Below are 280,872 nucleotides of genomic sequence, written 5' to 3'. Positions count from 1 at the left end.
TGGAACAAACAAGGCAGGCAGGTCTAAGGGAAACAGGAACTGAACACAGAAAAACACTTCAAAATAAGAGTCCAACACAAGACAGAACTGGGTCATAACAATGGTTAACCCTTCCCTTACACCTTAACCCACCCTAAGCACCAAACCTGTCTCTAATCTTACCCCTATCCTAGGAGCTAAAGTATTTTGCAATACAACATGAACACAATAAGTGCACTGTATAGCTAACAATAATTTAATGTACATGGTAGTTAAAGAGACAGTTTAACCACCTTTCCTAAAAAAGGTTAGCTAAATGTTTTATTTAATAAAAATAAAAAAAATTGTGGGGGCTATTGGTAAGGTAAATTATAGAATAGATGCACATTAACTGCACTTTGAAAAACATTTTATGTGAATCAATATATTAAATTATTTATTTAAAATAAAAGATATTATAAAACTGTATTTTCCCACATGGAGTAGTTGTAACCACTGACATTTTCTTTATATATACATGTCATTATTATATGTGTGTATATATATATATATATATATATAGGTCCTTCTCAAAAAATTAGCATATTGTGATAAAGTTCATTATTTTCCATAATGTAATGATAAAAAATAAACTTTCATATGTTTTAGATTCATTGCACACCAACTGAAATATTTCAGGTCTTTTATTGTTTTAATACTGATGATTTTGGCATACAGCTCATGAAAACCCAAAATTCCTATCTCCAAAAATTTGCATATTTTAGCCGACCAATAATAGAAGTGTTTTTAATACAAAAAAAGTCAACCTTCAAATAATTATGTTCAGTTATGCACTCAATACTTGGTCGGGAATCCTTTTGCAGAAATGACTGCTTCAATGCGGCGTGGCATGGAGGCAATCAGCCTGTGGCACTGCTGAGGTGTTATGGAGGCCCAGGATGCTTCGATAGCGGCCTTAAGCTCATCCAGAGTGTTGGGTCTTGCGTCTCTCAACTTTCTCTTCACAATATCCCACAGATTCTCTATGGGGTTCAGGTCAGGAGAGTTGGCAGGCCAATTGAGCACATGGTCAGTAAACCATTTACCAGTGGTTTTGGCACTGTGAGCAGGTGCCAGGTCGTGCTGAAAAATGAAATCTTCATCTCCATAAAGCTTTTCAGCAGATGGAAGCATGAAGTGCTCCAAAATCTCCTGATAGCTAGCTGCATTGACCCTGCCCTTGATAAAACACAGTGGACCAACACCAGCAGCTGACATGGCACCCCAGACCATCACTGACTGTGGGTACTTGACACTGGACTTCAGGCATTTTGGCATTTCCTTCTCCCCAGTCTTCCTCCAGACTCTGGCACCTTGATTTCCGAATGACGTGCAAAATTTGCTTTCATCCGAAAAAAGTACTTTGGACCACTGAGCAACAGTCCAGTGCTGGTTCTCTGTAGCCCAGGCGCTTCTGCCGCTGTTTCTGGTTCAAAAGTGGCTTGACCTGGGGAATGCGGCACCTGTAGCCCATTTCCTGCACACGCCTGTGCACGGTGGCTCTGGATGTTTCTACTCCAGACTCAGTCCACTACTTCCGCAGGTCCCCCAAGGTCTGGAATCGGTCCTTCTCCACAATCTTCCTCAGGGTCCGGTCACCTCTTCTCGTTGTGCAGCGTTTTTTGCCACACTTTTTCCTTCTGAGGTGCCTTGATACAGCACTCTGGGAACAGCCTATTTGTTCAGAAATTTCTTTCTGTGTCTTACCCTCTTGCTTGAGGGTGTCAATGATGGCCTTCTGGACAGCAGTCAGGTCGGCAGTCTTACCTATGATTGCCGTTTTGAGTAATGAAACAGGCTGGGAGTTTTTAAAAGCCTCAGGAATCTTGTGCAGGTGTTTAGAGTTAATTAGTTGATTCAGATGATTAGGTTAATAGCTCGTTTAGAGAACCTTTTCATGATATGCTAATTTTTTGAGATAGGAATTTTGGGTTTTCATGAGCTGTATGCCAAAATCATCAGTATTAAAACAATAAAAGACCTGAAATATTTCAGTTGGTGTGCAATGAATCTAAAATATATGAAAGTTTAATTTGTATCATTACATTATGGAAAATAATGAACTTTATCACAATATGCTAATTTTTTAAGAAGGACCTGTATATATATATAAAAGAGAGAGAGAGAGAGAGAGAGAGAGAGAGAGGGTGTGTGTGTGTGTGTGAGAGAGAGAGAGAGAGAGAGAGAGAGAGAGAGAGAGAGAGAGAGAGAGAGAGAGAGAGAGTGTGTGTGTGAGTGTGTGAGAGTGAGTGAGTGAGTGAGTGAGTGAGTGAGAGAGTGAGAGAGAGAGGGTGTGTGTGTGTGAGAGAGAGAGGGTATGTGTGTGTGTGAGAGAGAGAGAGAGAGAGAGAGAGGGTGTGTGTTTGAGAGAGAGAGGGTGTGTGTGAGAGAGAGAGAGAGAGAGAGAGAGAGAGTGTGTGTGTGTGTGTGTGTGTGTGTGTGTGTGAGAGTGAGAAAGAGAGAGAGGGTGTGTGTGTGTGTGTGTGAGTGAGAAAGAGAGAGAGGGTGTGTGTGAGAGAGAGAGAGAGAGAGAGAGAGAGAGAGAGAGAGAGAGAGAGAGAGAGGGTGTGTGTGTGAGAGAGAGAGGGTGTGTGTGTGTGAGAGAGAGAGAGAGAGAGAGAGAGAGAGAGAGAGAGGGGGGGTGTGTGTGTGTGTGAGAGAGAGAGAGGGTGTGTGTGAGAGAGAGAGAGAGAGAGGGGGGGGGGGTATGTGTGTGTGTGTGAGAGAGAGAGAGAGAGAGAGAGAGAGAGAGAGAGAGAGAGTGTGTGTGTGTGAGAGAGAGAGAGAGTAACAGAGTAAATGTACAAATTAAGTATATTTCAAAAGTAAAATCTGGCCGCAAATGTTACCAGTGGGATTAATTATCAAAACACAAACAAAACAGGATAAATTGGAATTAATTGCGGTAATCTTTGGACTAGTATTATTGTAGGTTCATTCTATTAATAGTATTACGATTATTATATCTTAACATTATAATTGTAATTTCTGCTTTTTACTTTTAGTAACTTTAAAAGAAATGTAACTTTTTTTCCAAATACTCACTGAACCTAATTCAAAAAGCCATTCCGATCTCATCATAAGGGTAATCATAATCATGATTGTGCTCTTGAATCACAGCATGGCAGACTTTGGCTGTTTTATGAGTAACACCAGGAATGCAATCAAGCTTTATATGTGCACGACACCATGGAGCGTTATCCGTGAGCTCTGAAGCCGTGTCCACATGTTGTGGTCAGACTGTGATCTCATAGCTCTATCACAGTGACTCACATGCAACAGAGGCCCTCACACTCTGAGCTGGGTGGACCGCCAGGCTTCGTATTAAATCCAGACATCCCAGTGGGACTGAAAACGTAGGAAATGACCTAAGATGTGTCAGCGTGTAAAAGTACAACGTCACAGAGGGATTACAATAGGGCTCTGGGAGGAGGTGAGCTGTGTGTGTGTGTGTGTGTGAGAGAGAGAGAGTGTTACTGGGTGGAGGCTGGTGGGGGCTGGACTTCCAGGAAAGCCTGTGTTTACTATGGCAGCATCAGATGTGAGGAGACTGCCAGTGGAGCAGCAGAGAAACAGAAAACACTGGAGGATGAAGCTAATGTTGGATGTTAGTAGTGTAGTGGTTTTTGTTTTGTTTTTTGTGATGTGGTATTGTGTGAAGGATACTGACATTAAAGAGTATTGATCACTTATGTTGGAAGATTACCTCTTTTTTGTTTCGACTCTTGCATTCCTTGATGACCTCTTGATGGAAATAACCTCACAATTATTTCCATCAAGAGGAGAATACATTTTTGGTCAAGATCTTGTATTGACAATGCAAAAGTCCAGCACTCTGTAAAGTCTTCACCAGCACATCCCAAAGACTTTCAGTGAATTTAAGGTCTGGACTCGGAGGTGCCAATTCATGTGTGAACAAGATTCTTCATTTCTTCTTTCCATTCTTTCACAACTTGAGCCTGATGAATCTTGGCTTCGTCGTCCTGGAATATGGCCATGATGTGTTTTCCTACATGGTTGTTTAAGAAATGAAAAGCTACACAATCCGTCAATTAGGATTAGAAGAACTGTTGACAAACATATCATACTAGAAAAAATCATCAACTTTTTTGTGGCCAGGCAGTGCATGTTACTATTTTTTACTAGTTTTGGTTTTGTTTATAAGCTGTTCTTCTGCTAATAGGTTTGACCTTTTGCACAAGGAAGTGACTTTTATTAGGATTAAATATTGAAATAACATCTACTGTTTGCATGAATTCACATTAGTGAGCACCTTTGATCGTCAACCTGATCGACTTGTGGGGAATGGGACTAATAGTAATTTCCATTAATGAGCGCTCAGTGTGTGCTATAATTGGAGGTGACTTGCGGCAGAAGGGTGAGATCATAATATGCATTAATGAGAGGATCTTGTGAAGTTAAATCACTTGACATAGGCCTACATTCCGATGTCACATGCAGACGCTTTGAGCATTGAGCCTTTCAGTTTGATTGGCACTGAGCAAGAAAAGTCCAATGTTAACTCAGTGGTCCTCTACCACAGCTCTTGATTTAATCGTGAACACCGCAGCGGCCAAATGTAATGATGCCAATCCAAGTTTGTGAGCAGTGAACTATTAAATCCATGGTTCAGTATTCAGGAAATACATAGAGGGGGGAAAACCACCATAGAATGACATTAAAATCTTGCTATAAATGAATGATCAAAGAGGATGTCTGTGCCATAATGCGGAATTCTTTTTTTGAATTAAGATTTTTCTGGGCAATAAAGTACAGAAAAAGTAAGCGAGTTAAATATTTATTCAACATGTTTAATAATAATTAATCAGACACAGATTCAGGGTTTGTTACTCATATTTTTAGAAAACCTTTGGGTTTTAGCATTATTTAAATTTGTATTTAACACTAAAACATGCCACCTGATATTTGGCTTTGTAAACATTTGTTTATGAATGAATGAACATAGTGATATATTATATTATATTAGGGTAAGTGTACCTATTAAGCCCACCAAAATCTAAGTCTAGGATTTTTTCATAGATATTGCCATGTGAAAATGCAAGATTTATCTCTCATTTGAAAATGTATTAATTAGTTGATGTACATCTTAGAATGTAAAATTAAGATAATTTATTTATAAAGTGAGAAGTCTGGCTTGGGCTTAATTGGTACTTTGGCACCATTTAAGCCCACATCATCCTTGATTCACAAAATATAAAAATGTATTGATATTAAAGAAGTAAGCCATCAATATATTTATTCAGTGAGAGGGAAGTATTAAAAAAATCCTTTTGCTAATGTTTGATTAGAGCCCTGGATGGGATGGGTAGGTGTTAGTGGACGTGACTGGAGTTGTAGTTGGAGTCAAGCTGGAAGTTTGACCAGGTGTATCTCGGGAGCCAAGCCGAGTTGGGGCTCCATACTCTGGGCTTAACGGGCCCTCCTAGTGGGCCCCCCACACCGGGAGTATGCAGCCTTAGGTCGGCTTGACTCTGGAGTTTTGCCCGATCAAAGTTCCACAGGAAGAGACCATATCTCAGGAAGAAAGCAGAGTTAAAGGGTAAGTTCGGCGTTTTACAAGTAAAACCCTGTTTTATGATCGTTTCTGATGAAATCGAATGGTTAAGATTAGAATTTGGACACATGCTGCTGTCCCGAGAATTTTAGGTTTCTGTGGTAGCACCCCCCCACCTATACAATGGTGTCATAGGGGCACTGGAACAATCATTCATATAAACGCATTAAACTTTAGTTTACAAAGACGTGAAACTCACAGAGTGGTCTGGGGTGTTCACCGATATGCTCACGCAAATATCGCTGCAAAAGATGCTTTCCAACAGGTGTTTTACCGTTCGTTGTAAAACTGTGGACCTATTTTTCCAACGCCTCACAACCAGACATTCTTCCAACAACTACGATAAAACCTGTTGGAAAGTTTCTTTTGCAGCGATTTTTGCGTGAGCACATATGTGAACACCCCATACCACTCGGTGAGTTTCACGTCTTTGTAAACTAAAGTTTAATGTGTTTATATGAATGATTGTTCCAATGCCCCATGAAATCATTGTATAGGTGGGGGGGTGCTAACACAAAAACCTAAAATTCTCGTGACAACAGCATGTGTCCAAATTTTAATCTTAACCGTTCGATTTAATCAGAAACTATCTTAAAACAGGCTTTACTTGTAAAACGCTGAACTAACCCTTTAAGGCTCAATATTCCTAGCATAGGGGGCCCACTGGGTGACCCCTCCATGCCTGGAGTCCGGAGCCCCAACTCGGCTTGGGTCCCGAGTTTTGCCCAGTCAAAGCTGGACAGGAAGTGGCGGTATCTCTTAGAGCTGGACCATCCCAGGGGCTCAGGACTGAGGGGAATGTAGGGTCCCTCTGGGACCTCTCCATGCCTGGAATCTCAAGCCTTAACTCGGCTTGACTCCCGAATTATACATAAAGGACTTGAGGTAAAGGGTACATGGGCCTAATGGGTACACTTACCCTATATTTTATACAACCGGGGCCAGTTGCACCAGCTGTGCGTAAGTTACAACTTACCCTAGTTTTGACGTAAATGGGCACTAAGTTACAACTTACGAACGATTAAATATTTTTGCGTTGCACCATAAAACTTAGTTTAAACGTAACTCTATGTTCCAACTAAATATTTACGGCAGCCTCCGATCAGGAGTAACGGTTGGAATAAAATATCAGACAGACTGAACTGCATCAATAAGCTCTTCTTTTACCTGACAGACTTCAATTCTTTAGACATATGATAATGCTGACACTCGCAATGCTTTACACTCGCTTACATTTTAAGAGAGAGAACATTATGTGAAAAGATAACTTTGTTAGCGGCTCTTTAACACCAACCCGTCCTAAACAGCGCCGCTGTGTGCATCTGTCCATGTTGTGCATGTCAAATATTAGTCATAATCAATAAACGTAATATCTTATGTTTTTTGTATCAATATTTATTTATTGATACTTATTAATTTCATTTCAAATACAGTTTCTGAATGTTATTTACATATAAAAACACTAATGTTATTCATGATCAAGTATCGTATTTAATGGAAACTTGTTTTTACCGTTAGTAACGTGAGGCAAAAGAAGTTAGAATGAATGATAAACTGAAATTCACGGCAATTCAACAACTTCTGCTCACGTATTTGAAGGCTGCAATTGGTTCATCGAGACTAAACGTCATATAGTATGCGACAATGCATTACTTTACGGAGAGCTTACATCCTAATAGCTACGTTCTACCTTACGAAAAAATGGTGCAACGGAATATAGTACAGAGTTAGTTACAAACTAGCTAGTAGTTACTAAGCCTCTAGTGTGGACTTTACGTTCCAATTTAAGAAAGAACTTACGAAGGGCTGGTGCAACCCTACCCAGGTCTTTCTGGCTCTCGAATCTGATTGGCTGTGAGCCTTTTCCAGGCCTGCGATATTCCACCAGTATAAGGACTGGAGCCATTTCACTGGTTTAAACACTACTGTCATGGTGGTCGAGAAAATCCAACATCTTTTTTATTTATTTCATTTTTTTTTTTACAAATACTACTGTTACTGTGTCACGGGATGTAGTTTTAACAGTTTTTTAGGGAAAAATGTAGTTATTTAGACCTCAAATATTTGACTCAAAAATGAATATAGTTCCTATTTTACAATTTGTTTAGAAGTTTTTGGAGATTGAGCTCCAGGCCGCCACAGCCGTTCAGCGCTCATGTACCCGCAGAGAACAGCGTCATCTCGGCCAGTCCTTTGGAAATTTACCTCTGTCTCTTACATTTGGGGTAGGCCCAAGCGGGCAATCTTTAATGCTATAATTCATTCATTCAAATAAATGTAATCTTACCGCACTACTTTATCTCTGTGTCTGATTCAAAACGGGCAGAATGCTAGATCTAACGAGTCGCAACTGACGAAAATGATGTCAATAATTCCCATGTCGCTGTCAGGGAATTATATTATATTATATTATATTATATTATATTATATTATATTATATTATATTATATTATATTATATTATATTATATTATTTTATATTATAATGTATTATACCACTCAAAGTAGAAAAATAAATCCGGAAATCTTTCTGAACATTGGTATTAGTGATGGCATCAAGTCAAAGTCTATTTGGCTGGACTAGAAAGTCTAAATGATCTCAACCGCTGTGTTGCTTGACACAACATCATTTACCAAAAAGGTTTGAAGTGATGGAAAAATCTATCCCACCCACAGGGTTTCAGTGTGCCATGGAACATTAATGACCATATTTTCAAAACTTCCTTTGAATTTTAAAGGATTTGTGTGTATTTGATGGTAGTGCTTCATAATAACATTCATAATGTTCTTTAAAATTATATATAGTTCAACAGATCACTTTTTTCATTTCACATATGAATGTCCATAAACTACTGATCTGTTAGGTTTTAATAACCTGTTTCCCATTTAATGTATTATTTTGTATCTTCTGAAGTAATGCCAGCTTGATATACAGTAGAAGATAATAAAAAGTAAAACAAGATAGTGAGATAAGAATAAACTGATAACAGTGAGTTGGGTGCTAAAAAGTAATACAAATGGCAACACAGCCGCCACTGGAACTGCACTTTGTCTCTGTTAGAGAGATATTTGAGGGTGTGACTGTTTGCTGTCTATACCACCCTTTAGTGGTCACTGACTGCCCACTCATGACACTGGGTATCTCTGACATCATGTACACAATTAAAGCATTTACTGTCATTCACACCACATATTCAAATATTTAACGTCTTGTTTTGATTTGATAAATTATAGGATTCTGACGTAGCTTAAAACCACAACTATGAAAAAGTGGACCTCATTTTTTTTTTACGTGAGAGAGAAATAACTATTGTTACTTACAGTAAATTGTTCTGTTTGTAATTTACAACTTAGCAAGCTGGTTGGTTCAGTGTATGAATCACTTTACATCGTCTTGGATGAAACAGCATATAGTATAAGTGGATATCAATAAGCACAAATGGTGAGTTGGTCCTCCTTTACAGTTTCCACTCTTCCTCTAAATGTTAAGTAATGGATCTGAGACTCACGGAGGTCTAGATTCAATTTGAAACCAAAAGTTTCAAATCTATTCAGCTTCTGTCTGTAGATGTCATCTCAACTCAGTTCTGCTCACCTTGTATGGCTTGAGGAAATTCTTATGGTCCCTTGGGAGTCACTGTGGTGGGACTGATCCACAAATCTTTACAATAGCCCCCCGCAGGGTGACCACACAGGGCCCGTGTCTTATTCAGCTTAACATGACACAGATGTGACGAGAGAGACTTTACAGTGTTATAGTTGCAGCAGGATCAATAGTTAAAAAGTGGAAACATTAACACTGAAATTTTAGTTCTATATAATAAGTTCCTAATTTCCTGAAATAAACTTCATATGTTCAAAAAAAGAATGGAAAAAAAAGACAGTATTTCAAATGCATTTTAGCATTAGAAGCCAGCAACTTTAATGCTAAAATGAATCACATTTACTCACAAAATATCGACTTTGTTTTCCAGTAAGGCAGCAGGTTAAAAAAAAAAAACCTGTTATACAATCATGGCAATTACAACCATTTCTAATAAACACAATGCTCACTTCCAGTGAAGCCTTGATTCTATTACAAAGACATTATAGGGAATTCTGTGCTTCCAAATTCGCAACAAAAGTTCGGCGAGGCTCGTTTTCTATTGCAGCGGGAGTCGGGACAATGTCCCTTTTCTTTTATGTTCCACTGAAGGAAGAGAGTCATACAGGTTTGGAATGACATGAGGGCATAACTATCCCATTAAGTGTGAATTGAATGTAATGCTTTTTAATTGCAATTAAATGAAAATGTATTTATATAGTTTAAATTTATATTACGGTAAATGCAATTAGTAGGACTTACGTAGGCTACATTATTATATGTAATTTCATAATTACCTCTATTATCTTCTGAACAGTAGCCGAAATGCATCATTTTCCTGTTATCACTGTAAAGCTGCTTTGAAACAATCAGTGTTGTATAAAGCACTAGGCCTATATAAATTAAGTTGACTTAACTTGACTTGAAATATGAAAATGAACTACCGAATTTATTGACAATTTATGGTAAACTAAAATGTAATGTCCTTTCTATTGAAACTATTTTGTTTAAATATATTTGTAATTTTACGTTTTATTTTGATGAACTTAAAATATAGTACATTTAAATAATATTTACTTTAAATGTAATATTGAAAAAACAATGATGAAAAATTATTGAAAAAGTTTAAATGAAAATCAAGTACTTTACACATGCTTTAAAATGTTTGGCAACACATAAAAATAAGTGTTCTACTTAAGTGTGTACATAGTACATGTAGATACATAGTGATGAAAGTGAACTCTTTTTAAGTTGCACTGAGGTGGTATAATTTCATCAGTATTATATTATCTGTATGTACAGTTTTTTAAAATATACTTTTAAGATTTGAAGTTCACAATCAATATAATTAAGCACACTTTTTTCACAAGGTACCTGAAACTCAATGACGCTTTTGTGTTTAAATGGGATCAATTCCCTGTATCCATGCTCCATGTTAGTGTAAATTATTCACAGAAGCAACTTACCATTAATACCAGTGGTTTTGAAATGATGTGCTTAACCAACTCGCATTGTGGTGTCCACAAACTTTTGGCTATAGCATATATGGCGAGTCAGGCAACTGTGGCGAGTTGACACATTTAGATGTTTCTTAGGGTTGGGGGAAGTTTGTTTGCTATATTCAAAAACACTAGAAGCATGAGGTTAGTCATCATTTACACAGGAATGTGGAAATATATGCATAGGGTAATCTATTTTTCAATAATTTATTCATTTATTATATTAAGTTACTTAAGGTTGTTACTATAGACTTACCATTCTATAGTATAGGATACCATTTTTTAAGGGGTCATGAAGTGAGGAATCGAATTTTCCTTAATCTTTTGACAAAGAGGTCATTGTCCTATAAAAAATATCCTGTAAGTTTCAGAACTCAAAACTACCTTGTTAGTCCAAAAACAGCTAAAACCAAGCTCAGAAAACGGCTCGTTTCAGATTTTGTCATATTATTACATCATAGTGCAACGAAAGGCCTATCAGTGTTTTCTTCTACATCATTGTCTCTTTAGCCCCGCCCACCGATTCACACATGCCATGTAGTAGTAAATACATTGTCTAAATTACTCCAGCAACAAATAGAGGTGCCTCTAAGGAATACAAGACGTTTTGAAATGCCAAGTTGTGGGAAAACACAATCTTTGCATTGCCATCAATGTGATCCTAAAAGTAAGAAAGAATGGATTCACTTTATTTTTAACGAAGTTCCACTCAGATTGCGTCTGAGTAACAGTGCTTTTACCATGTGTCACTATTGCATTGTCTGATACAGATCGTTATATAAGAGTATTTATACTGTAGCACCGTAGTCAAACTGAATAGTTGTGAATCACTGTTCTTTCCTTTGCCTTTGCATTTATATTTAATGCGTTGGATTATCGGATATGGAAGAGAACCGGAGAACATCTCTGTTTACTGACTTTGCGTACAGCTGTTGCTATAACACCTTTCTTTTAGAAATACTGATGATTGCGGGGCAATGGCGTTAAGCGAGGCTTCAGTATTTCTAGGAGAAAGGCGTTTCTGCGTTAGCTATAGCTGTACGCAACGTCGAGAGACCATCTCAAAAGGAAAAACTACTTCTTTCTTTTTTTTTATCTAGGCCTAAGACATTTGCTATAATCCTGAATAAAAGGTTCAGTGAGTGACATCTTCTGTGTTCTCATCAGTAAAAAGACAATACATCACATTTTATTTTAAAACAGGGCACTGCAAATTACAATGCATAAGCTTTTCACTTTATTGAAAAGCATGAACTATGAATAGACTGTGACAAATGGTACATTAATTCATAATTCATTTTACACAAAACACTGTAAGTCATCCTTTGTCAGTTAATTGTAAGTTAATAATTGTGGTAACTCCAAAATACTTCAACTTTATTTGCCACAATCAAGACTTATAAAGCATGCATAAATGTTTCACATTGTTTGCAAATGTTTCAACTATGTAACCAGATATTTTTCAACATCAGACGTTTCCGCAAGTGAAACTCCGCACGTGCAGGTATTGGCAGCGGGGATATTGAAAATTATTTTAAAGGGCACCTATTATGCGAAATTCACTTTTACATGGTGTTTAAACATAAATGTGTGTTGGCAGTGTGTGAGCAAAACCACCCTAGAATGATAAAAATCCACCCAGTGTTTTTTTTTACAGTCTCAATAAATCATAAGCACTGTCTCAGAACGAGCTGTTCTAAGATTCGGCTCAGTGTGACGTAGGATTGAGCAAGCCCCACCGACGTAGTTTGATTGACACTGTGGTTTTGGCATAGACCCGAAAATGTCTCCTAAGAAACATAAGTGTTCTGTTGTGGGATGTAATAATGTACATAGTAGTTTTCACTTACTTCCGACATCAGAGCCACTGAAAATGCAGTGGATGGATTTTATTTACGAAGGAAAGGCGCCACTTAAACTTCCAAAATACGTTTATGTTTGCGCAAATCATTTTCTGACTGACTGTTTTGTGAACGAGGGTCAATTCAAAGCAGGTCTTGCTTCAAAGTTAATCCTCAAGTGTGGATCGTTGCCTGCTGTTCGCGATCCAACGTCACCTCCAGTAGAAATAACGTTAAGTGTATTTTAAGATTTTGAGCAAATAGTCATTTCATTCGATCTCAGCCAGTTCAACAACAAATGCGTCTAAAGTTGTTGTCGTCGTCGTAGGATGTCTGTGTATATATCTGTGCACCTGAGACGTGCAGAGACGGATTAATTGACAGCTGCTGTCAGACTGGCTAACATGGAGAGCAACTGGAGTGACGCAAGTAGCTTTGCAACAGAGCGGTCATTTGAAGTCTTTTCTTCCCCACCTTCACCTGATTTTTCTGCCTTTTAAGAGGACCAAATCTGAGGTGTGGTCATATTTTGGCTTTTACAAAAGTCCTGAGGGAAACTTAATCGATGACAGGACCTCGGTGTTCGGCGAAGGTAATTTGCGGGGGAATTTTTACTTTACAAATTACAGACATGGCCGATTCGCACGGGATTAAGATCTCAGACAAACTCCTCAATTATTACAAATGACTAGAGGTCACCAGGTAATACTTATCCTGTGCGAATAGGGCTATAGAGTACCCCACGTCACAGAGTACCCCTACTTCAGGAGCTTTCCGTTTAACCTGAAGAGGGCAGCACTCATACGTTTTACACCATATATTTGAAAATTAAAACACTTTATACCCAAATGTCAAAAAATGTACTTGAATCAATGAACAGCATGTATGAAGCTCCATTCTTACAAATCATTAACTAAATAAAGTTGTTTTAGTGTTTAGTTTCCCTTTAAAACAGGCCCCAAAAATGACATTTTCAAACGGTTATAATAAATTAACAGTGGGATATTTTGTGCTGAAACTTCACATATACATTCTGGGGACACCCGAGACCAATATTACATCTTGTTAAAAGGGGCATAATAGGTGCCCTTTAATAAGCAAAAATCTACCCAATCATAGCCGTTTGGCGTTTACTTCCACGTCTTGAATGCGACACGCCCATCAAAACGCAGTGTTCGAAAGATAGGGTTAACACTGTATAGAAAATAGCTTATTTCTTCTAAACTAGGATTTTTTTTATGAAAAAATCTTGATAGCATTATAATTGGAAATCGGAGAGCATTATTAAAAAAATGCAGTACATGACCCCTTTAAATCTTTGCTTCGTTCTTCCATTTTAAAGGCATAATTTGGATAAACAAATGTATACGTGGCGTACAACACATAGCCTGTGTTTAGCGTATTCACAGTCAATAGTCTGTAATAAATATAATGACAACTCTGTTTTCTCTGTCTTTGCGTTACAAACAAAAACAGGAATCCTTAATATCAAGCACAGTCCTTTCAGTCAGCCAGTGGTGGGCGGGGCTGACGTTGCCTTAGGAACCAGAGAGGTGGAGCAGGTTATAAGTTGTAAGTCCAGACGGCTGCTAGTAATTCCTCCTCGAAGTCTTTGGATCATATTGCGACTTGCTCTGCCGCCTCACCACCAGACCCATCAAACTACCTTCAGCTTCAAAGAATACACTTGAACGATGTGCGGTAAGTTCAGCTTGTTACAGCAAGTTACAGGAAATGGAATGCTGCGGATGAGAAGAATATCTTCTCATTCTATTAGTTTTCAGGTTGCTATTGTCTCTATTAAATTATTAGCCCCAGTGTGTGAACGCGACGAGTCGAATGCCAGCGTCATCATATACACGTAAATATTTGATCGGTCTGGTCATCATTCACTGGAGTTGTGACTGTTGAAGTGACAGATCCGGTTTGCAGTGCGACAGCGGTCGTATCTCAAAACCTTGTGAACGACCTACCTAGGTAGCATTTCTGGTCATCAAACGAATCTACTAAAGCCAAAATTGTTGCGTGGTATTTCGGTTTGTGAGTGATATTCATATGACGCAGAAGAATCCTGTCAACGTCGTAGCAGCTCAAACTGCGTTTTAAGACATAAACTCGACGTTGCTGATCGCAAATGTGTTCAATGAACTTTATCACTTTGTCTACTATTATTAAAAATAACAAGGTTATGGCCTATATAAATATATAAAAAAAACTGTACTTGCAGTTAATATAATATTAATTTAATTAAAAGGCAAGTTAGGCAATAAAAGAGAGTAGCCCTTTCGTGTTTTTTCATGACTGTTTCTTAAAGTACACTGATGCACTTTTTGACAATGTCAAATTAAGTTTTACTTTACTAAACTACATTTTGATTCATTAGCCTGTTTTAATAATTTTATTGCTGTGCTGTACCTGTAACGTTACAGTTATTTTGGTGTGCAACATAATAAATCACATGTAAAGTATTTCTAAATTAACTGTAGTGTGTTTGATATTTAAAGTTGACATGTTCCAAATCATCTATCTATCTATCTATCTATCTATCTATCTATCTATCTATCTATCTATCTATCTATCTATCTATCTATCTATCTATTTTTCTATTTGCCAACAACCATCTTTTAGTAAATTGGTTTCTCTGAATCCTTCACTCTGTTAATGTCATATTTATCATCTTAATGTGAATTGATGTTAACTTCTTTTTCATTCGCCGCTAGTATTTTTGCTCCCCTCTCTAAGCCTTGTTATCTTGTATGTGGCAGGAATTTTCGCCTACCTGAATTACAGAGTGCCACGGACGAGGGGGGACATCATTCAGACCCTCATAAAGGGACTTCTAAGGCTGGAGTACAGGGGTTATGACTCTGCAGGTAAGACTACCACTCCCACTTCTGTGAAGGTAATGTCAGTGTGTTCCGCAGGTAACAGATACGGCACAAGAACTGAACAGTAGCCTCGTTTCTTGTATATTGGCAGCGCAGAGGGCCTGGAGTGTCAGTTCTTCCAGGTGAAGCTGTCAGTTGATATTTGTGTGGAGGGGATTATTCTTATATCTTGTTTTTTTTTTTTTTTTGCATTCTCAGGCCCTTCTTTCTCATCTTATGCGCTCATTTTGTTTTTACCAAGACTTTAAAATAGAGACAAAGAGAGATTGTGACCATAAATGATGTTGTGTATCATTTATCTGGTTTCTTGTATACATTTTTCTGGTCAGGTGTTGCGGTAGATGGCCCAGGAAAAGATCACGCTGCTAATATCAGCCTCTATAAGAAGACAGGGAAAGTGAAAGCTCTTGATGAAGAAATCTACAGTATGTTAAACCACTTTATTGTAAATCTGATCTTTTATCTTTTAAGTGCTTCCATAATGATTAATTTTCTAAAAAACAATCTCACTGTATCATCAGAGAACAACTCCATCGATCTTGAGGCAGAACTGGACACACACTTTGGCATTGCACACACTCGCTGGGCCACGCATGGAGAGCCCAGTTCGCTCAACAGCCACCCTCAACGATCCGACAAAAACAATGGTAAGATGTCGAGCGAGATGAGAGACAACGCAAATTAACAGACTTTGTGATGGTCATCTGGTTTATATCCATCCGGTCATTAGTAAACCAGCTGTGGTTGCCGTCAGTTTATGTGCTCTTTATCCAGGAAAGACAGGACTTGGCAGCTGAAACAGGCTTTAAAGCCATTAGGTTTTGTTTGTTAATGAAAGGCTAGTGAAAGCTGTAATACTGTCAATAATGGTTCAGATGTGAAAGTTCACCTCAGAAAATAAACACTTAAGTAGGGGGTAGAAACAGACAGCAGGAGGTTCCTCTTGCCACACAGTTTGCTGTGCTACTGATTCTGGATCTGCTTTCTCCTGTAATTCATACAGGTATGTTTAGTGAGGTTCAAAAGTTTTTTTTGATTTTTTTCTTTTTCGTTTTTTTTATATTTTACCTGATAAGCATATTATCCAGTTTGATTTGAGAATGATCCAATGGGCATCTTGGGTTCGATGGACAGAAGAGCATCTGTACAAAGCAGTGCAGATGATCATTCTCACAAAGTTACCTACATTCAATTTGTGACATAGAAGTAGTGAATTCCAAAATATTTTATGTTATGTTATTCATATTCTATGTTATAACATGTATTTTAAAATGTTTAAAACTTAATAAATTCTTTAAAATTATTCTTCAGGATTTGAAGTAATAGTCAAAATTTTGGACACCTGGGGCCAGATTCACTAATCATTCTTGAGAATAAAAAACTGCCAATTTCTTTTTATTTTCTAACTTAAGAATAAAGTTAAGAATAGTTTGCATTTCCAAAAACTTTTCTTAAGAAAGTTCTTAAGATCAAATTTAAAGGGTTAGTTCACCCAAAAATGAAAATGATCCCATAATTTACTCACCCTCAAGCCTTCCTAGGTGTATATGACTTTCTTATTTCAGCCAAACACAATGGGAGTTACTTAAAAATATCCTGGCTCTTCCAAACTTTATAATGGGAGTGAATGGTACCCTAGATTTTGAATACCCTATGATTCATCCATCCATCATAAAAGTAATCCATGGGGTTAATAAAGGCCTTCTGATGAATTTTTGTAAGAAAATATATGTGTATAACTTATATACTATAATCTGTTTGAGGTGTTTTTCATTCAACGAGTCTCCAGCAATAGATCATCAACAGTTTGTCAAACAGCCATTCTTCGAGTATATTTCACATTGAAAACGAAGGCATGTAGGCTTACATTCATGAATGACTTGATAAATGACAGCCATTGTTGTGTATCAGCTATTATATGCTGCATGTTGGATCTGACAGAAGGCATGTTTTGTAGGTGAGGATGTCATAAAGAGAAACGTGGCCCTACTTACTGCTGTTACATTAGTACGTTTACAAAAACGCATAACATGCTTTATCTCAGATGCCTTTCTAATTTTGCCATTTATGTTCATGTTCATTTAAGTGGAGGGCCTTCAAGCAAGAGTTTTGCTCAAATTACACAATTTTACAATTAAACAATTAATCATGTTGTAAGGTAGCACTCTAGGAACAGGATTGGACACCCCTGTATAATTTGTACATGTATTTTAACAAAAGTAATTAAAATAACTTTGCAGTGTATTTATTCATCCTCCAATTTTCATTTCTCTCTAGAGTTTGTTGTCATCCACAACGGCATCATCACAAATTACAAGGAGCTGAAAAAGTACCTGGTGAGCAGTATTTTTTTAATACCTCTTTACTGGAGCAATTGCTGTGCCATCTCTTCAGAAAAAAAATGCAGGGCGGGATCATTTTTAATGTAAAAAGGAGGGGCTACATACCCGAAATGATTCAGAATAGAACCAGTTTGCTGAAACAATGCCAAAAGATGTGACAATGTCACGCAGTCTACTTGACTTCAGCGGAAAAGGAAAGTCGTTTCACAGGAGGAGCAGGCTAATACATTTTAATGGATGATTTTGAACAATTATTTTTTCTTTTGAAATAACATGCACAGAAGAAACGTTAAAATTAAGACCAGGAAAATGTTTTGATTTCAAGTGCGGTCACATTTCTGTGTAATTTCACAAAATTTCCTTTATTGTCAATAGTGTTCCGCTCGCAGAGAAGTCACTCTCAAACCAAGCAGATTTCCTTTGGTCAACGCAGCGAATCCGCGTGACCAACTTGAACCTGTTACAAAATCTGTGTTGGGAAGTCGTTCGCTCTCAAGCCAAATTCCTATCGGAGTGACTGGATTTTGCATGCGATAAATGTGACCGCACCTGAAATGTGATTGATTGGTCAAGACATGTCGCATGCCTGGTTTTCTTATCGTAACTTAATAATCATTTGTTAGGCGTGGACCTTAAGTTAAGATGCTTATTAGGACATAGTGTAGAAAATTTGTAATTGCTCATATCACAAATTGTGTCCTTATCATTTTGGTGGTACACATCACATCACGTAATTTATTGTCAAGTAGTTAGTTGCACTGTATCGCTCAAAACAACATGCATAAGCAATGATGAAGCATTCAAAACCAATATAAGTTTAGTATTTCTCTCTCGCTCTCTCTCTTTCTTTCACTTTCATTTATCTTTGATTCCTTCTTTCTGCCCCTATTCTACAAAAGAAAAACTTATTTTGTTTTGCCGCTGCTTGTGTCTGTAACCATGGCTTTTCCATCCCAACCCATTGATAGGTTTCCAAAGGCTATGAGTTTGAGTCGGACACAGACACAGAGGTCATCCCTAAGTTGACCAAGTATCTCTATGACAACCGCGAGAACGATTATGTGTCCTTCTCCACCCTAGTGGAGCGCGTCATTCAGCAGCTGGTAAGCATCTTGAGTGTTTGTGTGTGTGTGTGTGTTTGGGATGAGGGGGTGGTCTTACTCATGCCTCTGGGAACCCCTTTCTTGGATTGTGAAAGTGAAATGTTCAGCCCTCTTAAAAACGAGGAAAAGAAGTTCAGAAGTTCTGCTCTGTTTGAAGGGTAGTTACATGATTTTTCACCACCATATTATTTGTAGTTAAATTTGCACTGATAAATCAAGTAAGGTGTGAATAAGGACTGGCTAACTGTGTTGTAAGCATATTCATCTTAAACAAATTTATCATGCAGTCAAAGTTTGGACCTTGTTTTATGAGTCATTGTCAGTACCTTTGGACGACTCTCATAACCATAATATTCTCTGCTGGGAAGTTCAGCTCTATCCAAACATTGTTCCGTGACGTTGTACGAGCGAGGGGGGTGCCCTTTGAGATATTCTTGACAGCAATCTAGTCTTTATCATTGGTTTATAAAACAACCCACTTTTCCTATCAGCATGACATACCCCATTTTTACCATCTCTATAGCCCTGCCTGTTTTATTGCATCTTCTGTAAATTGATTACACTAAATTTTGATTGCTCTCTATCTAAACAGCTTTGGCAGCCATCTTAGCGATGGAAGGCTGAGAGATAAAATAATGATAATGTTGAGGTGTTGTTTAAAAAAGGAATAATTGTTGACAGGCTGTTGAATTATTAGAAAATGAATGCACACCCGAGGTGGTAATGCCTTGGGGTGTGTGTATTATTTTTCAATAATTCAACAGGCCAGGGTTCAATTATTCAGCTTATACTACGGTTATCACACCTCAAAACATTGTTCAGATTTGTCAGGTTTTTGTCATTAAAACGCTCTTGTGTGTAGGACTAATTTCTTAAGCCTCTAATCCCAATTATCTCTTGCTAATTCCAAAACGTTTTTTGAGAGCTAGTAACGGAGGCTTTTGAGCCATTGATGGCAGACTAATACAGTTATTAAAGCAGTTATTAGAGAGAGATTAAGCGTATGGGAATTACCTGAGTCTGGTGCGAATAATATTACTGAAATAATTTGGCGAGTTGATATGGAACTGTAATGCGGTCAAGACCTGCCTGAAACTACTTTAGAAGAGAGTTTCCCTGAAAAAAAGTGCCCACCTTAAAAAGTTTGTCAACCAATCAGATTCAAGCATTAAACTGACACGTAGTATAATAATTTATCATTATTGTAATTCAAAATAATGATATAAGATTTAAATTATTGTTTAATATATACACACTGCCTACATTTTTACTGCCTTTATTCTGTTTTTAATTTTAAAAATATATTTTTCTGTATTATTGATGTCATGAAAGATATGTCACAATATTACTATTTTTACTTTATTTTTGATTAAATAAATGTAGTGAGCAGTTTTGTTTTTGAAAAAAAAAGTTGAAACTTCTTTCAAAAACATTTAAAAAAATCATACTGACTTGAAACTGTTGATTGGTAGTGTAGATATTCTGTGTGTGTAATTAGATAGATAGACGAATGGACGGGTAAATAGATGTCTTGTGGGAACAAACTGTGTAGAGCAATTTAGTAAAGGTGTGTGTGAGTGCATGTGCTTTCCTTTGGGCAGCGAGTCAGGAGAGGCTCATTGAGGAGGTGGGGCAAAAATAAGTTCCCTCAGCACACATAGAGGGCCCCTATTCCCCTTAGTTCAACCCTCACTGTGGGGCTCTGTTCCTCCCAACTCCCCGATGCCCCTCCACCTCACTGGGCCTCCGCTTCAGGCCTGATCCTCAGCTGGGCTTCAGAGGTGGGCTGGCGAAGAAACGCGAGACCCTTTGCCTGTTCAACAGAATGACGATGTTTCCATTTAGATCTGTATGATAGCTATTCCTCTGCCTCGCCAATGAACATTTGTCTCATTCACTGTTTTTTTTCTCTATCTTCCCTCAGGAAGGGGCATTTGCTCTGGTTTTCAAAAGCATTCATTTCCCAGGAGAGGCTGTTGCCACCAGGTCAGCAAGAGTTGTGGTTTCTCTGAACTGTAACACACTCAGGTTTCCTCATTCCTTTCTTGCTCTTTCCATCTTCTGAGATGAACTCCTTCCCATTATTTTCCTTTGTGCCAGAAGGTTACAATTCGCTGTCGCCAGCAAAGATTTATGATGTTCACTTGGGCATTTAAAGACAAGGAACTAGGGTCCTTAAAAAGCTGTGCCTGTCCAGGAATCGAGGATATAACAAAGGTGTTTATTAAAGGTTATTTCACCATGCTTGGATGGTACTTTGACCCTGTATATATAATTGGGAGTCGACTGAAGCCAAGACCAAAGTTAATTATTCCCATCTGCCCATCGCTGATTGTGACGAATGTGTTGTTGGTTTTGGTCAATTCTGTCCTGCTGTGAAGGGAACATTTTAAGACGGGCCATGTTGCAAGACCCATCAGTGCGGGTTTCTGCATAGACACTAATATTATGTTGTTGTTTTTGCGCCATCTACAAGTAAGAGACTTTTTGGAAAGGTTATTCATGGAACCTGTTAGGGGGGATGTTGCCTGGAATATTTGTGAGTGATGTTTCTTCAAACTCTTTGATGCCAAGGACCCCATTGATTTTTATTGTGTTGACAAAAAACAACACATTTTTTACTTTGCTAGCCATAAAAAAATAAAAAAAACATTTGTAAAGTTCTGGAAGTTTTTTTTTTTTTTTTTCATATATTTTTCCCATAGGTATTTTAAAATAGTCTTTGTTAAAGAGTTATAAGCCATGAAATAAGTTAAGCAGCTAAAAGGTGAATCAAAACACTACAGACTTTGATTTGAACGTCTTTATATCTATATAGATTTTATACATCTTTGAACGTCTTTATTGAGGGAAAGAACTACAATCCCATGAAGCATTGTGAACTGCATAATCGAATTAAAAACCATGGAGAAATATAAAACTACTCATTTACAAATGTTGATTATATGTATAAAAACAATATATTTTAAGTTTATTGCAAAAAAATATACATATATACATACAAACATTTCAGTATTTTGAGAGCGACCTACTCGATTATGTTATTGGCAGTGCTTCATGGGAGTGGGCGGAGCTAAAGAGCTAATTTTGAGTGTGTTCCTTTTTTTACTCTGATTGGTGTAATTCTCAGTACAGCATCATGGGTAATGTAGTTTTTCACCAAGAATTCTACTTTTAAACATAATTATTTAAAAAAAATAAGATGAAATAATACAGGCTGACAGCAAATTTGAATTTGTAGTGGTAACTTTTGAAAGCACCACTCACATTCAGTGTATTATTGTTATTATTGGTAACAAAAAACACATTTTCATTAATTTAAATAAAGCTGAAATAAAATGAAATATAAATATTAGAGGAACCCTTAAATGAAAATGATAGAAATGTTACTTTGGTAACTAACTGAGATAAAACAAGTAAGTAAGTACTAAAATTACTGAAATGAAAAATCAATTAAAGCTAAATGGAAATATTAAGTCTTTCCCCACCATTGATGGAATTTTCCAGATTTTTGTGTTTTCATTGTTATATGTTAGGGGGCACTTTTGATGTGTGATCAAAACGCATGCGAAGATGAATCAGAAACAAGCGATAGCATAAGCAGAAGCATATGTAAAATAATGCGATCATCAAAATTAAACAGCATAAAAATCAAAACTACCTAATGTTACTTAATGAAATGTCCACCCAGGACGAGCTATAGGACTGTGAAGCTTTGGGGATGTTGATAGACGTGATCTACTCCATCTGTGTTTTGATCATCATTCTGAATCCAATCTGGATGTAGTCTTTAAAAAAAAAAACGCATTTTGCTCAAAATGTTTTGCTTTTTTATGAAACTTACCGACATTCAAGTGTTGATAAAACAGAATGCATTAAGCTAGAATAAAACTTTTTTGTTTGTTTAAATCAGAAGCTCTGTTCTTTCTTTTGATATATTGCATGTTCAGATATTCATACAACAAAATAATCTGGGGATCATTACATTTTTGTGAAAATGATCAAAAACGCTGGCAGAGAAAGAGTTAAAAAAACTGACAAAATGACTTTTTAACTCCAGTTAAAATGAATTCTGAAAGTATACAAAATAATAGCTAATTTTAATGAAAACTTTATAATGTATAAATAATAAAACTACAAATATGTAATTAGTCTTAAGTTCTAAATGCCAAGTTTATTGCTCTGCCAATCCCAAAGAATCCATTCCAACGGATTAATATTAGCACATCACTTCCAAATTCTCATACTTCCTGTCTCACCTTCATTTGATTATCATTTGATTACACGTGTCACCAAAGCTAAGTAATCTCAAAAGTGCGCTGCTGAGTTTCAGCATTTTGTTGTTCATGGTTCATTCAGGAAACCATCCGGTGTGGAGTTAGAATCCAAAATAAACTTCATGGGATAGTGAACATTTGGCTTGCTATGCACACTGAAATGCATCTGCCCAACCAGTTCAAACAAAGCAAGCACTGAGAAACTGCTCCAGCGTGGACCCTTTTGGCACGTCAGCATAAAAGACTGTGGGCCGTGCCAAGCAAGATAAGTGGTGCATGTAAAGGACAGGTCTGAAATATTTCCTCAAACAGTGGTGAGGTGGGCGGACCTAAACCAGGATATGATGAAATGGGATGAGAGTGAACACAGGGATCTTGTTTACAGCAGGACTACGCTAACACTGTACATTGACTGTACATTGAAATTAGGGCAAAGTCCAGCAGGTGTGCTGTTGTGCCATAGAAACGAAAGAATCTTTTTTTTTAATGTGAGGGTAAAAGGAGTTTAAATGTCTTTGCCCTTTCTTACACTTACACACAAAGTATGCTTTGCTTTCCATAAGCAGTCCATAGCAAATGTATCCCTCTGTCTCATCTTGTTTCAAACAGGAGGGGCAGCCCGCTGCTTATTGGTGTGCGCAGTCAGTATGAGCTTTCTACCAAGGAGATCCCCGTCCAGTACAACTGTGGTGAGTCCAGCCCACAAAACCTTTCTTCCCATCTGCTCAAACCAGTTCTGTTCATTAAAATACATTTGTGAATATCAAGACACCACACCCATACGTCTTTTATGTGCTTGTTAAACGAGTCATTCCAAAACTATTTGCATCAATAGTGAGTTGGTCCTCCCTACTTCGCACTCTTCTTAGACGTTTTTGTAAGGAAGTAATACTTAAATTCAGCTTAGGTGCATAAAAGCGGTACAGTAAAGACATTCGTACTGTTACAAAATATTACTATATCAAATAAATGCTGTTTGATTCAAATTTGTATTCATCAAATAATCGTGAAAACAAATAGATTTCCACAAAAATATTAAGAAGCACAACAGTTTTTAACATTGATAATAATAATAAGAAATGTTTCTTGAGCGACAAATCAGCATTGTAGAATTATTTCTGAAGGATCATGTGACAATGAGTAATGATGCTGAAAATTCAGCTTTGACATCACAGGAATAAATAACATTTTAAATACAATAAAATAGAAAACAGATATTTTAAATTGTTATGATATTTCTGTGATGTGTAGTTCTATCTCTGTTTTGTTTCATTGCGTTTTGGTTCTGTTCTGGTTTGCACGAGTTTCCTGTGCTTATTAGTTTCCGTAGTTCCTAATTTACGCACCCGTTGTGTTTTCTTTCTGTATATTTAAGCCTTCAGTACTTGGTTCGGTCTCGTTTACGTCTTTATTTGGTTGTTATACTATCACTCCATAGATCTTCTGCGTGTTCTTGTTGGATTATTATTAAATACTGTTTTTGTTGTTTACATGCGCTGTATAGCAGCCACTTCAACTATTACAATTTCACAATATTTTTTGTTCAAATAAATGCAGCATTGGTGAGAATAAGAGACTTCTTTCAAAAACACAAAATTCTTGCCGACCCCATACTTCGAATGGTATTGTAGCTTTCTGGGATTTGCTCCCATTCAGACACTGAGCATCAGTCCAATTCATCCCAAAAGGGATAGTTCACCCAAAAATTTCAATTCTGTAATTATTTACTCACCGTAATGTCGTTCCAAACCCTTAAGACTTTTGTTCATCTTTGGAACACAAATGAAGATCTTTTTGATGAAATCTTGAGTGATTTTTGTCCCTCCATAGACAGCTAGGCAACTTTGACGCTTCAAAAAGTTCATAAAGACATCATATAACTAATCCATATGAATTGAACGGTTTAGGCCAAATTTTCTGAAGAGAATGGAAGCTCAAGCATGTTCGCTTGACATGTGAGAAACAATGAAAATAACAATGAAACAAAGTTCATTCTCGTGTTACACAGCACGTTTGAGCTTCAACAATAGCCAATGAAGTTAATTCTCGTGTTATGCAGCATGTTTGAACTTCTGCAAAGACCAATGAGGTTAATTCCTGTGTTATGCAGCACGTTTGGGCTTCTGCGTGAGGTTTGTTCTTGTGCGTCAAGCAGGTTCGGTTAAGCTTCTGTTTATGTTATGCTATGATCAATGTTTAAATGTGAATAAAAGCCTAAAATTCAATCTATTTGTCATATAAAGTGATCATATCTCTTCAGAAAATTTGGACTAAACCACTCAATTCACATGGATTAGTTTTACAATCTCTTTATTAACTTTTTGAAGCTTCAAAATGGTAGTTGCGTAGATGTCATCAGAGGGACTGAAAGCTCTCAAAGAGAGCTTAATTTTTTTTCCGAAGATAAACGAAAGTCTTACGAGTTTGAAACAAAATGAGGGTGAGTAATTAATGACAAATTTTTCATGTTTGTTTGAACTATCCCTGTAACTGGAACTGAGGAGACTAACTAAACTAAACTGAAGGGGGTCTCACATACTGTTGGCCACAAAGTTTTGACGCAAAAACAAAGTATGTGCTTTAGAAAAAGACAAAAGGCAGCATTGCCATAATTTTGTCCTCTAGCACATTTTGGGTTTTCGAAATATGGTCTTTTATGATGACAGTCGTCATCATCTATTTGCGATAACCGTAATGCTCCGATATTATTTTTTATGTGAGCATGTGATCTGATTATGTAGTGGAAGTATAAAACAAACTGTTGTATAGTGAATATTTAAATTGATTTTAAACATTTAAAAAATATCTATTTTTTCTATTTCATTTTAAGATATTTTTAATTCATATTATAACTGTATTCTAACAGAAATGGTCAATTAATTGTATATAAAATCACCTGACTTTAATAAATTCTGTTTATATTTTACCGAATGTACTTCCAGATGTTAATAAGTGTGATTGTTATTTCCTTTTTCCTTAAGGTGATTCCAGGAGAGATGAACAGGAGAAAAACTTACTGAACCAAGTGGGCAGCACCAATGCCTTGCACTCAGTCCATGACAGATTGGCGGTGGAGTTTTACTTTGCCTCTGATGCTAGGTAACATACACGCACATATTACGCTATTGAATCTAGAGCATTAACATAATATTGACATTACAAAGCCTAGAAGACTGCAGAAGTCCTGGTTAAACAGGTCATACCAGTTGCTAAGGTGATAACTGATGATGGCAGTTCAGCAATACACCCTGCTGACCACAAAACCTCATTACAAATGTGATTGTGGTAGTAAAGTAAAGGGTGATATACTCTTATTTTTCTCTGTCAGTGCCATCATTGAGCACACCAACAAGGTGGTTTATCTGGAAGACGATGACGTCGCCATGGTGGTGGAGGGGAAGTTGTCCGTGCACCGTGTTAAGCGTAAAGTTGGGGAGGACCATGTCCGTGTCATTCAGACCCTACAGGTGGAGCTCCAGCAGATCATGAAAGGTCTCAGATCACACTAACACTATCGAAACAATGGTTAAAACACCCTACCTCTGAATAATTCAAAAAATTATTAGCGAATTAAAATTGAATAAAGAAATAATGCATCAAATACAATAACAAACAGGTGAAAATATGACCATAACTCCATAAATCTAACACCTCTTAACTAGGCATGATGCAACAGATATGCATTTACATTTTTGATGCATTTACATTTTTGCATTTGGCATTCGCTTTTATCCAAAGTGACTTATGTTGAATACATTTCTATCAGTCCTTGCATTACCTTCTAATCAAACCCACGACTTTGCTGTTGCTGGCGCCATGCTCTACATCTCAGAACATTTTTGGCAGATTGTTTTTTGTTCATCTAAAAATGAATTTGGTCATTATGTACCAAATAACCTAGCAAATGCATCTGCTGTTAGTTTTGCCGAAAAACAAAAAGGAACAGTTTTGGAGAACTTCCAGTCAAATGGGCATATCAGTATCAGTTCTTTAGATCTTTATCTGCAAGATATTTGGTTTGATAACAGTGACTTGAATGCCACCCCACACTTTGGTTTTTAGCTAACAGCGTTTCATACTTTTAGGTAACTTCGAGGCTTTCATGCAAAAGGAGATCTTTGAGCAGCCTGAATCTGTCTTTAACACCATGAGAGGCAGAATCTGCTTTGACACCAACATAGGTACGACATGACCTTCCACTTTGCCAGAATATCCATGTCAAATGAAATTAGGCTACTTCTTGTTGCACATCCTGGAAAGTGCTGCCTGATTTGAAATCGTAGAATTACAGCCAATCTCAAAGGTGAAATGTGTCATTTCTGCACCATTAATATCATCAATTGAAAACTACATCAAACGACATTGACATTGATCAATGTTGCCTAATGGATACACTTTTCCTGGAAATCAGCCTACAAATTGGAAATTATATATTTCACCTTTAACTAATAGTTATTTAACAAATAATGCAGCCAGGTTTGTTTGGTTGCAAAGAATCTTATAACCAGAGAATTTGAGCCTTATTTTCTTTGTGTTTTGGATCAGTTAGCATGTCTATTTTTGTGCACAGTTCTTCTTGGTGGACTGACCGACCATCTAAAGGAGATCAAGAGATGCAGACGCTTGATCATTATTGGCTGTGGGACCAGTTACCATGCGGGAGTAGCAGTGAGTTTTTGTATTTTTTTTTTTGTCTGGAGCATAACAGATAGATATTTTATTACATTCATATATGAAAATGATGAAAGAATTAGGTTTTTGTATAGTTGCTAATATAGTTATCCATTTTCATTACAAGGCTCTTTGCTTTCATTTCAAAATGCTCTCTGTCCACACTATCTTTTCCCAAAAGTTGATCATCCACACTGAAATGTTGTAAACCATATACTGCACATACATAAATGTAATAAAAACTCACTGGGATGATACCGAGAGACCAATCACACAGTAATAAAGTTATTATACTATTCTTCTTGCACGATCATTTAATTAGCAAAATATACCCCCACTAACTCTTACAAATCACTATTCCATGTATGATCTAAAACACAGTTGCCCTCATGTTTATCCACAGGAAAACATTTATTTTTAATATAGATTCATTTAGATAGAATAGAAGGCACAACAATGCCGGTATAACCATAAATATCAATGGGCACAATGGACTACTTGCACAGAGCTTTGTGACGCAATTTCTTTTTGAAATAGTACAACTCTTTTATTTCCGGTTATGTATATTTTCAATGTGCTGTAACTTATTTGACTAAACACCTTAGTCTTAAAATGAGTGTCCCCAAGAAGATTTTGGACATTTTCAGAGAATGGAGAAGAGATATTCTGATGATTACTGGGTAAAGAATTTTCCAAACTCAACGGAACATGAGGTTTTAATGAATCCAACCCAAGCCGATCTGATAAAGCAGCGGCTGTTAAACATACGCAATTATTTATCCGCAGGACATCAGTTCTCGTCTAAATTAGTGACCGTGATGAAAAAGTATGAAACTTTATTTGTTTGTGTCATTTTTCATTGTCAATCATTTCACTGTATGTAATTTACATGTTTATGCCACGCTCAAAATGTCTCGAAGCCCTAAAATTATACCTTTTTTTTTAATAAAATTATTTTATTTTATTTTGATAAAATTTGTCCGGTTTTTTTAGGCAATTATTTTGCAGATTTTTTGTTTTATTTACCTTTAAATTAGTAGATTTGATCAATAAATAATAAATAAATAATAATTTAAGCACATTCTTCACATTCTTTCAACTTTAATTCAAAATAACTCACAATTTCATGCATAACATTTTTAATACAGCTCAAAATATCTTACATTTGGTGTGTTTGCTGACCTTTTGTGGAAAAAAAATTATATAACATGATATTTCATGACTCTTGCCACTAGTTGGCCTTTTAGCTCTATATGGAGCAAATGAGCTGTTCTGGTGGGTCCTAAATTCTGTTTTTCTTCAGTATGCATTCAGATACACATGTAGACATTATAAAATAATTTTTTGGTAAAGTTTTAGCATTTTTAGTTTTAATTTTGATCATTTTTAGGTTTTTCTATGTGTACTAAAGCATTCCTGGCGTTCCATTCATTCCTAAGGGGATCAAATTGACTTGCGAGGGAAGGATTTGTTACTTTTTTAAATTTCAACCTCAAAACTCTTCGAATCCAGTCAATTTATTTTTTGTGTGTATTTGTGGTTCAAGTGCGAAAAGAGTCCTAGGTTCTTGGACCTCTCCGATGAATACTTAAAGGGATAGTTCACCCAAAAATGAAAATTCGGTCAGTAATTACTCTCCCTCATGTTATTCCAACCCCGTAAGACCTTCGTTCATCTTCGGAACACAAATTAATATATTTTTGATCACTCCTCCACAAGGCTTCTTGAGGGATTGAACTTGCAGGCCCCGAAAAGTTATTACATACATCATTAAAATAGTCCAAGTGACTACAGTGGCTCAATCTTAAGTTTATCAAACGACGAGAATACTTTTTGTGCGCAAAAACAAACAAAAATAACGACTTTATTTCAACTATTAATTTCCTTCTCTGTGGGCCTCGAGTCAGTTAAAGTGAGTGTGATTGCGTAGAGCTACGTCACATGTAGGCTCACTATTGGCCAACGCTGGTCATGTGTGTGATGCGTGTGACGTACAACAAGAGAATCTCTACGCTTTTACACTAGTGAACTGACTCGAGGCCCACAGAGAGGGAAATTAATAGTTGAAATAAAGTCGTTATTTTTGTTTTTTTGCGCACAAAAAATATTCTCATATATATTGTATATTTGACAGCTGTCTGATTTCAGATTGAAGGACTTCTTTAAGAGCTTTATGTCAATGACCAGCTGGCTGTATATTTCCCTTACTTGAGCACATGATCACATCACAGCATTATCTCTGATTCTCTCTGCAGACACGTCAGATCCTTGAGGAGTTGACTGAGCTTCCTGTTATGGTCGAGTTGGCCAGCGATTTCCTAGACCGCATCACGCCAGTTTTCAGAGACGATGTCTGTTTTTTCACCAGCCAGTCGGGTAAAGTGCATCTCTTTACCGTCAGTCTCATGATTTATATTCCAGAAAGGGTTGATAATAATTACATTTGAACTGATATGGCCCTGAATTACACAACAGTAAGTGCATGAGGTGATATAATCTCCAGAAACCCAGATGCCCACAGCACAGAAAAAAAACACAGATATCTCAGTTGTTTCTACCAGATGCTAATGAGATTAAATGGAAAGTCTCCTCCCTCTTTTTCTCCCAAGAAAAAAAGACACCATGCATTTCCTAAGAGGTTTCAGGATGTCTCAAACTTTGCTCTGATTTGTCAGGATGTCAAAGTCTGCGATCAAAAGTCAGATATATGAATATGAGTGCAAACATTTCTGAGAACTCGATTCTCTTCTAAAAGAGCACTCTTGGAGCACTAAAATATTCGTCTAGCTGTGGCACATTACTAAAACTCATTGAGTATATTGAGAAAAATAAAATACTATCGATGTTACTGTTATATATTATATTATATTAATGTTGTATAAAACTGTTAATGCTGTAGGTTTCGTGTTGATGACACTAACACATGCATGGCAATGCTGCTGATTAAGATATATTAATAATATTTATGATATGATTTTGGTTAGGTGAAACAGCGGACACTCTGATGGCACTACGCTACTGTAAGAAGCGCGGGGCACTGACTGTGGGCGTCACCAACACCGTGGGCAGCTCCATCTGCAGAGAGACTGATTGTGGAGTTCACATCAATGCTGGGCCTGAGGTCGGAGTCGCCAGCACTAAGGTACTGAATTAATATCTTAGACTAATAATAAATAAACGATATGTAGTATAGAACAGGAAAGGAAAGGATTGACAGATTGATAGCTCTTTCTCGATTCTGTGGGTGGTGGTGCATGGCCGTTCTTAGTTGGTGGTTGATTTGTCTGGTTCATTCCGATAACGAACGAGACTCCGGCATGCTAACTAGTTACGCGGCCCCGAGCGGTCGGCGTCCAACTTCTTAGAGGGACAAGTGGCGTTCAGCCACGCGAGATGGAGCAATAACAGGTCTGTGATGCCCTTAGATGTCCGGGGCTGCACGCGCGTCACAATGGGCGGATCAGCGTGTGCCTACCCTGCGCCGAGAGGCGCGGGTAACCCGCTGAACCCCGCTCGTGATCGGGACTGGGGATTGAAACTGTTTCCCATCAACAAGGAATTCCCAGTAAGCGCGGGTCATAAGCTCGCATTGATTAAGTCTCAAGTGTCACAGTAACGTGAGTAAAAAAAAATCAGTTTGCCTCATTGTCTGCCTGATTATTGAAAATATTTGTGTGTTTTTGTGAAATTAATTATAATAAGCAAATACTGTAGGCCTACGGTGTAGCCTAGGTCTAAAGAGGCATTTCAGTTAGGCTATTGATTTATTTCCCGCCTTAGTGACTGGCATTCAAAAAAAAAAGAGCGTTGCAATAATATAAATATTATATTATATTATAGTCCAAAGTTTAGGGTTGGTAAGATTCTCATACTCACAAAGGCTGCATTTATTTGATCAATAATACAGTAAAACTGTAATATTGTGAGCTATTATTACGATTTAAAATTAGTGTTTCCTATTTTAATATATTTTAAAATGGATTTAAGTGTTTAAAATGAATTTTGAATTGTCAGCATCATTACTCCAGTCTTCTGAATAAAAGTATTAATTTCTTTCAAAACAATTGTATTTGCCCCACATTTTTGAACGCTGGCTCAATATTATATTGTTGTTTTTCTCTCCCCCGTCCCTTGTGTATTTTTTTGTTTTTGTTTTTTGGTATAACAAATTGCTTATGAATCGAGTTTGTGTTTTGTGTTTTGATCATCTGCAGGCTTACACCAGTCAGTTTGTGTCCCTGATCATGTTTGGTCTGATGATGAGTGAAGACAGGCTCTCAATGCAGCCAAGAAGACTAGAGATCATCAATGGCCTCAAAAAACTGCCAGGTGTGTGTGTGTGTTCATGTGTTCAAGGGGATAGAATATGCAGTTTTTACAGTATAAAAACCATTACGTTAATGGAGAGTCCTCACAAATATAGTAAACTAGGAGTGTGTGTGTGTGTGTGTGTGTGTGTGTGCGTGCGTGCGTGCGTGCGTGCGTGCGCGCGCGCGTGTGTGTGTTACATAATTGTCGTAATGGCCGGTATATTGCAGTAGTTCATTAGTGCTTTGAGATGATATTAACTTTGACATTGTCTTGCATTTAGAGTTGATCAAGGAAGTTCTGGCACTTGATGACATCATTAAAAGCCTTGCAGATGAGCTCCACCATCAGAAGTCTCTTTTGGTCATGGGTCGGGGCTATAACTATGCCACCTGCCTAGAGGGGGCGCTGGTGAGTACCATGCAGTATATAGACAGAGAAAAGCATTATAACCAAGCATATCATCAGAAGAGTGGTGAAGTAAAGCACACTTTTTTTGGTCTTCGTTCACTGTAGAAAATTAAAGAGATCACGTACATGCACTCAGAGGGCATTATGGCTGGAGAGTTGAAGCACGGCCCTTTGGCGTTGATCGACAAGCATATGCCAGTCATCATGATCATTATGAAAGATGCCTGCTACCAAAAGTGCCACAATGCCTTGCAGCAGGTCACGGCTAGACAGGTAACAATCATCCGACTTTAGATCATGTGAAATCATAGAGATAATGATATAGATATAGAGATAATGTGATTAAACAGTTCATCAGTAATATATGCTACTGTTTAAGTTTGGGGTCGATAGGATTTTTTTCCCTTTTTTTTAAAGATGTGTCTTATGCTCACCAAGTTTGCATTTATTTGAATAAAAATACAATAAAAACAGTAATGTTGTGAAATTTTATTACAATTTAAAATAACCTTTTTCTATTTTAATATATTTTCAAATGTAATTTATTCCTGTGACGGCAAAGCTGAATTTTCAGCATCATTACTCCAGTCTTCAGTGTCACATGATCCTTCAGAAATCATTCTAATATTCTGATTTGGTGCTTGAATTTTTTTATTATTATCAATGTTATGAGCAGTTCATATTTTTAATACTCTGCTTAATATTTTTGTAGAAAACCTTATACTTTTTTTTCAATATTATTTGATGAACATAAAGTTCAAAATAACAGCATTTATTTCCAAACTTTTGTAACATTATAAATGTCTTTACTGTCACTTTTGATCAAATCCTTGCTGAATAAAAAAAAATCTTACTGACCCCAAAATTTTGAACGGTAGTGTTACATCTACAGATTCTGAAATATCACCAATCATCCAACACTTAGTGATGACTAATATCTTGTGAATATCTTTTAGGGCCGCCCCATCATCATATGCTGCCAGGACGACCCAGAGATCAGTAAAATGGCATATAAAACTATTGAACTTCCTCAAACTGTGGACTGTCTGCAGGGCATCCTCAGTGTCATTCCACTGCAGCTCATGTCTTTCCATCTGGCAGTTCTCAGAGGATATGATGTACGTTTACATTTACATTATTCATTTATTACCAGTTTTATCAAAAAAATTCAGCATCCCAGTAACGGTCTCGATTTTGGAAAGAGTATCTTGCTTACTGAGTTCCTCTGTTGTAAGTCGCTTTGGATAAAAGCGTATGCTAAATTTCAATGCGACGTGTTACACTCTTAACAAAACTATTAAAGGACTTTTTTTAAATAAAACATGGGTGACTATGCAGTAGAAAGGTGTTTTTTTTTTTTAAATCAGTGATACATACACAGAAAAAGGGCTCCAAAAATGCGTAAGTACGACCTGTAGTTTTCACAAACAGCTGTCAAAAGACCACTGGATGACGTTTTTTTACAACATTGAATACACATTCATAACGCTATACTTCGTGTTATATTACTGTGGCAGTAAATTACAAAAAAAAGAACTAATGCTGATGCAAGGGTGTCTCTAATACAACGGCTGAGGGAATGACTGCGAATTTGACATCTTTCTCTCTTCTGACTGCTGTAATCAATCTCACGACATTTTCCCCTCTTTCGGAAAGTCGTGGAAACGCTATCACAGATTTTTTCTTTTGCTATTAGAGAAAAATTATATTTGCTATCATCTCCCTTTCACCGCTATGGACGTTTACCCAACTATGACGACTTCTGCTTCTGAGAACCCCGGATATGTGAAAAGGGTTTATACAGAGCTATACATGCCTTTTAAATATAACGATTAACTATAAAAGACATATACATATATTGTGTATAATCATTTTGAAATGGAATATTGTATTTATTTTATAATTATTATAATTTTCTTGTATTGTATTTTATTTTTAGTGTCAATATTTTATTGTAGTATTTTTTTTTAATATATTTAGTTGTTTTTTTTTATAATACATTGAATTTTTTTTAATGAATTTGTCACTTCGCAATACTATTTACACTAACTATTGAAGGCAAATGAATGAATCATTTTTATTATTTATTATTATTTGTTTCGTTCCCATCAGGTGGACTGCCCAAGGAACCTGGCCAAATCTGTGACAGTGGAGTAGCTCCTCACAGGAAATGTGAACTGATCAAGGTAGAAGAGGAGAATATTGACCACCGAAGTGCAATTATCATTGTGTGTGTTTATGTGTGTTTGCGACTGTATGAATGTGGAAGTGTGGGTATTTATGAATTATGATCAAATCCCTAAAGGCCACAGGACCTGAATGGATCCGGTAAGGGGGGGGGGATATTTTATTCTAGTGGGATAGTGAGGCGTAATAACTTTTGCTACATAAGTGCCTCAGCATCCAAGTGCAAATGAAGGGAACCCCTAAACTGTGCCTTACACCCTTTTCTCTCAGCTCTTAGCTGAGCCTGAAGGATCACAACTGTCTAATGTTTACCTCTGACCAGGGGCGGTTCTAGGATTTCGTCCTCAGGGGGATTTAAGCCTTCGGTGAGAATTTGTAGAAAGAGACCATTGCCTAAGTGGTGCATCTTTAAATCGACATCACTATATAGTAAGTCAGAAGTAGCCAACCGGTACTTAAATTGGTACTAAGTCAATACAAAATGTTTTCAATGATATTATGATACTAGTCTTTTTGCTGTACAGTTCAAGTCAGTACACTGTTTGACTGACAGAAAATGGTTAGTCAAACAATAATTAGATATTTATTTGCCCTGCCAAAACATTCACTTGCTTAAATAAATAATATCGCTTTTATTGATTTTGACCTTTTTAAACTTTTAGATACCAGTGAAATTTCACAATTCTCGATTCCAATTTACGATCGCAGCAAAAAATAATTCTAGCCTAACTAATGTGAAGTTCAAACATTAAAGACAAGTAAACAGTCAATAATAAAATAAGAAAGAATAAACAATTAATAAATAAATAAGAGAACAAAGGTACAAACATTATTACTGTATGAAGTAAATATACAGAAGTGATTTAGTTGAGAGAAGTGAGACCTTCTGTTTTAATGTTAATCAAACAACAAAAGAAAAGCCGATTATCAATGATGTTTTCACTTTAACACCTAATGATGTCACCTTATATTGACACATCCAATATTTTGAATAAATAAATGTCTTTAATGTCATTGTACAAGTACAATGAAATTGAAATGCAATCCTTTGGGTGCATAATCTGATCAAATAAATCTAAATTAAAAAAAAAATTCGAATAAATAATAAGTAACACTCCATACCATACACAAGACATCCCGCATACAGCAGAAAGTTACGCGACTCGTATTCAACGTTCCACATAATGCTCCGTTTAAGTTATTGCAGTATTTATAACAGATATGGCTTTGGCATAGAAACGGTTAATCTCACATTCAGCAGACAGTTGCACGACTCATATTCAACATTGCATATGATGCTCAGTTTAAGTTATTTCTAAACTGTTTACGTTTACTTAAGACTATGTTTATGTGGATACTCGTCAAACGTGCGTTTTGACTTAATTTTGTGTGTATTGGCCCAAGAAGATGCAAAAGATAACTCAATTTGGTACAGAAACGATCACAGCACGTCAGTACCACGCCGATTTCTGTGTTCTTGCGCTAGAATGGCTTAAAATCACTTGAATGTTTAAACTGTCAAGACTTAACACGTGAAAATGATCAACTTTCTAGAGGAAGGACCGCTGGCCCGATCATTCAGATAGGTGATTATAGTTTTATGGGGGCTGAGACACAGATAGGTTGGCTGAAGCCTCCCTAAAAAGGGCCTAGAACCGCCCCTGCCTCTGACAAACCAAAGTGCAATACCTTAATCTGCACAATTAATCTGTGTGTTTAAGAAACGTGCCACCAATCGCAGGAACCAAAGATGTTGATTGGGTAATGAAGTGATGCGTAGATGTGGAAGTGCCTGAATATGCAAGCCAAGTGTGAATCGTTTTTAAATGAAGTATCATTTTCAATACCAGGAAACACTATTTGTCATGATTGTTATTACTGATTGCACACATTTGTCTGTACTACAGAAAATTATATCAAATATTCAGATGGAACAAACAAGTGTTAATCACATGAACTGACATACAGCATTTCATTTAGAGACAGAAAAAAATCATAATAATAACTGGGTTCCCCTGGAAGATTTACTGTACTGTTTGAGTTTACTTTGACTGTGAAGCACTCATTGTGGGAACAATCATTGTGTTATTAGACTGTTTTTTTTTTACTGTTGTTGTTTTTTTTTTATGAATGATTCCAGTGATTTTTATATGATCTATATATGTTGTGCCGAAACGAGATTTCAAACCCTCAGTGTAACTTTTTTTTTTCTTTCACAGCCTTGCTGGGACAAAATCCTTAGTGATTGTCCCTGTCAAGTTTCAAACATTAATGGTTTAAACGTAATTTCCCTGGTATAGATAGTTGTCATATGTCTATTTTAAATCCGTTTTATATTTTTAAAGTTATGGGTTGAGGGTTGTAACATGAAGAGCAGCTGTGACACTTTATATTACAGTGATCGCTAATAAATAAAATAATGAAATAAATCCAATGAAGTACAACCAGCAACAGTGTCAGTTACTTCAATCATTCCGTGTGATTTTATTGTCTTTTGTTTATATTTATTTACCTACAGATACACTTCTGGAAGTAAAGGTTCAGTGAAGATCTTTATAAAACCCTAGGGTTCTTGACTCAATTTTAAAGAACCCTTGATGCCAAAAAGGTGAAATGTCTTAAATGGTTGCATAATACTTGTTTACCAGGTCATGTTTAACAGGTTATTTCATTTTTTTTGTCTAGTGACAAAGTATGTTTGCGAACTATTTAATGCATCAAATTTAATTACAATGAAACTAATTTAAAAAAAAAATCTAAATAAAACCAAATCTATAAAATGATCCCATGATGGGAACCCATTAAAGGTTCTATGGTATGATACAAGGTGCCTCAAAGAACCCTTCAAGGTTTTATATAGAACCTTTTTTTCTAAGAGTAGTAATTTTATGATCTTGGGCATATAGATCTGCAGGATGCCTGAAAGATAAAACAAAAACATTTGAATAAATTTAATGAAATAACGGTTGTATAATTTTATACAAGTTATACAGTCACTTAAAGTTACAGAAACATAATCGGCTGTATTAAATTGGCTTGTATTAATGCATTACTTAAGCCCGTCTCTAGAGTGAAGTGTGCACTGGCTTTATCTTCCACACCAGCTCGACATCATACTGCCATCTGCTTGTTAAAATGAGCTCAGCTCTTTCTTTCTGCAGTTTTACTAGTTGAAGTACTGCTATTTGGCAATGTGTTAAATTTGGCAGTTTGGAGCAGTTAGTCAATTATTCAGTTAGTTAATTAAATTAAATGAATTTATATTATATATAATGAATATGAATATATATAGTATATTCATTTTGCATGCATTTATTCATATAATCATATAAATACAGTCTTGTATTTATAATAAAAAAAATGTCCTGATGAAAATGGTAACAATAATAATACAGAATAATTACCCTTTCAAACATTCCAGTTTAACTTGGCACACAACTTACCAAACGTCTTACCAGTTGTGGTGGGAATTGTGGGATTTTTAACTTCGCTGTAAATCTCCAGTCATCTCTCATCTCTGATCCTCTCATCTTCTTTGTGAGACGTACTGTCCCTTTGCTGAAACATGGATTCATCTGACCACAGCACACATTTCCACTGTCTTTTAGACCACCTGAGATGAGCTCGGGCCTGAGAACTCGCCAGCATCTCTGCACTGAACAGATGTGTATGGCAAGCCGTTTTAACATTTAATCATTTTAACCAACTAGTCTCTATTTTCATGCTACTAGTACTTATTTTTTAGATACTAGTATCTATTCCATTAAGTACTAGTACTTATTCATTAGCTACTAGTGCTTATTATTTAGCTAATAGTGCCTTTTCTTTAGATACTAGTGCTTATTCTTAAGGTACTAGTACCTTTTTAAAGATACTAGTACTTATTCATTAGATACTAGTCCTTATTTATTAGATACTAGTACTTATTCATTAGATACTAGTCCTTATTTATTAGATACTAGTGCTTATTTATTAGTTACTAGTACTTATTCAATAGATACTAGTACTTATTCATTAGTTACTATTACTTATTCATTAGATACTAGTACTTATTCATTAGATACTAGTACCTATTAAATAGATACTAGTACTTATTCATTAGATACTAGTACTTATTCATTAGATACTAGTTCCTATTAATTAGATACTAGTATTTATTCATTAGATACTAGTACTTATTTCGATAGTCACTAGTAACTATTCTTTTGTTACTAGTAACAAAAAAATTTTTTTGCCATTGACTTCTATGGGGATCTGTCATTTAGATATCAACTATTCAGTTCTGACTAGTATCTATTCCAATTGTGACTAGTACATATATATTAGATAATGGTAGTTATTCTTTAGGTACTGGTACTTATTTTTTAGATACTAGTACTTATTCATTAGCTACTAGTACTTATTCAATAGATACTAGTACTTATTCATTAGATACTAGTACTTATTAATTAGCTACTAGTACTTATTCAATAGATACTAGTACTTATTCATTAGATACTAGTACTTATTCATTAGATACTAGTACTTATTCATTAGATACTAGTACTTGTTTATTAGATACTAGTACTTATTCATTAGATACTAGTACTTATTCAATAGATACTAGTACTTGTTTATTAGATACTAGTACTTATTCAATAGATACTAGTACTTATTCATTAGATACTAGTACTTATTCATTAGATACTAGTACTTATTCAATAGATACTAGTATCTATTATTAGATACTAGTATTTATTCCAACTGTTACTAGTACGATTTTTTATTTTACTAGTAAGATTTTTAATTGAACTATACAGTGGCCGTTCTGACTAGTCATAACATAAGACTAGTAAAAAAGCAGTTGTGACTAGTAAGATAAGAATAGTTACTAGTAACATTTGGAATAAATACTAGTATCTAATTAATAGGAACTAGTATCTATTGAATAAGTACTAGTAGCTAATTAATAAGTACTAGTATCTAATTAATAGGTACTAGTATCTAATGAATAAGTACTAGTATCTAATGAATAAGTACTAGTAATATTTAAAAAGATACTATTCAAAATTGGAATACTTACTAGTCATAAATTAATAGATGATATAAAAACAGAATAGCTACTAGTATCTATTAATTTGTAGATATCTTCAACCTCATAAGGAACTAGTAAGGAAATATTAGGAGATATCTTCTTTCAAGCAGATTATTACATAAACATGAGTACTCTCAGCCATCCAATCAGAGTTCATATGGTAATGCAGGCTAAACAATGGCAATAGAAGAAGCTGATTGGTTAAGGGGAGAAAAGATGCGTTTAATATGACTTTTACATATAGACCATACTAAAGACTTAACTGCCAATAATAAAATCCAAACAACCGGTTCATAATTACCAGCCAAACAACCACAATCCAGAGATTGTGACTTTTGGAGAGCATTCATAATTCACATTAAAAAATTTGGATAGTCTGCGTCTGATATGCGATTGAATGTCAAAATTAAAGTAGCATGCACCAATTAGGCTACATGCCTATTCATTATTATATTTTTTATACTGCTCACTCGCACACAGGTCTGCAACACAAGATTTTCATAAAGGTAATAACTTGTCATTTTGGTCTGCTTGGGTTATTTTACGACAGATTTGCATCGGCTTGATTTGTTTTCTTTTTCTTTTTTTAAATCCACCATGACATTAAATGGGCAACTGCGAGCAGGACTTTATGTGTGTGTGTGTGTGTTCCGAAAAAAGAAGGTAAGCCTTTAGAACAACATAAGGTGACTGAGTTACTATAGTTCACAGTTCCAATACGTTTTTTTATTAGTCTATTCAGCAATAGTGTAAAAGGCCGGTAAATAAAATACAACCTTAACATTGTAAACACTACATGTAGGCTATGCGAATTTTACTTCCCCTTACTTTATGACAAAGCCAATAAATGGTATTCAGAAAACAAGATTTAAAAAAATAAGTAGCCATGTAGGCTATAATAAAAAATATACAGTAGCCTAAAGCCTTTTGTGCTCTTTATTACAAACAAGATTTAGCCTATTTAAACGCCAAGGCTAAACGAATTTATTTGTATCGAAACTGAAATTGTACGCACGTTGGGTTCGCGCATCTCTCATTCGGTCCAAAAGTTTCCATATTTGCAATGTAGGCCTAACATTTGCATCTATTAATATTTAAGTCGAGTCCCAACATAGGCTAAATCCATGACTTCACAGCAAAGGAAATGAGTTTGACTAACCGGCACAATCTTTATAGCCTACTTTAGGCCTACAACAGACAAATTAAATTAAGCATGAATAACTTTCTATGTTTTGTTGACTGTTTTATTTTGATAATGCCAGAAGTGAACTGATAATATTGTGTGAGCGTGCGGTGGGTCGGCGCCAATTTGTTCCTCAGGGAAATAACTTAATACACTGTCATTTATATTCAACATATCATTTGCATACTGATTATTTAAATAGTACTAGTATCTATTAAGTTAAGGATATCTTTGATCTAAAATGTTACTAGTAACTAAAAAATAAGCACTAGTTCTATTTTTTCTTTACAAGTTGGGTATAATTAAATACTAGACACTATTGGAATAAGTACTAGTATCTAATAAATAAGGACTAGTATCTAATGAATAAGTACTAGTATCTTTAAAAAGGTACTAGTACCTTAAGAATAAGCACTAGTATCTAAAGAAAAGGCACTATTAGCTAAATAATAAGCACTAGTAGCTAATGAATAAGTACTAGTACTTAATGGAATAGATACTAGTATCTAAAAAATAAGTACTAGTAGCATGAAAATAGAGACTAGTTGGTTAAAATGATTAAATGTTAAAACGGCTTGCCATAGATGTATAGCTTTCTGCTAGAGATTCAAGTTGCATTTCTTGCACAAAGTGGTGAGCCATGATGACTGTAAGGAACTCAGCTTTTTGGAAATATTAATAATCAATAATATCTTGTTATTATTAATTATAAATATTTGGGTCAATTAATTGGATTAACTTGATGTGGCTGAATTAATATTACAATCAATTAATCAGTTCTTCCAACGAACTCTTTTGATTATTAATTTATTCTAAGAAAAGGGTATCTTCCATGGCCACAGAAGAATAATTATTTCTTCGCCTGTACAGTACTTTGAGCCAGTAGCAAAAACCGTGATCGTAAAGTGACTTGTATTGCAAACAAAACAGAACCAAATACATATTATGTACAAGTTTTATTAACTAAATATAGATATTTATATGAATATAAATAAACTAAACAACATACACACATGAATTCATAAATAGGTTAGTGATAGGATGAAATTGGAAACCGGAAGAGGGTCTATGAGAAGAACCATCAGAATTTCATTTTCACATTTCATTTAATTGAATACTTGCATTTGTAATGGGAACAATTCTTGAAGTTGTTGAAAATTGAAGTCGTTGATGGTTGGTGTCAGTGTCAGTGTCAGTCAGTCAGTGTCAAGTGGAAGTTGGTTGAGCGTTCTCTTTCTCCAGGAACGCACGGCTGGTTTGGTCAAGGCCTGGGGCCCTGTTGAGGCCACGCCGAGCACCCAGGAGAAATGAGGAAGTCGGAAGGATGGGTGATTGGAGTCGTTGTTGGTTGGAGTCTTTGTTCCAAAACTCTTGAGATTGTCCTTGGTTCTTTGTGAGAGAGTCATCTCTCTCCTGCCTGAGCCCATATCTGGTTGGATCGAGGCCTGCTGGGCCCTGGGGCCCCCGTGGAGGGGGAGGGGGTTCCTCAGGATCAGCAGAGCAGTGTTGCGGCTGGATGAAAGAACTAAGAGAGGGAGGTCACATGTGGACTGTCTCTAATAAGGCCTGGAAAAGATCCTCCCCTAAGGGTTGAACTCGACCAATCAGAAAGGTGACATGTCTGAGAGGGAAAGTGGCTCTTAGTTGATTTACGAGTCTTTGTCCCTAGCATGGTTATACCTTCATTAATGCTCAGATAGCTATAACACATCCACACTGCATTCTAGAAGAAGGTGATGTACATCAAAGTGTGAGTCATTAAATGAGGATTAATTAGGTAGGAGGCATGATACAGGTGAGGTTACATTGATCGTTAGTTGGTTGTATACCAGGATACATACCATAATACATACCTAATAGTACACGAGACAGTAAACCATTTACACTGTTTCTTTCACAGTTTTATGCATGTTCATCTATAGATCAGTTAGTCTATGATTAATGCAGCAAAATCTGTTTTAAAGAGGGTTTCTGTTTCATAGTCTCTCTCTTTGAGTATGTGGCCACATTCCTCGGAGGTCGTAAAATCTCCTTATCATGCCCTGTAACATGACACTGTTTCTGCCCTTGTGTTTGTTCATTTGGGCTGTGTGAGGAGTTTCATAAACCTTTGTATATAATGAATAATTAGTATGTGTCTGATTGGTCCATACCCTACATGACCTATCTGCTCGAAAAGACCGAGTTTTTGGTGGATGCTCCTTTTATACCCAAACACGATCCCCTCACCTATTACCAGTTCACCTGCTAATTGTGGACTGTTTCAACAGTTTAACTAGATATTCTACGGTATAGTCTTTTCACATTTATTTAGCCTCTGTCACAACTTTTTTGGAGTGTGTTGCAGCCATCAAAATCAAACTTTGTTTATATTTACAAAGTACAATTAATTTGGCCAGTGAAAACATTGGAATTGTTTTCTTTGTACTTTTGTCAGTAAAATTAAGGTTACTGAGAATCAACAGAACACAGATTCTTGATTTTATCGTACTTTTCAAAATCCCCCAACTTTTCTGGATAAATGGATTTCAGTTGTGATTCAAGAGTACTTGGAAGAGCTCAGTCTATTTAAAAGGACTGTAACCACCAGAGGAAAACCACATCGTTGGGGATGGCGGTTAAGCTCCTCAATCTCCCTTATCACGCAGCACAGAGAGCCACTTACAAAACCAATTCAACTGTGTTCATTATCATCACTCAGAAGGTCAACGAGCACAGAAAGGTCATTTGGCAGTATAGCGGCGTTCCCTCTTTAAAAGCGTAAATCCATGCTTCACAGTTGAGGTCATTGCTTGCTAAAGTCAATATCTGCATCACAATCCGGGATGCTATGGACTCAAAGGAAACACAACAAAACCCAGATGACAATGATGACCTGGGATGTTAAGAATGTATCTCTTTACACCATCAATATAAAAATGTTTGCAAAATAAAAGTTATTACATACTGTAAATTTAATGATTAATATTCTTAATTTAAAATAGTATTTTGAGCACTATACTTACTAAATACATTAAATCAATTTAAAATGAAGTTTCATTGTTAATTGAAATTCATTCGTTTAATTGTTCGTTTTAAATGAGGCATTTTTAGGCTTTTTTTTCTGCAATCTTTTCTGACGGAGGCCCAGGATTTCTCCTTTCCCATTGCATTCCGTCATGTCTTTTTCAGTTTTCACTGGGATTGAGTCAAACTGCTCCTCTGATGAGACAATTAGGGTGGGGGACGGATGGATGGACCTCCACCGATTAGCTCATTCATGAAGTTGTACCTCTTCCATGATGAAATATCAAGATCAGTGGGTTCACTTGACTCAATCTCAACCTCAGATATATACACATACCGTAAGGGTGTAGCAAATAGTTCATTTCCATCCATCTTCTTTAGATGACATCTAATGTTCTTATCAAGCCAGCAGTAATATACATTAGATGACAGTTGTCAACCTTTTCCTGGTGTATCAGTGCAATCCTATTTAGTAAAGTGCCGAAACATTTTTTTTTAGTTGTTAATGTTTAGTAAGTTTTGGGCAGGTTAAAGTTTGAAAAGTTAATTTCAGTTTAATTTGCTGTTAACATATGTATGTTCCGTTGTGCAAGTTGGTTGACAGATATCTCCGCAAGTAAATTCATATGACTGGATGAATATAACATGACATTCAAAAAACTTAATCTGTATGTGATTGGATTACACAAAAATTATAATTGAATGTATTTACATTACCTAAGTTGAGTAACACCAAAGGGCATTTCTTCATTTTCATTTCTTCAACTTCATTTTCTTGCCTTTGTCTTATTATGTTCAAAAACAGGTATATTATACTGTAAATAACTAATTACATAAATGTTATAAAGCACTTTACACAAACAAGGCCTGTCAATGAATAGACCTTCAGCAGATGATGATTGTCAACCTCAGGAGGTCAAATAATTTTTTTTTTTTATATAGCATATGATCCTACAAGTCTGATTAAACCATCAAAATATGAGTGGATAAGTATATTTGTGTGTTTTGTTCTTCCATCATATATGAGGGAAGAACAAAGACCTAAGCTTGGTTATGTTTATCTGACCAATTCTTGTGGCAAAAAAGGTAAAAACTACAGCTACAGGTTTTATTTTACAATGATAAAAAAAAACTGAAAAACAAAAACCTCACAGGAAAAAAAACCATACATCGACTACAGCATAATCATAATCAATATTTCGATGGTTCTCTTTTGTTTTTGCATGTGTTCATACGTTCTTTATATGGAAGCCTGTCCGGTTATATATATATATATATATATATATATATATACACTCACCTAAAGGATTATTAGGAACACCATACTAATACTGTGTTTGACCCCCTTTCGCCTTCAGAACTGCCTTAATTCTACGTGGCATTGATTCAACAAGGTGCTGAAAGCATTCTTTAGAAATGTTGGCCCATATTGATAGGATAGCATCTTGCAGTTGATGGAGATTTGTGGGATGCACATCCAGGGCACGAAGCTCCCGTTCCACCACACCTGTCACAGTGTCTGGTTGTGTTCCCTTGTCTATCACTAGAGGTCCTCATTCTCACTGTGTCCTTCACATTTGACTTCAATTCCCATCATTCTGTCTGTCACTGTCACTCATCAGTTCATTGCACTCAGCTGTTCCCCGTAATCATTGTTCCCAGCTGTTCTGTGTTAGTCTTGTTAGATATGTGTATATATTCCCTGTCTGTGTTAGTATGTGTACGGAGTCGTTGTTTTGTGTTACTACCCTTCTTGTCTGTTTAGACCCGTTCTTGTTTTGGATTGCTTCTCTGGATATTTGACCTCTGCATGGATTACAACGATTTTGGATTGCCCTCTTAATAAATTACTGCACTTGGATTTTCCCTCGTCCTGTGTGTGTTCTGTGACAACATCCCAAAGATGCTCTATTGGGTTGAGATCTGGTGACTGTGGGGGCTATTTTAGTACAGTGAACTCATTTTCATGTTCAAGAAACCAATTTGAAATGATTCAAGCTTTGTGATATGGTTCATTATCCTGTTGGAAGCAGCCATCAGAGGATGGGTACATGGTGGCTATAAAGGGATGGACATGGTCAGAAACAATGCTCAGGTAGGCCGTGGCATTTAAACAATGCCCAATTGGCACTAAGGGGCCTAAAGTGTGCCAAGAAAACTTCCCCCACACCATTACACCACCACCAGCAGCCTGCACAGTAGTAACAATGCATGATGGATCCATGTTCTCATTCTGTTTACGCCAAATTCTGACTCTACCATCTGAATGTCTCAACAGAAATCGAGACTCATCAGACCAGGCAACATTTTTCCAGTGTTCAACTGTCCAATTTTAGTGAGCTCTTGCAAATTGTAGCCTCTTTTTCCTATTTGTAGTGGAGATGAGTGGTACCCGGTGGGGTCTTCTGCTGTTGTAGCCCATCCACCTCAAGGTTGTACGTGTTGTGGCTTTACAAATGCTTTGCTCCATACCTCGGTTGTAGCGAGTAGTTATTTCAGTCAAAGTTGCTCTTCTATCAGCTTGAATCAGTCGGCCCATTCTCCTCTGACCTCTAGCATCAGCAAGGCATTTTCGCCCACAGAACTGCCGCATACTGGATGTTTTTCCCTTTTCACACCATTCTTTGTAAACCGTAGAAATGGTTGTGCGTGAAAATCCCAGTAATTGAGCAGATTGTGAAATACTCAGACCGGCCCGTCTGGCACCAACAACCATGCCACGCTTAAAATTGCTTAAATCACCTTTCTTTCCCATTCTGACATTCAGTTTGGAGTTCAGGAGATTGTCTTGACCAGGACCACACCCCTAAATGCATTGAAGCAACTGCCATGTGATAGGTTGATTAGATAATTGCATTAATGAGAAATTGAACAGGTGTTCCTAATAATCCTTTAGGTGAGTGTATATATATATATATATATATTTAGCTAAGGCAAACTGAGAGGTTTAATTCGGTAGCCTACCAAGAAAGATATGTATGGAAGATACAAAAGTAGAGATAGGCTACATTCTTATGCTTGAATATAAGCACTTAGAGTTCAACTAACACAACTAGAAAGTCATAATTAGGCTAATATGAAGTGGGAAACATACTTACACACAGGAATATATAATTATTATATAAGTATACATTTTGGAATGAAATGGAAGGAATGTTTGTGTATGTGTATTGGGGCGTCTCTATGATGTCAATCCATGCCACCTGGCCTCAGTGCTTGCCGTGGGAGGGGAAGTGAGCTGATTAAGATCTTTTTGAAGCTCTCGTAGGAGTTTGGAAGTGTTTAACTTCTATCATGCCACTAGAAGTGACAATGGGGCAATTTGATCCAGACTCTTTGGCGCTTAGCATGTGAATTACATGAATGAGTCCAGTAGGTTAAAAGCTTTTCTGGAGCTTAGAATGAATAAATTATCGTGATTTCGTCCAGACGCTTCATGTGCTATATCTTATATAAGCGATCAATTGTACCCAAAGTTTGTACCAAAAGTTGCCCCATAGATATTCTATTGCGAAGGGAGAGCCCATGAAACTGGGATTGCGCATACCTGTTTATCCTACTTTGTAACTTGCATAGGAATTTTGTATTAAACAGAAATCTGGATCACAGTGTCATAGAGACAGGGGGTGGTCTATCAGGATCACCATGAAACCATCAAGCCACGCCCTAGAAACTAGTTCCATAGACTTCCACTGAAAGAGGTCAAAGGGATATCTTAGGATAAAAGTGTCATAGAAACATGAGGGTGGGCTCATTTGACTCGGGCAGTAAATAGCCAATCACGAATCACTTTTAAACACTTCCTAGTCTAGCAACCATTGTCAGGCACCCTAGCAACCAAAGAGGAACATCTTCAAATCTGAATGTCAAAGAGGGATTTCAGTTGGTTTATATCATTCATACTGACAAACAGCCTTTGGAATGTCATCATAGGCAGCTTTCAAGCCACTCCCTAACAACCAAACAGTACTCTAGCAACCATTTAGCAAGACTTATATCTCTGCATCAGAACATCATAGAGACATGATTCTCTACGGAGGTTCGCTCCTTTGACTAATGCTAGCAAACAGGACTTTTGAGGACTACAGGACTAACGGACAGTCTGAGGAAGCTACAGCTGAGATCGGTCAGAAGTACACCATTAACACCTTCGATCTGGGCATGTGCATGAAGGTTCTGCCACTTGTCTGGAAGTTCAGGAAAAAGTACAAGCACCACCGAGTCCTCCCAGGGCAGTTCCATACTGCCATGAACTACCTCGGCATGATCACTAACCATAAGTGCCATGGTTCAGGCTATGTTGAGACCGTTCTTGAGGCTCAGCTGGTCACAAGTGGCCACCTGAAGATTGTGCTCCAAGGCCCTCTTCTGCCTCAAGACCGTCTGTGAACCATTGGAGTTGCTGGTACTGGAGTGGATTTCATTGAGGAGGAGGAGGGTGTCCAGCTAACTCCCAAGGCTCTGCTCAACCTCGACCTTGCTCTTCAAGATGACTCAACCCTCAACATCATCAGGTATTATCTGGAGTAGCTAAACAATCAATTAACACTTCAAATGACTTTTTTCCAAAGATGTTTTGTGTCATTTTAGCTAGTTTTTTTCACGCTGATGTAAATTTAATTGTTCGGTATTTTTAAAATAAGTTCGGTCTTAGTTAGTTTTTTGATGCTATAAAAACGGGAATGTGACATCATGACAGCTGTGATTGGCAGCTTCTCTAAACAAAGTAGTTTTACTTTGTAGTAGTAGGCCTACTTTTTTTACAGTCTAAGATTCAGACACGATCAGATGCGCCTGTGACAACAAGCTTGGACCCCCATGTGGCCCCCCTAAATGTGGAGTTCTCTTAACTCCAAGTCATCCAGAGTCGCGGCCAAAGCCGATTCGAAAGACCACTGTTCGCCAGCAGCATCTTCTTTTTTCTTATTTTCTTTTTTCAAGTAGCAGGGAATCAATCACCTATGGAAATCACGCGGAACCGTCACAACTCTGGCGTCATTATGTTAAGCCTGCCCACGATGTGATTGGCCTGACCAGAGTTTGGTTTTTCCAGCTCGAATGCCAACGAAGAGTTGCTAGACATCACTGGCTGCAAAATAATTTTTGCTGCTGCTAGGGTGGTCTAGATTTCTAGGCTATAGCAGAGTCTCAATGTAACAGACAGCAATGATTTCTTGACTGAAATCCGCGTTTTGAACGAATCACTTGCTTCTTTCCCGAATTAATCAGCCGTTTGAACGAATCAGTTGAATGAATGAATCCCTCAACTCACTTATTAAGACAGTGACTTGCCGCCGCCTACTGGCGGTTTTAGTTTCATATTTAAAGTACCCTTTAATTAAAATGTTAAAATTAGAAATCATTTCATATTTAAATTTTGATTTAAAAAAAAATCTCATAGTTTTATTTATGCTATTGTAAATGGAGTGTAAATATATTAATGCCACTTCTGTGTCACCTCTGCACTGCAAAGATGGATTTTGATTGAATGATTTAATTTGATTGGTAACAGTGGTACTGTATAATTATTGTATAATTAATATTATTCTTACTAGGACTAGATATTAAAAATCCCTTGATAATCAGCAAGCTGTTGGAGATGTCCTCTTTGGTGGGGTTGGATTGGGGGATGACTACCTGGTGCCTCCAATACGACACATCCTCAGTTGTGCACCCCGGCCTCATTGGGTGTTTCGGCCTTTTATCACAACACACCCTCACCCGAGGCTGGCCCACCACAAGCTGATCAGACCTGGGTGTGTGTCGCACCGGAGGCTCCATGAGGTCACTTGGCAGCCCATACAGTCTCCTTCCGCTTCAGCCACAGCCAGTGACTGCTTCTTTCCGCAGCAGTTGCAAGGTCTTTGATGGTCTTCCGCTGAGCCTGTTCTCTGATTCCAACCTCCTTTAGTAGCCTTGTGGTGGAACTAGCTACAAATTCCCTGCTGGCCACTTCCACTGGACGCAAGTTTACCTTCCATCCCCGGTCCTCTGCTTCGGCAGCCAACTCTGCATATCGCAACATTTTCCTTTCAAATGCCTCATCAATGGCTTCCTCCCACGGGACTGTCAGCTCCACTATGTAGACACTTCGACAGGATTTGGACCAAAGGACCGGGTCTGTGCACAGGTTAGTCGCTGCAATTTCGGGTGGGAAGGTGAGCCTCTGACTTAAGTCTACCCGCATTTCCCAGTCCCGAGCTGCGTTCAGTGGGCATGAGTCTGGAGGCAATCGATTGATCGACCGTTTCTCCCCTTCCCGGACGAAGGATGTTGGTTTTTGGATTGTAGTCTGGGCTTCCTGGGGCATGGCGTTGACAGTTACCCTCTTACTCTCCAATGTAGCCGCCAGGCACTTCAGCACTTGGTTGTGGCGCCAGGTAAATCTGCCTTGCGTAAGGCTGATCTTGCAGCCCACCAGGATGTGTTTCAGGGTTGCTGGGGCAGAACACTGGAGGCAGGCTGGATTCTCTCCAAACCAGAGATGTAGGTTGGTTGGAGAGGGCAGGACATCATATGTGGCTCTGATGGTATAGCTCAGCATATTGCACTCCATGTTCCACAGCTCGTTCCAAGTGATCTTCCTCCTCTCCACACCTTCCCATCTCATCCAGCGGCTTTTTTTGGCTTGGGACAACGCTCTAGCACACCTATCCGCTTCCTCCTGGTGGCGCACCTCCTCAACCACCAGACGCCGGTGTTCAGCTGGAGTAGCCTTCTGCTATGTGGGTGTTGTTGTTCCCAACCCTAGCTCTCCTCTGCCTTGTTGGACTTGGCCCACTATGTCCCATTGTCTCAGAGCGGACTTTGGCTGTGCCACTGCTACCCCTGGCCTCCACTTCCTCCCTGTGGCTAAGGCAGGAGCAGCCCCTCTGACGAAGGGATCCCGGGATTCTGTGAGGGACATTTCGAGCCTTGCTTTAGAGCATTTGTACTCCACCCCCAGGCTAGAGATTGGCAGAGAGAAGGGACCATTGCCGTACAGGCCTATGCTGCTGAGGCATCTGGGTAGCCCAAGCCACTTTCTCACCTGCACATTCACCAATCGCTCCAACCGATTGGCGTGGGATAGGGTGACCTCATAAATGGAAATTGGCCACATGAGGCGGGGGAGCAGTCAAAACTGAAGGCACCAGAGCTTCAGCTTCCCTGGGAGAGCAGTGCTGTTGATCTGCTCAAGGCCACTGATGGTATCCTGCTTTAGGTGTTCCACCTGTTCAGCGTCTTTGAGTTCTATGTTATACCACCGACCAAGGGTTTTTATGGGCTTCTCCAGAATAGTTGGTATCGGCTCGTCATTGATGTGGAACCTCTCATTTACAATCTGGCCTTTGACAATGGAGATACTGCAGGATTTGCTGGGTTTAATCTCCATTCGTGCCCATCTGATGTTTCCCTGGAGTTTGTACAGCAGGCTTTTGGTGCATGCGTTAGTGATTGTTATAGTCGTCATGTCATCCATATACGCCCTGATTGGAGGAAGGCGCAGCCCGCTCTTCAGACGTTCCCCTCCAACCACCCATCGAGATGCACGAATTATTAACTCCATTGCCATGGTGAAGGCCAGTGGGGAGATGGTGCAGCCCGCCATTATGCCTATTTCTAAGTGCTGCCAGGCGGTTGTACTAGTCTGAGTTGTAACGCAGAACTGGAGGTCCTGGAAATAGGCTTTGACCAGCCGTGTGATGTCCTCTGGGACTTGGAAGAAGTTGAAGGCTGCCCACAGCACCTCATGAGGCACTGAGCCGAATGCATTGGCAAGGTCTAAGAAAACCACATGTATGTCTTTCTTTTCCTTCTTGGCCGATTGCACCTGGTGCCAGATGACATTTGTGTGTTCCAAGCATCCTGAGAACCCTCTTATCCCTGCCTTCTGCACTGAGGTGTCAACATATTTGTTATTTTGCAGGTTTGCTGAGAGTTTTTGTGCCACAACACTGAAGAAAAATTTTCCTTCGACATTCAGTAAGCTGATCTGCCGGAATTGGTGGATGGTTGAGGAGTTCTTCTCTTTGGGAATCAGGATCCCTCCTGCCCTTCGCCATGCCTTCAGTATTATGCCTTTTCCCCAAGTCACCTTCATTAGCTTCCAGGGGAACTTCAAGACGCCTGGTGTGTTCTTATAGAGCCTATATGGAACCGTTGGGCCCAGGGGCTAATGCTGTTCTTGCTCGCTTTACTGTGTTCTCAACTTCCCTCCATGTTGGGGGTCTTGTTTCCAACTGGTGCTCAGGTGGTTGGATTGGTGGCATGTCATCTGGGATGGTGGCTGGCACATGCCTCTGATTGTCAGAGTAGGTCCTTCTAAGGTGCTCTTCCAGTTCTCTCACAGGTACATTGAGAGTCCCGGTTTTCTCCTTGACAAAGAGGACATATTATTGTATAAATAAGTATAATTACTGTATAATTTGAATGTTAGTATTTGACATAAAAGGTGATGCATAACTCTAAATAAGTTTAGAAAAGAATGTCCATATATAGGTGAAAATGCCCCTGGGAATTAATTTACGGTGGCAAATATTGCCCCTTAATAAAAATATTAATTTCTGTCATTGCTGTGAACTGACCACTGCATGGAATATGAAAATATGAATATCTTCGTGAGTCTGCTGTCAACAACAGGCCTAAACCAGCCATGGCACCAGCAAAAAAACACAATCAGTAAAATATCATCTAATTATTATCAACAAAACGTTGAAAATATTGAGATATATTTTTTGTCAATATTGCACACCCCTAATGTACGGTATTAATTTTGATTTCTTCAGGTCTTAAAAAGCCTTAAATTTGACTTTGAAATGTGTGCAGGAACCCTGTAAACGGTTAGACAGTTACCTAGCAAGTCAGTTATTTTCAGTAAACAATTAATAAGCTTCTTGGTCCCCCTTGCTTTTGCTCTATATTTCTCACCAAAATGAAGAGAAAGAAGGACATCATGTCAATTGACTAATACTGAATATGTAATGCAAATGTAAAAACATAATGGAAATGCAAATACATTGTTGAATGATTATAAACATGGTATTTTGCCTGTTAATGCCTGCAGTGCAGAAAATGATATGACAACAATAAGGTCTAAATGTAACTGGCCCCTCTAACAGTAAAACTGGCCCCAGCTTGCCCCCCATGTCAAAAAATACAAAGTTGACGTTTATGATACACATTTTTTGTGTATATAATAAACAAAATGTAACAGTAATACACCCCTTGTCAACAGAATATAGAAAAAAAATAGTCTAAAATAATTTGCTAATGACAGAAAAAGATAAATAAAGATAAGAAAATGAAAACGTATTTATAGCCTGCATCAATACAAATTAAATGCATTGCAAATGAAAGTTGTAATGATTTATAATAAACACACTTGTCTGAACAGAGCACCTTTCTTCTTGCTTTCTTATTTACTGAAGATGAAATGGTGTTGAAATACTGTTTACATTGTTTTAAAAACAAGAATAATGGTTTGTTGTTGGTGAACTTAAATATAACATTTGCAGAAACGATACGTTTAAAACAAAGTAAGAATTGAAAAAAGAGTCAGATTCGTAGTGTCCCAAAATATTGTCTTATAGTTACACCTTACATGATATCAATAATGAATGTCTTCCTGCAACTTTCAGGCTGCATCAAAAGTTACAACTTGACCTGACGAGTGCGCCATTACGTCATCCCTGCCCAGCGCGCGCGCTCGAGAGAAAGAGAGAGAGAGAGACGTCGAAAAATAACTGTCCCACTACCAACCTCCGCCCCTGCAGCCATGCCACTCTCTGGACTTCACTGTCAAGCCTCTTAAAAGAGAGGAAAATCTGATTTAACCATCATCCCGACTGACGGTGTTTAATGTGGAAGCGATAAACGCTGACACTTCCGCGGTCCAGAGGATCTGTTTGCTGGCGTGCCTGCGCGTGTATGTATGCATGGGAGTGAACTGGAGAAAGCGAGGAGAAGAAGAAGAGGAGGTAAGCACGCAGCGAGCTAGCGATAATTCATCCACCTCAGACAGTCGTCTATTTCTGTTAGCGACCATGAACACGTGCTTTCGTGTTTTTACAAAGAGCGACTTGAACGCGCGTGTTTGTGCGATAGTGTTGTCTCGAAGTGGCAACTCGCCGGGAGTTTGGCATGGACTGAGCGCGCGACACATCTGCAGCAGAGCTCTGGCCTCGCGATGGATCAGGCCGAATCAAGTGTGACTCGCAGACACGAGAAAGAGCCTAGGACGAGCTTTTGTAACTGTAAATACATTTGTTTTATGCGTGAGTGATTAACTGTTGTGTGGTGTATCTTTTGCTTGGATGTAGCTAGCTGCTATTGGAGGACGTTAACTAGCTTGCTGTGATGGAGTGAGTGCAACCTGGCAGGAGCCTGACCTGACTTGATAACTTGGTGGTGCACTGCACTGTGTGCTAGTTTGAAACTACACTTAATAATCTCTGGGTTTGTATTTAGTATTCATAAATTGTCATATAACTAATTTAAGGTCAGGGGTCTGAAAGAGGTCATTAGAAGTGTTGTGATGCATGAACAGATGGAATGTGTTGACATACTGCCTGTCAAGACAAGAGTAAGACATTTAACCTCCCAATTCATAGATGTGGCGCCCGTTTAGTCCAGTTTAACGGTAACTGACATGTCAGGAAGATTGAAAAAACTAAATTATATATATATATATATATATATAATAAATGGAGTTTTGTATGAATCCCCCTAGTTCACATGTCAGCAGAATTTCCTTTTTTCCATTTGGGCTTGTATATGATGACATGTTAAATATTAGGTTTAGTGAAATAGCAAGCTTTCATTAAGCACATGGGTCAATGACATGACGTGCATATTTGTGTGTCCTAGTGCATTATTTCATTTTAAAATTATTTGATAAATTCATGCACTATAACACTTCATTCTCCAAAAATGTCAGGTGGTGCGACTGTTCGAACAGACTAAGAAAACTATTTAAAATGGTGTTTGTTAAATTAAAAACTAAATAGTATGGCATAATTTTAAGTTTTGAAACTATTCATAAACAAATTGTATAATTTATAAACAATTTTTGAAGCTTTATTTGTCAATGACCCGCATGCTTTTTATTCATAGTGTTTTTCAGTATACTTGTTATTGTGACAGGCCTGAGGATAACTATTTGTGCTCATTGAAATTTTCATTGAAATTTATTTTTGTTGACAAGTAGGCCTAGTTATTAAGCTCTGGTTTTGTCTCAGGTTTTTACAATCTAACATATAATGTTAATATAACCATTAACTGAGTAGGCGCAACAGTATTTAAAATGAAGTTGCCATGAAGTGAAATTAGCTATCTATTTGGTAAATGCATGTTATTGTTTTTATTGTGATTTATTTGTCCATGTGTATGTATATTTATTTGTTTTAAATTTGATCTCGTAAATTTTTATCAAAATGTCTTACCTCGATCTTCTGGTGAAAATGTCAGTCTTCGTTGTGGTGGCGTATGCCAGACTTCTCCATTCATTTAGTACGCTTTACTAGCCTGGCTAACGTCAGACCCAAGTCTCATTGAGACGTGGGTCAGGGAACCACATGTTCATTTTCTCGTATTTGAGACACGGTTTGAGAATGCTCAGAGCCGTTTATTGGGTGCTACGAATGTCTATCAAATGCGGCTGTACGTAGCTCATAGCCAATCGTTTCAATTATACCAGATGACGTATGTAGAGCGACAGAAATTAGACGAGGAAGAAGACGATGGGTCAGATTTACGTGTACACGATGGCGTTCTGCGACTATTGCCGTTTGTGCAAGACAAACATGAGGGTAGAAGGTATATGGACACTCTACAGACAAACAAATATAAACAAACTGCTTCGGTGTGTCGCATAGACGTCATCATCGTCTTGCTGCTCCCTCCCCGTTCTGTGTTTGGTCCCCTCGCTGAGGTGAAAATCTGGTCCATGGAATCCAGGCTGCCTAGCAGCGATAAAATTGCGCCGCGCGCAAGGCAGCATGGGGAAACCCAGGCTAACGCTTTACAGCCTTATCTCAAAATCCAATCACAGATGAATAGAACTAAGTCCCTGCGCTATCCGTAAAACTCGGTTGTCACAATAAAGAAGAAAAGATCTGTCGCAACTACTTTTTCATCGCAGTTTTAACATGATAGTAAAAGGTCATTTAATCACACAAAAAAAATTGTGGTCGGCACAAAGCATGTTTATACTGCAAGAGAACCCGTATTTTCTTTTAACTTTATACCTGTAGATTTGTTCATTGTTGTAGAAGATAAGTGTGCAAGTATCACAACGTGTCCATGTTGTTATCCGCCTAATTTGACTAGCTTCAAGATGCATTTGTGCCTAAATACTGTTGAGTTTGATATACAACATAGGAAACATATCTGCCTAAATGTTAATGCCTTTTTATCTTAATAATGTGCAAATATAGAGCATTTTATTATTTGTACTGTAGGGTTGTATTTCTCTGCAGTTTGTGGCCCTGTGATAATAGACCTGCTGTGATCCATTTTCAGGTCACGGCCCACCAGTCACTACCGTTAGAAAGAATATGCATCTTATATTGTATCTAATTTGACTGACATATGCATTTGTTATTTTGTAACAATAATGAGGTCATCTCAGAAAGCCTGGCAGCACTGCCCTAATGTTCATGCATTTTAACAGCAATCTAGTTAGAGAATTAGTTACATGTATGTATTGCTTATGAGATACTAATACTTAGTCTCATCTTATCAACATCCAACTCATTTTGTCTGGATCGTATCTCTCCACAGCTGTCCTGCCATTTGCCGTGTTTGTCAGGATATAGTTTAGTTGTAATGGTCAGGGATGCATTGACAAAATGCTCTTTTCTCCCGTATGTGGAAACATGGCCCTGAAACAGCTTTCGGGCAGAAATAAAATTCAGGCTAGTGGTCCTGTTGGCTGCAGCGTGCTAAAACAGGACAGGCCGTTTTGACTGTGATTTAGCACTGCATGGCCTAGCAGCATGACTGTTATTCAGGCTGGGCATAAGCTGACTCATGTACCACTGAGAGCCGTACGGCCGTGGAGTCTGTGCGGAGGGAGAGTGTTCTAGCATCATGTTCCTCAAGCTTTTTCTTGTCATACATCACAAGATCAGCCGAATACTTTCGCTGGAGCCGATAGATAATGATATTGTGTATCGACGATAGCCAGAGATAATGCCAAAAGCATCAGCTATCTGCGATTGTCAAGAGGATTTGGCATTTCCAATTAATGTATTAAATATTATTATTATTATTATTATTATTAGGCTACTATTATTATTAAATTAAAATTCCAATTAATAATCAAAAATTTAGATTTTTCGATACATATCGATACTGAAATATCTGAAACGCTTCCAATGCTCATTTTCCGCAGATTTGGTAGACCACACAATTCCGGTTGTGCTCTCCGTCGGCGAGTTGACATACAAACCCCTCACTCGTTTTATTTGCTCCTGATAAACATTGTTGGTGTTACACGCAAAATAATTACAAAATACTGGTCTTAGCGAGTATTCACGTAAATAAAGTCAGTTATGTTCTAAATGAATGTTAACACACGTGTAAGTTAACAGTATAATGGATCAGTGATTGTAACGGCAGCCTAATATTCCTGCTGCCAAATTATGAGATCATATTAAAATATCTATATGGCCATTTTTTCCCCATGATATCAATGTCAGAATTGTGGCCAGTGAAAATGTTCAGTGGCTAGTAACTTTGTTAAACCACTAGCCTCAGTGGCTGGTGAGCAAAAAAGTTAATGTCAAGCCCTGATTAATTCAAATTATATTATAGCAGTGACAGTCTATAATAGGTCTGAACACTGCAATAATCAGTCTTCAATGAAAATTAAGAGCAGCTTTATTTTAAACACGAATTTCAAAAATAACTCGTTTAAAACAAAATACTTCAAAAAAATTTTTTTGCAGGTGGGCCACAAGAGAATTATTAAGAAAATAAATGAAGGCAGTTATATACTGTTACCAGCAGTAGAATAATCTCTCGTCGCCTCTGAGAGAATATGTGCCGTTATTGCAGCATCATATGTCAAAAGCTTGGTCAGTCTCAACTCTTACTTACTGTAGTGAATAGTTGACTGTGGTTTGAAACTTTTTCACTCGTTCACTGCCATAACTCTATAACTCATTGCTTGTGTGATGTTCACTGGCTTGCCTTGGTTTAAAACTGAAATATTTCCAATATTGAAACGTGAGATTTTTCTTTATCACCAACTCAGTCTTTTTTTTTGCAAAAGGACAAATTTTGTACGTGTCATTTCCCGTGATAATAAAAGTAAATATGCATATAAAAAGGCCCCTCCCCCCTAACTATAATATTGTGTATCAGCGGTTGCACATGCTGATGATAATGGCGCACCCATCAGGAGTTTTGGAGCCGATCACGGGAAGCAGTATCTGCCGATACTGATCTATTTGAAGCTGCTTTTTTATTATGTAGAATTATTTATAGGGATGCTCCAATCAGGATTTTTACAGACATTAATTCATGGCCTGAATTTCATTTAAAAATATTTTACTCACACCGGAAAGAAATTGAGATGGCGCCGCTGCACGTCATGCCGTACCTCTCATCGCCAGAGGCGAGGACCGAAATATTTAAGTGGGTGGGCCTTTATAAAACAGGGTGGGTAAAGCGTAGAGTATAAAAACTGCAAGGCAAATTGCCAAGAGTCAAATTTGTTGCTACATTGTTCGGCGAGTCGCTCCTAAAATTGCCATGATTGACAGTGATGTATCGTAAAGGTATTTATCAGTGGATCCTAGTTGCAGCCTGGTTTTTTTATATTCATTTCATTATGGTAAAGATTTAACTTTTTAACAGCACCATTTATTAAAGTCCTGTGTTGTTTAAAATGATTTATTTATTTGACCATTTATCTCAATTATTACTTTTATTCGTATGTGTATATTTCCATGCTATATCACACTGTTGTGATGCTAAATTCACTTAAGCATCACAACCGATTTGACATTGTTATATAAATATTAAATGAATATTATATTAATTAATATAATAAATATTGATTTAAAATAATTATAAATATAAATAAATTGAAACCAGATATCGGTCGGATTTTTAATTTTCACTAATGAAGAGTTGTATCTGATAATGAGGAACATATGGGTTAAGATTGTAAACATGCTTCAAACAGTGATGTTTCAGTGACTAATTGCTGAATCAGTTTCTGTAGTCTGGATTTTCATATCAAACACTGTGATGCTTCATCTCTGCTCCATTACAATATTGGATTATTGGGCTTGCTTTCAATGGATAGTGTTTAGCCATGGTGAAATTGGGGTTTAAGGAATCAGCTTAACATTTATAAGTCCCAGCTCACTGTTGAAACTTTTTTTTTTAGTATATCAGTGCCAGCTTTGTCTATTATTGGCGTGAAAGTTATCTAACTATAGCACTTCGTCTTGGTTTGGTTTACTGATGAGTCACTGAGGGATGTTGAACAAGTTTCAAATCAGTTTTGGATTTTCTTTGTTGCATAAAAAATGACAGGAAAAAGCAGAAAGAGGATCCCTCAGAAAGACTGAATCCCACAGGAGAACCTGTTTACCAGGTAGCATGATATTTCTGATATTTGAAGGCATTTCCTCTAAAAAGACAAAAGGTTCAGTGTTTGCTGTGGTGTAGTTTTTGCTCTTGCTCTCAGAAGAGAAAGAGAGGACATGAAAGAAAAGCTGAAAATTCAGACTCCCACAGTGAGTTTGTCAGATGACACAAAAAGAAGAATAAAAAGTTGTTTAAATCAGTGCGTTTGATAGGATATAAAGAGTAGAAGTAACTAGATTCATAGTTTCTCAAAACATTGTTATGCCATGTCTACCATGAGCACGTCGTCCATTGACGAGATTCACCATAACGACTTGAGGCTGTCTTCACTGGACCTGGTTTATTAGTTTCCAAACAGAATTTTAATATTGGTGCATCTGATCACTTAGAAAAGTAATACCACACCTTTTCGTAAAAAGGCCCTCATTGAGTGTCTCGTCGAGTTTCTCTCGGGCTAGTTCTTCCGGCGTGTTCCTGTCCGGCTGCTTTTTGGCAAAAACGTCTTTGAGAGATCACTCTGATTGACTGTTCAGCTGAGTGAGCCAGTGCAGGAGAAGAAAAAAGAAAGCTACGTAAGCATACAAACGACAAAGACTGCAAAATAGTAAGCAAGCAGGGCTTTGTTTTGCCTTGTTTGCTCTTTAGCCTTCCCTTCTTGAATGATTAATACAGACTACTGCCACATGCTGGTAGAGTGGGCGACCAGAATCTTTTATCACAATATGAGTAATTTTATTTCACGAAAACTATATATATCACGATATAGTTATTTTTGATGATTTCATGATGATGAGTTTTTATGATTTCAATGATGAATTTCATAATTCTGGTCACCATTTTCAATATTACAAAACTAATAGACTATTAGCCCAAGTAAAAACAAAAAAACAAAATCAATCTTGCTGGTAACTTATAGTAAACACTGAAAAAGAAACTAATTACAAGCATATAGGAAAACAAAGTACAATAGAACAAAGACACAAATGAAATAGACCTACCTGAAAACTTCAAGCACTAGAAATAAGAAATACTACATAAATTGTATGTAAAGTAATCAAATGTATAAAAAACACTGCATAGTCTTCACTGTGTAAATTAAATATACATGAATTATTAAAGTCACGATTTCCATTACATTAGAGTAGATGTTAAAACTTCATGCTGATTTGTAATCGGCTTTCGCCAAGATAAGCACAAACTAAGGCGTAACTTTACAGTAACCTATGCTTCATTTACGCTTCTTTCCATATGGTGATGTGAATCTCCTTCTGTCTGGTGTTAATAGGTGCAGTGTATTTGCACACACAACGGCTGCAACCACAGTGCGGTCCCCTCATGACAACCGTCTGGATTGAGCAGAGTAGGGGACATCTCTAGGGTCTACAAGTAGGCACCTTCCGTCCTCAGTGTTTCGTCAACTAGCCCACGACACCTCAAGAGGGCTCGACAGTGACTCTGGCGTCCCAGAGTCACCCCCCTCCGTCCCCCAATCAACCCAACCCAGCTTACTGACCTTTACATCCCTCCTGCTGCTGAGGCTGCTCCTTTGACCTAACCACAATCTCTCACAACCTCTCCACAACCCGACCATACGTGCAACCCGTTTGACTAAGGCTGTTGAGCCCCACTGCGGACGTTAAAGCGGTCAGTGGCAACGGTTCCGTATGGGATACTACAGCAAAACACAATATCTGTCCAAACACCAATCCTCATTCACGCAAAATACACAGGAACGTAATAACTGTAATTACTATGCAAAATATACAAATAAACCAACAAACTCTTCAAGTTTCTCAAGAATTTTTCGAAACCGTAGCATGGCGGCCTGTACATAGCCAGCCAGACTCTTTCCGTCTCAACCACAGCCAGTTGCTGCTCCTCTCTGCTGCTACAGATAAGTTCTTTACTGTGCGACGCAACTCTTGGCCACTGAATCCGACGTCTTTGAGGAACCGGGTTGTGGAGTGTGTCACAAATCCTTGATAACCCACTTCCACTGGATAAACCTGGACTCTCCATCCTCGCTGTTCTGCTTCAGTGGCCAGCTGAGCATACCGCAGTTTCTTCCTCTCATATGCCTCATCTACAGCATCCTCCCATGGCACTGTTAACTCTATCAGTTGAACAATGCGTGCTGATCCAGACCACAAAACAATATCTGGTTGGAGGTTAGTGGTGGCAATCTCAGGTGGAAAAATAAGCCGTTGATCAAGATCAGCCAGCATTTTCCAGTCCCTTGCAGCTTCCAGTTGTCCTGAGCGAGAATTGGTTTTAACACCTTTCTTGGTGGTTGCTCGCCTGGGTGGAGGAATATTGTCTTCTGTGTGTAGAAGTACAAAAGTATTTCTGCAGTGAGAGATTTTCACTTTTTTGTTGATTGATTATCATTAACAACAGCAGGTAAATTTGGATTGTCATTTTAAGACCGACTGCATGGATCAATTATACTTGGTTATTATACCGTTATTGTGTATTGTTACACCCCTAGTGGTTTGTTCAAATCCCTAACTGTAGCTAATTCGAGAAGGATGTAAGCTTTGCTTAGTAAGGTCAGGGAAGTGTATGAAGGATATAAATCACTTGTTTGTAATTTTTATGTTTGTTTAAATGCTTAAATGTTTGTTTAAATGCATCAAAAATGGCCTTTCACTGGACCAATGCCTTTATCTCTGTGCTCTATCTCTGGCTTGACTCTCTAATGGCATCCTATAGGTATCCTGTGTCATTCAGTATGGCTATGCATTATATCTGATTCTCCTTGGATGAGTCATCGGCAATGTCATCCCCCCACACGGTGCAGTAAACACGGGGGAGTGAGCTCAGTATGCAATCATCGCTGCCACGACTCACATCATCTCTTCATCTCTCTCATCAACTGCGCTCCTTCTCTCTCAGGTTTGATTTGTCTCACGGCACTCAGTGGGAGGAGCCATGACCGAGGGGGAGGGACAGTTTTACAGCGTGCAGGTGGGGGACTCCACCTTTACGGTGCTCAGGAGGTACCAGCAGCTCCGCGCCATCGGATCCGGTGCCCAGGGTATCGTCTGGTGAGTGAGTGGGCGGCTGGAATTAGCTGAGTTTTATCTGCCTCCATACTAATGATGTCGTCATCACACATCCCATTAGGCATCGCCTGTCTCCATTTGTCATGAACGCAGCAAATGTGATTCTGTCATTGACCTGAATGTCTCATTAGAGATTTGAATCCCTGGTTTATAGCTGCAGTAATAATAAGGGGGATTTTACAGCCAGCTGCATGTCTAAATTGTTTATCCAAGTGCAGGAGATGGACACTAAACCGTACAATACAGTAATGACATTTAGAAGGGGATTGAGGTACAATAGGACATTGCCCATGCACAAGTATAGATATGAATCATGTTTGAACCATTGAGTATGGTTACTACAATGAAGAATCATGTTCTTTCTGCCAAAACTCTTTATTATAGAAGCATGTTTTATTAGATTTTGCTGGTTAACCCCGTGAGATACCTCAGTTAACACATTTGAAGACATTTACCAGTGTTTTTAAGTCTTCCCTCAAAACTACATTTGTAGGGTTGCTTTTATTTGACTTATTTGATTTCTTCTAAATATTTTTTCTATCCTATTTCCTGAATGTACTTCTCTTTTATGAATTCATTTATTTTGTATAATTGTATTTCTCTTTTATTATTATTTTTGTAAAGTGTGTTGAGATGTAGAAAATAACGTTTATTATTCTTATTATAAACCAAATATAGTTTTAGAGGAGTTTTTTTTTTGTGCCAAAAATAAATAGTTAAAATCTGATATAGTTTTACCATAGATATTTCTCGCCATAATAATGGCCACAGAAGCTGGCATGGCGTCAAAAAACAAACAAACTACAATGATGATTGTGATTATTTGAGTGTGCCTGTTTTTCTGCCCCATTAAGCTCTGCTCTGGACACCGTACTTGGCGTCCCAGTTGCTGTGAAGAAACTGAGCCGGCCCTTTCAGAACCAGACCCATGCGAAGAGGGCCTACAGAGAGCTGGTTCTGCTCAAGTGTGTTAATCACAAAAACGTACGTCTCCTTAACAGTACACTCTTCCACTCAGAAGTACAATTTGAACGGACTCGAGCAACTCTATTTTGGTCAGGGCTGTCGCACCTACGGACTGTTTTTGCTGGAATGTCAGACTTCGGTTACACTCACCGGTTAAGAATGTCAGATGGTCTAAACAACTACCTCTGATATTTCTCTCCAATTGTCTGTCACTGAACAGCCTATTAATGAAATGAAGACAGCCATAAATATTGGTATCGCAATTGTACTATTGCTCCATAAAGTAATTTTATTATTAAATTTAAATATTTTTGGCTGCACATCTCAGAGAAACACACTACTGTTTTTGAACAAAACGGTTGAAAGAATGATTCAGTGACCCATTCAAGATAGTCACTTCATTTAATTTGTATTTAATGGTAATAATTATTATTGTTGTTGTTGTATAGTCAGAATGGGATTTGAATGGGTTTCATGAAAACAAAAGCGTGAAGCCCCGTTCACACCGCCAGCGACTTTGTCGCTGTATGTCGCTCGGCTCTGTACTGTGAAGTCGCTTGTGGGCGTTCGTAGTGCTGTCGCTCTAATTTTATTGGTAGACTGCACGTCTGGCCATATCTATACAAAATACCATCACAAGTGATACATACAACTATATAATTTTAATTTGACTAGGAATTAGGCTCAAAAGAAACAGTATGCTGTTGGGAGAGTGTTTTTATATTACCACAACAATGTTCAGTGGATTCAATTAATTTACTAGATTAACGATCGATCAATCAACAAATTAAACTCACTCATACTGTCATAAATTACTAAAACGTCATTCGAATTTGACAAATAATCAATTTTCTTGTCCCTAATAGTCAACATAATGCAGGGGAAACTGTAAAATGAACTGCAGCAGTACTAAACTTGCATCATAAAATTACACCATTCAAACTATAAATGTATGAATTAAACTCACTGAGATGTCGACAGTTTCTTTTCCATGCATAATTTTACTATATCCATTTATGTGGTTACAGTCAAATCATATAAAACTGTGAAATCGTCCTCGGAACAATTCTGTCTTGCCTGCACTCGAGACGGTGATGTGAGCTCCACTGAAAGGCTTCTTTCCTATTGGTTGTCGCTCGTGAAAATGGCTTCTCATTTGCATAAAGTTGAAATTTCTCAACTTTTGTCGCTTGTCTCTTGTCGCTTGACATGCCCACATTCTGTCGCCAACGGTCAATGTCGCCTGAAGTCGCCAGCGCTCCATTGAAATGAATGGGATCATGTCGCTGCGTATCGCTGGCGGTTTGAACGGGGCTTGAATGTTGCCTGAGATACGAGACACTTTTTTTTTAACATTAATGAATTTGAGGAGGGCTTTGAATACCAAACTGGTGGCCTGCAATTGGCATCCTCTAAATAATTGTTCAGTCATCTGTATTTTTAAAACATTTAGATTTAAATTTAATTTTGTGGTAATTACTGTTAATATATATAAAAATGGAAAATACACAAATAAAATAATTTAAACATTTCTTTCAACTTTGGGTTGATAAGTATATTGAATCTAGTACATAGTATATTCATATTGATTAATCTGCAACCAGAAATTATTAAATTATTCATTTAATAGCGGCCAATTCTCCAGGGTCTACGATGCTTATCATTGAAAATCAGGTATTGAGACCCTAGCCTTTGTTGTCAGGCCGATTCTTATGTGTAGATTATTCCAGATTTGTTTTTATCATGTTTCACTTTTTTTTCTTTCTTTTTTTAGATCATCCGTTTGCTTAACGTCTTCACGCCTCAGAAGTCATTAGAAGAGTTCCAGGATTTGTAAGTTTTGAGTTTATAAATTCATGCATTTATGCTGACCTTGTAATTTAGTGCAAGCAGAGTTTGTATAGCCACAGGGTCTATTGGTGCTTTGGCCCTCAGTGTGATTATTAACATTCATAGTTTTGCTGACACCACAATGCAATCTCAAGAGGAACTGATGAATTGCACTGTCCTACTCCTGCATGTGATAATTACAGCTTTAGGATCGAAAATTCTATGTTATTAAATCAAGATTAATTACTACTCCTGATAACAGCACTTCGATTGCTGTTTTACAAAAGTGTTGCTGACTCAGTGTATTAAGTTTGGGATCTTTGCATGTTTTATACTTTTTAACTTCATGATTATTTTCTAAATGGGGGCAGTCATGGCCTAATGGTAACAGAGTTGGACTGGTGACCCAAAGGTTGCTGGTTCGATTCCAGTACCAGCAGGAATATGACTGAGGTGTCCTTGAGCAAGGCACCTAACCCCCAATCGCTCCCCAGGCGCCACTCAAGGCTGCCCGCTGCTCCGGGCGTGTATCCACGTTTGCAGTGTGTGTGTGTTCACTACTCACTACTCTGCTCCTAATGTGTGTGCACTTACTTGGATGGGTTAAATGCAGAGGTCAAATTCCAAGTATGGGTTACTTTCACTTTATGCTAGTCAGTTCTATGCATGATCTGTACATGAGCACAGAAAACCCTGAAGAATCTGGTTTCTCTCCTCAGGTACTTGGTGATGGAGCTGATGGATGCTAGCCTTTGTCAGGTGATCCACATGGACCTGGACCATGAGAGGATGTCTTACCTGCTCTACCAGATCCTGTGTGGCATCAGACATCTACACTCAGCTGGCATCATTCACAGGGTGAGATGTAACTACAACTTGTGTGGCAGTTAATAAGAATAAAACTAAAATAATTAGAAAAACTGAAAAAAACCTAATGCCTCAAAGTTAACTTAATAAAACAAAAATAACCATGTTAACTAAAAATATTTGTTTCATTTTTTGGTACATTGTACATTATAAAATGTTGCACCTTGACTAAAAATGATCCCACATATCCCTTGGCTGCTTAATAAATACAGTGCTTAGAAAGGGACCATTCTAAAGTTGACTAAAAAGAGGAATAAAAAATCTTTTGGATGAAAAGATGATTTTTTTATTCCTCTTTTTAGTCAACTTTAGTATGGGTGTGTTCACCTATGCTAAGCATTGTACATGCAAAGGAAAAATGGATATGAGTGAAGTTTCTTTATTTTCTAAGAAACCAGCTGTGATATGAAAAACTAGCACCACTACACTAAAAATGTTTGATTTTACAGTCCAGCGGTCAATATGCTAAAAATATGTGACCACAGAATGCTGCCATTGACCAATCATATTTAAGTATTTCCAAGAGCTTATACAGTGATTGTGTTTTCTTTGACTCTAAAAATGTCTAAAACTACACCTAAAATATAACTTCATTAAATACTAAGCAAAAACAAATGTGGGAATTAATGATTAATTAAACTAATCTGAAAATTTAAACGAAACTATATAAAAAATACTAAACTATAATAACCTATGGATTATGGATTGATTGAACTTAATTTTCCATCAAATATGGAAATGTTCCTTCTCATAAAAACAAAAATGTTACACATTTAGGACACAAACAATAATCATAATCATTCAACAAATTCAAAACAACCACCCAATAAAAGTAATCTTTCTCACAAACGATGCTTCTTAATCTTTCTCACAAACGATGCTTCTTGCCCTTACTTAATTCCTTTTAATATTCTCACTGCCACTGGTATAAAAGAGTGTTCGGGGACTTTCTTTCAGATGGAAGTTTTACAAATTCAGATAATTTGTATAATTTGTACCCTACTAAACGCTTCAAGCTCAGGTTTAAATAATGGCTCATTTTTTCTTTCAATGAGTAAAGACCGAATACAACATGACACATCACCAGCTGTGTTCTCTGAGCCCTTTTACATTATAGTATACCAATGTGTGAGATTGTCTTTCAGCATGACTGTATGAGACTGTTTCATCTCTGCCCCGCAGGATCTGAAGCCCAGTAACATAGTAGTGAAGTCCGACTGCACTTTAAAGATTTTAGACTTTGGGCTGGCCAGAACCGCCTGCACTAACTTCATGATGACACCCTACGTAGTGACCAGATATTACAGAGCGCCAGAGGTCATCCTGGGCATGAAATACAAGGAGAATGGTAATGCTATAAAAAAAAATTTCAGTAATATTCTTGAAAGCCATTGGAGAGATAAAAATAAAATTGTTATTAATATTTAATTATGTTTTGCCAGTGGATATTTGGTCGGTGGGCTGCATCATGGGTGAGATGGTCAAAGGGAGCGTCATATTCCAGGGCACTGATCGTATCCTCTTGATCCTTGTTCAATAGCTTGTCCATAATCACCTATGCATTTAAACTATGCAGATATAATGCAAATTATAGCATAGAAAGTAGAAAATAGAAAGCTTTCAAAGTCATTCAAAAGTTTGGGGTCAGTTCAGATTTTGGAAAGAAATTGATCGTTTTATTCAGCAAGGATGCATTAAATTGATCAAAAGTGACAGGTGACAGTAAAGAGATTTATAATGTTACAAAAGATTTTATTTAAAAGAAATGCTGAATGCTGTTTTTTTATTTACTTTATATTCATCAAAATTGTTTAAACAATTTTCAACATTTGATGACAATTTTAAATGTTTCTTGAGCACTAAATCAGCATATTAGAATGATTTCTGAAGGATCATGTGACACTGAAGACTGGAGTAATGATGATAAATTCAGCTTTGCCACCATAGGAATAAATTACATTTAAAAAAAAAATTACATTTTATTTTAAATTTTAATAATGTATCACAATATTAATGTTTTTACTGCATTTTGATAAATAAATGAAGCCTTGGTGAGCATAAGATACTTCTTTTAAAAACAACAAAAATCTTAACGATCCAACGCTTTTGTGTGTGTGTGTGTGTGTGTGTGTGTGTGTGTGTGTGTGTGTGTGTGTGTGTGTGTGTGTGTGTGTGTTTTCCACAGTTCAATCATGAAACCCTGGTGTGATGGATTAGACATCATACTGCTAGTCTCTGAATAGTTCTGGGTAACACTTTATTTTACAGTGTTCTTGGTACACATTACATCATGTAGTTACTGTAGTAATGACTATAAATTACATAATTACATGCAACTAACACAAAACCAAACCATAATACTTCCCAAACCCTGTTGAAAGAACATGTAGTTTATTTATACTACTCTGTACTTAAATGTTTATAATACACTGTAACAAGGACACATTAAAATAAAGTGTAACCTAGTTCTGCAAAGTATCGTTCACTCGTGATTGTTACACGTTTGACGTTTCCTGTCTGCTTTTGGTTTAGTTGAAAAATTCAAGTTTCAATGCCATGTGAGTCTTTCATCTTGAACTCCTTAATTGAGATAATCTCAGATATTGACCAGTGGAATAAGGTAATTGAGATACTGGGAACCCCGTCGCTGGAGTTCATGAACCGTTTGATGGAGACTGTAAGGAACTACGTGATGAACAAACCTCAGTTTCCTGGAGTCAGTTTGAATGAGCTTTTTCCCGATTGGGCCTTCCCATCAGAGACCGAGCATGACAAGATCAAAAGTAAAGCATTCTAAATCTTCCATGTCTTTTTGTTATCTTACTTTGCCGTCTCTCTGAGTACAGTCTTAATGGTGTACTTTTTACATCGTTTCTAATGTAGCTAGTCAAGCACGAGACCTGCTGTCCAAGATGCTGGTAATCGACCCTGAAAGCCGTATCTCTGTGCAGGAGGCCCTCAGTCACCCTTACATCCACGTGTGGTACGACCCAGCCGAGGCCGATGCGGTCAGTGGACCCTTATCCTTTCATGTCACTTTGTCCTGTCCAGTCAAGTTGAAACTGTTTTACATGGGACATTTGTACAATGCCAAGGAGGAGAAGGACTTGTAATGATTGTTTTGTGTGTTCAGCCGCCTCCACAGATATCAGACAAGCAGTTGGAGGAGCGGGAACACAGCATTGAGCAGTGGAAAGGTACAAATGCCCTCTGCTGTCACTACCTCTTGTTGAGCTATAAGCTTCTTGTAGAAAATGAATGCCTACAGCAGAAATGATCACTGAAGATCTTTTGCATTCTCATTTATTCTACAGTAATGGGTAGTTTTTCAGTATTGACCTTATAAGCTAATGTCTGCTGAAGGGTTGAGTTGGCTTTATTAGTGATTTGTAAAAAGATGGAAATGGACAAACTCTGCTTGTTTTTTGGGGGGTTTTCTCTCCCTGCAGAGCTGATTTATAAAGAAGTAATGGACTGGGAGGAGAGGAACAAGAATGGAGTCTTGAAAGAGGAGTGTTTAGGTAAGTCACTTGTACAAATGTGAGATCGGTGTATTCATCCAGCTGTCTCTGTCTCGTTGACAGTTATTAATGCTGAAACTGATAGAATTGGGTTGAATTTTGACTTTGGACTGTAAACAGATGAAAATAATAATTCTAGATAAATTTGACAAATTTTGCCATACTGAGCAGAGGACATATATATAGATATAGAGATTTAAGGTCCGTTTAGTAGTTTGGTGCTAATTTAAAAAGTTTTACACATTAAGAAATAAATCGAAACGGCCACCATTCAACCCAAAAAAAGTCATATAACCATTCCATTAACTCTGAAGCTGTTGTTAAGTTTGAAGCAGAAATATTTAAAAACTTTATGTAGTTTTATTATTTAATTAGGGCCCGAGCACTGATGGTGTGAGGACCCTATTGGAATTGCTCTGTTTATGTCTCTTTGTATTCATTTGTTAAGGAAAAAAATTATTTGTTACATTTTCATTACCCCCTTAAAGTGTTTTTTTTTTTTTTTAAATGTGCTCCTAACTGCTCAACTTAGGAGCACATGTTCTCCTTGGGTAAAAAAGTAAGCGTCAAACCCTGCATGATGGAAAGATTTGATGACAAAGTAATGATGTCCTAGATTCTTCTTTTGTATTGGACAGTTAAGAGAATTAATTGTCGCTGCCTAAAACTCACTAGTATCAGTGTAATTTACGTAAAACTCAGAGACGATCATGCTGATCCACATAGATAAATGGCAATGTAGCATCTACATTTTAGTAGGTTTAGGTTTTAGGTTTTAGTACTTAAATGCACAAAGAACAGCAATGCTAATGCTAGCTAAGTAACTACTGAATTACTGTCAGTTACCGAAAAACAATTTTGAAACTATAAAAGATGTAATAGTAAAAATGTTATCTGCATTTAATAAATATAACAATGTTAGACATATTTAAGTGCATTTTCTTGGGCCCTAATTTTGATGCATTGCTCTGTTTGTGTTGTAGATGGTACGGTGAACAGCAGCGCCACTGCATCCCAATCGTCCTCTTTTAATGACATCTCATCCATGTCAACAGAGCAGACACTGGCCTCAGACACTGACAGCTCCTGCATCGACACCCTCACGGGGCCGTTAGAGGAGTGAATCAAGTGACTTCTCGCTTGTCATGTCCCTCTCCCTCGCCAGTGTGGCTCATGTCGTGGTCTTGACCGAAGAGAACTGTGGCTGCACGTTCATACAGCTGCAGGTTTACTCTTGCTTTTTTCCTCTGTCCCATCTCACGTATACAAACATTCATGTAATATTCTTAATTCTGTCGCAATTGATCAAAAAAAATCTTTATCCAGTTCTTGTATGTTTAACTGCATCTTCACATTTTTACTTTTAGATTTTAAAAATAACTGTTTAAAAATGGGTAGATAGGTAATAGGTTTATGCATTAATGCATTCACATTTTACTTCATATAAACTAATATTAATTACCATCTTATCCATCTAGTGAAGTTGTTATTATTATTGCATAAGCATGTATGATATCTGGATCTATCCTTGTCATTTATGTCCCCTCTCTCTGTGCGATGTAGCTTTTATCACGGTTCATTTCATCACCTAAAAGAAGCACAGATATAAATTCTGACAAATTTATAGCTAGTGAGCCCAACTGGAACAAGTTCCTCTTACAAGTATTGCTGCATGATTACAAAGAAGACTTACTAGACAGACCATTTAACTACAGATCACTGAAATATGCCTAAACGCATCTAGAAATGGAACAATAGTGCCTGCCTCTGTACATAGTCACCATACATACACCCATTTTAAAAGTGAACCTAATGATGCATTTCTGTTGGTTAGGGTGTAGTCATGTGTATATATACGTACATAGATTTTGTGTAAATGTTCTTTCTTTGTGCTGTGGAAACATTACAGCTTCTGATTATGATTTTGCATATGTACTCTAAAACATGTATGGAACTTGAAACTGATTGTAAAAGAAAATTGCACATAGAGGTTTCAAAGTGAGCATATTTGGTTTAAAATGAACAAAAACGTATATAAAATGAACAAAAACGTATATCTAGATCTGAGATGGCAAATTGTGGATGTAATATCCTAATCAAAGCCCCTGTTCCTCATCCTTCCAAGGGTAATTAATCACTGCTGGCAAGTTCGTGACATCTCATAAGATTGTACATTTAATTGCATGAGCTAATGCAAACCATAGCCTTTTTTTTATTTCCTCAAACTTGAAAAGCCCATAAGAATGTTGTACAAAGCAAATTTATGGTTTCTTTCCTTTTTAAAAAACAGGATTGTCAGCAGGTTTTTATTTCTTCACTTTCCTCTTGAAGATTTTCCGGGAAACACTGAAGAATTTTCATGTTTGTATGGCCATATCATTTAATTATTTATATATATGTCTATTCAGCCTTAGTTTACTGTGTGCAGACTTGCAATGCAGTGACATGTGGGTGTCAGTGACACTCCATTCAATTAGAGACCTGTTTTGGACTGTGTTCTTTAACACTGGTATTCATGATGGAGATTCAATTCATTTGTCAACCGTTCTGCTTCCTTTTTCATCCAGTGTTCAGTTCAAATGTTGTAGACTGTATGATGTTTCCTGTACCCTAAATTCATTATGCATGAAAACACGAGCCCTCTTCATCTAAAACTTAAGGACATTGCAGAAACCTGTCCTTTTGTTGTAGAAGACTAAATTGAGAGCCTCAGAAGGACATTTTGAGTGTATTGTTGAATTTTTGGTCCTCCAAGCTCTTCTGATGGACTGAAACATGAATGTAGATCTTTCCCTGATGGACAGGCCGGGAGGATGAACTTAGCTTCACCATAACAATCATGCCTTAGGCATCTCACTAACACCATCACTACAGCTTGACCTGGAGATCACAAAATGATTGACAGTAATGTGCCTGCAATCAAGTTTTGTTTCTTTTTCAGCAGTCTGGAATGTTTGCTACCATACCACAACCTCCTTGAGCTTGTAAGATCTAATTTGGTGCTTCACCTTACTTCACCCTAAAGTGATAATGTATTGCAACAACGCAATAGTGCATTGTGTTCCATTTTCATTTCGGAGCCTCATGCACATTAGTTTCGCTGTTATGGACTCATTGATTCCTCTAAAGAATACTGGTGATGGACCTCTGTGTCATTTAGACCTCCAAGACAATGATCAAAGCTGGCTCACACATTCTCAAGGGCTCTTCTTTTAGGTGTCTGTTTCCCTTGTGGGAGAGGGTGTGTCTCTTTGAAAAACGGTGTTTAGTCACTGACAATCTATCACTAGAGGTGGAATCTGTAATGACTTGAAGAATTATTGACTTGGATATTTACTTCTCAGACTATCTTCCTTAGAAAACAGTTCTCATGATTGTCATCATCAATCTTCTCAATCAAATCCTGTAAAAGGAAATAATATCTAACTGCTCTGTGCTAGTAATGTCTGTTTAGTTTTCATGTGTTTTGTATTGTTGTGCTACATATGGGTGCCCTCTCAGTGGGCTATGATGGGAGTTACCCAAATCACAAACCTGTCTGAAGCATATGCAAAACTTAAATGGGATTCTGTCTACAATAAAAGTGAGTCGTCTTTTCTCTACGAAAAGAAAAAAGAACCATGTGTTACGACTGTCCAAATAAAAATCTCAAACTGAAGTAATGATTGATGTCTTTATTTTTTTATTTTTTCATTTTATTTCATATGGTACAAATACATTCAGTGTATGAAGAGTTTGTTTTTGTACAAGGTACGAGTGTCCTGTGTTAGCTACACAGTACTCAATTACATAATGTACAGTGACCCCAAGCCAGGGCAGAGACTTTTTAATTCTGAGCTAACTTATCGTAGAGCATCCCTAGGGACAAGTTTTCATTAGAATCTCTTTTCTCAAATATGGCATCCATGCTCAGACCATGATGTCTACATCATGAAACTCTATCCTACTTTTGGGTTCATTCCATTGTCTTTTAACACTTAAATGGCAAAAATTGTCTTTAATATTATTTTGAACATGCTGGTCCACAGTCATTCAGGCAACAGAACAGTACTTAAAAGTGGGGCAATGGTTTCCCTCAGGAATGCACCCTCATTTATACAGCCCTGAAACCGACACTGTTTTAACAATGTTATTACTCTGAAACTGGTGTTTCCCAGCCCTGATCTTGGAGTACTTCCAACATTACATATGTCTCTCTGATTAAACTCAGCAGCTGGTTTGCAAGACTTCTTTCTGAAATGGGGGTATCAGAGGAAGATCTCCAAAATGTGTACTCCAGGACCACAGTTGGAAAACACTTCCCTAAAACATTGAAACCTTTCATATGCTGCTAAGCTTAGATTTGTTGCACAGCATGTGAATCACAAACAGCATGTGAATTCAAAAACTTTGAACAATGCGACTGGTTTTCTGGGCCTCTGCTTTAAGCTCTCCAAATGTTTCAAAGAACTGCTCCATCTCCTGCTGCAGAGTGGCGTTCCGTCTGTCAGCATCTGCACGGGCTCGCTCTACATTTCGCATCTTGATCTCGGCCACACTGACCCAGCGTCGCTGCTGCTCCAGAGTTGAGCGGAGCCCTGCAACTTCCCCCTGAAGTACCTTGTTCCTCTGCTCTAGCCTTAAGACAGAGAAGAGAACGGGGTAAACTTACTGTGTTCATGGCTGAAGTACAGAATGGAATGTCCAAAACAAAAGCAAAAAAACATTAGACCATTTAAGAAACCATACAAACACAACGACAATACACCACTATCAAAAACAAGAAAGAGACATACAAATGCAACCATGAAGGGTAATCATTTACATGGTTTATATATATTTATATATAGAGTTTTTTTTTTCAATAAACATAATGGGGATCAGGAAGAGTACTGAATACATAGGACAAGATTCATTAATCTAGTGTTTCTCAACCGTGTTCCTGGAGGCACACCAACACGGCACATTTTCATAATCTTCCTAATCAAATGCACCTGATTCAACTCATCAGCTTGTTAGTAAAGACTCAGAGACCTAAAATGGAAGGGTCTGGAGAGCTACTTTCCTGAACCATTCAAATCCAACCTTGCTCTTGGAGAGCTACCTTCCTGCACTGTTCAGACCCCAACCCTGTTCCAACACACCTGCATGTAATTTTAAGTCATCAAAAACACCTTAATTTTGCTGGTTCCGGTAAGGATTTCAGCTAAACTCCTCAGGGCAGTAGTTCTTTATAGTAGAGTAGAGCAGGGTTTCTGCCTCTGCGTTAATGTAATGACAGTGCCAGAGATTTGCAATTTTCCCTTACAAAACAATTGTGGTACAAAGGCAATTGATGATATCTTACCTGTTCATTTTTGCTTCATACTCTGCCTTTTGCCTGGTCATCTGTTGACGAAGCCCTGCAACGAGGCACTGCATGGCATGGGAGGCTGGAAAACCTAAGGGCTCTTGGGGAGCACTTGGCAAAAAGACTTCACTGCTGCCAGTGCTTAAAGGGGCATCTGTGGGAGCAGATGATGAGGCAGGGGAGTTAGGGCGAAGGTCTTCTTCACCAGAGTCCATTCTGAATGAGGGGAACTGTACTGGAGAACCATGGCATGGGCTTGCAGCTCCACCACTTCCACTGCCCCCTTCCAAAGGCACAATCTCACAGGAGGACCAAGAGCTGCTGCTCTCAGCCATGCTGGCAGAACCTTTGGCCTCCTTGTCTTCTGTATACCGCTCCTCAGTAACTATGTTGTCATAGACAGATAAGGTACTATCCTGGACTTCACTGCTGCCTCCACTCTCCCCTAGCGCCCCCTCTGGACTCCAGCTGGGTTCTTCTATGTCAGGCCAGCTCCTTGACTGCACACAAATTTCAACCCCAGCTTCCAGCACTTTGGTCATAGAAGGGCGGGCAGGTGGTGAGCTGGAGGGTGTTGGTACATGTCTTTTATGGAGATATTCTTGTGCTGAGCTGTGTTGACTGTGGTTGTCATAAACCAGAGTAGAGCTGGTTGGTGAAGAGTCATCTTGAAGCTGTCTCTCTGTGTCTGATGGATGATGGCTTATGTTTTTCTCACAAGGGCTTTGAAAAGACCCTCTCCTCTCTGTGGTTATTGGTAAAGAGTTTATACGTGGACAGGCTACAGTCTGATCTGGAAGGGTCACGTGATCATTGCCAAGCAGAGGCTCCCTCAGGTGGGAAGGTGGTTCATGCACCCATTCCACAAGGTTACTGTGTCTTTGTTTTCGGTGGACGGCTTGCAAAGATGTTTCAGGAGGGTTGCAGTTCTCTCTGGAGAAGAGCAAGCTGTGCTCACGGATCAGTTCAGACATTAGATGTTGCACAACTGCTGCCCCTAGTGTAGGAGAGAGGGATGTTTAAGTGTGTGGTCCACAGCCATGTGGCAAACAGCGTCACAAGTATTTGACATCACAAGCAAATGAACACATACACTAACTTAAAGGTTCAGTGTGTGATTTTCTAGTGTTCTAGTCTACATCTAGTGGTGAGGTTGTGAATTGCAACCAACAAAAGTTACGGTGGCCGACAGGAAAAGATGTAGTCTGAGACAGCAGAGAGTAGCCAGTTAAGCAATGAGGTTTCTTTAGAAGTATAAATTAAGAAATAATGTTTACTTAATTATTCAGTAAAACTATATGTTATTGCGAATATCATTGTCCGTATTTTATTCTCTGACTTTAGCTTGCTTTGCACGAAGAACAACATAGTGACAAAACGCGTTTGTCCGTTTAGAGCTACTGTAGAAACATGTCGGTGCAAAATGGCAATTTCAATTTAAGGGGACCTGCGGTGTATGTAGATAGAAATGGCTTATTCTAAAGTAATAAAAACATAACAGTTCATTATGTATAGTCTTTATACACCACTGAAAACATAGTTAAGTTTATGATATTGCATTTCTGTCAACAGATCCTCCTAAATATTACACAATGCACCTTTAAGATGTATCTAAATCTCAGAAAAGTCATTAACCCTTTGCCTCAGACCCTTTTTATCGACATCTAAATATTGCTCACCTCCAATGATACTTTCTGGGTCCTCTGCTTTAGGCCGGAGAATATTTGGCCCGAAAACAGTTGCCAAATTCTGGATACTCATCTTGTTGACATTGGAGCATGATTGGACATCATTTAAGAATCTGGTACAAAGATGTGTCATAGCAGTGTTATGTGACGTGAGCCATGACTAAAGACTTGACGCTTCATGGCAAATTAGGTTGAAGCTCCAAATGCCAATATCTAGATATTGAAAACCAAATCCTTAGATCTTTGGATGAAACAAAATTATCTTACTGGCAGATGTATTTCAGGAGGTTGAAGTTTGCTACAGGCAGCTCATAAAGGAGACTCTTCAAATCTTGCAAACCCTGAAGTTCAGGATGAGATTATAAGAAACAAAATTATTGTCTGCCCTTAAATGTCCAGAATGTAATCGTATTTTCTTGTTTAAATTGATCAAATAGCACCATGCTCTTCTTTGAAGTGAGTTATATAGTTGACTATACCTTTTCTCTATCTGAGGGGATTCTTTTGCCACAAATAAGAAACTCTTCATAGCGGGAAAATGGCACCAGAGGTTCAGGCAGCTCCCTGAGGTATAGCTTCAGCAAAGATGCCACTGTGTGGACATCTGTGCTGCTGAGAGAGCAAACATGTATTCACTACAAGAGTAAATTCACTTATATAAGTATTTGTACAAATTAATTTACTTACTAATATTCTCTCTCACACAGACACACGTTAGGTTTCGGGGACTTGTGGAGACTATCCATAGACATAATGATTTCTCTATCCCCTAATCCTAATCCAAACCCTACCCCTAAACCTAAAACCTGTTGAAAGTAAAAGGATGTTTTTTCTTCTTTTTTTTGAGTTTAGTATGTAGCAGCGGTGGGCAAAATTTAGACTTGAATCAGCGCCATTTTAATCCATAAGTTAAATTAAATTGACCATGTCCAACATGAAGTTAAATTATAATTGTAGGCAGTGCAATTCACTGAATTACAATTAAAATAAATTATTCAGATAATTGTATTTTGGGAAATAGTGTTTTTTGCACTTGGCACCATTGCCCATACATTGGAGTACCCAAATGTCTATAGATGACATTTCATACAGATATGTCTCTGTAAGGCCTATAAAACGTTCAAAATTCAAGACTTACTAATTCAAGATGTTGATGCTGATTTAGCTGATTTTATGCTGATTTAAACATTATCTCTGCTGTACCTATACCGATTAATGTCAATCTCTTACCTGTCAAAAGATGGTTTCTCCCCAGCATCAAAAGCTTCCTGCAGCTCTTTAACCAGCGTAGCCTGGCCGGGCTGCCTGAAGAGTCCCACCTCTGTGAGCCCATGCTCTCGGATAAAATCGACACACTGCTCTACCACCAGAGGAGCCATGTGATCCCCATATCTCCTCTCATACAGGACGGTCTCCTCCAACCTTTGACCAAACACACCTGTGATGATAAAATACAGAGTATAGAATTATCAGTGACAGACCCCTTTAGCTTTTCACCTAATTTTGTCAATGGATATGTGCTGAAATAGTGAGAGGACTCACTATAAATGCAGTTAACCTCAAAAGTGAAAACAAAGATCATGTTGAGTCCGCAGAAAAAGAACAAATTGCATCAAACAATAATAATGTTCTGCTAAAAAGTGCCTTTAGGATTTATGCACGCTGCTGCTGCACTGCACCAAAATCTACCTCTGTGTGTGATGGTGTGCCCTCTCCCTGCCTAATATTTAATACTCACGTCTTCTGAAGCTCAGCACCCTTTTTATCTTCCTGTAAGCAGAGTGAGACAGATAGCTTCCAGTCCGCTGGATTGTCTGCTTGTTTTCAGGCATCTTTTTTTTTTATCCGTCTGTCTTTTTTTTTTTTTTTTTGGGGGGACACACTTCCACTATCCTGACCTCAGTAGCAATCCTGAAACTGGCATCGAACGATTGTCCTCAATGAACCCAAATCCCTTTTGCTCATGTTTTATAAACTTGTTTAGTCTGGGACTGGATGTTCCTTTCCCTTTGCTCTTCCTCCTCCTCTCGCTCTCGCTCTCGCTCTCTCTCTCTCTCTCTCTCTCTCTCTCTCTCTCTCTCTCTCTCTCTCTCTCTCTCTCTCTCACTCTCACTCTCACTCTCACTCTCTCTCTCTCTCTCTCTCTCTCTCTCTCTCTCTCTCTCTCTCTCCTGTCTGCAGGTATGGCTTAGTGCACTCAAGAGAGTCTCTCTCTCTTTCTCTCTCTCTCTCTCCTGTCTGCAGGTATGGCTTAGTGCACTCAAGAGAGTCTCTCTCTCTTTCCTCTCTCTCTCTCTCTCTGATGTGCAGCCGTGACCCTCCAGCTCAGATATGCATGCTTATCGGATATATCAGCATTCCAAATCAGATGACAGTCCTCATTCTGAAAGAGGAGGCATTGTTCAAGTGCACACTTCTAATTCTCAGCACATTTCTGTAAAAAGTTTTCCTTCAGTTTCAATTCTGAAAATTCCAAATTTGAAGGACAGAAGCTTAACAAAGATTTTTATCACAACAAAATGTTTGTCAAAAACAATTTGGTGTCCTTAGTCCAGGTAAAATAGAGACCACCGGTTTAATTTGTCCCAGTTCAGTATACGTCCTAAGAGATAGTTATGGAAACACTGTTGTCCATTTAGTGCTCGATCTCCTCTACCGTGACGGTTGCTTCCTGCGGGAGCTCACCGATGTACCACCTGGTGCTTTTCATTAAAATGGGTAGAAGTCTGGTATAAAGAAGATATTCCCTTTGACGCCGCCTCTGGAAGTGGATGTCTCAGTCATGTGCCACTGTTGACAGTGACATCAACAGACATGTCTGTGTTCGCCTCTGAAGGGGAGGTTATGTTTGTCTGTACTTAATTGTCCAAAGTTTCCAGTGACGTGTGTCAGCACCTCCTTGGTTTACTTTTAAATTAAGTCTGCCTTCTTAATTACAAGGGAGGAATTACAAACATGGTTACACTTTCTCTCTCTTGCCGTGTCATTCACTGCTGTTGATTGTTGGTACTATCTTTCCCTTACTCTTTCTTTGCCAGTTTTCTGTCTGCTTTTTTCCAAACGTCTTGTCTTTATTAAGCTACTCCACTAGAGGTTTACTGGAGTCTGTTTTTCCTTTTTCTGCCCCCTCACCATGAATCATTAACACCACAAAACACAAATTGACTAAAAATAAATGAGCTAGAACTTTCTGCTGGTTACTTTGTTATATCTCCCTTTCTTTCTTTCTTTCTTTCTTTCTTTTCTGTCCCTGTGTACCTCTCATGGCCTGCTTCCAAGAAATTTCCATTGGACACAGCTGAACACACCCCTCCAACCCTTTTTATACATTTGTGCCCGGTAACTTTGCCCCTGATGAGATTCCCAGTCTAAAATGGATCCTTAGACATTGGCCCAGTGAGTGTGCAGTGCATGTTAATGTGGCTGTGTGTTATCTGGAAGGGAATCTCACCTTTTAGGAGCCCCAGAGCTGTGTTGAGTTATGTTGGAGAGGTAATGTAGGGAATTCATTGGGAATGTTAATCTCTCCTGGGAAATAAGCATCAACATGGACTCTGCAGTTCAAGTTTCGCCCTCAGCTCAGATTTCCATGTTTTAACAGGGATAGTATCAGACGTTTCCTCACACAATGCACACAATGTTTACATGCACCCTCATAATACCCCAAGTAAACACAATGCTTTTGATTAAACTTATGTGATTAAGCTTCTAATCATAGTAAACAATCACAAATAAACTGTGGCGTACGCCTATTTTAATCGCAATAACAGTCATGTAAACCCCTTAATTGCATTATTACCACTCTGACCATCAGTGTTAGGGGTAACGAATTGCAAGTAACACAAGTTGCGTAATCAGAAGTAACGCATTACTTTTAAATTTACAACAAAATATCAGAGTTATTTTCTCAACTAAGTAGCACGAGTTACTTTCCATTTATAGACTGACACCTCTCGTGAAATTGCCTGTCAATCAAAATCCCAGTAAAGGGTGAATTACAATTACATTGTACTAATTTTTGATTAATTTGGGTATATTTCAATATAATTCATTAAACAGATTTAATCAGCACAAAAAACTTGTCTGTGGATACCAGCTGAAGTAAAATTAAAACTGACAATTGATTTGACGCATAAGTTATAATGTGTTCGAGTCTTTTTGTTTGATTTATTAAAAGGGTCATATGTTGATAAATGGGATTACACTGTGGTATGGGTTTTTGATTTACTAAAAAGTACCTGTTTGTGAGAGTCATTTGTTCACGAATCAAACCTCACTGGTTGCGCTATCTGTTTTTGATTCACTAAATTCATAAGAGTCATTCATTGTACTGGTCGCATTGTGTTATTGCACGCTGTCTGTAACATTTTTATCTTATCACATTCAATTTGGACTGTAAAACATGACTTCCTTTGCCATAGGGATTTAGATTTAGCAGCAGAAGTGCACTATAGAGTAAATATCATATTTTACTGGAATAGAGTAAAATATTGAGTTTCCCGATTATTTGAATGAAGATCGGGATTGATCCATATTTTGTATCCTACCTTAATGCATACATTTTTTCCTTTATGAAAATATATATTTGTAACATATATGTATATTTGTTTTAGTGTCTTGCACTCCCAAAACTACTTCATTGTATGGAATTGTATGGGTGTGATGGGGGTTGATGGCTCTCATGAGAAAAACAAGGTGTATTGTAACATTATTATTCCCAGGCACACTGCCAAGATGGACACAGCTGCCACCCACAACCCCTCATGCTCTCACTCCAAGTAATGCTGGAAGTAATAGAGGAGGAAAAGACTGATGGATGAACCACTGAGAAAAATTCTTGAGATGTTGCTTGAATTAATGACACTGGCTGAAAAACACTTGCCAACCTTGTTTGTGATGTTTTTTCAGCCAAAATCATGAGGAAAATTCTCAATATTTGTTGTTTCGAATGACATCAGCTCTAGCGGCATGTGTTTTTCAGCATTTTGTGAGATTTGTGATGGTAGACAAAGCGCAGTCTGTGATTGAGACTAGTCAGAGTGTGTAATGCATGGCCCATGACTTGGAAATGACTGGAATATGTGTGTGTTGTGTGAGTGGGTTGTTATGTCTATGGCTGGAGCCCTGAAGACTGATTGGATCTTCTGTTTCATCGTATTCAGGTATTTTATCATGACAATGAATCGCACTGGCCTGGATTTTCCAGAGACCACAGAGTGTAGAAACAAAATTAGTCAGAAATTCAGGTCCTAAACTAGTGTGTGTGTGTGTGTGTGTGTGTACCTGTAAAAGGTATCCAAATGCCCTTATTTAGGCTCTTCAGCCACTCCTCCCCCTGACCACAGCTGTTTGACAGGAAGAAATATGAGCCAGGACTAACCAATACGTCCCCGTTTCCTCCTAATTGAGAGACGGAGGGAAAATACATAGACAAAGTTAGTTTGTTTATCCCACATCATCCAAATACTCAAAAGTCACTTAATTTAGAATTCCAAACAAATTTAGAAACATAATCTTGACCTATAGCCTGATGGACACATGCATGCATAAAATATCATTCCTAATATGTAATGAACAAAGTTGTTCATTTCACAAAGACGTTTTTGAAATTTGGTTGTCAATCCATCTTTTAGTGCTTAATCTTGTTCTGTACACGCAAAGTTCATTAATGCACGGGAGTGACAACCACATTTACAAAAATTCTATTCCGTGTGAACGGAACCGACTGAACAAGTTGTTAATGACGTATTTAAACATACATCAGATAATCCAGAAGTAGAGAAATGTTGGAGGGAGTGTGGGAAGGTAGGATACCACACACACATATTTTGGGAATGTCCAAAATTAGTTACATTTTGGCAAGGGTTTAAGGATGAGATTATTACAATTTAGCATGTAGACCTGCCTTTTACTCCCTTGTATTTTTTGTTTGAGGGAATACCCCAAGATTTTTGTAGTCAAAACCAGAGATATATTCTGCATGTACTCCAATTATGTGCATGAAAACCATTACAATTAATTGGATGAAGCCACACCCACCAAAAATTAGTCAATGGAGAGAAAAACTTATATCTATTAACAAAATGGAACATATGACTGCTCAACTCCAACTGAAACTGGACATTTTCATACAAAGGTGGACACCTATTAGTATATATATATATATTGAGGCATTGAGGGTGAACGGAATGGTGTGAAACTTTCACTTATTCCCTGTTGCATTAAAAAAAATTTATATATACATTTATTTTTTCTTTCATTTTACTATTGTACAATGTATTATGTATTTCTTTTTCACTTTTTCTATTTCTGTATCTCTTTTATTTGGGCCACCGTTGTTGTCAAGGAATGTTTAATTCGTTGATGTAATTTGTTAATGTATAAAAATAAAGTTTAAAAAGATTAATAATAAACATCAAATATGTGGCTGTGAAAGAAAATGCTATAGAAATTGCTAGAAAAACACAAACAGAAAACAAGAACAAGCCCATAGTAAACCAAAATAAAAATAAAATCCTTGGAAAATAACTCCATAATATTGATCAATGTATGTGCCAAGCCCAAAATGCTCATGGCAACACTAAAGAAACAGGACAACACAGAATGGCTCTGTCAATGGTTTAGTTAAAATTGCAGAACACAATGAGTCTTTGGCCACTGTAATATTAATTTGTTAAATAATAGTGGCCCCAAAACATTACAATGGTTATCAGTGTCAGAAACTTTACAGTGTGCACGACCAAAGTCTTGCTACATATATTAGTTTTCCTTCTTGGAAATACAATACGAGTTGGTTTTGATTGTTCAACTGCATGTGAAGGGACATGTGCCTCCAGATCTAAGAATGTTCCTCTTGGTTTTGACAGCAACAAACCACGACATGATAAATCCACACACTTATTAACTACCGCTGTTTTTTTTTCCATCCTGTGGCTGCTCTATGGGTGCTGGGAAATTGGGATTTGAATTTACGAGGTTTGTTTTTAAGAAGTGAATTTATGTTGTATGTTAAAGGGATAGTTCATCCAAAATTGAAACTTCTGTCAGTAATTACTCACCCTCATGTCGTTTCAAACCCATAAGACTTTCATTTATCTTCAGAACACAAATGAAGATCTTTTTAATGAAATCTGAGAGCTTCCTGTCCCTCTGTTGACAGCTACACAACTACCACTTTGATGCTTCAAAAAGTTCATAAAGGGATTGTAAAACTAATCCATATGAATGAAGTCGTTTAATCCAAGTTTTCTGAAGAGACTCAATCACTTTATAGGATGAACAAATTTCATTTAGGCTTTTATTCACAACATTGATCAGCGAACATATACTGAAGCTCAACCGAACCTGCTTTGACGCCTGAGAACAAATCTCATTGGTTCTTGCAGAAGCTCAAACGCACTGTGTAAAACAAGACTGAACCTCATTGGTTCTTGCTGAAGCTCAAACATGCAGCGTAACATGAGAATGAACCTCATTGGTTCTTGCTGAAGCTCATTTATGTTCCAAAGATGAAAGAAGGTCTTACGGGTTTGGAAAGACATGAGGGTGAGTAATTAATGACAACATTTTTATTTTTGGGTGAACTATACCTTTAAAGTGCTTTTAATGATTACAATAAAAAACGTGATTTCTGAGTGAAGTAAGGCTAATTCTAAGTGGTGTGTATTGCTCTTTACTGTGTAAAAATCTCTCTCTGTCCTTAATGGTCACTGTGTCCTTCAAGCTTCCATCTGTGAGCTAACTGGAAGACAGCCCAAGATGAATCAGATGACCATTTCTTATCTTTAAGCACCGCAAGAGTTCAACGGGGGAAAGGAGTGCATTGATTTTCATAATTTAATTAAAAACTCTTGCCATTTTTTTCTACTTCATGTATTTCTCAAAGACAATATTAATCACAGGATGGGTCTCAGTCACAATTAAAGTATGCCCCAGATCCCACTCACATTTGCCGGTAGAGCGCAGTAATTAATTCCAAAGGGGACACTTTCCGTAACAAGACAGAGCTGTAAAAATCCAGCTAAGTGGTTTATCAATACCCAGAGCTCGTCGAATCTGGCCTGAGCAATAATGATATTAAAAGGAGAGCATTGAAATGCCATAAAAGAGCATTTCACAGATTCAGAGCAGTGACCGCCACAGTTAAAGGGTTGGTTCACTCATATCATGTCTTATATTACACTCTCTTTTTTCACAAAGGGAGATGTTCCCATTTTTCTCTTCCAGATGATGAAAGTGAAGAACTTTTTCAAGAACCAGAAATGACAAAGAAAGCACCTTAAAAGTACCATAAAAGTAGTGTGCTATATTCCTCGTCCTCTAAACCTGTTCTGGAGACTGTGATTTTACAGCTCTTGAATGTCAAATGGTGGGGAGAATATTCAGTGATTAATAACTTAAAGTTTGGTCTGTTTCTCATGCAAAGCAACGGCATGTCTTTAGAAAACATGGAATATAGTGCAAAGTCGGATTATATAGTGCTTTTTCGAGTTGAGTGTCCTTTCCCTTTCACAGTGAGCATATGGAAAAGAGCTGCATTAACATTCTGATTGACAGCTTCCATTGTGTTCCACGTAAGGAAAGAAGTAAGAGATTGAGAGTAAATATGAACGAATTTTCTTTTTGTGCAAATATTACTTAAACAGGCTCAAAGTAAGTACTTGGAGAGAAATATAAGTAGTAGTTGGTTCACTGACATGAAATGTTTAATAGACAGGAATGTTGTAATAAAGAGTGGCAGGAGCGTTTGGTACTCTATTTTGACAACTCAATAATTGGAAGAATGGTAAGTGCTTCCTTAAGTGGTTATACGACAGAAAACAACAGCATAGTCTTTCTCCGAGTTTTCATGAATTTGACGGACATTTTTCACTCATGGTCATGACTTGCCTAATAGTTTGCACTCAAGACTTACACATGGGTTTCTAATGATTGGCAAAGTTCCTCTTTTATGTATCTAGTGTCAAGTTCCTTTAAATATTTTAGAATGTATAAACCGAATGTATTTTAAATGTTCTATCTTATGTCAAATTGAAATGTTTTATATAATAATAAAAATGTTATAGATTGTGATATTGACCTTCTGTTTGCCATTTAAATAGCCCTGATGCTAACATGGCGTTAAAAACGTAATAAACAAACAAATCTAATAGTTTGCATTCAGTAAATACGATTACTTGTACCTAGTATATCATGCAACAGGTAAACATAGTAGCAGAGCTGTTCCTCATCCAAATGTTTTAAACCCAGTATTTAAAGGGGGGTTATCTATCCTTTGTCTCCTTAGTTTCTCTGCAAATTACATCGATTCGGAGTCCGTCCCAAACATTCTTAGTCACTCTGCTTGCTTGTCTTATCTGAGTCTTTTCAAGCTCATTATTTTAATTATTTTAGTGCCCCTCCAACACATAAAGACAAACTGGCTATATACCTGTCGCTTCTTGGCTTTAATGTATTCGTAAGTGAAATTTCGGTCAACGCGGCATGGGGTCCGTCCTTCATGTTCTGCTTCCCTTCCAGCACTTGAAATAATTGCCTGACCCAGAATCTCCAATAAAATCTCTATGAGTTTGAGCTGCTAGTTTTAAACATACTGTGAAGGGTGAGTAGTACATCTTAATTTTGATTAATGTATATTAATCATACTAGACATACTAGTGTAATGTTGAATCCAGGTCAGCAGGTCATGTCTTATATTAGTGCATGCTATATCTACATCAAGTTCACACACTCAGGTCATCACATATGGTGAGCCAGAAAGACTGGAAGTAGTGAAGCACTCGCTCACCTTTCTGTGCAGCACTGTTGTACTTCCAGGACTTGAAGCAGGTGAGTCCCATCCTGCAGGTGGGTGTCTCTTGAGATGCCTCAGCCGAGCTCAGATCCTCTATGGGTGCGGATCATCATCATCATCAGCTCTGGGGCTCTAGCGGCTCCTGATCGGTGGAGGCTGGCCACGCTGCCGGCATCCCTGAGCGCAGGCTCCCCAGCACTGCCATGGCCTGGACACAAGCCCCATCTGTCTCTCTACCCCTATCTCCCTTCTCATCCATCTCATCAATAAAGCCCCAGCCCTATCCCGTTGGCAGCCGCTTTGCTGGGGGAGATGGAAGGGCGGGGCATGGACCCTCTGCGGCAGACTATTCTGGACACACTTGCATACAAACACACACACACATACTATCTGGCATCAGCATCCCTCCAGCAACTATAATTACTTCAGTACAGTATGCCGTCTCAGGCAGCCAGGGCCAATTTCCCTAATGCATCCACCACCCCCCACCCACCCCCAGACCAGCCCCGCATTTGGTTTAATGGCCATCGACGTGATCAGCCCTCACCCGCACACAATGACTCAAAGAGGTTATAAAGACGTGAGCGGGTGGCCGGCACGTTAAACTTTTGAACCGTCCTCCATTAGACTAAGAGGAGCCGTCGTCTCTCACATCCTCCCTTCCCCATCTGCCCTCTCTCTCTCCTTCTCGCTCGCTCGCTTTCCTTCTCACTGCAAGCCAGATTTATGATTCCCGGCCTGGCAGGATCTCAGGCATATATTGATCCTGATGAAAGAGGTTCACTTCATTTGGCAAGAGCAATGGATCTTTTCAGTAGACTTTACACATCCCATCAAGTATAGGAGTCGGAGCTGTACTGAAGTGGCCACTGACTTGTCATGAATTCTCAGGCACAGAGAATACACAATCCAGGGATGTACCTTTGTACATTTTCACTAATGATTTCTTCAAAATTTAGCTATTTGGTAAGTTTGCCAAGTGTACATGTTCTGCAGATACTATTCAGTGGGCATTGTTTGAAATATGGACCACTGTTAAGGCCAGTGCTCTTGGTGTTGTTACAACCTTTGGTCCCCTATAGAGTGATGGCATATTTTTGTAGGCCAATCCGGGAGATAGCATCACCCTGGTTCACTTGAAAAAAAACACAATAGGATTTTTCCATTGGCTTTTGGATTATTGCAGTAAATAAGCTCTGCTACCAACAAACGTTTGTGATTCTTAAATGTTTTGTTCATCAAGAATAACTTGCTAAAAAACAACAGAATTTTGAAGCCTAAATACAATCACCAGGAGAAAAAAGCTAAACGTAGGCTATAAACGAACTACACCACGGTTGTGAGTCTTCAACATCACCACCATTAAGCTTCCAACAACTCTTTCAGTCTTTATTTAAAATCTACAAGTTTGAGTTGGAATAGTTTGCAAGAGCGCGATGAGCACAAGGCTGTAAAAGCAGACTAGTGAGTAGATGTTTGCAGTGATGCCGTTTAATGTCCCTGACAACCTCTGTAGTCCATTTAGCCAAAACGATTTTAAAAAATCACAAGGGGGTATTACTGATGTATTTTGTGCTGTAGAATAAACCATGAAAATATATTGAGCTTTTGTTAACCACAGAGTATATCTTAGGCATTTAACTAAAACCCCATTCAAAAACCCCACTAACTTTGGGAAAATGGAACGAGAAGGGCAAAAATGCTAACTTAATTCTAGGTTTTCGGACTCATTCCTGCAGCACTCTATTCAGTACCATGAATGAGTCTTCTTTGAAATGACTTTCTGACTGCTGCAAATCTATTGGAATGTGTGAAAGTATTCTGGCACACGCATTTTGAATTGGGCCCTCTGGTTTCTCCACTCTGACCCCTGCTGCACAGTGGCCGGGCAGTTCCAATTATCACTAAGAGCTTTTCACTCCTTTTTTGTCAATATGCACGATACACGGTTTTGTGCTGAGCAAAGGCTCTTCTGAAAATGAAACTTGTCAGACACACAAGTTACACACTAGGACTCATTCGCATGCACGCACACAATTCATCTCATGACAGGTTCATCTTTTTACATGGAATTGAAATGGAAGGCAGTAAGAAACTTAAATTGTGAGAATGGAACAGCCCTCGTTTTTAATCTACATAGAAGCTTTTGCTTTAATAATCACTGATAAGATACAACCGTAAATCTGTCAAACACTTCATCTGACACAAGAGAACAAAATGCAACCTGAAACTGCATGTGCTAAATCAGGTAAATCAAGTTATTATAACAAATGCATCTATTTATGTTCTGCATCTACACATCCTATTATATTTACTTTATTACAAAAAAAACTGCTTTATACAGTCTTAATAATGAAATGACATAACAATGTGCATTTACTTTGAAATTGTAATATATGAGTTTAGCATGTAAAGGATGATTTATATATATATATATATATATATATATATATATATATATGTATATATATATATACACAGGTCCTTCTCAAAAAATTAGCATATTGTGATAAAGTTCATTATTTTCCATAATGTAATGATAAAAATTAAACTTTCATATATTTTAGATTCATTGCACACCAACTGAAATATTTCAGGTCTTTTATTGTTTTAATACTGATGATTTTGGCATACAGCTCATAAAAACCCAAATTTCCTATCTCAAAAAATTAGCATATCATGAAAAGGGTCTCTAAACGAGCTATTAACCTAATCATCTGAATCAACTAATTAACTCTAAACACCTGCAAAAGATTCTTGAGGCTTTTAAAAACTCCCAGCCTGTTTCATTACTCAAAACCGCAATCATAGGTAAGACTGCCGACCTGACTGCTGTCCAGAAGGCCTTCATTGACACCCTCAAGCAAGAGGGTAAGACACAGAAAGAAATTTATGAACAAATAGGCTGTTCCCAGAGTGCTGTATCAAGGCACCTCAGTGGGAAGTCTGTGGGAAGGAAAAAGTGTGGCAAAAAAACGCTGCCCAACGAGAAGAGGTGACCGGACCCTGAGGAAGATTGTGGAGAAGGACCGATTCCAGACCTTGGGGGACCTGCGGAAGCAGTGGACTGAGTCAGGAGTAGAAACATCCAAAGCCACCGTGCACAGGCGTGTGCAGGAAATGGGCTACAGGTGCCGCATTCCCCAGTTCAAGCCACTTTTGAACCAGAAACAGTGGCAGAAGCGCCTGACCTGGGCTACAGAGAAGCAGCACTGGACTGTTGCTCAGTTTTGCATGTCGTTCGGAAATCAAGGTGCCAGAGTCTGGAGGAAGACTGGGGAGAAGGAAATGCCAAAATGCCTGAAGTCCAGTGTCAAGTACCTACAGTCAGTGATGGTCTGGGGTGCCATGTCAGCTGCTGGTGTTGGTCCACTGTGTTTTATCAAGGGCAGGGTCAATGCAGCTAGCTATCAGGAGATTTTGGAGCACTTCATGCTTCCATCTGCTGAAAAGCTTTATGGAGATGAAGATTTCATTTTTCAGCACGACCTGCCACCTGCTCACAGTGCCAAAACCACTGGTAAATGGTTTACTGACCATGGTATTACTGTGCTCAATTGGTCTGCCAACTCTCCTGACCTGAACCCCATAGAGAATCTGTGGGATATTGTGAAGAGAAAGTTGAGAGACGCAAGACCCAACACTCTGGATGAGCTTAAGGCCGCTATCGAAGCATCCTGGGCCTCCATAACACCTCAGCAGTGCCACAGGCTGATTGCCTCCATGCCACGCCGCATTGAAGCAGTCATTTCTGCAAAAGGATTCCCGACCAAGTATTGACTATTGAGTGCATAACTGAACATAATTATTTGAAGGTTGACTTTTTTTTTGTATTAAAAACACTTCTTTTATTGGTCGGATGAAATATGCTAATTTTTTGAGACAGGAATTTTGGGTTTTCATGAGCTGTATGCCAAAATCATCAGTATTAAAACAATAAAAGACCTGAAATATTTCAGTTTGTGTGCAATGAATCTAAAATATATGAAAGTTTAATTTTTATCATTACATTATGGAAAATAATGAACTTTATCACAATATGCTAATTTTTTGAGAAGGACCTGTATATATATATACAGTCATGGTCAGACTAATATTTTGATAAATATGATCAAAACTGGCTGTAAAAAATAAATCTGCATCGTTTATCCTTTTGATCTTTCATTCAAAAAATTTGCTAAATTCTAACCTTTCATTGAAGTAAAATAATTGAAAGTGGGGGGGGGGGGGGGGGGGGGGATAATAATTGTAGCCAAAACAAGTTGGCTACAATTATTGGAACCACTATAATTTTTTTACGAGTAAAATATGTCTGAAGTATATTCCCATTAATATTTACATTTTTTAGAACAACAGGGTGACTAGGAACATGATATTGTCCAGCCATGACTTTTTGTTTCACAGGAGTTTAAATATGAGGAAACATAAATGCCAAATCCCCTTAATCATTCATCACAATGAGTAAAACCAAAGAATATAGTTCTGATGTGCATCAAAAGATTGTTGACCATCACAAAATAGAAAGTGGCTGTAAGAAAATAGCTAAATAATTGAAAATTCCCATTTTGACCATCAGAGCAATAATTAAGCAGTTCCAATCAACTAAAGATGTTATGAATCTGCCAGGAAGAGGACCTGTGTCTATATTGCCTTAATGCACAGTGAGGAAGAGAGTTTGAGTGGCCAACAACTCTTCAATGATCACAGATGGAGAATTGCAGAGATTAGTCAAAATAAACATCAAAATATACAAAAAAATGTGTTACGGAGCACAAAATGAAGCTTCTGCCATGACCGTCCCAGTTCCCTGACCTGATGAGTGGAGTGAACTGAAGAGAAGAAGCACCAACATGGATCTGTGAATCTGAGAGATTCTGTATGGAGGAATGATCTCTGATCTCTTGTCAGTTGTTCTCCAAACTCATCAGGCATTAAAGGAGAAAACTCAGAGCTGTTATCTTGTCTAAAGGAGATTGCAAAAAGTATTTAATAAAAGGTTGCCAATATTTGTGGCCAACGTGTTTTGGAGAAAATCACTTATTTCATAATGTGATTTCCCCCCCACTTTCAATTATTTCACTTCAATGAAAGGTTAGAATTTTGCAAATTTTTTGAATGAAAGATCAAAAGGATAAACGATACAGATTTATTTTTTAAAGCCAGTTTTGATCATATTTACCAAGGGTGCCATTAATTCTGACCATGACTGTATGTATGTATGTATATATTAGGGCTGTCAATCGATTAAAATTTTTAATCTAATTAATTACATACTCTGTAATTAATTAATTTAAATTAATCGCATACACAATCTTACAATGTTTACATGGTACAATTTCTGGTAAGCTACGTTTTTATTATTATTGCTTGACACAAATTTCACGATTTCAATTTAATTTAATTATTGTGATTTGATGCAATATTGACTCATTTGGATAAATATTAGGTACACAAGATAGGCATTCATTTTTCTCAAGAAAAAAAAATCTCACCCAATGCTGTAAAAATACAGAGAGCCGTATCAGCTGGTAGTATTTAAGGTTAAAAATAGCTCAAATTAAATATAATGCTTGTTTATTACAAATAACAACTTTGATATAAGTAAAAATATAATCCATACGTAATATACTAGTAGGCTACATAAATTTTGAAAAATACTCTCTATAGCTCTTTTTTATAGCCAACTATAACATGCTATATGGTCATGAAATGGATTTCCTGAGGTAACTTAGGGCTAAATGTTATGTGACATAATTGTTCTCCAGCTGTTTTATTGACCTCTTTTCGCGGTTGAAAAACACTGATTGATCGAGGAATATACATTTCGGTAAGTTTTAGGCTGCCCTACTGTATCTTTCAACATTGGTCATTCGTGTTTATTTACTATTAGCTAGAGATGATCGGTTCACGTGCCGCTATAGGGATCTGTCATTTCACATTTACAAGCGCCAGAACGGTATTGTTTGATTTTCGTAATAAAATTAACAGAATCTGAGAGCTGAGATTTTTTTAATATCATAAGTAACGTGCTCTGTCTTGTCTGTTTCCGTGTCCTCTCTTTGGTGCGCGATTTTTCTGTGCGTGAGAAAATGGTTGTGTGACGTGAGAGCGCGTGAAAAGTTACAACACACACACACACAAGCGCGCTTTCTCTCAGACACACTCGCCGACTCACGCACACACTGACTCCTGGATGCTTTTTGATGTTGTAGGCCTACTTTAGAGTTTGACGAACTCCGTTTGTTAAAAGTAAATGTTCCAAACAATGATCCAAGCAGCGCGTTCTTGTCTCCCTCCTTCTTTTTACACGAACGCTAGAACGTCTCCGCAAAGGTCAAAACGGAATGGATTAATCTGCGTTATTTTTTTTAACGCGTTATTTCTTCTCAGATTAATTAATCGAAATTAACGCGTTATTTTGACAGCCCTAATATATATATATATATATATATATATATATATATATATATATATAGCCTATATATATATATATAGCCTATATATATATATATATATATATATATATATATATATATAGCCTATATATATATACATATATTTCTAAAAACTATATATATATACAGGTCCTTCTCAAAAAATTAGCATATTGTGATAAAGTTTATTATTTTCCATAATGTAATGATAAAAATTAAACTCTCATATATTTTAGATTCATTTCACATCAACTGAAATATTTCAGGTCTTTTATTGTTTTAATACTGATGATTTTGGCATACAGCTCATGAAAACCCAAAATTCCTATCTCAAAAAATTAGCATATTTCATCCGACCAATAAAATAAGTGTTTTTAATAATAATAAAAAAAGTCAACCTTCAAATAATTATGTTCAGTTATGCACTCAAAACTTGGTCGGGAATCCTTTTGCAGAAATGACTGCTTCAATACGGTGTGGCATGGAGGCAATCAGCCTGTGGCACTGCTGAGGTGTTATGGAGGCCCAGGATGCTTCGATAGCGGCCTTAAGCTCATCCAGAGTGTTGGGTCTTGCGTCTATTAACTTTCTCTTCACAATATCCCACAGATTCTCTATGGGGTTCAGCTCAGGAGAGTTGGCAGGCCAATTGAGCACAGTAATACCATGGTCAGTAAACCATTTACCAGTGGTTTTGGCACTGTGAGCAGGTGCCAGGTCGTGCTGAAAAATGAAATCTTCATCTCCATAAAGCTTTTCAGCAGATGGAAGCATGAAGTGCTCCAAAATCTCCTGATAGCTAGCTGCATTGACCCTGCCCTTGATAAAACACAGTGGACCAACACCAGCAGCTGACATGGCACCCCAGACCATCACTGACTGTGGGTACTTGACACTGGACTTCAGGCATTTTGGCATTTCCTTCTCCCCAGTCTTCCTCCAGACTCTGGCACCTTGATTTCCGAATGACATGCAAAATTTGCTTTCATCCGAAAAAAGTACTTTGGACCACTGAGCAACAGTCCAGTGCTGCTTCTCTGTAGCCCAGGTCAGGCACTTTTGCCGCTGTTTCTGGTTCAAAAGTGGCTTGACCTGGGGAATGCGGCACCTGTAGCCCATTTCCTGCACACGCCTGTGCACGGTGGCTCTGGATGTTTCTACTCCAGACTCAGTCCACTGCTTCCGCAGGTCCCCCAAGGTCTGGAATCGGTCCTTCTCCACAATCTTCCTCAGGGTCCGGTCACCTCTTCTCGTTGTGCAGCGTTTTTTGCCACACTTTTTCCTTCCCACAGACTTCCCACTGAGATGCCTTGATACAGCACTCTGGGAACAGCCTATTTGTTCAGAAATTTCTTTCTGTGTCTTACCCTCTTGCTTGAGGGTGTCAGTGATGGCCTTCTGGACAGCAGTCAGGTCGGCAGTCTTACCTATGATTGCGGTTTTGAGTAATGAAACAGGCTGGGAGTTTTTAAAAGCCTCAGGAATCTTTTGCAGGTGTTTAGAGTTAATTAGTTGATTCAGATGATTAGGTTAATAGCTCGTTTAGAGAACCTTTTCATGATATGCTAATTTTTTGAGATAGGAATTTGGGGTTTTCATGAGCTGTATGCCAAAATCATCCATATTAATACAATAAAAGACCTGAAATATTTCAGTTGGTGTGCAATGAATCTAAAATATATGAAAGTTTAATTTTTATCATTACATTATGGAAAATAATGGACTTTATCACAATATGCTAATTTTTTGAGAAGGACCTGTATATATATATATATATATACATATATATTATACATACGAAATAGATGAAATACGAAATAAAGTGTCATTAAAATACTAAATAAATGACTGAATAATAAAAGAATAAATAACTGAATAATAAAAAACTGAAAACAGACATCCAGAAAATAGAAATCCAGTAAGTGATTTTCTATGATTTATCTATAGCTTAGCTTATATGAATGCATATTTAATTGCCAACATCTTAATTGAGGATATGTCATACTAGCAACAACACTATGAATTTGATTTGAATGATTTTACTCAATTAGTCTAAAAACAATTATTTGGGTCCATAAATCCCTCATTAACAAATAGACACAAAAACCTTTGATACATAATTCAACATAACACAATGTCACAGATCAATATTTTCCGGAGGCACAAATGTTGATATTTCAAATGAAATTACTAGAAGAGTACATAACCATTCATTAAATTGTGATATAAGATTTAAAATAAGGCATCTTACCCTGCCAACAATCAGAGACGATTCATCTGGAGCAACTTGAGGTAAAAAGTCAGGCGGTGCTGTAAATACTGTAAATAAGTACATACTGCAGTCATATGTCAACTAGATATTTGAGGAAGATAAATGTTTATGATAGTGGAAAGTATCTTTTTTGTTCTTTTTTTATTGTTCAGTCAAGGTGACTGTGAACAGGAAAGGTGGAACTTAACAATTAAAGGGATAGTTCACCCAAAAATTATTAATGTCATCAGTTACTCACCCTCATGTCGTTTCAAACCCGTAAGACTTTTGTTCATATTCAGAACACAAATTAAGATCTTTTTAATGAAATCTGAGAGCTTTTTGTCCCTCTGTTGACAGCTAAACCGTTCAAACCGACTAAAACCGACAAAACCGTTCAATTCATATGGATTAGTTTTACAATCTCTTTATGAAGTTTTTAAAGCATCAAAGAGGTAGTTGTGTAGACTCTATCAGATTTCTTTAAAAAGATCTTCATTTGTGTTCAGAAGATGAACGAAAGACTTATGGGGTTGGAACGACAAGGCCTACTCAAAGGTAAATTTAACACTTCAATTATATACATTAAATAACATTATGTGTCAAATACAAGATCATTTGTTTTATATTTGGAAATTTCATTACAATCTTTGAAGAAGAATCTCTTATTTTTTTGCCTATTTATCTTCTCATCAGACCCACAGCAGTTCCTTCATGGACCCCTAGAGGTCCACAGAATCCTGAAATCCAGAATCCCGAAATTGGAAAACCTTTGCTGCCACCCAATTCGCCTACTTATAATACGCCCAAAAGTATGTAAATACTTTTGAGTGTGTAGCAAAAGAGTAGGCAAGCTTTGGGACATACTATTCGTCATCTTTGACGGACAGCTCTGTCGTCGTCGCGTCCATCACCGTGAACTGCCCTGTCAATCATCTCGTCACAGTTAAAATTCTCCATTCAATCTAATATAATTTCTTACCGTTTCGGATAGAAATGTAGGAGCACGTTCATCTGCAAGTCGTGGGTCTTTCATGCGGGGACTCTCACTCTCTGTTTGCAATTTGAATGTAGGCCTAATGATGCATTTAAAAGTGAATGTCTATAAACATATCTTTACAAAAGTTCACAATGCTGCTGCAGATGCAATATAACGTAGCCAACATTGAATAGCTTAATTTTCGTCAGGTTAGATACTGATAATTAATCACTTAACCCTTTATCCAAACCTCTCTACACAACCGCCGGACTCGAGCGTCCTAAGTTACATGTCTGTAGTTTGTTAACACTTTTCACTCATGTTTGTAGTTCTAACCGAATCCTCGTCCAACGCGCGATACAATTTCATAATCATCTTTAAACATTGATTTATTTATTGAGACAACTTGTCGGATAATAATAAAGAAAGGCCGGGGGCCTGTACCATGATGGTAGTTGAACAAACTCAGGGTTACAGGATTAGTTTTGAGTTGACAAAACCAAACCAATCCAACCAGGCTTTGTTGGTACCATGATACTGATCATCAACTTTCTCGAGAAGGGTCTGGCTGCAGACTGTGGGCGATTGGAGCTCCACTCTCAAACAGGAAGTACGTCACCTCCACTTCGCGGGGGCGGGGCGGAGTAAATTCGCGGGGTTTTTACATTCCATACGTCGCTGTGGGGAAACATCAGCGATTTTCTCCCCTTCTATTCAGGTATTAAATCTAATGATTTTTTTTAAATATAATGTTTGTAGAGTGTGCAGATGTGAGTACTATATTGATTGCTTGTTAATTTAAATGTTTGCCATTTTTTTAGTTAAGAGATGCACGAACGCAAATCTCCATTTTGAGCATTATTTAATGGCCCGAGACCACATATAGATAACATTTTAGTGTTGGTGTGTGGCAGGTATGTTTGTATTTATTGTTTAATTGTTTAGTGGGGATTTGATTGTATTGAGAAGTGTAAATCTGAAGAGAATTTAACGTTATGCATTTTCAGTTAAAACGGTTTCACCCTAATCCATTTCCCTAACATGAAACTTTTGGCAGTTAAAGATTTGTGCATTTATTGTCTGAATTGTGACTTTCATTGTGTTTTGAAATTGAACAGGTGCAGTGAATTGGAAAAGACTTTCAGAGAGAGACTGTCAAATGTACAGAAAGCCGTACACCATCTCTATATGCAGCCGCCTACAATGCAGCCAGCTTTACAAAGACTGTGGGGCTGGCTACCAGGGAAATGGACAACGGGGACTGCTTTTGGGGTTTTACTCCTCAGATGACAACCCTTGCTACTGTAGCTGGGATTGCTTTTTGGATGATGGAGGTCTTGAACAGTGAAGTGTGTGTGCGCGCAGTGTTGTCTTTGATGTAACAATTTTGGTCACTTTTTTGTAATTCAAGTGTGCTGTCAATATATATATATTTTTAAACAATTCAATTAACTGGAAATTATTCTTCATTATTTTACTGTGGTTGGTTTGCACGTTATTTTGCTTTAAATACAAAATTCTAAATAATTATTTTTTTCATATTTGTATTTTTTTTACAGTATGGACCATACAGTTATTGTGTTTTATTTGTGCATATTATTTGTTTTTGTTTTTTTACATAAAAACAATTAAAACTTAATTTGTGGAAATTATTCTTCATTATTTTACATTGGTTGATTTGTACATGTTATTTAGCTTTAAATAGAAAATTCTGAAATTATTTTTACTATAATATTATATTTAAAAGTCATAAACCGTAAAAGTTTGGAATACTGCTTTGATATTGTGTGTGAAGATTAGGTGAGGTCACGTATATATGCGCTCGGTTAAATAAATAAATATATATATATATATATATATATATATATATATATATATATATATGCGCTCGGTCGCAGTCATAGACAGTAAGGTCGCAGTGGAGGTGACGTATTTCCGCTTTTGAATGGAGCTCCACTCGCCCCGTAGTCTGCAGCCAGCCCCTATTGACTTTGGCCGTTTCTCAATATGCGTTCTTGTCTGTACTTGTGTTCTTGTGGACTTGTGAAACGTCATCAGTCGCTGCCCAAGTACTGTCTCAATACACAAGTTTGCATTTTGGCAAGAACGGTTAAAAATCCCGGAAGTGTTCTTGACACGCCCATTTTACCGAGGATGCATCGGTTGGTAACTTGTGTGAACTTGACGGCAGAAATATCCCAGCATTACATACATACATACAGAACAACAGTAAGTCGTTTTTCTACAATTTCGTATGCTATTTCATCACTAAATTCACTTCTGAGAGCATTTGATGCGCAAATATTGCCATTTTTACGAAAATTTATGGCGAATCGAAGATATGCTCAAACATTTTCGGTAGTGAAGAATCTCCATGCGCGCACGCAGGTGTAGCTAGCGAGCCAACTGTCATGCTAAAAACCTGGCTGTTATCATCAATAATTCTTGTTATGTTTGGGTACTGAAGACGGCGCTGTGCGGGGGTATTGCGCAATACCAACAAGAACACATCGCCTCAAACTGTCAGCAGCGTTCTGTGTGCTCGTCACCTTGTAAGTTCATTCTTCCAAGAACAACTAGCAAGAGCGTTCTCCCCAAGAACACAAGTCCGTTCTTTGCATTCTTGGTTTTGAGAAACGGCCTTTCTCTGTCAACTCAGGCTTTCTTCTTCTTCTTCTTCTTCTTTTCCGTTTTATGGCAGATTGCATCCAGGACTTTAAAGGTGCATACCGCCACCTACTGTATCAGAGTATGCAGCATGAACTATCCGTTGGGACTACTTTATATCAAAAAAAAAAAAAAAAACTAGATCCTCTTATATATTCCTATGTTTTTTAAATATTGTATAACTGCTTTCTGTGTATCCTTTACCCCATCACCTGTTGTGCCTAATAAACCTTCGAGGTTCCACTTCCTTCCTGCCTTATTTATCTTTTGGTTTAACCTCATCCTCTCATCCCTATATTTCTTACAATGTATTAATACATGTTCCTTGGATCTACATTCCAAACATTTATCTGATATACTTTTGCCCATTAAAAACAATGTTTTATTTAACCCTGTATGGTCAAATCTCAGCCTGGTTAAAACGCTCTCCTCTCTTCTGTTACTTCTATTCACCCCCTGAGTATTAATAGATTTTTGCAAGCTATAATATTTCCTTCCACCTTTATCCATATCCCACCTATCCTGCCATTTCTTCATTATTTCTTTTTTGATTATCGCCTTAGCTTCTCCTTTTCCAATGGGTATATTTATGACATCGTTCGTCCTGGTTGATTTTTTGGCTATTTTATCTGCTCCCTCATTCCCTTTTATACCTACATGGGCAGGTACCCAGCAGAATCTCACGTCTATCAGTAGTCTCTGTAATCTAAATAAACTTTGTTGTATTTCGAGCATTAAATCTTCTCTATCAGATTTCATGTTTTGAATACTATAAAGGGCTGCTACAGAATCAACACAACACACCACTCTGTCTGGTTTTACTTCCTCAAGCCACTGCAGTCCTACAATAATCGCCATCATCTCTGCTGTATATACCGAAGCCTGATTAGGTAATCTTTTCCCAATACTTACATTCATTGTTGGTATATATATTCCTATTCCTACCTTGTCCTCTTCATCTTTAGATCCGTCTGTATACATATCTAAGTAACTGTAATATTTGCTCCTTATATACTGACTTGCCAGATGGCCTTTCCCACTTTCTTCCCATTCGTTTTTTAGTTCCAATATATTTAAGTCTATCTTAGTTTTTGGAAATAACCAAATAGGGATATTACTAATAGGTGTAGGGGATTTAAACCAGATATTACTTAATTTATATTCCTCTGATTTTGTTTTTGTTACCCATCCAAAGCCTTTGCCTTTAAACGAACTATACTCCCAACATTCCTGAATAATGCTCTTTGCATGATTTTCATATCCACATCCACATAATCGACTCCAGTATATAAGCATTAATTTATCTCTTCTCAGGTCTGAGGGCATTTCTCCTAGCTCAACCTGGATTGCTTTAATTGGTGTTGATCTCATTACAACTCAGGCTCTGATCCTGAGTTTAGGAGTTTAAGTGTGACATCAGTAGCGAACAGCCAATCACATGTTGAGAAATAGTGAAACTGAGATTAATTTCTCGCGAGAGAAGCAACGCAATTCACTTATTAAATAAAAGTATTAAAATATTAAGAATTTAAACAAATTTACACAGCAAGAAGAAAATAGCTATCTATGAAAGAGGACAACTAAAAGAAAAAGTCTCGCTACTGTATATCAGTGCAAGTAAAAGTTGTGAAGTTATTTTATACAGTTCATAAAGGTATAGAGAGAATTGAACATTTAAGCTCACATGTAGTTATTTTATAGCTTCATCTATTGATGCTAAAGCGAATTTATATTACCTTTATATATTTATTCATTTAAACTGCTTAATAATAATTAACTAAAATTGTACATGTGTGATTTAGGGTATAATAATTACATAAATAATATCTAAATCATACAAATTTATTATTCTAAATATGCATCACTAAAAAACAGACAATTTTGTCTTTAAAAATCATTTGCTATGTAGTGACCTTTAATTTGGAGTAGAAACAGGTGGAGTGACTTTATCGCATCAGACATGTGTGACTTTGCTCACAGCTGATTGGTCCAAGTTCAGTTTGCAACCTCTTACCTGGAACATAACCTGCCCCGGACCAGGTTAGCCGTGGAGCGTAAGTTACTATGGCGATGAACACTGCTAAAAGCCAAACCACTTTCATGGTCCCTAAAACCCAGGGTTGACGCAAACTAAACTGAAACATAGCTGGCTAGCCACCTAAACCGGCTTCATGGTATAGGCCCCTGGTTTCAAAGACAGGGCTTAGATTAAGCCAGGATTAGGACTTAGATCAATTAGGGTATTTAAGTAGGTTTTATAAACGTGCCTTAGAAAAAACACTACTTTTGTCCATCTTGAGACGAAACAATGGCAGCCAGTGACATATTTTTAAATATGTCAGAGCAAGTTGCTTTCAGTTAAGACAAATCAAACATGCATTTTAGTATGGAACTAGGCTCTGAACCCGGGGGGAAATCTTTCAATTCTAATGTCATACTCACTCAAGAAGACTTGTGCTTTGTTGAGTGTTTACCATGGTGTTTACCCAGAAATCCTCGCCACCGGATGCGGTCCTTTACTGTAAAGCGGAAGTCAAATCATAAACGGCTGCGGAGTTCAGTCTGGAAAGCAAAGTGTCTAATTTCACGATTTGAAAATAACCGGTGGAAGGTGAGTGCATTATAAGTTCAAATCTGTAATATAAGACTGTCTTTTACAAGTGTATTAATTACATCGAGGCTGCGGTGGTGACTAGTGTAAATGCTTTGCCTCTGCATGGATGCTAACTGGCTAGCCACCCAAGAAAAACACTCAGACTTGAAGCGTTGTTTTTTATGAATAATTCTATTTTTGTGCGTTCTGGCAACTAACTTTAATAATAACATAATCCAGTTAGTGCACAGTTGCCTGGTATTGTATCGTGCGTAGGTTTGTTTAGAGGCAGAAAGAAGGGCGCTGGCGGCTAATGCGCGAGTGAGATTAGCTCTTTGTCACCAGGCAACCAAAAAATGAAAGTTAGACTGCGACTGTAAACAAACAACCGTTTGATTTTATAGACATCATAATCAAATGTATTTCTGCATTTACTGCGGGACATTGCGTTCAATGTGCCGGGATAAGTGTTGAACCTTAATTTAGAGTAAACCTATTTGGTACCTATTTACTGCATGGTAAACTGCTCAGCTCAATTTTTAACAAGTCAAAACAACTGCAACAACGCGGCAACATGAAATTCAATAACTCGATCTGGAGCGGAGAGCTGGCATCATCTCGGCTGTCTTGAATTTTACAACCCAGCGGGGTGTAGGGAATGTCCTGGGATACTGTTTCCCTGTCATAATTTTTTATGACTTGGCCCTTTTTTTCTATTCTGGTGTGGTAAGATGCGGCGATCTAAGCGGATGCGGTCTCCGGATGGCTGGATCGCGGAGTACAGCTGGGAGGAGAGAGTGGAGGTGCACAAGAGACCGAAACGCAGCTCGCCCAGCAGGGAACGAGACCGGCAGCCCGGGCGAACACATCACTATAAAACATACGAGAGGTAAGACTGACTCATTCACTGTAAATATATGCATGAACTTGCACTGTGTATTTTCATTTTCTTTCAGTTAGAATGGACTTCATTTGATAGATTTATTGTTGACTCATCCTGCATGTCTGCAGTGCCTTACAAGATGTAACGTTAGCATGTTCTTGGATTCAAAGACAAACTGTCAGGGTGACAAGTGCTGTAATCAGGCCTGTCAGAGGCTCCTCATCTGTGCTCGCAATTCAGAAAATCCTGATGCTGCAAATCCTTCTGTCCTTAGGACTGCAAGTGGGACTTTTTACAAAATGTATGCTGTGAGATTATGAAGTTTTCAATGTCTGTCCATAGTCTGTAAATCTGTAAGTCAAAACAACTACAATAACCCAGAAATATGGTAGGGTGATCTTCCCAAAATTTCATATCACCATCTGAATCGCGATCTTCCCAATTTTGAGATGTATAATCGAGAAGATCCAGCCTGGAACAAGCCTATGCACTTATCTATTTGCACAATTTAAAACACAGTATTGCATTAAACAGTCAGTTGTCAAAATGGTAAGTAAAACCTCTTTTAAACTTTAAAACATTGCACAGTCTTCACTGTATTAATTAAAGATTCATGATTCTTAAATCATAAATCTTAAAACTAAAGTTATTCAGTCAAGAGCAGTGAGTCTTTGTCTTTTGTTTAACATTAATGACACAAACAGCAGAAGGTATTTGCTTTAAGACCGAATCCATGTATCGAATATAATGACACGCATCTGATTTCTTTCCCAACTGTTTATTCACTGAAGACATAACTGACTGTCTTCATATAAATACTGTAAATAATGTAAATGTATTTTGACATATTTTTGTGTATATTTGACCATTTAGTCGACCATTTTTACCTCTTATACTTTGCTCATCCGTGTTCTGCTCCTTCTCGAAGCGCGTGGGATCAGTCTCTTTCACAATTTAATGCACTTTTAATAACTCTTTTTAAAATAAAGAATATCCTGCAGTAGAATTCATTTTACGACTGTCACGTTACACGATTTTACTGATTTAGACGTTAAGTTTTTAAGGAGAGGCGAAAGCACACCGCTTTAAAGGGAAGAAACTGCATGCGGCACAATGATAATTTTATCTTGATTGTCACGTTTTCACAATCGTTGGAAGACAAAATCAAAACCTGAACTTAAATTTGATTCATCGCATAGCCCAACTGCTGTTGAATTGTTTTTCGATTGCATCAACACGCGTTAAAGACACGTGAGAGACACATGATAAAATTTGGCCAGTCAGGACAGCCATCTAGTAGGCAGTCATTGCAGTATTTTAACATTATTAAGAGGACATAAAAGATCACAATCTCTACGGTTTGCTTGAAAAGTAGATCGTGGATGTCTTAAAGATCGTTCACGATATAAAATCGTCAGATCGCCTACCCCTTCCCAGAAATATGTTGTTTTGTTTGTGGATGTTTTTTATACGGTGGGACGTTAAAAGCCATTTCATTAGCTTTCTTTTGACCCACCCAGGCAATTTGAAGTGCAAACTGAGAGCTTGTAAAGGCTTGTTAACTACAGGAATGATAACTAGCACCACACCAGTGGCGCATTCTGTAACGTTCTCTAAGTGTTATGTCGTCCAACACTTTAAAGATGGCATTAAATGCATGTTATATAGGCTATCTTACTGTGAACGAATGTGTTTGTTAATTTCTTCAAAATGTCATAACTGGATCTTCTGGTGAAAATGACTCCTCTGGTGACGTATCCTGGACTTCTCTAATCATTTAGTCCGCTTAAACCATGCCTCTGCAAGTTTGCGTTCATCTGTGGTAAAATCCAGTCAACAACCAATGCATTGAACCAAGTGCCTGCGTTACATATTTGTTTGTTTTTTGGTAAGCCCTTTCACTCAGATATACATCAAAATACGGAAGAAAATAATTGTCGCTACTTTACCGTCGCTACATATCAAGATTATGCTTGAGCTTCCGTTTACCACAACTGATGTGTGAGTCGATGAATGGTTCTATGTGAAAAAAAGCCTACATTCGATGTTCATCGAATAAAGCATCAAAAGGATATTCATCTAAAAGATCTTTATTTGTGCTCCGAAGATTTACGGGTCTGGAACGACATGAGGGTGAGCAATTAATCACAATTTTAATTTTTGGGTGAACTAACCCCCTAAAATTTCACTGGTCAGGAAAGCTTCAAGTTGTCACAGAACGTTCTGCTACTCTACTATAGGCTGGCAGCTGTGACTTGGATCACAAGTTGTTTAAATCAAACACAACACTCAGGCATCCTCCTAACAGATTTACTGCTTCAACATTGACAGGTTAAAGCATCGCTTTCACTCATAACTGCTCTCTCAGAGTTAGTTTCTGTGGCTCTTTCTAAGTATAGCTTGTTCTTGAACTCCACTCTTTCGAGAAGACACTTGATGCTTTCAGCACCCTGCAGATCACCATTCAGCATTCCTTATCCCCTGCTGAAAGGATTGATAAATTGCAGCAAAGTGAAAAGCACTTATAAATTTAGCTGTCAGAATCTCATTGTCATTAGATGTAGAAGCTGTGTCGTCTTCCTCACTGATGTTTTTTTTTTTAGGTGTCACATTAGCTCCAAGAGGCTGGAGTGCCGAGAGCGCAGGGCCAGAGAGGCCAGTCCGGAGCATGGCGATTATAAGGGTCATGTAGACCCGGTCAGCGAGACGGAGAGGGAGAAAGACGGCAAGCATTACAGCCAGTCATCCGCACGCAGCGGGCGCAGTCGACGCAGCAGCAGAGAGCACCAACGTTCACGCCACCCCAGTCCTTCCTCAAACTCGGTAAACCATTTGTCATTGTTTTTACTTAGTTGATGCATTTGTTAATGTTTCTAAAATCCAGATTTACCATAGTAACCATCCGCTGTATACTTGCAGTAAGGTGGTCAAGGAATCAGTTGATTTTCACTTGATCTACACTCAATGGTTGCAGAAATGGCTTTTTGTTGATTGGTTGAGGGTCATGAACAGAATTAGCTGCACTTCAAAGAAAGTTGTTTCTTGTCTGAAAATGTGTTGCCATGTCTTTCTTCTGTAACACACACTATGGTGGCCCTGTGCCGTTGCTTGGCGATGAATTTGAATTTGCTGCTGCCGCCGTGGCCTGGCGTGGGGGTCCGAATCACTCCCTCTCCTTCATCAACCCCCCCCCCCTCGCTGAATGAATGAATGATGCGTACGGCCTGATTCTGACTGGTGTTTGATGGTGGTGATGATGTACCCCAGAGAAGTCATCGCAGGAAAAGAACCAAGAGTATTGAGGATGATGAGGAGGGTCACCTGGTCTATCACAATGGAGACATGCTAAGAGCAAGATGTATAGAACACAAACCTTTCTCTATATAACTGTCTGTTCTGTGTCTATTAGTGGGACAATTCAGCCTACACTTGGGGGTTATAAGGGGACCTTTGAAGACTTCTAATATTAACCACTTAGAATTTAACTTTCATGTGTGAAACTTTAATTTGGCACAGACTTTTATACTCAATGAATATGATTTAATGAGCTTGTTAAAGGGTTAGTTCACCCAAAAATGAATATTCTGTCATTAATTACTCACCTTAATGTTGTTCCAAACTTGTAAGACTTTCTTTAATCTTCGGAACACAAATGAAGATCTTTTTGAAGAAATCTGAGAGCTTTTTGTTCCTCTGTTGACAGCTACGCAACTACAACTATGACACCTCAAAAAGTTCATAAAGAGATCATAAAACGAATCCATATGAATTGAGCGGTTTAGTCTACATTTTCTGAATTGACTTAATTTGTGTTCCGAAGATGAATGAAAGTCTTACGGGTTTGGAATGACAACAGGCTAATTAATGACAGAATTAAAATTTTTGGGTGAACTATCCGTAAAATCTATGCTTTTGTATGTAGCATCCTCCAGTCACAAAGCCTTACTTATGATTACTTCTTTACCCTGTTTATAGATGAGATTGTAGGGACTCTGGGCGAAGGAGCCTTTGGAAAAGTGGTGCAGTGCCTCGATCACTCAAAGTAAGCCAGATTCTGTGACTTCTTTGTCATACATCTTTTACATTGCACCAAACCAAGTTTACATGCACCAAAATAATGTCAAGTATGTAAATATTAAAATATATAAAAGAATACCTTGAATGCACACATTTACCAGAGTCTATATATATATACAGTTTATAATAATATCTGTTTACATATGCACAATTTTAAAAAGTAAAACTTGTTTATTTACGTTTTAAAAACCAGCCAGTGGAGGAGACTGAACATTAACTAAATATTTGCTTAAAAAAAGCTCTTCTGACTGGGGCTGTTCGATTAATCGAAATAGTAATAAAATCATGATGCCAGCATGCACAGTTTCTGCTATGGTTCTGCTGGGATCTTTGTTTGGAACTATTTTTGCTGCTGAAATAACAAATCAGTCAATATCGGGTCTAAAATGTATGTGATGTTAATATTAACTACTTTCTAATTGAACCGTTAAATGAAATCAGTGTCCCATTTTCAATTGTGATGGTATTCAGGAAAACAGCACTCTTGGTTGTGTTATGTTGCTTAACTGTGTCATATGCTATAAATATAAAAACTTAGTGTAAATTAGTTTCTTTGTGTGTGATTCATTTGTTTCTATTTCTCTTCAAGACTGCGCGAGCCTCAACAGTGCTTCCTTGTTACTGTCAGTACATTATACATATATATATATTAATATCTATTATCAATCGCCACAAACTACTTTTACCTTGATTCTGCGAAAGACACCAGCGCATTAAAGACGTTCATCTAGCGCTTTACATAGAAAAACAATGGCATAGTAATATGATAATACAGGCATTTGCAAACTGCACAACATATGCAGTTTAATTTATGTAAAGATATGTCTGCAGCAAATATCGTAAGTAAAGCCGGTTTCCAAAAAATGATTCAGACATGTATGCCTGTAAGGATATATAGCCAAGTTTTAAAATCAAAATCGCAATGTTGGTCAAAATTTGTGATAGTAATTTTTGTCCATATCGCACATCCCTTCGAGACAAAAACGTTAATTATGCTTTCTCCAGCTCTGAATGTATTGGCCGGAGATCTGTACATGCGTGGATGTTTGTTCGAAATGCACATGTAAACACAAATGCAAAGTATAGGCTTCATATAAAGAGAACTTTCAGAATTTGAAATCAGATTGGAGTAATGCATGTAAGCATACCTGGCGTGCTTTCGATTGCAGAGGTAGTGCACGAGTTGCGTTGAAGATCATCAAAAATATTGAGCGCTACCGTGAGGCAGCCATGTCAGAAGTTGATGTGCTTGAGCGGATAAATTCGCTTGATGGTGAAAAAAGATTGTGAGTATTTGACTTCAAGGTAGAAATACTTTGCTTCATCTGGAAACTTTTGTCTTTTTCCAATGAAATAACGAACGTCTGTGTTTTTGCAGTGCTTGTGTCCGGATGCTAGACTGGTTCGATCACCACGGCCACGTCTGCATAGTGTTTGAGCTGCTGGGACTGAGCACGTATGACTTCCTGAAGGAGAATGGATTCATGCCCTTCTCACTGAACCAGATCAGACTCATGGCAGATCAGATCTTTAGAGCCGTGCACTGTGAGTGTACATGTATGCATCACTGATACAGATCCTTGTTAAGCACCATTTCATAGGATTGATAAACCACTAAATCTATTTCGTAATAGTGATAAATCACTTTATTATTCCCCTTGTTTCCATCAGTTCTGCATCAAAATAAGTTGACACACACTGACCTTAAGCCTGAAAACATTCTCTTTGTGGACTCCAACTATGACATTAAATATAACTTCAAGATGGTGAGTAAAAGTACATTATGAAATGTCAGTACAGTTTGGGGTCAGTAAGATTGTATATGTTTTTGAAAGAAATTAATACCTTCATTCAGCAAGGATCTATTAAATTGCTGAATAGTGTCAGTTAATGCATTTATAATGTTACAAAAGATTTTTTATTTCAAATAAATGCTGTTCTTTTGAAGCAGGGCTGTGACGTGGCAGTTTTTTTACCACCGCGGTGGTAATGGGCCAACCACCGGCGGTGACGAGGTGGTTGGGGGGTGTATATATATATAACACACCCCAACCACCCATACATATATATATATATATATATATATATATATATATATATATATGTACACACACCTCAATTAAATACATTTTGAAATAAAATAATAGGCTAATAATAAACGAGGCACAAACATCCATTTCATTATAAACGTGCGTTTATTTGAGCACTTCCGTCAATGAAACATCTAAAGCATTGAAATAAATATCAGTAAATAATATTAACTTAAATAATACAGGTCCTTCTCAAAAAATTAGCATATTGTGATAAAGTTCATTATTTTCCATAATGTAATGATAAAAATTAAACTTTCATATATTTTAGATTCATTGCACACCAACTGAAATATTTCAGGTCTTTTATTGTTTTAATACTGATGATTTTGGCATACAGCTCATAAAAACCCAAATTTCCTATCTCAAAAAATTAGCATATTTCAGCCGACCAATGATAGAAGTGTTTTTAATACAAAAAAAGTCAACCTTCAAATAATTATGTTCAGTTATGCACTCAATACTTGGTCGGGAATCCTTTTGCAGAAATGACTGCTTCAATGCGGCGTGGCATGGAGGCAATCAGCCTGTGGCACTGCTGAGGTGTTATGGAGGCCCAGGATGCTTCGATAGCGACCTTAAGCTCATCCAGAGTGTTGGGTCTTGCGTCTCTCAACTTTCTCTTCACAATATCCCACAGATTCTCTATGGGGTTCAGGTCAGGAGAGTTGGCAGGCCAATTGAGCACATGGTCAGTAAACCATTTACCAGTGGTTTTGGCACTGTGAGCAGGTGCCAGGTCGTGCTGAAAAATGAAATCTTCATCTCCATAAAGCTTTTCAGCAGATGGAAGCATGAAGTGCTCCAAAATCTCCTGATAGCTAGCTGCATTGACCCTGCCCTTGATAAAACACAGTGGACCAACACCAGCAGCTGACATGGCACCCTAGACCATCACTGACTGTGGGTACTTGACACTGGACTTCAGGCATTTTGGCATTTCCTTCTCCCCAGTCTTCCTCCAGACTCTGGCACCTTGATTTCCGAATGACATGCAAAATTTGCTTTCATCCGAAAAAAGTACTTTGGACCACTGAGCAACAGTCCAGTGCTGCTTCTCTGTAGCCCAGGTCAGGCGCTTCTGCCGCTGTTTCTGGTTCAAAAGTGGCTTGACCTGGGGAATGCGGCACCTGTAGCCCATTTCCTGCACACGCCTGTGCACGGTGGCTCTGGATGTTTCTACTCCAGACTCAGTCCACTGCTTCCGCAGGTCCCCCAAGGTCTGGAATCGGTCCTTCTCCACAATCTTCCTCAGGGTCCGGTCACCTCTTCTCGTTGTGCAGCGTTTTTTGCCACACTTTTTCCTTCCCACAGACTTCCCACTGAGGTGCCTTGATACAGCACTCTGGGTACAGCCTATTTGTTCAGAAATTTCTTTCTGTGTCTTACTCTCTTGCTTGAGGGTGTCAATGATGGCCTTCTGGACAGCAGTCAGGTCGCCAGTCTTACCCATGATTGCGATTTTGAGTAATGAAACAGGCTGGGAGTTTTTAAAAGCCTCAGGAATCTTTTGCAGGTGTTTAGAGTTAATTAGTTGATTCAGATGATTAGGTTAATAGCTCGTTTAGAGACCCTTTTCATGATATACTAATTTTTTGAGATAGGAATTTTGGGTTTTCATGAGCTGTATGCCAAAATCATCAGTATTAAAACAATAAAAGACCTGAAATATTTCAGTTGGTGTGCAATGAATCTAAAATATATGAAAGTTTAATTTTTTATCATTACATTATGGAAAATAATGAACTATCACAATATGCTAATTTTTTGAGAAGGACCTGTATAATAAAGTTAAATATTTAATTATTTCCACACAAAGACGTGATATAGCCTACCGCTCTGTGCTTTAAAAGGGATCCGGGATGTGGGACACGAGTAGGAAAGAGACCATCTCTTTTCTAATATCTTTTTATCTTTTTCATTTTATCTTCCACAAGGACTTGGCATTTAAGCTATGTTTGATTTTGCACTGCCAGAGAAAGCGAAACTAAATCACCCACGTGTGTGAAGCGCGGATTATAAATAATCTCTATGCGCATTACCAAATACCGGACCAAACTTTTCCATGACTGCGATGTAACATTTAATTGCTAACCTATTATTGCTTTTGTGAACAGAGCTTTGTGCTTCACACCTGTCATAATATTCATGTAAAACAGCATTCACATACAAAAAAAATAAAGTCAGCCACCGCGGTGGCGCTTTTATGGAAGTAAAATAATGCCAAATGTTTTTGAAACAAAAAGCCTGTTTAATTGTACTACTTGGAAAAAAAATATGAATTGCATTAACCCTGCTTGTATTTTTATGCATTGTATTTTTAGGGCTTGCATTTTTATGGGCTGAAATTTAGCATGGTTGAATATTTAAGCTGTGAATATTTCAATTCAAAACATTTCAAACACATTTACATTGGTAAAATTTCAATAATTCATATTCACCTTTCATATTTCACTTCCAAAAAGTTTTCAAACTGATTAAAAATACAACCTATAATATTCAACAGGCGGTTTGCGTCCATTTTATTTCGCTTTGCAAATTCGCTTCCACAAATTCAGTAGTTCAAATTGGACAGTAAATTCAACGTTGACATCCAGGAACTGCAGAAAAAGCAGCAGATTACTGAGCATCAGTAGATTACTCTCCATCTGCTGTTAGTCGACCTCGCCAGCAGGGGGTGCAAGCGCGTGTTGTTGACGAACATTGTAATCTCGTTCATGGTAGAGGTGCATGTAGGCTACACAGGAAAAGTAATCGTGAAGACACTGAATTTCACATAAAACATAATAATCACAGATACACTTACATTGTTGTAAATGAGTTTTTATGAATGAATGGCTTGCTTAACTGTTGATCTGGTGTTCTCAACACGCGCTTGCACCCCCTGCTGGTGAGGTCGACTAACAGCATATGGAGATTATGCTCCGTAATCTTACAATTTTTACTCCGTAAAAATACAATGCATTAAAATACAAGCAGGGTTAAAGGGTTAGTTCACCCAAAAATGAAAATTATGTCATTAATGACTCACCCTCATGTCGTTCCAAGCCCGTAAGACCTCCGTTCATCTTCGGAACACAGTTTAAGTTATTTTAGATTCAGTCCGAGAGCTTTTTGTCCCTCCATTGAAAATCTATGTACGGTATACTGTCCTTGTCAAGAAAGGCAATAAAGACATCATCAAAGTAGTCCATGTGACATCAGTGGGTTAGTTAGAATTTTTTGAAGCATCGAAAATACATTTTGTTCCAAAAATAACAAAAACGACGACTTTATTCAGCATTGTATTCTCTTCCGGTTCTGTTGTCAATCCGCTTTCATGAGTCCGCTGACGTAAGACGAGCTGACGGGTTATCTGCTGCGCCCGAGCTTCGTTTACAGTCTGAGGGAGACGCACGCTGTAAACAAAACAATCTTTGCAAACATGTCTAAGGATTTCGACACAGGGGAAGACTTGAATTTTTTTTAACCAGACATATTTATTTGAACCCGAATACATGGACGCACCAGATAACAAGTCAGCAGCGTCTTACGTCAGCAGCGTCACTGGCCTCGTGAACGCGGATTGACAACAGAACCGGAAGAGAATACAATGCAGAATAAAGTCATCATTTTTGTTATTTTTGGAACAAAATGTAGTTTCGATGCTTCAAAAAATTCTAACTAACCCACTGAGGTCACATGGACTACTTTGATGATGTCTTTATTGCCTTTCTGGACAAGGACAGTATACCGCACATAGATTTTCAATGGAGGGACAAAAAGCTCTCGGACTGAATCTAAAATATCTTAAACTGTGTTCCGAAGATGAACGGAGGTCTTACGGGCTTGGAACGATATGAGGGTGAGTCATTAATGACATAATTTTCATTTTTGGGTGAACTAACCCTTTAATGCAATGCATATTTTTTTCAAGTAGTACAATTCAACAGGCTTTTTGTTTCAAAAACATTTGCCATTATTTGGCTTCCATACGCTTTACGACCGCTGTGGTGCGGTTGTCAAGTTTACCGGCACAGCCCTATTTTGAAGGTTATATATATTAAATAATCTTGAAAAAAAAAATGTATCACGTTTTCTCAAGAATTTTAAGCAGCACAACTGTTTCCAACATTGATAATAGTAAGAAATGAGTATCTATTAGCATATCAGAATCATGTGAACCTGAAGACTGTATTGATGCTGTAAATTCAGCTTTGCTATTACAGGAATAAATTAAAAATACAAATTATATGTAATGTAAATGTATTAAAGCATAAATCAAATTATTGTTTTACTTTATTTTTGTAAGAAAAAAAAAATCTTTTTTTTGTGTTTTAGATACGTTAGGCGTTAGATACTACTTCAAAAAAATTACAAATTCTTACCAACCCTGAACTTTTGAATAGTAGTGTTATGTCTGTTAGAAGATAAGTTTTGATTTATCGTGAGGAGAGGATGCTGACTGTAATGTTCGTTATGTTACAGAAGCGAGATGAAAGGACCTTGAAGAGGTTGGATGTGAAAGTGGTGGACTTTGGCAATGCAACCTATGACCATGAGCATCACACCTCTCTGGTGTCAACACGACACTACAGAGCTCCGGAAGTTATTTTGGGTGAACTATTTGTACTATTCTATCCACCAGTTTTACAGACAAGGCTTTTAAGCCTAGTCCCAGGCTAAAATGCATTTTTGAGCTGTTTTAACTGAAAGCAACGTGCACTGACATATCTTAAAATGTCAAGATGCACACCAGTAGTGTTTTTTTCTAAGGCATGTTTATAAAACCTACTTAAATGTCGTAATTGAACTAAGGCCTAATCCTGGCTTAATCCTAAACCCTGTCTGTGAAACCAGGCCTTTATGTTGTTGGTTAATTCATTCAAATGTGGGCATGATTTTGTAAATTGCACAATGTTGATCTCTGCTGGCAGAACTGGGCTGGAACCAGGCATGTGACGTGTGGAGTTTGGGCTGTATCCTGATTGAGTTCTATCTGGGATTGACATTATTTCAGGTATGATATTTTGCATACAAACGTTACCAAATGCCTCGTAGGATGATTTTAAATGCAGCGTACTTATAGAAACTTGCTCTTTTCAGACTCATGACAGTAAGGAGCATCTGGCCATGATGGAGAAGGTTCTAGGCCCCATACCTACACACCTACTCCAGAAAACCAGGTGCAGTATTGTAACATGAGACTACCTTGCGTTACTTAATTCTTATTGCAAGTTTATCATTTATGATTTATGCTATCTCTCTTTGACTCATGCATGACTGCGCTTCATTTTCAGGAAGCGGCGTTATGTGCATCATGACAAACTGGACTGGGATGAGCACAGCTCAGCAGGGAGATACGTGAGGAAACACTGTAAACCTCTAAAGGTAAAGATCATTGTAAACTGACCTACTAAACTATTAAATTCTCAAATCCCAAAATCTTTATTATATTATGCTAGGGCTGCCCCATAATAGTCGACTAGATGAGGCTTAGTCTATCAATTATAGTAGTCGGTTAGTCGTAGAAGAAACAAATTCCACAGGAAGTGGTGAAGTCATTCAGGCCATGAGGGACAGATGGTTAAAGGCCCCCTGAAATCAAAATGTTAGTTTTTTAGCTTTTAGTATGAATATGTTAGCCTTAAGATTATGAATAAGCTGGTGTGTTCCAAAACAATGAAACAATGTGCATTTAGGAGATATAAGCGTTCAAAACTTAGTCTCTCACTTCGCTAAAATGGATCACAGATTTTTATGACGTCACTGCAGACTTCAGCTTCTACTCACATCTTCTGTCCAATCAAATGCTCTCTAGAATCTAAAGCGTCCTGCCTCCTATACTATAAATACCACACTGCCAAAGCAACCGTTTACACGTCACGGAGCAATATGGGTTCCGTTTTCCAACTACATTGGTTAAGAAAGAAATGGCCAGAATTTATTCACACCTCTACTATTGAATCCAACATATCATCAGCGCTAGAATTCGATTCCATGGTGCTGTCAAGTACGACTTGCAGTCTATGAGGTAAACTAAACCTATTGGCTATTAAAAGGAGCCATTCAATATGTCCCGCATTAGCTTCCTGTTTCAGTGGAAATTTAACTGAGGGTCCTTGTGGTAATTACAGTATATCGGGCAGGAAATCCAAACAGTCACGTATCATCCATCGACCTCAAATATGGGTTATCATTTGAAACATGCAAGTAGTAGCAACTTTACATAACTCAAACGTTAACCTAGATGAATGTGCTTTTATTAGGCGCATATCCAAGTTTTTTCCTGATAACAGCGGAAACAACTTAAAATACTCAGTTGATTTTGTTCATACAGATAAGATTATCATTCGGAACTGGGTCTACTTTTTTTGTGTAAACTCACAATAACAAAACTTGTGCTTTTGTAAAATAAAGAAAACAAACAGGAACTGAAACTCAGTGTATTAGTCGACTAATGGCTAAAATGAAGGACTACTAGTCGACTAGAAAAATCTTTAGTCGGGGCAGCCCTACTGCTATGCTAATAATGACTCCCTTTTTTAATACTGTAAACCAGTTTGTATATATATATATATATATATATATATATATATATATATATATATATATATATATATATAATATAGAGTTGTTTTTGATCGTTTTGTTCTATATATAAACACAAGTACAAAATGTTAGAGGTTTTTGGAATGAAAAGGCTACATGTTTTTCTCTGAATTGATGGTTGTTTTCTGTTGACTACTACTTTTGAAGATGCATTGATGCCAGTATGTAACTTAGACATACTGCTGTTTGGGTTCCCTATATGAAAATAATACTGTTGAATCTTTGCTCCGTACGCAGCAATACATGTCCTCTAAATCCCCGGAGCATGAGCTGCTGTTTGACCTGCTGCAGAAGATGATGGAGTACGATTCATCCAAACGAATCACCCTGGAGCAGGCCATCGGACATCCCTTTTTCAATCCGTTAAGAAAAGAGAGAAATTGACCCGAAGGCAACATCGCATGAACATTACTGCTCCCAGGGAGACTGCTGCTGACTGTATCAGTCTGCTTTAAGACTGCCTGCTTCATTACCTCTGTCTGTATTTATTGTCAGTTTGAATATAGGGGCCAAATTCCTCTGTACTTTTGACAAATTAAACTTGAATGATTTGAATGCATACCATTGTTGTCTATTTATTTTGTCATTCTTGTTGATAATAGGGGACTGACCTTCAGAGCAATTACAGTGTATTGGAGTGCATTAGATATTTTTATTATTAAAATTCATCCATCACTAGGCAACATGAAAACGGACCGGTAATATAATGTCTCTCCTGCAGATGGCACCATAAGCTCTTCTAGTTCTGCGGTCTTTTTGTTAATGTTGGACAACATATGGACATCATGTGGGGAAAATCTTGAGATTTCGCAATATGTAAAGCAAATTATCTTGGCTGCAACTCTAATATGTGTTCTTTATTACAGACGGATAAAAACAATACTTTGTGCAATAAACCACTACTAATTTGAAATTTACAGGGTCATGTATTGAATGCACAAAAAAGGTTCTTGTTGTTTTTCTTTGACTCTTGCGTTCCATAGACTGAGTTTTGGACTGTGCATTATAAGTACATTACATCCTTATCGGCAGTTTCCTTCTACGTTTTGCACAAGCCAAATTGTATTTTGTCCATATTGAGGTAACATCTTTTGGACCTCTAGTGGTTGAAGCATAAACTTACAAGTTACTTGAGGAAGAAGATTGGTTTGGTGGCTACTTGAGCTTTCATAACATCACAAACAAATAAATAACAGAAAAAAGTAAGATGGATAGCCTATCTGAAAAATCTACGTCAAATATTTGGTTATAAATGTACCGTATGTTGGAGGATGACGATGTAAATATAAAGAAAATTGTTGTCGGAAATACTTATTTAAGGACGACGTAAAGACTAACGGTTTTTGATATACTTGCTCATTAATAAAAAAAGAAAATGATGTAACATTCCATAAAAAAATAAAATAGGCCAGTCGATTTTAATTCCATGGTGACTTGTTTTTAAACAGTATAGTTTTTGTTTATTTGTGTTTGTTTATATTTGTGATGTGTGGTAATAATAAAGTGATAAATATTTGTAGTTCTTATACTTCTTCAACGCGCAACCTGACTTGTTGCCTAATCTCTCTCTTGGGGTTACTGAAACGTTTGGAAACTCTGTTGAATCATATAGTTGCATAGTAAAAGAACAGAAAGCCTACTCTCAAAACCGTCAATCTTTTGTTTTGACTTTTGACCCTTGGGTCGGTTCGGGGAGGGGAGAAGACACTTGCGCGCACACACAATTCGCACAACTGTCGTTTACATTGATTTGTTCACGGTAGTTGAGCGGCGAGAAAGGGGCTGACTAGAAAGAGACACTTCAGAGGGAAACAACTTAACCTGCGCTCGAGACGGAGAGAAGCGCGCGACCATCAGCTCGTCTCGCGCAGCAGACTTTCAGTAGTAGCCTACACGCTCTCTTTTAGCGTGCGTCACACCGTCGCGTCTCCTGTCAGCCGCAGTTACGCTGAAGCCACAATCACCACTTTACTGAAATAGCCTAAAGAGCTACTCGTGTTTCAAAAAAGGATTCAAGAACAAGGATACTATTTTGTCAGATAACCATAATGCCAAAAATGGTTTCAACTGGGAATTCAAAAGATGTGCCAAAGACATCAAGCGGCAATGGACATCACACATCACAGATATTTCATTGCATAACAATCCTCTTATGTTTTATGCTGTCGGCGTCTTCGGTGGCAGTTTGTCTGTTTATGAACGTCAAAACTTCTCATCTTGAGCGTAAAATTGAGCTTCTGGAGATGGAGAGACTGTCTGTAATTCAACCTGTGCACGCGACACTGGATGCGCATGCGACTCTTTGGGATGCCATAGAGAAACTTGTGCAAGAGGTGAGGTTTTTTGAAAAAGCCTACTTTTATGAACATTGAATGAAAATGAGGCAATTTATCAGGCTTTCAAATTGTTTTATATTGTGTCATGTATGTACAAAACATTTTTCAGGCGTCTCACGTGCTTCAAAATAAAATGAATTAGAGAATACCTGTTCATGCTTGCGTATTCAACTTGCGTATTGATTTTTTTCAGGTGTTTTCCCCATATTTTGAATTACGCGTTGCTTTGTTCTAAGTTTAAATAAAATCAGTGAATATAACTAAACATGTCCTGGCAGAAAATTATCAATAGCCTGTACACTGTAAACAAATATTGTTGGTTTAACTTAAAAAAGTAAGTTAGTAACCTGGTTGCCTTTATATTAAGTTCATTGAAATAAAAAAAATGAGTTAATACAATGAAGGACATTGGTTTAATCAACAGAAACTCAAAATATTATGTTATCTGAACCACATAAATTATCTTATCTCATCTTAAGTTGATTTGATAAAAAAAAAGGATGAATCATGAACAGAATTTTTACAGTGTACTTTTTCTGTTTTTCTATGTATTTCACCCCCATACAGTGTTATTTTATGTATATTATATACATCTGTTTTCTCAGAGACTCAAAGAGGGGGTGTCGAAAATCCGCACAGCTCGAGAAGCAGCGCAAGAGTGCTCGTGTCCTCCAGGTTTGTTCTTCTGCATGTGCCAGAGATACTTTTAAGTTTTGTTTATCTTTCTCTCTCTAAAACTACTCTATCTCAAAATCTGAACAATGCCTTTAATTGGTCCAATAATTGATTCAGCAGGTGACTTCCTGCTAGCATGTTGATAAGAGTGTTCAGCTCAGTAGGGACTTGTCTTATACATCTGTCTTCAGTTGTACTTTATCCCACCAAAACCTTTTGTATATATTTCTGTATTTGGTGGGTATTATGAAAGAATTGTTTCAATCAAGCTCTTGGAATGATGGAATTAGTCACTGTTTCATCTAACTATTGCAATCACTGTTAAAAATTCAAACGTAGGTTGAATTGCTGCTGTAAAGTTAAATGGTGCCAAAGTTATAACCTGCAGTATGAATTGAATTACTGATCAAGAAAATCAAGTTCAAACTCTGAAAACTCATTTAATTGAGACGGAGTAACAGACATTGTGATAGGTTAAATAGATGGATGTTGTAGTGATGAAAAAAAAATGTACAGCGTGGATAAGTGACAGTGTTCTGACTTTTCGGTGTGACCACAGGCAGAACCACAGCTTATATACTTCATGCTGAATTAAATAACTCACATGTGGAAGTTATAAAGATAATAGTGGCGCTCCTCTGTCCACAGAGGCCAGTGGATGCCACAGATTTATTGTGTATGCTCAGCTATGAGACATTAAAATTCATTAGCAGCTATCGGTGCAAAGTAGGGGACAGACAGAGGATATTTAACCTTGCATGAATGTGTTGCTCTGTTTTCATGTTTTAGTCTTTGGAGATTTGACTGTTGCCTGAAAGAAAATGACAGGTTTACACCAGCACTTTTAAAGAGACGTACGCTCCCAGGCGATTGTGGAATTATGCATGGAGAAATTCACTAGCCTATGAAGATTTCATGGTAGCGTTGCCTACCAAAAGAGGCACTCCCATATACCCTCTGATGCTGTTGCTAAAATGTGGGTGTAATTTAACTTTTAGCCCTGTCCCAATGGACACTAAAGTTTTATTTAAGCTCGACTTAACTTCGACTCAACAAAGCTCTTTTTATTTTTTTTCTTTGTATTCTTTTCCCAAGGACTGGTTTCATATCTATTCATATAACCTTATCATGCACTCTGTTCTCTTTCCTTGCTTAAAACTTTGCCATGAGCAAAGAGCATTTTAGAAATTCAGTTTATCCCTGATATTGAAATATCAAAGAACACAAAAGCCTTAAGAATAGAAGGAAGAACAGGAAAGACAATCAAAAGTCATCTTGTAAGATCAGTGAACACTGATAACTTTAAAAAGAACCTTATCTCATATCTTCAATTGTCTGTAACAGATTTGTTTTAGTTTCTATGTACGGTGTTGGGGAAAGTTACTTTTACAAGCAGTGTGTTGTATTGCATTACTCCCTAAAAAAGTAACTAATTATGCGTTACCTTTTCTCACCTGGGCTGGGCTTGCTTGTTTGTTTTTTAATAACAGACCCCCCCCCCCCCCCCCCCCCCACACACACACACACACACACACACTTTTAAACAAATTCAGGAGAAGAAAGTTCCAAAACTCTTTCTTCAACAATAAAAACAAAAAAAGAAACACAAATGTGATGTTTAACTGAAGTCTTGTTAAACTAACATGCTTATTCGTATGGTTGAATTTGATCATCGAAGGTCAACAGTACATATTTACAGATCTACATCACTTATATGTGGTGTGCCACATGGCTCTATCCTGGCCCCAACACTTTTTTCGCTTTAAATGCTCCCGTTAGGATATATTTTTAGGAGGTACACCATTGCATTTAATTGCTATGCAGATGACTTGCAAATATATTTACCATTAATAAACGGAAGTCGCCTGGAGCCTCTAAAGTCCTGCCTGTCTGATCATAGATCATGGCTGGCTTCTAATTCAATGAATTCAATTTCAGCCCACTTTCAATATATGTTAAAGAACGTGTTAAAACTTGGGTGTTTATATTGATAGCTCCCTGAGGTTGAATACACAGATAAATCATGTGGTAAAGACACTTTTCTTTCATTTGAGAAACTTGGCTTAGATGCAATCATGTCTGATGTATAAGAGCCTTGAAATTGCAATTCATGCTCTTATATCGTCAAGACTTGATTATTGTAACTCTTTATATAAGGGTACTAGTCAAGCATCCATTCTACGGCTGCAAAAGGTTCAAAACGCGGCAGCGAGATTATTATTTAATATTAAAAAACGTGAACACATCACTCCATCTTTGATCTCTCTACATTGGCTCCCTGTACAATATAGGATTGATTTTAAACTTCTTTTATTGGTGTATAAATCACTTCATGACCTTACACCGACTTATTTATCAGCTCTGTTAATGGAGTATCAGTGAGGTAGAACTTTGAGATCATCAACTCAAAAGTTGCTGAAAATTCCAAGGACCAAGTTAAGCCAGAAAGGGGATCATGCTTTTGCAGTAGTAGCGCCAAGACTTTGGAATAGCTTACCATTACATGTTAGGGATGCTGACTCTGTAAATGTTTTTAAAGTACAACTTAAGACATATTTGTTTGCCATGGCCTATTCGTCCTTGTAATGGACTTTTTTTAAATAATTTTATTGTGTTTTATTCTATTATTATTGTAGTATTTATTTCTACTTTTCGGTCATGATGTAAAGCACATTGGTCAACTGAAGAATGTGGGTTGTTTTAATAGTACTACATAAATAAAGGTGACATTGATATTATTTAATTATTGCAAGTTTGCATAATATTCTTAGTTTGCATTTCAGTGTTTTGATTCATATTGAGGAATACTGAATCTGTTTTTGCTCATGTGATGAGTAAACTACAGTAACCATCATGTTCACACAACTCCTCTGCACTTACTCTCAATTTCACTCTACATGAGGACAGGAGAGGTGTCAGTTTATAAATGGAAAAACATAGTAACTTTGGTTTCTTTTTTGAAAATGTTGCTCAGTAATTTATTGTAAATTTAAAAGCAATGCATTACATAATTAGTTGCTTGAAAATTAACCGATTACGTAACTGTCGTTACTTGTAATGCGCTACCTATAACATTGCCTATAGCAGACAGATGTTTTAAGATATCTTTGGAGGAACAATCTCTCCATGTTAAGTTTTGTGTATGTAACCACTCCGGCTCTACTCGCACTGCTCTGAGCGTGATTCGAACCGGCATGGGAGGCCCACAGCATCTAGTGTCAGTTGCTAGTGCGCCTCTTGAAGCCAGAGGAGTGAGGTTTACTCTCACAGCTCTTACTAGCTGGCCTCTGATACATGTAGATCCCAATAACATTACTCATCAGACACTTGATACTTCTGTGTTGTTCTTGTAAGCGGGGCTTGGTAAGGCAACCATCGCTAGTGTTAAACCCAAGAGATGTTCTATTACTTTTCAAAGCAATCATTATCAGGTGTATGATTTACACCTGGAGAATGATGTAACATAAAAAAGTCCATATACTTACACTAAAGGAGCTGCAACTAGGAACCAGAATCATAGTGGGCTCTTTTTAATGTGGGCCATCACTATCAACTATGTATCAATGTGTGCCCACTCAGATCACCTTAGCCAATCCATAGCAATGTTCTGAAACAATCCAGTTCACCTGCACATTGAGGTATTCAGCTTTGTACAGACAAACACCACTAACTTTTTCTTTAGCGTAAATGTAAAATATCTGTTTATTATAATAAATATAGTTTGTCCTTCACAGTGACGTTTTAAATCACATTATGTAATGATATTAATATAAAAATACTGATGTTTAATAGTTTTGATTTGATTATGAAAATCTTATAATTACCAGTTTACACCAAAATAGTGAAGTCAATTCTATTAAATAAAATTCAGCCTGTTTTTAATATGCTCATGGGAGCTTTTATTGGCTCACAAACTATAGTTGATGGCACTTGTTTAACGTTAATGTTATTAAGGATGTCTATAAATTATAGGCCCACTGTTAGTATAACATGGACATTCAATCATGTTATTTACTGTGATATAATATAATTCTCTTTAGTTGAATGCTATTTGTTATTATTCATGGTTGGGGACCAAATATGCATAAAGAATACAATTGAAGTGGCCAGGAAGTAAGTCTTGTTTCTTATAGGTTTTCTACAGTGAATAGACCTTTTGTCTTTCTCACTTATGTTGCACTTCCTGTCTCCAATTAAAAACTAAAGGTGCTTTTGGTGAATCGAAATGTTTTCTTGAGCTGAATGGTAAACCTGAGTCATCCATCTGTGCAATTTGCTGTTCCTTCCTTTGCCTTTAATGGGCTTCCTTTCATGGCAAACATCAGAAAAAACACTTGAACTATAGACACAAAAGGACTACCTGTGGACCATAATGAGCTCAACAAAGCAATTAATTGACTCAGGCCTTGTCAAAGCTAAATCCACTCAGACTTTCCTCTCAACCTGAAATGACGACACTGGTCACTCAGAGCTCAAGATGAATGAGATACAAACAACTAGCCGCTCAGACACTTCCCAAAGACAGTTGAATTAATTCTAGCTAGTGTAAAAAGTGATCAGTTGACTTACTTTTTTAAGTTAAGGAGACCAATTGCCTTAAAATTATTAAGTAAATAAAATTCATGCGTAAGTTTTTGCGAACTCGATAAATCTATAACTTATTTTTTTCAGTTACGCATGAAGTTTATTTACTTAATTATTTTAAGGCCACAGGTTTCCTCACCCTTTTTTAAGTTGTCAGCTGGTCAGTGCTGCTACCAGTAATTCAAAAACTGTAACTGTACGTTCACACCGCCACCGACCTGAGCGACAAAGAAGCTCTGGCCGCCCTGCCAAGGACGCTAGTCAAACAGTACGGGGAAGCTTGTTGACGCTTTGGTCGCTCTGATGTAGCAGGGAGAAGAGAAGTGTCACAACATGAAATGTCACATGAGATTGGTGTTTTTGCATTCCACTCTACTGCTTTTCTATTTAACTATGTAAACACGCGCTAGACTGTGTGCTCGAGCTTTGTGTCACCGTGTTTTAAAAAACGCGTCATTCGAGTTAAAATAAGTTCAACTTTAAGAACAAAAATGTAATCTATCCCAGCTATTTTATCCCATGCCTCGTTCTTTTGTAACTGGTGGTCCCTATAAGCAAACAACGTCATTTCATAAATGATAGGAAACCCAGCAACGGCGATTATTAGCTTTTCCTCCATTTTATCTGAACTAATGTTTTGGTAGGAACTAAAGTTTACATCGTCTATATTCCGATTGGTTGCTGGCTTTTGCCGCTGCTTGCCGCTGAACCGCGTCACAGCTCATTACCATAAAATTGAGCTACTTTCAACTTTCTGAATGACGCTCAAGACGCTCAAAACACCCAAAACGCGTCGCCGATGGATTTGACGCTCCTTGCAGCTGAGAGAAGCCAGCTTCCATTGAAAATGAATGACTTCCGGTAGCTTTGGAAGCTCAAGTCGGCGGCGGTGTGAACGTACAGTAAGAGAATACATCAGTATGGTCTTTAGCAATGTTAAAACATTTTAACAATAAATTATAATGTCTAGATACTTCTAGATACTTTTAAAAAATGTGGTCAACAGGTGAAAGCATTCATTCAAAGTATTCAATATGAATTTTCTTCATATTTCCTGTGAACGTTTGTGACCTTGTCATAATTATCATTACTGTTACCTATACTCCCCTACCCTACCGCCCTATACTCTACATATTGTGACACAGCCAAATCACCAGAATGCAGATGTTTGCATTCATTGTCTCTATAGATACCACATTCATAACTGAGTTCAATAATACAGTACATCTACGTTTTTTCTTTTTCTTTTGACAATTAAGCCTGAAGCTATACTGGCCAGTGCTCTGAAAAACCACTGTTATTGTTGCTACAGACAAACACATTATTTTAAAGCCAAAATCCGAGCATGACTGTGAAAAGCTACAGCAGGAACGATCTGAATGTTTCACATAACTGCGTGACCGTATACTCTGAACCTGAGGGCAATGTAGGTCCTTACCCGTCATGGATCCGGACACCTAGTCTCCTCTCCCCGGTTGAGAGGTTGTTCTGGAAACAGTGCGACGTGCTTGGATAAACGTGCCTCTTAAGAATGTAATCCGCCCTTGTTTTATTGGCCTACCCATTGAGATGGCTGTAAGCTTTAATGCTTCCACCAAAAGCTGTCTAGGGCTGTAAGGGTTTCGCTGTGGGTGAGATGGAGGGGTACAGATTATCTGTTGGCCTCTGTTTTGGTTTTGAACTTTTTCATGTCTGATCTACGTTAAGCTTTCCCCTCTGTGCGTAAGTGTAGTCATATGCCATACCTTCACGTTGCTTTAAGTAGGCATGAAGCGAGGTAACGTGAAAATCTAGCCCTTTTGGTGCACCCTGGGTGCTTATGTGTTTCTTCACACCGTGTAAGAAGGTTACTTTGCTGAGAAAACGAGGAGATTCTCTGGAACATTAATAAATATTTCTCGCCAGAACCAACTGGCAAACTTTAGCAATTGAATCTCCAGCACACATATTGCATTGCTTTGTCAAGCTGACTCCAAAATAATAATGCAGAAACTATTTTGAAAGGACAGTTCGCCCACAAATGAAAATTCGGTCATGATTTACCCAAACTCATGTAGTTCTGAAATCTTCCTTCCTTCTGTGGAACATAAAAGAAGCTATTTTGAAAAATCTCTCTTTTTTTGTCCATATAATGGAAATCAATAGTAACCAAATAGTTTGATTACCACATTCTTCAAAATAAATTATTTAATGTTTCACAGAAGAAAGTAAGTCGTACAGGTTTGAAACGACACGAGGGTGGGTAAATGATGAACTATTCTTTAAGTGCAGCCTACGAGCACATATGTGGCACAAACTTTTCTTATTACTTTTAATTTACATGAAGTCTGTAGCTGCTTGGTTTTGCGAAATAGGTAGTCAGAATGTATCTCCATCAGGATCTAGCTAAATAAAAAGAAAATAAAGGCAATAGCGGTATGGGTTCTCGGCTTATTAAAAGCATCTGTCTGTAGTTTGTGGGAGGGCATTTTGCCATACTCTCAACATCACTGTAAAAACTCCCTCCCAGTTTGGCTGCAATATTTCCCAGTTTCATTTGAATGAAATGTGAGGCCATGTACCCACTGAAAATAGAGAGGAGATATGGAAGCAATTATGGCATGTTAGGTCTGATTTTCAGAAAAAATAGGTGATTTGTTGATCATATGGAAGACTCTCGCTTTTTCTCCCCGTCATCTCACACCTCACAAGATTTTATACATTTGGAGAACATTTATACCTCCTTGCTCAATCCATGATTTTAAAAAATCTCCAATTACAGTCAAATAAAACCCGGGTGCTTTTGTAACTATTTGATAACTGCCATAAAAGCACATTCAATGTTTTTCCTCTTTATCCAAAGTAATCAACCTTATCTTTTCTTGTTTAATCTCAAAGATGATGCCGATTTAGAAATGATAAAAATGCCGTGTTCTCTTTGTGGTTCAGGCCTGAATTTCATGGGTTAAGAGTTTTTACTCATCAGATCTTGGCTCAGGTGTTTGTTTGTTTCGGTCTGCATGCACAGAAGAGTTGGCAGGGCTGTTGCTGTTTTAATTCGTCTCCTAATTTGTTAAACAAGTGTTAAAATGCTCGTTAAGCACTTGCAGTTGGCAGAACAGAGGCAATTCTCAGGCTCCCTGAAATATAAGTAAGCCAGTAATTCAGTGTTGTCATAACAGCTTACTGGATTCTATCATCATTCATTTATCTTCATGTCAATCCGTATCATATACAATCGTTTTTATCTGAGTTGTGATTGTGAGAGTGAAGTCTGTTTTGAATATGATTAAAAAGTGTTGTCAGATTCATGAACAAATTGACTCTTATGATCCGGTTCTTTAAGTGAATCAAAAGCAGTGTAGTCCTATTCACAAAATAAATAACTCTTTTGAGCTGGTTCTTTAAAAATAAATGGAAAGATTATTCATTTTAAATTTGAAACACTGCCATGTATATTTTACAGCATTAGCAGAGAGATAATTCTTTTCATATAGATCATTATATAAGCAAACTGGACAATGAAATGTAATGATTCTGAATCAAATCAGACCTTGTGAATCAGAATCAAATTGGAAAATTTGTATTGCACAGAGAGACAGAAGAGAGAATTTATCTTTATTTACTCTAGTCTCTCCACTGAACCATTCTTTATTATCTCATTCACATATCCCATTTCCTCCTAGTTATTCTTGATCTTTCAATGGGGTCCTGTCGCCGGTTTAGTCACACATGCCGCACATCATGCTGTCTGTTTGCATAATTGTGTGTACTAAAGCAGCCTGGGCCTTGTCCTAGCGTCGTCAGGCCTAATCTTAATTGCAAATCTCCCAAATGCCTCCAGCGAGCCAGAGAATTTATTTTCTCCTCTGTTGTATCCCCCATCTGTGTGGCAGCGTGCCATGTCTTTTCACATTTTAAACTTTTCCCCTAACTGTACTTTTGTGTTGCATGGTCCACGGCAGAAACTTGGAGCTGTGGAGCCTTGTTTCCTAGACTTGGATTTTGAACAGGGTTGCACTTTTTTCAGTGCCATTGGGAGATCTTGCCATTTTCCTGAAACGTTTTTTACTGTCAAGCTGTGAGGTTTGTTTTTCATCGTTTTCACCTCGGGGTTTTCTGGAAACTGGTCTTGAGGGATTAAAAAAAGGAAAAAGAATCGGACTATTTAGTTTAGATGTTGCTTAATTTAATGTAAAACCTTGAAAAGACAGTAATGGTTCCTCATCATTCCCAGTTATCAATCAAGCAACTTTACCGTTTCGACCATAGCTTTGTTACAGTCATTTACCATCAAAATTACAAACATTTTTACGCTGTATGAGCAATACTACTAGCCTTAGCAAGCACAAAGCTCATGGTCTTCAACCAGGGAGCCTCAGCAAACATCTAAGGGTCACAGGAAAATGATTACAAATGTAAAATAAGGGTTTTTACATTTGTAAAAACACGACAATGATGTAGCAAAAAACGGAAAACTTTTTCCTGTCATTTTGAAAAGTTTCTCGTACAGAGGACAACGTTGTCAAAACGGTCCCTGATCACATTGATCCGCAAGCACGACTAAAAATGCTGTATTATTCATGCCAAGCCAGTAGTTAGCGATGTCACTATGTAAAGAAACACGTAATACGTGTAAATACGAATAAATCAATTTATTCTACCTTAATGCATTCGTTTTTTATCAACACTTGAATGTGGGTAAATTTAATAAAATAACAACATTTTGAGCAGAAAGCTGAGAAAAAGGTGTTTCTGTCAAAGACTACATCCAGATCAGATTCAGAACGATGATCAAAACAGATGGAGTAGATCAGGTCTATCAACACCCCTAAGGCTTTCACAGCCCTATAGCTCGTCCTGGGTCGAAATTTAATTCAGTAACATTAGGTTTTGATTTAAATCCTGTTTAATGTTGATAATCGTGTTATTTTACACATACATCTGCCTACATATGCTATCGCTTGTTTCTGCTTCATCTTGGCAAGTGTTTTGATCAGGAGATTCAGTATTCTTTCAGAAGATGTATAATAGTGCCCCCTACCGTATAACAGTGAAAACACGGAAGGCGGAAATTTTCGTCAATGTCGGGGAAACAGTTTAACTTGACTAAAATGCTAAAAAGTACAAAATCAAGATGTGGACTGAATATTCCTGTTATCATTCCCCCCATAACAACTTAATTTATTAAAAAAACAAACAGTTCTTGACATTTCTGTAATCACAAACAGAATTGAGGTTAATTAATTTTGGATATTGACAATCCCAGTTTCTGTTAATAAAAATGTTTGAAAACAAGCAGCTTTGCCAATAATTACAACAGAAATACCATGGGGGGCCTTTGAGTCAAAAAGGTTTAGCAAGCTGTTGTAGAGTTTGCATGAAATAGGCAGCTTCATACACTACATGTGACTCTCCATGCTCTCTCAGTTCTGTGCACTGCTGCAGCCTGATTCAGTCTGAGACGTCTGATAAACAAGCATCAGCAAGGCCTTAGTGCATCTGCATTCAGTTATCTGAAGAGAAAGAATTCAAATCCGTGTGAAGACTATTTTGCAGACTAAGTCTGAGTTGCGTGCAGTTGTTGGATTTGGGATGATGGTAATCTCCTAATTGTGTGTGTTATTGTAGCCTGTTTTGATTGACTGAGAGATAAGATGCTTTGCCTTCCTTCAACCAGACTCTGTTGTGAAGAGCAATTCAACAGATGTCATTTATATTTTTACTTTTCTTCACTGGAGGAAAAAAAAACAACTCTATTTTATAAGTGTACTGTGCTGACCTGTTGAAATTTATGATAAATTCTCCTAGGATAAACAGACTCTTGTTGTGAAAGTTTTTCCTGTATTTTCTATTAAGCGTATACAGCTTGTTTATATGTGTGTTTTGGCTCTGGCAGTGTTTGTGTTTGTGTTTTTTGAGTCTGAGTGAATGTGTAGGCCACTAGCTCTTGGTGGTGGGGGTTGTATACTGAACGTCTGGCATCCCTCTGATAGTCTAAGTCAGGCTTTGTCTGCTGCTAGTGAGCTTCAGCTGTGTCAAATAAATATGATCCTGTTTTGGACTGCAACTGTTGAATACACATAGTTGTAAAGTACATTTCAAACTTTATATTAGACAAATAACGTGTTTAAGTGTTAATAAACTGCATTGTGGCATCTCACGATAAATTAATAGAAATTCGGTAACACTTTAGTTTAGGGTCCAATTCTCACTGTTAACTAGTTGTTTATTAGCATGCATATTACTAGAATATTGGCTGTTTATTAGTACTTCTAAAGCACATATTAATGCGTTATTCTGTTTGACCATATTCTACATCTCTAATCCTACCCAATACCTAAACTTAACAACTACCTTACTAAATATTTATAAGCATTAATAAGGAGTTTATTGAGGCAAAGGTCGTAGTTAATAATTAGTTAATAGTGAGCATTGGACCCTAATCCAAAGTGTGACCAAAAATCCAATAAGCAGTACTGTTTAAACATTTAAGGTTACTTTTTTTTTTTTAAATGAAAATGGAAAAAGTCTCTTATTATGCTCACTGGGGCTTTATTAATTGGATCAAAAATACAGTCAAAACGGCAATATTGTGGATTGTTACCGTTTAAAATCACTGTTTTCTATTTTAACATCTTTTAAAATGTAATTTATTCCTGTGATCAAAGCTGAATTTTCAGCATCATTACTCCAGTCTTCAGTGTCACATGATCCTTCAGAAATCATTCTAATATGCTGGTTTGCTGCTCAAGAAACATTTCATATATTATTTTTGTTAAAAACAGTTGTGCTGCTTAAAATTTTTGTGGAAACTGTATATATATATATATATATATATATATATATATATATATATATATATATATATATATATATATATATGTATAGTTTTAGAATGCACATTTCCTAGGCAAGGAGGAATTTGAAAGCCTGGCTAAAAAAAAATGTCTGTATTACCTCGATTAAACTTGGCATTGATTATTATTTTTTATTCTCTTTTTTTCACCACGCTTCTATATGAGAGACACAATTTGGATCCGACATTGTGCTTTCAGTTTGATCTCTTTGATTGTGTTTTGAGATTCACATGCAGAATGTACTTGTTAAGGGTGTCTCTTCAGGTAGTGTTGTGCATGTGCTTTTTTGTGTCTATGTAGACATTTTGGTAACTCACATCACAGACCTTCATATCCCTCTCATCCTTCACAGAGAAAAACAAACTTCCGGACGTCCCCCTAGCGTTCATGCCGTGGTGAGAATGTTAGTATGTGTTAGAGAACAGAGGTGGGTCTGTTTCCCCTACCTACTTAGAAAATGTAAGTGCTGGTCATTGTTTTACTCTGTTTGTTTATGCTGTTCTATAGTGGAACAACAAAACAGGTTACGGAAAATTAAATGAGCTGGAATAAATACCCTCTATTTGTTTTTCTATTTCTTGCACATCTCTTGTTGAACGCTATAAATGTTGAGTCTGGCTTACAGAGGAACATCCCGTGCCTGAGAGGTCATTGAAGTGTAGGGCTGGATTAGAGGTTTGCCTAAACAATGTGAGTCTGGTTTTGTGTTTTGGCTTGGAATGAGTACTTTAAGTGAGTGATGGAAATCAACAGATTAAGTATAACAATGTGAAGGGAGTAATGTTTACTACAACGTGTTAAACGAGGATAGCTCGTGTTAGTGAGACCTTCGACTGTTATCTAGACCGACGGCTCCCCTGTCAGCTTGGACACAGACCACACAAAGTCAACTAAAGGTGAGACCAAACTAAAAAAATGTGATGTCATCTAAACAACATGCATCATTGGGGTGAAATTGCGTTCTTTCTGCTCTCAGAATAGACATTTTATTTTATTTTATTATTATATGATACTTTTTAAATTAGAAATTCATTAAATTAAATTATATTATTTTGTACATTATTACATTATGTTATCCAGATCTTAACAAATAAAAAATTTAACAATATTAACAGTTTTGCAAGATGTGATAAATAAATTACAAAAAGAATGTGCTTTATGCTGGTTAAAGAATAATGCTTTATCTGCAATGTGCGTAACATGCAAACATTGTATCATTCTGTAAATAAATATTTCAAATAGTCTTGGTCTACTGCTTTTCTTTGCTCAGCAGGCTTAGATATCATGCCGCTTATTGACAGGCCATAGAGGAATGGTTATGGAAATACTGTGTTGTTTTTATCTTTATGTGCACCCCGGTTTCATTGAGCTTTCAGGTGTTTCTGCTTTGCACATTTTGACATCAATTCTTGCCATTCACTCAGTAGCACATCTGTTCCTCTCAGCATGCACACAATCACACATTACTCACCAGACAATCTAGACAGTGACTCATCTGCAACTATACACACAAACTGTCTGTTTACAGTTAATTCACTGCCCAGGAAATGGTTCCTACTGAACCTTCTTTCACTTTTGATTATCCTGTCTCCTCCACTTAGTAATACAGCGCATCCAACTCAGTTTGGCTTGGATTTCTATTAATGTTCATCCAAGACCAGGAGCATTTAATTTAGCCATCTGCTAATGTGATTATAGTCATTCCAGTGAATCTTCATTGAGTTTACTGAGCCTTGTTATATACCACTACTGTGGACGCTAAAGTTCAGTTAACCGTATCTGATCTGCATCACTTATATCATGGAACTCTGAAGTTCATGGCATTGAAAAGTTGTCAAAATTGAACAATGTCACACAAAAAGAGTTCCATTGTACTGAATATCAGCAGGAATGTAATTCCGCAGTAAGCTGCGAGAGGTTTTGAAAATGGAGATGTTTAGTAGTAATAATAATAATAAATACGTTAAAAAGTAAAGATTACCTAACGTTACAAAGCTAAAGTTCAGCCAAATGTTTAATGGTTTTGTAGGGATGCTATTTATCCCAGCGCCTCGGGTCATAGACATTCTAAAATGGATGACTTATTAATGATTATTTTAGTGCCTTTGCAATGTAAGCATCACAACAAAGTATGTAAATACATTTAAATGGCAAGTACTTTTTTCAGGCTTAACAGTCTGAAAAGGTTAAAGACCCCTGGTTCAGACGTAAGAGATTTTGAGTTTACATATCCTCAATGTTTGCTTGGTGCATGAGAACCGAGCGAAGCGCCATAAGTGTTGCTCCGCTGTCTTTTTATTATTACTTCTTGTTTTTAAGAGACCGTTAAGATTACCGACCTCTGTGAAATGTTTGAAGGCTTGTATTAACTATTAATCCAAACAGATACTTAGCACCCGGCTTTCCCAGAGCCTCAAAGATCACGGGCAGTGCAGGTCTACACCAGTAGCACAGCACTTCTGATGAAATATGGTCCAGACTTCAGACCTGTGTTTCTCATTACCACGCATGGAGATTTAAACTTTCTGGAGTGGCATCTTCCCTCCTTCGCTACTAATGGAAAGAGTGTGAGATCTGTGCACAGCAGAGATACAGGTTGGAAACTCAGGAGACTGACAGGGCTTCTGGCCTACATATGTTATTGTCGTTACTCTGTTCAGTTAATGAGGAGAGACTGAGAGTACAGGTAGTAAAAGTAAACCCAGTAGAACCGAATCCTTCCTGTGCATTTATTGTTGGACAGTTAACATCAGGTACAGCTGGACACTCTCTGTTCGCAGATCTGGCCCACCTTTGAAGATCAGGTCAGGGATATTGACACTCATTGATCCGTTGTCAATGTGTTTCTTTTTACAATACACACCTGCTCTTAACCCCATAAAAGATAGACTGACATCACTTGAATGTTTTAAAGATGTAATTCAGCTCAAACTATCTGAGATTTGTAACTTTTTGAGTCTGCCTCATATTAAGTTATTTGACATAATTATTTATAGGTTTTAGAGTAAATGCCATATTTAAAGGAAATTTTGACCAGGAAACATTTAAAGTCCACAAAAAAGTGGGCATTGCACACCACAACCAGTTCATACCAGATTCTAGAACGGAGTGGTCTCTGTATTAGTTGACATCAGCTAAAAAGGAAATTGATTTCAGGTAGAACAAGTTATTATGCTATGTTTATGAAAGATTGTTTTTGATTTTTAAAGAAACATGTGCAGATGTATCATCCACAAAACGACCAGGAACATGTATTAGGAAAGAAAATAGGGTCAGTTTTGACTTTAAGAAAGTACAGAAGGACTGGGTGTTGTTAGATTTCCCAAATTTATTTAATTACTCACAAACTCTTGATTTGATTTGGTTACTTTTTTTATTCAGTTTGGCTACGTTCACACTGCCAGTTTTTGGGATTGACAACCGCATTTACTTAAAGGTGTGAGTCTTGAAATAATGCCGTTCAAACAGCAACTTGTAGAGGCATCTTGAATTCTGTAATAAATGTGAAATAAACTTGAATAAATGTGCAATGGGAGTCAATCCCATATTCTCTTACCAGTAACCATATCAGCAGTGACCAAAGTATATCAAAGATGGCAACGTCCCTAAAACTGAAAAATGAAAATTGATCAAAAGTGACAGTAAATGCATTTAAAATGTTAAAAAATATTTTTTAATTCTTTCAAAAATTTCTTATCATCCAAGAATAGAATCCTGAAAACTAGCAGAACAAGCAAATTAAGCATAACAACTGTTTTCAACATTGAAAATGACAAGAAATGTTTCTTGAGCAGCAAAGCAGCATATTAGAATGATTTCTGAAGGATCATGTGACACTGAAGACTGGAGTAATGATGCTGATTCAGCTTTGACCACAGGAATAAATTACATTTTAAAAACAAATGTAGACAGAAGTGATGTCCGGAGTGGATGTTTGTTTTAGGTTTCGGTTCAACCATCGAAACACTAAACTTGGTTTAGGTTTTTATCTGACAAAATTATTTGGCAAAAAAAGGAGCTAAAGGTTTTATTTTACTATGCAAAAAAAAAAAAACAAGAAAACAACAAAACAACAAGCTCACATGAAAAAGCATAAATTGACTACAACATAATCAGTTATTAATATTTTGTTGGTTATCTCTTGTTTTTGCATCTCTTCAGAATTTCTTAAATGACAACCTTGCCAAAAATTGTCCACTCCATTTGGCATGTTTCATTGCGTCATCACAAATCAAATATTTACTCGAAGCATAACTTCACAAATGCAACAAAATGTGTAAAACATTTTTTATAGTATTTGAAAAAAAAGGTAAGCATGTCAATTTTCCTAGGCCGGACATTACTTTTGGCCACTACTGTATATTCAAATACAAATAAACGCATTTAAAATTGTATTAATATTTCACAGTATTTGAATCGTAGTGTATTCAAATTAGATTCATCACTGAATGTCATGATAACTTGAAGATGTTGATTCAGTTACTGACCTGACAGATTCAGTGGGTTCATTCAGTGAAAGATTCATGAAGAGGGCCGACGCATACCAGTCATTTGTTCATGAATCAGACTACACTGGTGGCACTTATCGCATGCAGCAAATGAAGACAATTCAATATTAGCAAGACTAATACTGCTGCTTTACACATGTAAACAGGAACTCAGTGTTTCGTAAGTCATTGCAACATAGATTTAAAAAAACATCAATGGAAAGTGTTTTGCTGGAGTTTTTGCACGTGTCTACTTTAGGTTTCATGGTAAAGAATTTGATTCCAGTTAAAGAGCAAAAGTGGCTGTAAGCTGAGCCCAGAAATGCACGATGGGTTAAAGACACAGTGTAGAAGAGAAGAACTGTCACCCTGTGAGTGATGGCTTAGATGAATGGTCTGGTTACGCCACCCCGCTGACAGAGGCCGGTCCGGTGTCAGCGCCTCTGATGTGAGGAGTATGTCAAACTGATGTGGAAAAGAACCTAGTATTTGTGATAGATGCAGGGACAGTCCATGCTTATGGAACATGGCTGCAGACAGGACGCTTAAATTAGCTTTGAATGCGTAGTAGTCAAACACGACCTGGTAACATCTAGGCAATCTGTCATTTGTGTGAATGTGATTAAGTCCAAGCAGTGACAGCTGTGTGAAAGCACTCACAGGTTTCAGCCTCAGTTTTTGAGGTTTAGCAGACTTTCACATCATTATGCTGCCAGTTAGAGGCAGTGACAGCTGGTTTGGTTGGAGTTTGATTGACTTCTGTTCGGCTGATCCTCTGTCAAGACTGTAAGGGTGAATGGAGGGTCAATATAGCCTCGTTCAGACTTTCAGTCCAAATCTGGTATTTGTGCATATCCGATTGGAATTTGATCATATTTAACAAGTGGGAACTGCCCAAAAAATCACATGATTTTCTGAAATCAAAAGTTCTGTTTTGAGCTACAGTCATATTGGGACCCTGGATGACAAAACCAGTCATATGGGTCATTTTTTTTAAAATTGAGATTTATACATCACATGAAAGCTGAATAAATAAGCTTTCCATTGTTGCATGGTTTGTTAGGATAGGACAATATTTGGTCGAGATACAACTATTTGAAAATCTGGAATCTGAGGGTGCAAAAAAATCTAAACATTGAGAAAATCGCCTTTAAAGTTGTCCATTTATGTTCGCGATTGTGCTGCATTCACTCACAAAAATAAATGTTTTATACATTTACGGTAGGAAATTTACAAAATATCTTCTAGGAACATGATCTTTACTTAATATCCTAATGATTTTTGGCATAAAAGAAAAATTGATAATTTTGACCCATACAATGTATTGTTGGCTATTCCCACAAATATACCCGTGCTACTTAAGACTGGTTTTGTGATCCAGGGTCACATGTGGTTTGAAATCCTATTCAAATCGCATTTATGGAAATCCGTTTCAGTCTGACTGTTCTGATCGGATTTCGCAAGGTTTATGTCTTTTTCTCACGCCATGTAAAAAATGTAAATGTCAGACGTTGTTATAGTACACATGCTGAAAGTTGCTGCTGACACAAAGTTGTGTTGTTGAGCCGTTTGAGCAGAAAATGACAATACAATAGAGAAATGTTTTGAGAACGGCGGAGATGACAGCACAGAATAAAGCCACGCATACCAGCTTCCTATGTTTCTGCTGCTGCCTCAGAAGACGTAGGCTAGTCCAACGCTGTGGCTAATATATTGTCATTATGTAAATAAGACAACATCAGTATTGCAAATCCCTCCACGTTGCTGCTGTTGTTGTTTTTGGCTTATGCCTACCAACATAAACGTCATTGCCATAGAAACCAATGCTGATAGTCCGGAAAACCAAAGTGAAACCTGACACACAAATCGGATCTGAACAGTTGCAATACACAACATATTATTTAGATCAGATTGATCAGATACACAAATAGTCAAGTCAAGTCACCTTTATTTATATAGCGCCTTTTACAATACAGATTGTTTCAAAGCAGCTTTACAGTGATAACAGGAAAACATTTTGATTCTAGAAGAAAATAGCATCATAATCCGGCTTAAGTAAATTCAGTGATGGTTCGTGTTTGTTGTAAAAAAGTTATTAATTTAGTTAATACGACATGTTCCTAACTTCCTAGATCAACATTTTATCAACTAATCATATTTTAGCAGTAGGGTTAGCGGATTGAGCAACTTTCTTTTTATTTCTATATTTTAAAAAGGTTAGAGTTATTTTTGTTTGATAGGAATCAGGGGTGGGCCGTTGAGTGTTTAGTTTAACATTAATATCTGTAATGAATGTGTTTAAAAGCGAATGAGTGTAGAAACAGAGGGACAGTCTATGCTGACAGTCTGATATTTCTGCTGACAGTCCAGCCGCTTATTTTCTTTTGTACATGAACATGTAAGTCTTTTATATTTAAGAAGGAAATCCTTTGCAACAGGATCATCTTATTTAAGGGTCCTTGGCATAATAAAGTTGGAAAACCCCTAAGTGAGACTGTCAGCACACTAAAAACCCTCTACAGAAAGTTGTCTCTAATTTCATCCACTTTAAAGCACCGCCACTACAACCATTAAAGCACCACTTTTGTAACAAATCAACTGCCTTCAAAATCGATTTCAAGACAATTACTGTCAGACTTCAAATCGTTCTTCAAATGTTCCTGTTATTATGCATAATCCATAGGTCACCATTTTTTGTAAGGACTATGCTGTTTCAGGCCAATCAACAGTTATTTAGTGCATTTTTTTTTTTTTTTTTGGTGAGTGCATGTCCGATATCCTGGAGCTGAATTTAGCGTCTATGGGCCTGTTTACTTCTGGTCACTACATGCGTATTTTCTGATCAGATAGCTATTTTTATGTTAAATCTCTTCCATTTACACTTGACCACATAAATGTGTCTCTGTAAAACAAATATAAATCTGTTCTTTAATTGATTGTGTGTTGAGCCTTCAGGATGCGACGGTGAACTTTTAGATTATTTTGTGGCAGTTTGCACGTCAGCTTGCTGAAGAGATAGGCTGCTCCTCTGCGGCAGGTCATATCTGTGGCGATGCGTCTCAACCACCTCTTGAAGTGGTTTGAGTGATTTAAATCAGCCTCAAATCCGTTTCGGAGAGGATTTACATCTGGTCTCGTCTGACGTGATGACATGTTTTCTAGCACGAAGGCGGGACAACCTGTCACTCACATGAGCTCGACCAATAGCAAACCACAGCCATCCAATCAATTCCCAATGGACAAAATCAAGTCCCTCCCTACATTTTTCTTGTTCAAGAAGCCATTTCACTTGAATATAAGTCACAATAGGGAAGAAAAGACTAAATCAATCCGATCGTATAATGTGGCTATTTCGTATGGATTCGGAATACGGAAATGTAGCCGATTGTATGAATGCATGGGATATTACAATATTATATGAAATAGATAACAATTGTCAAAAATGTAAAATAGTTACGCGTTGGCACAGAAGAGGGATTGTCGGAAGGGAGTAAATGGCCCTGACCTTTCCCGGAGAAGTGAAGACTGAGGAGGAATGTGGCCCTCCACCTGCATGACGAAAGACAAACCTACCAACCGCAGTATGTCTGGAATGTGGGCCATTTGCTGCTTTGGACAGCTGCAACTGGCCAGCTCTGGAATAAAGTCCTGGCATGGTCAATAGATCAACGCCCTGCCCTGTGTGATGTTTATTCACTGCAGGAGTGCAGCACAGCACCTGCTGCACCATCACTGCATTGCTAGGGGCGACCCATTAAAGTATCTCTCTCTCTCTCTCTCTCTCTCTCTCTCTCTCTCTCACACACACACACACCAACACACACACACACACACACACACACACACACACACACACACACACACACACACACACATTCTCATCACTCTAAATCTCCAAGCAAAACAAATGACCCTAACTGCACAAATAAAAATAATTGGAGAGTTTTAATCACTCTAAAAGTCCCAAAATACCTTCAAACATGATGATGTCATTAGGTCATTTTAAGAAGCTATTTGTTTCTCATTTCCCGATAGTAAATGTAATTCATGATATTTCCTCCCAAAGTGCACATGTTTTAAATGAGAAACACCTGTTATCCATTAGGCAGCATTAGTGAACTGTTTTTGAATGCATTTTGGTAGCATTGAATATGAATTCAGTGCTAATTTTGCTTGTTCTATTTAACAGTGAAAATCAGATCATCATTTTATGAATCTGATCAGATCTTTTGCCCATCTGTTGTGCTCTGGGGAGCAGAGTGTGCATTGGCCTTGGAAGATGTAACCTTTCTAGAACGTCAGTTTGCATAACGTTGTTAGGGCCACGTTTAATTCACTTCTTGCGTAATTCTCGCTTTGAGGCTTTGTGGCACTTAGGTCTTGAAGTCTTTGTGAATCGTTTTTTTTTCTTCTTCCTGGATAATACTGACACATAAATAGTGATGCCGTGCAGCTGGGACATAGACTGATGCCTTTTTTCTGGTTGAAAAATGATAAAAGACAGAATTTTTTTTTCGTTTTCATGGTTTTAAGCCAAACTCAAATATGTCATTTATTTAATTACATTTATTATCATATAAAAATATTATGAATGTCTGTATGAAATAGGCCTATATAATTAATGCATTAAAACTGATCATTGGTCATGTTAGCTCAGCTCCATGAAATAATATTAAAAATATTAACTCTTTTTTTTTTAAATAATGTAGTAGTAAAAGTTGCAATGAACTAAAATGAATAATTTTAATTTTTTTTCATTTAAGGTTATGTTAACTAATGTTACCTACATGTTAGCTATGTTAATGCTAACATGTTGGTCATGTTACCGGTCAAAAGTTTGCAAACATTACCATTACTAACAAAAGTCTTTTATGATCATAAAGTCTGCATTTATTTGATCAAAAATGTAAAAGTAATATTATGACATATTATTAAATTGTATTTATTTCTGTGATGCAAAGTTGAATTTTCAGCATCATTACTCCAGTCTTCAGTGTCTCATGATCCTTCAGCAATCATTCCGATATAATGATTTGACACTCAGTATCAATGTTGGAAACAGTTGTGCTGTTTAATTTTTTTTTTGGAACCTGTGATACTTTTCAGGATTCATTGAAGAATAAAAGTTTAAAAAGAACAGCATTTATTCAAAATATATATATTTTTAACAATATAAGTCTTTACTATCACTGTGTATCAATTTAATACCTCCTTGCTGAGTAAAAGTATTAATTTCTTTTAAAAAAAGAAAGAAAGAAAAAGATTACTGACCCCAAACTTTTGAACTGTAGTGTACTGTATGTCGTTACAAAATAGTTCTATTTTAAATAAATGCTGTTATTTATTTATTTATTTTTATATTTATTCATCAAAGAATCCTGAAAAAAGTTTCTCAGGTTGTAAAAAAAAATTAAGCAGCACAACTGATTCCAACATTGATAATAAATCAGCATATTAGAATGATTTCTGAAGGATCATGTGACACCGAAAACTGGAAAATTCAGCTTTGCATTAAAGAAATAAATTATATTTTAATGTATATTAAAATAGAACACTATTATTTTAAATTGTAATAATATTTTACAATATTACACTTTTTTATCATATAAATGCATAAGAGACTTCTTTCAAAAACATTTACAAACTTTTAAAGTTATAAACTTTAAAAGTAGTATTTATTATTATGGGAAAAAACTGATGCAAACTATAATTGCTTTTCTACAAAATTCCTAGATTTAAAGTGCCTAAGTTAGGTTTAGCTGAATTGTTTTAGTGGCATCAGGGACACTTTGTGGGTCAAGGTTTGGCTCCTGTCCTGCCTCAGACAGGGCACTGAACCCTCTGACCCCAGCCTTCCTACAGCCTGGGGAACAGAGAGAAGACCAGCATGCCCAGTTAAACCAAAGCATTTAGCAGCACTCTCTTTGAATCATTACCTCTGATGATTACTCCACAAAGACTTTAAGGTCCATGTCCACTGAGTTTACATTTGTTTATACACAACACGTGTCCAGTTTCCGTCTTTGGTTGCAAACAATCCAAATGAGACGGTTGTGGTGTGGAATAAATCACAGTTTCATTACTGAGTGGGCTTTTCGGCAGCTGCACGCTCTTGCTAGCACTCATTAATTAGCGTTCATTCATTGTGATTACAGAGGGGAATGAGGCTGGTGGATTCGGGCTGGGAAGTACAGCACAATTATGGGAAGCATTTCCTCCGTGTCTAATGGCTCTCTAATAGCTGTGGATTAGCGTAGTTTTGGAACTGGTAAAACGGCAGTGGTTTTCAAACACAGCCCCCAAAGGGACATCTGACTGGGCACTCAGGGCTCGGCCTAAACCAAAGAGGCGGTCGGGAGGTTACCTCAAGATCTACTGCAGATGATTGGCCTTTCTTGAGAGGGAGGGATGGGCTTAGGATTTGGAAAGCAGTGGCTCAGGATTTATGGTGCATGCATATGCACTGACCTTTACTGTAATGGATTTTCACTCTGTGTTTAGGACGCATTAGAAAGCAACAGACACAACAAATCCTGACGGAGAGCTTCAGTCTTCGCTATCCTGCATGCGTCTGTCCCTCATTATAGACATCCACACCCGCAGCAGCCAAAGCCCAAATGTTTTCTTAGTTAAGAGAACGCAGGCAGAATAAACATTAACACAGTGGCTTTCTGCCCATCAGAGGATTGAGAGAAAGTAAGAAAACAAATAACTATCGCCATATGCGCCCTTCCCGCACATATCCACCATAAACCCTCACTGAGAAGGTTAAACGTTTAACTGAGCTATGGAAGCCAACATACCCCTAAGATATTGATGGTGTGTGTACACAAGGCACAATCCATAAATAAACAACCAAAACACATACTTTATGAAAAAGCAGGAAATTTCTTTCTGACTAAACTGGAGTGGTTGGATAGTGTCCACGATAAAGAAGAAAGACCTTATTTAAACCGCTTTGACATTTTGTTGGTTTCATATGGTTTTGATAAACTTTTATACCATTTTCAAGAAAAGTTTTAATTTAATAACTAAAATGTAATATAATATATCATATAAAAAGTAATAAAGGTGAAGTAGTTGTGTTAAAAAAAGAAAATAAATAATAATTCAAAATATTATGCCAAACAATTATTTTTTTATTCTGTAAATGAGGCTTTTTCTTCAGTCTGATATTTAGAATTGTTTTTCATTGTTAGGTTATGTTAACTATATGTAGTTATCTAATGTTAACAAATGGAACCTATTTTAAAATGTAATCATAACATTTTATATAGGAATATGTAACATCTCAAAGATATATGTATACAGGTATACATACATGCATATATATATATATATATATATATATATATATATATATGCACAATCCTTGCTCAAGAGTTTACACCTTGCAGAATCTGCACAATGTTAATTATTTTAACAAAATAAGTTTTTTTTAGTGGTGTCCTGAATAAGACATTTTACATATATGTTTACATATAGTCCACAGGACAAAAATATAGCTGAATTTATAAAATGACCCCGTTCAAAAGTTTACATATTGATTCTCATTGATTCTCTAATTGACTGTGTCATTACCTGAATGATCCACGACTGTTTTTCTGTTTTGTGATGGTTGATCTTGAGTACCTTGTTTGTCCTGAGCAGTTAAACTGTCCAATGGTCTTCAGAAAAATCCACCAATTCCTGCAAAAGTGCAGTTTTCCAGCATATTTTGCATATTTGAACTCTTTACAGCGGTGACTGTATGATTTTGAGATCCATCTTTTCACACTGAGGACAATCAAGGGACTCAAACACAACTATTAAAAAAAGATTAAAACATTCACTAATGCTGCAGAAGGAAACATGATGCATGAGCTGGGGGGTGAAAACTTTAAAACACTTTTACTTTTCTTATTTTGGTTAACAGAAGATAATTAAAAGTCATCACTCTGTGTTTTAGTCATCACTCTATGTTTTACTTAAAGAAAAAAATAATTTTAATACAGAAATGAAAAACATGCTCATAAAAATGTGTATTCAAGTCATATATTTTTGAATCAATTGAAATGACCATCACATCATTGACCCTATAACAAGCGTAGTATGAATTAGATTTGACTTGCCTCCTTATTCCTGCATGGATGCTCAGTGGAGCATGTGTTTTTAATTTATTCTCTTACAGGTCAGCAGTGTATCTGTCCTCAGGGCGAATCAGGTATGATTTGAGTGTGTTTTGCATTGTGTTATCTTAGCTCTACTGTATGATTGGATTAAAGAACATTTAGCACATTGCATCTCAGAATCAGTGTGGTGCATCACTCATTCACAAACATGAAGACACCGTTAGAAAGAGTGTGAAGGATGACAAGACAATCTAAAGAGAGAAATGCAGACAGACAGGCAGGAATGCCCCTCGCTGTGTCTGCGATGCTGAATTGTCCATACTCTTCAGGTGAAGTCTATGGTGTCCATTCATATATCACTGGATATGGCAGCGTCAGTCCAGATGGATGTGGTTAGACGTCTGTAAAACGTCTGACCTTTCGCTTTTCTTGACGGGTCACAGAAGGGGGAAAGGGTGAAATGAGGTGTTGTCATCTGAGGAGTAATTTGAAAAATGATTACACCTTTTGTAGTGTGCTTTTAATTTTAGCCCATTTTTAAATTCTACACTCTTGGTATTTTTTAATTAGCTCTGCATTCAAAGCTACACTGAAGAGGTTTCATTTGCGAACAAATTGTCCGAAGCTACATAATTCATCTTTTCAGCTTTAAACCCACTAGGAGGCCAGACTTTTATCTGCGTTTGACGTGGCAAATAGAGATGTCCGAGATGAGAAGTTGGAGGGCAGGCGGTCCTGTGGATGCTAACTCTTATCCTCCATCTCTGTCTTTCCTCTGGAAGACATGTGGTACGAATCAGTGCGAGAGGAAACAAAGCGGTATGATGCACCAGGGGTCCTTGTCTGTAATAATTCAAAACTTATAAAAGATCATGGGCAAGGCATTGATTGTTTGGGAAAGGCTGGAGGAGGGTCCATTAGCATGGTTTGGATCTTCTTTGAAGCTTAGCAAATTGTTTTTAGTTTTAGACTTGAGGGTAAATATCAAAGCATAAAGAGGATTGCTTTCTACCCTTCAAAAACAAAAATCATTTTTGACCGCAACTTTAACTGTGAAAATATTTACCACCAGATGAGCAGAGATTTGTCAGCAGAGAGGTTTAAGCCCTGCAGGCTCATTGGAAAAACGTACCTGTGGCAACATTTTTGCAAAACGCATGAATTCGTTGCGTCGTCCACATTCCGCGACAATTTTAAAGTGATATCTCCAGTGAATGGCGTTAAAAGCATGTTTCGTTTTTTCCGGAACAGATGAACGTGAATATGGCAACTTTTTAATACGTTGGTGTTTGTACGAACCACCACAAGTTGAAATCCTTGGTGAGTGGCGCTAAAAGCTTAATGCATTTTAAAATAACATAGATCTACTCTAAACCCTAAACTTACCCGATAGTTTTAACAAAAGTTGAAATTGTAACCATGTCATTTTAGCTTGTTTTTGAGCTCTTTTATCGTGACTCTTCTTTCACTGAATTCGTAGGCCTACTCGAGCTGTTCGCTTCACAAGTATACAGTGCTGTACCAGCTGAGCTACCGAGCAAGCTTAGTACATCAGAAAAGCCGAACATATGGAGCGGTTTAATTGATCAAAACTCCAAAATGTATTCGTTTACAAATCATGCACTATGGTAAAAAGTGTTTTGAGGTCATAACATAACATTATGTCTTTTTTAACCCTCATGTGGTGTTCAAAACCCTATAACACCTGTGTTGTTCCCGGTCAAAAATGATATACCATGATATATCACTCATTATACCATATTTTCACCCAATCTTGGATTCAATCTTTTTGTCAACATGTTCTCTTTCAATTAGGACTGGTTTTATATTTTGATTTGCATCTGAATAATCATAGGCCTCATTTATTTGAGAGTAGGCATTTCATTTTTTGAGTAATGTTTTTAATATTTTTTAATAATTTTGGAAATATTAAATAAAATCTGAAAAAAATTGGTATTGTTGATCACACTAGTCAACTTAAAATTTTCACCAGGAATTTTGTTTTGAAACTTTTGTTTTGTAAAAAATATGGCACATAGTCACACTTGTGGTGTTCCCGGTCAAAAATGACCGGCCTATAAAAAATAGCTTATAAATCACTCATTATACCATATTTTCACCCAATCTTGGATTCAATCTTTTTGTCAACTTGTTCTCTTTCAATTAGGACTGGTTTTATATTTCTGTTTGCATCTGATTAATCGTGGGCCTCATTTATCTGAGAGTAGGCATGGTCAAAAATGGTCACAATGGCCGACTATTGAAAGTGAATGGGAGAGACTGAAAATAACAGAACAATTTAGTTTTCAGGAGCATGCTCATTATTTTCATGTACACATATGAGCATGTGTGCTTGCAAACATCGAGCTCTTGGACCTGTGCATGTATCGATACATTTATACACACGCTACCCAGACACACACACGTTAAAACACACAAACTTTTTTGAGTATTACACACATTCTTTTCCACAGAGAGAAATTTGATCCTACCCTAACCTGCATCTAATATACATTTATTCATCTGACATTACCACACACACACACACACACACACACTAGTGAGGAGGAGGAAATGCAGGATGCATCTTGCAGTGAAGATGTTTCTGAAGAGGAAGGCACCACTGAATCGGCTACGGAGCTTGAAACAACTGATGAGGAGCAGTCTTCCAGTGATGAGGGCCCAGCTGAGGTTACCGTTTCATTCTGGTCAAAAGATGGAACTTTGTCCTGGTCTTCATCCCCACCTATGAGGCAAGGCATGTTTTCTTCTGAAAATGTCATGAAGATGAAGCCAGGGCTAACAAGATATGCCATATCCCGAATTGATGACATACAATCATGCTTCAACTTGTTTGTGACGGAGCCAATCGAAAACAGTCATATCCATGACTAATGTCTTTTAAGACTCTTCTCCCCTCTAAATTAGTCATGGATATGACTATGTTTTCGATTGGCTCCGTCACAAACAAGTTGAAGCATGATTGTATGTCATCAATTCGGGATATGGCATATCTTGTTAGCCCTGGCTTCATCTTCATGAACATGTTGACAAGAAAACCTGCCTTGCCTCATAGGTGGGGATGAAGACCAGGACAAAGTTCCATCTTTTGACCAGAATGAAACGGTAACCTCAGCTGGGCCCTCATCACTGGAAGACTGCTCCTCATCAGTTGTTTCAAGCTCCGTAGCCGATTCAGTGGTGCCTTCCTCTTCAGAAACATCTTCACTGCAAGATGCATCCTGCATTTCCTCCTCCTCACTAGTTTCTGAGTCAAAAATCTGATGAATAACATCATGTGCAGAGAGCTGCTTTGCCATTGTGCTGCCACAAATGAATGACAAGCAAGGTGCTGTGAGGCATTTATATATGCCTGTGCTATCACATGATGTATATTTGTAAATATTGTCTAGTTCTGTGTGAGAACCTCACAGTTCCAAAACAAAATGTCATAATATTTTGTCTGTAAGCTGTGATGAAACAAGAACATGAAAGAAAGATTCTTTTGAAGCCGGGTTACTGCAGTCTTGTGTGTGTGTGTGTGTGTGTGTGTGTGTGTGTGTGTGTGTGTGTGTGTGTGTGTGTGTGTGTGTGTGTGTGTGTGTGTGTGTGTGTGTGTGTGTGTGTGTGTGTGTGTGTGTGTGTGTGTGTGTGTGTGTGGTAATGTCAGATGAATAAATGTATATTAGATGCAGGTTAGGGTAGGATCAAATTTCTCTCTGTGGAAAAAAATGTGTGTAATACTCAAAAATGTTTGTGTGTTTTAACGTGTGTGTCTGGGTAGCGTGTGTATAAATGTATCGATACATGCACAGGTCCAAGGGCTCGATGTTTGCAAGCACACATGCTCATATGTGTACATGAAAATAATGAACATGCTCCTGAAAACTAAATTGTTCTGTTATTTTCAGTCTCTCCCATTCACTTTCAATGGTCGGCCATTGTGACCATTTTTGACCATGCCTACTCTCAAATAAATGATGCCTATGATTATTCAGATGCAAATCAAAATATAAAACCAGTCCTAATTGAAAGAGAACATGTTGACAAAAAGATTGAATCCAAGATTGGGTGAAAATATGGTATAATGAGTGATTTATAAGCTATTTTTTATAGGCCGGTCATTTTTGACCGGGAACACCACAAGTGTGACTATGTGCCATATTTTTTACAAAACAAAAGTTTCAAAACAAAATTCCTGGTGAAAATTTTAAGTTGACTAGTGTGATCAACAATACCAATTTTTTTCAGATTTTATTTAATATTTCCAAAATTATTAAAATTTTTTAAAAAAATTACTCAAAAAATGAAATGCCTACTCTCAAATAAATGAAGCCTATGATTATTCAGATGCAAATCAAAATATAAAACCAGTCCTAATTGAAAGAGAACATGTTGACAAAAAGATTAAATCCAAGATTGGGTGAAAATAGGGTATAATGAGTGACTTATAAGCTATTTTTTATAGGCCGGTCATTTTTGACCGGGAACACCACAAGTGTAACAAGGTAACAAAACTCCCACAAAAAAAATAAGAAAAATTTCACAAAAAAAATTGTATTCAGTTATACCGTTTGGGAACAAAGTCACTAAGTTTCAGTCCAAAGCGATAACATTAACTAGTATTTTCGGGAAAAAGAAAATCTTCTCCGGGTCAAATTGATCCGAACACCACAAGTCTTTATGTCTCCATAATCTGCCCCTGTAATCATAATGGTGAAATATGAAAACGATTAAAAGTGCTTGCTGTTTTACTGCCACTAGTGTTCATTTCTGTTGGAAACAGCAGTGATATACGTATTGGTATGTATTTTGCGTATAGCAATAATGCTGCCACAGGCATGTTTTTCCAGTTAGCCTGTGTTGCGCTTTCAAATAAGGATTTCTGACCCTATACATTATTAACATTTCTAAACAAAACTGTTTCAAATGAAAACATGCTTCTCAGTAAATTCCTTCACACCATCCCATATTTATTTTAATTTAGCCTATAGTTTGGTTTGAATTTATTTTTTATCTTTCAGATGCTAAACAATTCATACTGGTCAATTTATTAACAATTGAAACATTTCATAGATCAGACTTTTGGTGCCTTTTTTAATACTCTTAAATATAGTTTATTTTCTTGACCGAATAATATTCTAACAAATGCTGAATTTATTTAATCAAAAATACAGTTAAAAAACTATTATTACAATTTAAAATATCTGTTTTCTATTTTAATATATATTTTTTAAATGTTATTTATTCCTGTAAAAGCAAAGCTTAATTTTCAGCATCATTACTCCAGTCTTCAGTGTCTCATGATCCTTCAGAAATCATTCTAATTTGATGATTTGCTGCTCAAGAAACATTTCTGATTATCAATGATGAAAACAGTTGAGATGCTTAATATTTTTGTGAAACCTGTCACTTTTGGTTAATGTAATGCATCCTTGAAGAATAAAAGGCCACACTATTGACTGTAGCTGAAACAAAATTGCAAGTTACTTCTGGTAGAAAATTGTTTAGTAGCATTTGTGGCACAGAACCTTTAATTGTTTTTTATAGGCAGAAACATTGACAGCTTCCCTAGTTGTGATAAAAATGTACCTATTACAGAATGTTAATAATCAGAAAATCAGTCGGTACGTGTTTGTGTCTCTACATTCACAACACACTAAATGTCCCGTGGAGAATGTTGTCATAGTCAGCGCAAACATGTCGTTCTGATCATATTTCATTTGCTGTTAGGAAAACAATTTGACAGGGATGGTACAACATGGCCTTGATCTCATTCTAATTAATCACACATCCTGTCACCCAGCGTCAGTGAGTCAGTCAACACTTTTATTTAGGAGATGGCTTCTCGGCTCGCGCTGCTAAACAAGGGCATACCTAAAATGAGCAGTGCTCCAGCTGTGAAAGTTCCTCTTGAAAGGATGCCACTGCACACTGTGGGAAAGTATATGCTGAGAAGAGGTCTATTCCAACACCGTGAAACACCAGAGGCTTTTACTATCTTCCATTAGCATCAGCTAGTGCTGCCGATTTGACAGCAGATGATAAAATCATTTTTTAGGCATTAATCGGTAGTTGACATTGCACATTGTTGTGGGATGTCCTAAATGTGTTCCCCCCCCCCCCCCACCTCCCCCCCCCCCAACAACAGTCTGTCGTTACTTCCTCCACAACTCATTTTAGCATAATGCATTTTTTTTGTAAATTGCCACGTCATGTTTTTTTAAGGATGAACGTGTTTTTGCTGTTCAGTGTTTTGTTTTATGAATCAGAAATTGTCACTGTAGATTTTAGCTGTCTAGTGACACTGTCTAGCTAAATGATGCACTCACACATCCACAGCTGATTTTTCCCATCGGAAATGCAGTAATAATGTGTAAAAATTAGCATATATACATAACGTATTCATGGACATAGCAACCATCTACTTATAGTGTTCATCCAACTGCGGAGTCAGTAAGATTTTTATTGAAGTAATTAATAGTTTTATTCAGCAAAAATGCATTAAAATGATCAAAAGTGACAGTAAAGACAAAAAAATCTATTTTGAATAAATGCTGTTCTTTTGAACTTTGTTTTCATCGAAGAATCCTAAACATTTTCCATTTTTTCCTCAAAAATATATTAAGCAGCACAACTGTTTTCAACATGATAATAATAAGAAATGTTTCTTGAGCAGCAAATCAGCATATTAGAATGATATCTGAAGGATCATGTGACACTGAAGACTGGAGTAATGATGCTGAAAATTCAGCTTTGCCATCATAAAATAAATTTCATTTTAACATATATTAAAATAGGAAAAAGTTATTTTAAATTGTAATAATATTTCACAGTATTACTGTTTTTACTATATTTTTGTTTAAATAAATGCAGCCTTGGTTAGCAGAAGAGACTTTTTTCAAAACCTTTGAACGGTAGTGTGTATACTACAGTTTTTCTCTTACACACACACACATGCACACATTTTGACTAATACATACACATGAAGGTCATCCTAGTTAGAAACATTTATTTGAGGAAAATCTCCATAAAGCCTGTATTAACACAGCATTTGACACTTGACCATTGTTGATAATCTACGTCTAAACAGTGCTTAGGTTATTTAACGGCTCATAAGAGACGACAAATGATACACCAAACAGAGTGGAGAAGAGTGTGTTGTGTGTGGCTGAGACACACTGGAAAGGAATCTCACACTGACCATCCAGATGATTATGCATGAACTACATCGACCGTTGTGTGATTGATGGCTCTGAAGAAGCTTAATAGTTTGACCCTGAAGTTTACAAATGCTCCACCACATTTTGGAAACAGTTTGGTTTAGATTAACCTGGCTGTGCTTTAGCCAGATTTTACATGGGATATTAACTGGATATTAAGCGAAGCCAGTGCCAGAATGAGTAACAAAAAATGTTAGGGATACTACAATATAAAAATTTTGTCCAATACCAGTAAGCTGATAATTATTTTCATTTTATATCTGATAAAATGTCTGATATTAAAATTCAACTATTTTGTCTAATTAAATCCAAAATAAAACACTACAATTAAGAAAACAACAACAATTGGCATTTTGTTTATATGTTGTTTTTAATGATATAATTGACATACTTGCTGGGAGCATAAAACATTTTTTGGATACATTTTAAATTAATTGATTTCTTTTCTTTTTTTCCCCAGAATAAGTATTCTGCTCTCCATTTTTCTTGAAATATATGCATTCTGAAGCCACCTTCCATTCCTTTGAAAGATACTTTTTTTTCATAGTACACAGTTATTACGCATAACCATTACTTGGTTAAGGGACAGTAGGCCGGTAAGCATTTAATCTCATAGATCAAACACTGAACCAGAAGTGGAGTAATAAATCGAAGACAACTCACAGATATCGCACACTGAGCACATAATCCTGTACTTGTGTGCTCAAGTTCAGGATGGCAGTCCAAAAGTTCAATTCAAGAAAGAACAAAACGGCATTGATGAGTTTGAAGTTCAGTGTGTATGAAAGAATGCTGCAGTAACGCAAACGAAAATATATTAGAAAGGCAGAAGTATAGGCAATATCCTTACATGTGATGCTAAAGACAAAAGACATGATAATGGATTTTAGAACAGAAGTTCATTCTTCCTAGCTTACGCTCATTAAGGGCGAGAAGGTTGAGTGTGAGGAAAGTTATTAATATCTGTAAATAGGGAACGGCAACGGCATTCTGGCGTTCTATTGCGCATGCGCGACTTTAACTGCTACTTCTTGACGTTCTACTGTAACCGTCTACTACAGGAGAACAGCTGATTTGCTGTTGTCGCTACTACGTGAAAGATTAAGAAAGTTAATGTTATGTTTAGGGTATGTGGCATTGTAATTGTTTGTATCATTAAATGCCCAAAGCAACCCTCTCCTGCGTTTAAAAATCACTTTCTTTCTTTATTTGTATTTTGTCAAATGATTAAATTATCCCCTGTGCCATACTCTTCACTGTTGCTTAGTGATTTTTGTGTTCTTTAGCTACGGCAGTTAACCGTTTACTTCCGGCTGCCGTTGCCGTTCCACCAGAGGCTGTTGCCTATTAAGAGCTCAATCTGAAACCACTTCTTGATTCCGGATCTCTCAGTTCTGCCTTCTGGTTTTCCCTATAGACTACCAAAGATGAAGAATAAATGATACAAATATTATTTTTTTTCCTTCATCAGATAGTTAAAAACTCTTAAAGGAAATTTTTAGAGTATATTCCATGTATTTATTGTGTGTATTTAATTTTTTTAATTTTTATAATTGTCAAAGGGCTGATTGTATAAACATACACGAAGATGAAGATAAAGGCAGTAGGTAATATTTAATAAATCCAACGGGTAATCCAAACAAACAACATATAACACATCTTCAATAGATGACACCGGACACTGAACTGAAACAGAACTGAGCATATATACAGGTGATAATGATGGTGATTAATGAGTGCACAGCTGAACAGAATTAGTCAGCTGTGTTTACACTTGGCATTAACATGTGACCTGTATCCAGATGTTGTCCACATACACATTGAAAAGACAAGTGTAAATGCGCTTCTGATCGGAATGTTATCCGATCAGCGTCTCCATGTTCGGAGGTAGTCGAGGACGCATTGTGATCGGAACTCAGTGTAATGTAAACGCATCGTGTCTGCATTCACAGGTGGACTTCACACAAAAAGACATTATTTCCCCTCCGCACTCCAGGAATTGCTGCACGTAGCTGTGTGGTTTTGCGTTACAGTCAAGTGCTAAGTTCGTCGCGAATATACTGAAATGTTTGCCTTCGCACCCGAAAGTTGCAGAACCATTCATATTCTGTAAAGAATGCACATTTTTCCCACCACGGCTGGCAACGTTCTCGGACCCATACGTTTATCTGTACCGTTTCCATTACGACATCTATCCACATTATTAGTTCTTGCAGGCTGCAGCCTCTTCATCGGCCTCATTTTGTGAAATTTGTAAAATGTGAAAACTGTTTTTAAAAGAAAACCCACCACTTCAGGTGCACCATAGCCATCCTTTTTTTCATTTCTTTTGTTTTTTTCAGCGGGAATGCGAGATCCGATCTGTTAACCAGATACAGAAGCCACTTAATGTAGACAGGTGTAAAAGCACCGTGTCCTGATTGGCTTATGATCCGATCTGCTTGATCGGATCACGGTGATCGCATGTCAATGCCAAGTGTAAACGCTGCGTTTCCCGACCAAACACAACAAGTCCAAACTAACGTGATTGTGACAACACCTTTAACGGTCTTTATTAACCCCCTGGAGTCGAATGGATTACTTTTATGATGGATGGATACGCTTTTTGGAACTTCAAAATCTCAGGCTCTATTCACTGCCATTATAAAGCTTTGAAGAGCCAGGATATTTTTTAGTCTAACTCTGATTATGTTTGGCAGAAAAAAGAAAGTCATATGCACCTAGGATGGCTTGAGGGTGATCAAATTATGGGATCATTTTCATTTTTTCATTTAAATTTTTGCGTAATGCTGCAACTGCATTCGATTTCATCTACTCGGCCTGTAGGCCACATGGAATGACCAGGCGGGCTATAATGTTCGCCTGCAGGCTGTATGTTTTGCACCCCTGGACTACAACATAATGTTGTGCCTTGTTTTGTGCATGACTTTTATAGGAAATGCTGATGGCGTGCTTTGGACTTTACGTTGTATATAAAGACTTTAAACTTTGGTCTTGTGAAACTGAGAACGTCCTGCACTCCATCTCTACACAGTTTCCCAATGCACAGAAGTGTTCTCTGCTGTGATGTAAACGGAGAAAGGAGAGAGAGAAAGACAGATTAGAACAGTGCAAAAACACATCTGAGGTCACAAACTAGGGCCAAGCACTATGTAATCCTTTAGATTTATAGCTATGTCCTGTTGTATTTGGTGTAAAAGTCTGTTTTAATGGGAAAGAAGGCAGCATAAACATAATCAGACGTCAGCTCCGACAATCCTCATGGTTTACGTGATAAGACACATTATGTGAGAAAACAGGTGACCTGGGGAGCCTGTGTCAGCTGAGCTGAGTGATGTGGAAAGCTTCATTTATACACTGTCATGTCCATTTTTCATATAGCGTGTTTTTCCATCTGGAAAGCTGTGACACAGCTCCTCTCCAGGACTCCCGGGGACTGAGCACGAGTTAATCTCCCAGGGTTTCTCTGTAATTTCCTCCACGGACCCCGTGGCATCAGTCCTGGCTGCTTTCTCTGTCAACATTGACTCGGTCTGGTGGGAAATCAAGAAATCCAAAATAATTTTTTTTTAAAAATCCTTTATTACATGTCCAACCCAGTGAGCGAGGCTCTCCCTTCTTCCCGGCATGTCGAGGATGAGAGATGTTATTTGGCATGCCTCCTGACCGAATGAGCGATATGGGTTACTTTTTCCCATTAGATCTCATTCCAGTGAAGATAGGATTTACATGGCCATTACTTAAAACAGCTCACGTGTTATTGCTGTAGGAAAATACACAAGCTGTTTTTTAGATGAATTGATCTCCTGAGGTGCAGCCGTTGAATGAGGAGGCGATGCTTACAGTTATTGGTCCACTGCCATCCATCAAGAGGGGAGAACTTTGTTTTCCTGACTTCTGACTCCTCTTCCCCTTTTGTGACTCAGTGCAGTGCAGTTGAGAGCAAACACAGACTTCCTATGGTCTCTCAACCGAACCAACTGCGAAACATGGGTCATAACACGAGCATGAATTACGGCACACCTATTTAAAGAAGCCTTGATCATTTGAATAAGTGAGGAGTATTTGGGAGACTCTTTCATCCTCAGCGAAATAATACAGAAAGAAAATAGTGATCGTTTTCAATTGGCCTAGCAACTCACTAAATCTGGGAATCAATACAGATTTTCCAATTCGACTCTCTCAGGACAGTAAGATTAGATTGTGTTCCATTTTGATTTGATTCGATTCAATTTATTAACGTACAATTCAGTTATAATGCCCATTTGGTGGCACTTTATAAATATTGCAGGCAAAAAAGGTCTATTGTCAAATAAGGTCTAGCACAGCTCACAAAGAAATCACATTTAAACAGAGTAGGTATCTGTTTCTCAACGTGACAAATCAGATTCATCAACTTGAACACATTGCAAAATCTTTCTCCCTTACGTGAAATTCCAGATTGTCTGTACTTTTATTGAAATGACTGGTTTTCACACATAAACATTTGCCGGACAGTGATAAATGTGACCTCACCGTAACTTATCTTTGAGTAGTCATTAAAAGAACCGACTCATAAAAGGCATTTGGTTCAGAAATTATGCTTGATTCACTCACTCACTTATATTTTTGATTCACTCAAAAAGAACAGTCTTGTAAGAGTCATTTGTGCATGGATTGGAACCTACGTTTGTATTTTATGTATGTTTTTGCTTAAAATGAAATCTAATGTATGTTAGCTTGTTATTGATCGTTGAAGGCATAACCAAATTAGGCCAAATATTTAATAAACAAGGGTAAATGATTTGTAGAATCATGTGGTCTGGTCTGGTCTGTATTGGTATTTATTTTCTTGAGCTATTCATTTTTATTATTGGATTTTTAGGGACCATGCACAATATTTTAGTCTGTATAGTAATTTGAGTTTTTTTATTTGGTTCTTGTGGCTGATTTATTTATTATTAGAATTTGGTGTTTGTGTGATTTTCCTGTTTGTAATTCACCCTTCGCATGGAGTTTGATTGACAGGTGATCTTACCAATCATAATCCGCCATCCGCAGAATGCGCCATTTCGTCCGACAAAGCAGTCAGGAGAGTTAATAGATTAACGTCAGTGGATTTCAACTTGAAAAACTGTGTGCACTGACGTCTTTCCAGTTGAAACAACATTCCTTCTGATGTTCATTCGTGTTTATTTGATGCAATAAATTAACTAAAAGGAAGAGATGATCAGTTCACGAACAGCTTTAACTGAGGGGCTACAGCAGGGCCGTGCACAGGGGGGTGGCCCGGTGGCTAGAGCCACTGCTCCTCTGCCCTCATCGACTGAGGTGCCCCTCTTCCCCACCACTCCGCTCCGCTCAAAGCATTCCGCTGATTCCGCTAATCCGCTCCAGGTTTTACCACTCGTCTGCAGCATCACTCACAGTATATTTGTCTGCGCGGCGCTCTCTTGAAACTGATGACCCTTTCACACTGATTGTTTAGTTCAGAACTGGGCACAGTTCTCCTCAAAAGTGTCCATTTGCAAGCAGCGGAAAGACAGCTTATGTGATACACACACACACACACACACACACACACACACACACACACACACACACACACACACACACACACACACACACACACACACACACACACACACACACACAAAGTCAACCTGTGTTGTTTACTCAGCTATGCATAATAGCACCAAATTAATAAAAAACACAATATATTGACCCGCGTCGTGTTTTCTATCATGCGCCGTGCACATTTGCAATGACGTAAGATGCACGAAAACGCACCAGAGTTCGATAGAATCAAGTTGAGTGTGAAACCAGACCAACGCTGCGGGGGGCGCTGGGAACAATCGCGCTCGGCCTCGGACCGCAGCAAACGAGCCCAGTGTAAAAGCACCCTGAGAGTGAACACGACAGTTCACAAAAGCTCTCGCATTAACAGGTAGGCTGTGCCAGACAGTGGTTGAATCTGCGAAATATATATATTTTTTTGTATTTATGTCAGTAATGTTTTGGTCTTGGTCTTCTACTAGTGCTAACAACTTGTACAACATATCCACGTTCTTAGAATTAGCTACTTGTCTAATCAAATTATTGTACTCTCAATCAGATCTAATAAAAATAACTAAATTTTCTGTTGTTGCCACACTTTGTAGACAAAGTGGTATGAATAACACCCCTGGTTAGAGTATTCTCCTGATAAAGTCTAAAATGTATTTGAGCGTGTGCTGTCTTCTCTTTTAATTGTATATTTTGTAATAACTGGATAATTTGTGTTAACAAGCAACCACCCCCTTAGTGCCCCTTTTTTTGGTTTAGGCCACTGCCCCTCAAAATGTCTGTGCACGGCCCTGGGCTACAGCGATCTGTCACAACACATTAAAGAGCCACAAAACGGTATTTATTGTTTTAATTTCTTTAAAAAATTTGAGACCTTATTTCATATCAAAATTAACCTTCTCTGTCCTGTCTGTCTGCACGTTGTCAGTTTCCTCTTTGCTCCGCGGTGTATGTTTCACTGCATAAGAACATGGTGTGGCTTGAGAGCGGCATGGCTTGTCGGACATAGCAGCAACAGTAACTAAAGCGGGGCGGTTCTTTGCGAACGGTCAATTGTTATGTGTTTTGTGAGCTACTGGATGCTTGAATTTCCCAAAAGGGATGAAGTATTCATCAATCACAGGAGTTACAGTTCTAGAGAATTTTGCTGAGCTTTCAGCAGTTGTGGACTCCATGTGGTGTCTGTTCATGACTCACTTCTTTGTATCCATTACCATCTCTGAGTTTAAACCATTCACCACACTGTCTGTTTGATATCAGACTCATTGTATGGTCTCTTTCTCTTACTTAGAGTGACTTGTACTAACCCTCAGGCTTTTTAGAAACATTGACCTTTTCAGAATGCAACATGAAAAATAGTAGTGAAGAATGCATCTATTATTGCCTGGCCAAACTCTTCATAGCTTCCCTCCCTCACTGCAGTCAACCCCAAATGATGAACACTCGAAGATAAATATATGCTGTTAGTCACAAAGACTTATTATTTTCAACCGTTTTTCTACCAGTGAGTCGCCTTGTCAGGATTCATCACGGACCACAGGCACCACAAGAGTCATTTCTTCTAATAGTCTGACCATGTTCTTATGTAATAATGATATGCTATAAAGAAAAACGGGCCCTGCATTCTGTTATGATAAGCAATCTGGGGAACAGACCATTTTAGTTGTGATCTCCAATTCAATGGGCTCTGAGAAACCAAAGAAATCTATTTTTAATCTTGAATTCCCCACTTCAGAATGTGCTGATTTTTCGCCCCTTGTTTGATATCCCGCTGGAGCCCAGCACTGACTGGCTGACTGGGGAATGTGTGTGAAGCTGCACTTTCTGCTAATGCTCATTGTTGAGCCTGCAGAGCCTCATGTGTGGCCGGCCGGCTGGCGGGGTGGTGAGTGAAGCCAGCGGTGGGATTTTTTGGGTGGAGGTACAACTAGAGAGCAGAGGTCAGCCATGAATGACCCTGACGAAGACCAGTGCAGCTGAACGTTTTGCTACTAAATTCTGGCCGTATAAATCACCTGCACTTGCTGGACACTTAACGTCACTGAAGATGGCAGACCTGGGTCTCACCTCTGATCTGACTGGTTACAAGCTGGTTAAGAAAGTTATGAGGAAGGAAACTTACCGACTGATTCTGAGATTTAGTGAAGGTTGATATTTGTGACTTGTTATGACACAAATGTCTGCATTATGAGTTAAACCAGGGAGTTTAAATATTAAAATTCTGGCTGATGCTAATAATTATTATGGACAATAATGATAAATGTTAGATAGTATAATTATTTAATATAGAATATTCTAAGTTAATTTAAGCATCACAATATTATAATGTACACCATCAATCAAAAGTTTGGGGCGAATTTTTTTTTTTTTAATTAATACTTTTATTCAGCAAGGATCTTTTTGATCAAAAGTGTCAGTAAAGACTTTTACATTGTTTCAAAAAAATCTGTTTCAAATAAATGCTGTTCTTTTAAACTTTCTATTCATCAAAGCATGTATAAAATGTATCTCGGTTTCCACAAAAAATAGTCACAATTGTTATTCAGCACAACTGCAGAGCAACTGTTTTCAATAAGAAAAGTTTCCTGAGCAGCAAAGCAGCATATTAGAATGATTTCTGAAGGATCATGTGACACTCAAGACTGGAATAATGATGCTGAAAATTTAGCTTTGACATCACAGGAAATATTACATTTAAAATATCTTAAAATAGAAAATAGTTATAATTCATAAGACCCATCAGATGTGGGTACTACTTTGAGTGATTCGCTATGGCTTGTTAGTGGAGCACCAGTTATCTTTTTGCTCTCCCAAGGAGCATCTCTGTCATTCAACTTCTCAGATCTCAGGTCAGGAGGTACAGAGGTCATGACCCTGCCCGGATGGGGTGCTGGGAGAAGGTCTTTGTGTCAGCAGAGGTGAGAGGATATCAGGGCCGATGACTGACAGACGTATCCAGGGCCTTTCAGCTCTGACGCATACAAACACAAACAGGAAGAGCTTGATGTGTATTTACTGAAATGAATTGTGACTAATTAGAGGCGGACTTCAGATAGTAGTTCAACACACGAGATTTGACCTATGTAAAATGAAGTCCAAATGAAGTGATGAATCTTTAGGACACGCTGTCCACAATATCATACTGTGATGATCTTGTCATTTTATTGTTATTCAGAGGCTTTGTTGATTCTTTAATTGTTCAGATTCCAAAAGAGTACATTACAACTTTCAGCCACAATCACATTGTATGCTCAGGTTCAGACTGCTGGTAAATGTGGGCTAAATCAGATTTTTTTCTCATATGTGACTAATGCTACTTACACCAGTGCGTTTTCGTTTTTTAAAATGCATAGCTTTAGCTATACGGTTACGCCTGGCGTCCTCACTACTCCGGAGTTTTCGACTCTCGAAAACGGAGACTTTTGGAAATGCTGCAGACCCCATTTAGTTTGGAAAACTCTGGGGTTGCGCTTCAGTGTACACGGACCAACACGGAATCTGATATTGGCCACATTTAAAACAACAATGTGTACAGCTATACTAAAAAATCAGATCTGAGCAATAAATCTGAATTGAGTAATAAGGCTCGCAGAGAAAATTAGATACTTGTAATTGTTTTTAATTCTCAAAGGAATCTCTGATGATTTCAGCTACACTGAGTTCTGTTTTTGACACAATCTGCTCTCAATTATTCTGCCCAGAGTTTAATAGACGCTTTAAAAACTCTCCCCTCTCAGCTTGTTAACATCTACCACAACATCCTTGGTTCACAAAAAAATGTGATGTTCATTTTCTGACTTTCATTACGCAATGTCAGATTATTCATATTTTATTGCATCTCTTTTTGCTTTTATCAATTTTTTTCAGTCTACTGTCTGACACTGTGTCCAAACTAGATGTGTTCAAATTTTTGTCCAAAGCATCTTTAATGAACTACCTGACGTTTTGTTATTTTTTAGGTTTGATTTTCTGCACAGCATTTTGCATTCACTGAAGATGCTTGGTTACACTTCAGCATACTTGTAAAAAGAGTAGTTATTATTGAAATAATATACATTAAACGAATATGCTTACGTGCAAACTGAATGTAATGTCTTCAGACACTTATTTGCATGTTAACTGAAATTTATAGTTTTATATAAATGCAGTTAGTTGAACATTAGAGTGTATTTCTCAATATACTGACAAGCATTTATGGTAAACTCCTTTAAAGACGTTTCTATTGAAACTTCTGTGCCATGTATTTAAATATATTCATAATTAGATATGTGTATGGATGAAGCTGCAATTCAGTACATTAACAATATATTCACTTAATTTCGATTAACACTCTACATTTCAAATTATAATTAAATGCTTTACTTGTGTTTTAGTATTTTAATCAACTCATCAAAAATAAGTTTACTTTACAGCATGACAAAATAAGTTATGTAACAAATTATGTAAAATGTACAAATAATATTGATGTAAAACTTTTAATTTGACAAAATGCACTTTTTTAAAGTGTACTTAAGTGTGGTAAGATACAGTCATGTACTCTATATATATATATATATATATATATATATATATATATAGTTCTGGAAGTCTTACATATACAGTATGATATTGTTTTTTATAGTTCTGGAAGTCTTACAGTTATGACAGAGTCTATACATTTTTATAATACGATTTGAGAGGTTAAAATACAGTGAAACATTTCTGTTTCTCTAGTGTGTGTGTGTTTATCGTGTTTTATTTCTCACTCTCTCTTCGGTCAAGGTGAAGCATGTCTTGTCTCTCCAGGTGTGCAAAAATGAATGTGTTTGCGTTTAGAGACCCATGAAGTCCAGACAGTGGAATGTGTATTATGTTTTTAAACATTTCACGTTTCTAAAGCTGACCTGTGTGCTAAAGAAAGTGTGATGCAGACAGACAGCTACCATGACTTACTTGGTCAGACTGCAGTGGGCCGAGTGCATATGCTGTTGACACACAGTCGGATAGTAGGGCTGCAGCCGGTGCATTCATGTGGTTGACCTACTTGTAAAGTTTTCTTGGATTAAATGTGGATAAACGGGATATTAGAGCTGTTTTCGGATGACTTATTTACACAAGCTGGTGCTGGTTACTCAGTTACGATTGGAATATATACAGTTCATTTGTGCTAGAGTACATCTGCGCAGAGGTGCCATGGAGTTGTAAAGCCTTACCACTGCGAGCAGAGAAGAAATATAAACAGAGGCTTTTGCGCAAATGCTTACTTACTAAGGGGTTGCTTACTGGTCCAGGTGAAACGAGCCCAGCTCGAAATCTTCATGATATTCTGTTTCCTGCACTGTGAAAAATGTCCTGTTAAATTTATAGAAAATAATGGCAACTGTGTTTGCCATAAATTCACTGTTAAAAATATGGTGAAAGTGTTTCATATTGTGTCAATTTTATGGGTTTACACATTTAAGGTGGCTCATATTTTAAATTTTACTTAAAATTTAAATTTAAAAAAAGATAATTTTAACAATAATTTACTGTGAAAGCATATGTCACAGGTGTAGCAGGGATAAGCAGAGGTGTGGATCTTTAGCAAACAGTCTTTATTCCATTAACACATAAACAAAGATAATCCAAACCAAGAGCCAATGGCAATAATCCAAACATGAGGACAAAGGGAACACAGGAGATGCAACAGCTTTACAACAGATGTAAAGACAATGACTGAAAACTACAGACTGAAACACAAGGGTAGAAATACACTGAGTAACAAAAGGGATAATGAGGAACAGGTGTGGGATATTAGTAACCATGGACACTAACAAGGGTAACTATAGAAACGGGAACTAAACACAGGCTGAAGACACTCACAAATTTTATATATTTACACTGTAAACGATATAGTAATTAATACTTTTGTACAAATTTGAAAAAAACAATTGTTAGTGTATTTTACACATTTTTAAATGCAATTAGTATAATACAATTTTAAACTATTTATAATTCTTTCGCTGTATAAAGTGTATAGTAAGGTTACTTAGAATTAACAAATTTACAGTTTTTACAGTAGTATTTTTACAAATGTTTTATCTAAAATCTTTATAGTTATGGTTTGGATCTCTCTGCCAATGAAAGTCAATGGTCTAGCTTTCTCCAGACAAACATTATTACTTATCATTTAGAAAGTAAAAGCACATCTCCTCAACAATCCACATGATTTGAGTATTCATTTTCATGTCCATAGGATGAATTATTCAAATTTTTGTTGTTTCTTTCCCTAATGTTTTATTGAAGTATTTGGACCTCTTGACCTTAATTTTGTTCTGTATGAAAGCATCTCCTAGCATTACGCCTTTAAAGGGTCCTCTGGAGTATCTCCATAATCAGCCACAGATTTGAGCAGTTTCACATGGATCATAGCGGCATTCACATAGCTTCACTCATAGGGATACAGCCATGGCTCTAGAGAGCTTTATCACAGAGAGAAAATTCCCACATGACCTGTGTGGTTGAACTGGCTCAGCATTTCACAGCTATTTTGTGAGAGGAGGAATGCATGCATGTTGTTTTCATTGTGATATTTCCATATTAAAGAGCCTTTCAGATGTAGCCCATCAAATGGATCATCAAACACCTGTTTTTAATCTTTTAGTCAGTCATTTCAACTGGATTTGAATAGTTTGATTGTCTTAATCCACACAAATCCCCATGTGAGTTGGTAAACAACTTAACTGACTGCATCATTATCGACCCCGTAAGCACAAAATTCTGTTCCTCGTTACACCAATGTTGACCTGTGGTTCAAACCCCTTGCAGATTTCCTCCATGCTTTAAGGCCCAGTGGACCAGGGTGATGACGGCTGTTAGCCAATGGCCAGGACAAGATAGGCACTTATCATAAACCTGTGGCCTCTCTAACTGAGGGAGTCAACCTGGGCCACCCTCGTGAGAATTGTCAAAATCAGGTGACTCGATGATCAGAGTTGGACTTACACTATTGTGACATACTGTTAATAGGGTTTTTTTTAAAGGAATGTTCTGGGTTACCACAGAAAGTATTTGACTTGTATCTTTTATGGAAGCGATAAGATCAAAACATTCACCCCAGACCTCAGCGAGAAGCAACACTTGACATCTATTCAAAGATGGTGGCGATTAACATGCATAGATCTTAGTTAGGTTAGATGCCATATTGAATTTAACTTGGATAAAAAAGAGGCTGTGAGGGATGGACTTTACTACCTTCACAATGGCATGTGCTGTATAAAGGTGCTAGATCACGTAATGTTCACGACTCACAATTTTCAATACTGTTTTCTTGGTTATGTGAATTTTAAAGGAACATTCCATTTTGCAAACATTATGGGATTATTACTTTTCATTGTTCTCTGAATATTCAGAAACAAGTAGTAACATTCACTTAAAAATGTTAGACGAACATCCAGCTAAAATTTTGGCTTAACTTTATTGTAAGTTGTCCATGTTACAGTGTAATTACGCATTTAAGTACTAAGTAATAATAATTAACTACATGTTCTTACTATAGGGTTAGGGTTAGGATGTGGTTAAGGGTTTGTTGCATGTAATTATGCACAATTTTTTGTTATTACTATAGTAACTACAAGATACACGTAACAAGGACATTGTAAAAAAAAAGTGTTACCAAATATTTTCCGAAATATTTTTTTTTTCATGAACGATGTACAGATAATATTTTTGTGCAAACATTTTTGGAACGTTATTAAAGACCAAATAACTTGAACTAATGAAAAAATACAGTATTCTATTAACGTCATTGGAAGAATGTTTGTTCATAACTGATAGAACCTTGCCAGTATTTTAGGGAAGTTCTAAGAATGTTCACTGTTAGCTGAGACTCTAATTTCCACCTCCAACTTCATCTGGAGAATGCACAATAATTTTTATATAGGTAACAGTATATAGCTGGGCTGTTCAACTGCAAAGTTTAGTTATTTTACACACCTGACTGCAATTTTCAAATAATCCTAATGAATTTGATTAGTTGATATATAGGTGTGTTTGATTATGGCTGGAGCTAAACTCTACAGAACAGCAGACTGGAGCTGAATATCCCTAAAATACTGTATATCCCTAAATTTGATATATACATTTTTTTCTAATTCATCATTAACAAAGACATTTATCATCAACATCCATTCATCCAATCTCCAAACCACTTATCCTCTCTAGGGTTGCAGGTATCATAAACTGTGATGAGTAATTCTCCTTCATTTCACCCAAACTAGATGTTAGTTTGCACAAAGAAGCTAAATGTGTTGTGCACTTACAATGGAAGTCAACCATTATGGGAACACATTTTTGCCTTTACAAAATTAGTTGAAAATGATTTTCTGTGGTAGTCAATAGCATGCTACTGATGCTAAGACAATCTGTTGATCTTAACTTGTATTAAACCCACAATATTGCTTTAAACAGTAATAGACTTCGTTATTTTATATTTTATAATAAACATGTCTGCACATACCATCACCCAGCACCCAAATTTTAGTGTAAGTCTGTACTGTATTAAGTAAAATTTTTGTGCTACGGCGTATCTGATTATAATTTGACTTCTGGGAAATCTAATTGGTAGTCTTGTGTTATTTTGTTTTCACATTTTCTTTCTTTAGGGGCTACTTTCCTTTGCGCCCTTATGAGGGTAGAACTTCTGAACAGATTTTTTTTACTTTAATGCAATTATAATTTTTTAATGCAATCTTTAATTTTTTCAATTAATGCAAAGGAAAATCACAGTTTTTGTGTGTTTTTTTTTTTTTGTCAGAAGGTTCTTTTTGTCAGGTCAATTTTAGAGTAACAAGGAGTAATGAGTTGTATTAATCATTTACAATGGCTATATGTTTAATTTGTAATATCTTTCTGAATTTATCATGTTGATATAGTAATTTTGGAAGCAATTCATTGTGCCACAATATACGCAAGTTTCCCCTCTGATTAGCCTTACAGGCTCAGTATGGTTAAAGTTAGGAGTAGTTTTGTGGTTAGGATTATATGTCAGCCTGACAGGCTCAATGTGGGGTACCTTTCAACAATGAGCATGTTACACTTTCAACAAACACAGTTTACTTCATAACTGTGACTAATCAATGTTTGTACTCTATGAAAAAGAAGCTTGTTTCACTTTTATTCTGGATGTTGTTTGTCCTCACCCTGCCTCTGTTGTTTTGGTCTCGGTTCTCTTAAGTTTTGCCAGAAAGGAGTCCTTTATTCTTGTGAAGTATGTTGTTTTTCCTGAAAGCTAACTTTAAATGCTTCAAATGTTTTGATTGTCAGAATATCTGTAGTTGAATCACAGATATTGTACAGTTGTGTAATATACCAAATCATTAGTCAGGCAATTTTAATTTTTTTTATGCTCACTATCTTAGTTCCAGCTCTTATCTCAGACCTTACATCTCTGGATTTCTGAAATAATATCTTCTTGGGTGTGAAAACTACACTTAGAGCACTGACATAAATAAGACAGACTAAAAACAAAACAAAAAAAAACCCTCCCTTTGTCAAGTCGCTATTAGCCATGCATCTTCACTTTCGTCTTAGCCCTCCTGCTGTATTAATAAAATAGGTCCTCCGTTCGTGTTGGAGTCAAATTGACCCAAAATTTATATAATTATATATGTCCGATGATATATGTCAAAACAAAACCAAAACTGAACATAAACATTACTACTATTATTATTTATTTTTCCTGATGCTTTGGTGTTTTTTAATGTGCAGATTTTTGGCGGGTTGCATGGAAGCCAATAGATGTCAATTGGACCTCTAACATCATTGTTGGCACAAAATTTGTGCATCCTTTCCATAACACATTTGAAACTTTGCATGGACATTAATCACTCTTTTGCATGTTATTTGTTTGTTTGGACTTTTATTTTGTATTTCTAGTTTCCTTTTTCCTGTGTCTAGTTTTGTAGTCCCTTGTAGTCCTTTTGTTTAACTGGTTTCACTTGATTGTATTCACAGGTATGTCTTGTTACTTGGGGTGCGTCTCAATCAGCTCCTTAGTTCAGAAGTCAGAGCACTGATCAGGAAGTCAGCCCTTAATATGGCTGACTTCCTCAATCACAAAATCCTTCCAGTCCACTGAAACATTAGCTCCCTAAAACGTCCTACAATGCACCATGAAAACCAGGGAGCATCTATGTTCACTTAAACTGAAGTTCTAAAGCGCAAAACGTAAATCACTTGAGACAACCCACAACACATAATGACATTTGATAGATGTTTTTTAAAATACAAACCATTATTTAATTATATGTCAATAGCATACATTGCTAGACAGGTAATGAACATAATCTAGCTGACATTTATAATTGATTTACGGCTGAAATGTTGCACGTATATGTAACAAGCAAAGTATGCATCATAATGGACGTTAAATAACGTTACAAATAATATAAAAGAGTCCTGCTGTTGTTCATAAATACTAGAAGTGTTGTTGTACAATGAGGACGTTATCATGACACTGGAACAGTCATCAGTGTCCCAATATTTTGTGAGCCAGGCTCCTTACTGTGTTTACCAGTGCCCGAATTTGTGTACAGTACATGATATTATGATTCATGACCTAGTAAGCTAGGGAGTTGATTGAGATGTACCCCTTGTTATCTTGTCTGTTTATGTAGCCCTTGTGTTTTCCATGTTGTTTATCAGGTCTTTCTATAGCTCTATGTTGGTGCACTTTAGTTCTTTTAGTTCTGTTTAGCCTTCTGCATTTGGATCCAACCCTCCCTCATCTCTCGCATCTTCTTCTGTGAGGAATATACCAAAATTCAAATCTGTCTGTTGAAAAAATATGCATAGACATTTTTGACGCCAAAAATTCTTTTGTGGGGTACAGGAGAGGGTAATATATTTCAGTTTGTTTCTTACGCAAAGCTATCATATTGCTTTAAACGACTTATGGACTTTTTTTAATGAAACTTTTGTGGTGCTTTTTCATCTGTTTTGAAACTCGATAGTCTCTGGTCACTATGAACTATTGTTGTGTGGCAAGAATAGAGTAATATGAGATTGGTTGAATGACAAAAATCACAGCCCCACATCTTTCCTTTTTTCTCATGCAATGCAAATACAAAATGTGAAATGATAACATTTGTTGCTAGCACTCCTTGAGGCCCATACTGTATACACAATACCAATCGCCGTGGTCCTCCGATGTTTGTTCTCTTTGCACGGCTCTGTCATACCTACCGCAGATACTCGTATACAATACAGGTTGATAAATCATGTCACACACACACACACACACACACACACACACACACACACACACACACACACACACACACACACACACACACACACACACACACACACACACACACTACCACACTGAGCTCTCAGGGTGTATATTTTAGGTTCTCCAATTATGCAATTAAAAATAAACCACATGGTAAGATTGATAGCACAGACTGGAGCATTAAGATCCTGTTAACATAACTCAAATGTGTGTAATTTCGGCTTCAGTGTGTGAATTACACCTTTTGTTGGTCCATCTGGAGTCCAGAATAACTTCCCTTTAACAGGGGCCTCTTCATAGCAACACTGTTTGCTAAAATATGTTGATGCCACAGCCATCGTAAGTCAGTTCAAGGCCTGTTATGTGGTAAAAATTTACAAAATCAGGCTGGATTCGTCCGCCTCCCTCATCATCAATACACACGGAGCGTCTTCTTTTGATATGCGTGTGAATATCCCCCTTAAGTCAGATGAAGGAGTCGACTTTACAGCCCCTCATTTCTACAGAGACCAACAGTTTGATTTGATCACATGATAGGTGCAAACCCCATTGTCCCCCATCTGGAGCCACGGAGGAATGAAATCAATTATGTGCGCACAGACGAAAACATACTTCACAATTACAGACAGTATTCTCAAGTATGTCTTTGAGGACACAATGGATGGCATTGTTCAGAAAGATAAACATACCTCTAAAACTTCATTATGTGGCTTCATTCATGCTTTGCTGGATGTCGGAGATCCAAATAAATCAGAAGATGGAGAAAACGCTCCAGCCTTTTATGGGGCGTTCAGTATTTGTTGTTGAATTATAAAGCCTGTCATTTCTTAGCGGGGTGTCTGAAGGAGACAGGAAGATCAGATGGCTGTCTTGGAATCTGTAGACAACTCATCCCAGATCTAGTTTGCATATGGTCAGACATATTTTTCCACTGCTGTATTAGTGTTTGTGTGCACACAGAGAAGAAAAGAGGTACTAGCTATTCCAAAGACAACATTGTTGTGGTATAGAGCAAATTTCCTGTGTATTACTACTGCTTTACAGAAAACATCACACTATTTACTATATGTCGTCATTTTCTCCACAAGACGTGATGGTGCATTTTGATGTGTCTTGGCAGCTTGTGTGAATCCTGATATGCTTCAGTCTTTTTATTTCAACTTTTTGCCTCAAAAAAGACAAAGGCCTCTTCACAGTTTCCTACGTTATGTCAGTAGATTTGTAGATTTTACATCCATCCTAATGATTTCAGATAAAGGGGTCATACATACAGTTGTCCTTGATTCCTTTTGGATAAAAGAGTTCAATGTACAATGAAAGCCATACTTTTTAGAACTCCTGAGTGAAAAATGTAAACATTTATTTAAATAGCAACATGCAGGTTGAATTTATTTCTGAATTAATACTTTAAATTGTCTGCAGAGGTATTTTAAAAACACATAAGTAGAAATTATGAAATTTGAAATGAATGAAATCTCATTTGATATTGAGATTTTGATGAAAATGTACTAGGGTCTGGAATAAGCCTTTCCCGCTATAGCAACGCGTCATATGACGTAGGCCGAGGTAAATAAAAGAGCTCGCGGTCAGCTTTCTCATTGTTGGGTGTTGGTGTAGTTAGAGCAGTATTGAGAGACAGAAAGTTTTAGATCGAGTTTTAGAGAAGCCATAATGGTAAATTATTGTGTTTGTGCTAGTTGCACGAATTCCAGCCTGTCAGGACATGGTGTCCATCATTTTCCTTCTAGGAAAAACAAGGCTTTTCGGTCTTGGGTGCGTTTTGTGCAGGTGAAGAGAGCAGACTTCACTGCCGCGTCTGTTACCACACACTCGGTCGTTTGTGGCGCACATTTCACTCCGAATTATCGACCTGGAGATTTGATGGAGTCTCGGATGGGATTTCGGAGTAAGGGCCACGTGAGGCTGATTACTGATGCTGTTCCCTCGGTGCACTCGATGGAATCAAGTCCACCGTCAAAGTTTACACCGGATTTTGGCGCTTCCTAATCTGCCCCTCTCCTGCAGGCAAAACCGCGTACTGGAGTTTTATACAGATATGACTGTTGTGGCGCTTTTCCCCTGCATGGTACGGTACAGCTCGCTTTAAATGGTATCACTAACTGCAGTTGAAAAGCAAACCGAGCTAAAGCTGAGTCGTACCACGCAGTGGAAAAGCGAAGCGAGCAGAACCGTACTGAGCCGTACCATGCAGTGGAAAAGCGCCATTAGACTGTTGCTATTGTAGCTTAGGTATTGTCATTATTAATTTGTTGTTATGGCATGGTATTTAGTCAATGGAGATAGTGCTAACCAGCTTGGATGGACTGCATAATCTCTGTCAGCATAGAATATGAGAAGACAAAACGTTGCTGGCTTAAATTAAGACAATCTAAATGGATGTTTAATTAAGAACAAGGTCGAACGTATGTTTGCTAAAGCAGATTTATTGCAAAACACCAAGGTACTAGCCATACAGTAGATGAACCAGCGTTAGCCACGGTGCTAACTTACATGAACTCACCAAGTCACTTGCCCTATTCGCCACTGGTTTTCTTGACACATCAACTCTACTTCTCTCCTCTGCCCATTGTTCCTCCCCCTGATCTCCCCCTGACTACTATCTCGCCTAGGAGGCTCATAATTATAGGCCTGTGGGCCATCATAAGCATCTTCGTCCACATCGGAGAACTCGGTTTCTTCATTCGAATCCATTGTAATCTGAGCTTGAACTTGACCAGACTCCCTCGCCGATCGTCACTTCCGGTTAGTGCTTTACAGACGCGGAAGTTATTTTATCAAAATTTATCTCAAAATATTGTTAATGGCAAAATATATATTACTCCAGTTAAGAAAATCTAGTTGTTCTATCATCAACATACACTATTCTATATAGGGGTGTCCAACCTGCATGTTGCTCTTTAATCTGACATTAGAAAGATGAAGATAACTGCCCACACTAATTTGCCCCCTTTCATATAAATGGCAGCCGAACCTGATTTCACCAAAGTAAAACATGTTTCATGTGGAGCAAAATTCCAATTAACCAATTTGATTTGAGGGACAAGTTTACAGTTTATGTCACAAGTTTAAGCTTACAACCAGGGATAGGTGCTTCAACATCAGTGTTATTCACTTTGATTTTAGGGATAGCTTATGGGTAGGGATAGGGTTAGGAGTAAATTTTCAGACTGGAATGTTGTTCCAGGATCAAATATGTAGACCAAGGAATGAGTCTAACTCGGCTAAATCAATATGTGCAAAAATGGCACATCATGCTCTTTTAGATTGATCTGATGTGTGAAATATACAGTGCTGGTCAGAATTATTTGCCCCCTTGGTAAATCTGATCAAAGACAGCTGTAAAAAATAAATCTGCATTGTTAATCCTTTTGATATTTTAATTTAAAAAATTACAAAAATCTAACCTTTCATTGAAGTGAAATAATTGAAAGTGGGGGGAAAATCACATTATGAAATAAATGTTTTTCTCCAAAACACGTTGGGAATGTAACGATCTGGGAAGAATGAAGCGAGCAGTGAATCCAATTGCAAGCACATTTATTGATAAAACAAACAAAAGAAACTCAGACCAGGAACACAGAAACAGCAACCATTACAACATTAACAACTCACAAAGACAGGGCTGAAACACAGGGCTTAAATACAGGGGTAAACGAGCTAAACAAGATAACAAGAGGGCGTGGTTAATCAGAAACACCTGGGGATACTTATAAACTAGAAAAACTACAAAGGACTACAAAACATGACACAGAACAGGAAATAACTAAAGTTCACACAAGACAAGGGAAACACAGGACAGACAGGAACAAGACATGAAGCCACACCGTGACATAGCCCTCCCCCTATGGGCGGCTCCCGACGCCCGTAAAAAACAAACAAAAAAAAGTTCAGGAGGGTGGTGAAGTGGAGGCGGTCTTGGGGCAGGGATGGAGGGCCAGGTCCGTGCAGGGAACAGGACCAGGGCCTTGCAATGGCGGGAATGGGCCATGGGACGTGGGCGTAGCAGGACGCGCAGGCGGCGGCCAGGGTGGAGCAGTCCGCGCAGGCGGCCAGGGCGGTGACAGTCCATCGGGCGACCAGGGCGGAGACGACCCCTCGGACGGCCAGGGCGGAGACGACCCCTCGGACGGCCAGGGCGGAGACGACCCCTCGGGCGGCCAGGGCGGTGAAGACCCTTCGGGCGGCCAGGGCGGTGAAGACCCTTCGGGCGGCCACGGCGGTGAAGACCCCTCGGGCGGCCACGGCGGTGAAGACCCCTCGGGCGGCCACGGCGGTGAAGACCCCTCGGGCGGCCACGGCGGAGAAGGCCCTTCGGGCGATCCCGGCTCAGGAACAGCAGACACCGGCTCGGGAACAGCAGACACCGGCTCGGGCGACCACGGCGGTGAAGACCCCTCGGGCGGCCACGGCGGTGAAGACCCCTCAGGCGGCCACGGCGGTGAAGACCCCTCGGGCGGCCACGGCGGAGAAGGCCCCTCGGGCGGCCACGGCGGAGAAGGCCCTTTGGGCGATCCCGGCTCAGGAACAGCAGACACCGGCTCGGGAACAGCAGACACCGGCTCGGGAACAGCAGACACCGGCTCGGGAACAGCAGACACCGGCTCGGGAACAGCAGACACCGGCTCGGGAACAGCAGACACCGGCTCGGGAACAGCAGACACCGGCTCGGGAACAGCCAACACACACACTGGCTCGGGAACAGCCAACACACACACTGGCTCGGGAACAGAGAACACACACACTGGCTCGGGAACAGACAACACACACACTGGCTCGGGAACAGACAACACACACACTGGCTCGGGAACAGACAACACACACACTGGCTCGGGAACAGAAAACACACACACTGGCTCGGGAACAGACAAAACACACACTGGCTCGGGAACAGACAACACACACACTGGCTCGGGAACAGACAACACACACACTGGCTCGGGAAAAGAAAACACACACACTGTCTCGGGAACAGACAACACACACACTGGTTTGGGAACAGACAACACACACACTGGCTCTGGCTCGGGAACGGACAACACACACACTGGCTCTGGCTCGGGAACAGACAACACACACACTGGCTCGGGAACAGACAACAAACACACTGGCTCGGGAAAAGACAACAAACACACTGGCTCGGGAAAAGAAAACACACACACTGTCTCGGGAACAGACAACACACACACTGGCTCGGGAACAGAAAACACACACACTGGCTCGGGAACAGACAACACACACACTGGCTCGGGAACAGACAACACACACACTGGCTCGGGAACAGACAACACACACACTGGCTCGGGAAAAGAAAACACACACACTGTCTCGGGAACAGACAACACACACACTGGTTTGGGAACAGACAACACACACACTGGCTCTGGCTCGGGAACGGACAACACACACACTGGCTCTGGCTCGGGAACATACAACACACACACTGGCTCGGGAACAGACAACAAACACACTGGCTCGGGAACAGACAACAAACACACTGGCTCTGGCACGGGGAACAGACAACACACACACTGGCTCGGGAACAGACAACAAACACACTGGCTCGGGAACAGACAACAAACACACTGGCTCGGGAACAGACAACACACACACTGGCTCGGGAACAGACAACACACTCACTGGCTCGGGAACAGACAACACACTCACTGGCTCGGGAACAGACAACACACTCACTGGCTTGGGAACAGACAACACAGACTCTGGCTCGGGAACAGGAACAGACTCTGACTCGAAGGCGACCATCTTGTCCGTAGACACTGGCTCGGAGGAAGTGACATGAAAAGTCTCTGGATCGGCAGACGTGACTTGATCAGTCTCTGGATCGGCAGACGTGACTTGAACAGTCTCTGGATCGGCAGACGTGACTTGAACAGTCTCTGGATCGGCAGACGTGACTTGAACAGTCTCTGGATCGGCAGACGTGACTTGAACAGTCTCTGGATCGGCAGACGTGACTTGAACAGTCTCTGGATCGGCAGACGTGACTTGAACAGTCTCTGGATCGGCAGACGTGACTTGAACAGTCTCTGGATCGGCAGACGTGACTTGAACAGTCTCTGGATCGGCGGGCTCTGGCGCAGGATCAACGGGCTCTGGGCTGGGCGTTATCAGCAGGGCAGAGGGCTTTGTGCTGGGCAGGACCAGTGGTAACGGAAACTCTGGGCTCGACGGGACCAGCGGTGAAGGAAACTCTGGGCTGGACGGGACCAGCGGCGAAGGAAACTCTGGGCTGGACGGGACCAGCGGCGAAGGAAACTCTGGGCTGGACGGGACCAGCGGCGAAGGAAACTCTGGGCTGGGTTCATGGGCTGTCGCTGATGTGTGTGCTGCCCACACACACAAAACAGCCATGGACACCACAATAAGCGCTGTGTCTTCCAGGACAGACTCAAGTGCGGCGTGTTCAGTCTCTGGCGGGCAGGTGATATGCTCCGGTTCTGGCGAACAGGCGACGGGCTCAGGCTCTTGCTCGAAGACTGGCTCTGGCTCTTGCTCGAAGACTGGCTCTGGCTCTTGCTCGAAGACTGGCTCTGGCTCTTGCTCGAAGACTGGCTCTGGCTCTTGCTCGAAGACTGGCTTTGGCTCTTGCTCGAAGACTGGCTCTGGCTGGACGTGGCTGACGTGAAGCTCTGGCTGGACGATCTCTGGCTGGACGGTCTTTGGATTAGGAGCCACCGGACACGTCGTTGAGGAGGCCATTTTTCTCCTCCTCCTCCGTCTCCGGACCACCGGATTCGGGACCACCGGAACTGGGACCACCGGAACAGGGACCAGCGGTAAAGGCCTGGCGTGACACGGGATGAAGCTCTCCAAACATCTGGAAAGCGCCTCTCTCCAGCCCAGACCGGAGAGATTGGGGAGTTCCCTCGGGTTAACCTCCTTAGCCCCCAGCCGGTAACAGACTTTAATTGCCTCGTCATCCAGGGAGCAGGAGGCAGCAAGAGGAACAAATCCCCACGTATACTGGAATAGATCAAGGCTTTCCAGGGCCAAGGCCGCGATCTGTCCAGCGAACTCCCGGTCTAGGTTGTGTAGATCAGGCGAGATCCGTGCTGCTGGATTCATATTTGGTGAGTTGTTCTGTAACGATCTGGGAAGAATGAAGCGAGCAGTGAATCCAATTGCAAGCACATTTATTGATAAAACAAACAAAAGAAACTCAGACCAGGAACACAGAAACAGCAACCATTACAACATTAACAACTCACAAAGACAGGGCTGAAACACAGGGCTTAAATACAGGGGTAAACGAGCTAAACAAGATAACAAGAGGGCGTGGTTAATCAGAAACACCTGGGGATACTTATAAACTAGAAAAACTACAAAGGACTACAAAACATGACACAGAACAGGAAATAACTAAAGTTCACACAAGACAAGGGAAACACAGGACAGACAGGAACAAGACATGAAGCCACACCGTGACAGGGAACAATTATTTGCCCCCTTTTATTAAATGTGTTTTGCAATCTCCTTTTTCCAAGATAACAGCTCTGGGTTTTCTCCTATAATGCCTGATGAGTTTGGAGAACAACTGACTAGAGATCAGAGATCATTCCTCCACAGAATCTCTCCAGATCCTGCAGACTCACAGATCCATGTTGGCGCTTCTTCTCTTCAGTTCAGCCCACTCATTTTCTATAGGGTTCAGGTCAGGGACTGGGATGGCCATTGCAGATGCTTGGTTTTGTGCACAGTGACCCATTTTTGTTTTGATTTTGATGTTTGTTTTTGGATCACTGTCCTGTTAGAAGATCCAAACACGGCCCGTTATAAGATTTCTAGCAGAGGTTGTCAGGTTTTGATGTTTTATCTGTTGGTATTTGATCGAATCCATGATGACATGTATCTGAACAAGATGTCCAGGACCTCTGGCAGAAAATTAGGCCCACAGCATTAAAGATAAAGCTGAGTATTTCATTTTACACATGGGGTACTTTTTATCCCTGTATGAACCGAACCCATATTAAGTGTTTGCTGCCAAAAATGGTAATTTTTTTTGTTTCATCTGACCATTGATCATATTTACCAAGGGGGCAAAGAATTCTGACCAGCACTGTAGATGATAATCGGGAAAAGGTTATAGTACAAAAATGATATTATTTATTATATATACACCAGTTACTTCATGTCCTCAAAGCAGGAGTGCTGATGTCTCACCAGTATCAGCAGCACTGGGACTGTTCACCGTTTATATCACTCTGCTTATCTCTGCACATACTAGACAGGCAGCATTATTTTATATTGTAATGCTATTTCACTATATTACTGTTTTTACTGTATTTTTGATCAAATGTATGCACAATTGGGAAGCTTGGTGAGCGACGACATCTTTCAAAAAAAAATTTACTGACCCAAAACTTTTTTTTTTTCTGGCCTGAACTTCTCTTTAAATAATTTTCTTTTTCTGTCCAGATTGAATCTGGAGTTCAATATCAATCTTAGAATTATTTTTAAGTATACAGATATGAAATGCCAGGAAAGATGCCACCACCCCATGCCTTTCTTAACCCAGTAACTCATACAGATCAAATTTTTCACTAATACTATAATGATGCACTTCCAAACTTAACTGTGCTCTATGGTGCCAAAGGAAACATGTTGCGGTATATGACCAAGCACAGGAGAAGAGAATCAGAGCACTTCTACAGAGAGTGGCTATTTTGCTGTTGAGTAATAGAAGGGTGCGCTCACTTACTGTTTGAGCTGCTCTCGCATGGCTGAAGTGCTTGAACAAAATGTTCTTAAAACAGCCACTCACAGAGATGAATCATAAACAGGGTCTTATTAAAAACAGAGCAACATAAATGATGTGCCTTGGTTTTAGGCTTAAGGCAGCCTTTTATTTTGTCTTTTTTCAAGTAAAAATATCTCAATATCCTTAAATAAACATGTTATTTACAATACCGTTATAAATGGCATATATTACAATTTCATCTGAATAAATAAAAAATAAAAATTTGAAATGCTACAAGTGAATTTAGACATAGCAACATTAAAATGTAGTTTCTAAAAGGGATATATTTATATAGAGTTTTGCTTAAGATTGTTTAACTTATATACATTATTAATTTGTTTTTAAATATTACTAACTATTGATGACTTCAAAGCTAAAAACACCTTCAATTATTTATTTAAAATAATTATGATGTTTTTAAATAATTAATAATGTAATAATTTAGCTTAATGTAATAATTCTACAGAAGAAAAAAGAGTAATACAGGGTTAAATAATTATCTACTTCTGCGAACTTCTCTATTATTTAATGTGTTGCTCAAATGTTTATGTCTTCTTTATAGCCTTTTGTCCTCGTGTTGCTTAATATCATCATTTTAAGATTTAAGACGTTGTCATATATTAACTCTCTTTAAAGTGGTATAACAATAACAATCTTTCATTCCTAATGGAAAGGGAAGAATTATTGAGCTGTCAGCGGGGATTATTCTCAAAGTTATGAGCACTTGGGTTCTTTTGACCTCTTAAGGACAGTCTTTTAGAACACAAAACATATGCACACATCACATACGATATTTATGTGTGCACGTTCACTTCTCTGCATGTATCAAATACACAACAAGCCGTATACTATAACCTTCTTCTGTGCTGAATATCTACATGTGTCCACTTTAAACAGTCCACAAAAGGAGGAGTATTTACATTACATGTATTGTCTGAAGTCTCGATATTGTCTAGAACTCCAGGGGTGCTAAAGCAGAAGACCACAGAAACAGGATATCCAGCATTCATTTTCCTCTGTGGGCCAGAGATCTGTCTTCACCGACTCATTCTCCACCGTCTCTGCTCTTCTAAACAATGACACCCTCCCTGCTGAGATCTCCTGTGGGCAGCTTTCATATCAGCGTTAGCTGTGTCTGTTCAGCTGGGTGACAGAAATGTCTCAGACTCTTTGGCCGTCCAATGGGAGTGCTGTTTACAGCCTGTGAAAACACCAGGTCGCCACATCTGGAGCCATCTGGAACCTCCCAACCTGGAGATCTCCCCCAGTCTGTCTACATATGCACAGCGTCTGTCTTCTCTAGAGGTCAAGAGGATACATGCAGACCTTACAGTTGTCTTTTTTGTCTTATGTACCCCCACACAGCCCTCACAGCTAGCCTTAAACGAGTCGTTCATCCACAAATTAAATTCTGTCATCATTTTCTCACTCTCATGTGTTTCACAAAAGAAGATATTGAGGTTTTTTTTTTTGTCTATACAATTAAAAACTATAGGTATGCTACAAACGAACGTCACCATCACTAAGCTTCTGACAACTCTTTCAGTTTTTACCTAAAGACATTTTTCTTAGAATAAGTAAGCACAATTAATAAGAGCACAATTATACGCTTAACAAGGCTGTAAAAGCAAACTGAGTTTACTTGTTTTTTCAAGATTTCTTTCAAGACACGTAACAGCTTAAAAAAATCACGAGTGGATACTGAGGAATTTTATTTCGTAAAATAAAACATGAAAGTGTCTCGAGCTAGTGTTCACTACAGACCTTATTTCAGACATTTAACCAAAATACCATTCAAAAAACCCATTGACTTCGGGACGATGGAACCGGAAGTGCTAAAATGCTAAATCGTTTCCGCGTTTTGGCCTACAAATTGATGTCATTCCTGCATCACTCTAATTCTCAGGAAAGGCTTAACAGCTAATCTGTGTATTAATTAAATACAAAATGCTGTCATGAAACTCTAGATGGGGCTGGCTGATAGGTTCTTAACTCAATCTGCTGGAAATCACATCATTCTCTATAGAGAACAGCTAATTGGTTCTTGATGTATAAGTAATCAATGAGCTCGACCTTTAAATACTTGGGCAGCGCGCTTTCAGAAACCCTCCACCTTCCCCAGCTCCACCTGTATGGATCTGCTTCTGGTAATTCATGTAGCAGTAGCAAGTCCCTCTGCAGCAGGAACAATAACAGCAGCAGCAGCAGCGTAGCTGATCTATCTCCACAAGACCATACATATCTACATTGTCATATGCATTACCATGCCAAAAAAATCAGAGAGTTGTCATGACAGAAATACAATTAAGTCATAATAAGGGATGCAGCAATATAACATTCTGCTGGTAATGATAATAATGATTTACGCTAAAGATTACATCTAACAGTGATGCTAAATTATAGTTTGAAAGATTAACTAAAAGTGAGCATTAGAAAAGGGCAAAGGAAATTTTATTTATTTTTATTTAGCTTAATGTAAATATAGTTACATTCAGTATTGGCTGATAACCATTATATTGGTAAACAAAGCAAATTCAAATTATCAGCAAGTACCCGCTAGAACCCCTGGTCAGGACTCTGGTAAGGTCTGCTGTCATCCCTTCTCTCTTTCTCTTCATGCCTCAAGCGCAGGGTTGCAGGAAAGTCTGTCGGCCAGTGGCCAGCATAATGAACAGAGGGAATGTTTTCACAACTGGTGTGCATTTACCCTCACTTGAGGCTTTCTTGTATACAACAGCATTATTTTCAGAATAACAAGCTGCCTCTAAGGAACTCTCGAACCACATTAGTAAATACAAACGCTGTCCCTGCATTTCCTCGGCTCTGCCATTAAAGTTGGTTTTCAGAAAGAATGCAGCCTTTATAGAGTACCGGAAAAGATTGGTAAGATAAAAGCTATATGATATCATGTTCAATGTCTTTACTGTGTAATGCTCCAGGGGTCTGAATTGTTAAGAAAAAGCAGAAAGCTACGGGAGATTTAGAGGGCAGTCAAAGAAAAGGGGGTCCTTATGATAGTGAATAGATAAATCAGGTGGGAGTCTGGGGTACCAGCATGCAGTTGCCACTGGTATCAGAGAATAAGCATCTTTATGTGCTGACTGCTGTTGGCCTCTTGAAAAATTGCATCTCATTCTTAAAGGGAAAATTCTGTTATCATTTAAATTTAATTCAAATTTTAATTATCATTCTTTCCAAACCCATATGCTATTATTTTTCCTAATTAGACAGTTTTGAAGCTGCTCTCATAATGCAACTTTAAAGTTTTTTTTTGCAGTAATTAGTTTATCCACAAGGTGGCAACCATGCCCTGGGGGCATCGATTCACAAGGTAGTCAAAGAAAAACAGAACAGACCGGAATGCATGCAAGCTACAAGCTAGAGATTGTGCGAAGAAGTTAGAAAGTACCCTCATTTGTACAACTGTAGCTTGGAAGAATACAAAGATATTTGGGATGTAACTCGTGGCGTGAGATTGCTCAAAACTGTGCATGCATTGAACGCATGTGAACGCATACGAGTCAAATGAAGTACATTTTGCAAGGCTGTGCGTTCGACTGTGAGCGTACGCTCACGTACACATAAAAAAACGAAGTACACTTTCTGCTTAATTCTGCAATGTTACGAATGCACTGTTAAAATTACGGTTTTGATTCCCAGTGAATGTATAAACTGATAAAAATGTATCATTTGAATTAAATTTAAGTTGCATGTTAACATGTTAAAGGGATAGTTTCCCCAAAAATGAAAATTCTGTCATTAATTACTCACCCTCATGTTGTCCCAACCCCGTAAGACCTTCGTACATCTTCAGAACACGAATTATATTTAATATTTTTGATGAAATCCGATGACTCAGGCGGGGCTCCATTGACAGCTATTTAATTAACACTTTGAAGGCCCACAAAGGTAGGAAAAACATTGTTAAAATAGTCCATGTGACTACAGTGGTCCAACCTTAATTATATGAAGTTCACGAGAGGACCACGACGCATGCGCGTGTTGATGACGCAGCTGGCGTTCTGACATATGACCTACAAGCAGTCTACGAGGAAGACGCACACGAGGTCACAAGGATGCTCTCGTGAATGTGCGTCGGAGACTGATACAGAAGAGAAGAAATGACTTAAGTCAATATTTTGTTTTTTTGGCACACAAAAAGTATTCTCGTCGGTTCATAAAATTAAGGTTGAACCACTGTAGTCACATGGACTATTTTAATGATGCTTTTCCTACCCTTCTGGCCCTTCAAAGTGTTAATTAAATAATGGAGCCCCTCCTGAGCCATCGGATTTCATCAAAAAGATCTTAATTTGTGTTCCGAAGAATCCAGTGTTCCAGAATTTTCATTTTTGGGTGAACTATCTCTTTAAGGTGTGTTAACATTCATCGTTTCCCTCATTAATGAACTCATTAGTGACAGGAGAGGCCAGAGGTAAATATTATCACTCCATATATAAAATTAATGGATTTTCCTCCTGTATGTGTGTCTGTATAAATTTATGAGAACATTTGGCCAAGCTCAGCTCATTCATCATCGGTGCATTTCATATCAAACTCAACAAAAGTTTGTGTTCTCCTTTGCCAAAGAGGTGCCGTTCGTAATTTATTTGAGGCTATGATCCTCTGTCTCACTAAGTAAATAGGGGAGAAAAAGATCAATCTATTCCTCCTCCTCTTCCATCTCTCTCATTTTATTTGACAACTTGTTTTGATGCCTTTGGGTGCCTTCAGCTTCAGCCAAAAAAGATTTGGAGCGTCATTAATGAACTTATGAAATATAATTAGATGCATAATGACTTATCAGACTTATTAGACCTTCCAGTAAACGTGACCATAATAAACACAAAATTAGCGTATTCCCTATTGTAAACCCTACAGCTGTGTTTACACCTAGACAAGCCCTACATGTCTGCAAACACGCACATGCCCTAAATGTCCTAATAAATATGCCTTTGATTTAAACAATCTCAAAGGATAACTATGCTGCCATGGATTGTTTTAATAAAGAGATATTAAATATGATTTTCTGAAAGAACTAGGTCATGCTTTTCTCAGAACTCTTATTATTACATTTGTACATAAGTTCACCTGTTGATCTCACCCTTATGTTGTAGTTCTCTCTTGAATTATTATGTGTGAGTTTCACAATGAAGTTTTCACCCCATCAGAGCTTTATGATCACAAAATCAAGAGCATTTACTGTAAACCCTGAGACGCTCATAACTTCCTGCTCAACCTTTGTAGGGGCTCTTTGAAGTGAAACACCGGGGTGTCAAAATCAAATCCTGTTGCTCATCAGCTCAAATGAGCTGTTTATTCTAATCCAATGCCATAAAGCTTACTTTGAATCCAACCTCGGTGCAAATCAGTTATTTAAGCCAAACAGAATGTATTCTGTAATACAGATACCATTGTGGTATTTTGGCAACATATTATAAATAGACTTTGTGCCAGAAACCGACACATTATAGTGCATGCCGTACGGATTACTACAAATTTTGACACTCAGGTTACATTATTATTAGTAAAGTAAGACCATACTTGTAAATAATGAAGCAGATTTTGTGGTATGATCATGTCTGTTGATCATTATTTTATATTAAACTTCATATTCTGCGTGCGAGTTTAGCCATGCAAACATCTTCTCATACAGAATAAGTCGGGTTGTGTGTTCCAGTCTGTCATTACAATTTACTAGCCAAGCGTGACTCAAAAGATCAGGTTGTAAAGCCGTTTGCCGCTCACCTCTCGGGGCCATACGCTAACGATTATGATAAGATTATAACGGCCCGGACTCCTTCCAACCACGTCGGTTATTTGAAACAACGAGCAGAAAATACAGCGGGTTGTTATTCAAAGCCAATCGAGACAGAGAGAGAACAGCAGTGTGTTTTTCTGTAGTTGGATATTCTGCCCATCAATCTCTCTTGTTTTTGGGTTTAAATACTCGTTAGAGACAGCTGTGAAGGATAAGGTGGCAATTTCAGTTGACCTGCATCTAGTTTTTCAATAATACACTGCTTCAAGAGGAATAATGCCATTTTTGGAAGGCAAATTGATTTGAAGTATTGTTTTCATGTGTTTTACATGAGTTGGTGAAGACTCTAGACTGTGTTCTAGAATTCAGCATGCAATTTTCAGCCGGCAAAACCAAGACAAAAAATACCTTAGACTTACACTGAAGGTCTATGGTATTTTTGGGCTCTTTTGACTAAAATAACAACCACAATTGTGCTAAAAACACTCAGAAGACCTCATAGGACTGTCATGAAGCAATGGCGTGAGTTTTTAATAGGCAAATGCAACGGACATTTTCTTCATAACAATCAAAAATCTAGTTTGAACCTAATTTTGCTTGATTAGATTTGCTCAGAGTTGTTTAAAAGCAACTGTGGTTCTGTGGTTTGTTTTTTTATAATTTCTTAGAGGAACTCAGGAAAGACTGCACACTATAATCACTTGACTGATTCATTGTTTCAGCTCTTTAACCATGTGTAACTACAGCTGAATAGCTTATATGGATCATATTAAATCAAAGTCAGGACCATGGCTGTTTTGTTATACTGATTTTTCCATGCAAAACGTCTGAGCATTTGATATCCATTTATAACCTCCATAAATAAGAGTCTAGGCAGAGACTTGATTTATTGCCTTTCATCTTGAGAGATGGCTGCCCTGTAGACAGTAGCTGGAAGAGACAGATATCTGCACTAAAATTCTTCCATACATCAGAGATACAGCAGATCTCTGGGTTATGGGGGTTCAATATGGGGTTAAAGGATTGAAAATCAGTTCAGAAATTCATCATAAAAACCTAACAAATACCAATGCAACACGCAACAGTCAGTATTTTTTTCCCCCATAACATACTGAGAACATTTCACATACTGTAGAATAATGACATACTGATAAAGACTTAATGATCTGAAAATCTTGTCAAATAAAATATTATTTTTTTAAGGGGAAATGTCAAATTTGACAAATGCAATATTTTCTTTTTATTAAAAATTATATTGATAGCAGGATATTTTAAGATGAAATAGTTGTGATGAACGGGGCATGAATACTGAGTGATATTCCAATGAAAAACATTACAAAAAATATCGTTATAAATATTAAATGAGATATAAAAATATATTTTTTATTTTAAAATTAAATAGTTTTGCTTGTCAAATAATGTGACTAAATTCAGTATCACATATCAGTAATAAATCATGGGGACACAGTTAGCAAACAAATGACAAAGATTCCTGAGTATTTGTTGGTTGTCCGAAGAAAACATCGCATCTTGAATATTTCCTATTGACAGCCAAATCATGCTCACTATTTCATATGTTATAAAGCTTTTAAAGACATCATAATAGTTATAGATGGAGAGATATTCCATAGACAGATCTTATGAAAGGGGTATATTATTTCTGCTAGGTAGATGCTTTGAACATCTGCCATTGCTGTTGAATAAATCTTAAGTCTTTAATTCTTTGCAGATAGGCCCAACGGTTAATTTAGTCACGGTTTTCATCCCAGTCTTTGATCTTTGTTTAACTTTATTTTTTGAGAAATATGCTTTTGAATCAGTTGCTGTGATCTTTATTCCTAGTAGGGGAAGAATAGCATGTTTGGAAAAGCGTACTGTACTATTCTCACAAATGTTTCAATATATAGTAGGACTTGCATACTGTTCAAAGTATGTACATTTTCTGTAGCTGTTTGTTTGTTTTACTAGTGTAAATACAAAAATAGTTTAATATTTAAGTGTTAAAAGCACATCTATGGTTCAAGGAAAGAACAAACATATTATTTTATAGCGATTGAGACTTGTTTGGTGTTGGCGGCAGGGTCTGAAGCGGAGCCTTGATATCCTAAGATGTGGATCAGCCGTCTTCATCTCAGTCTGGTCTGAATTTGATCTCAGGTGGGTGGGTGAGTAACGAGGGGGCAATTAACGGCTTTTCCTCCCTCTTTTCACACCCTTTCTGCCAAATTAGCCTGTTCTCTGGTGTTAAAAATTAAAGTTTTAACATATAACACCTGTTCAATTAATGCCCAAGGAATTCAGAATAAAAGACCCCATTAATTACACACTCTCAGGCGGCTGCTAATACAACACTGATGGAGGGCCGGAGCCCTTATCCAAGCACCTGACAATACTTTGCAATCAAAGTGTTAAGGAATTAATTAACGTTAGGTCTTTCTGAAACATTTATGTTGGTCTAAAAGCATTCTCAAAGGAAATGTCTTCCATGAACGTTCCGGATTTCATTAACTTGTTGCTTTTAAAATTACTAGTTGTATCTGAAGGATATGTGAATGACCCTATTGATTTGTGTGTGTGATGAGATCCACAGTCAAATATTAAAACTAAAAATCGCAATTCAGGTTCCTTGTTATTATTTCACTTAATTAAACAAATTTGTTTAAATCATTACGCCTGTAGGTGGCCAAAAGTTGAGTCGATGTTTTGTTCAAAAACACTGATTCATTTAGAAATTAGACAAATTTGGCTGCATCCAAAACCTGAAAAATGCTGCCTCATTCCCATCAGAAGCACGTTTACACTTGTCTTTTCAATGTGTATGTGGACAACATCTGGATACAGGTCGCATGTTAATGCCAACTGTAAACGCAGCCTTAGATGTATCTGTTGCTGCCTATGATATCCCACAATCCTGTGCAGTTCATTTCGTGACATTTGAGCTAAATAATAAATATGATGTCTGGAAGTTGCGGTTGGTGGTCAGTTCGTTTGTTTTTGTATGTTTTTGGACAACTTTTTCCACTTTTGTACTGCAGTAAATAAATATTTGTTGATTTATCACCAAAAATCTATTTTGTTGTAGATCCTTAAAACCGTTATGCTGCCTCAGAAGTCTGTCCGAAATCAGTTCTACCAGAAAGACTTGGGAGATAAAATGATGTAGCAAAAGCATATATTTAGCAAATATTTATAAAGTTCTTTGGCGTAGGCCCCATTCGTAGTGCGCAATCCGGGCGCAGCCGACCCCCCTGGAGGTATGGGAAGGGACCATCCTGGTGGTGGTGGGGAGGATGGAGGGGAAGGGACCATCCTGGTGGTGGTGGGGAGGATGGAGGGGAAGGGACCATCCTGGTGGTGGTGGGGAAGATGGAGGTAATTGTTTGCGTCAGCATCGGCGAACTCAAACATGTGTATGTACCTATCTTTTATACTGCAAGTTTTAGAACATGATTGGTTAGATTTGAAGGTAATAAGTGACGTAACGATTGAGTCTTCCTGGCAGAACCTACGCTAAAGCTTTCATTTTTTTCCCACAGGGATCAATTTAATTTGGAGTCCCACAGGGATCAATCCTCGGGTCGATATTGTTTACCCTGTACATGCTACCTCTGGCTTCCATTTTTAATAAATACGGAGTATCCTTTCATCTATACGCTGATGATACTCAAATCTATTTTCCTTTAAAACATAACGATGAAATGGTTTACAACTCCTGTTGTCTGTTTAAATGAACTTAAGCTTTGGCTTTCAAGTAATTTTCTTAATTTAAACGAAAATAAAACTGAAATAATTCTATTTGGGCCCAAGGAAAACTGTGTGCTTGATGTTGACCGTGGTTCTCTTGCCCATATGAAACTCAATGCGCTAGAAATCTGGGCTTTCTGTTTGATCACGACTTGCGACTGCAGGCCCAAAACTTTGGAACAGTCTACCTCTCTACATTAGATTAGCTCCCTCTGTTTCCACCTTCAAATCTTTTTTAAAGACTTATTTATTTTCTTTGGCTTTTAATACTCCTTGATTTAGGTACGATTATTGTTTATCTATTGTTTTGTATTTCTTTATTGGTTGTTTTATTTTTATTTTTTTCTGTTCTGTACAGCATTTAGTCAGCCTTGGTTGTTTTTAAAATGTGCTTTATGAATTAATTTTTTTTGTGCGCAAATGCTGCCTGCAAAGTCATTGCAGTTAACCGGTTAGGGCAGCAAGGCAACAAGTCAACTGCCTAAGCTTTTGGACGCAGCCATTGTCTTTATGGGTGCGTCTTTGAATCATTCACTCAATCGATTTCAACTGAAACACTCAAGTTTGCCCGATAATGTCCACTATGGTTTTGGAGACCAATACAAATGGCTACCCCCTTAGATAGTGCACTAAGGGTATAGGGGGCGATTTCAGACTCAGCATTTGATTTATTCACTCAACCGATTTGTTCAACAACACTGACTCATTCAGGAATGAAACACCACTACTGCGTGTTATTCGGAAACACAACAGTTGATTCTTCTTTGGCTTTGGTTGGACTTTTATCCCTGGCAGAGCAAAACTGACAAAGTGCCTGGCAATATTGCGTATAAAATGCAAGTTTCTTGATTTATCTGTTTGTTTATTGAAATGTTTTATAAAAGCGGTCATATAAAAGCATATAGGCCTACCATGCTGTTGGTTTAATTCAGAACAGTACCATTCTTGCTAGTGTGATGTTGCCTAGATAAACCCTAACATATATCTTGATGTAGTCTGGGTTTAGATAAAGCACCATTTGGTTGCTAATACAGGGGCCTGTCACAAGCTTGCCTATGTGATAGAAGCGTGAGGAGGCTTTTCGGAAGTACGCTGAAGGCTTGAGGATGAACATAAGCGTTTGTAGAGCATCTCTAGTTCAAGAGCTATTCATATATCAGAAGGGCTTAACTGACAGGCTTTTGGGGCAAACCTCAGATTTTACACTAAAATCTTTCTCCATTTTCACCAAATAGGGATTTTTACTGACTCTCAAGTATTTTATCACACTTCTTTAGATAAGAGCATACTGAAAATGATTTACCTCAACAGCATTGAATTGGAATTTGTAAGCTATAATTGCCCATGTAAGCTATAATTGTTTATTTTGAGATGCTTCAATTTTTACTTTGTTTTGTTAATGCAGTTGATAGGCATTATGGTGGTTTCAATTAGGAGAATAGGAAGTAAACTCGACCTGCAAGCATATTTGTCCATGGTAATTTCAACAGTTAAAGATGCATAAGCTAAAAAGTGCCTGACCCAGCTTTTCCCTGTGATAAATCTCTCATGCCCTGTGGAGGGGAGCCGATGTTTATGCGAGACATTATAAGGGTGTTGGTATAGATTACTACAGATCGTAGAGCAGAGTGAGCAAAATGTCTTCCATATGATATCCACATATTCTAAACCAGACATTATGTCTGTCAATCATTCAGCTCATGAAAATTTTCACACAAACCACCATTTCCATTTTTGTGTGAGCCCCTCAAATAATAACTAGCATGAGTTTGCATGGTTGCAACATGGTTGCAAACTTTCAGACTTCAATAGAGTAATACAACCAAGTTATATGCAAGGAATAAATTATAAATTAATCTCATATGCCTCAACTTTTAACACGGGCATGTTGCAAAAGTTTACTTAGAGTTTGGGGTGGAAGTATGTCTTTTTCTTACAAATAAAAGCTTGTGTGCATTAGAATAATGTAATTTTAGTAAAGGAACAATGTGTACAGTATGGTCTAGGGGACAACATGTTTATTGCACCCAGTTGTTTGGCAAATTGAGAAATGCCGAACTTCACTTAACACTAACTTGATCAATTTGATGCATAACATGCCAGTGGAGAAAATGAAACCAGAAGGTTCCAGGAAAACCCTGCCCATGTAAATGAGACGCATCGCATCTATGAAAAGGCCAGAAATAACACACACACACACACACACACACACACACACACACACACACACACACACACACACACACACACACACACACACACACACACCTGGATAATGGACACAGGTGAATTTTGATCCAGTATGTTTCATCTTGATGTGTACTGATTCTTTAATTTTCAGCATGATTAAAGTTTTTTGACTTAAATTAGTTCTGTCATGACAGCTCTCGAACAGATTGGAATGGGAATTGGAATGGATATGTAAATGTTAAACTATTTGGTATTTGCAGAACACATCTGCTACGCTGCTGCTGCTGCTGCTGAGCAAGTACAGACATTGTTGTGAGCATGCAAGACATGCTGCTGCTTCTGCACATATAACATGCATGAAATAACCCACCCTAGCAGATCTATACAGGTGGAGCTAGGGAAGGAGGAGGGTTTCTGGAAGCGCGCTGCAGGTTGCTAACATCAACTACCCGTAATTTTTTTAATGTTGAGCCGCAGCTCATTGGCCGCTGATGCAACAGCAACCAATCAGCTATGTAGATGAAGATACGATTGCTACCAAATGAGTTAAATACCGATCAGCCTGCACCATTTAGAGTTTCATGCCAGAACTAGGTAATGCAAATGTGTTTTTTCAGCAGATGTGGATTTTAAATAAAATTGTGGAATAGAACTAAAATGACAAAAAATATGGACTATGCTGGTTTTTGAATTTAGGAACTCATGATTCATAGCTGTGATACAATATGTACTGCACAAACTTACTTTTTCAATAGCGAATACAGCAGTATAGGACAGAAAACTTAACTTGTCAAGTGGCTTTTATTTATTTATTTATCTCAACTGTATTCCCTAGACACAAATATGCTAGACACTACCTTTAATGCTGTTGCTTTCTTGAAAAGAGCATTATGAGGGCTCCAACATCTTATTACTGTAATTAAAAGGTTTTTATTAAATGATCTCAAATTAATCAAAACAAATTCCAAAAGCAAAATGAATCAAAGCAAATTATCTAGCTAATCATTGTGTTCTAGTGGTGGCATCTTCAATTATGAATTTAATTTGTCTATTATGAATTTAATTTGTCTAGACTCTAGAGCTTGTCTAGTTGTACTTTAGAAACTTCAAGCTTCTTTTTCCAACTTCAACCTTCCTTCTGTTCTCTTGTATATTTCTGTTAATCTACTTTGTGAGAAGTAATTGTGTTTGTTTGACTGGACCCATGTGAAGTAATTTTTGGCAGCTATTGTGCTGTAGAAGGGGACTGCAAAGATTTTCTTTCCTTGTCTCTAGCAAAGCTACTTTTCCCACCTCTCTTATCTGGGGGGTGGACACTCCTGGGGAAGTTTCCACCAAAATTATCACCCCAGCTTGTGGAAAAGGATGTGTTCCTCTCACATTGGGGAGGGGATCAGTGATATCTGCACAGCCTGTTGTTAAGAACAACAGTTTGCATGACATATACAGCTTAAGGTGCAGTCAGATTTTCCGTTGCTCTGCGAAATTTCGCGGGCAAAATCCAGACTTCTGTGTGATCTGTATACTTCATACATCGCCACACTATTGACATTGGACAATGGATTTTTTTTTGCCTGCACAATTTGACTGAAATTTCAGTATTATAAACACACTTGTTAGAGGTCTCTGACCAATAAGTATCAGAAAGTATTTCAGAGAGCTGTGTAATAATAATTAATACTATGTAGTAACACGATGCATAGATCTTGAGATAATCCTATAGAAAGGCATTACATGCTGCTTTGCTAAAGCTGTACGATATCCGGGATCTGATGATGCAGTGTCTTGTAACGTCATTTGACACCGTCGGAAAGGGTCAACAAATCGGGGACTGTTTTACAGCGGAGGCGCGCTTGATATGGATTGATCACTCAGATTGACAGTTCTTGCGTTTACTATTCACCAAAGAATAGTTGCGCACAACTGTAAGATCAGCACTCATCCACTAGGATCATATTACTTACTTACTTATTTTTTACATGTTTACACTTGCAAGTAGTTCTTATATTCATGTATTTTTCTTTTTTTCCATAAAAAAACAAAGACATTGTGACTCATTTGATTGGGTGAGCCAGCCGTCAATCTGAGTGCCCAGTCAGCGCCATATTTCACCCTTTGTTACCCTCTGTTCACAGGTCCTCCAGGAAAACGGGGAAGAAAAGGAAACCCTGGTGAGTACCTGTACATTAAACACATTTGTACACCTCTCTTAGTTTAAAAACAACCCGAACCTAACCTAAAATTACAGCAAAACAAATGTTAAGCGATTTTCAGCTGTTCTCCAGGAGAAAGGATCAGGATCCTCTCATGTGTTCCAGATCTTTCATTCTTCATGTCATGTTTGATTTGTGTTTCTTTGAGGAACCATTGAACAGATGGAAATGCCCGTACATATTATGCGGTATGAAAAATATATTTTTTCTTTGGTAGTCTAGTTGACGTTTCTATCATATTGATCAGTGGGAGTCGAAGAGAGACGTTCTCCTCATCATCAGTAATTTTCCCAGCATGCTGTTTGTTTTACTGCTGATCTCTTAACCTCAGAAACCCGAGAGTGCTTTGAAGCTGATAACACCATGTTCCAGCAGGCAAAAATTATTATAATTATGATGTAGCTGCATGTGTAGTGCTTAACCCCAACAGAAATCAATGCCTTTCAGCCAGCCTGCAGCCCAATTTGGTGTTAGTAGTCAAGGCTGTGTACCCTCTGCCAGACTCCCTAGAAGAAAAAAAAAACACCAAAGTATTTTAAATAATCCCTGTTCTTGTACAGAGATTACCCACATTTGCAGTGGCCATGGACCCTGATGATTGCATCACACAGTTGCTGCACATTTGTCGGCTGCAAATCATTGATGTGAATTTCTCATTCCACCACATACCAAATATACTCTATTTGGTTAAGATCTGGTGACTGTGGAGGCCCTTTGAGTAAATTGAACTCATTGTCATGTTCAAGAAACCAGTTTGATATGATTTGTGACAGAGCTTTGTGACATGGCACGTTATCCTGCTGAAGGAGCCATCAGAAGATGGGTACACTGTGGTTATAAAGGGATAGACATGGTCGACAACTATACTCAGGTTGGCTGTGGTGTTTAAACGATGCTTAATTGTTACAAAGAGGCCCAATGTGTGCCAACAAAACACCCCACACATTATAGCTCCAGCAGCAGCCTTGATACAAGACAGAGGGATCCATGCTTTCATGTTGTTAATGCCAAATTGGTAATACGGACCTTGGTTGTAACGAGTGGTTATTTAAATTACTGTTGCATTTCTATCAGCTCAAACAAGTCTGGCCATTCTCCTTTGACCCCTGGCATCAACATGGCATTTCTGCCCACAGATCTGCCGCTCACTGGAGATTTTCTCATTTTCTAGCTGTAACAAGGTTCCGATGTTATGGGAAGAAGGAGGCAGGAACCGGCGAACATTTAATAAACTTTAATAAAATAAATGAACAAATAAAAAAACAAAAGCATAGGCCAGTAGCCCCTCACGGACAACTGCTGGCCACACAAAACAGAAACAAAACACAAGTTCAGGCCTGTTCCTCTCTCGATCTTCACTGTCGTCGCTCCTCCTTTATGCCTCCACTCCGCCGTGAGAGATACGAGACCAGTGCGTCGCGCAGGTGTCGCTCATTATCAATCACGCCACCGGCCTCACGCCGTTCTCTCACGTCCCTCGGCCTCGTCCTGCTCGCCACACTAACCATACTCTGTAAACCCTAGAGATGGTTGTGCCTGAAAATCCCAGCAGCTCATCTGGCACCAACAACCATGTCACGTTAAACCACGTTAACCAAGTCACTTTAACTAGAGCCCTGCACGGGCCTCAAATCTAGGCCCGAGTCCGGCCCTGGCCCGAGACGCTCAGGCCCTAGCCCGACCCGTGTCCGACAGCTCATCAAAATTATCAGCCCGAGTCCGAGCCCGTTTTTTTTTTTTTTTTTTTTCATTACACAGCGACAGCCTGCCCTATTTGCAGCCATTAAAATAGGTCAGTTTTGTTAGTTATGTTTCTTTTCATTTATTTATTAAGTTAATTTAGACAAATGTTTGGATCATTTTTTTTTTTAAATGACGACCAAGCAGCCGAGCCCACAGCGAGTAAAACATGTTTGATCAATTTAGCCTCTCAAATCAACGCTAATACTTTACTTGGCTACAATAAAATCCATAGATATAAAACACTTAAAGCATATCACACATACAGTTAGTTTAATAAATGTTTATTTATTAAACCACAGTGAAAACAACATTTTTTAAAATACTACTGAAGCAGGCTCAGGCTGCTCGCAGCGCTCGCAAACGAAATGAGCAATAGCCTACAATCTAAGCAAATTAAATTAAATAAATTAAAAACTAACTTGCAGGTTATCTTACCTCAAAAATGCACCACAGAACATGGCCATTCTTTTTTCCAGGGCTATAACTTAAATCACCTTTCTAGCCCATTCTGATGCTCAGTTTGAACTTCAGCAGATTGTTTTGACCATGTCTACGTGCCTAAATGCATTGAGTTGCCATGTGATTGGCTGATTAGATATTTAACTAGCAGTTCAACAGGTGTACCTAATAAAGTGGCCGGTTAAAATAACATGGTATCATGTTAATCAAATCTATTTTTGGTCTATTATTTTCATTATTATTATTATTGTTATTATATCATGCTGCTTAGTAAGCTAAACAACTAGCTCGGTGAATTTATGTTGGGCTTATTTATGATAGATAAATAATCAGCCTTGTTTTATGAAGTATCCAAGTATAAATAGCCATCCAAAAAAAAAAAAAACGGCTTCCTGAAGTTCTTTCCTTCTGGGAGGTCCTTTTCTGCTCCTACCTGGAGTTATGAACATATAATCAAATTCAGGACATGTAATTGTCTTGCAAACCTGGCTTGAAAACTCCTTTACACTTGCAAAATGTATTGTGCAGCTCTGTTTACTGACAGCTCTGGTCAATTAAACGGCTTTTATAGTCCCTCATATGCGGTATAAAGTGGCTTGTTCTGTATCTGGAAACCTTATGCGAAACGCAACGGCCCATTTCGGATTAATTCTTGGGTGGGTGGTGGCAGTAAATAAGGGAGATGATTTTTCTCTGCCATGGGGCTGCTGCTCTGGTGGTTCAGTACATTCGGTGGCAGGCTCAATATGTTCGTTTTCAGTTTTATTGTCGTGTTCATGTAAATTATCATGCAAGAAAAGTGCTAATGGATCAAATTCATCACATCATGCAAACCCTGGAAGTGTTCTCAAATAGATATGATGCGCTAACAGTGTCTTTGTTCTGAGTGTGATGACTTTGGCGGTTGATGGGAGGACTAACAACCTCCAAAACACACAGCCTGGTGTCCATAAAAATCTAATTTCTTGCCGCAGGACTCCGGGTGAACTAAACTTGACACAGTGGGAATCTCCTTTCCTCTGTTCACCATGACAGAGACGAGTTCAAATCTCCCACATGGCCATGTGACTGAAAGCACTCTTATCACCACAGCCATTTGTAGGAGTTATCGCTTGTTTACTTGGCTCTCTGATCCTGTCCGGGGCAGATCTGGGGGCAGCACCGTTTGTGTCTCCGGATCTATTCGGTGTCACATTCCACTCCCTATCACATCCCTCAGGCATCAGAGCAGAGAGACATGCCAATGACTGTCTTGTGCATTATGATTATTGTACTGACCAAAAGCAAGGAAATAACTTTTTATTACACAAGAATGTTTTTTTGGACACCAGGATCATTCCCACACTACTGGAATGTTTTGGATTTCTTTCTTGCCTGAAATGATTAAGGATTCTCCAGATTCACAGACTCTGAAATCTGTTAAGCTTGCACCGAATGAGCGCCATTAAACATGTATTTCTGTAGACATTTTGGCCTTCTAAGTGCAAAATATCTGGTAACTTGGAGCCTCCCACTATGTGCAGTTATTCTTTTACAGCTCAGAAGATCTAATGGAGTTCTAGGCTATGTTTCATTTTAGTGTCAACTTTGTCTTAGATGTTTCTCATAAAATTCCTTTGCAAAAATAAAGCTCGACACAAATGAGACAACTGTTCACATATGCAGGAATACAGAGCTATAAAATGAGCTGCTCTGAAAACTGGATATTAGAGGAATTTATTTAATAAAGCTCGAGTTAATATTGAAAACTAAGTCTTTATATCGCAGACTTTGGAATTTTGCAAACCTAAGCATGATTTAAGGCATTGTTTATATCTCTTATGAAACTAAAGACTCTCGTCTGAGATGAAGTATTGAACGTTATTGTTTTGAATTTGACTGATTTAAAGGGATAGTTTACCCCAAAGATGAAACTTCTGTCATCATTTACTCACCCTCAAGTTCCAAACCTGTATGATTTTCATTATTCTGCTGAACACTAAATATTTTTTTGAAGCAGAAAAAATAAACTCAAACAGGTTTGGTACAACTTGAGGATGAGACAGAATTTAAAATTTTTGGTGACCTATCCATTTAAATGTGCCACCAAGGTAAAGTTCTCTACAAAGCTTATATTATTAAACAATATAAATTATATTAAAAAATATAATTAAAAAAGCACATTAAATATTAATCAAAAAAAATTCTTTGTGAAAATAGTAACGTGTCTACGAGTTTTGCACAGTACTGTATATTCATTATAAAAAAAAATTTTTAAAGGTAATAATAAAATAATAATATAATATATACACAAATAAAGGACAAGTAAAAATCTTAACTGCTAGTCCATTTAAATATTTTATGTTGAGCCCCGCACTTCTAATTTATCTTTCCCTAGGAGGTGCTTAGAGCTGTCCACCCACTTTTCTTTTAATCACACACAGACTTTTGCCAAATCTGGAGTTGTTCAAAAGTGGAAACGAAACAAGGGTCTATTTATATCTGTGCCGCCATCCTTTGATTGATCAGTGCTATGAGCCAGAACCAGGTTTCTGTGTGTGGAGATATACAGTTTAAATGTGTGTTGTGTTTGTTTGTGCGCACTGATCTCATTGACTCTGGCATTTAAAGAGATATGCAACTCACATTGTCATATTTTAACTTATTCATGTAGACAGAAATGAGACAACATATTAATCATTGTATCATTTATTACTATAGGATTAATGTCCTGCACACAGTATTGCCTGAAGCTTACTCTTCAGCGCAACAAGTAGTTGTGACAGACTTACGTACAACTCTTTGTCTTCCTCTGTTTCAGGAACTCCAGTAAGTACCCCGTTATCACTAAGGCTTTAATTCAGAACAAATGTGAGTTGGTCTGGAGTTGGGCAGATACAGCATGGCATGATCTGTGTTGGCTTTGCAATCTTGATATAGACTGCAAAATGAGGTAAGATAAGAGGGAAGGGAGGATATATGCTCCAGGAGACAGTTTCTGAATCGATCACACTCCATTTTTCACTCTCTGGCATCCACCCTGACCGCCTGTATCCTAATAACCAGACGTGCCTTTAAAAATCCAACAGCTGATACAAATCTCTTCGTGCCTTCGCACAGAATGCATAGTAAACACTAGTACATATTCAAGTGTGCATGTGTGCAATCCTCCCTATCATACTAACACTGTAGCACAACAATCTTTTATTGCTTTGGTTGCGTCATATTACTCAACATGAGCAGAAAGCCACAGTAATAAAGGAGAAGAGAGAGTAAATATGCAAGCTTATGAGCTATTTGTTACACAAGTAGTGTTTATGTATTGCAAACACACTGTTAAAGACAACAATGCAGTATGGAGCACTTTGTACTTGTAGCATGTTTGGGGGTTTGGGATGTGAACATTTAAAAAAAAAAAAAATTATTCATTCATATTTTTTTAATGTTTTAATTGTAATGTTTTTTCTTCAATAAATCCTAACAGGGCACTCCAGGACGAGATGGCTACCCGGTAATTGTCACTCTGGTCATACACTGATCACATCTGCTCTAACCACAGCCACACACAGTATTTGAGGACTCGTTCAGACCTCAGCTGATAGGCAGTGTTAAGTGTCGTAGTGCACCACCTGCTGGACATAAAAAATATCCAAACACGTTTTTTTTAGGTTAAAGGTCAATAACATTCATCAAATGAAGTTAATCATCTGATTCATTGCATGCATAAACCTGTTGATGCCAAGAAGCTTGTCTTTGGCTTACATTTTTAGTAAAACAGGTTTTGTTGGGGTTAGATGGGGCAAAACACATCAAGATAATTTTTTTCACAAAGGTTTTCATATGGTATATATAATAGGATCTATGGAATTGTATGCATATACAATGTATTACTATCCATCTATATGTATAACCTACCTATTAAATCATGAACCTCAAACTTCAGAAAGATTAGTTTAAAATGAATTTTACTTAGTAATATCAAATAAGCTAATTTAATCACATCAAATCTTATTTGAATAAAGTTATTATTATATAACAATAGTTATTCTCAAATGCAGTTATTAACCTCTACGCCTACACAAATCTTACAGAACAGAGAACTATTGTTCTTTCCAATAGTTTTGCTTTTAAAAGAGGCATTAGTTGCGTGAAGCCTCCCTGACAGGCCATCGCAATCCAGATGCGATCAGTTGCATGCGTTGGCAGCCTCCGCTCCGCATAAAGATCAACTGGGAAATACAGCCCTGTGTGAAGTCTCTCCAAGCATAACAAGAGAGCTGCTCCAAACTGAACCGTGTGCAGGACTGCACCACATGTGGCCCTTACCGGATTTCCAACTGCACTCAGAACCATCAGCACACAAGTCATCCGTTTCTTTTTGCTCATGCCGAATTGACCGACTGCATGCTCTCTTGTCACTTGTCCGTTCTGAAAGCACAAGCACACACTATTAGACCAAGACAGACAGCTCTATTGTCTGTGGTTTCTGGCTGTGTTGGTCTGAATAAAGACACACAGGGAGAGAATTATCAGAAATCTGTTTATCATGATATATATATTTTTTTGGTCTAATTTTACAGTGTGTATACAAAGTAATGTTGACACATTCTTTTAATACCTATTGCATTTAGAGCTACCAAGCTTGTTTTACATGTATTAAGACCTTTTGCTTTAAAGGTCTTCAATCAGAAAGTGTTCATATTTTGTTTAGTTAAGTATGTTTCACAGGTCAAAGAGCTCTGTGCACAGACCCCTTTCAGCACCTCCAGTGCCGTGGACAGCGACCTCCCGTCCTCTAGTCTGAGCTTACTGAAGCCAGTGATGATGATGGACTAAACTTCTCCTGGCTCTAATCAATTAGAACAGGGGTCAAATAATTATTATATAATATGTAGTTAAGACTCCACCAAAGATAAAGTTAAGAAGCCATATTTTTGCTAATTATTTCATTGTCCTTTCCAAATTATAATGTTAATCAAAATATCAAAACTCAATCTTCCAGTGATTTCTGCTGGACTTCTCCAATCATTTAGTCATCTTATACTCCGCCCCTTTCTTACAATCATTTGCAAACTCACATTAAGATCTGCCTTTGTTAAAACAAAGTCCCTGCCCTAGACCTCCTCCCGCCCCCCGCCCCGCCCCCTTTTGATCATGAATTTCACTCGGATATACGCACAATATGGAAGAAATAAACGAAAGAGAAAATTAAAATCTAATGCACAAGTTTATGATTGCCATGAAATAACTGTAATAACTCAATGTCCTTTTCTCTCTCTGTCTCTTTAAGGGTCCATTGGGTATGGATGGCAAGCCTGTAAGTACTATCTTCTCTCAGGGTACAACCAGAATCATATTGCATCAGATCAGTTTTTAACATCATTGGTTTAGTTCCACTTATACTGTTTGTAGAGGTGTATATTTATTGCTGTATTGCATACACTGCTCATTATACTGCAGAAAATTAACTTCGCTCTCCTTATAGGGACCTCCAGGACAAAAAGGCAGTCAGGTTAGGTTCTTTATCATTTCAGTCTAAAAAGTGATTGAATTATTGTGTGTTGCCAGCAGTGTTGTGGAAAGTTACTTTTTAAAAGTAATGCATTACAATATTGTATTACTCCCCAAAAAACTAACTAATTGTGTTATTTAGTTACTTTTTATGGAAAGTAATGCGTTACATTACTTTAGCATTGAATTTTTTCTCACCTGGGCTGGGCTTGCTTGTTTTTTAAGAACAACAAAAAAAATCTATTTTTGGCAAATGTAAATGCCCTTTCACACCAAATGTGAAATGAATGAGCCTCAGACTGAAATAAATGCAAATTCACACCTGTACAGTAGAGGTCGCAGTTTAAAAAGAAAAAAAATAGGATGCAGGAGAAGAAAGTTCAACACGCTTACTTCAACAATACCAAAAAAACCCACAAATTTGATGTTTACCGAAAGTCTTTTTTGCTTATTAGTATGGTTGAAATGGATCAACGAAGGTCAGCAGCAAAGACATTGGTTAAATAAGTGAGATTAAATAAATAAAGTATATTTTTGTCATTTAACATGTAATTATTGCAGGTTTGTGTAATACTCTGAGTTTGCATTTCACTGTTTTTATTGAGTAATACTGAATCTGTTTTTGTGCAAATCAGATGAGTAAATGCCTGCTTACATTTAGTCTAGAACTACAATAACCATCATGTTCACACAACGCCTCTGCACTTACTCACAATTTCACTCAACATGAGGAGAGGTGTCAGTCTATAAATGGGAAAACAAAGTAACTTGCGCTACTTATTTGAAAAAGTAACTCAGATATTTTGTTACTTTACTAGTTACTTGAAAAAGTTAATCTGATTACATAATTTAAGTTACCCATAATGCGCTACCCCCAAACATTGGTTGCCAGTGTGCAATGCATCTTAGATTTTAGGGATGCCACTTTTTCCAGAACGAGTCCGATACGATACTTTCATTTTTGGTACTCGCCGATACCGACACTGTATAACCAATACCTGTATTTTCACTGCATTTGTAATTTTTTAATGTTAAATATAAATCATATTAGTTGGCTTAATTTGTTCATCAAATAATTATTTCCTTCAGTTATTTTCATGCTTAATTAAGCCTGCTAAAATGCATTGTATGAGTTTCTGTTACTTTCACTCTTTATTCTATTGCTCTATCATATTTTATCTTTCATTAAATAGTACAGTACATATTTAGAGCAGCTCCAACAGGGCTTAGTTCTCAGGATTAGGTTAGTGTTACAAATGTTTAGACACCAGTGAAATATCAATTATTTATTCTAATTTTGATACTACAACAAAAACTACAGTAATCAATCAAATGTGAAAAAACACTGCATATTCATTACTGAATACATTAAATATAGATGGATCTTTTTGTAAAGTTACAAAAGGTAGCATATTTAGTCAAGAGCAGTGAGTAATTTATTTGTCCTTTGTTTGATTAACATTAAAACACAGCAGCAGGTATATTAGACTGCTGCCCCTTTAAGACCGAACGCACGGACACCATTTCAATATACTGTCTACGTTCACATGAATTCGTCAGTACAAGCAAGAGACGTGAAAGACAATTCAATTCAGTATTGGCGTGCTGAGAAGCTGGTTTTCGGGGCGCGCACTTTGGATGTTTGCGTTCATGGAACTTCTTGACTTGCACACGTCCTGTAATAATGCAGGGAATCACTCGTTATACATAAATCAGCTAACAGTTCATGTTTTACTTACATATACGATTTAGTTGTAATCCAAATAACACGTGCTGAGTGAACGATCAGCAATCAAGAGCATTCAACAGAAGGGCTCTTTCTCTCTCTCTCGTCAGTTAACGTTCATAATAAGTTACATGCCTCGTTTTTCTTTTTTTGCCATTGACATCCGACTGAACTACAAACTTTCCAGTGATGTCTGTGAAAAAGGGATGTTTTTAATGAGGGATCCCCATTATACTCTCTGTTGTATCGGAGCATGAGTACATGAACTCAGTATCGGGCCCAATACGATACTGGTATCGTGCATCCCTATTAGATTCCTAACGCAGCAGCATCTGGTACAAACCAGTCACACCACCTGGTTTGTACATCCCGTAAACTTCAGCCCATCACCTCATTCATAAGAGTGTGATGTTGGAAAGCATCATTCGGATCTCATTCCTCTGGTTCCTCCAAGGGCCAGTTGCGCCAACTGGTAAGGTAAAACTTAATCTAGTTGTGGCGCAAATGAGTACTAATTTACGATTTGTGCACTACTGAATATTAAACTCTGAAATGTAATCCCACTTATAAAATAATTTATGAAAGCCTAATGAAATATTTACATTTTCATTATCAGGTTTGTTGTATTAGTATTTATTACTTATTAATTTTGGAAAAAGTTCTTAAAATTAAGTTAACAATTTATTTTGATGGTCCCCTTTAGACATTGTGTTAACTATAAGTAACGTTGCACCTACATGTCAACTAACTCTCATGTATTGTATTAGTAAACAGTCTGCTTAATATCTGCTAACACTTCATTGTGAAGGTCTGTAAGTAACTGTAAGTAACTTTGCAAGTACCTGTCAATTTATTTAACAAACCCTCACCCGTGATTCTATTAACCCTAACCCTACCCCTAAAACTCTATTAATTAACTAATACTCTAATGAGAGTTAGCTGACATACAGGTCAATGTTTCTTATAGTCAACAGAATGTCTAAAGGGGACCATCACAATAAAGTCTAAGGCTCAATCCCAATTCACCCCTTGGCCCTATCCCTCCGTTTTGCACGTTCACGTCTAGGGGTAGGGTGTCCTGATTCTTGTTATGATAGAGGGGTAGGGCTAAGGGGTAGGGCTACATAGCCCTCGAAATGGAGATTTTTCAGAGGCACACTCCGAACGGAGGGCTACGAGAAAGTTCCTAGAATACATTGCGAATCACTGGCGAGATGGCTTCGTAAATGGTTAAACATTTAAATTTAGCCCCAGATGACATCACCATGCACTTTTATAATAATAATATAGTCATTTAAATTAAGAAATTATATAATAAATTACCTTCCTGAAACAGAAAATACATTTCGAGGAAGGAACGTTATAATAATCATGTTTCCTCAGAGGTAAGAGCAGCGGCGCTCATTGTCAGTCATTGTCATGGCGAAATCCTGTAAAAACTCGTCGCTTCCGTAACGTCAGAGCGATCATCGACGACTGATGACGTATCGGGTTCATGAAGGGTTGTTCCATTTCGTAGGGGAATATTTCAACCCCTTGGCCCTTGTAACTCTGTTTTAAGGGCCATGGGGTACACTCAAAAACAAGGGGTAGGGGCAAGGGGTGAATTGGTATTGAGCACAAGTCTAATTTCTAATACAAATTAATTTAAATACATATTTAAACACATTAATTATTGTATTTCATGATTATATATTGTATTTCAAAGATGTAATTTATTACCATTACTAAAAATACCAGCCAAAACGAAATAAACTGAAATGCGTGGCTTTTCAAATCTACTTCTCTTTACAAATTTGAAGGCTGCTTAGAACCTGGTTCTGCACAAGGCAGCCCCAGCTCAAAGGAGGAAGCTCGTAGTCAACGAGGTGCGAAAGCAGGAGGAGAGGATGAAGTGTATAAAGGCCATTTCACAGGCCAAGCAGGGAGAATGGATGAGATGGGAGAGTGTGGAACAACGCAAGATGGGCTGGCAAGACCTTTGGTCAATGGAAGAGAGTAGGATCAGTTTCCTTATCAGGTCAACATATGATGTTCTCCCATCACCACAGAACCTAAACCTCTGGGTAGGAGAGGATCCCTCTTGTCCTTTGTGTTCATCACCTGCCACATTAAGGCACATTTTGACAGGATGTAAGGTGGCTCTTAGCCAAGGTCAGTTTACTTGGCGCCATGACCAAGTACTCCGATGTTTGGCTTTAGCATTGGAAGACAAGCGTAACATGACCAATAAGTTGCCACCTGTTCTAGCAAAACATTACACACAGAAGACAATATTCCCCCGTCCAGGCGAGCAACCACCAAGAAAAGGTGTTAAAACCAATTCTCGCTCAGGACAACTGGAAGCTGCTAGGGACTGGAAAATGCTGGCTGATCTTGATCAACGGCTTATTTTTCCACCTGAGATTGCCACCACTAACCTCCAACCAGATATTGTTTTGTGGTCTGGATCAGCACGCATTGTTCAACTGATAGAGTTAACAGTGCCATGGGAGGATGCTGTAGATGAGGCATATGAGAGGAAGAAACTGCGGTATGCTCAGCTGGCCACTGAAGCAGAACAGCGAGGATGGAGAGTCCGGGTTTATCCAGTGGAAGTGGGTTGTCGAGGATTTGTGGCACACTCCACAACCCGGTTCCTCAGAGATGTCGGATTCAGTGGCCAAGAGTTGCGTCGCACAGTAAAGAACTTATCTGAAGCAGCAGAGAGGAGCAGCAACTGGCTGTGGTTGAGACCGAAAGAGTCTGGCTGGCTGTGTACAGGACGCCATGCTACGGTTTCGAAAAATTCTTGAAAATTTGATGAGTCTGTTGGTTTATTTGTATAGTTTGCATAGTAATTACAGTTATTACGTTCCTGTGTATTTTGCGTGAATGAGGATTGGTGTTTGGACAGATATTGTGTTTTACGGTAGTATGCCACACAAAACCGTTGCCACTGACCTGCTTTAACAACGGCAGTGGGGCTCGACAGCTGACGTTGTGTGTGCAAATACACTGCAGCTATTAACACCAGACAGAAGGAGATTCACATCACCATTTGGAAAGAAGCGTAAATGGATGGAGAAGCATAGGTTACTGGAAACCTACGTCTTAGTTGGTGCTTATCTTGGCAAAAGCCAAGTACAAATCAGCATGAAGTTTTAACATCTACTCTCGTGTAATGGAAATCAGTGGCTGCTTAAATCAGGGACAGTAAAGGTAAAATTTCTGACTACACATTACAGAGGACTTACCTACTTTCTTTCTGGCTCGGTACAACCAAATGAAGTACAGCATTAGTTACAAACTAACTAGTAGTTACCGAGAACCCACTTGTGGTCTTTACTTAACAAATTTAATTGACTTTACGAATTGCTAGTGCAATCATACCCAGTTTTCTCCTCTTATACTCATATATGTGTTTACATGGAGAGGCCAGGCAGGGCCTCAGTGTTAATGTTGTTGGAGAAATGAAGTGGCCAAATGCCTCTTTTAAAACCCATTCGACGGGTAAACATTGGAGCGATTAATTGCTCAGAACTGCTCACAAGTTGGGTGAAGCACATCAGTGAAACACCAACAGCTTTCGCCTTTTACGTCCAAGTTTAGAGTCACTGGTTTAAAAAGAACACTCAAGAGGATGGATGTTTTCTTGCTAAAAGCAGAAGGGCACTTTAGTCGAGTGTTTACTTGAAGGACCATTGGAGATTAAAGAAAAGAGGGGCGCGTTAAGAAGAGGCACATTAAGAAGAGGGTCTGCATAAACCACTTTACATAACAGGAGAGATGTATGTCTCAACCTTATGTAAATGTTCTCCATGTGTGAAGTCAGAATCCTCTAATGTAGCTTCTCCATCACAATCATAGCATCAGAGGATGAAATCAAGGGAATTATTAAGTGCCATCATTGTTGGGTCCAACATTAACAACCTCCAATCCAGTCCATATTTTACAGCATATCCTGGCATATAATGATAAAACTCCAGTCCGCTTTAAAAAGATCATAGGTGCCAAAAACTCTACCAAGATTACTGCTGTACCATTTTGTAACTGTCTACAAATTCATGTTTTGAGCTCAAGTTAACATTACGTGCACTTAGGACAAGAATCTCATTTTTAACATACTTTGAGCAATACCAAGACAACACAACACTGACTTCTGAGAAGAAGCTATTATGAAACAGAGCACGAAATTACAGCACTTGAAAAGCCATAGTGAACACGACACCACAGAGCATGATAAAACTGTGATAATCAGAATGTGTCTTGTTGTTTTTGTGGTCTTAAGCAAAGTTTGCTGCATGGACCGCTGAGCAGAATAAAACCAGATTAATATCATCCATTCCCTCAAACCAGCCGCCCACTCATGAAATAAAAGCTCTTATGTAAAATTATATGCAGAATTATTTGCTGTCATCAAGAATGGAATGTCATCACATTGTTTTATCTTCACTCTTCTAAATCCCTCTCTTCATATTTCGTGATAAATTATTGTTTTTCATTTAGCCAATAGTTCATTCAAACACTCAGATTCAACCTCTAAAACATCTGCCAGTCATTTTTGAAGGTGTAAGTGGTGTGACTTGTGGTTTGCAATGGAAATATCCTGCGTTGTTGAGAACAATTTCTAATCTGTCACTTTGAATCTTTCTTTTCTTTTGCCAGGGAATGCCAGGACCAAAAGGAGATAAGGTATACTCACCCCACAACACATTCCAGCATGATAAATGTACAATTTATTGGAGCCATCAAAGGATAACAATGATAATATTCCTCTAACTGAATCATTTCGAGCCTGTTACCCAATGAGATACAAAGAAACTCATAAGTAATTGCTAAGGGTTGCTCTCTCCACAGGGTGACCAGGGAGACATGGGACCCAGGGTGAGTGTCACATCTCATTTTTTTGCTCAGTTTATTCAGAAGTCTTACACTGATCTAAGGATGCCTCTTGAACTGGAAGTCAATTTAAGCCATTTCCTTTCAGATGGCAGGGCTTGGTTGCTATCTTACATTCTGATGTTGATAGAAGTTAGATCTTAATCTGTTAAACTAATTCATATTACAACCTCAATATGGTATCAATCACTATCCGTATGCCTCCACCAAGCCTGTTTTCGCCTCATCCACAGGGAGAAAACGTGAGCCTTGACAAATCAGGAATCCGTCAGTGAAGATCGTACCACTTCTCTATCTATATCTACTCAAGCTATCATTTAAATCATTTGGCTCCCCGTGCTTCTTTTCCACCATACCTCATGACCATTCAGCACAATTAGAAACATGTGCTATGGCTGCTCTCTTTCTTTATGTTAAGAACATGTGTTGTATGCACTACATTGTTTTGGCTTTATGCCATCACAGTCTGACAGTAAATTTTTTTTACCAAATCATTTGAAGTGGCGATATGAGCAGTCAGGAAAAGGAAAACAGCATCTCCCATGGGCCGTGTTCCTCTTTTTGTGTGGATGTAAGAGTCAAATTAGCGCTTTTTCAACTCCAGTTAAGCAGGAGGAGTATGACCCCTTGGAATCCATTAAAGCTCTCATGGGACGATGGCCCCTTGACCTGGAAGTCGATTAAAGCCGTGTTTCCTTCCAGATGGCAGGACTAGGGTTTGTAGTGCAGGTGGATAGTTGACCTTATGCTTACTCTTGACTTGTGACTTTTGCCCTATGCCCAGACACAGAAGAAGCAGATCAGACTCACAAAGTAGTCTTTGTGTCATCGGAGGTAGCTGAGAAGAATGTCCTGCAGAGTCCTGTGTAGGGTTGTGATGTGCACCATTCAGAATTGAACTAAGAATACTGTTTAAATTCCAGTTCGGTTCCTGAATTTGAATTGAGGTTGTTAACAGGATGCATAATTGAAATTAATTGAAATTTAAAGAAATTCACATAACACATTTTAATTTAATTTTAATTTTAAAAGCCAAGTTAGTCTGAGAAACTTTGAATGTTGACTTGACAAAGACGTATTTGAAAGTTCTGGTCAAAAGTCTGAGAAGTCTTGAAGTTTGAAGGCCATCCAGAAAATCTCTAAAAACAACATAGAAAAAACTCAGAACCCCCAAGCAAAAAACCATACACTACTTAGAAACTGCATAGTAATATCTCAGAAACCATGAAAATCAACTTAGCATCACGGCGGCAAGTTGTGCATGGGCAAGTACCTGTTTTATTTTATTATTTTTTATTTGACATGGACATTACAATGACATTGGAGGAACCATATGCATTTACTTGGGTGTTTTAGCACACATGCTAATTTTCAACACCTGTCCACGGGAGGTGCTTACTATGGTTGTTCTCGACACCATTTCAGTACAGTTCCTGCAGAGTACGTACCTTGACAATCTGTGAGAAAGGAAAATCATGAAATGTTTCTCCAGGGAAAAAGTAGCCTTTCTTCATGAAGGCATTGCAGATCTATCTAACAGCAACTCTAAACATAAACCTCATCACCATCTGCACCCATTGAAAGTTAATCATATCCAGAACGTGTATGGGCTTGGTTTCTTAAAACAGAAGAATAGCCCGAATAACTTTCACAGGATTCAATTTCAAGTTGAAGCTCAGAATTACAATGTGAGATGTCATCACCCCCCATTATATGTATCCTAACAGTGTCATTCTTCGAATCATCTCCTCTTTCCCCCTTACGTCATTTCCTGCCTTCGTTTTCTTCTATATGACCTCTGACCTCCCAGGGACCACCGGCCTACGCTGCCTCTGCAGGCCTGCTCAGTAATCAGATTCTCACGGTTAAGGTTTGTCCCTCTCAGCCTATCATCCCTGCATCTCCTGACACATGTGGCCATCTATGTTCACAAACATCTGTGTCTTCATACCTTACTCTATTTCACTATTTTTTCCACTTCTCCTTTGTTCCCACAACCCCTTATGCTGAGAGAAGACTGCGCAGGCTGAATGTCTGTTTCTCCAGCTGTGATTACTGGCATCCCTGCTTTGTTTCTTATGCACTCTGTCCATCTTTCTCATTATCCGTCCTCTGCTGTCAGATGGTCTTCCATCGCTATGAGCATGGCTTTCTCTTGGCTACAGCTGACCATCACACTTTTCACAGGCGCCTTCTAAAGGTAGAGTCAGACTTGTGCATGCCTTGATGCTTTTCTCATTTTCTCCATTTCTTCTGTGTCCTTGTCCTCAATTAGCAAATCTGGCAGTTTACAATGTTGTTTTGCATTCCTGCTTTGAATTTCAAACAGAGAGTAATTGTATTTATTGACAATAGTGACGAAAACATGTTTGCTAGACCAAAGCAAATAATCAAGCCAAAATAGTTTTTTGCATTATTTTAGTATGTCAAACGAGACAATTTTTGTGGGGAACAAAAGACATTTCTTCATAGATAGCTCTTTGAAGCTTTGAAGCATTTTACATGCTGCATCTGAATACCGAAACTAATCTTTCGGCATGAAACATGAAACATAATTAGTCTGCAGGCAAAGTAAATGACCTATTTGAGTAACCTCAAGACTACGGAGATAAGAAGCAACAATGAAACTCTTTTCAAAGACAATATTCAAAAATACTTGTTCTGTCTCTCTTTCTGCAGGGTGATCAAGGTCAGGCTGGTCCCCCAGGACCTCCAGGAACACCTGGTCCCAGAGGGCCTCCAGGAAACACAGGCAAAGATGGGCCACAGGGCCACCCAGGAGAGCCGGTGAGACACTTGCTTTCTATCTCATATGGTCTCTTGTGCCTGTGTCTTTACTGAGCTCACTCATTCTACAGCTGTTGCGTCTCATATACGAGTCAAACTGTGCTGACAACCCCTGCTCAGAAGACCAGGTGCAGCTTCTCACTGAGCTGAACCCTGTGCTCAGTGTCGGGTTCAGACACACTGCATTTCCTTCTACACTTGCGTTCTTGGCAGATTATCCCAAATCAAAGTGACTTGGTTTGAAATATGAACAAATTGTGTAGTACAGGACCTGGGGTTTATTAAAATATTTTACAACAGATTTGAGCAATATTAATATTGATGCTTGTTTTTAGAATACAGAATAGCAGTTGTTTAACGTTCCATCTTCATAAATCATCAGGGGCGGGGCGGGGCGGGGCGAGGGGTGGTACCGTATCGTGAAAACCCTCATTTAAACAGCATACACACCGGGACATTTGACTGCACTTTTTTGACAATATTGATACTACTCGCAATCATAATGCAATAGACTGTTGTACGGGACATAAGCCTTTAAATAAAAGGGTTATTAAACTGTTTACACTGTCACATACAATAAAACAGCCTGCACAGCAATATGGAATAAAAAAAATTAACAAAAAGCCTGACTGCTTACAAAACACCAAAGGTGGACTTGCGCTCAGGAGAAGAGCGGATAAGTTCTTTCTATGCACACTGCTACTGTCACAATATGACATCACACTCTCCGAGTATGTTTTAAAAAACTTGGGGTGGTTGATTATGATTTCACTTTTCTAACTTTATGTGGCAAAGCGAGAGTTATAGGTTGGGGCAGAGCACTAATTATACACGTGCTCAGCAAACTCAAGTTTATATTACTTTCCGACTACGCCACCTTGGGAATTTCACCCACGGAATTAAACACACCCTCTAAAGGCACGCACAGGTTCAAATCACCATTTGAGCCAGAGACATAGGTAATCGTACAAAAATATTTTATTGACAGTTATAAAAACAGGCATTGACAGGCAGCCACACTCCTCTCATTAGCAGGTTCAATTATCACTGGCAAAGGACCCGGGGCTTACCAACAGGGTAGTCTCAGATAGAATAGTCACCCTTAAATAATGAAAATCACTAAAATCACAGCGCACACACACTAGCACACACACCGACTAATGTCAGTGAAGAGCACGACACACAGTGAAGGATGCCACCACCCAAAGAAGGTCACTCGTCTGCCCCCGGTGCCCAGACCCGACAACAAGAGAGAGAGACTTATAAATGGAGCAGAGTTATGTATGGGCAAAACAATCATTTGACAATACAAAATATAACTTAAATGCAGTTCCAGGAAGGAACCAACTACTCGGTCCCACCCGGGTCTGCACAAATCAAGATCACAAATAACAAAAAAAAACAAAGCATAAACAAACTCAAATTAAAGAACACAATAAACAAATAAATTCGGCTGTAGAGCTCAACTGTAGTAATAGTTAAGTGAAATAAATGTATATTCAATAATCACAGTAAATGAACTGGAACCAAAATACATATTCAAAAAAATACCCCGATAAACTCAGCGGCGGAGAATGCGGATAGACTTTAAACTATGTAAAACATACAGATTAGTACGCGCTCAGTTGAAGCAACCCATAGAAACCTCGTTACCAAAACGTCGTCGTACATACATGCTTTCCATACCGTCTCAAATGTCCACTTTCGATTCCCCAACTGGCAACACACCAGTAAAAAACACAAGTCAGTGGCTCAGAAGCTTCAGCGGTCTTATGAACGACACTGCATGTCAACACTCCACTCCAATGCAACCAGTAGCGGCGCATCTATGACGTCACAGGCCCCCGAAAGTGACACGCACCTACAACTGGCACTCCGTGCTCTTATACACCTATGGTCACAGTCCATTGGCCAAACCTTAAATAAAAAAAATATAAAAAAAAAAATAGGAGGGACAATAGCTCATCCTGACACATTTAGTTAGTGTGTAATGTTGCTGTTTGAGCATAAACAATGTCTGCAAAATCACAACGCTCAAAGTTCAAAGCAAAGGAAGATATTTGCTTTTAAAGAAATCATTTTTTAAGGACTACAACAAACGGCTGGTAGGGACTACACGACATTCCTCCAGGGTTAGTGACATCACTAACCTTAAAGGGTAACTAAACCCCTGGTCAGAGCCTGACTCCACCCACTGGCAATATTTGAAAAATGCTGGAAAAGTGGGCAGAGTCCAGCGGAGGGGGGCGTGCACCTGAGACGCATCTGTCTGTATGGAACTGGCCTACCTCACCAACAACCCCTTTTACACCATATATTATAGAATTAAAAAACTTTATACACAAATGTCAAAAAAGTTACTCGAATCAATGAACAGTACTAATAAAGCCCCATTCTTACAGATCATTAACTAAAAAAAGTTGGTTTAGGGTTTAGTTACCCTTTAACATTTACATAAACCCTACCCACAGGAACACGCAGTACCTGTTGAGAAGAGGAAGAGTTATTGTAGTACAGCACATTTGTGGGTCTGATCAAGCTGTCGCATTCGTCTTTTTACATGCAATACAGTATGTAACACAAATGCAATTGCATGTCACTCTGTAGGCATCTTACAACAGTTCCCACAGGAGCGATTTTATAGATTATCATGATAGAATATGCTAATTGAAGAAAGTTAACTCCACATCAGCAATAAATTCATCAACTAACCATTCAGAAACGTCCTGTTGCATTCTACACAATGTCTCTTCTTGTTGAGTCTCTCCATCAATGTCCGACTTCAGTTTAAACATAAAAGGCAGAACAGGTAATCACACACACACACACACACACACATGCATGTAGTGTTTCCATGTTTTATGGGGACTTTCCATAGACATAATGATTTTTATACTGTACAAACTGTATATTCTATTCCCTTACACTAACCCTACCCCTAAACCTACCCATCACAGAAAACTTTCTGCATTTTTCCATTTTCAAAAAACATCACTTAGTATGATTTATTAGCTGTTTTCCTCATGGGGACCAAAACATTTCCCCACACGAACAAGGATTTCAGACACACACACACACACACCAGAGATGGGGACTCGAGTTTGAAACTCGGACTCGAGTGCGACTTAAGTCGCACACACGGTGACTTCAGACTCGACTTGAGAGACTCGTCCTCGAAAGACTTTAGACTCGACTCGGATTGAGCTGCGGGACTCGTGAACAATGTTTATTTTTAGGAAACGTCTGATGAGCTCGCTGTTATTCCCCTCCCTCCGTTACGTATAACCTGCCTACGTAACACATACTACGTATTGGCTCCGCGCGGCCACACATGAGAGGACAACAAACAAACATGTCGACTGCACCGGCCGCTGCTGTGCCATTCATCGTAAGCTTTGCAGACATCCCGAGTCTCCCGCATATTGATAGCGGTGTAAAGGTTTGAAATATTGAGAAGTGTAATGGCTTACACTAATAAATATCTAACATTATTCCAAGCAATTAGTTCCATTTGCAGTGTCCATTGTAAGCTCAGCTACACAGTTCAATAAATCCACTTCAGAAACGTTGTTGATGGGTTTTATTCCTTGGTTTCCGATTTACAAAAGAAAATGTGAGCTGAATAATACAATTACTTTGATTGCTAATAAAATAAAAGATTCTTAATGGAAATAGGTATAAGTTAACAGGTAAGGAAACCGTTCGCTTCCACAGCTCTCAATATCTTGAGTCACATAATAAGAATCAACATAATGTAGTCGGAGTTGGCCTGTTCTTAAAGAGGCAGTACACTGTTTTTACCAAATCTACAAGCACATGAATTATAGTATGCTTTTAACCTTTTAAGTATTATTTAAAAATTTTAACCGTTACATGAACTTCTAAATGAAATTATTTACCTGTTTAACATTAATTCTTATTCACATTACTATGAATTATACTTTGGCCTCTATAAGCGGCTCCCAGATGCCCGCAAATTAGTTAAAATCTCCCGGAATCTAGAGCGAGCTAGCAAGAGCTTGCACATACTGCGCTCCTAACCGTGTTTTGCCCGCATGGCAGAGAGGGAAAGAGCGAAAGACTTTGCGTGTGTGTGCTAGCGTGTGTGCCCCATGAAACGCATGTAAGACAGCATGTAAGACCCCCGTGGACCGAACAATCAGAAATCAAACTCTATCATAAGGAAGTGTGATCATAAAATTTTTGTGGATAGTAGCCTAGCCTATATCTCACATCATTTGGTTGCAATAGTGTTTTGCATTTAGCTACACTGTGATGTTTTGCACTAAATAGGACGTTGTAAATTTTAGTGCTGTGAGGTATAACATTTTCTATATTTGGTCTTATGGCCCCACAGAGCCAGCACAATAGGAGCTAAGGCCTTTCATTATAATTCAGCGACAGACAAGGGAGTGCTTTTTCTTCAGAACCTCAATTTTTGGTCTGTCCTGTACTGTATGTTCAAGCTAAAAGGCAAAATACAGATATTAACTTAAAAGTAAAGCATACTTGGTGTTTTTGTCATGTTGAAATAGCCTGTTTACACTGATTATATACCAAAATCAAAACTGATACTGTATGCTAATAGATAAAGGAGTCATAATAACATATTACATGCTTTGAATTCCTTATAGCTATGCAGTGTTCTAAGCAGCCTGGATGGGTCGCTGTACGTGATGCAACACTTATTATAACCACAAGAGACTTGAGACTTGACTTGGACTCTAGCTCAAAGACTTGAGACTTGACTTGGACTCTAGCTCAAAGACTTGAGACTTGACTTGGACTCTAGCTCAAAGACTTGAGACTTGACTTGGACTCTAGCTCAAAGACTTGAGACTTGACTTGGACTCTACCTCAGAGACTTGTGAGCATCTCTGACACACACACACACACACACACACACACACACACACACACACACACACACACACACACACACACACACACACACACACACACACACATACACACACACACACACACACACACACACACACACACACACACACACACACACACACACAGACAGACACAGACACACACACACACACACACACACAAGCTCTTGAAGCTCTGGCCTCTGAGTCGGGAGCAGCAGCTCATTTGCATTTAAAGGGACACACAAGAAACATCGCGTTTTTACTCACCATCAAAAAGGGATAATTTTAACATGCTTAAAAAAATTATCTGTGGGGTATTTTGAGCTAAAACTTTATACACACTATGGGGACAACAGATACTTATTTTACATATTTTAAAAAAGGCCATTATACCATCACTTTAATTTAACATATAAATAACACCTTTTAATAACCCACTGAATGTGTTTATTTCAAATAAATTACTAAATGCTCAAAATCAATACATTTAAGTAAACAAAAATTTGCATTGCATTTACAATCCTGTGAAAACACAGCACCTCTACTTCCCGCACCCCTGAATGAAGCCTCAACATGCTGTTTTCAGGAATGCACTATATAACATTCTGTGATGTAGGATACTTGCCGTTTGATGTGCAGCTCCAGAGTATGTAACTCTAATGGTTTCTGCATTTGTAGTAAATGCCCTTTTTCCTCAGCCAGTTTATCCCAACATGTTATTTACTTTGTTTCCTTTTCAGACTACCATCTAAACCAAACAAAGAATAGTGCAGTGTTGAAGGGCAAAAATCCTCACCCTGCACTCTGCCTCATATTGGGAGCAGATGTTCTTGGGTCAAGAAGCTCAAAGGCCATTTCCTGTTATTGTGTCTCAAATTGTGTTTATATATGCTTAAGTGAAACCACCTCATTGGGCCTGATGCCATGCCTTTGTCCTTCTCAGAAGGGCCGTCGAGCATGACAGACATTGCGCTGCGGCACTTATCGAGTGCCTGTAGGGATACATGTCTTACAAATTAATCTGATTTTAAGCAGGTGTTGTGCAATATTTCTTCAAGTTTGAATCCCTAGCTGGCTTGAATATGTCCTTCGAAGCTTACAGGATGTCTGCCAGAAATGTCTGACTGTTGTCTGCCACTGTGACTGTTGTTTTGGTGTGTTCCAAAATTATGCCTATTGGCTGAATAGCCCTGCCACACTTTAGAGCTGTCTGTGTCAAATAATTTATACGCTTTGGATCATCTTAACTTTTTTTGTTCACATGCTATGTTTGAAAATAAAAGATTGAAGTAGTTATATTATGTTAAACATCATAGATCTAAAGAGGCCTTACATCTAGTGGACAGTCAACAGAGCAAGCCTACTGTATGCCTTTTTCTTTAAATATGACTCGTTCCTTGTGTTTGCTTTCTAAATAACAGGGTCCTCCTGGAAAAGATGGAAATGAGGTAGAACTTTATATATGTATTTTTGTTTACTTATATATACTCATATTTTGAATCTTGAATCTACAACTTCATGGAATTCAAAGTGATGCTGCATAAATGAGGGTGACTTTACATACTGGCTTTAGTAATATAATTTTTTTTTCGCCTACAGGGACCAAGAGGGCCACCTGGCATGCAGGTAATATGAATCACATACAGTGGTCCCTAAAGTATTTGGACACTTCAGCTACAATTAAAAATTAATGTTGCATGCACCAAATGGCATTTATTTTGAAGAAATTCAGCACAATTACACGCTTAAAGCAGAACATGCACAAAAAAAAATTCTTACATTTCAAAATGTAAATTGATAGATATACTGTTCATAAATAAGAATATTTGACACAATATTTGGTTACAAAATTCTCATTAAGGGTACAAATGGTATCAACGGCATTCCTGGACCACAGGGCCCTTTAGGGCCAAAGGTTAGATTTTTTTACCCCCTCCAACTTTTTTTCTTTTCTTATAAACACAAAGACAACCATAATTTCATGCAGGCATTGTTTTTGCACATAGGGGGATCAGGGTGCTCCAGGTACTGAGGGGAAAAGGGGGATTGATGGATCCCCTGGCTTAAAGGTGAGGTGTCTGTTGAGAAGATGGTAATTGTAAAAGTAGATGCAGTTGTGTTGTGTTTATGATATAGCTGCATTCAGGTCAGTTTTTCTGGGTAAATGCAGATACTAAGATAATACAGTAATCATGGTCCTCTTCCTTTGGGTGAAAAGGGAGATGTTGGGGATCCAGGACCCCAGGTGAGTGTTTATTGAAGTCTTTCCCCCCATTACATATATCTATTCTCTTTGAACATCTCAGATTCTTGACAGTCATTTCCAACTGTCTCTCCCTCAGGGTTTGCCAGGAGAGAAAGGAGCTACTGGCTTCACAGAAAATCCTGATCTGGCTGCTAGACTCAAAGCACTGCAGGTACATTTTAGTCAGAAAAGTCAAATTCTGTGTGAAGATCCCTCTATTGTCTTTTTGTATTAATATTTCCTTTGTATCCATAGGGGCCTCCAGGTCCTCCTGGAGAGCAAGGGCCAAAAGTGAGTGATATATTTTCACTAAATTGCATTGACATTCAGCAGTTTCCATTGCTGGAATATTACAACATTCATTTCAAATGTATTTGTAACAGGGAGAAATGGGATTACATGGAGCACAAGGACCTGAAGGAAAGCAGGTTGGTTCCTATACAATCGGATTATACTTAAGCCGTCTCAATCAATCCGTGACATTTGGTGACTGTGCTGCATTTACATGCGGGATGGAAACAGAGCTGGCAGCAGCCCAGGACACACGAACTGGAGGGGCATTCATAATTCTTGAAGGGGCCAAGTAATTTTTTTGGAAGGAAGAGAGATCTATATTATATATTCTAGGGTCTCTATATTCTAGCTGAGCTCCCAGCGTGAATTTTATTTTAAATTATGTTTTATTAACAAGGTTCGGGAGGAGCAGGTGCAGATAATTAACCCAATCAGCACAAGTGGAGATCAATCAGTAATCGACTCAGGACAAGATAAATAACAGCAGAACCCACTTGTGTTTCTTGACGGTTTATCAGCATCCCACCTCCACCCCATCTCCTCACTTTTAGTTCCATCTCTAGTTCCATCTACTCTTACCAACGGGGGGAGTACTCTGGGTTCGGGCAGAAATTCCGAGCTCGGAGCCCTCCACCCGGACAACACGCCAAGTACGCATAACCTTTACCATAATAATTATATGTAGATGTGAACTCGTGAATTCCATGCCGGTGCGTCATGCAGCCACACTGAATGACAGATGTATCGCTTTTATTTCGTATTTTACAATTTTGTTAATTATATCATGAACTATGTGATATATGATACGATTGTCAAATATGTGAAAGTGAATGTGTTTTGTCACCTTTATAATGATCATGTTAGTTGATCTATAACACATGATAGCCACAATTCAGAGAATCAGATCTGTCGGATTTACATCAAGTAAATTCATCAATTTCTCCTGAAATATAAAAGTGAACTGGGAGAAGAATAGAGTAAACTTTGGTTCCTCCCTAAGCCAATCTTAACATCCAAATCAGCCGAATAAGTTAGTTAGCTTAATATTAAACAAAATTGTTATTAAAAGCCCATTAAGCTGCAAAAGAGACGCTGCTCCTTAGGCGGCCTCCTACTGCACAAAACTGCATTGAACTGCAAATACAGCAAAGTTAGAATTATCCCATTTTTTTAGAAATAGACTTTGTGCACAGTTGGCATCGTTCCCTCCCAGGTTCACATCAGGAAACTTTCCTTCGTAAAATACGCTACACAGACACGAACATTTGGGGTTGTACTGTTCTAGAACAGTGTTGTAAATAAATCTTAACCATTGATTCCTATATTGTGTCCACTTTCAGAAGGGTATGGAAGTAAAATAATGTCAAATGTTTTTGAAATAAAAAGCCTTGAATTGCACTACTTGACAAAAAATAGGCATTGCATTAACCATGCTTGCATTTTAATGCATTGTATTTTTAGGGCTTGCATTTTTAATGGGCTGAAACTCAACATGGTTGAATATTTAAGCTGTGAATATTTCAATTAAAAACATTTCAAACACATTTTCATTATTAAAAATTCAAAAATCCATATTCACCTTTCATATTTCATTTCCAAAATATTCGAACTGTTTAAAATTACAACCTATAATATTCAACAGGCAATTTTCGCTCCATTTTATTTCGCTTTGCAAATTCGCTTCCACAAATTCAGTGGTTCAAATTCGACAGTAAATTCAACATTGACATCCAGGAACTGCAGGAAAAGCAGTAGATTGCCGAGCATACTCTCCATCTGCTGTTAGTCGACCTCACCAGCAGGGGGTGCAAGCGCTTGTTGTTGACGAAGACATTCATTCATAAAATGGAAATGATTATCTGTGACAGACAGTATATGCGGAAAAGATGATAAACACACAAAAGCTGTGTTTATGTTTCATTCAATAACTTCATTGTTACTTTCCCTGTGTATTCTACATGTCATCACCTTTCTCTACCATGAAAAGGATTATAATCGGTTTCCCTCAATACCTCATACTCAAGGATTCCCTTTCCGTTGGGACAAAACGCTTAACAAATACAGTGATATGAAAGACCAATCTTGCACCTTATTGGGGATGTAGGCTGTAGGCTACTATATAGGCTACAGGCAAGAAGATGGACTCAGATTGTAAACTTTACGCGCAAAGTTTCATGCTGAGCGTTTTGTGATACTGGCATAAAATCAACACTTGATCAATTCATACTAACACTTTCTATTCTATTCTGTCCCCCCCCCCCCCCCTCCTCCTCTCTCTCTCTCTCTCTCTCTCTCTCTCTCTCTCTCTCTCTCTCTCTCTCTATATATATATATATATATATATATATATATAAAGTCCTAAAGTCCTAAAATGCCTACGTGTATGCATTAGCTTAAACTGGGATCATAGCACTTGCATATTGTTGTCCTCCTATTGTTAGTTTAACTGTAAATCGCTTTGGATAAAAGCGTCTGCTAAATGACTAAATGTAAAATGTGCTTGACATTGGACATTCGCACATTTAGGGACCGTCTCTAAAGTTGCATACAACATTGCCATGTACGTTTCTAACTTCAATAGCAAACTTAAATTTATTTGAATAAATATCCAAAAATCCAAAGGGTGCGCATTATGCCTGACACTACATGAACACTTTACAGTTGGTTTTATGACTGTAAGTCGTTCTATTCAAATGCTATTGAAGTTAGAAACGTGTATACCAAAGTCGTATAAACTTCATAGACGGTCCCTAAATGTGCGAATGTCCAACATCAAGCCATCTTTATACCAGTCTATCACTGGGAAACGCTCAGCTGTGCGCGTTATTCTGAGTCCATCTGCTTGCCTGTGAGTTTGAACTTTTACATCAATAGTCCATTAAGCTACGTTAAGCGTTGTACAGGTCCAGCAGGGGAATCCTGAAGTATTGGGGGAAACCCTAATAGCCTGCATGCAGCACATCGCCACAATATAAAGTTAAGGCAACTAAACAACCAAGAGAAATATATGTCAACCTCAAAAATGTAACATTGGATCTGTATATCCGCATCGGGGAATAACATTATGATCTCGTTCACGGTAGAGAAATATGCATGTAGGCTACACATGTAGGTAACCGTGAAGGCACCAAATTTAACAAAAACAGCCGTCATAATAATCACAAATAAACTTACATTGCTGTAAATGAGTTTTATGAATGAATGACTTGCTCTAATTTTGCTGGTCTTCGTAAACAACAAGCGCTTGCACCCCCTGCTGGTGAGATCGACTAACAGCAGATGGAGAGTATGCTCGGCAATCTTCTGCTTTTCCTGCAGTTCCTGGACGTCAATGTTGAATTTACGGTCGAATTTGAACCACTGAATTTGTAGAAGCGAATTTGCCAAGCGAAATAAAATGGACCGAAAATTGCCTGTTGAATATTATAGGTTGTATTTTTAAACAGTTAGAATATTTTGGAAGTTAAATATGAAGGGTGAATATGGATTATTGAATTTTTAATAATGAAAATGTGTTTGAAATGTTTTTAATTGAAATATTCACAGCTTAAATATTCGGCCATGTTGAATTTCAGCCCATAAAAATGCAAGCCCTAAAAATACAATGCATTAAAATGCAAGCATGGTTAATGCAATGCCTATTTTTTTTCCAAGTAGTGCAATTCAACAGGCTTTTTATTTCAAAAACATTTGACATTATTTTACTTCCACAGAAGGGCAAATAAAGTGCTGTTTTTGCTTTCGCATAGAAACACAGCGTCTCCACGACATGGCGGCAACAATACTACTGACAACTGAAGCCACGGCTTCTTTCTTTCTTTGCGTATGCATTTGGGCGGCATTGTGTAATATTTCCATCGAGTGACGTTTGACCTAGGTCTGGAACCTTCTCTTTTAAACAGAATAAATCTTTTAGTGGGAGACTTTGAGCTTTGTAACTTTGCAGATTTTATACTTGTGAAAACAGCTACATAACATGAAAGAAAAGGAAAACATGAAAACGCATCATATGACCCCTTTAATGAACCTAGTATTAGTTTTTGCTGAAGTATCAATAATTAAAATCAATCACGTTCGATGATGGAGGGGGGAAAAATTGAAACTGAGGGGGCAATGCCTCGTGGCGCCGGCCCTGGCTAGGAATGGTGGCTAGCAAACATCTCTTGGGTTAAATTTGATCTTGAAAAGAAAACTGGAAAAAACGAAGACGTGTGTGTGGAGCAAGGGGTGGTTTGTTGTTGACTCACTAAATAACCAATCGGAGGATTTACAGATCACTATGCAAGCGGGAGAAGCCTCATGTTGCGGTCGTCACAATCGCAGATTGCTGCTTTTTTAGCCATTGGGTGTTTTTGACCTACTATACATGACGTGAGAACAGTTAGCTATTTAGGGTTTGTTCATTACTACAATTAACTTTAATTGTAACTTAATGAGAGTATACCAACCAGAAAATTAACGTTTTCACCTTCATTGGGATTGGGGCTGAATACTTAGGGAACCAGGTTACTATGCTCACATCATTGATATAATAAATTAACCGGGCTTCAGTTGTATTGTGCAGATAATTGGTCCGTTCGTGCAAATGGAACACACTTTTGAAACGCGCTGGTGAATGCGCGCACATTACGGTGATTCAATACATAAATACCCATGCCAATTCTCTCAGGATACCTGGAATCAGTGGTACAAGTACTCCAGGCACATCGTTTTACCATTTTTGTTGCATAAACACCATAAAACCGATGAGAGCTTTGGATCTTCTCTATGGCGCTGAAACCTAAAGATGTCTGAGTTCCAGTCCCCGTGCAACTGATACTCAACTGACATTGGCTCATCTGCGTTCACGGGGAGGGGCTTACTGATAGGTCAATTGCATCATCAGGTTTGGCGCTCTTATTGGTTTTTGATTTGACGGTTGTGGTAGGAGAAGACACGCTACAGGACTGTGCGTCAAATCTTCTGACTGCCAGTATTTCATCTGAGGTCAAATTTGATTACGATGGTCATTAACCAGCCGTTCGCCGAACATGTCAAACTAACGATCAAAGACTTCCGATTTTTTGAGGTCTATAATCTTTTTGGGTTCACAAAATTTGTCTCAAGCCGTGCAAGTATACTATTATACAGCTTGGCTGTTATTTTTAATATCATGATGAAGTGCAAGTTACTGCCTGTTGAAAGTTCCAAGAGTTTTGAAGCTCAATTAATGAAGATTAACTTGCCCTCGCCAGTGATTTGTGCCTTGATATATAGGCCTCCTGGGTATAATAAGAATTTTCTTGGTTTTTATCTGTGGTTGTTCCATCTGCTGACAGGATTTTTATTATGGGTAATTTTAATATTCATGTTTGTTGTCCTGGTAAACCCATGACTAAAGAATTTTTTAATTTAGTTGATTAATTTAACTTAGCCCAATGTGTCTCTGGACCAACACAGGATCATGGGCACACACCTGACTTGGTGTTTTCTTAACGATAGAAAATATGTGTTGAAGAAATAGCCATCTCGGACCATATGCCTATTAGGTTTAATTTTACTTCTGCAACAAATGGACTCTGTTATCAGCCACCTTCATTCTTGTCCAGGGTTATCACTACTTCTACACCTAGTGCGTTCTCAACTGCTTTTACTGAATAAGCCCTTCATACTGAGCCTACAGCATTGTCCGTTGTGGGACCTGATGAATTGGTAAATTCTTTTAATCATGTTTGCTCTGAGATCTTGGATAATGTTTCGCCTTTTAAAATGAGATGTCAAAAAGTTAAAAAACAACGTGGCTAAATGATGTAACACGGGATCGGAGGCTGGTTTGTCGGCATGCAGAGCTAAGTGGCTGAAAGATAAATTGCAAGTATCTTATGATATTCTTTGAGAATCTCTATTAAACTATCAAAACGCTGTTAGAGCGGCTAGATCTTCATATTTTCGCGAATTATATCACTTAATGCAAATAACCCAAAGGTATTATTTTCAACCATAGATAATGTACTGAGTCCGTCTATGAATTCTTTTCCTACCCCTTCAAAGGATCTGTGTGAGAGTTTAAAAAAATATATATTGATAAGGTTGCTCTTATTTGGTCGAATATTGTGCCTGTAGGCAATGTTGTAGTCAATATAAGTAAATTTGAATCGATTACATTAGCTCAGTTGGAAAAGATAATAATGCATTTAAAACCGACTACCTGTCACGTTCGTGTCTGCTTTGATCTTCTGTTTTCATTCTTAGTCACGCCTTTTGTTTTCCGTCACTCATTGGTTTCCATGCCTACCGTCATTAGTTCATCTTCATCACCTGTGTCCTGTTAATCACCTTCATCTGTATCACCTGGTTATATCTTCATCAGTGTCTGTATTTAGTTTGTTCAATTCAGTCAGTCTTTGTCGGTTGTTAGTCTTATTTAGATGTGTTTTGTGTGCGTGTTCCTGCCCGTCATCCTGCCTGCACCTGTGAATCTTATATTAGTAAACTGTTTGTATTGGAGCCTTTTGACTTTGCGTCCTTCTTCAACCCGCACAACACCATGACACTCACTCTATGCGATTGTTTAAAGAGGTTGTAGACACTATTGGTCCCAGTATATTATTGATTATCAATAGTAGTTTATTTTATGGTATTTCTATTATTATTTTATGGTATATATTTAACTGTACCATCAGGGTTTAAGCATCCTGTTTTTGAGCCCGTCTTTAAAAAAAATTATTTGGATTCACAGGATTTTAAAAAATGCAGACCTATTTCGAAATTGCCTTTTATGAATAAGATCTTAGAGAAAGTTGTCTATGGTCAACTTACCGACTTTTTAATTGTAAATAACATAATGGATATTTTTCAGTCTGCAAAAATCAGCATTACTAAAGGTTACAAATCATATTTTGTTAAGTATTGACTCTGGGAAAAGTGTTGCCTTAATGATGTTAGATTTAAGTGCAGCCTTTGATACTCTAGAATCACGCAATTTTAATAGAATGCCTCAGAGATTATGTAGGGATCAATGGCGTAGCCCTTAAGTGGCTTTCCTCTCATTTGCATGACAGGACATGCTCTGATAAAATTGGGAATTATGTCTCTGCATCTGCGACTATTTCTTGGGGGGTTCCTCAGGGATCAATCCTCTGTCTGACTCTGTTGTCATTATACATGTTACCCTTGGGGTCCATTTTTAAGCAGCATAATATTAATTACCACTTGTATGCCGATGATTTACAACTGTACTTTCCTTTGGAGTGATATGGCTGTACATATTTTATTAATTTTTATAAGTGCTTGACTGAGGTAAAGGGATCGCTAGCAAATAATTTGACAGTGTATTATGTTTGGGAACAAGGAGCTTTGGAATGGTCTGGCTGGAAATTATGGACTATTGTCCAACAATATGCATGGTTATGTGAAGAACCTTGGAGTATTTTTCGATTCTGAAATACGCTTTGATCGTCAAGTTAACAGCATTGTGAAATCATCTTTTTTTCATTTGAGAAAATTGTCTAAACTGAAACCCATCCTTTCATACAAGGACTTGGAGATTGTTTTGCATGCCTTTGTTTCAACCTGGTTAGACTATTGTAATGCTCTTTATCTAGGCATAAGTTAATCACTGGTTACTCATCTTCAGTGTGTGCAAAATGCTGCAGCGAGATTCTTAACAAATACCAGAAAACGGGATCACATAACACCTGTATTGATATCCTTTCACTGGCTACCTGTTAAATACAGAATACAATACAAGGTGTTAATGTTTGTTTAAACATTGTTTGTTTTAAGCATTGCATGATCGAGCTCCTGAGTATTAAATGTTAATCCCTTATCAGTCTCAACGCTCCTCTCAGAGCATGCTCCTAACCGTCCCTCGGTTTCGCTTGAGGCGTAGTGGAAATCGTGCCTTTTCTGTTGTGGCTCCTGCCCTTTGGAATGTGTTGCCATTATCTTTAAAATCCTCGTCAAGCATGTATATATTTAAAAAGGACTTGAAGACTTATTTATTTTATCAAGCTTTTGGTTTTTGATTAGATCTGAGAACTGTGAGTGATTTGTTGTTTGATTTTCTTGGTGTCATGTTTTGATGTTATTTTATGTTTCTATGTATTTTAGAGTTATTTACTACTTATGGACAGCACTTTGGTCCATTTTAATGGTTTTGAAAGTGCTTTATAAATAAAAATTGAGTTGAGTTGATACTACATTATATAGTGTGATGTCTCATCCAGGGCCATAAGGGAGAGAGAGGTGATGCAGGAGAGCCTGGAGCAGCAGGAGCAAAAGGGGAAAAGGGGGATATTGGGCTAACAGGGCTTTCGGTGAGTATTTACAACATATAGCATGTGATGTTTACTGAGGTTTACTGCAAGGATTATGTTATTGTATCATGGTATTTTAGGGGGCAGCAGGGCAAAAAGGAGATAAAGGAGACTCTAGGCTTGAGGACAATTTGGTGAGTTTAACGCACACTCTACATATTAAAATATGAAGGACCTAATCCAGATCTATCTTAACTGGACTGATCTTGATAACTCTCTTGTAGGACCAGATTATCTCTTTGCCTGGCCCACCAGGGCCTCCTGGACCCCCTGGGCATGCCGTAAGGAATACAGTTTACAACTAGTTCAGAAACTTTTTGTTAAGGAAAGCTAAGAAGACTAACCATTTTTTCTTCCAGGGATATCATGGATTGCCTGGACCCAAGGTGAGACAGTGAAGTATTGTTGTAAAGGAATGACCCATTCTGGTGCATTTTGTGGTCATGGCAAATAAAATGTTTAAAATGTAACACAGGGAGAGCCTGGTGAGGCAGTCAAAGGAGAAAAGGGAGATGCGGGAGAGAAAGGTCCATCTGGGCAACGGGTAATTTTTGTTACAAAACCAATATGCAGAAACCATTCCAATACTTGTATAGATGTGAAAAGCCTGGACAGATACAATTCTGCTTGTTGTGCACAGGGTCCTCAAGGCTTTCAAGGGTCTAATGGCTTAGTAGGCCTGCCAGGTGCAAAAGGTGAAAAGGTCAGTGTTTGTACACCTTAAAAAGACAAGACAAAAAGTCTGAAAATAACACAAAGTTCCGTCATGAAACTGTAGATGGAGCAGCCTTTGACTCAACCTTTGACTCAACCTGCTCGTAATCACATCATTCTCTATAGGGCACAGCTGATTGGTTCCTGCTGTATCATGCTCAACCTTCAAATACCTGGCTATCATTTGCCTTAGTAGTGCAGAGCGCTTTCAGAAACCCTCCACCTTCCCCAGCTCCACCTGTATAGATCTGCTACAGGTCTTACTTGCTCACAGCAGTGTCATGTATTAGCAGTAACAAGTCCCGTACTTGCTCTCCAGTAGCAGCAAAATCCTACAGCAGCAGCAATAAAACCAGAAGCAGCAGCAGCGAAGCAGATCTATTCCGCCAAGACCAAACACATCAACATTGTCATACCCATTACCGTGCCAAACACTTTGAGAGTTGTCATGATAGAACTAGGCCTACATATAACACTAATTCTTCTCTCATTGTGGTTTGTTTTCAAGGGAAAACAAGGTGAACCAGGATTAGATGTAAGTGATTATTGTGCTATTGGTTATAAACTCGAGTATATTAAGTTATTACTTACTGAACATGGCTCTCCTGTGACAAGGGTTTCCCAGGGCTTCAAGGAGAAAAGGGGGAGAGAGGAGACAGGGGAGAGAAGGTTAGAGAAACAAATACTTTATTTTCAATAATTACTGTTTGTATGTGGGTAATACTGTATATATGGTATATTGTTATAAAATCAAATCTCAAGTCATGTGTATTCTGTTCGAGTACAATCTGACAGAGCAAACAATTCTTAATGTCTCCATTCAGGGTGAGAGAGGCTCAATAGGAAAGAAAGGTCTGAAAGGACAGAAGGGAGAGCAGGGACCTCCAGGGCTTGATCAGCCTTGTCCTGTGGTATGTAATGAAACTATGTTATTGTTGTTTGGAAAAAATAAAATGCAGTGCTATTTTCTGTCCCTTTTATGCATGTGAATGGCAAATTCAGGTCTGTGTGAATGAGTTTACAACAGCTAGCATTTGACATGAGTGGGTTTTACAGACAGGACACCAATGGGGTTTGAGTACATGGTGGGGAGGCAAGGGTTCCATCAGATGCCCCCTGCCCTTTGGTACAGTATTTTTAATATTGTGTTTGTGCTCACATCATTTGATGTTTTATCCTGGTGCTGTGGGTTCCCCTGTCTACAACCATGAGATCTTATTCAGGTGGCTTGGCATAGAACAGAGCTTCTGAACTACTTTATCACAAGTTATCTTATAGTCTCTCAATTTGCAAAGCAAAGTTTTGCCCCATGTACAGAATAAAATTCTAATTAGGGACATGCAAAACTGCACATTTTCAAAATCAACAACTATGTGGAGTATTTAAACATCTAGTCAGTGCCAAGGAAGAATCTTTTCAACCAGACACGGATTGTGTAAGAAAGTTCTCAAAAAATGACTAAGTAAAATTACCTTACTTTCACCAATGTTAACACTTTGTCCTAAATATGAAAAATAAAGCTAAAATAAACATTTTTAAAGATTAATTGGATTTAACAACCTCACTAATTACAGGTTCATGGACAACTAGTTGACCATCCTATCTGATCCCTAACTCCAGTGTTAGTGTTCATATCATACCTATGCCTTGCCCTGTAAAAATATAGATCACATGAGAGAAATAACTGCACCCACCTGGGTTTAAGATTTTGTCCATCTGAGCTATAGTGATGATGTGAGCAAGAGCATGCTGCTTTTCACTTTCAGATTTAATGCCAAAGGTGTTCCTCTGTGTGGTAGTGTGCTTCCTTTAGTCTCACATAGTCATTGGTGGCAGGCTTCATATGTGATTCGCCATTCCTTCCCGCCCCATCAGTAAGAACTTTGAAACAAATCATTGATTTCCTTCTCTTCTTTATTGACAGGGGCGAGATGGACTGCCCATACCAGGATGCTGGCATAAGGTATAATTATATAAGTCATCCGGGGAAACAATGAGTCCTGCTAGTTTTCCCAACATCCTTGTCATAAAAATGAGGACTGCTTCTTGTGTGTGTTTCCTAACAGTTTTCTCCTATTGCTTTCTTGCAGTAATGACTAACCTGGAGAATGGAATTTGTACATATTGATATATATTTTGCAAGTAACGTTTGCCTTTTTTCTCCCATTTTTTTTAGTAATCTCTTTTTTAATAAATTGGGTTTTCATACAGGAGCCCCTGCAAAATTAAATGTCTGTATCGCTGCATTAACAAAAGAGGGGGTTCTCCACTGCCACAATAACAAGTGTAGAAAAGCAACGAAGAGAGTATTATAGGTGCTGAGACTGTACTGATATTGAGAAGAGACATGAACTCAATGCTTGTGGATGCCAAGAGAATGCTGCTGATGTCCTTAAGGAGAGAATGGGTCTTAAACCAATATAACCCTGAACTTTCTAACAGACTGACCAATGTATCTACTTATATGACTTCAAATTATGTTTTTCACTGGCTGTCTTGCATTTCTGGGTGCCATTTGAACCAACCCCATGCATTCTTCATTAAATATTTGCTTGAAAGGAAGAGGCTTCAGAATCAAGGCAGGTTGGCAAGGACAAGCAATCGTCTACGGCCTAAAGGACACTGAATGGGCTAAATGGAGTGAGAATGCTTTCCCAAAGTTCAACTGGATGTTTCAAATGAAAGGGCTCGTCTGTTCTACAGAGAGGAACGTAATGTGGATATTGCACTGGATTTGTACTGGTGTACATATGGACAAATCTGTACTCAGGAAACTCTTTTCACTTGGTCAATAGGAAACCGCATACTATCTTTTGTTCCATTGCTCACTAAAATACAGTGGAGTGGTGGGGGGAAAAGTATAATAACTGATATCATGTCAAAGTCTTGTCTGTTTATAAGAAGCCTCACTGAATAAAACTACTTTCAGTCTTTTATTCATTGTTTTAGTGAGGGGTTGTTTGCATCCTCAATGAGCATTATATAAAGTTTGTGTAAATAAAATTGATAATTTTTACATTTAAAGGCTAGGATGACTTATTGTGTGAATAACATTTTACTGTGTATTGATTTGTGATCAGTTGTTTTTCCCTAATTCTGTTTTTGGGGGCCAACCCCTTAGGCTTAGGTGACTCTTTTAAGGGAGAATTTTTTTTTATTTGAGGGGAAATTAAAAGGAAATAAGGTAGAAGCCAGGGATTGTTGTAATTTTTTTTACATTTCTGTCTGTATCTTGAAGTTCTTTGTAAGCCACTGCTTTCAAAATGTGTTTCAAACTAGTTACAAGTGTCTGCTATTAAATGACAGCGGTTATCTTTTCAAAACAAACAGAAAATGCATAGTTTAGTTTTTAAACACGAGAAGTGAAATGTTACAATTCACCCCAAAGTCCGGGTAAGTTGTAACATAGCCTACCCTAGGATATAAATTATATAAAATGAGCAAATGTGCACCCGCTTTAACAATTGAACAATATTTTTAAGTTTCATTAGCATCATAATAATGAAACTGAATAACGTGTCTTTTCATGTTTTTCACTGGCACCACTATAAATCTAACTTTATCCTCTATTATCTTTAATACTGTTTATCCTACTTACCTCACGTGGACACAGTCCATAAAATGCCTCAGCTTTCCTTATCAAATATTCTGTAAGTTTATTTTTCTTGTTCATCAGTGAAGACCTTATTTTTACTGTGGTAGCCTTCATTCGGAAGTTCTCTTCTAAAAACTACCTCCTTTTGCAAAATCTGTACATGGTTACATAGCAAATGCCAAACAATTTAACCAGTAACCAGACAGTTGATGTAGTAAAAAAAATACTATGGAAGTCAAAGGGGTCCATCAACTGTATGGTTACCGACATTCTTCAAAATATTTTCTTTTGTGTTCAGCAGAAGAAAGAAATTCATACATGTTTGAAACAACTTGAGGGTGAGTAAATTATGACAGAATTTTCTTTTTTAAGTTAACTGTTCCTTTAACTTGTGCTTTTGCTTTCTTCATGATGATTGGCGTAACATGAGATGAGATGGAAGAAATAATACCACGTATTTATCACAATCTTGACGGTAGATGTAGGATCCACAGCTAGATCAATGAGTATAGCAGCCCTATGTTTACAATGACCATCATTTTAAGTGTCATAAAATTCAGAAATTATCGTACATTATGGGATTTTTTTCATTATTGATCATACATCGTACAGAGGTCAAAAATATCATACAAATACGATAATTATCGTACATCTGGCCACACTGGTCTCTTATGTGCATTTGAAAAAGCAACATGCATCAAAAAAAATCCATACTTGAGAAGCATTTATGAACCTCTTGTCCAACAAAATTCATTTAATAAATCAAAGCGTTTCAATCTTCTGTTTATTCAGCTGCAGCGATGGTATGATGTCCATATGGATTTCCTGGAATGACGTTATCTAGGCTACTTCTAAAATAATCGCAGCACTTGCCAAATCAAGTTTCATTTCGATTAAATGTGTAGCCCTATTTATTTTTAAAATATGAATAAAAATAAGGATAAATTACACATATATTATATATCGGGCATCGGCCACCCTGCTCACCCGGCCATCAAAAAACAAATATCGGTTGACCACTAATTAATTATTAGGGATGCAACGGATCAGTTCGGCACGCATGTGATTATCGGATTCATTAACTGCTACGTTTAACCAACATAGAGTGAAAGTTTTGGATGTGTTTGGACATGTTTTGTCTTAACAATTTACAGATTCAGGTTGAAATCGGGACAAAGCGAGAGAGAGACATGTTTCAGACAATGGTTAACACAATTGATTCCTCTTTCGCGTTTAGGCCTACTTGTGGTTGAACGGATACTGTAGACTTGAAAATTAAGCTTTTCCCCATTATGGTTGAATCACAGAGGCAACAACAGTTATTTTGCCAAAAGATCTCTTATTTATTATTTTATTACATGTCAGACATATGTATGGAAGCTTGTTTCCGCCACTGAATAAAAAAATTATAATAATAATTGCGACTTTTTATCTCACAATTCGGACTTTTTTTCTCACATTTCTGACTTTTTTTCTCACAATTCTGACTTAATATCTCGCAATTGTGAGATAAAAAGTCAGAATTGTGAGATAAAAAGTCGCAACTGTGAGATATAAAGTCAGATTTGTGAGATATTAAGTCAGAATTGCGAGATATTAAGTCACAATTGCGTGAAATAAAGTCGCAATTGCGTGTTATAAAGCAAGGGCGTAGGTTTAGGGGGGGACGCTGGGTACTAGTCCCAATCAGTGGCGGTTCTAGGGGGTGGCCAGGGGGGGCCAGTGCCCCTGTGACAACAAGCTTGGCCCCCCTTGTGGCCCCCCTAAATGTGGAGTGTGAAATAATTACAAAACTTACAAAGTTACAAAACTGTTTTTTGCTATCGTTGTTTATCATTGTTATCGTTGTATGCCTATCATTTTTTATTATTCTATTTTTGTGGATTTGCTTGTTCACGTGACAATTCGCATCACATTCGCGGGAATCGCGGCAGAATAACGTCTGTCTCATGCACGCGAGAGAGGAGAGAAGAAGAAAGCTGGTAAATGTCAGTTCAGTTGTAAGTTCATTCTTTATGTGCGTATGGGGTGTGCGATGTGTATTTTTTATTATGATATTGTAATCAAAACTATAGTAGGAGGCACTGTGAGCTGACATCGCATTTGTCTATCGTCCTTTCACTGCTGTGTGCAGTTCATAGGTAGCCTATGCCCCCAAATTAGTTTTTGTATTATATTTATATCATATTATGTTCTTATATTAGAATATCAAATCAACAAGTGCGCTGTTTCCCGTGCACAATTGCAACTGTGATATTGATGTTATACAACAGTTAAATTAACAATAAGTTAACATTGGGAGTTACTTTTTAGACACAATATTGTCAATATTGTTTGTTTTCCCTTTATTTCGCCGACTAGAATTTCAAAATGAAACCGTAGCAGAGTCAGACAGCGATGATTACTTGACTGAAATCCGCGTTTGGAAAGGAATCACTTGCTTCTTTCCCGAATGAATCAGCCGTTTGAACGAATCGGTTGAATGAATGACTCCCTCAACTCACTTAAGACAGGGACTTACCGCGGCCTACTGGCGGTTTTAGTTTCATATTTAAAGTACCCTTTAATTAAAACTCAAAATTCGAAATCATTTCATATTTAAACATTGATTAAAAAAAAATCTCATAGCTTTATTTATGCAATTGTAAATGGAGGGTAAATATATTAATGCCGCTTCTGTGTCTCCTCTGCACTGCAAAGATGGATTTTGATTGAATGATTTAATTTGACTGGTAGCAGTGGTACTGTATAATTATTGTATAATTAAGTATTATTGTATAAATAAGTAAAATTACTGTATAATTTGAATGTTAGTATTTGACATAAAAGGTGATGCATAACTCTAAATAAGTTTAGAAAGAATGTCCATAGGTGAAATTGCCCCTGGAAATCAATTTAAGGTGGCAAATTTTGCCCTTAATTAAAAAATTAATTTCTGTCACTGCTGTGAGCTGACCACTGCATAGAATATGAAAAATATGAATATCTTTGTGAGTCTGCTGTCAACAACAGGCCTAAACCAGCCATGGCACCAGCACAAAAACACAATCAGTAAAATATCATCTAATTATTATCAACAAAACGTTGAAAATATTGAGATATATTTTTGTCAATATTGCGCACCCCTAATGTACGGTATTAATTTTAGATTTCTTCAGGTCTTAAAAAGCCTTAAATTTGACTTTAAAAAGTGTGCAGGAACCCTGTAAACGGTTAGACATAGTTACCTAGCAAGTCAGTTATTTTCAGTAAATGAATTAATAAGCTTCTTGGTCCCCATTGCTTTTGCTCTATAGTTCTCACCAAAATAAAGAGAAAGAAGGACATCATGTCAATTACAGTTACTGTGACTAATACTGAATATGTAATGCAAATGTAAAAATATAATGGAAATGCAAATACATTGAATGATTATAAACATGGTATTTTGCCTGTTAATGCCTGCAGTGCAGTGCAGAAAATGATATGACAACAATAAAGTCTAAATGTAACTGGCCCCTCTAACAGTACAACTGGCCCCATCTTGGCCCCCCCAGTTTAAATGGTCTAGAACCGCCACTGGTCCCAATCAATATTTTGAGATGACAAATTTGTCCCCACCAATATTTAGCAAGCTCCTTTGAACTGGTAGTTTGATATTTGCGCTGCTATTTGGATCGATTCCAACGGCCAGGACGACGACAGTACAAGATACGCCGTAATTTGATTGGCGGCGGGTTATCTGACGGGCAGGCTACACGCGCGGGCCGGGACTACTTTTTGTGCTTGCACTCACTGGCAGCGAGCGGGTGGTGTGTGCGTGTGTGCGTGTGTGCGCGCGTGACGACGCCGATGGTAAGTTACCAGGGTTGTCTCTCTGCCTGCCATATACAAAGGCCAGAGTAAAACATTTTAATATTCCGTTTTTTGCCCCTTTTTGTACTTTGTAGATCAGCAATGTCACCCAAGAAGAAGAAAGGGGACATACGAAGCTTTTTCATAAAGCAGAGTGTAAGTAGGCAAAAATAACTAGCCACACAAATAACTAGCAGTAGCAGTGACTGACCAGGCTTTCAAATGCAGATTCTACTGTGGAAAATAGTATTAACTGGTGATCCTGGTTACCCAGGATATTGTTACAGTTAAACTTAGCTTCTGCAATCTTTCAAGATTAGGAGCATTAATTAGGGGTGTGCAGCACGGATAGACTCATAGAAGTTGCGCTATCATGATAGAATGCTACGAAGTCACTGAATGTTAATTAGCCTACCTTAACTTAGAATCTTGCAGTCATAAACAATGGATCATCTGAGACATTTTTCGTTTCTACATTCTGTTTATGTAATGTATTTGTGAGTGTAGCCTCCTTGCTAGACACATGTGCTGGAAAAACATGTTGGCAATGTTAAAAAGGCGAAAGTTAACACTGTTGGTTATTCAAATATAATGAATCATTACTTGATTGATAATATCCAAATAACAATATCTGGTAGGAGGGTTAAACTTGCTAGCCATAGGATAGACTACAAAATTAATTAACCATTTTGTATGCAGGAAAGACCGCATCAAACCACAACAGATTTACATTTATTCATTTAGCAGACACTTTTTATCCAAAGCGACTTACAATTGAGAACAATAGAAGCAGTAAACCTAGGATAACAATATGCAAGTTTTATGACCCTTCCCAGTTTAATCTAATGGACTTTTTTTTAAGAATAGAATGGGGGGAAGGGGGGGGGGTGGATGTCCCCACCAAAGCTGAGACCAAACCTACGCCCATGTTATAAAGTCAGAATTGCGTGATATAAAGTCGCAATTGCGTATTATAAAGTCAGAATTGCGTGATATAAAGTCGCAATTGTGAGAAATAAAGTCAGATATATAGTCAGATATAAAGCGAGATATAAAGTCAGAATTCTGAGTAAAAAAAGTTCGAATTGCGAGATAAAAGTCAGAATTCTGAGAAAAAAAATCGCAACTCTGAGATATAAACTCGTAATTCTGATTTTGCTCGCATTTCCTATATTTCCATCACCAGAGTGTCAAAAACATGTCAATAGACGGTTGGAACTTGGATTGCACATAGCATAGAATGAAAAAGATTATAGAGGATTATTTTCGGCTCGGTTTCACAAATAGAGAAATCTTGATTTTATTGGAGGAATCACACAACATTAAGCTTAGTCTCGAGAGAACGTTATGCAGGAATCAGTTGTGGCGGAGACGCAATAAAACTGACGAAGCTGAAGTGGCATATACACCAGCAGCTTCAGACATCGGGACGGCAACATGGCTATCGGTGGATGCACCAAAAATGTTGGATGTCCGGAATTTTTACAGACAGAGAAACTGTCCGTCAGTTGATGAGACTGTTAGATGGACAAGGAGTTGATATACGTGCTCATGGTCGTCTACGCCGACGCGTATATAACAGCCACGGACCAAATTATGTTTGGCATCAGTGGCGGTCTTAACATAGACGCATAGGTAGGCGGCTGCTTGGGGCCCCCTAACAGCGGTCGTAGTAGGGGGGCCCCCAACCAACCTAAAAATCTATATATATAGAAAAGAAAAAACATGAAAAAGCCTTTTATCATCGTGAACGCTTCAAAAGCATAGTAAATATTATTAATATTCTTAAGAAATACGTTGAAATGTTGAAGTAGTAGTTAAAATGTCCAGTTCATGGTTATCCCTACACATAACACCCCTTACTTTCTCAATGAATTGGACTAGTCCCTAACTGTGCGCGCCGAGGCGCGAAACGGTGAAAGATAAACACAATGACAGGAGGACTGGGAAGTACACAACGAAGCAAGACGACTCTAAACGCGAAAATGAAACGAAGTTAGCCAAGCGGCTCGAATAAAAGAAAAAAGACGCCGATATGTATTTGGCAACGCTGCCAAAAAATGACAAACTTTTTTACGCCTTCTGCTAGGGTAGGGATACATGCCGCTACAGCAGCTGCAGTTAGATGTGTAGTGACGCTAGGTGAGGATAACGTGTATAACGTTACATCCTACAGAAAGGGCAAAAGTAAATATGACATTTATTATGGGTTTATGTGATGATTGTTTGAAGTTCACGTAAATTAAAAGTTGTTATATATATTTTTGAAAGCCTAATAAACTCTAATTTTTCAATTACACGGTCATGTTGGATGTTAAATTAGGGGGGGGGGGTAATTTTTACCCAGACATCAATAGCTGTATTAGTATCAGTGATAGGTCTACTGACCTTCATTCATAAAAAGATGCCATTAAACAAGTATTTAAAAAATACTGTCTTTATGTTGTCTCTGCATTCATTTGTAGATTAGCTGTGATATTATTACATTATAAAATATAGAAACTAGTATAAACATATAAAAATGTTTGTTTGTAGAATGTTTGAAATGCCAATCTCAAGCAAGTGGTACTCGATGCAGAGCCAAATGGGAGGAGCTGGAGCTCCAGCTTCACCTCACTGGATTTAGTGGGCGGGGCCGCGCAGGCGCAGGTTAACTTTCGTGCAGCAGCATCGACTACGAGCACTCAGCATGATTTCAAAAGCAATATATTTCAGCGCCACCTCGATTTTTATTTTACACAAATGAACAAAATAAATACTCTGTTAGTCAACAAGAGTTTCATTTGTCATAGATATATCTGTACCGCAAACTGTTATAAAAAGACACAATTTTAATAATGTAGGCTACGTACGACTGTCTGCTTACACGGCAGGTCCAAAATGCACACCCAATTCATATCAGATTTATTTCCACATATAAATGACGCCTGAAACCTGAAGTATGACCGAGATATCGTAGTTAACAAGAAGAAATTTGGGCTCCCTTCCTATTCATTTTTCAAAGAGTAGAGGACATGGACGTTTTCTTGCTGGAAGTACGAGACAGAAGAAAAATCTGTGTGTCTTGTTTACACAACCCTCACTTGTGAATCTTGTGAGATCAAGCGATTTCTGTTTTCTTATTTTATATTTTAGGTTCGATAATGTTTTTGCTACTCCTGTTTAGGGCTGCTCTTAGCTTTGCTGCACTTATCTGTGCTGTGCTGTTATGCAGGTGTTATTCTCTTTTAATTTTTTTAATTTTGTAGTTCTGTAAAGCACTTAGGTCAGTCAGTGGCTGTTATAAAATGTGCTGCATAAATAAAATCAACTTGAACTTGAATCTAGCCTACCAGTGGGAGTACTATGTAAATAAATATTGATTGAGTTTTGTAAAATATTACAATGTTATCTGAATTGTGTACTTCAATGTTATATTCATAAAATGTATTATTTTATCTTATTATACCATTAAAATGTGGAGTGGATGCCTCACCAATCCCAGAGCACATTTGTTATCTTGTTTTTCCTCTAGTGTGGGAAGTCACATGGCTGGTTTTAGAGTACTGGACTGCTTGTTTTCATTTCATTAAAATAGCTTAATGCATAGCCTATCACATGAAGGTTGAGTCTATCCAATATTACAGTCAATATTCCATTTTAATTTACAATATAAAAAAAAATTACAACTGGCCTGTTGGAGTAGCCTATGCTTTTACATTTACGTACAAAAAGGGCAGATTAGGTAACCTAGTCTTATTATTTTTTATTTCATGAATTAATCAGATGATTTAGATTAATTCACACAAATAACACGCGTTACTGCGGTGGACAAAAAAATAAACGGGTGCACAGATAGTAAGCTTTCACATTGCCTTTTAAGTCTAGTAATTTACATAATCATATAGCAGACGCTTTTGTCCAAAGCGGCTTTAAAAGTGAGGAAAACAATAAACTGTTCATCGTAATAAAGAGAAAATAATACATAGATACAAAGTTTCAACAGTTTTTAGAAACACGCACACATAGTGTGAGTAATGTTCTTATTAAGTGTTTACGCGTTTGTCACCGAAACGATAAATAATTTTATAATTTATCATAATCATGACAAATATTAGAGAAAAATTGAATATTATGTTTGCCAGCATCTTGCGCATCAAAACAAACTAGTCCTTTCATCACGGGTGAAACTCGCACTAACATTAACAGGCTTGATAGCGCGTCATGTTCTGTCCATGACGAGCTCTAGAGCTCTGGCGAGGTGGAGCTGGAGCTCCAGAAAAGGGGGAGCTCGAGCTCTAGCTCCTCCCATTTGGCTCTGCATCGAGCACCATCTCATCTCAAGTGCAATGCCAATTGCAACCTCTCTCACTCACTCATACAAAGTCAATTATTCATCTTGGCAATATTTGTGTATGGCTAAAATAAGTATATGGCTGTTTGTGGGGGTTTACCCTAACTACTTGTCTTGCTGGTTATATTGATATTGATTTGATCTTAAAAAAATAATAAACAGTGCTGGTTTTCCTGGCATTTTGGCAAAGACAGGTGTTATCTGAAACCGTATTCTCTTGTGTTCCATCATGACTATTAGTTTGTGTAGTACTACACTTTGTGTGTTCTCTGCTTTCCATCTTCATTTTGGAGTAAAGAAATGTATGCAGGGTTTAAAGGGCAATGTTTTTTTTCTCCTCTCCAACCTTTACTTCCCCGTAGATTAGCTTTCAGTCGGTACATTTTTTTTCGTTCTCTTTTAAAGATGGGATGGGGGGGCCCCATACGTACCTTCGCTTTGGGCCCACAATTTGCTAAATCCGCCACTGTTTGGCATATAGGATAAATTAAAACCTTACGGAATATGTATAAACGGATGCATTGATGGGTTTTCCAGAAAAATGATCTGGCTTGAGGCATACAAAACGAACAATGACCCACGAGTAATTGCAGGTTATTTTGTACTTGCTGTTGCTGAGAATAACGGATTTCCACAAAGAATTCGCATTGACAATGGAACTGAAAATACTCATATAGCAGAGATGCAAAAACTCTTCAGAGACACTGCAAGTGCTGATTGTGTCACTCTTGGTCCAAGCACTGGGAACCAGAGAACCGAACGATGGTGGTCCACTTTGAGAAGCCAGTGCATACAGTTTTGGATGGATCATTTTTGAACAACTAAAAGAAGATGGACACTTTGTTGACAGTTTCATTGATAAATCTCTCATCACGTTTTGCTTTCAACATTTAATACAGGTAACAAATTTTGTTCACTATCGTGGTGATTATAGAGAGTATTGAATTTGGATAATAACTTAATATTATTTATTGATGTATAATGTGCAATTTTGTTAATTCATTTGACAATCCAATGTTTTAATATACACACATATAGCCTATTATATATTTCCTTTCTTTTATGAAGGAAGAGCTTGATGAAACGGTCAGTGCCTGGAATTGCCACAGGATACGGCCAACTCACAACCCTCGTGCTCCCAGTGGTCGACCTTCAATAATGTTTGCTGTTCCCAGCTTATATGGAGTGCAGAATTTCTTGCATCCAATTGAACAAACAAAACTGAATATTTGCCAAGAGAAGTGTTATTTAAAGACTAGTGATGAGGATGTCTTTCAACTGTGTGTAGAACTCATGACTGAGCATAACCTTGTCATGTCAGATGATGTTTATGAAATTACATACCTTTACCTCCAGCTTCGTGAATTGATCCTTCAAGGACTGGACATTGAGGACTAGATTCACCATACTAAATTAATAAACATCACCATAAGCTGTAAAGGTATTGTTTCAATTGTTTTATTATTTGAGATGACCAAAATATTTTAATTGGTATACAACTTGTGAAATTTGAAATTGACATCTGTGTCTGTAGGTGTTGAGTTGCAGCCTTTCACCAAGTTACTCTTCCTACCCCAGCAACCTTGGACCACTGGAGGGAACATCGCAGCGGCACATACCCATCTGTTTGAAGTACACTCTGAGGTAAGAAGAACAACATTTGCAAAGTTCTGCAAGGAACAGGATTTGCCTCAAACTGGCTGGCTGTGCTAATTAAAAGCATCATTATTGTCTTTGCCTTGTAGGGTAGACTGAGTACAGTTGAGACACTTTTTGTGTTTTGATTTTTCACATAAAAATAGATACTGAAAATAAGTGAATTTCCACATGACATTTCATTAGCTTGTAGACTAAGATATTATCAATCCATAATACCCATAAGTAGTTTATATTTTCCACAATTAGCTCATAAAAATAAGGTGCCTTTTGTCTCAACTTTGTCTCAACTGTACCCATATGTGGAATAGCTGAGACACCCATTTTTAATGATGTAAAGGTAACTAAAAGTTCATTGCAAATATAATAAAGACAAATAAAGAAAATAACAATTGGGCAAAATGTTTATTTATTCATCCATTTAAATTCATTCAATTTATTTAAATTAGCACTGGTTAAAATTTATAAAACAGGAACAATATATTTAATATATTCATTAATAATACACAGTTTAAATATCACATCCTATGCTTGCTAATTATGACGTTTAACCTGTTATCATAACACTGAACAACTTAACAGTGCGTTTCCTAATAGAACTCTATGCGGGGTACTGTTGATACACGTGTGTCTCAACTTACCCCGCTGGCCACCTCGCACATTTCTATAGATTTTGCAATGACCTTGCATGACACAATACCATGAAATATGCCATTTTTTTAGGGCACAGAATAACCTTTGTGATGATACCAGTTACGTTGAACAGTCACATAAGGATAATAAGCTCTTCATTGTGGAGTGTGCATGGTGAAGTGAAAGTCTTATCTTAGAAAAAAAAAACTTTTGCTGATATCTTCGGATCGGAGATGTGTCATTAGTCACATGTGTCAAAAAGTCATTAAAGACATCGTTAAAATAGTCCAAGTGACTACAGTGGCTCAATCTTAAGTTTATCAAGCGACGAGAATACTTTTTGTGCGCAAAAACAAACAAAAATAAATAGCTACGTCACAGTAGGCTCACTATTGGCCGACGCTGGTCATGTGTGTGATGCGTGTGACATACAGCAAGAGAAGCTTAATCTATTACACTAGTGAACTGACTCGAGGCCAACAGAGAAGGAAATTAACAGTTGAAATAAAGTCGTTATTTTTGTTTGTTTTTGGGCAAAAAAGTATTTTCGTCGCTTGATAAACTTAAGATTGAGCCACTGTAGTCAGTTGGACTATTTTAACGATGTCTTTAATAACTTTTCGGGGAACAAGTTTCAATCCCTTAGAAGCCTATGGAGGAGTGATCCAGCTCTCATATTTAATCACAAATATCTTAATTTGTGTTCTGAAGATGAACGAAGGTCTTACGGGGTTGGAACAACATGAGGGAGAGTAATTACTGACAGAATGTACATTTTTCGGTGAACTATCCCTTTAAGGTGTCTCAACTGTACTCATGTCTCAACTGTACACAATCTACCTATTTTTTATAGAAAATCCCAATTTTTAAATCTACCATCTGCCCATAAACTTAAACGTTTCAAATAATCTTTCTCTTATTCCTTTGGCATTTGTCTTAAATTATTTGGTAACACTGTTTTGTTAGATTTAAAGTTGTCCCTTAAATATTTAATGTAACTGTTTTCCCCCCATTTTATTACAGGTCACAACCATTCATGAGGCAACAGAGAGTATTGACGGCTTGAGTGGTGCTGCCAGCATGCTGTCAAATTGAGATCTTAACTGCTTATTTTCAGAGTTATAACATGACAAAAGCACAACTATCAGAATAAGAGACATCTAGATGTAATTAAAACACTTTTAAACAATTGTAAAAAGTTTGCCTTATGTTTTGATTTTTTATGTTTTTCCAGTTACAGAAATGTTCATTCTTTGTATGATTTTGCACGTGTTTGCGATACATTATACTGTCAATTCTTCAAGGCCTAACTTGAATACAAATGAAGCACAGCAAGCCTTTTTAGATGTACAAGACAATGTTTTGAACCTCAAAACTAATGTATTTATGGCTTGAAACTGTTCAAACTTGATGGATTTATCTTCTGTTTAACCTTGACTTTGAAGACTTTAAAAGGGCAGGTGATTGAAAATATGAACATAAATGGGTTTATAGGTAAATTGATGTTATTTGTCCCTGAAATAAATTTGAATTGGAACTGTATTTCTTATGGTATTTAGATTATTAACTATGTAACCTTGGTACGTTGCTCCAAACAAAATCTTAAACTTTGTTCTCAGAATGGCAGCGCTGTATGTTCTCCATTTAATACTCATGATGACTCTAAATGGTTATAATAATTTTACATGGTACATTGGCTGTCAGGTTTTGTGTGCCTCTATAGAGAGCTACAACTGAAATAGATTTTAAAAGTTCAGAATTGGAATATTCTTAAAAAAAGACAGTCAGACTTTCAAACTTTGATGTGCATTATATATTGGCTTGTGAAACTCACACCATATTTAATGCACACAAAAAACATTGGCACCATGCAGGTTGTGTTGGTATTTTATTCATAGTGGTTAACCAAACATGATAACATGTGGTACAATTAAGAATAATACAAACCACAGTAAAATGATTTCAATAAAACAATTTCATAAAACTGTTCAAATGTTTAACCTATAGCATGTACTAAAGGTTCACAATAATGTGACATCCATTTGTATACAAGCATAAAGTAAAATTAAGAACATATTATACTGTTCAAAGCCATCTACAGTATCTGACTGAAGAGGAAACATGTACAATTGTATGTAAACAGTAGGTTGCGCCTAAACAATGTGATATCTTTCACTATTGAAAATCATTAACAAAATATAAAATAAATGATCTAAAAACATAATAAAAAAGGTTGTTTGAATTTCAACATAACCAGCAACAACTACTGTAAGTAAACAAATTAAAGTGAATGTTTTACTTTATGTATAAATAAATGTACAGTACATGTGAAACTCGAAAAATTTGAATATTGTGCAAAAGTTTATATTTCAGTAATTAAATTTAAAAGGTGAAACTAATATATTATACAGACTCATTACATGCAAAGTGAGATTTTTTTTGTTATCATTTTGATGATTATGACTTACAGCTTATGAAAACCCCAGATTCAAAATTAGAATATTGTGAAAAGGTTTTCATAAGCTGTAAGCCATAATCATCAAAATGATAACAAAAAAAGGCTTGAAATATCTCACTTTGCATGTAATGAGTCTGTATAATATATTAGTTTCACCTTTTAAGATGAATTAATGAAATAAATGAACTTTTGCACGATATTATAATTTTTCGAGTTTCACCTGTATGTAAATGTATGAAGAATGAACCATTAACCATTAAGTCATTAGCAAAATAAATCTTCAGAAAAAAAAGGTTGTTCAACATAACCTGAAATAACTAGGTGTAACCTGTAATAAATAACATTCAAATTGAAGTGAATGTTTTACTCTATGCATACAGTACACGTGTAAAATAAGTGTATGAAGAATGACCCATGCAAAATTGGATATGAGCTGGCTATAAATAGTTTCTGCCAGTATCCAATTCATGTGCCAGTGCAACTAAATGATGTCCATTACCCAGACATTGCATTCAAGAATTTTGTTCATTTCAGATCGGAAATCTGGGTAGTTGTCATAATGTACTGAAAGCCTCAGGAAACAGCCACAGGTGTGTGCCACTGGTCTTCTCTCAAACCCTTTAAGGTCTGTGAAATCAACTGTTATAGTTTTGTCTATAAACAAATCTGATCCTGTACAGAATCTCAGAAACAGAGACAGTCGTTTTGCATCACACTCCCGCAAGTAAGCTGTCAAATGCTTTGAAATGTCCTTTTGGTGTGCATTCATTGCTTCAGGGAATTTGAGAGATCACACAATTTTCCTCACTGTTGGTTGTAATGCACAATACACATTTTCAATTTCCTGAAGGTCCTTACTCAGAGGTCCAAGTATGCTCATCCACTGTTCAAGAACATAAGCAGGCTCTTGAATGAGAGTCTTGTGTGCAAGTTCTTTCAAAACTTGCATGAAGTTTTCTTCTGCTGGAATTCTCCGACAACTGTAGTTGTCTAAGATCTCGATTAATTCCTCCTGGTCTGCACTATAGAAGTCTGTTCTGCAGCTTTCTAACACAGCACACTCATTTTCTGAGACATACTTCAAAAAGTTGTCAATCAGATCACTTTTGACAGATCCTTGTATTGCTTGCTCCAAGATGACAGGTGCAAGTTTTATTGGGAGATACTTCTCTTTCTCCCAGCCAAATAGAATTATTCGGGCAACACTTTCCCACTTTTCTTTCCCAAAATCATGCCGAAGAAAGGGAACTTTAAAATTGTTCCCCAGTGTGCATTGATCATAAAATTCCTGCCAAAATTCTGATAGGCAATCCCTGAACACTCCACCAAAGTCATGGCCCATCTCAAACTGTCCATTTGGGAGGAGCAACTTCACTTCTACATCACTCTCTGTATGTGCAAGGGTTTCATCACAGAAATGTGCAATAAGTTCAGAAAATATATGTCCGCGATGAACAACAAGAATTCTTTTGTGAGGAACTATGGATTCTGGGCTCAGAGGCAACATATCACTAAGGTTTGTTCATCTTTTCCAGTGATATCTCCGGTGAAAACTGTCACTAAATCGCTTGCATCCAAATAATCTAGTGAGGTCATTGATGAACTTTGAAAAGGGACATTCAGATCATCTGCAACATTCTGATCCTCCGTGGAATGTAAGGGAGACACGTCATTGTTAGCTGTACTGTCCACAAAAACTACATCCGTGACTGAAGCTTGAAAGAAGTCATTCATTCTTCTGGAAGAAGTGGGAGGACTTTGATCCTGGTTATTTCTGTGCAAGTCCTCTATTGTGTCTGAATCTGATATTTCCACTCCACTTTCTGTTTCCACTTCCTTCTCTATCTTTTTTGTTGTGAGGTAGAACCTAATCATTGTGAGTTTGGATGTATTCAAATGTATGGATGTACAATTCCCCCACTGTAGTTTCATCATCTAGTGACACTTCCTGATAATTTGTAAGATCCAATTCAAACTCAGAAACACTGCCATGAGAATTTTTTTCATTTGGGAAAAACAAACGAATTGCCTCCTCAATCAGTTCTTTCCTTTTCCAGTCTTTTGGCACACTCAACTTCCTTGTTCCCCCTCCGTTTTTTGCTCTCATTTGAACAAAGCCCTGTCCATCATAGTGCATCCACCCAATCTCAACTTTTCTTGCAGTACGCTGAGAAATGTTTGTTCTAGTTGTTTGGTTTTCAGTTTGTGAATTGTTAATTTTTTGTCTTTTGCTCAGTTTTGATTTGAGGCGCTCAAACAGCTTTGACTTCCTGCAAGTTGGCTCAGTTTCTCGCCTCCTACAAAATCCCAAAACTGCCAGTCTGTCTCCATATGAAGGAAAATAGCTTCTCATCTGGTCATCAGTCATTAGCAGTAGGACGCTGACATCAATCTGTAAATAAACACATGTTTCATTATTGTGCAATACATAAAACAAAAGTTGCTAATTTTCATACAATTCATACAAGCATCTAGGTCTGGGTTAATCCTACTTATCATATACAGTACCTGCATTCAAGAAATTGTTCGCACAAAGGGAACATTTTATAATTTACAAAAACAAAAAAAATTGTCTGAGCGGTTGTTTCCCAAAAAATAAAAATCAGTTATAAAAGGCAAAGGTTATCTTCGTAATTTTTGCCACACACAATTGAGCATTCAAGCCTTTCTGAGCAGAATATGCTATAGGCTTGTTAGTATCAATAGAAAAAAATCATAGCTTTGTTTTAGAATTTTTACATTACATATCAGTGCATTACATATCAGATATCTTGGATGACATGGGAGTGAGTAAATTATTAAGAACATTTTTTTTTAAAGTGAACTAATCATTTAAGGAATATATTCAATATATATACACCATTTGAGCCCACATATGTTCCAGATAAGCCCACATGTTTGTTTTAATGTAATATTCTACACATTTTATAAAGAAAACATTAAATAATCTCAGTCATCACCACCCCACAGAAAAAAGATAAACTCGTCCATCCTGTAATGATAGTTTAATGGAAATTAATAACGAGAGCAAACTGAGGCTGGTAGGCCAATATTAAACTTAGACCAAGTATGTAAGCCATAAAACTAAATATCTGCATCTTTATGGTCAATGTGCTGTGCTTAACAAAGCAAGCTCCTCTCCTGAGGCAAAGTAGTTTTGGTTCAATGACAGTAACCTATTGGATATTATATTAAATCACTCTTTGTAAACGCAAAACCAACACTTAAAGCTGCAGTAGAGAGTTTTGAGAAAATGTTGACTTAGCCTGAAAATTCGAACAAGCACAACTTACAGGTCCAACCCCCTTGCTCTCTGCTACGCTCCAGCTCCTCCCTCCACAGCTCCTCCCCCACAGCGGAGCCTGCCGTGAACGCGCAGGCTAGTAAGCAGGACCACCGATGACGGCGGATTATAAACAGTTATGGAACATTCACTAATAGGGACGAAACATCAACAATACAGGGCTGCCAACTCTCACGCATTGAGCATGAGACACACGCAATTGACCCAATTCTCACGCTCTCACGCCACACCCCCGATTTCTCACGCTTAAGTGTCAACCCGGTAGGTAAAATGTCTGAAAGATGAGTTTATCTATATATCTACCTGTTGAGCCACTCGCGATCGACTAGTTATACCGCAAATTAGTTAAATATCCCGTAATCTAGAGTAAAGATATTGTGCTCCAAACCGCGCGCACGGCAGAGGTAAGCGAGCGAGAGACCTTGCGTGTGCAGTGTGCTCTGTTCTGTGATGCACGTTCGTGATCCTGTTCGAACTCGTTCATCCAAATGAACAAACCTTTTATCGAGTCATTCGTTCGTTGAATGAACGAAATGACTCGAAAAAAGATCCGTTCATTTGGATGAACGAGTTTGAACAGGAGAGTCAAGAACGACGGTACGCGCTCGCGCTGTGCAGATCACCGCGTACACGAGCGTGATTGACACTGCTAAGACATTCCTCCTGGCTCTGATTGGTTGTTTCTGACCATGAGCGGTGTATTTCTGCAAATGGCAGTAGGACCACAGGGAGGAGCCAGAGGAGCTTGCTTTTTTTCACAGATTATCTGTCTCATATTCTACTTTCAGGACATAATGAGAGTTTTAACAAATATTTGTTTACAAAAGCTACCTACTGGAGCTTTAACATGCAAGAAGATTAGGCTACGTAATAGACAACCTTAGCACACGCACGTTACATAAAGTCACATTTTATACTTGCCCAACGTATTTTATTAACACATGATAATCGTATGGTAAAGGATTATCATTCCAAAGAGTAAATATGATCGTACCTTGTCACTGGAAAATGTCCAACAAAGCTCTATTGTTGATGATGAAACGGAAGAGACTCTCGCGTGGTTGTCACATCTCGTGGCTTCATATGGTGCGAGAAGGTCAAAGTTAATATCAATTGAGCCAAAAAAGTCAGAATCATGAGTTTAAATCTCGCAATTGCGACTTTATTTCTCAGAATTGCGACTTTATATCTCGCAATTCCAACTTTATTTTTCAGAATTGCAACTTTTTTTCTCAGAATTGCGACTTTATATCTCGCAATTGCGACTATTTCTGAAAATTGCTGCTTTTTATCTGACAATTGCAACTTTTTATCTCACAATTCTGACTTTTTATCTCACAATTGCGAGATATGAAGTCAGAATTGTGAGAAAAAAACGGTCAGAATTGTGAGATAAAAAGTCGCAATTATTATTATTTTATTTTTATTCAGTGGCGGAAACAAGCTTCCATACATATTAGAGAAACAGGCATAGAAAAAGAATTTTACAGGAGAGGTGGTCTTCATTCCAGATTTCTTTGTTCCACTCTCTGTCCTCTTTCCCCCTCTCTTTCCTCTCTCCCCCTCTCCTTCACTCATGCTGAATGTGTTTCTCTGTGGTGGTACAGTAAGAATTTGAGCTTATATACACCAACTTACAAAAATATGTTGCTTATATGTTTACAATGGAACGTATATTTCAAGCTTACACGTGGCACAATTCACTTTCCATATAAAGAAAACTGTCCTTTTAGTACACATCCTTGGTCCATCAGTGAAAAACATTCCTTTCCTTATAAAGAATAGGCCTACTGTACAACTGCAGGAGCCCTTGCATGAAGAAATCCCACTGCAGATGCTTTACTGGAAGTGAGATCCTATCTTGAGGAGCCCCTTGAAGGGGTGGATTGGAATCCACTGCTGCTTCAATGTATATGTAATGAGTGATTATAATCAAGGTATTAATCAATATTTTTCCTTCTAAATATCAAATGATATGAATGACTTCTCTGGAGATTTTACTTTGTAAAAGAAGTTACCAGTGTGATTACTGAAATGTTCTTTTCATGTATTCTTTAATGTCTGTATTTGATATATGAATGCAGTAACAGTGCTTGCTTATTTAGCCCAGCTTCCAGAAATTAAATATGGACTTGTTTTGTGACTGAGAAAGTTATTCAACATGTTAAAACATATAGGGGTCATTGAAGCCAATAGTTTCTGAGTGTTGAGTGACGTAATATCCCAAGGGGACGCGTGGAAGAGACTATTCCTAGTCTATTAGGCTAAACTTTGACAAAATCACATCGCAACATTCTAAGCTTTGTTGGCGCTGCCGCTGACCCAGAGAGAGTTGTCATGAAACAGCTTCACAAACAGTCTTTTCAACCTTATAGTATCATAATTTCTGTGATGCAATAGTTAAAATGATCATAGAAGTACTTGGATAAAAGTTTAAAGTTCAAATATGAACACTGATGTCTACAATAGCTATCAAAATCGCATTTATCGATAACATTGTTTCGCCACAGTGGCGACAAGTGACTGTTAAAAAAGGTATTTGTTATTGAATCATTTATTCAAGAGATCGAAGTGTTGTATGATGCTTCTGAAATAAGTCAGAAAGATGTGATGATTTGATTTTGTAAATATGACTCATGTATAGTCTGTGTAAGTGTATGATTAAACTTTTCACGATGGTCTAGTGTTAAAAAAATTACAATATTGAATCACAATACTTGTAGAATCGCAATTCTTAAAAAAAAAAAAATTTCGTTATACAAATCGTATTGGCACCCAAGTATTGTGATAGTATCGAATCTGGAGATTATCGGGAGATTAGCCCTATTATTTTTAAGGTGATGACTAAAAACATTATTTGTTCGTCTATTAAAGATTGCCCCCATTTGTAAAACTAGAAATAGCGGTTTCTTCTCCCTGGGCTGAGGCACCAGTGCTGCGATTATCCAGTTCTGAGAATCTGGATGTCGTCAGCATTGATGCAGGGGATTTTGAGGATTCGCCACCTCATACCCCTGCCTATGAGGAGCTTACGGTTGTGACTCGCGCTGTTGCTAAATTAAATAGATTGGCCAGCCGAGAAACAGGAAGAACATAAGAAGAGTTTACTAGATGAAAGATATATAGCATCTCGGTCACAGCCTCCTCGTCTGGGTTTACGTTTTTTTCCCGATCTCCACACTGACATGTCGAGGTCGTGGAAGATACCGGTATCATTTTGTGTGTTTAATCCACAAACATCGAACTACAGAAATGTTATTGTTATTAAATACCTAGGTTATGTGACGATGCCTCGGGCTGAAGAGACGCTTGCAAGCTATCTCTCTCCTGAGTCAGCATCGTCACTAAAAGCCCCGACGTTACCCACCAAGCCATTAAAAGCCAATTCAGTGCTGGTGGGCCTGGGTGGCGGTCGCAGTCGAAGCCTGTTGGGGTAGACAAGATCTGAGGACTGTCTTCATCGCTAAGAAAGCTTCGACAAAGAAGAAGTCCTGACGCCGAGGCCATCAGACTTCTGAGGGTGGTCCCCTCCGGGGAGAGACGGGTGCACGTTTCTCCTTGACGCACTCTGGGGGGCGACTCTCTGAGGAGGGTCGCAGCGCTGCCAGCTGGGTTGTTCCCTGCCGTTTCTGGGCACCAAGGTATCAGTGTCCCCCTGTGATCCTCAGAGGAGGGTCGTAAAGCAGTCAATTCGGTTTTTCCCTGCCGGTTCGCCGTTTCAGGGCGCCCAAGTGCCTGCACATATCTACGATCCTCCGAGGAGTGTCGTAGAACAGTCAGTTCGGTTGTTCCCTGCCGGTTCGCCGTTTCAGGGCATCGAAGTGACCGTTCGACTAATACCAGAGGCCAGTCTTGAGAGACTGGTCCTCTTAGTAGATTTTTCTGGCTAAACTACTGACAAATATATCTCACTGGGTCCTGCATACAATAGAATGGGGTTACAGATAGGGCTGTAACGATTCGTCGAATAAAGTCAAGTATTCGATTTTAAAAAATCCTTGATTGCAATTTACCCGTGTCGAGTAACCGGCAAAATACCGGAAGTAGCGCATTCCACAAACAAGAATCCATGAACGACTCGGTTACTAACGTAACCTCGGTTCCCTGAGAGGAGGGAACGAGTATTGTGTAAGTAGCTTACGCTATGGGAAAACTCCTTTTCTCGAGAATATTGAAGTCTTTATGTAAAACGCATTGCAGCTGCACAGCTGACAGCAATGAACGAAGGAAGCTCGGTCATTGGCTGTGCTGCGGCAACTTACTCGAACCAATGACGGGGCGACTCTGAATGCGCGACTAATGAGCGCGCTTCGCGCCCACGCGCGTTAAAGCCCGCCACGATGGGCGTGGCCAAGAGCTATTTATTGGGCGCCCCGTCATGAGAGTTCTTTAGGTTAAAACGACTGAAGCGAACTAACCAAGCACAAGCACGGCAGCTTACGCAATACTCGTTCCCTCCTCTCAGGGAACCGAGGTTACGTTAGTAACCGAGTCGTTCCCTTTCGAGAGGTCTCTCCTATTGCGTAAGTAGCTTACGCTATGGGAACACCATGCAAAACGCCGTGCGTGCTGAACTTCGCCTTATGATAGCCAGAGGCAGGTGCCTGAGCTGAAAAGCAAAGTTATCATCCAACTAGCCGGCAGAGGCGAGCTTTATATGTGGGAAAAATACAGAGCGGCTAGAAGGCGCTCAGTGTGACACAAGCACATACATAATCTAGATACGAACTCGTAGTTCAACTAGTATCATGCTGATAGTAAATTAGAATGCAATGTCGGGACCTGTAGGTTGTAGAACCTGATAAATGTGGACGATGATTACTTTAGGATCGTTGTTGGTTGTGTACGCCTCCATCCACAGAATGTAACGACTGTAACCATCTATACAGCCATAAATGGCAATACCGTACGGTTTGAATTTATCATGGCTGTCCATATGCCAGAGTGCATTTGGGCCAGCGCAAGTATAGGCTACTGGCGTCTTCTCAAGCGTCTCCTTCGTCGAAATTCCACACCTTGGGGATCAACAAGTTTAATAATGCGTCTTGTGGTATCCAGGGAAACCACGAAACCCTGATGAATCGCGCGTAGGTGAAGCCAGCGATAACCTTGCATTTGTCCACTGGTTGTCATTTAATGTTGGACAAAATCTAGTAAATCGCGCAAATTGGATTGACTTTTTCTTCTAAAAAGAGCTAGCCGCTTGCAAATTCTCTTTAAAGTTCGTATGCTAATTATTATTCTTTCATAATTAGCTAAAGTTGATTATATTTCTTTGTTACTGAAAGAAAGTCTAAAATATAGCTTGACTAAGTAATCCAACTCTGCCATGTCCTCTATCAGTATAGGCGATGCAATGAACACTGATTGAATGCGTTAGGCTATTGCCTACATTTCATTTCAACTTTTTTTCTCGAAACACGACGACTTTATTCTCGAACTGTAATGAGTTTATTCTCAAGATTGTATTTCGACTTTTTCCTCGAAATTTTACATTTTTTTTCCGAATCACAACGACTTTATTCTTGATATTTAATGAGTTTATTCTCAAGATTGTATTTCGAGTTAATTTCTCGTAAATTTAATGAGTTTAAATATGTCTTCTGTCTGATATAATCTCACGGAGCCTGTCAGGTTTTGTGGTAACAGCAGGTTTATTCCACATCAGCATTCATGACAAAGGACAACAATCATCTCATGTGGACAAACAGGACATGCGCATGCTCTGTCTTAGGGAAAATCCTCCATTGCTTTTAGGAGATTACTGTATGTACTACTCTTAAACCTCTACACAAAAGTAAAGTACAGTTTGACACATTGATCATATAGTCGATTCATTGATCATATAGTGGATTCATTTAAACTAATATAAACTAAATAAAATACACCAAATTTTATATGCAACTTTAGAGACGGTACCTAAATATGCGAATGTCCAATGTCAAGCCAACTTTACATTTAGCAGACGCTTTTATCCAATGCAGTACATGTATGTAGGTATACTTCCCCAATAAGGTGTTATTTGTACACAACTTTGAAACTGGAGTGTGTTGTGGTTCGGTTGCTTCATCTGAAAGAGCTTCTTACAAAGGCTTCGGGCGCTTTATTTTAAATAAGCACCAGGTGGCGCTGTTCTCGACACTCCCCAAGCTTTGAATCTTGTCCCGGAACAGTCAGTGGAAAACCTCATTGCTCCATGAGGCTTCATTTCCCCCATCCCTACCATATCCGATTCATGTCTTTACACTTGGCATAATATCTGAAACGTCGCGCATGCTTAAAGGGCGTTCTTGCACAGATGGACGAACGCGAAATATGCTTGATGCTAGCCTTGCAATATATGCGAAAGTTCGCCAGACATCACCATGATTTTTTGTTGTAAATGTGCTTAAAAGTGACCGTCAAAAATTCATACCAGTTTTTTAAACATTGTTTGAAGCAAAATGTGACAAAATGTTGCTGTTATTTTCAGCGTGAGCCGCTTTACAAACGCACCCCATAATTCCAGACATCACTGGAGTGCAGTGCATGTCACGATTTCAAATCCAGTTTTGCCATTAGTTTTACCAGTTTTACTTTATTTCGCCGGTGTGGAAGGAAGGCCAGTCGCACGTTTTGTGTAGAGCGCTGCTAGAACGGAGGAAATTCCAGGGAGGAGGGCCAGAAATAATACACCAAATTAGAGGTTCGATTCCCGCCTCGGCCACAAATACTATAAAATTAATTTGTAATAATTTTTTAATCTAGATACACTTTAAGTACGATTAACATAATCGGGTATTACATAAACAAACGAACTTTGTGCACAAAAATAAAATAAAACTTGTAAGATTTGTTATTGTGTAGAATGTACAAAATGTACAATTATCTTAATAAACATTTATATTATAATAGGGTATAGTCTTCTTTAATATAGAAAATATTTGAATGTTTATAATTGAAAAGAACAGTTTGATAATGTTTAGACTATATAATTATTATATAAAACTGAAAAAGGTATTGTATGACATTCTTAAATTAAATAATTATGGACAGACTTTAATAGGAACAGTTATTAACATTTAGTTCTTTAGACATCTGAGCAAGATAAAATAATGCAAGTCAATACAACTAACTTTAAAAACACACTAAAATACAATGCAAACAAGGACAAAACTTTTACATTTTAATGAACAATGGAAATAAATCTTACAATTTAAAATTATAGATTAAACAACAACAATAATAAAATCTAAAGTTGTGGAGAACACAGGAAAGAACAAGAAAAATATATATTTTTAATTAAATAATTATGTACAGAGTTTAATAGTAACAGTAATTAACATTAATGTTTTTCAAATCTGAAGATCAAATAACAATATAAGTCAATAAATTAACTTGAAAAAACACTAAAATACAATGCAATACAATGCAATACAATACTTTTGGTATTTTAATGAACAAATGGAAATAAATGAAATATTTAAATATATATATATATATATATTAAAAGTGCAATAATATGCATATGTGCATAACATTGTTTAAGGAATGTCTTTGTGCTATAAAACAGTATTTGAGGTCTGGGCATGTCATTTGCCAGTGAAGTTACATTTTCTTTTCCTCAATCCACCTCTGCTTCTCAGCCTCATTGAATGTGGACTGATGGGTCCTTTATTCAGTGGCAAGTGCATGGCAGAATCTGCACAGACGACCAGTAGGATGCTCCACTGGTGACTTCCTCTTGCTTCTCTCCTCAATCACCCTCTTCATTTCTGCCCCTCTCTGCTTAGAGGCCTCCAGTTCCCGCTGAAGAAAAGGAGTCTCTGCAAAGTCTTCAAAAGGCATTCTGGGGTTGGTCAAGCCCTCTGCTGAATATGTGTCAAATACTTTCTTGGAGCAGTAGAAGTATTTAACATCACCACCTTGATAAAAGAAATGTATTGAGGTGCCATCACCAATGTATCGAGACTCAGGCTAATCACAGGCTAAACAGGATCTAGTGTGCTTATTTTGCAGCGTATGCTGTTGTTGTTGCTGCTGAACTGTAGCAGTTCCAGTGGCTAATATCTTGCAAGTATCTAGTAACAGGTGCTTCTGGCTGTGCAGACGCCATTGATGCAGGAGCTGTAGGTGCTGATTGTGCTGCAGGAGGTGGTACAGAGCCATCAGTCTGTGAACAGGAGCTGGTGGACTGGGAGAACTAAGACTGCATGTGATGTCGGTGAATGCTGTGGCAGAACTGCACGGAACACAAAGCAAAGGAAATTAATAATATATATATATATATATATATATATATATATATGTATACTGTATATGCGTGTATAACACCTTTAATGCACATGTGTTTAACTGTCTTTACTTTTTTTCTTGGAGTAGCTGGGAACAGGGGTTTCAGTCAGTGCAGACGGCACAGGTGGAGGTGCTGATTGTGCTGCTTGAGGTGGTATAAAGCCTTCACCCTGTGAAGAAGGCCTACACACAGGAGCTGATGTTGATGGAGGCTGCGGCAGACCTATAAGGAAAAGCACAGGGAGGAAATTAAAAACATATTAAAACACTGAATGTACATGATATGTATTTGATTGTCTTGACTACATTGAATGACTATGTATTCTATTATTATTTATTATTTTATTAGTAATGCACATTAGTAGTTAATACCATATGGCAACTGTCAAAATGATTGATTGACAGGTGGGCGTGGCTTTCCTTTGATCTTCCCCCGCCCCTTCCGGTTCCTCCCCTTCCTGTTACCTTTGACCTAGTTCCGCCCCTTCCTGTTACCTTTGACCTAGTTCCGCCCCTTGCGGTTACAGCTTCTGTCAAAATGATGGATGTGTGACAGTTAGTTTGATTGTTTGATCAAGAAAAGGGAGGTATTGGCCTTGTTAACATAAGCTTTGATGTTACAGTTACAAAGTGATGTGACAGTTAGTTTGAGATGTGATTGTTTGAAGTTGGTGTTTTGGTCACCGCATCCCTGAGCTTTATCAAGGGGAGCTGTGAAAGTGATAAGAAAAAAATGTACAACTATTCACTGGACCAAGCATTATGTTCATTTAAATAAAATGGTGAAAGTTTATCTGTTCTGTAAAAAAGAATATAAAATAAAATCTCACACAAAAAGTTGAAATAAATGTACAACTATTCACTGAACCAAGCATTTCAGTTTAAATAAAATGGAGCCACAAAAATAAAAAATGTACAACTATTCACTGAACCAAGCATTTCAGTTTAAATAAAATGGTGAAAGTTTATCTGTTCTTTAAAAGAATATAAAATAAAACCTCGCACAAAAAGTTTAAATAAAATGGAGTCACAAAAATATTCCAAACAGTTAAAAATGTATTAGAGAGTTGAAGAAAAAACATACAGCTTATGTAAAACCTCACACAAAAAGTTTAAATAAAATGGAGCCACAAAAGTATTGCAAACAATCCAATGTATGAATGGGGAGCACGCGCGTCTATGTGTGTGTGTGTGTGTGTGTGTGTGTGTGTCAAAGCAGGAATTTCCCCCCCTCCGCATTGCTGAGGACCTTGAAAGTTTATCTCACACAGAAGTTGAAAAAGCATTATGTTCATTTAAATGAAATGATTATAAAATTTACATTTAGTCATTCACAAATATTTGACACTGACTCAAGTTGAAAAACCATGCTGTTCAATTAAAAGTATATAAATTAAACAAAAATAAAATCATCTTACTGTTTCACCATGGTTGAAAAAAACCCACAAGTGTTTCCCCTGAAGTCTTTTCTCTCTGTCACACCAGCGTGTGGCTGGTCTGGTATCTGTTTTTGTGACACGTTCCTGAGCCCATTGAAAAGCATTGTGTTCCTTTAGAAGTGTATAAATTAAAATATATCATATATAAAATAAATAGTTTACTAATTGTTGTTCATTTAAAATCTTACTAAATTACTGAAGTTGAAAATCATGCCGTTCATTAAAAAATCTTACTAAATTAATGAAGTTGAAAAGCATTCTGTTCATTTAAAATAAATATTTTACAAATTTACTGTAGCAATTATGTTAGATTTAGATAAAAATAAAATCATCTTACATTTTCACCAGGGTTGAAGTAGCTCCTATCACATAGATGTCCATATTGACCATTTAAAGTTGAAAAGAACCCCAGAGTATTTCTCTCTTTCTCTCTCTCTCACACCAGCGTTTGACAGTCAGAGGGCTGTGTTCAGTGATCAGAATGAGACTGTGAATGTTTGCTAAATTTATTTCATAGTGTATAAGCATTAAAAGTTTGAAATAGTTTCAAACTTATTCAATGAATTCATAAAAAACAATTATGCTATATCGATGGTCTCTGGGGAAAACTTGACTATATTTTTTTATTTATCAGGGTGCATGTAAAGAACTTTGAAATTTGCGGCTCTCACAAGTTATCTCACACATTGTGTGAAATGTTTAATAATTCCTCAAGTAGTATCTGTGAGAAAATCCCCACATAGGCCTATCTGTAGTGAGAGAGCAACAATGAAGACTTTGAGAATCTGTGATGCCTCAGGCCGAGCCCCATTGATAGCCTGCTTATAAGCTCCTTCCGATCACCAGCACATCTTCAGAGAAATACGTTACTTTACAATAATGTTAGCTTCAGGATATAGGGTGACAGAGCAGATGAGCCTCTGTGCATCACGTAATGTTAGTCTGCTAACGCCTTTCCAGAGCCAAAGTTTTGTTCGTACTAAATTTATTTCAAAGCATAAACGTAAAAGTTTAAATATGATCTTTTAAAAATGAAAAGATTGTTTAAATGAAATCTTTACATCTTTACAATCTTTTTTTTTTTTTTAACGGTGACCCAAAGTATAATTGTTATTAATATAACCATAATGATTTTTGTACTGTAACAGCATATTCTACCCCGTACACCTAAACACGACCATCACAGAAAACTGCATTTTTACATTGTTTTTTACATACTGTTTTGCACTCTCACACACTAAGTTGGTTCCATAAACTCAAATAAAGTATATAACTCAATGTATAATGACAAAATGTATTCAAACAATTTAACCTTAGTTTTAGCTAAATAATATATATAAAAATTATATATATATACAAATATAAAATATAAAAACTCCTTACATTTTCATAGAACTGAAGAAGTAGTAGAAACTAACAATAAAAAAACAAATAGTTTAAGATGTCATAAACAAAAACCCTCCCAGATCCTTCAGGGATAAACTACAGGGTGAGATGAAGCTTCACACCCTCACAGAGACGAGAGGAGTGACAGGCCAGATGAGCCTCTGGGGTCACAATGCCCCAGCATATGCAAAGTTAGTCTGCTTTCCACTGTTTTATTCATATTAAACTTGTTTAATTAAAAGCATAATCTTAAAATTTTAAATGAGATCTTTTCAAATTAAAAGACCGTTTAAATCAAATCTGTAAAGTTTTATTAAAATCGTATCTTCTATTTATCTTCTACTTCTGTATGATATAAATGAATTTCATAAATTTAACCTAAGGTATTATTTTTTTACTAAACATCGTTTGTTCAAAAAATAAAATACATTTTTTTATAAATCAAGAATTGTGCTTTGGCGTCTTAGATCTTATTTCAAACAGTATTTTTGTCCATGCGACATGAAACATGTTGTCACAATGTTTTTGTTGTTTTAAAAGAAATCCCAGGACTCTACATTGCTCTTATTTAGATTAAATTGTATCATTTAGAAAATCACCACACATATTCAGAGACGCGATGTGCCTCTGTGGTCCATGAGTAATAAGTAAAGTTTGTCTTGAGCGAATATATAATTTTACTCGTCTTAATTCAAAGCATGATCTTACTTTTTCTACGGTAGCTATGATCTATTGTACGTATAAGATCATTTTTACTTTTCTTGTATCTCCCAAACTATCCTTATTCATTGTGGAAACACACAGGGTGAACCCCTTTACTGAGAGTATACTATCGGTTATCTACTCAAAATATATGTAGAATTTTAAAATGTTAGCCTTTGTTGATGCGACAGGCCACATGAACAGACTTTGGAGAGAGCTGATGATACTATAGCGGGAAGCATGCCCCTTTGACCTCCTCCATTTTTGTAGGCTTTTTGTTAAATACCCTATAGCTTAGTCCTTAATGGTACGCTGTGTAGAAATTTCCCCATCTAGCGGTGATATTGTATTTTGCATTCAAACGCATAGTGCTCTCTAGCGCTTCGCTTTTTCAAATGCGTATTGCAACTACGGTAACCGCTATGTGCCAAGAAGCTACGCCCTGTCGTCCAATTGCACTTCATCGAGTTTAACTATACACGTTTTACCGTTATGTTGCCTATATAATGAATTACACAACCACGGAATGAAAAAGCTTGTAATTTAGACCATAACACTGACTTAACTGTCGAGGAGAAAGCAGGACTTCGGTGTCCCTTTCAAAGTCTTTTCTCCTTCATTAGCTCTATCCACCTGGGAAAAGCCACCCCCATATTTACCCTCGTTTTAAATTTGCCGGTCGCGTTTCCTTTTAGATTAAATTTTTAAGCTTTATCATGGCTACGAGGATTGCATTATGAAGTGCCGTGCAATCTTTCAAGCGCCTCTCACTGACCGCTTCAGTGGTTTCAGTCAGCCGGCTCTGAACGAAAAGGTTGGCTAGTTGAGCTAGGCTAGTGCTTTTTGTCCCTCTCTGCTATTATAGTTTTTCAAGATGGCGGAACGACATGGAGGCCTCCATGGACTTACCCGTACCATGTAAATAAAGATAAGAAATTCTTTGCTTACGAGGATAAGTCAGTTCGTTGGCAAAGGTAATTTTACACCAACGAGAAAATATTTATGAATAAAGACATTGATTTTAGCTAATACAATACTTTATAAAAAACTACCATAAGTTTAATTTCAGATGTGTAAATTACGAAACTCAATTTTTTAACCGAGTGAATCTACGCATGAGAGATCTTCATAAGTCATAACTTCAAACCAAAAGATTAAAAACCAAAGATTAAGCTAAATGACACTAGGTTCCAGCGTACCTAAAAAGTTAAAAAGTTAAAATCATGCATACGTGTTGTGTTCTGACACAACGCCATTAGCTGATTCTTTTTGTTTTATAAATTTACTTTACTGATTTCTACAAATATCAGCCTGATAATATGTACTTAATACACGATGAAACAAGATAATCATGCTACCAATTACGTCTGACACAATGTTTTTAAGAAAAGTAGAGTTTTAAAATGCAACTAAACCAGATGATTTTTCTTTTGACAAACCTACAGAAATGCATGTCGATTACTAAGTTTCAGGCATAGTGCAAACATGCAATGTTCGAGAAAGTGTAATCTTTGCGAGGTCTCACCCACAAACGCAAAACTTTGTGTTGGGAAAATATTATGGAAGTAATTTTCAAACCGTAATTATATTACATTTATATTTTATTACTATTATGGTTTCATGTTGATTTAAAGTATTTGTTATTAATTAATACCTTTATTTTTATCTAACAATTCAATATCCAGCTCAAAATTTTGTTCAAAAATTGATCTCTGATCCCAAATAATTAGATAATGTAATGCTCACAAGCCACAGATATTCTCCTGCATAGTATGTGTGTAAATAGTAGTGCTTAAATCTTTGGCTGTATTTTGTCACCCTCATGCTGATCCATGCATAGCTTTTTACTAAAAGAAAGTATTATGGAAGTCATTATCAAACTTGAATTAAACCATATTTTATTTATTAATATTAGGCTTTCGTGCTGATTTAAAGTTTTTTATTTGTTATTAACTAATACCTTTTTTTTTTTTTTACATCCACCAAAAATTTTTTTTCAAAAATTGTTCTCTGACCCCAAATAAACAGATAATGGAATCTTCACAAGCTACAGTTAGATATTATTCTGCTTAGTATGTGTGTAAATAGTTGTGCTTAAATGTTTCGATGTATTTTTACACGCCAACATATTCTGTCACACCGTAGTGATGTAAAGTTCCACACTCTTGTAAAGACTATGGTCTAACTTTAAAACATAATCTTTATACATGAATTCAAAAGACCAAATCACTAAGAAAAGTACCGTTTAAAATAATAAATACACAAAAGTTCACAAATGATGGTTTTATTACTATTACTATTCATATAGCAGACGACACTGGTTCACATTTTGAATGTGTGTCTGTTTTAGGTGAAGACTTTTCTTTGAGAGCCGTCGACATTCATTGTTTATAGGAATAAATGACCATTGATAATTTAAGTGTTTGTACTCTGAAGTATTTCTGTTTGAGAATGTTTGACTAAATTGCAACTTTCCCTCTATCTACGATGTGGAATCACACAAAGTATTAACGCAAAAAGTATGTGCATGCTGTTTTACACGTTACAACAGAATCACATATGACTATTGCACTGAGAGAGGCGTATTCATTAAGACTGTTAAACAAATCGGTTTAAACCTGCAGATAACATTGCACAAAGTAAATTCTAGTGATCAACTTTCTAAAAAGCAAATACAACATGAGCCATACAGAAAAGCCACTTGTGATCAGTTTTGTATGTTTGTAATTGACATCATGTTTCTTTTTGTACAGTTTGCAAAAACTATAGTCTCCGAGCGTGGTCAAACATATAGGAATTTATGAAAAACATGAACAGATATTTCTACATGAGATATTTATTTTAGAACATCTTTCAGCTATGTCTACGAAACATCGACATGAAAGATGAGTATTGCTGTTTTTCTGTTACCTATAAAACTATTATACTTCAAACTCGTCTAGCTATTGCCCATTTCACAGCACAGTCGGTTATTTTTTCTACGTGGCTAAACAACGGTTAAGCTAATGAATTACCGTTGAAAGGCGGGATGATTCATTTTTTATTCCGTCTACACCGATACTTTGACACAAGAGTTTTAGTCAGGGGGTCTTTTAGGCCTGATCCAGAAAACAGACATTGTGTTTTATGTCTTAATAATCGTTCTTCTTTTTATGAAAAGTAAGCAGTTTTTGGACTCATCATCAAAAATGTTTAAACATATTGTAAATATCAATTGTTATATAAATTATATGTGAAACACGCTCAGTCGCATTAGAGTCGGATTCTTGTTTATATTGAAGTTTGTTATTGAACCGCTAGTGTTCTTAAATTGTTTACCACGGTTTCATTTTTAACAACACAATCGTAACACTTTTTGTATTTTGTACGATGTTTTCTTTACACTCTCACCCCATGGATATCGGTTTCCTACAGTTAGCTGTAATGTTGGTGAACTCTAGGCCTTCTCTTTTTCATATACGACAGTATTTGCATGAATTGGCTTGATTTAATAAAATGATGGTTTAAACCACATTATATTATTATACCATTTTTAAATTGCGCTTAAATGTATATTTTATATTTTAACCCTTTATGCAAATATAGAATAGGCCTACCGCACAAGGATCTCTGAAATATTTTTTTCGTGTAAAACATCTATGTAGATCTATGTTTTTAAAAATACAAAGACATCTTTCTACCAGCGACCCTCAAAATCTGGGCATACAACAAAACACAGTGCATCCGTGTAGCTACGATGATTGATCAGAAAATTACTTTTGTCGCTTTGTTTGAAGAAACACTTTAATCAGCTGGTGCTTGATAACTATTAAACAACCCTCAATTCGGTAATGATGCGATATTGATATCGCGTTTTAATTTCAACTCAATGCGCTAAAGGTCTATAACTGAACTTTAACGTCTTAATATTTGGTAAAAGTTAACTTAAAGCCTTACTTTCTAAACGCTTTTTACGGAACTTGTTGCGAACATTCACTCAGCCATATGTTTAAAAAATATATATATTGGTGTAATTAATAGAATTCCTGAAGACAACCGATCCAAAACCTCTTATCACTTAGTCGAACTCCATTATCCTTTAAGACTGCGTCTTTTAAACGTTTTTAACCGCCTAAAGACTCAGGGTTAGACGGTCTATAATAAGCTTTTTCAAAAGCTCCGACATGTTCTCGTTTCGACCTCTGTAAAAGAAATAACACACACACACATGCATAGTGGTTCAACCTTTTTATTAAAATGACACATCTAATATTACAATCAGTAAAAACAGGATAGATAATGACTACATGTTATAAGTAATATAATAAAAGAATTAATAAAATAAATAATGGTCGTACAAAACTCTAAATGATATAATGACATTAGAGGCTAGTGAAAAAAGGGGTAACAATAACATCATTGATAGTCTAACCAGTAGTTGAAATTTCTGCAATCCATCATGTTACGATCTATGATGTAATTGACAAACATTTCGATAACTCTGGACGTGTCATCCTCGTCATTGTCTTTTAGTTTTGGTATCATTAGCTTACATACATCGGCCACATACGTACACATACAGAGTACATCGGGGATTTCTAACTCACAGCTGCATTCAAGCATCATAACCAGAGCATCTTTTACAAGTACAGACGTCGGCTCAATACCGTTGACACATATGTTTGATAATTCACCCCAAGAATCAGGCGTACCTCTTATCAATCTCATATGTTTCTTGAGATTTCTTACACGCTTGGTTTCAACATTAACGTCGTCATCATCATCATCATCATCATCCGATTCACTTGAATACTCGATGACTCTTTCCATTAATGAAATCAGCTGGGTTCTGTAATGTCCTTTAAACATGAATTCCATGTAACTCTTTCGGCTAAAGGCAGCAGCCATGCTGGTGGGGGTTTGGTCACTCTCCATTCACGATTGAGAAACCTCGCCAGAGGTCGACGACGTCGGAGACGATCTCCTTGCTGGATTTGTCCAAAAGCTCGTCTCTGATTTCTTGTAGTTTAGTACCGATGAATGGCTCGTCTTTTAATTCGCGCAGAATAGCCCCGAGTGTTCCTTGAATAGTCTCAGGCTGTGATTTTAACCCGCACCTGTTTAGGACAAATGCTATGATGAGTCGTAGAAGACTAGTTTGCGGTAGGTTCAAACAAACAGGAATGTCGAAGCAAGCTTTAGCAGGCCAACCAAATGTTTACCACGGTTCCTTCCAAATGTTCCTTCAACTTCTGATTAATGAGATGTAGCAGTAGACCCAACAGTCAGCGTTTTTACGATTTTGAATCCATTTGAAGCAACCGTCTGTAGCGTCGAAACCAGGTTTAGCAGCGTTACCACCACACACACACAAACAGTTAGGAGAAACCGGCTTGCGTGCGATAACTGAGGCTGGGCTCTGTGTAGAGTTTATCAGGACAACTGATAGTGCTCACCCGCCCGTAGGAGGAGTTGTATAGGGGTGTCATCGTCATGACATCGTAAACTGTTACGTAGGATTAAAGCCTCATTGAATCATAAGTCATGGAGAAGTTATGCATATACCGCCAGAGAGAATTCTATTAATTACACCAATATATATATTTTTTAAACATATGGCTGAGTGAATGTTCGCAACAAGTTCCGTAAAAAGCGTTCAGAAAGTAAGGCTTTAAGTTAACTTTTACCAAATATTAAGACGTTAAAGTTCAGTTATAGACCTTTAGCGCATTGAGTTGAAATTAAAACGCGATATCAATATCGCATCATTACCGAATTGAGGGTTGTTTAATAGTTATCAAGCACCAGCTGATTAAAGTGTTTCTTCAAACAAAGCGACAAAAGTAATTTTCTGATCAATCATCGTAGCTACACGGATGCACTGTGTTTTGTTGTATGCCCAGATTTTGAGGGTCGCTGGTAGAAAGATGTCTTTGTATTTTTAAAAACATAGATCTACATAGATGTTTTACACGAAAAAAATATTTCAGAGATCCTTGTGTGGTAGGCCTATTCTATATTTGCATAAAGGGTTAAAATATAAAATATACATTTAAGCGCAATTTAAAAATGGTATAATAATATAATGTGGTTTAAACCATCATTTTATTAAATCAAGCCAATTCATGCAAATACTGTCGTATATGAAAAAGAGAAGGCCTAGAGTTCACCAACATTACAGCTAACTGTAGGAAACCGATATCCATGGGGTGAGAGTGTAAAGAAAACATCGTACAAAATACAAAAAGTGTTACGATTGTGTTGTTAAAAATGAAACCGTGGTAAACAATTTAAGAACACTAGCGGTTCAATAACAAACTTCAATATAAACAAGAATCCGACTCTAATGCGACTGAGCGTGTTTCACATATAATTTATATAACAATTGATATTTACAATATGTTTAAACATTTTTGATGATGAGTCCAAAAACTGCTTACTTTTCATAAAAAGAAGAACGATTATTAAGACATAAAACACAATGTCTGTTTTCTGGATCAGGCCTAAAAGACCCCCTGACTAAAACTCTTGTGTCAAAGTATCGGTGTAGACGGAATAAAAAATGAATCATCCCGCCTTTCAACGGTAATTCATTAGCTTAACCGTTGTTTAACCACGTAGAAAAAATAACCGACTGTGCTGTGAAATGGGCAATAGCTAGACGAGTTTGAAGTATAATAGTTTTATAGGTAACAGAAAAACAGCAATACTCATCTTTCATGTCGATGTTTCGTAGACATAGCTGAAAGATGTTCTAAAATAAATATCTCATGTAGAAATATCTGTTCATGTTTTTCATAAATTCCTATATGTTTGACCAAGCTCGGAGACTATAGTTTTTGCAAACTGTACAAAAAGAAACATGATGTCAATTACAAACATACAAAACTGATCACAAGTGGCTTTTCTGTATGGCTCATGTTGTATTTGCTTTTTAGAAAGTTGATCACTAGAATTTACTTTATAAACCGATTTGTTTAAACCGATTTGTTTAACAGTCTTAATGAATACGCCTCTCTCAGTGCAATAGTCATATGTGATTCTGTTGTAACGTGTAAAACAGCATGCACATACTTTTTGCGTTAATACTTTGTGTGATTCCACATCGTAGATAGAGGGAAAGTTGCAATTTAGTCAAACATTCTCAAACAGAAATACTTCAGAGTACAAACACTTAAATTATCAATGGTCATTTATTCCTATAAACAATGAATGTCGACGGCTCTCAAAGAAAAGTCTTCACCTAAAACAGACACACATTCAAAATGTGAACCAGTGTCGTCTGCTATCTGAATAGTAATTGTAATAAAACCATCATTTGTGAACTTTTGTGTATTTATTATTTTAAACGGTACTTTTCTTAGTGATTTGGTCTTTTGAATTCATGTATAAAGATTATGTTTTAAAGTTAGACCATAGTCTTTACAAGAGTGTGGAACTTTACATCACTACGGTGTGACAGAATATGTTGGCGTGTAAAAATACATCGAAACATTTAAGCACAACTATTTACACACATACTAAGCAGAATAATATCTAACTGTAGCTTGTGAAGATTCCATTATCTGTTTATTTGGGGTCAGAGAACAATTTTTGAAAAAAAATTTGTGGTGGATGTAAAAAAAAAAAAAAGGTATTAGTTAATAACAAATAAAAAACTTTAAATCAGCACGAAAGCCTAATATTAATAAATAAAATATGGTTTAATTCAAGTTTGATAATGACTTCCATAATACTTTCTTTTAGTAAAAAGCTATGCATGGATCAGCATGAGGGTGACAAAATACAGCCAAAGATTTAAGCACTACTATTTACACACATACTATGCAGGAGAATATCTGTGGCTTGTGAGCATTACATTATCTAATTATTTGGGATCAGAGATCAATTTTTGAACAAAATTTTGAGCTGGATATTGAATTGTTAGATAAAAATAAAGGTATTAATTAATAACAAATACTTTAAATCAACATGAAACCATAATAGTAATAAAATATAAATGTAATATAATTACGGTTTGAAAATTACTTCCATAATATTTTCCCAACACAAAGTTTTGCGTTTGTGGGTGAGACCTCGCAAAGATTACACTTTCTCGAACATTGCATGTTTGCACTATGCCTGAAACTTAGTAATCGACATGCATTTCTGTAGGTTTGTCAAAAGAAAAATCATCTGGTTTAGTTGCATTTTAAAACTCTACTTTTCTTAAAAACATTGTGTCAGACGTAATTGGTAGCATGATTATCTTGTTTCATCGTGTATTAAGTACATATTATCAGGCTGATATTTGTAGAAATCAGTAAAGTAAATTTATAAAACAAAAAGAATCAGCTAATGGCGTTGTGTCAGAACACAACACGTATGCATGATTTTAACTTTTTAACTTTTTAGGTACGCTGGAACCTAGTGTCATTTAGCTTAATCTTTGGTTTTTAATCTTTTGGTTTGAAGTTATGACTTATGAAGATCTCTCATGCGTAGATTCACTCGGTTAAAAAATTGAGTTTCGTAATTTACACATCTGAAATTAAACTTATGGTAGTTTTTTATAAAGTATTGTATTAGCTAAAATCAATGTCTTTATTCATAAATATTTTCTCGTTGGTGTAAAATTACCTTTGCCAACGAACTGACTTATCCTCGTAAGCAAAGAATTTCTTATCTTTATTTACATGGTACGGGTAAGTCCATGGAGGCCTCCATGTCGTTCCGCCATCTTGAAAAACTATAATAGCAGAGAGGGACAAAAAGCACTAGCCTAGCTCAACTAGCCAACCTTTTCGTTCAGAGCCGGCTGACTGAAACCACTGAAGCGGTCAGTGAGAGGCGCTTGAAAGATTGCACGGCACTTCATAATGCAATCCTCGTAGCCATGATAAAGCTTAAAAATTTAATCTAAAAGGAAACGCGACCGGCAAATTTAAAACGAGGGTAAATATGGGGGTGGCTTTTCCCAGGTGGATAGAGCTAATGAAGGAGAAAAGACTTTGAAAGGGACACCGAAGTCCTGCTTTCTCCTCGACAGTTAAGTCAGTGTTATGGTCTAAATTACAAGCTTTTTCATTCCGTGGTTGTGTAATTCATTATATAGGCAACATAACGGTAAAACGTGTATAGTTAAACTCGATGAAGTGCAATTGGACGACAGGGCGTAGCTTCTTGGCACATAGCGGTTACCGTAGTTGCAATACGCATTTGAAAAAGCGAAGCGCTAGAGAGCACTATGCGTTTGAATGCAAAATACAATATCACCGCTAGATGGGGAAATTTCTACACAGCGTACCATTAAGGACTAAGCTATAGGGTATTTAACAAAAAGCCTACAAAAATGGAGGAGGTCAAAGGGGCATGCTTCCCGCTATAGTATCATCAGCTCTCTCCAAAGTCTGTTCATGTGGCCTGTCGCATCAACAAAGGCTAACATTTTAAAATTCTACATATATTTTGAGTAGATAACCGATAGTATACTCTCAGTAAAGGGGTTCACCCTGTGTGTTTCCACAATGAATAAGGATAGTTTGGGAGATACAAGAAAAGTAAAAATGATCTTATACGTACAATAGATCATAGCTACCGTAGAAAAAGTAAGATCATGCTTTGAATTAAGACGAGTAAAATTATATATTCGCTCAAGACAAACTTTACTTATTACTCATGGACCACAGAGGCACATCGCGTCTCTGAATATGTGTGGTGATTTTCTAAATGATACAATTTAATCTAAATAAGAGCAATGTAGAGTCCTGGGATTTCTTTTAAAACAACAAAAACATTGTGACAACATGTTTCATGTCGCATGGACAAAAATACTGTTTGAAATAAGATCTAAGACGCCAAAGCACAATTCTTGATTTATAAAAAAATGTATTTTATTTTTTGAACAAACGATGTTTAGTAAAAAAATAATACCTTAGGTTAAATTTATGAAATTCATTTATATCATACAGAAGTAGAAGATAAATAGAAGATACGATTTTAATAAAACTTTACAGATTTGATTTAAACGGTCTTTTAATTTGAAAAGATCTCATTTAAAATTTTAAGATTATGCTTTTAATTAAACAAGTTTAATATGAATAAAACAGTGGAAAGCAGACTAACTTTGCATATGCTGGGGCATTGTGACCCCAGAGGCTCATCTGGCCTGTCACTCCTCTCGTCTCTGTGAGGGTGTGAAGCTTCATCTCACCCTGTAGTTTATCCCTGAAGGATCTGGGAGGGTTTTTGTTTATGACATCTTAAACTATTTGTTTTTTTATTGTTAGTTTCTACTACTTCTTCAGTTTTATGAAAATGTAAGGAGTTTTTATATTTTATATTTGTATATATATATAATTTTTATATATATTATTTAGCTAAAACTAAGGTTAAATTGTTTGAATACATTTTGTCATTATACATTGAGTTATATACTTTATTTGAGTTTATGGAACCAACTTAGTGTGTGAGAGTGCAAAACAGTATGTAAAAAACAATGTAAAAATGCAGTTTTCTGTGATGGTCGTGTTTAGGTGTACGGGGTAGAATATGCTGTTACAGTACAAAAATCATTATGGTTATATTAATAACAATTATACTTTGGGTCACCGTTAAAAAAAAAAAAAAGATTGTAAAGATGTAAAGATTTCATTTAAACAATCTTTTCATTTTTAAAAGATCATATTTAAACTTTTACGTTTATGCTTTGAAATAAATTTAGTACGAACAAAACTTTGGCTCTGGAAAGGCGTTAGCAGACTAACATTACGTGATGCACAGAGGCTCATCTGCTCTGTCACCCTATATCCTGAAGCTAACATTATTGTAAAGTAACGTATTTCTCTGAAGATGTGCTGGTGATCGGAAGGAGCTTATAAGCAGGCTATCAATGGGGCTCGGCCTGAGGCATCACAGATTCTCAAAGTCTTCATTGTTGCTCTCTCACTACAGATAGGCCTATGTGGGGATTTTCTCACAGATACTACTTGAGGAATTATTAAACATTTCACACAATGTGTGAGATAACTTGTGAGAGCCGCAAATTTCAAAGTTCTTTACATGCACCCTGATAAATAAAAAAATATAGTCAAGTTTTCCCCAGAGACCATCGATATAGCATAATTGTTTTTTATGAATTCATTGAATAAGTTTGAAACTATTTCAAACTTTTAATGCTTATACACTATGAAATAAATTTAGCAAACATTCACAGTCTCATTCTGATCACTGAACACAGCCCTCTGACTGTCAAACGCTGGTGTGAGAGAGAGAGAAAGAGAGAAATACTCTGGGGTTCTTTTCAACTTTAAATGGTCAATATGGACATCTATGTGATAGGAGCTACTTCAACCCTGGTGAAAATGTAAGATGATTTTATTTTTATCTAAATCTAACATAATTGCTACAGTAAATTTGTAAAATATTTATTTTAAATGAACAGAATGCTTTTCAACTTCATTAATTTAGTAAGATTTTTTAATGAACGGCATGATTTTCAACTTCAGTAATTTAGTAAGATTTTAAATGAACAACAATTAGTAAACTATTTATTTTATATATGATATATTTTAATTTATACACTTCTAAAGGAACACAATGCTTTTCAATGGGCTCAGGAACGTGTCACAAAAACAGATACCAGACCAGCCACACGCTGGTGTGACAGAGAGAAAAGACTTCAGGGGAAACACTTGTGGGTTTTTTTCAACCATGGTGAAACAGTAAGATGATTTTATTTTTGTTTAATTTATATACTTTTAATTGAACAGCATGGTTTTTCAACTTGAGTCAGTGTCAAATATTTGTGAATGACTAAATGTAAATTTTATAATCATTTCATTTAAATGAACATAATGCTTTTTCAACTTCTGTGTGAGATAAACTTTCAAGGTCCTCAGCAATGCGGAGGGGGGGAAATTCCTGCTTTGACACACACACACACACACACACACACACATAGACGCGCGTGCTCCCTATTTTTTTGAGACAGAGTCAGATCATTCATACATTGGATTGTTTGCAATACTTTTGTGGCTCCATTTTATTTAAACTTTTTGTGTGAGGTTTTATTTTATATTCTTTTACAGAACAGATAAACTTTCACCATTTTATTTAAACTGAAATGCTTGGTTCAGTGAATAGTTCTACATAGTTTTATTCAAACTTTTTGTGTGAGGTTTTATTTTATATTCTTTTACAGAACAGATAAACTTCCAGCATTTTTTCTTATCACTTTCACAGCTCCCCTTGATAAAGCTCAGGAATGCGGTGACCAAAACACCAACTTCAAACAATCAAAGTAACTGTCACCATCAAAGCCAATACATCTCAAACTAACTGTCACATCACTTTGTAACTGTAACATCAAAGCTTATGTTAATATCAAAGGCCAATACCTCCCTTTTCTTGATCAAATGAACTTCAAACGACCAAACTAACTGTCACACATCCATCATTTTGACAGAAGCTGTAACCGCAAGGGGCGGAACTAGGTCAAAGGTAACCATCCATCATTTTGACAGAAGCTGTAACCGGAAGGGGCGGAACTAGGTCAAAGGTAACAGGAAGGGGAGGAACCGGAAGGGGAGGAACCGGAAGGGGCGGGACAGGAAGGGGAGGAACCGGAAGGGGCGGGGGAAGATCAAAGGAAAGCCACGCCCACCTGTCAATCAATCATTTTGACAGTTGCCATATGGTATTAACTACTCACATTCAAATAATGTTCAAATGTCTGTAAGTAAACAGTCCACTTTTCACAACAAATAAATAGAGTTTAAATAGCATGCATACAGTTCATGAAGTGCACTGACCCTCACCACTGGTATATTCAAACCTTAACAGTAGTTAGAACAAAAGAACATGTTTTTTTAGAACAGGCAAGAACACTGCCAAAACAACAAATAAGATAATTGAAATCAGAAATGGAGGATAAGTCTGTATGTAACCGAATAAGCCTCCAAAACTGATGTGTAAAGTAACCTGTTGTAGATAAGACTGTGGATCCCGTGGCTGCAGATGATCCTAAAAATTAAGCATTATAATTTGAGCGGTTTCTCACCATATGTGCAATTTTATACGGCATAAAGATGCTGAATTTGACATGGGTATAAATAACACACATGACTCATAAAGAAGGCATATCTGTCTGCCCTGGTGTCCCAAATTTTCCTCCAAGTGTCTTGTGCTCTTGATCCAAATCCAACAGTACTCCTCTGTCAAAACTACACTGGATCTGGCCTTTGAGACAGATACTGTTTAAGATCTTCAATTTCCTTAAAGCTTCTTGAGTACTTAAAAAAGGAAATGAGGCTATACTTGCATGGACTGGGTTGATCTGCCCAGCCTATTCTTCTTCCTCAACCTTATCGGACAGGTACAAAACATAGCTGACATCATTCTCTAATAACCACTTGAAAGACTTGTCCTTGCACTTGCCGAACTGAAGAATGTATTCTCCCAACACCTCTTGCCTGTCAGAGACATCCCCTCCTCTAACACAACAGAACGGGCGTTCAACTTGACCAGATCTTCTCTTTCCGGTGTTGACTTGTCCTGCAGTGAAGGGTTGTCTTTAATTCTTTTTGCCTCTTCTGATGGGTCCCAGCGTAAATGGCCTGATGGGCCTTTGCTGAAAGACACTTTGACTTTCCCGGGGAAAAAAACTGTTTTCTTCATGATGCTGTCCTGAAATAAGAATGTATTCATTAGCGTCTCAGCATAATCATGAAAATACTTAACAAAGTAAAATAAGACTATTAATAGGCTACTAAAGCATCAGCGATATATAAAAGAGTTATTTTAAAATGCTGTAATATTCCATAATATTACTGTTGTTTAGCTGAATAAATGCAGCCTTAGGCACAAGAGACTTAGAAAAATGTAAAGTGTTTATTAAATTTGCGTTATTTAATATTCATTATTTAAATTGCTTAATATAGCCTATATATGTACAAATATTTGTTTATATAAAAAGTTTTAAGAAGTTTAACAAATTAAAAATGTTACATTATGCCATTAAATTGTACACACACACACACACACACACACGTGTGTGTGTGTGTGTGTGTGTGTGTGTGTGTGTGTGTGTGTGTGTGTGTGTGTGTGTGTGTGTGATATTAATGACATAATAGGAGGACCAAACCTGCAGAAATTAAAAATGAATAAGTAAATATGTAAATAAATAAAAAGATAAATATATAAATAAATGTGAAAATAGGAAGATAAATGAAGGAATAAACGACTTGATAAAATATGATTTATTCTTAATCAAATTCATTTTTCGCCTTAATTTATTTTCTGCTTTTATACATTTTTACATAAAAATATTTTTTAAACTTTTATTTATTCCTTAATTAATTTTTTTATATTTGGTAAGCAAAACCAACCCATCTAATTATCATGCACGGCAGAGAAATGTCATAATAAATATAAAAATAAAGAAAGAAAATTGAAATAAAGAAATTTTAAAATAAATAAATCTGGAAATAAATATATATTGGAATAAATACATATTAAAAACAAATGAATGTATAAATAAATATAATAGAGGAAAAAAATAGATAAAATAATAAATAAATAAATTTGATTAAAAATGAACCATAATTTCGAACCATCGTTTAATCTGTTAAAATTCACGCAGGTTTCCGTAGTGTAGTGGTTATCACGTTCGCCTCACACGCGAAAGGTCCCCGGTTCGAAACCGGGCGGAAACAATGGATATCTTTTTTTCTACCCGTGTTTCTCACAAAATGGAAAACTCAAAAATAAATGTGGAGTCGACAAAATGTGGACAAAAAAGTGAGTTTTGAATCACCAAAGAGTTCTGAATGTCATTTAATAGTAGAAGTGGATGTACATTGTTTTTTGATGATTTTGACCCCAGTCAACTGTACAATATTTTATACAGTATTTATACATATAGAAACTTATTTGTATATTATTATTGTTATTTATTATTATTATTGTGTGTTTTTTATATTGTATTATAATATATGTTTATTATCAAATTATTGTTATTATTTTTTTTTTAAAGGCGATTTCAAATTTAATGTTTATGGTATGTTTGCGAATAATTTATGTTGTGAAATGAATCTTTTAGTTTTATTATTTTTAGTATTTTACTCAAAAAAACAAAACAAAAAATACTTCAATGTGCTGCATTCGCACTACAACTCCCACAAGGCAGTGCGCCGTCTCTGCTCAGGCATGAATATGTACTTCCGGCGTGGTGCCGGTCCTTTTCCTGTGCTGTTAACTTGAGCAAAGCGGCGTTTCAGTCCGTCCAACTCAATCTACAGCCATCGACCCGTACCGAGCGCCGAGATGACCGAGCAGATGACCGTGAGAGGGACCCTGAAGGGCCACAACGGCTGGGTGACCCAGATCGCCACGACCCCGCAGTTTCCAGACATGATACTGTCCGCGTCCCGAGGTGACAGATACTCACAGTTTTACCGCTCAACCACAGCTGTCTGACGGCAGTTAGCGCGAATAATAAGTGTTGGGGTGGTACCATGGTACAGTGATGATAATATCCGATGATAATACCATGGTCGTGTGTATATATATATATATATGGCGTTGCTAAATGATTACAATGTTCATTTACCATAGTGTGTGTTCAAAACATGGTATTAAAACGATACCATGACCCTGGTAGTACCATGGTAGTACTTTTCAGGAGAGGAAAAGTTGCAAAGTTCTGTCTTTCCTACAAAAAAGTAACTTTACTGTGCTGGTACCGTGGTACAGTGATGGATAATAGCATGGTATTGTCATTTTTTTATGTGTTATCATAATAATGAATGATTACAGCGTTCATTTACCATGGTATTTACATAATTCTACAAGGTACTTAAACTGAAGTATGCCCAAAAATATGGTATTACGGTAACACCATGTTACTTTTCAGGAGAAGAAAGGGTCAAAAGTTTCACTAACAATAAAGGATGATGTAATGCCTTCCTTACAAAAAAGTACTGTGGTTGTACAGTGATGCTGTTTTATAGTAATCCTTTGGTACTTTGTTGTATTTCATGGTTCATCATGGTACTTTTTTTTTAAATAACTTTATTTTAAAGTGTTTGTGATTACACAAGTATTGGGTAGTGTTTATTAAACATGTTTACTGTTAGTTGCTTGTAATTATGCATATTTTACTGTTATTATAAACATGTAAAAAACGAAGTTTACATTAAATGACAGTTCTGCCCTAAATGTGAAAAAGTGTTCATCCGGCATTAATCATTAAACTAGTTTGTAATTGCATTCAAATGCAAATCATATCTGGCATTAGTTACAGTTGGTTATTATTAATGAAAATGCTGTTAATGATGCGTTTTGATTTTTGAGGGATGTTTTGTTGAACAGAAATACTGGATAAAGCCACATATTTGACTTAAAGCTACATGTTTGACTACTAACTAGTTGTTTGTAATGTCACGACAGCCCTTGCTCTAATATCTTCATGTTTGTTTCCTGCTCTTGTTCCTCTAGATAAGACCGTCATCATGTGGAAACTCACCCGTGATGAGACCAACTACGGTATTCCTCAGCGAGCCCTGCGCGGACACTCACACTTCGTGAGCGATGTGGTCATCTCATCAGACGGTCAGTTTGCGCTGTCCGGCTCATGGGACGGGACGCTGCGTCTGTGGGACCTCACCACGTGAGTACGAGGGTGCCGAGAGGCACTGATGTATTGGCTGATAAAAACTGAAAACCGCTGATGATCAGGGCAGATTATATCCTGTCAATCAAAAGTGGGCATAAAAACGTGTCACGCTTTTGTGTGAATAAAATCTCTCTTGTGTTGGACAGATTAACTGGACAATAATGCATTAAAGGTCCTTGCACACTGAGTCTGAATTTTTCTTATTCGTCATTCGTTGACAAAACACCTTTAAAATGCTTGCTACGGATGCGGAAAACGCAGAAAATCGAAACCCGCTCTGAATGTTTTTTCATGACGGAAGAAAGTTTCAGAGGCAGTGTGTAAATGTGATTGACACATTGTGAGGTCGTATTTATTTTTTAACGTGTTAAAATTTCGGATGAGAATACAAGGACCTAGTTAAGGTTAACTGTAGTTATACAGTTAATAACAGTTGATAAAAAATAGCAATATCATGTACTTAAATTTTTACACACACACACACACACACACACACACACACACACACACACACACACACACACACACACACACACACACACACACACACACAAGCACTGATGTTGGCTGTTAATATGTTTGTTTGTTGGTCCTGTTTATTTTGCATTTAGAACATTTATATAGTGTCACTATTTGTGTAAGCAAAATATAAAAAATATCTTTGTTAAAGCAGGCTCTATTTGACCCTGTGAATCACCGGTAGTTCAAGCTAGGGTTGCCAGGTCTGCGTTTTTTCCCATTCAATAATCTTAAAGAGTTTGTGCCTTTGTTTCTTCTGATATGAAACAAGTCTCAGCTTTTAAATTCCGCTCTTTTTATTTTGAAATTTAAACAACTTATGCCGTTTTTGACAGATCCTCAACTAAATATGTCTCCATACCGGCGTGATGAATCCGATCTTCAACCAGATGGAACTGGATTAAATATTTTGAATGTTCTGATCCAGTCTGAATTATGACCTATAATGCTGCCTGAATCATAATCGTACACTGTGACTGAGCCGGGTTTCTCCCAGGTTTTTTTTTCTCCATTCTGTCTCCTGATGGAGTTTGGGTTTCTTGCCACTGTCGTCTGTGGCTTGCTCAGTTGTGGACACTTTATATTCAACAATATTATTGAGACTGCCTGCATTGGGTAGCCCTTATGTTTGTGACCTTTTGCTCTTCAAATGTTGTTTTAGTGGAACCACGACCCGTCGTTTTGTGGGCCACACCAAAGATGTGCTGAGCGTGGCGTTCTCCGCTGATAACCGTCAGATTGTGTCTGGCTCTCGGGACAAGACCATCAAGCTGTGGAACACCCTGGGCGTCTGCAAGTACACCATCCAGGTGAGATGAGCTGTGGGTTTGTCAGTGTGTTCGACTGGGTTAGCAGTGATATATCAGCCTGATCAAAGTGACTTAACCCTATAAAGCCTAATGCATCATATTTGAAATGCAATTTTCTAAGGCATATAAATGATCAACATAATCAAAATTTGCTGAAAAACCTGTTGCACGCAATCTACTACATGCCTTCTGTCGTACGATTGATTGAGACTTTTTTTAGTCTACTTTTTTTTTAGACTTTTAGCATAAGTCCTTTCTTACAAGAAAAAATGGCTTTGTGTAATTGTAAAAACATCCACCTTCAGCTCATTGTTGTACCTGTCTTTTTGCTGTGAACATAAACATCATTTTTATATTAGTAACATTTCTAGATGAACACTTACTGGACTGAAACAACGTAGGTTTCCTTGATTATCCATAATCCATTTCAAAAAATTAAGTCTCAAATATGATCATCAGGCTTTTGAGGAAGGTTTATTTCTTCATCTCTCAATCATCATTGTAATACATTGCATCATATGATTTAAAACTACAGAGCTTCAATCATAAAACTTACCATTTAATATTATCTTACTAAGACATCTTGGCAGATACAAACAGAGTAATAACTGATATTTATATGACATTTATGTAAATCTATTATACTGTAATTAGTAGGGCTGGGTAAAAAATAACGATTTTTCGATTTTTTTTATCAATTCTCATTTTTACGAATCGATATCGATTCTTAAATCACAAGAATCGATTAGGCTAGTCATACTGTTTTCAGTTGATGAATGAATAGAACATTGTAGCGCGCATCCCATCCAATAAATCGCAATAATCTTTGTGTTTAGTTACTATTGATATGAAACAAAGTCTCAGATTTTAAATTACGTCCATTTCCTTAGGAAATTCAAAAACATAAATACTCTTTTGGCGCTGTGGCGTGAGATCGATCTGGCGCAGCGTGGAGCGCACATGATCTTCTCTTTCGCCTTAATAATACCAGTTACAGCGTGAAATAAACAAGAATGAGCATCTGATATTGTGTTAAAAGATAAAGTGCAACTTCTCAAAATCCGTACCGTTACATTTATTCGCTCAATCAGTGTTTCAACCGTGGAAAGATGTCAGTAAAACAGCTTGCAAACAATGTCATGTAACGTCACATTTACCTTAGAAAAAACATATCGAGTGACCATGGACTCCTTAGTCAGCTAGAAAAATTAACTGTAGAGAGGAGCCTTTTGCTAAATGCACCATATAACATATTCATTATCATTGTTAATGTTCTTCGATATTTAATGCATGTTTGAATAAATCTGGCTATTTTTTTATGACCGCCACCATTAAAATGTTTATTTTTAATATAAGCTTATTAGTATAAAAATAAATAAGTGTAATTTAAGTGTTTGTATACTAATCAGTTAATTTCCTAATGAAGCCTAGTCTACTACAACTGGCTCCCATAGTTTACAGCATTAGTTAAGAGATTTGTTTTCCTTGAGAATTTGCCATATATTCTAGCCTATCTGATATCCAAAATAATCAATATTGAATCGAATTGTGAAATCTGTGTCAATACGCAGCTCTAGTAATTAGAATCTCACTCATTTACATTATAAGCTATCAAACTTTATGGCCATTTAAATATCAGCATCTGCACCAAACTGCATATTCTTGGTAAACAAACTGATACAAGCTATAAAAGCGTGATGCATCATATATGATACTCAACAAAAAAACGGCTCCATTTAAAAAAAAAAAGAATTCAGACTTTTATTTCATATGTCAGGATGTCTGATCGATCCACACTGAGATGTTTGTGTTGTTCCTCAGGACGAAAGTCACACCGAGTGGGTGTCCTGTGTCCGTTTCTCCCCGAACAGCAGTAACCCTATCATCGTCTCCTGCGGCTGGGACAAGATGGTGAAGGTGAGAACTAAGCAGTGTTAAGGTCAAGTAGATTCATTTATATTCGTTCGGTTCACATGACGTCACTGTAGCTTTGCGCCGCCATCTTGACGACCGGCGGTCTCTGTAATAGCTGAAATATGTTGTGCAGTTGGCTGCAACAACAGCCGAAAGAGGAACCCCGAACTGGTATTTTATTCTATACCAAAAGAAAATTATAGAAGAAATGTCTCATATTGTATGAATGTCTAATATTGTATCATGTCTCATCTTTCTGTGCGCACACCCCCGAGCCGAAGCGTGCAGCCATAGAGCCCTATACAGCGCGCGAGTAATGAATTGAGCTCTGTTTCATGTCTGAATGGACAAATACATACAACATTTAGTTTAAATGTCCGTTGTGGAGAGTATTCACGTAAAATATGTCAGTTATGTCTTAAACAGGGTTGTCATCCAGTCTCTTTGGTAGAGAGAGAGAGAAAGACACACGAGGAAAACGAGGAAAACAAAGCATGCAAATGGAAATTATCGCAGCCGGAAAAATGATCGAGCTCATTTTTTTTATTGTGCGATTAATTGATTTATTGACTATCACGACAGGCCTAATCCAGATTAATGACAGCTAGCCGTGAGCTGTGGCTAACAGCTGGCAAGCTACCAGCTGAGCCACTTAGCTAGCTAACAACTCGCTACCTATTCAGAGCAAACTACCACCAAAATCATACTTTTTAAAAAAAAAATGTATAATACCAACATTTCCCATGATTAAATATAAATCCTTGGTGGCCAGGTGCCGCACTTTTACGTTTGTAACCCATCCAGCCACAGTATATTGATACGCGTCTGTTCTCTTTGAAAGCCTTTAAGGGATCCCCACTGTATGGGGAGGGGTTATGCACAAGGTAAATATATATATATATCATGAAAGGCAAATTGGGGCAAGTCTGGGGCAGATAATAATGGACAAAAGAAAACTGGGGGTGACAAATAAGGATCGGAGCCTAAAATTAAAAATGTATCCATCTATCTCTGTCTTTCTGTCTCATTCAAATGGGCAGTTTGTGCGGCGCCGGGCGAGATCGGTCGTCAATATGGCAGCGTTCTATTTCTAGTGACGTAGGTGGCATCTATGAATAGAGGTTTCCACAACGCAGCTTATATTTTCTGCCTTTTTTCTCTTTCGGCCAAAAACCTTTTTTCGACTGAATTTCGGTGCATCCCTAATTTTAATTTTAATCTCATATTTGTTTCCATGTCCCTTTAGGGGCTCCAAATGAGTGACTTTTGTTTTGTTTGATTCAGGTGTGGAATCTGGCCAACTGCAAGCTGAAGACCAATCACATCGGTCACACGGGATTCCTGAACACCGTCACTGTGTCCCCCGATGGCTCCCTCTGTGCATCTGGAGGAAAGGTCCGTTTCACTGTTTATGGTCCAAATCTGAACGAAGGGCCTGTTGAACTTCATCAAATTGAATAGACAAGGGGTTTTCAAATGGGTCCAGTGACCCCCAGGGGACAGAGAGGGAGTTTAGTGTAATGATGTATGATGAAAAATGTACAAAAATACATAAATAACAATGTTTCAAATGAATGCATTTTTATAAATGCTTTTAATTTAAAGGTGCAATGTGTAAAAAATTTGAGTATCTATTAACAGAAATGCAATATGACATCCATAACTATGTGTTCAGTGGTGTATAAAGAACGTACTTAATAAACCGTAATGTTTTTATTACCTTAGAATGAGGCATTTATATCTACATAGGCGCAGGAATCCCCTTCTATGAAGGTCGACATATTGACGTCATGTTTCTACCGTAGCCGAGCGCGAACAAACAGCGATACAGAGCGCGTTTCGTCACTACCTTGAAAGAGAAGCCGCAGAAAGCTAGAAGCTAGCCATAAACACCGTGAGTAGTGACTTTTCCCTTGTCAGTGGTGTAAAATATGTAGTTTGATGGTTTCATGTAACTTAATTCTTCTCCCTCGCTGTGTTATGGCTTTGCTATGTGGGGATAAATGTGCTGGTTACGTTCGTGAGACAGCTGATTAGCACTCTTGTCATTGACCGTAAAACAGTTAAGTTACAGGAATCACCAACCCGTCGATCTTGGAAGCATTTAAGTCGATCGAGTTTCCAAAATCAGAGAAAAAAGCCTATTGTGTGTAGTAAATGGTGTCTAGGGGATGCGAGGCGCGCGGGCTGTTACAATCACGTTATTTTTGCCGCAGGCAGCTTTGGGCTCATGCGGACGCGTCGAGTTTAAACAAGGCTTAACGCTTTAACCAGCTCAGCCACAGTAACAGCTCATATTAGCCAGCTAAACTTTTACTACCCTGTTAGAAAAAATATATAGTTGCATAGTTTCATGTGGTTCTTCTCCCTCGCTGGATTATGGGTTTGCTATGTGGGGAGAAATGTGCTGGTTACGTTCATGAGACAATCAACTAATTACTATTATTATATTAACGTATTAAGACCCTTGATCCTCACCTGACTATGGCTTTGTAAACTTTATCCATGATGTGGTTTATAATGGACTGTGGTACAGAAACTTGGTTTACTCTGGCTATTCTCTGCCGTCTCAGACGACGATGTTTGTCCCGTTTTCGCCACGGTAGCTTCTTCGAAAGGGAGGGGTGAGCAGTCGGCTGAGCCCTTAGTGTAAACTCGCAACCGAACCGCTAGATGTCGCTAAAAGTCACACACTGCACCTTTAAATTAAAGCTACGGTGCCTGAAACTGGACAAACATATCGTCGTCTGAGACGGCAGAGAATAGCCAGAGTAAGCCAAGAGTGTGTAACATTGTCACTGTTTCTGTAACACAGTCCATGATAAACCACATCATGGATAAAGTTTACAAAGCCATAGTCAGGTGAGGATTAAAGGTCTTAATATATAATATAATAATAGTAATCAGCTGATTGTCTCACAAACGTAACCAGCACATTCTCCCCACATAGCAAACCCATAATACAGTGAGGGAGAAGAACCACATGAAACTATGCAACTATATATTTTTTCTAACAGGGTAGTAAAAGTTTAGCTGGCTAAATATGAGCTGTTACTGTGGCTGAGCTGGTTAAAGCGTAAAGCCTTGTTTAAACTCGACGCGTCCGCATGAGCCCAAAGGTGTGTGCGGCAAAAATGGCATGATTGTAACAGCCCGCGCGCCTCGCATCCCCTAGACACCATTTACTACACACAATAGGCTTTTTTTCTCTGATTTTGAAAACTCTTCGCGATCGACTTAAAATGCTTCCAAGATCGACGGGTTGGTGATTCCTGTAACTGTTTTACGGTCAATGACAAGAGTACTAATCAGCTGTCTCACGAACGTAACCAGCACATTTATCCCCACATAGCAAAGCCATAACACAGCGAGGGAGAAGAACAAAGTTACATGAAACAATCCAACTACATATTTTACACCACTGACAAGGGAAAAGTCACTACTCACGGTGTTTATGGCTAGCTTCTAGCTTTCTGCGGCTTCTCTTTCAAGGTAGTGACGAAACGCGCTCTGTATCGCTGTTTGTTCGCGCTCGGCTACGGTAGAAACATGACGTCACAATATGTCGACCTTCATAGAAGGGGATTCCCGCGGTTATGTAGATATAAATGTCTCATTCTAAGGTAATAAAAACATTACCGTTTATTAAGTAAGTTCTTTATACACCACTGAAAACATAGTTATGGATGTCATATTGCATTTGTTATTTTTACACATTGCACCTTTAATAGAAAAAACATAATAATCTAGCATAACAGAAACCAAATATTTTCCATTCATAATTTTATTTTTTAAATTGGGCCTTTTTACATATAAAAATAAATGCACAATAAAAAAATAAACTTAAAATAAATAAATGGATTAAAATAAAAATTACTAAAAAATGTAATGTATCATAGCCTAAACTAAATATTTTTTTAAACATTTATAATATAGATTTTTTTTTGTTAACAGTATAAATTGGGTTTTTATTTATGAAACTGTATTGCTGTCTTTCAAAATTTTGGATTGGGGTCCAATTTTAAGAATGAGGATGATAATTTTCAGTCATGTTGATTAAAGACACAATGCTGCCCACTACCATTGAAGCTTAACCTTTGAAGCTAATGATTTGATATTCACTTTTCTAGGGTAGTTCTGTGCCCTCGTTATGCTTGATGACTTTATAAATGATGTGGAGGTTTAACGGTCCCTGTGTCTCTGTCTTCAGGATGGACAGGCCATGCTTTGGGATCTAAACGAAGGCAAGCATCTTTACACGCTGGACGGCGGTGACGTGATCAACGCTCTCTGCTTCAGTCCCAACAGATACTGGCTGTGTGCCGCCACTGGGCCGAGCATCAAGATCTGGGTACAATCAGCTTTCTGTCCTTTTCACATCAAAACATGTTCTTAGCTGGATTGGGTCAGTTTTGTGATGCTCTAATTTATTGTCGTTTCACTCATTTTACATGAAATATCATAACTCTGCTTCAACTATGCATGTAGTTTGTGAACTTTATGATGCTGGAGTCAGTCAGTATTTGGCATTTTATATTGGCTTTATAGCGGTATCATTCATTGTAAAAACTCATAATGGTCAACTGGTGATTTATACTGGTGATTTCACTTCATCAACATTGAAAATCATTGTAATATGTTAAATTTAAAATTGATGAAGATGGCATTAGTAAATGGTATTGGTAAGTTCATATCAGTTTGGTGAATGAGTTGAATTGTCCATTTAATTTGTGTCAGTACTTAATAAACTCCCCCTGTAGTAAATAATAGTATACCTTAAACTCATCTTAGATCACCAAAATGACAAAAACAATTGTGAAAAAACTTCAAATAGCTTGAATGTAACTACACCCTTGCTTCATTTAGTATGCAGACTCATGAATATGCTAATTAGCCCTGAATATCAGTGTAACACATGTTAAATGTAAAATGTACAAGTTCTGTTTATTTTGGAGAATCAGTTACTTTGATTAAACGATTAATTTGTGTTTACACTGGAAATCAACACCTTGCCTTTACGTTACATTTAAAAAAGACAACAATGAAATTAAATTGGGCAAGTTCAATTAATTTTGGTTAATCTGTTTAAACTGTCCATTTAAAAAAAATACTCGTTTAACGATAAATTTGCCACCACTTAAAAAAAGTTAATCTCATAACATGTATATAAACATATAAACCTTATTTAAAATGATTAAATATCATACACTAATAGTCATTTAGCATAAAACTGTGCAGAAACACTGATTTAAAAATAGATTTTTATTTGCAATAAACATTTTGAATCCACTTGAATGAATATGAAGATTAATCTTTGGCTTTCGAATGGTTTTGTTAGGTGTTCATTTGTACTCCAGTCACTCTTCTCTCACACATTTCTCTCTCTCTCTCTCTTTCTCTCTCTCTCTCTCTCTCTCTCCCTCCCCCCCCCTCCCCCCCACAGGATCTGGAGGGAAAGATCATTGTTGATGAGCTCAGACAGGAGGTCATCACCACTAACAGTAAGGCTGAGCCGCCCCAGTGCACGTCTCTGGCCTGGTCTGCTGATGGACAGGTAAGCGCTTCCCACAGGCCCTTTCACACTGAACGTGAAGCAATTGATTGCCTTCAGCTAATTCACACCTGCACGATAGGTGGCGCTGACCGAGAATACATTTTTCCTCATGTATGCGTCTCGTAGGACATGTTTTATTTGTAGTGTTTTATAACAAACTGAACGCTACACCTTCTTAGCATTTCTCGTTTTTTGTTATAAAAATCTGCATGAAAAACATACATAATTTATATTGTCGTAATATATTTGGATTCATGTTCCATCTGTAGAAAAGTTTCTCTCAGTTATGTGTGGACCTCAGAACAAGGGAATGAACACAACGTCGTCCTTCGGAATTAAAGGCAGGAGTTATGATTGATCACATAATATGATTGACAGCATTAGAGCGAATGCGCTCTCTGACTCATTACAGACACACAGGGAAGAAAATGGGGGACACCACTGAACACCACTGATGGGGGAATCAGCAACACTGGTCGGGAAAAAAAAATCTTGCTTTGTCATTCTGCGATTGATCACGCCCGGTGTGAATAGCTCCATCGGGATCCATTGTTTCAATTCAAGAGTGTCATCGCAACGTACATTCGCGCCGTTTAATCGCACTCAGTGTGATGGCCCTTTATTGTGTGTGATGAGGTTACTTTGCAGATAATCAGCATCGGTTCGGATGGTCGATCTCTGGGTGATTTGTGACATTATTGTGTATGAGTGCAGTGGATAAACTTGAATATAAACCTGTGGACAAACAGAAAGGTTATATTAATTACACTTTTTTTTCCCTCAGACTCTCTTTGCTGGATACACAGACAACCTGATCAGAGTTTGGCAGGTGACCGTCGGAACCCGATAAAGATGTCGATTCCAAGAACAATACAACGTGGAAAAATTTAATAAAAAAATTAATGATGAAATGATGAAAGGGACCTTGTCCTCGTTTTTCTTTTGTATTAATAATGGCAGTTTGTTTCACTAAATCAGTGCAATTCAACTGTTCTCTTTGTTATAAAAAAAAGTATTATATTACTCATGATTTAATGCCATATTGATCTACTTGAGGCTGTTTGTGCATCGTGCATCAGTTTGGGACTTTTTGTAGAACAGTTTAATTGGGTAGAAAGGAAAGGCTGGATTCTGTGAATACTATAGCAATATAGCATATAGTTTAATTTCAGATACCTGCTGTCTGATTGTTTCTTACATAAAATGTTGCTGAATTTTCTGAGTTAAATATCTAATTGTTTTTTTTTCCGTGTTATAAAATCACACCATGTCACACTTTTAGGTCAGGGAGTCTCTTTTACCCTCCGTTTTTACTTGGGAAGCTGAATACAGCTTATAAGCGACATATCAGTTTAAAGCATAGACTAAAAAAAGTCTGATCAAATTAAAGCACCCATGTGCA

At 37.7% G+C, this 280,872-nt stretch overlaps 6 protein-coding genes and 1 non-coding gene across 16 annotated transcripts; 6 read left to right on the top strand and 1 right to left on the bottom strand.

The window, feature by feature from the left end:
• The first annotated feature begins 13,996 nt into the window (after positions 1 to 13,996).
• Positions 13,997 to 37,153, top strand: gfpt2 (glutamine-fructose-6-phosphate transaminase 2). Its single transcript, XM_077195297.1, has 19 exons — positions 13,997 to 14,216; positions 15,281 to 15,388; positions 15,733 to 15,828; positions 15,925 to 16,050; positions 17,681 to 17,739; positions 18,714 to 18,848; positions 20,773 to 20,834; positions 23,735 to 23,814; positions 26,107 to 26,224; positions 26,454 to 26,617; positions 27,211 to 27,306; positions 27,696 to 27,793; positions 30,052 to 30,172; positions 30,781 to 30,938; positions 32,011 to 32,125; positions 32,388 to 32,515; positions 32,621 to 32,788; positions 33,472 to 33,633; positions 34,628 to 37,153. Exons 1-19 carry the CDS (start codon positions 14,210 to 14,212, stop codon positions 34,670 to 34,672), a joined length of 2,046 nt encoding a protein of 681 aa, XP_077051412.1. The 5' UTR covers positions 13,997 to 14,209; the 3' UTR covers positions 34,673 to 37,153.
• A 16,464-nt stretch (positions 37,154 to 53,617) lies between these two features.
• On the top strand, positions 53,618 to 73,457 carry mapk9 (mitogen-activated protein kinase 9). 3 transcript variants are annotated; one of them, XM_077195130.1, is made up of 12 exons: positions 53,618 to 53,924; positions 62,446 to 62,597; positions 63,470 to 63,599; positions 65,356 to 65,414; positions 66,131 to 66,269; positions 67,461 to 67,626; positions 67,721 to 67,792; positions 68,879 to 69,061; positions 69,162 to 69,286; positions 69,412 to 69,475; positions 69,728 to 69,799; positions 70,783 to 73,457. In XM_077195130.1, the coding sequence occupies exons 2-12, from the start codon at positions 62,482 to 62,484 to the stop codon at positions 70,920 to 70,922; spliced, it is 1,266 nt and encodes a 421-aa protein (XP_077051245.1). In that variant the 5' UTR covers positions 53,618 to 53,924; positions 62,446 to 62,481; the 3' UTR covers positions 70,923 to 73,457. The 3 variants fall into 3 exon arrangements, with proteins under 3 accessions (XP_077051245.1, XP_077051265.1, XP_077051254.1); XM_077195150.1 differs by having other exon boundaries at positions 53,628 to 53,924; positions 69,424 to 69,475; XM_077195139.1 differs by lacking the exon at positions 53,618 to 53,924 and adding an exon at positions 54,141 to 54,402.
• A 1-nt stretch (position 73,458) lies between these two features.
• LOC143701616 (rho GTPase-activating protein 24) lies at positions 73,459 to 101,465 on the bottom strand. 6 transcript variants are annotated; one of them, XM_077195071.1, is made up of 10 exons: positions 101,383 to 101,465; positions 95,295 to 95,362; positions 86,604 to 86,969; positions 82,100 to 82,216; positions 78,047 to 78,254; positions 77,296 to 77,425; positions 77,084 to 77,157; positions 76,808 to 76,929; positions 75,126 to 76,125; positions 73,459 to 74,417 (listed from the first exon to the last, which is right to left on the bottom strand). In XM_077195071.1, exons 3-10 carry the CDS (start codon positions 86,653 to 86,655, stop codon positions 74,180 to 74,182), a joined length of 1,941 nt encoding a protein of 646 aa, XP_077051186.1. In that variant the 5' UTR covers positions 86,656 to 86,969; positions 95,295 to 95,362; positions 101,383 to 101,465; the 3' UTR covers positions 73,459 to 74,179. The 6 variants fall into 6 exon arrangements, with proteins under 6 accessions (XP_077051186.1, XP_077051168.1, XP_077051177.1 ...); XM_077195053.1 differs by having other exon boundaries at positions 77,296 to 77,428; positions 101,383 to 101,464; XM_077195062.1 differs by lacking the exon at positions 95,295 to 95,362 and having other exon boundaries at positions 77,296 to 77,428; positions 101,383 to 101,454.
• Positions 101,425 to 115,733, top strand: clk4b (CDC-like kinase 4b). Of its 2 annotated transcripts, XM_077195108.1 has the most exons (13): positions 101,425 to 101,551; positions 102,265 to 102,422; positions 105,020 to 105,239; positions 105,684 to 105,774; positions 106,392 to 106,458; positions 107,663 to 107,779; positions 107,872 to 108,038; positions 108,165 to 108,259; positions 113,051 to 113,180; positions 113,500 to 113,582; positions 113,669 to 113,748; positions 113,863 to 113,953; positions 115,412 to 115,733. In XM_077195108.1, exons 1-13 carry the CDS (start codon positions 101,447 to 101,449, stop codon positions 115,556 to 115,558), a joined length of 1,551 nt encoding a protein of 516 aa, XP_077051223.1. In that variant the 5' UTR covers positions 101,425 to 101,446; the 3' UTR covers positions 115,559 to 115,733. The 2 variants fall into 2 exon arrangements, with proteins under 2 accessions (XP_077051223.1, XP_077051234.1); XM_077195119.1 differs by lacking the exon at positions 105,684 to 105,774 and having other exon boundaries at positions 101,459 to 101,551.
• A 1,057-nt stretch (positions 115,734 to 116,790) lies between these two features.
• On the top strand, positions 116,791 to 225,451 carry col23a1b (collagen type XXIII alpha 1 chain b). 2 transcript variants are annotated; one of them, XM_077195164.1, is made up of 29 exons: positions 116,791 to 117,507; positions 118,116 to 118,185; positions 188,831 to 188,876; positions 194,574 to 194,600; positions 196,380 to 196,406; positions 196,575 to 196,601; positions 202,974 to 203,000; positions 203,166 to 203,192; positions 205,018 to 205,077; positions 205,887 to 205,994; positions 212,299 to 212,325; positions 212,477 to 212,503; positions 212,739 to 212,792; positions 212,884 to 212,946; positions 213,096 to 213,122; positions 213,220 to 213,294; positions 213,378 to 213,413; positions 213,506 to 213,550; positions 221,624 to 221,713; positions 221,794 to 221,847; positions 221,938 to 221,994; positions 222,073 to 222,099; positions 222,189 to 222,257; positions 222,354 to 222,416; positions 222,936 to 222,962; positions 223,043 to 223,096; positions 223,252 to 223,338; positions 224,352 to 224,390; positions 224,518 to 225,451. In XM_077195164.1, the coding sequence occupies exons 5-29, from the start codon at positions 196,392 to 196,394 to the stop codon at positions 224,518 to 224,520; spliced, it is 1,188 nt and encodes a 395-aa protein (XP_077051279.1). In that variant the 5' UTR covers positions 116,791 to 117,507; positions 118,116 to 118,185; positions 188,831 to 188,876; positions 194,574 to 194,600; positions 196,380 to 196,391; the 3' UTR covers positions 224,521 to 225,451. The 2 variants fall into 2 exon arrangements, with proteins under 2 accessions (XP_077051279.1, XP_077051287.1); XM_077195172.1 differs by lacking the exon at positions 205,018 to 205,077.
• Positions 225,452 to 268,640: 43,189 nt separating this feature from the next.
• On the top strand, positions 268,641 to 268,713 carry trnav-cac (transfer RNA valine (anticodon CAC)). Its single transcript has one exon. It is a non-coding gene; the product is annotated as a tRNA-Val (tRNA).
• A 488-nt stretch (positions 268,714 to 269,201) lies between these two features.
• LOC143701045 (small ribosomal subunit protein RACK1-like) lies at positions 269,202 to 280,389 on the top strand. The gene is made up of 8 exons (XM_077194756.1): positions 269,202 to 269,432; positions 270,497 to 270,668; positions 271,855 to 272,002; positions 273,824 to 273,919; positions 275,201 to 275,311; positions 278,127 to 278,267; positions 279,360 to 279,470; positions 280,255 to 280,389. The coding sequence occupies exons 1-8, from the start codon at positions 269,324 to 269,326 to the stop codon at positions 280,318 to 280,320; spliced, it is 954 nt and encodes a 317-aa protein (XP_077050871.1). The 5' UTR covers positions 269,202 to 269,323; the 3' UTR covers positions 280,321 to 280,389.
• The last annotated feature ends 483 nt before the right edge of the window (positions 280,390 to 280,872 follow it).

Source organism: Siphateles boraxobius, unplaced genomic scaffold (genome assembly GCF_051911475.1).
Source record: "Siphateles boraxobius isolate OS27281-9 unplaced genomic scaffold, OSU_SipBor_1 11, whole genome shotgun sequence".
NCBI lineage: Eukaryota > Metazoa > Chordata > Actinopteri > Cypriniformes > Leuciscidae > Siphateles > Siphateles boraxobius.
Note: the sequence above shows the minus strand (reverse complement) of the source record. Positions and strands in the feature narration are given on the sequence as shown.

What these genes read in the sequence shown, in the direction of transcription:
- LOC143701616 (XM_077195053.1), bottom strand. Translation starts at nt 86,655, where the DNA reads ATGGGACTCACCTGCTTCAAGTCCTGGAAGTACAACAGTGCTGCACAG. An exon ending in CATTTGGATACCTTTTACAG is followed by an intron (nt 78,255 to 82,099) that starts GTACACACACAC and finishes TTATCATCACAG; the next exon opens with GTGTGTTTGGTCAAAGGTTG. An exon ending in TCCCCTCAGATAGAGAAAAG is followed by an intron (nt 77,158 to 77,295) that starts GTATAGTCAACT and finishes CCTGAACTTCAG; the next exon opens with GGTTTGCAAGATTTGAAGAG.
- gfpt2 (XM_077195297.1), top strand. An exon ending in CTGCTTTGACACCAACATAG is followed by an intron (nt 27,307 to 27,695) that starts GTACGACATGAC and finishes TTTTGTGCACAG; the next exon opens with TTCTTCTTGGTGGACTGACC. An exon ending in TTTTTTCACCAGCCAGTCGG is followed by an intron (nt 30,173 to 30,780) that starts GTAAAGTGCATC and finishes GATTTTGGTTAG; the next exon opens with GTGAAACAGCGGACACTCTG.
- LOC143701045 (XM_077194756.1), top strand. Translation starts at nt 269,324, where the DNA reads ATGACCGAGCAGATGACCGTGAGAGGGACCCTGAAGGGCCACAACGGC. An exon ending in TCTGCAAGTACACCATCCAG is followed by an intron (nt 272,003 to 273,823) that starts GTGAGATGAGCT and finishes GTTGTTCCTCAG; the next exon opens with GACGAAAGTCACACCGAGTG. An exon ending in GCTGGGACAAGATGGTGAAG is followed by an intron (nt 273,920 to 275,200) that starts GTGAGAACTAAG and finishes TGTTTGATTCAG; the next exon opens with GTGTGGAATCTGGCCAACTG.
- mapk9 (XM_077195130.1), top strand. Translation starts at nt 62,482, where the DNA reads ATGACCGAGGGGGAGGGACAGTTTTACAGCGTGCAGGTGGGGGACTCC. An exon ending in CGAGCATGACAAGATCAAAA is followed by an intron (nt 69,062 to 69,161) that starts GTAAAGCATTCT and finishes TTTCTAATGTAG; the next exon opens with CTAGTCAAGCACGAGACCTG. An exon ending in CAGCATTGAGCAGTGGAAAG is followed by an intron (nt 69,476 to 69,727) that starts GTACAAATGCCC and finishes CTCTCCCTGCAG; the next exon opens with AGCTGATTTATAAAGAAGTA.
- col23a1b (XM_077195164.1), top strand. An exon ending in ATCAGATTCTCACGGTTAAG is followed by an intron (nt 205,078 to 205,886) that starts GTTTGTCCCTCT and finishes CTCTTTCTGCAG; the next exon opens with GGTGATCAAGGTCAGGCTGG. An exon ending in GAGGAGACAGGGGAGAGAAG is followed by an intron (nt 223,097 to 223,251) that starts GTTAGAGAAACA and finishes GTCTCCATTCAG; the next exon opens with GGTGAGAGAGGCTCAATAGG.
- clk4b (XM_077195108.1), top strand. Translation starts at nt 101,447, where the DNA reads ATGCGGTCCTTTACTGTAAAGCGGAAGTCAAATCATAAACGGCTGCGG. An exon ending in CTTGATGGTGAAAAAAGATT is followed by an intron (nt 107,780 to 107,871) that starts GTGAGTATTTGA and finishes GTGTTTTTGCAG; the next exon opens with TGCTTGTGTCCGGATGCTAG. An exon ending in GATCTTTAGAGCCGTGCACT is followed by an intron (nt 108,039 to 108,164) that starts GTGAGTGTACAT and finishes TGTTTCCATCAG; the next exon opens with TTCTGCATCAAAATAAGTTG.